This window comes from Schistocerca nitens, chromosome 10, assembly GCF_023898315.1.
Source record: "Schistocerca nitens isolate TAMUIC-IGC-003100 chromosome 10, iqSchNite1.1, whole genome shotgun sequence".
In the NCBI taxonomy this organism is placed as follows: domain Eukaryota; kingdom Metazoa; phylum Arthropoda; class Insecta; order Orthoptera; family Acrididae; genus Schistocerca; species Schistocerca nitens.
The window spans coordinates 54,086,331-54,374,688 of record NC_064623.1 but is presented as its reverse complement, the minus strand read 5'-3'; the positions used below and the strand labels follow the sequence as shown (position 1 = coordinate 54,374,688).

The 288,358-nt window shown below is 44.0% G+C and overlaps 2 protein-coding genes across 2 annotated transcripts; one reads left to right on the top strand and one right to left on the bottom strand.

Annotated features, from left to right (window-relative positions):
• Positions 1-13,863: 13,863 nt before the first annotated feature.
• On the bottom strand, positions 13,864-62,798 carry LOC126209856 (collagenase-like). Its single transcript, XM_049938983.1, has 4 exons — positions 62,462-62,798; positions 50,234-50,441; positions 39,791-39,938; positions 13,864-14,208 (listed from the first exon to the last, which is right to left on the bottom strand). Exons 1-4 carry the CDS (start codon positions 62,796-62,798, stop codon positions 13,864-13,866), a joined length of 1,038 nt encoding a protein of 345 aa, XP_049794940.1.
• A 100,652-nt stretch (positions 62,799-163,450) lies between these two features.
• On the top strand, positions 163,451-286,204 carry LOC126209855 (serine protease 44-like). Its single transcript, XM_049938982.1, has 3 exons — positions 163,451-163,755; positions 255,478-255,619; positions 285,869-286,204. Exons 1-3 carry the CDS (start codon positions 163,451-163,453, stop codon positions 286,202-286,204), a joined length of 783 nt encoding a protein of 260 aa, XP_049794939.1.
• The last annotated feature ends 2,154 nt before the right edge of the window (positions 286,205-288,358 follow it).

The following is a 288,358-nucleotide window of genomic DNA, read 5'->3' as shown; positions in this document are numbered from 1 at the left end:
TAAGGAAGCATTTTACACGTCGTGGTGGACGCGAATTGTTTCGCACCCCTGCATCTGCTTGATTCCAAACCTATTTTCTGTGTCCCCTCCCTAGTGGACCCATCGATTAGTACCAACTGTTATTCTTACCACGTTCACTACAGTTCATTAGGGCCCTATGTCACCAGTAGGGTGCTTCGCAAATAATTTCAAACTTGGTTACCATTTGCTTGTTTTATCACCATGGAACAAAAAATCATGCCTTTCAATAATGGGTCTGAAAAGCGGATGTTGTTTAGTAAGTAGTTATTATTATTATTATTATTATTATTATTATTATTATTATTATTTTATTACTTTTGTTATCAGCTGTGGAAATGTGAAAGCATATCGCCCATTACTATTAGGGACACTGTGTAATTCGAAAACGAATATTTCAGAATTGGCAGTGACGGGATGAATCATGCAGAACAAAAGCTGTAAGAGAGATGATGCGTGTTAGGTGCAACAGCCCGCTGCGACTACTGACGTGTTTACACTATATGCGCTCGCTTACCACCAGACGGGGACTGATTTCTAGTGGAGTAACGCGCCCATGACTGAATCCATATGCATTCGTAAACATATCATATTTTCTCCACGTGTTATTCTATAACAGCGTTGCAGACTTGCAGTGTACACAAACGATGATTATGAGGATATGCTTCTGGTCCTTGGTGCACCTGATGACTGGTATGGTGTTGCCATTCATGAACATGCTGCTGTATATCCTCCTCGTCAACATCACACAGATACAAATGTGTTTCGTCGTGTGGAGCTTCGCCGTCGGGAGACAGTTTCTCTCATTCCACCATCGCGTGAAAGAGGTCGTCCACGGACTTGCAGCCGGCCGCTATGGCCGAGCGGCTCTAGGCGCTTCAGTGTGGAACCGCGCTGCTGCTACGGTCGCAGGTTCGAATCCTGCCTCGGGCACGGATGTGTGTGATGTTCTTAGGTTAGTTAGGTTTAAGTAGTTCTAAGCTATAGGGGACTGATGACCTCAGATGTTAAGTCCCATAGTACTTAGAGCCATTTGAAGCATTTTGAACAATGGACTCGCCGTACTCCACCTGTTGAAGAAGCTGTTATGGATGTCATACACCAAGAACTAAAGCGCATTAAACGTAGCGTTGCAAGGCAGATGCGTATTTCTCAATGCAGGGCCACGTGCTGCACGAGCATCAGCTTATTCCTTTAACGCAACAACAGCATCCTGCGCACCGCTGTCTACGAATCCAATTCTGTGAATGATTTCAACAACAACGGGAAGCCAACAACGATTTCACTGGCAAATAGAAACATATCCGCTTCGACCCAGAATCGAACCCTTGACCTCCTGCATGGTAACCCGAAACGCTATCCGGTGCACCAACCGCACAGCACCGCTAGGACACTGAAGCGTCAAAGAAACTGACATCGGCATCCGCATTCAAATGCAGAGATATGAAAACAGGCAGAATACGGCACCGCGGGCGGCAACGCCTTTGTAGGACAGCAAGTCTCTGGTGCAGTCGTTAGATCGGTTACTGCACCGACAATGGCAGACTATCAAGATTTCAGTGTTTTAACGTCGTGTTATAGTCGGCTGAAGAGCGATGGGACACAGCATCTCCGAGGTAGTCATGAAGTGGGGATTTTTCTGTAGGACTATTTCACGAGTGTACCGTGAATATCAGGAAACTGGGAAAACATCAAATCTCCGACATCGCTGCGGCCGGAAAAAGATATTACAAGAATGGGACCAACGACGACTGAAGAGAATCGTTCAACGTGACACAAGTGCAACCCTTTCGCAAATTGCTGCAGATTTCAGTGCTGGACCATCAACGAGTGTCGGCGTCCGAATCATTCAACGGAACATCATCGATTGGGCTTTCGGAGCGGAAGGCCCACTCCTGTACCCTCGATGACTGCACGACACAAAGCTTTACGCCTCGTCTGGACACAACACCGATATCGGACTGGAAATACGTTGTCATCGCCTGAGTCTCGTTTCAAATTGTATCGAGCGGATGAACGTGTGTGGGTATGGAGACAACCTCATGAATCCATGGGCTCTGCATGTTCCAGAGGACTGTTCAGGCAGGTGGAGGCTCTGTAATGGCTTGGGGCTTATGCAGTTGGAGTGATGTGGGACGCCTGATACGTCTAGATACAACTCTGACAGGTGACACGCACATACCCGTAAGCATCCTGTCTGATCATCTGCATCTACTCATGTCCATTGTGAATTTCGACGGACTTGGGCAATTCTAGCAGGACAATGAGACACCCCTCAGGTCCTGAACTGGTACAGAATGGCTCCAGGAACACTCTTCTGAGTTTAAACACTTTTGATGCCCACCAAACTCCCCAGGTATGAACATTATTGAGCATATCTGGGATGCCTGCAACGTGCTGTTCAGAAGAGATCTCCACCCTCTCGTACTCTTACGGATTCATGGACAGCCCTGCAGGGTTCATGGTGTCAGTTCCCACCATCGCTACTTCAGACATTAGTCGAGTCTATGCCACGTCGTATTGCAGTACTTCTGGGTGCTCGTGGGGGCGCTACACGATATTAGGCAGGTGTACCAGTTTCTTTGGCTCTTTAGTGCAACAATACACTATTCACGTGTACCGTTGTTGTTGTTGTTGTTGTGGTCTTCAGTCCTGAGACTGGTTTGATGCAGCTCCCCATGCTACTCTATCCTGTGCAAGCCTCTTCATCTCCCAGTACCTACTGCAACCTACATCCTTCTGAATCTGCTTAGTGTATTCATCTCTTGGTCTCCCTCTACGATTTTTACCCTCCACGCTGCCCTCCAATGCTAAATTTGTGATGCCTTGATGCCCCAAAACATGTCCTACCAACCGATCCCTTCTTCTAGTCAAGTTGTGCCACAAACTTCTCTTCTCCCCAATCCTATTCAATACTTCCTCATTAGTTATGTGATCTACCCATCTAATCTTCAGCATTCTTCTGTAGCACCACATTTCGAAAGCTTCTATTCTCTTCTTGTCCAAACTAGTTATCGTCCATGTTTCACTTCCATACATGGCTAGACTCCATACAAATACTTTCAGAAACGACTTCCTGACACTTAAATCTATACTCGATGTTAACAAATTTCTCTTCTTCAGAAACGATTTCCTTGCCATTGCCAGTCTACATTTTATATCCTCTCTACTTCGACCATCATCAGTTATTTTGCTCCCCAAATAGCAAGACTCCTTTACTACTTTAAGTGTCTCATTTCCTAATCTAATCCCCTCAGCATCACCCGATTTAATTTGACTACATTCCATTATCCTCGTTTTGCTTTTGTTGATGTTCATCTTATATCCTCCTTTCAAGACACTGTCCATTCCGTTCAACTGCTCTTCCAAGTCCTTTGCTGTCTCTGACAGAATTACAATGTCATCGGCGAACCTCAAAATTTTTACTTCTTCTCCATGAATTTTAATACCTACTCCGAGCCGGCCGCGGTGGTCTCGCGGTTCTAGGCGCGCAGTCCGGAACCGTGGGACTGCTACGGTCGCAGGTTCGAATCCTGCCTCGGGCATGGATGTGTGTGATGTCCTTAGGTTAGTTAGGTTTAAGTAGTTCTAAGTTCTAGGGGACTGATAACCACAGCAGTTGAGTCCCATAGTGCTCAGAGCCATTTGAACCATTTGAACCTACTCCGAATTTTTCTTTTGTTTCCTTTACTGCTTGCTCAATATATAGATTGAATAACATCGGGGAGAGGCTACAACCCTGTCTCACTCCCTTCCCAACCACTGCTTCCTTTTCATGCCCCTCGACTCTTATAATTGCCATCTGGTTTCTGTACAAATTGTAAATAGCCTTTCGCTCCCTGTATTTTACCCCTGCCACCATCAGAATTTGAAAGAGAGTATTCCAGTTAACGTTGTCAAAAGCCATTATGAAGTGATACTCATTTTATGCTGTGCCAAACCAATAAGCACATGTGTGTAGGGTCAGTGCGGCGTGGAGTAAGGTCGGTTTGTTCCCTTATACCACACTTCTCTCTTCGGCTGACCATGTGCTAAGAGTCCCTAGGCGGAGCTCAACTCATCCGGTCTTTCCTTATGAGTCTTACGAGTATTCGCTCGGGACATTCTGAAAAATTCACGGACTGTTTACAAATGATTGGAGATTTCGAAATTTGTGGTAAGGTCTTATGGGATCAAACTGCTGAGGTCATCTGTCCCTAAGCCTACACACTACTTAATCTAACTTAAAGTGACTTACACTATGGACTTACAACTACTGATGGCCTTGGGAGAGCCAGTCCTCACAAAACTCTACCATCTGGTGAGCAAGATGTATGAAACAGGTGACATACCCTCAGACTTCAAGAAGTATATAATAATTCCAATCCCAAAGAAAACAGGTGCTGACAGATGTGAAAATTACCGAACTATCAGTTTAATAAGTCAAAGCTGCAAAATACTAACACGAATTCTTTACAGATTAGTGGAAAAACTGGTAGCAGCCGACCTCGCGGAAGATTAGTTTGGATTCCGTAGAAATACTGGAACACGTGAGGCAATATTGACCTTACGACTTATCTTAGAAGAAAGATTAAGGAAAGGCAAACCTACGTTTCTAGCATTTGTAGACTTAGAGAAAGCTTTTGACAATGTTGACTGGAATACTCTCTTTCAAATTCTGAAGGTGGCAGGGGTAAAATACAGGGAGCGAAAGGCTATTTACAATTTGTACAGAAACCAGATGGAAGTTATAAGAGTCGAGGGGCATGAAAGGGAAGCAGTGGTTGGGAAAGGAGTGAGACAGGGTTGTAGCCTCTCCCCGATGTTATTCAATCTGTATATTGGGCAAGCAGTAAAGGAAACAAAAGAAAAATTCGGAGTAGGTATTAAAATTCATGGAGAAGAAGTAAAAACTTTGAGGTTCGCCGATGACATTGTAATTCCGTCAGAGACAACAAAGGACTTGGAAGAGCAGTTGAACGGAATGGACAGTGTCTTGAAAGGAGGATATAAGATGAACACCAACAAAAGCAAAACGAGGATAATGGAATGTAGTCAAATTAAGTTGGGTGATGCTGAGGGAATTAGATTAGGAAATGAGACACTTAAAGTAGTAAAGGAGTTTTGCTATTTAGGGAGTAAAATTACTGATGATGGTTGAAGTAGAGAGGATATAAAATGTAGACTGGCAATGGCAAGGAAGTCGTTTCTGAAGAAGAGAAATTTGTTACCACCGAGTATAGATTTAAGTGTCAGGAAGTCGTTTCTGAAAGTATTTGTATGGAGTGTAACCATGTATGGAAGTGAAACATGGACGATAAATAGTTTGGACAAGAAGAGAATAGAAGCTTTCGAAATGTGATGCTACAGAAGAACGCTGAAGATTAGATAGGTAGCTCACATAACTAATGAGAAGGTATTGAATAGAATTGGGGAGAAAAGGCATTTGTAGCACAAGTTGACAAGAAGAAGGGACCAGTTGTTAGGATACGTTCTGAGGCATCAAGGGATCACCAATTTAGCATTAGAGGGCAGCGTGGAGGGTAAAAATCGTAGAGGGAGAGCAAGAGATGAATACACTAAGCAGATCAGCAGGATGTAGGTTCCAGTAAGTACTGGGAAATGAAGAAGCTTGCACAGGATAGGGTAGCATGGAGAGCTGCATCAAACCAGTCTCAGGACTGAAGACCACAACAACAACAACAACACTATGGACAACACATGATGTTTTGGCAGAAGAGCCAACACCGTGTTGCTAGAGGAGGCCGAAATGCACGAGTTTAAACTCACGCAGACTGGCGTGAGGTCTGGAACAGTTAAAGGAGTTATAGTAGCCAAAAATAGTACATAGCTTCTGGAATACTTAACTTTAATCCATAATTGGAGAACATCGCTCTTGATGATACATAATTACAATCTCAATATAAACTGGTAATGGCGCCTTGCTAGGTCGTAGCAAATGACGTAGCTGAAGGCTATGCTAACTATCGTCTCGGCAAATGAGAGCGTATTTGTCAGTGTAGCATCCCTAGCAAAGTCGTCTGTACAACTGGGGCGAGTGCTAGGACGTCTCTCTGGACCTGCCGTGTGGCGGCGCTCGGTCTGCAATCACTGACAGTGGCGACACGCGTGTCCGACGTATACTAACGGACCGCGGCCGATTTAAAGGCTACCACCTAGCAAGTGTGGTGTCTGGCGGTTACACCATAACACACACACCCATGTTCGAGGGAGGACTCGAATGTCCGACATGGGGAGCCGCACGGACCATGACAAGGTGCCTTCCGACCGCACACCTACCCCGCGCGGCTACAAATGAGTCATCAGTTTTGACGTCTTATTGCTTCAGGAGGAGTGAGCAGTATTGAAGGACATGGCAGGAATGCTTATTTGAAGCAAAGACCTTCATTGGACATATGCCCTATTCCGAGTAGTACCCTAGACAGAACACATTTAATGTGCATTTGTTTTTGGGGTAATGGTGCGCATGCATGTGTCTTACACACCGAACTTCTTTGATCTTTTATTCTAGCTGAACCTAACGCGTTACTTTCAACCTTGCACAAGCCCTTCGAATGCGCAGTTGTCCAAGCTGTGTTTTGAGCGAATTAGTTCGTCGGAGTGAGAGTATTTCGGAGCGAAGCATTTGTTAATTGTGATTGTACACTGTGCCGGTTAAAATGTCACACATCTAGACTAATGAAGAATATGGAGATACGGCTTCTGCTGCTGTTGAAGAAAACCATCGGTGCTTTTCGATATGTCGAATTCCTGGTCGTAAAGTAGCACCGCCAGAGTTTTCAGCACATCGTGTGACAGATGTATTTTTTTAAGTTCCCATTTTGCTTCTGAACGTGTAGTTCAACAACGCGTGCACGGACAGCGACACATTTAATGAAACGGACAACGTAGTGCTATTACTGGCACACAGAAATTTCCTGCACGAATCAGTGTCCAACGAGTATGTGATGGCGAGCACTCCATGCAGAAAACTTGTCTCCTATTCACGTATAGCGAATCCATAATCTTCGTATTGGGGACAGTACCACAAGACTAGAATTATGTCACTGGTTAAATGACAATCGTCGTTTCCTTCCATTAATACAATTCACTGATGAAGCCACGTTTACACGGAACTGAATCAACAACGCAAGTAATCGATGGTCGCAGGACAATCTTGACACTCCAGTGGAAATGAGCTACCAGTTTCGTTTGTCGATCAATGTTTGAAGCAGCATGATCGGTAGTATGTTGATAGGTCCAGTCATTTTAGGAGACCGAATGATGGGACAGAAGTACTTTAATTTTGCGGAAAATTCGTTCGTTGATCATCCTGACGATGTTGCAGTGCATTTCCAGCATGACGGAACCGCTTCATAGGTCACCAGCCCCACGTGCCCTAATCTCTGGATTGGTAGTCGTAGTCCAGTTAACTGGCCACCAAGGTCAGCAGACTTTACTCCATTTGATGTTTGTTTATGGGGGTGGTTGTAGTCTGAGATGTAGAAACGAAAGGTGAATACGCGAACGTGGAGAGTCACTCAGACAAGCAAGACAACGTGCTCTTCCAAAAGTGAGCAAATTCGCTGAAGCTGTCTATAGGATACCCTAACATATGTTGTGAATTGTACGATAGCTGCAATGTGACGTGTACCAGAATGCTTAGAGGTGAATGTTTTCAAAATATCATTTCCCAACTGATACTTTGTAAAACGCATACTGTAATGTTTACTAACTGCCGTACCGAGCGGGGTGGCGCAGTGGTTAGCACACTGGGCTCGCATTCGGGAGGACGACGGTTCAATCCCGCGTCCGGCCATCCTGATTTAGGTTTTCCGTGATTTCCCTAAATCGCTCCAGGCAAATGCTGGGATGGTTCCTCTGAAAGGGCACGGCCGTCTTCCTTCCCCGTCCTTCCCTAATACGATGAGACCGATGAACTCGCTGTTTGGTCTCCTCTCCCACAACAAACCAAACTAACTGCCGTACATGTGAACATGTGTAAATCTGACAATGTACTGGTAATACGGAAATCAATAATTATCCACATTAAATGTGTTCAGTCTCAGAAACCATTCGGAATAGGGTATATGTCCATATGAAGTGTTTTGCTTCAAATAGTCGTTCCTGCCATACCCCAAATCATGATGATGTGATGCATTTGGCCCTATCCCTGTACATAAGCAACTCAAAGTTCAAAGGTCAGTTTTCCTCAATACTGGCTCCAAAATTCGTTGTAACAATCTGCAAAAACAGCTTTCGGGCTCACAAGAGACATCTATAACAAAAAATTCATTATGTAGACACCGAACTGAGACACTTCAACACTGTCACCGAGCTATAGCATCTCTACGGAGCTAAAACACTCTAAATAAAAAGAGAGACATTGAAGAAATCTAAAACAGACAATATAAATTAATATGGAGAATTTTAGGTCGAAATTTTATTGAAGAAGGAACGTACAGACTAAGAGCAAGTAAAGAAATAGAAAAATACATTAACATGTTTTCGGGGATGAGAAACAATAGGTTAAAATTCTAAAAGAAGGAAACAAATCAGATTAACTAGATAGAGACGACCTGGAGGAAGTAGGAATAACACAACTCGATATACTAGACAGCAAAATTCTTAGGCAGAGAATTCATCAGCGGAAACATTCGAATACGTTCGTGTTTATTAAATAGAATCTTCCGACTGAAAAGTGGGGTACCAGCTTCCTAATTCCGCCTTCTTCAGCACCTTTATAAAACTTCCCAAAAGTTTGCCACGCAGAAACATATTTGCGATCCTTTTATCATGCAACCCACATCTTACTCTCACAAAACTGTTAAACCCACTAGTCCATCGCTGCAGGTCGCCCATACCCATCCACTAGCACTTGCCCATTTCCATTCACTCACTCAGCCCAGCTCACTGTCATTACCTCTTTGTGTCTCTCTGTCACTGTCCCCTGTCTCACAGCCTCAGTCTCCTCCCTTCTGTCCAAGTACTACTGTCTGCTCTCGGTGTAACCGTCTTCCTCGTACTGCTACTGTCTCATTCATTCCTACCCAGTGCTGCTGTCTCTTCGTATTGTTATCTCTCTCTTCCTCGTTTTCATTGTCGTATACTCTGTCTCTCGCTATCACTGTCTCTCACCCACTTCAGTTTCCACTTTCACTTTCTCTTTATTCCTGCCTCCCCTCTCCTGGCATTGCCTGCTTCACTGTTTTCCCAGCAGTGTCTTGTCACTGTCAAATATGTTCCACTGCCAATGTGTCCCTCTCTTTCTCTCATACTATCACTTCCTCTTTCGCTCGTTCTATACTATAACCACTTTCTACTATCTTCCAGTATTTATTACTTTTCCGCCTCTTTCTCACAGCCGGTCTCCCTCTCTCTCATCGTAGAAAGCTCCAATATGAACAAACGAGGTGCGACAATAAACTAATGAGACTGACGTGAAAAAATGTTGCTTACTGTTTTATTCAAGTGTAGTATTGTCTCCTTCAAAGTAGCTCCCTTCTGATTGCACACAGTTTTCCAGCGATTCTGCCATTGATGGTAACATTTCTGGAACTCATCTTCTGTAATATCCTCCAAGACCCTCGTCACAGCTTTTTGGACATTTTGCGTTGTTTGAAAATAGTGTCCCTTGACCGCCGTTTTGACTCTTGGAAACAGAAAAAAGTCGCATTGAGCGATATCTATTGAATAAGGTGGCGTAACAGATCGGCTGCCACATTTTTCCGTGTTTCTCGCTGTTGTGGTGTGAGATTTTGCCAAAATCTTTCTCATTCCAAGATCTTCAGTTATTATTAGACGAACCGTTTCTCAATTGATGTTCAGTTCTTCTGAAACCATTTTCACGGATAATCTTCGATCAGATCGTACGAGTTCACGCACCCTGGCCAAGTTGACATCCGTCCGTGAGGTTGATGGTCGTCCACTGCGGTCTTCATCCTCAACATTCGTTCTGCCTTCACTAAAACTTTTATGCCAACAAAAAACTTGAGCTTTTGACATAACCTCTCCAAAATCCTTCCGAAGCTTACCGTAAGTAGCCATCGCGTTTTCACCCAATATAACGTATAAAGAAATGGTATACCGTTGCGCAATATTATGCGGTTCAATTTCCGTGACGAGAGACACAAACACGTGTTAACTTATTACAGCACAACTCACAACTGAGCAGTTGCATCAATGTGACACTTGGACTAGAAGCAGCTTATAGACCAAGGTCAAAGATATTGTGCCTATGCAAGCCTGCAGGGGTGCCACATCTTACAAAGAAAATCAGTCTCATTACTTTATTGTCGCACCTCGTATGTCAAAAAGTTTGGGAAAATAGAAGACAGAATGAAGCGGCTCATAAGTAACTATTTGCTATTTTGTCAAAAACTGATATTTTGACCACATGGCTTTGTACAAAATATAGGTTGACTCTTACACAGAAGATTACAAAAACCAGCCACTTTTTACAGTGGTCACATGATCATTCTCACACCCGTAGATGAGGTTCTTGACATCTGCGCAGCACAGACGGCCGCCAGATCGTATTGTAAGGGCAGCAGTGGCAGATTGTACAGCTTTCATAGCACAGATAAGAGGGCTTGTGAGCCCAGACGAGTCATCACGAACTGCTGCGAACAGGTTATCAGCGATGGGACTATGGGCATGCACAACTCTAGCCCGTCTCTCATTCACGGCACAGCATCGACGGGCACGGCTTGACTGGTGCTGTCAGAGGATCATCAAGGAAGATGGAATGGCGCGCAGTGGTCTTCAGCGATGAAAGCAGATTTTCTTCGTGCATGCAGGTGATGGTTGTTTGCTCGTACGACGTAGACTTGGTGAGCGGTGTGTCACAGAGTGCATTCATCCAAGACACAATGGCGATGAGCTACAACATTGGTTCAGCTTCTGTGTGTCTGGCGTGGGGACATGTTGTGTACATAGTTCCGCGTACACAACTTTCCCACTAGGGCGCGCCCCGCAAAGCACAACAGCACAGGCGCAGCGCTCGTCCGTCTCCGCACTACAAGATGGCGCTGCCATAGAGACGGACGAAATTCTACTTCCGCCGATCCGCGTATTAATATGTAACGCAGCCAATGAGATTGCTGCTTATGTAGAACCTTTTCTCCTTTCAGATCACACTCTCGCAGTGATACCTGAACGCGTGAGGTAATATAACGAGTGTACAGACCTCCGATTAGTCAGTCTGCATTTGTCTGCACCAGTCTATAGTCAAGTTTCAGTCTGCGCCTAATAAGATTATCATATTCCTGTACATAGCCATGACGATAAATGAATAGATACTTTTGTCAAGTATCAGAGATATATGTGGGAATAAGATTAACGTATCAATACCAAAGGAATTTCAGATTGTCAATTGTAAATAGCACCCAGAACCAAGTTAAGTAATTTTTATGCTTGTTATTATTTTAATAAATGTGTGTGAAAATTAATCAAGTTCTGTTTAAGGTTGGTCACCGACAATCTGCTACTCTAAGCGTGCAGGTAGCATTTCTATCGTCTGACCTAACGGCAGAAGATAAACACGCCACGATAAGACCACAAGACATATTGCTGACACTCGCCTACTTCGTTAGAGCGACAAGTCAAATGATCTGATGGTGTGTGTACTGAAGGTCTTACAGTACACACATTACAGGACGCCAACCAGCCCTCGGCACATGCAGGAAGTTTTGCCGTACTTGCAACAGGAAGCTGATGTGTTGTTCCAAGAGGATAATGCTTGCCTATGCACTGCCCATGAAACTCAACGTGCTCCGCGAGTCATGCAGCAATTTCTCTGGCCACAACGATTTCTCAGTTTGTCTCCAGTAGTGCACGTATGGCATATGATGGGACGAGAAGCGATTTGTGTGACTCGTTAACCAACATCGCTCACAGAACTACATGAACAGGTCAAGCAGGCGTGGGATAACGTATGCCAGGCCTATATTTGCCGTCTGTACGATTGACTGGAAGCTATTGTCAGTACCTGGATTGCCAGTCGTGAAGGCTGCACCACGTACTAATGTGGATGTTCCAGCGTTGGTCGAAATCTGGACCGCTTGTGCTATTGATCTGTAAATGTAATCATTTCATGTAATCCATATGCGTTGTGGCAACAATAAATCTTGAGAGATTTTTGATTCTTCTATTTTCGATTGAAATACTTTCAAAGAATAGTACTTTTTCCGCATTTAGACAGACTTTGACACCAATCCTAAGATCTGTGACAACCAGTCCGGAGTCAGGATAGGATGACACAAAAATTACTCCGAAAAAACTTTTCATGAAACATGTTGCTACACATTCTAATTTTTGGGACGTTATTGTCAAGGATACATATTACGAGAAACGCTAATGATAGAAAGTGAAATTCTGGATGATGCCTCCTCAAAAACTAAAAAACATACACTACTGGCCATTAAAATTGCTACACCACGAAGAAATGCAGATGATAAACGGGTATTCATTGGACAAATATATTATACTAGAACTGACATGTCATTACATTTTCACGCAATTTGGGTGCATAGATCCTGAGAAATCAGTACCCAGAACAAACACCTCTGGCCGTAATAACGGCCTTGATACGCCTGGGCATTGAGTCAAACAGAGCTTGGATGGCGTGTACAGGTACAGCTGCCCATGCAGCTTCAACAAGATACCACAGTTGATCAAGAGCAGTGACTGGCGTATTGTGACGAGCCAGCTGCTCGGTCACCATTGACCAGACGTTTTCAATTTCTGTACCCAGAAAGGCCCGTACAGGACCTGCAACATGCGGTCGTGCATTATCCTGCTGAAATGTAGGGTTTCGCAAGGATCGAATGAAGGGTAGAGCCACGGGTCGTAACACATCTGAAATGTAACGTCCACTGCTCAAAGTGCCGTCAATGCGAACAGGAGGTGAGCGAGACGTGTAATCAATGGCACCCCATACCATCACGCCGGGTGATACGCCAGTATGGCGATGACGAATACATGCTTCTAATGTGCGTTCACCGCGATGTCGCCAAACACAGATGCGAGCAGCATGATGCTGTAAACAGAACCTGGATTCATGCGAAAAAATGACGTTTTGCCATTCGTGCACCCAGATTCGTTGTTGAATACACCATCGCAGGCGCTTCTCTCTGTGATGCAGTGTGAAGGGTAACCACAGCCATGGTCTCCGAGCTGATAGACCATGCTGCTGCAAATGTCGTCGAACTGTTCGTGCAGATGGTTGTTGTCTTACAAACGTCCCCATATGTTGACTCAGGGATCGAGACGTGGCTGCACGATCCGTTACAGCCATGCGGATAAGATGCCTGTCATCTCGACTGCTAGTGATACGAGGCCGTTGGGATCTAGCACGGCGTTCCGTATTACCCTCCTGAACCCACAGATTCCATATTCTGCAGTCATTGGATCTCGACCAACGCGAGCATCTTTGTCGCGATACGATAAACCGCAGTCGCGATAGGCTACAATCCGACCTTTATCAAAGTCGGAAACGTGATGGTACGCATTTCTCCTCCTTACACGAGGCATCACAACAACGTTTCACCAGGCAACGCCGGTCAACTTCTGTTTGTGTATGAGAAATCGGTTGGAAACTTTCCTGATATCAGCACGTTGTAGGTGCCGCCACCGGCGCCAACCTTGTGTGAATGCTCTGAAAAGCTAATTATTTGCATGTCACAGCAATTTCTTCCTGTCGTTTAAATTTCGCGTCTGTGGCACGTCATCTTCGTGGTGTAGCAATTATAATGGCCAGTAGTGTATAAACTGAGCACAAACGGTCCTGGGTCTTCTTCCCTCCCCCACAAAAGAAAAAGAACTGGAGAATCTTAGGGTGAGGTGGTGAAATATACAATGGCAGACTCATGTAGGCCAGTGAGAATTTAATGAGGAGCTCAGCAGGGAGAGCACGAATCCAGAAGACAGTGCGAGGATCAACATGGCCGCCGGCTGGGACGCGGCAGCCCGACGACCAGGCTCCGTCGCCACTGGGGGGTTGATGACCGCCGTGATCCAGTCGTGGTAGTAGCCCAGGAACAGGTGTATGTTGTACACCGCTGGGGCCCCGCAGTAGTCGATGGTGCAGTTCCTGTACTTGACAGCTACCACCAAGCCGACCTGGACTCTCACGTTGTTGCAGAAGATGGGGCCTCCAGAGTCGCCGAAACAAACCGACTTTTGTTTGACGTCAAATGTGCATAGACCGTTCTGTGGATGAGAAAGAAGACACGCTTGTAAGGTTCATACGTGCCACTGTCTGTTGCAGGTCACAGACTATTCACAGAAGTCACATGTACGAGGTGCATTCAAGTTCTAAGGCCTCCGATTTTTTTTCTAATTAACTACTCACCCGAAATCGATGAAACTGGCGTTACTTCTCGACGTAATCGCCCTGCAGACGTACACATTTTTCACAACGCTGACGCCATGATTCCATGGCAGGGGAGAAGGCTGTTTAGGAGACTGTTTTGACCACTGGAAAATCGCTGAGGCAATAGCAGCACGGCTGGTGAATGTGCGGCCACGGAGAGTGTCTTTCATTGTTGGAAAAAACCAAAAGTCACTAGGAGTCAGGTCAGGTGAGTAGGGAGCATGAGGAATCACTTAAAAGTTGTTATCACGAAGAAACTGTTGCGTAACGTTAGCTCGATGTGCGGGTGCGTTGTCTTGGTGAAACAGCACACGCGCAGCCCTTCCCGGACGTTTTTGTTGCAGTGCAGGAAGGAATTTGTTCTTCAAAACATTTTCGTAGGATGCACCTGTTACTGTAGTGCCCTTTGGAACGCAATGGGTAAGGATTACGCCCTTGCTGTCGCAGAACATGGACACCATCATTTTTTCAGCACTGGCGGTTAGCCGAAATTTTTTTGGTGGCGGTGAATCTGTGTGCTTCCATTGAGCTGACTGGCGCTTTGTTTTTGGATTGAAAAATGGCATCCACGTCTCATCCATTGTCACAACCGACAAAAAGAAAGTCCCATTCATGCTGTCGTTGCGTGTCAACATTGCTCGGCAACATGCCACACGGGCAGCCACGTGGTCGTCCGTCAGCATTCGTGGCACCCACCTGAATGACACTTTTCGCATTTTCAGGTCGTCATGCAGGATTGTGTGCACAGAACCCACAGAAATGACAACTCTGGAGACGATCTGTTCAACAGTCATTCGGCGATCCCCCAAAACAATTCTCTCCACTTTCTCGATCATGTCGTCAGGCCGGCTTGTGCGAGCCCTAGGTTGTTTTGGTTTGTTGTCACATGATGTTCTGCCTTCATTAAACTGTCGCACCCACGAACGCACTTTCGACACATCCATAACTCCATCACCACATGTCTCCTTCAGCTGTCGATGAATTTCAATTGGTTTCACACCACGCAAATTCAGAAAACAAATGATTGCACGCTGTTCAAGTAAGGAAAACGTCGCCATTTTAAGTATTTAAAACAGTTCTCATTCTCGCCGCTAGCGGTAAAATTCCATCTGCCGTACGGTGCTGCCATCTCTGGGACGTATTGAAAATGAACGCGGCCTCATTTTAAAACAATGCACATGTTTCTATCTGTTTCCAGTCCGGAGAAAAAAAATCGGAGGCCTTAGAACTTGAATGCACCTCGTACTCTGTCTGAAAAAAAAAAGAAACAACACTTTATTAACATGAGTTTGGCCTTAAGCCATTAACACGTACAACAATGTTGAGCACAACTAGATTTTGTTAAGTGAGGTCAACGTCAAAATCTATTGAACTTGGTGTCCCAGTGTACAGGTTAGTAGGAAACCACAGAAATGTGTGGTAGCAAACGTGTTTTCCAGCCATAAAACCATTGAGCCACAGAATGAACATCAATACATTAGCTACATGAACATGGTCTGAAAATAACATTGAGTATATACTCAACATGGTTGTATTTGATAATGGCTTAGGACCGAAATCATGGCAGTAATATACAATGAAGTGCCAGAAATATCATTCTAGTATTGTTGCATGACTGTGGCCTAAAAATATGAAAAGAAATGCTCGACTGAGAGTGTAACTTTGTACATACCGGGTGCTCGGTAATTCCCATTACAAACTTTTAACACTTGTAGAAGGGAGTGAGTGCATATTATGAATAGGAACTCATGTCTGGAAACATACTGTTTCTGAGGAACTGAATTAGGCTTGGCGCAGTACAGTTATTAGATAACAGTTCGAAAGGAAGTATAATGAACGTTACATGTTACATAACTGCAAAACAAAAGTGACACAGCATACTGTACGTACACGTCAGTACTGATGCATTACAACAGCAGCTCGATGGGTCACCACCAGCGTTATTACAGACATTGTACCCTCGAAGAATGTACTGGTACACACTCTCCATCCCACCTGGGGGTCTCTTCAGTTTGTACGGCAGCAGCTGGAACTGATGCCACCAACTGTTCCTCTGTCTCTACAGGAGTCTCTTAAATAAAATTTCACATATGACGTTCAGTGACATGAGGTGACCGTCTGATATAGTATACGTCATCCTGGCTGTCCTATTACATACTACGAGAAGCAACTCAGAGACCTTTGCCTTTCCATCAGCAGACGTAGATGAGTTGCACATATGATTTGAAACCATCACGGAACCGAAACTGTATATGGGTTCCTACTCAAAACGTTATGTAATCACTCCCACCTACAAGTTCTAGAAGGCTTGCAACGAGAAATTCTGAACGCCTTGTATACATACTGTAGTGGCAACTTCTGTGACCGAATGTAACAGCAGCACCAAATGTAGTGGGAAGAGGTAGGAGGCACCGTATTAAAACTCGACAAGGTTTCCAAGTGCTTTATTGTTTCCAGCTACAGTGCCACGTTCCCATCGGTCTGCGTCACCCTAGTCCCACTATGCTGAGGACGCCATTTTGCTTTCTGCGAAACGGCTTGGCGCGGAATGGCTGCCTCAGCAACCTGTGCGTGCACTGCTGTGTGTAGGCCGTTCGTTAGAATGCACTGATAGTCGACTCAGCAGTCTTTGCCACTGCTGCCTCGGGCGCTCGCTGGGAGCCGCAGGTGGCCCGCTGCATGCTTCTTCGCCGACACGGATCAGATCACGGGCGACAACAAGCGCCCGTGATCCGACGTCCGAATCTGCGGCCCTCGCCCTGGATGTCTCCGGCGTGTGTTGGGAGCCAACAAGTCTGCCCGTGGAGTGGCCTGTCGCTGGCTGGCTACGGACCCCGCTTAGGCCTCAGAGGGTCGAACCAGTGGCCCACCATGGACTGGAATGTGGAGCCCCATCTGCTGCTGCGTGTAGCCGGTGGTTTGACATGCCCCGCCATCCAGAAGAGCTGTCACACTTGAATGCCTCTCGTTAGAAAACCCGCACCTATTTATGCAGGGTGAGTCACCTAACATTACCGCTGGATATATTTCGTAAACCACATCAAATACTGACGAATCGATTCCACAGACCGAACGTGAGGAGAGGGGCTAGTGTAATTGGTTAATACAAACCATAAAAAAATGCACCGAAGTATGTTTTTCAACACAAACCTACGTTTTTTTTAAATGGAACCCCGTTAGCTTTGTTAGCACATCTGAACATATAAACAAATACGTAATCAGGGCCGTTGGTTGCATTGTAAAATGTTAATTACATACGGAGATATTGTAACCTAAAGTTGACGCTTGCGTACCACTCCTCCGCTGTTCGATCGTATGTATCGGAGAGCACCGAATTACGTAGGGATCCAAAGGGAACGGTGATGGACCTTAGGTACAGAAGAGACTGGAACAGCACATTACGTCCACATGCTAACACCTTTTATTGGTCTTTTTCTCCGACGCACATGTACATTACCATGAGTGGTGAGGTACACGTACACACGTGGTTTCTGTTTTCAATTACGGAGTGGAATAGAGTGTGTCCCGACATGCCGGGCCAATAGATGTTCAATGTGGTGGCCATCATTTGCTGCACACAATTGCAATCTCTGGCGTAATGAATGTCGTACACGCCGCAGTACATCTGGTGTAATGTCGCCGCAGGCTGCCACAATACGTTGTTTCATATCCTCTGGGGTTGTAGGCACATCACGGTACACATTCTCCTTTAACGTACCCCACAGAAAGAAGTCCAGAGGTGTAAGATCAGGAGAACGGCCTGGCCAATTTATGCGTCCTCCACGTCCTATGAAACGCCCGTCGAACATCCTGTCAAAGGTCAGCCTAGTGTTAATTGCGGAATGTGCAGGTGCACCATCATGCTGATACCACATACGTCGACGCATTTCCTGTGGGAGATTTTCGAGCAACGTTGGCAGATCATTCTGTAGAAACGCGATGTATGTTGCAGCTGTTTGGGCTCCTGCAAGTAGAATGGAGGCCACAAGGCAACTGAACGTCGGAGGTTTCAAGCGTCAACTTTAGGTTACAATATCTCCGGATGTAATTAACAGTTTACAATGCAACAAATGGCACTGATTACGTATTTGTTTATATGTTCAGATGTGCTAACAAAACTAACGTGGTTCCATTTAAAAAAACGTAGGTTTGTGTTAAAAAACATACTTCCGTGCATTTTTGTATGGTTTGTATTAAACAATTACACTAGCCCCTCCCCTCACGTTCGGTCTGTGGAATCGGTTCGTCAGTATTTGATGTGGTTTACGAAATATATCCAGCGGTAATGTTAGGTGACTCACCCTGTATACGGCTGTGCACCTCTGTTTTGCTAACGCACCGCTCCAAGTCGTGTACTCACAACACCTGGGTTGCGCCAGTGGGCCCCTTCTGCCTGTAACTTGCGACATGCAAACCGCTGCATTTACTCTTTTCAACAGTTCGACGGCCTTGTGGCCTCCATTCTACTTCACAACTCCTGGTCAGCGTAACTTACTGCCAACAGGCCTGCGCCTGGCTGTAACTTATGCGCTCAGAAATGTTGCACTGAACCTGACTTTCCTATCTTAAACTGTGGTGCCGCTACAATACCATCGGCGAGTATGTAAGCTGAAATTCTTGAGACAGGTAGGACAGCTACCAGAGTCCATTAGCGCTCTTCAGGTTCAGTTATGTTATGAGGCAGGCAGTGTATGCAAGGGGCGTGAAGAGTGTCAGATGTTGAGTGATCACTGTGGAAGACAGAGATGCCACGTGCTCTTGTGACACAGCATTATCAGCAGCTGACTGGGTTTGAAAGGGGCATCATTGAAGACCTCTAGCGTGGTAGCTGCCCGAATGGCGCAGTATCCAGGTGTGTGGGACATCCGTTGTTAGAGTGGACCGTGGGAATGTGAGGGCAGGCGCACCCATCGTCAGGTTTCCGGCTGACCGCATCTGACCACCACTCTATTGTCTGCCAGGCGCATCCGTACCTGCAATACCACAAGTCATGACTCACTGCAATCTTCTGTGTAATCCTACGCCACTGGTCAGAGGACAGTAGCAGCTGGACCAGGAAAGTACCGTCCCACCTGTAGGCTGCTTTTAACACTACAACACGGATGCTACATTTGGAGTGTTGCTTTCCCAGGAAGCCTGGACCACTGATGAATGGCGTCGCAATGTGTTGAGCAATGAACTGTTGTTCTGGGCTACCCCAGATGACAACTGTCTACTATTATGGCGGCGACCGCGGGAGGACCCATTTTCTTACTGTTTTGGAGAGTGAGAGGGGTGTTACTCATGTTGCCATGATGTGGCAAGCCTTTGGGTGTGATATCATGTTCAAATGTTTCAAATGGCTCTGAGCACTATAGGACTTAACATCTGAGGTCATCAGTCCCCTAGAACTTAGAACTACCTAAACCTGACTAACCCAAGGACATCTCACGCATCCGTGCCCGAGGCAGGATTCGAACCTGCGACCGTAGCGGTTACGTGACATCAGGACACAGCTGGTAAAGACTGACGTAACACTGGTGGCACAACGTTACATGACGATCAACTTCCATCCTCATTTGTTACATGTCATGTGACAGCATTGTCGCCGGCCGCGGTGACCGAGCGGTTCTAGGCGCTTCAGTCCGGAATCGCACGATTGCTACGGTCGCAGGTTCGAATCCTGCCTTGGGCATGGATGTGTGTGGTGTCCTTAGGTTAGTTAGGTTTAAGTAGTTCTAAGTCTAGGGGACTGATGACCTCCGATGTTAAGTCCCATAGTGCTCAGAGCCGAACCATTTTGAACACCATCATCAACAGAACAGTGCTCGTCCACATAGAGAACGTATATGTTTTGTGGTTTCATGGAAAATGCCCGCCTATTACAGTTCAGCGAAGTGTTTACAGTTGACAGACTGACAGAGTTGGTGGGTAAGAAGAAGCAGTAGATCTGGAGTGAGTGAGTACAGCATTTCAGTGCAGTCCAGGGAAAAGGACGCCTCGTGTTTGCATAGAAACAAGCGTACCTCAGAGCACTGTGATGAAAATCTTTAAACAAACGGCTGCATTTCCATGCATAAAAAGTTCACCTTCTGCAAGCTTTGCAGCCTGATGATGGCTCCAGATGTGCAGAGTTTGCTAGGAACACACAGGAACAAATCGATGCAGACTATGACTACCTGAGCAAAGTTCGTTTTCCGATGAAGCGACCTTTCATATCTCTGAGAGAGTAAACACAGTGAATGTCCGGATCTGTGGACCAGACAACCCACATATCATGCTGCACCAGATAAGGGGCACACCATAAGTAAATGTGTCTTGTGGCTTAATGCACAACGCAATTATTCAACTGCTCTATATCACTGAGCCTGAAACAGTTAACCTGGACATGTTGGAACTTTAAGTTGCATCTCAGTCATAGGAACGTCAACCTTGAGCAGTGTTTCAACAAGATGGTGCACCGGTATTTGGGTATTTGAGCCTGCTCTTGGATGAAACTTTTCTAGATAGATGGAACGGTAGCGACGTTCTAGCATCATCGCCACCCCTCTTGATTTTTTTGTGGCACTATCTACATCTACACACATACTCCGCAAGCCACCGTACGGTGCATGGCGGAGGGTACCCTGTACCACTACTAGCCACATCCCCTCTTGTTGCACTCGCAAATAGAGCGAGGGAAAAACGACTGTATGTACGCTTCCGTATGAGCCCTAATTTCTCGCATGTTATGTTCGTGGTCTTTACACGCAATGTATGGTGGCGACAGTTGAATCGTTCGGCAGTCAGCTTCAAACGCCGGATCTCTAAATTTTCTCAATAATGTTCCTGCAAAAGAATATTACCCCTCAAGGGATTCCCATTTGAGTTCCTGATCTCTGTAACACTTACGGGTTGTTCGAACCTACCAGTAACAAATATAGCAGCCCACCTCTGAATTGCTTCGATGTCATCCTTCAATCCAACCTGGTACGGGTCCCAAACACTTGATCAATACTCAAGAATAATTCGCACCAGCGTCCTACATACGATTTCCTTTACAGGTGAACCACTCTTTCCTAAAATTCTCCCAATAAACCGAAGTCGACCATTTGCCTTCCTTACCACAGTTTTCGCATGCTCGTTCCATCTCATACTGCTTTCCAATGTTACGCCCAGATATTTAAAACACATGACTGTGTCAAGCAGGATACTAATAATGTCGTATCCGAACATTACAGGTTTGTTCTTCCTTCTCATCCGCATTAACTTACATTTTTCCACATTTAGGACTAGCTGCCATTCATCACACCAGCTGTAAATTTTGTCCAAGTCGCCTTTTATCTTCCTACAATCACTCAACTTCGCCATATTACTGTAAACCACGGCACTATCAGCAAACAACAGCAGACTGCTGCCCACCTTGTCCGACAAATCACACATATATATACACACATCAAGAAAAGTTTTGCATCACCCCAGTTCCATGAACTCCTGAAGTGGATGTTGTATCACAGACACAGTCCCTTTGACTGTTCAGAGATGCCACTAAACCCACCCAAAGATGTAAATAACCATGCATGAGCAGCGACTATTAGACAGAGGGAGCCCGTCAACCGATCAGTTCCAGTCATTCCACAGGAGTTCAACCATGCCCGGATGGTCAACCCCGCGATTCCATCGCGTCCGCATTGTTACTTTGTGCCAGGAAGGGCTCTCAACAATGGGAGTGTCCAGGCGTCTCGGGATGAACAAAAGCGATGTTGTCTGGACATGGAGGAGATATAGAGAGACAGGATGCCATTATGTGGGGCCGACGTACGCCGCTGGTGGTCATGGAAGGCGCTGTGACGGTTGTACAATACGTGAATGCCATCCTCCGACCGATAGTGCAACCATATTGGCAGCTTATTGGCAAGGCATTCGTCTTCATGGACGACAATTCGAGCCCCCATCGTGCACATCTTGTGCATGACTTCGTTCAGGATAACGACATCGCTCGTCTAGAGTGGCCAGCATGTTGTCCAGACATGAACCCTATCGATCATGCCGGGGTAGATTGAAAAGGGCTGTTTATAGACGACGTGACCGACCCACCACTCTGAGGGCTCTACGCCGAATCGCCGTTGAGGAGTGGGACAATCTGGACCAACAGTGCCTTGATGAACTTGCGGATAGTATGCCACGACGAATACGGGCACGCATCAATGCAAGAGGACGTGCTAGTGGGTATTAGAGGTACCGGTGTGTACAGCAATCAGGACAACCAACTCTGAAGATCTCGCTATATGGTGGTACAACATGCCGTGTGTGGTTTTCATGAGCAATAAAAAGCGTGGAAATGATGTTTATGTTGATCTCTATTCCAATTTTCTGTACAGGTTCCAGAACTCTCGGAACCGAGGTGATGCAAAACCTTTTCTGATGTGTGTGCGTAGAGAACAACGGTGGTTCTGTCACACTTCCGTGGGGAACTCTTGACGATACCCCTGTCACTGATGAACACTCGCCGTCGAGGACAACATACTGGGTTCTATAATTTGAAAAGCCTTCGAGCCACTCACGTATCTGTGAACTTATTCCATATACTCAAGGTACCCTCCGCCACACACCGTCAGGTGGCTTGCGGAGTATGGATGTAGATGTAGATATGCTCGTACCTTCCTTAACAGAGTGCAATGGGGCACCATGTCAAATGCTTTCTGTAAATCTAGAAATATGGAATCTGCCTGTTCTCCATCATCCAGAGTTCTCAGTATATCATGTGAGAAAAGGGCAAGCTGGGTTTCGCCCGAGCGGTGCTTCCTACAACCATGCTAGTTCGTGGACATAAGCTTCTTAGCCTCAGGAAAGTTTATTGTGTACGAACTGAGAATATGTTCAAGGAATTTGCAGCAAAAAAATGTTCAAATGTGTGTGAAATCTTATAGGACTTAACTGCTAAGGTCATCAGTACCTAAGCTTACACACTACTTAACCTAAATTATCCTAAGGACAAAAACACACACCCATGCCCGAGGGAGGACTCGAACCTCCGCGGGGACCAGCCGCACAGTCCAGGACTGCAGTGCCCCTGACCGCTCGGCTAATCCCGCACGGAATTTGCAGCAAACAGAAGTTTGGGATATTGTTCTGTAATTTTGCAGGTCTGTTCTTTTACCTTTCTTATGTACTAGAGTCACCTGCGCTTTTTTCCAGTCGCTTGGCACTTTGTGCTGTATGTTAAATATATATTCAGTTGACCAGTTTCTGACGTGCAAACTCTTATGGCACGAATAACAGATGTTGTAAAGGCGATAAAGGGAGAGGTATTTGCAAAGACATTGAAAGAAACCAAGTTAAGTATTGAAGGGCGTGTGTTAGACACTGCCTTGACGATCAACAGCAGCATTAAATTAAGAACGAACTCGCAAATTGCGATTGTGATTCCGTGAGCACAAGGGAGAGCAGACACCAGGACTGATGAAGATTGTAGGCACTCTTGGAAGCATGCTCGGATAGCCGGAGTGGTTACCATGACCTCTCTCGCGACAAATGGGAAATCCTGGTTCAAGTCCCAGTCAAGCACAAATTGTCATTTGTTCTTAAATACAGGGTGATTCAAAAAGAATACCACAACTTTAAAAATGTGTATTTAATGAAAGAAACATAATATAACCTTCTGTTATACATCATTACAAAGAGTATTTAAAAAGGTTTTTTTTTCACTCAAAAACAAGTTCAGAGATGTTCAATAAGGCCCCCTCCAGACACTCGAGCAATATCAACCCGATACTCCAACTCGTTCCACACTCTCTGTAGCATATCAGGCGTAACAGTTTGGATAGCTGCTGTTATTTCTCGTTTCAAATCATCAATGGTGGCTGGGAGAGGTGGCCGAAACACCATATCCTTAACATACCCCCATAAGAAAAAATCGCAGGGGGTAAGATCAGGGCTTCTTGGAAGCCAGTGATGAAGTGCTCTGTCACGGGCTGCCTGGCGGCCGATCCATCGCCTCGGGTAGTTGACGTTCAGGTAGTTATGGACAGATAAGTGCCAATGTGGTGGCGCTCCATCCTGCTGAAATATGAATTGTTGTGCTTCTTGTTCGAGCTGAGGGAACAGCCAATTCTCTAACATCTCCAGATAGTGTAGTCCAGTTACAGTAGCACCTTCGAAGAAAAAGGGACCAAAAACTTTATTGGCTGAAATGGCACAGAAAACGTTCACCTTAGGCGAGTCACGTTCATACTGAGTTGTTTCCCACAGATTCTCAGTGCCCCATGTACAGACATCGTGACGGTTGACTTTCCCGTTAGTGTGGAAAGTTGCTTCATCACTAAACACAATCTTTGAAACGAAAGATTCATCTGTTTCCATTTGAGCAAGGATAAAATCACAGAAATCGATTCTTTTAATCTTATCAGCTGCAGACAGTGCTTGAACCAATTTCAGACGATAAGGTTTCATAACTAACCTTTTTCGTAGGACTCTCCATACAGTTGATTGTGGAATTTGCAGCTCTCTGCTAGCTCTGCGAGTCGATTTTCCTGGGCTGCGAACAAATGCTTGCTGGATGCGTGCTACATTTTCATCACTCGTTCTCGGCCGTCCAGAACTTTTCCCTTTGCACAAACACCCATCCTCTGTAAACTGTTTATACCAACGTTTAATACACCACCTATCAGGAGGTTTAACACCATACTTCGTTCGAAATGCACGCTGAACAACTGTCGTCGATTCACTTCTGCCGTACTCAATAACACAAAAAGCTTTCTGTTGAGCGGTCGCCATCTTAGCATCAACTGACGCTGAGGCCTAGTCAACAGCGCCTCAAGCGAACAAATGTACAACTAAATGAAACTTTATAGCTCCCTTAATTCGCCGACAGATAGTGCTTAGCTCTGCCTTTTGTCGTTGCAGAGTTTTAAATTCCTAAAGTTGTGGTATTCTTTTTGAATCACCCTGTATTCTACGGCTGACGAAGAAGCACAATCGCAGTTCGGGAGTTCATTCTTTGAGTACAGTATCATTCGCAAGGAATCACTGTAGTAAGAATGAGTTGATGTGGAGACCTAGCAGGGTAGCAGTAAGGAGCTATCGTGTTTGGCCGTGCCCAAAAGAACTATGCGAATGACTTGTTGGTGCATATTCACAGACCTACAATAACAGAGACGAAAGTTTCGCTATTTTGACCTAAGTAGTTTGTTACACTCCATACGTTTCAAGTACTAGCACCACATGGCAAATTATTTCGGTGTGTAAAAAAACAAATGTGCAGAGAGTAATAAATATTATACAGACCAAACTCGGCGAAACTATCACACGAACGTAGTGGGCTCAATAGTTGGCTGAAGTTCGTGGCACATATGCAAACCAGCAAACACAAACTTCGTGCAGAAGCAGAAGAGACGGAACTACTGCACAGAGTTTCAAAAGAGTTCTCCTCTAAACATGCTAGAAAAAATTGGAATTTACGCCTATCGGTAAAAAATTCCGGGAGAGCTGCTGCAAGAAGAAATTTATTTTGCTCACAGTAGTTATTATGAAATTTTCAAAGGCACGTTTTAGGCTGTACAATCGCACCGTGTTGGGATAGGATTGGTACTGTACAACGATTCTGCTGCGGCAGCGTCGAGTCTGACACAACAGAACAGAAGAAATCTCGGTTTGGAGCCCTCTACTATGATTTAATGGAAGACAAAAGAGGACACATTCTAAAAAGTTTTGTAACTGTTTTCTTTTAATGAGACGTTTTACTCCATCTAGTAAATCCTCTGCAATCTTTTATTTTTAATGCTCTGGAACATTTTGAGTGTAAATTGTTTCAAGGGTGCATTTTAAATCGTTTAGTACGTGTAGACGTCGGGCATTAAGGATACGTAGGATTCTTACACCAATCAAACTACTTTGAAATTTTAATATACGCGATATAACTAAATTCCCTTTAGAGGCGTTGAGGAGTTGTGGGGACAAAGACGGTTAAGTTCAGCATACGAACTCATGTCCGGAAACGTACCGTTTTGCAGCTACAGGCAAAATATGACAACACACGTTCAAATCTTCCGCATTTTCGGCGACACTGACCAGATTATTGCACACGTCATTCACCTATCACCTAATGTCCCACGCCCACTAAAGGTTGTTCTACATGCCTTTCAGTTGAGTTTGTGCTCTGGCCAGAGAGGTTTGTACCTGCTTTTATGCTTGTGGTCTCTTTTCACACTGTACTACTCTACCCACTTACAGAGCTTTGTACCTCCAGTTGTGTTTGTGGGCTTTATTCGTGGTAATCGTTCACTACAATACAGAATGCAAATGTCTTCCCGAACAGACCACGAAAGCCCAATGGTACCGACCGGCCGTCGTGTCATCCTCAGTCCACAGGCGTCACTTGATGCGGATATGGAAGGGCATGTGGTCAGCACACCGCTCTGCTGGCCGTATGTCAGTTTCCGAGACCGGAGACACTACTTCTCAGTCAAGCAGCTCCTCAGTTTGCCTCACAAGGGCTGAGTGCACCCCGCTTGCCAACAGCGTTCGGCAGACTGGGTGGTCACCCATCCAAGTCCTAGCCCAGCCCGACAGCACTTAACTTCGGTGATCTGAGGGGAAACGGCGTTACCACTGCGGAAAGGCCGTGGGCATACAGAAGGCAAGCTGTACGTAAATTTCATTTCTAGTATGATCCTGTTGACCATAGGGAACTACATGTTTGCGGAATACGCCGACAGGATGTTATTGTACGGCGAAGCTCGATGCAATGGGAGGGGTGCTCCGTCAGTTGAATACGGAGCGTTTTCCACTGCGCCAGAGACTTCCGCACTCCCTCTTCGTAGGGCAGCCCCAGCGGGCCTCCGATATGGGTACTTTCATCACCAGCAGGGCCGACTGTGCTGCCCCACGGCAGCGCCGCACATTCGAGTTTGAAGAGGCTGTACTCCACATAGTGAAGAGGACGCGATGACGTGTACCAGAAACACAGCAGCTATACTGTGTATCACCAGGTTCTCTGGCGTGTTCTGCATGAACAGGAGCTACATCAGTACTACCAAATGCAGCTACAGGATTGTGCGTCTGCAGTCTACTTCTACAGGTGGTTCTTGCACCACTGTGTGGACATCCTACGGCGGATCCCTTCCACGGATGAAGCCAAGTTCATCAGGCGAGGTGTTCTCAATTCCCACAACAATCATGTATCGGCTGATGAAAATCCGCAAGGTGTGTGGTCCCGAGGGTTTCAGGAACGATACGCTCTGACTACTTCGGAAGCGTTCCACAACATCTCATGCGTGCCACGTATTTTTGATTCACTGGCGGTCTACTGTATGGACTCTGGAAGATGTGCCATTGTATGTGTATCAAGACATGTGGTTATGGCACAATGACGCATCATCTCATTTTTCACATGAGGTCTGAGATCATCTGGGCCAACAATCTGGCCAACAGTGCATAGATTGTGGTCGCCTGATTGCTTGGCCTAGCAGATCTCCCAACTTGAACCTGCTAGGTCTGCTATCTGTTGGATCACATGAAATCCTTGACCAAGGAGACACGCCCCCCCCCCCCCTCCCCCTGGTATCCGAGAAAGACCTGCTGGCACGGGTTACGGCTGTGGTAGATGTTGGGGGGCCAGGGATTGGTGACTGTGAGAACCTGAACATGGTAGAGAGGTACCTTATCTGTGCTGACGTCGATGGTCGTCACATAGAGTCCTACCCGTAAGTGGACCCAAACGATAATCTGCAGAAGCCAAACAGCAACGTGCGTTATGGTTTTTGCATGTAGCAGTAAAACTCTACGTTTCTGGACATGAGTATCTATTCTAAGCTTAACATTTTGGTCCCATTACAAGTTCTTCAAAGTCTGTATAGGAAATTTAGTTCAAAAATTCAAATGGCTCTGAGCACTATGGGACTTAACATCTGTGGTCATCAGCCCCCTAGAACTTAGAACTACTTAAACCTAACTAACCTAAGGACATCACACACAGCCATGCCCGAGGCAGGATTCGAACCTGCGACCGCAGCAGTCACGCGGTTCCGGACTGAGCGCCTAGAACCGCACGGCCACCGCGGCCGGCTGGAAATTTAGTTACACCATGTATAGTGACATAATGCAAGTCTGGCTTTAGTATACAACAGTGCCACGCTCTGTTTCCATTAAGACTGGCTACTCTGTGATTACACGAATTGTTTATTATACAACGCTTGTATCTGAATATGGACGACAACACACGAAACTCGTAATTCTGATGTAACAAGACCGTGATCGACAGACTGAAACTAAGTGAATTCTCATGTATATTATGTTGTATATACTGGAGTATAAAAATAAATAAAAAAAATAAAAAAATATGTGTATAAATAGTACAAATAGAAACAGATCTTCATGCATGCCATCGCGCCTTAGACAATGAACTATGCATCTCCATGACGTCATTGACATCTTGTGGACATCACTGGAGATATACTTTGATTGGCTTCCTCAACTCCCAATTTTGTGCAATTCTTCATTAGCCTTGAGCCGACGTTGATCTGTGTGGAACTGTACGGTATTATTTCGCACAACGAGCAGTCTGATGTGATAAAGTCCAGGTTTGGTTGAGGCCACTTCACTGGAGCAGGAGGTGTTGCTGAACCACGCCTGAACCACGGCCTCGAAAATGAATCATCGAGAAACTGTCACACTTGAATAGCAAAGTTTGCTGGAGCTCCATCCAGCTGTGACCACACTTTGATCCACGATTCTCTAGCCATCTAGCTGAGGTATTCACCACAGTTTCTACATGTCCAAATAAGAATTTCCAGTCACATATATTTCAATAAAATATGGTGCGAACGGGTTTTGTGTTGAAATGCCTGCCCATATCATAACATCAGCAGGTTGCTTTCCAACTCATGCACATAATGGATATTTTTTTTAGACTAGGAAACCAAATTCCTTTCGCATGAATTGCAATACATCGCACTCTCATCAGAAAATAACCATCTTATGCGATATACGTTATTTGTGAAGTGTGGCAACAATCCATGCCACGTTACAACTCGCTGCTGTACATTGTTACCAGAGCACTCATTCAGAACGTTAGTCTGAATCACTTCATGCAATACTGACAACAATGCTTTTTGATAGCTACAAAGCAAGAGTAGCAATGAAACAACTGTTTATTTCGTCAATTGAACGAACTTAAGAGGGGCATGGGGTCTTTTCAGATACACTGTGTATGCACATTTTTCACGTAATATTTTGTGCCACTGTGATGATGTACATATGCCACGCTGATATTCTGAATAGCCTTCATGCTGTTAATATGTTTTGCACTGAAACGTAACTGGAGGTCGTCAGGTTATATGTGGTATTTACGGTGGGGCAGATTCAATGACACACTATGACTTGTGTCGAGAAGAGCCCGGTCTGTACATCTGTGTCTACATGTCTCCACATCTCGCCCTGGAAATGAATCATTGCTAGCGCGGCGTCGTGTATGCGTGAAACACTTGTACTGCTTGTAGAGACGCGATGGGGTGAGACTGGCCAATAAAATGAGATCAACACACGATAAACAATTTCATTATTTCGATCTTCCTTCCTACTCTACATGGACTACACCTTCCCGATATGGCCTCGTGGTGAAAATGCACTGCAGCAGTTCGTTAATCACATGGGAGTGTACAACATTAAATTCGATTTCGAGATGGACACAGATGGCGAGCTACCATTCTCGGATGTTTTAACTGAACAGGAAGCCAGCTCGGTCATTCGGTGTACAGGAAACTAACACACACTGATAGGTACTTGAACGCTAGTAATTTTCACCATTCTGTACACATGGAAGAGGTTCTGAACACTTCTGTACACAGGGTAAATGTTATTTCTGACGATGACAATTCATAGTCAGAATTGTAGAAATCCAGATGCGTGTTCAGTGAGAACGGTTACAGCAAGGGCGACATTGCAAACGCTTTCAGATGTTGCCGACGCAGGACATCTTTGAATCGGGGGAAGATTCATGATAGCTGCTTTCCTGCCACACTGTGAGGCGATGAGCAGCAAGATACCACGCTTGGTGCTCAGGCGTGGATTGAGGTCAGTGTTCTGGACTGAATCCTAGACATATAATACACTATGTGATCTAAAGTATTCGGACACCTGACTGAAAATGACTTACACGTTCGTGGCGCTCTCCATCGGTAATGCTAGAATTCAATATGGTGTTGGCACACCCAAAACCTCGATGACAGCTTCCACTCTCGCAGGCACACGTTCACTCAGGTGCTGGACGATTTCTTGGGGAATGACAGCCCATTCTTCACGGAGTGCTGCACTGAGGAGAGGTACCGATGTCGGTCGGTGAGGCCTGGCACGAAGTCGGCGCTCCAAAACAGTCCAAAGGTGTTCTATAGGATTCAGGTCAGGACTCTGTGCCAGCCAGTCCTTTACAGGATGTTATCGTCGTGTAACCACTGCGCCACAGGTCGTGCATTATGAACAGGTGCCCAATCGTGTTGAAGGATGCAATTGCCAACCCCGAATTGCTTTTCAACAGTGGGAAGCAAGAAGGTGCTTAAAACATTAATACAGGGTGCTACAAAAAGATACGGCCAATCTTTCAGGAAACATTCAAAAACGGCTCTGAGCACTGTGGGACTTAACATCTATGGTCATCAGTCCCCTAGAACTTAGAACTACTTAAACCTAACTAACCTAAGGACATCACACAACACCCAGTCATCACGAGGCAGACAAAATCCCTGACCCCGCCGGGAATCGAACCCGGGAATTTCAGGAAACATTCATCACACACAAATAAAGAAAAGATGTTATGTGGACATGTGTCCGGAAACGCTTAATTTCCATGTTAGAGCTCATTTTAGTTTCGTCAGTATGTACTGTACTTCCTCGATTCACCGCCAGTTGGCCCAATTGAAGGAAGGTAATGTTGACTTCGGTGCTTGTGTTGACATGCGACTCATTGCTCTACAGTACTAGTATAAAGCACATCAGTACGTAGCATCAACAGGTTAGTGTTCATCACGAACGTGGTTTTGCAGTCAGTGCAATGTTTACAAATGCGGAGTCGGCAGATGCCCATTTGATGTATGGATTAGCACGGGGCAATAGCCGTGGCGCGGTACGTTTGTATCGAGACAGATTTCCAGAACGAAGGTGTCCCGACAGGAAGACGTTCGAAGCAATTGATCGGCGTCTTAGGGAACACGGAACATTCCAGCCTATGACTCGCGACTGGGGAAGACCTAGAACGACGAGGACACCTGCAATGGACGAGGCAATTCTTCTTGCAGTTGACGATAACCCTAATGTCAGCGTCAGAGAAGTTGCTGCTGTACAAGGTAACGTTGACCACGTCAGTGTAGGGAGAGTGCTACGTACCAAGTACAGCGTGCGCAGGCACTATCAGCAGCTGATTGGCCTCCACGGGTACACTTCTGCGAATGGTTCATCCAACAATGTATCAATCCTCATTTCAGTGCAAACGTTCTCTTTACGGATGAGGCTTCATTCCAACGTGATCAAATTGTAAATTTTCACAATCAACATGTGTGGGCTGACGAGAATCCGCACGCAATTGTGCAATCACGTCATCAACACAGATTTTTTGTGAACGTTTCGGCAGGCATTGTTGGTGATGTCTTGATTGGGCCCCATGTTCTTCCACCTACGCTCAATGGAGCACGTTGTCATGATTTCATACAGGATACTCTACCTGTGCTGCTAGAACATGTGCCTTTACAAGTACGACACAACATGTGGTTCATGCACGATGGAGGTCCTGCACATTTCAGTCGAAGTGTTCGTACGCTTCTCAACAACAGATTCGGTGACCGATGAATTGGTAGAGGCGGACGAATTCCATGGCGTCCACGCTCTCCTGACCTCAACCCTCTTGACTTTCATTTATGGGGGCATTTGAAAGCTCTTGTCTACGCAACCCCGGTACCAAATGTATAGACTCTTAGTACTAGTATTGTGGACGGCTGTGATACAATACGCCATTCTCCAGGGCTGCATCAGCGCATCAGGGATTCCATGCGATGGAGGGTGGACGCATGTATCCTCGCTAACGGAGGACATTTTGAACATTTCCTGTAACAAAGTGTTTGAAGTCACGCTGGTACGTTCTGTTGCTGTGTGTTTCCATTCCATGATTAATGTGATTTGAAGAGAAGTAATAAAATGAGCTCTAACATGGAAAGTAAGCGTTTCCGGACACATGTCCACGTAACATATTTTCTTTCTTTGTGTGTGAGGAACGTTTCCTGAAAGTTTGGCCGTACCTTTTTGTAACACCCTGTATAGGTATGTGCTCTCATAGTGCCACGCAAAACAACAAGGGTACAATCGCTCTCCATGAAAAACACGACCACACCATAGCACCACCGCCTCCGAATTTCACTGTTGACACTACACACACTGGCAGATGACGTTCAACGGTCATTCGCCATACCCACACCCTGCCATCGGATCGCCACATGGTGTACCGTAATTCGTCACTCCACACAACGTTTTTCCACTGTTCAGCCGTCCAATGTTTACGCTCCTTACACCAAGCGAGGCGTCATTTGGCATTTACCGGCGTGATGTGTGGCTTATGAGCAGCCGCTCGACCATGAATTCAAGTTTTATCACCTCCTGCCTAATTGTCACAGTACTTGCAGTGGATTCTGATGCAGTTTGGAATTCCTGTGTGATAGCCTGGATAGATGTCTGCCTATTACACTTACGACACCCTTCAACTGTCGATGGTGTCTGTCAGTCAACAAACGAGGTCAGCCTATGCGCTTTTGTGCTGTGCGTATCCCTTCACGTTTCCACTTCACTATCACATCGGAAACAGTGAACCTATGGATGTTTAGGAGTGTGGAAATCTCGCACACAGACTTACGACGCAAGTGACACCCAATCACCTGACCACGTCGGTGAGTTCTGTGGAGTGCCCCGTTCTGTTCTCTGACGATGTCTAATGACTACTGAGGTCGCTGATATGGAGTACCTGGCAGTAGGTGACAGCACAAGGCGCCTAATATGAAAAACGTATTGATTTCGAGGTGTCCGGATACTTTTGATCACATAGCGTATGTTACGCCCAGTTAAAGTCGAGATGGCTCCTCAAGAGCTCTGTGCGTACGGCGTCCCCTGCGAATGCTGCTGCATCTACGTGGTCCAGTCGCACTAATACGACCAACACCTATTTTCGACGCCAGTGTGCAATAACCACTCACACAGGGTAGTTGGCGACACTAGCAGTGTTGACCATATAGGCGCGTCGGGAGAAGCGGAAAACAGAGCAGTCATTGTCGTAATGTGGAGATTAAGTGATAGTTGTTCACGTGCCACCGAGAAAATATACCGTGCATGGCAAAATAGTACTATCCAAAATCGTTGCCGAGGCGACTTGGTGTACCACAGGCCATAGATGACAAGGGTAAACGATGGCTATCTACGTGTGTACTGTCGAATAGACGTGTAACTTGTGAGCAACTTGTGGGGCGGCGGATTGGAAAATATGTTGTATAAAAGTTTGAATGTTGAAACACTTCATTCCCGGCCGATTAACCATATGTGCGGCGGCGGGTGGAATTATTGTTGTTAAATGTTCCTGTTATTTATGCTGTCTTTCGCCGTTCTCAACACTGGGTCCGCAGCTCGTGGTCTCGCGGTAGCGTTCTCGTTTCCCGAGCACGGGGTCCCGTGTTCGATTCCCGGCGGGGTCAGGGATTTTCTCTGCCTCGTGATGACTGGGTGTTGTGTGATGTCCTTAGGTTAGGTAGGTTTAAGTAGTTCTAAGTTCTAGGGGACTGATGACAATAGCTGTTAAGTCCCATAGTGCTCAGAGCCAGCCATTTCTCAACACTGGCTCTCTAACTACAATATTGGCAACCAGAAAGTGATTAGCAAAACGTGAAGCCTGTAATTAGAATTCCTAGTGCCCACTTCATCTGAGAATACACTTGTGGTTACAGCTTATAGCTCTGAGGAATTAGGAGATTGTCCGGGATTTATAATCAAAAACGGTCGTGAAAAAAAAAACGTTCTGTATTCTGAAAGTCACAGATGAAAACAAAAGTATCCACACAATCTAACTAACAGAGCAGTTCAGAGTCTAATGCGCTGATGCCACTATAACTGTCCAAGTTAAATATTTAAATGAATGCTCGCCATAATTTGATGATAAGGTTCATCAAACGCCACGCTAAATAATGGTAGAATGTTTGTCCCGCGGCGGCACGTGAAAATACGACAATACGCAAACTGAAGATCGATAATTAAAGTCATCCCAGAATTAACACTTCACTCGAAAATGATTTCATGGTTACGTGTATCACGAGTAACTTAATACGGCATCCGAGGCTGTTTGTAGCAATGATACCGACGCGACGCGATTCCCGACACAGATGGCGTGCTATTCATCGTCTGGAGAGAACTGGGGCCTTGCTTCCTCGCGCAGCGTTCTTATACATAAAGCCGCGGTGCGGACGGCTAAGGGAACCCCTGATAAAATCGGCTCTCCCGACTAGCCGCTGGGCTAGTAATGCACCACTTTAAGTTACCTAATAAATCATAGCTTCTCTTGCTGATGGCCGATGAAGCTCTTAATTTAAATGTGCATTCAACACACAGGTAAGTAATCATAATAAAAGTTTGACGTGGCTAAGTTAAATATTTTTGGCGAGAGAATTAATTTAATTACACTGCACGCAGTAGACGAGCTCTGAACTGGCCCTTTGGAGATACACTATCGCTATAGTTTTATAGGTATTCAAATGAAACTTCTCACATCCTTATGGTGATAGCGGATCTCCATTCTACTTAAATATAAACATCCTAGCCTTATTTATTAGTCTACTTAATCTATCTTGCTTCCTTAAGTTTTGAGACGAAAACCAGAAAATCATGAATTTCCACTAAAATCCTAATTTGTGAGATCCAGAAGACTGTTTTTATTAAATAATTATGAAAAATGAATCTAATTATCAATTTTTAATTCTCTAGCTCTTTTCTGTTGCGCCAATGATTTTTACAGAAAAACGTCCAAATTTCGAAAATGGCTAAAGTTATCGAACTGATATTCAACACATGTTGTTTTAGTATTACTCCTGACATGCTAGAACCGTCTTAGGTTATTTGCTTGATTTTTAAAGTATTGCACAATATTTATGACGTCAGAGCTAGTTACAGCGGACTGGCTGGCACACAATGGAAAGACTGATGTGAATTTACTACAGCGTGAGTAGGCTGCTTCCCTACAAACTGACCACACAGATGAACCAACGTGTACCAACATTGTCCCCTCAATGACTGTTCTGCGATTGTTGCTGTGTATTGGCCTCCGCTGCAGGCGCTTAGTTCACGGACCCATGCTGAATGCTGTTCATTGGCGAGGAAGGCTGGAATATTCACGCCACTAGCGCAACTAGACCTCCACTAAGTGGTTTTTTCGGATTAATTATTTTTTTGTGCTCCATCGGCAAGACATGATGGCGTATGCGGCGAGAGTCGTCTGAAAGCAAACACCCTGGAAGAGTCATTGGTCCAGGCGAGAGGAGGGAGCGTTATGGTCTGGGGAATGTTTCCGTGGCACTCGCTGGGTGATTTCGTCATTCTGGAAGGCACAATCATTCAACACAAATACGAGGTGCGACAATAAAGTAATGAGACTGGTGTGAAAAAAAAAAAAGTTGCTTACTGTTGTAGTCAAGTTTACTGTTGTCTCCTTCAAAGTAGTTCCCTTCTGATTGCACACACTTTTTCCAGCGCCTCAGCCATTGAAGGTAACATTTCTGGAACTCATCTTCCGTAATATCCTCCAAGACCCTCGTCATTACTTTTTGGACATCTTGTGTTGATTGCAAATGGTTTCAGCTGACCGCCGTTTTGACTCTTGGAAATAGAAAAAAGTCGCACAGAGCGATATCTGGTGAATAAGGTGGCTGTGGTAGTACTGAAATTTGTTTCGAAGTTAAAAATTTGTGTATAGGATGGAGCACTATCGTGATGCAGAATCCAATTATCAGCAATGTTGGCACGGACACGAAGAACTCTTTTACGAAGTCTTTCTAAAATTTCTTTGTAGTAATATTGGTCAACTGTTTGTCCAGGAGGCACCCACTCTTTATGAACAATTCCCTTGGAATCAAAGTAGCTCTCTAGCATGCATTTCACTTTTGACTCTGACACGCGAGCGTTTTTTGGTCAGGGTGATCCCTTTGAGCACCATTGCGAACATTGGCGTTTTGTCTCTGGATCCTACTGAAAAAACCAACTTTCATCACCATTGATAACATGGCTCATCAATTCTGTATTGATTTCCATTTGCTCTAACAGATCGGCCACCACATTTTTCCGTGTTTCTCGCTGTTGTGGTGTGAGATTTTTTGGGACCATTTTTGCACAAATTTTTCTCATACCAAAGTCTTCAGTTATTATTAGACGAACCGTTTCTCGACTGATGTTCAGTTCTTCTGCAATCATTTTCACGGATAATCTTCGATCAGATCGTACTAGTTCACGCACCCTGGCCAAGCTGACATCCGTCCGTGAGGTTGAAGGTCGTCCACTGCTGTCTTCATCTTCAACATTCGTTCCGCCTTCACTAAAAATTTTATGCCAATGGAAAATTTGAGCTCTTGACATAACCTCCTCTCCAAAAGTCTTCTGAAGCTTACCCTAAGTTGTCGCGTTTTCACCCAATTTAACGCCAAAAGAAATGGCATACCAATGTGCAACATTATGTGGTTCCATTTCCGTGACGAGAAACACAAACACGTGTTAACTTATTACAGAACAACAAACGCCTGAGCAGTTGCATCGATGTGCCGCTTGGACTAGAAGCAGCTTTGTAGAACAAGGTCAAAGATATTGTGCCTACGCAAGCCTGCAGGGTTGGCACATCTTGCAAAGAAAATCAGTCTCATTACTTTATTGTCACACCTCGTATGTATTTCTCCCAGGGGATCATGTACAGCCCTATATGGTGTTTGCTTTCCTCGGCACGATGGCGTCTCCCAACAAGGCAATGACTGCAACGTGCCACACAGATCGCAGTGTGTGTGTGTGTGTGTGTGATTCGAAGGACCCTGGCCCCAGACTCCGCGGATTTAAACTCGATCGAGAATCTGTATGACCACCTTGATCGAGCTCTTCGCGCCATGGATCCTCAACAGAGAAACCTAGTGCAGCTGACGACGAAGTCAGAGTCAACATTGTTCCACATCCCTGTCGGTGCCTTCCAGCATCCCACTGACTCTATTCCTGTACGTCCGCATTTCAGATGCATTTCATGCTTTTGACAGATGGTGGCAATAATATGACTGAAACGTGTATTAACGAAGGGAGCTTGAGGAGTCGGCCATAGCAGAACATTGCCTGGAAATCGGACGTAAAAGATAAGTAAATAATAATAAAAAAAAGAACAGGCTCTTGGCTCGTGCTTCATATTGGGATTCCAGCATAAAGGAAGCGACCTAGATTCGAGTAAACCAACAGAGACCAAGGGTACTGTTTCAGCAGGGCTGTTAGGAGTTTCTCAACGCGCCTTTCTGCGCATGCGTTACTTCGGCCCCCTCTGGAAGGTTGTAGACGTCGCAGACGCGCCTATATAAGCGGAACACTGTGCCAGCCCCGGAAGTGAGAGGTGTTTACTCGATGATGCTGATGATGACGACGATTGGTTTGTGGGGCGCTCAAGGGCGCGGTTGTCAGCGCCCGTACAAATTCCGAATCTTTACACAGTCCAGTCTCACCGCTTTCACGAATGATGATGAAATGATGAGGACAACACAAACACCCAGCCTCCGGGAGGAGAAAATCCGCCACCCGGCTGGGAATTGAACCCGGGATCCCGGGATCCAGAGGCACAATGCTAGCCAATAGACCACGAGCTGCAGACGTTTTTACTCGGGACAACAATGGCGGAAATAGCCGTCGGAAGTACGAGCGTTGTTCCTGAAGTAGCGCGGCTTGTAAACCGAGAGGATTTTATCAGGTATGTTACAGCGAAAGACTCCGAGGACTTAAACTCTGCCGGTCGCTGTGGCCGAGTGGTTCTGCGCGCTTCAGTCTGGAACCGCGCGACCGCTACAGTCGCAGGTTCGAATCCTGCCTCGGGCATGGATGTGTGTGATGTTCTTAGGTTAGTAAAGTAGTTCTAAGTTCTAGGGGACTGATGACCTCAGATGTTAAGTCCCATAGTTCTCAGAGCCATTTGAACCATTTTGAACATATAATCTTCTACTATGCGTAATTGATTCGCTCTATGTTTTTACATAACTTTTATTAATGAGACTGCTATTTTCTTTGTTTTTACGAAAGGCTGGTTGGTACTCGTCTTGTAACCTCTCCTTACCTTCCGGGTATTTTTTGAAACTAACGTTTCAAAGGAACCATGATGGTATTTGCCTGAAGCGATTTAGGGAAAGTATGGAAAACGTAAATCAGGATGACCGTACGCGGCTTTGAACCGTCGTCCTCCCGAAAGTGAGTCCAGTGTGCTAGTTATTGCGCCACCTCGCTCGGTTTTTGAAACTAAATTTTATACGAACTGGCCATGAACAATTCCCATACTTCATAAAATCACGAATTTTCGTTTTAAAGCAGAGGAATTACTTTAAAGAATAATAAGATCCTGTGGAACAGGGAATTATATGTAAAGCAGCAAGGGGCTTTATTCAAAGACTTTCTAACGAACGTTCCTTTTGCTTCACAACTATTACGTAAATCCAACGCATGTATTGTTAACGTTTTTCGCGTCTGTTAGTCTCTAGCGTCTGTGGGTCTTTAGCGTCTGGGAGTCTTCGTGTTCCGAGATTTTAGTGTCCGAGCTTTTAGCGTTGTAGTTCTGAATATTCGCGACGCTTAAGTTAGTGCGCCACTGCGTTAACCGCATTGGAAGCCGGGAGAATTAAAAGTAAATTTCTTTGACTTTCGATTATAGACCCTGTTTCGACATTTATTATCGGGCTCAAGTATGATTATCGATCGTAGTGAATCATATCAAATAAACTGTGTTAAATGAACCCTGTGACTCCTGAAGGAAATAATTCTGTGTACACGTACTACGCAAAATCAAAGATATCATTTCATTTCGAAACACAAATCGGCCGCCTAGTAACTGTTAATGAGCATCTTTGGCGGCAGCCACTATACAACACAGCTAGGTGATAGTAAAAATTTGAATTTAGACCTGTTGATCAACAAATATTGACGTACTTCGACGAGGTGAAGAATACTGGCTGGGCATAGAAAAAGGACATTAGATCTTGGTTGATCGTGGAAGTGTCAGTAGGCAGCAATAGGAGGCGTCACAGTCTCATGATGATTCATCGTTAATTTCGCGGAAAGCTAGCCGCGATTTGTGTACCCTACGGTGGCTACATCAACTTCATCAACCAGAGACTGGCATTTCTCCTGTCATCTGTAGGGTACCAAGTTGGATGTCAGGTATATCGACTTACTTACTTCGTCGGTAATGCCGCTGTAGCCACACTCGCCACCAGGCTCCATGACGAAGCTGGCTGCCCTCATGAGTCCTGTATCCGGTTTCAAATTCCGCCCACGTCGTCCAAAGCCAACCAAGGTGCAAGTCTCCTCGAACTCTGGATCCAACCTGCAATAAAGCGGATGTTCACTGCCACTAACTGTACTGTGTGACAAACCTACAGGTGTTGTTGTGGTCTCCACTCCGAAAACTTATTTGATGCACATTTTCATCTCAGCATAACTACTGCTACTTACATTCATTTGAACTAGTTTATTGTAGTCGACTCTCTGTCTCTCTCTCTCTCTCTCTCTCTCTCTCTCCCGCCTTTTTCTCTCTGTCTCTCTCTCTACAAATTCTCCCCACACTTCCGTCTAAAAAATGCTTCAAATGGCTCTGAGCACTATGGGAGTCAACTGCTGTGGTCATCAGTTCCCTAGAACTTAGAACTACTTAAACCTAACCTAAGGACATCACACACATCCATGCCCGAGGCAGGATTCGAACCTGCGACCGCAGCAGTCGCACGGTTACGGACTGCGCGCCTAGAACCGCGAGACCACCGCGGCCGGCACACTTCCGTCTATTGTCAAATTAGCTATACCTTGATTCTTCAGAATGTGACCTGTTAACCGATCCCTTCTTTTACACTACTGGCCATTAAAATTGCTACACCAAGGAGAAATGCAGATGATAAACGGGTATTCAGTGGACAAATATATTATACTAGAACTGACATGTGATTACATTTTCACGCAATTTGGGTGCATAGAAATCAGTACCCAGAACAACCACCTCTGGCCACAATAACGGCCTTGATACGCCTGGTCATTGAGTTAAACAGAGCTTGGATGGTGTGTACAGGTACAGCTGCCCATGCAGCTTCAACACGATACCACAGTTCATGAAGAGTAGTAACTGGAGTATTGTGACGAGCCAGTTGCTCGGCCACCATTGACCAGACGTTTCCAATTGGTGAGATATCTGGAGAATGTGCTGGCCAGGGCAGCAGTCGAACATTTTCTGTATCCAGAAAGGCCCGAACAGGACCTGCAACATGCGGTAGTGCATTATCCTGCTGAAATATAGGGTTTCGCAGGGATCGAATGGAGGGTAGAGCCACGGGTCGTAACACATCTGAAATGTAACGTCCACTGTTCAAAGTGCCGTCAATGCGAACAAGAGGTGACCAAGACGGGTAACCAATGGCAATCCAAATCATCACGCAGAGTGATGAACTCGCTTCCCATTTGCGTTCACCGCGATGTCGCCAAACACGGATCCGACCATCATGATGCTGTAAACAGAACCTGGATTCATCCGAAAAAATGACGTTTTGCCATTCGTGCACCCAGGTTCGTCGTTGAGTACACCATCGCCGGCGCTCCTGTCTGTGATGCAGCGTCAAGGCTAACCGCAGCCGTGGTCTCCGAGATGATAGTCCATGCTGTTGCAAACGTCTCCGCACTGTTCGTGCAGATGGTAGTTGTCTTGCAAACGTCCCCATCTGTTGACTCAGGGATCGAGACGTGGCTGCACAATCCGTTACAGCCATGCGGATAAGATGCCTGTCATCTCGACTGCTAGTTATACGAGGCCGTTGGGATCCAGCACGGCGTTCCGTATTACCCTTCTGAACCCACCGATTCCATATTCTGCTAACAGTCATTGGATCCTGACCAACGTGAGCAGCAATGTCGCGATACGATAAACAGCAATCGCGATACGCTACAATCCGACCTTTATCAAAGTCGAAAACGTGATGGTACGCATTTCTCCTACTTACACGAGGCATCACAACAACGTTTCACCAGGCAACGCCGGTCAACTGCTGTTTGTGTATGAGAAATCAGTTGGAAACTTTCCTCATGTCAGCACGTTGTAGGTGTCGCCACTGGCACCAACCTTGTGTGAATGCTCTGAAAAGCTAATCAATTGCATATCATAGCATCGTCTTCCTGTCGGTTCAATTTCGCGTCTGTAGCACGTCATCTTCGTGGTGTACCAATTTTAATGGCCAGTAGTGTAGTTAGGTTGCACCATAAATTTCTCTTTTCCCCAATTCAGTTCAGTATTTCCTCATGACTCACTTCATCTACCCATTTAATCTTCAGCAATATGTCATCTCTTCTGGTCTTTAAACATTTTTCGCCCGAGTTTCACATCCATATAAAGCTACACGGTAAAATCCTGATTTAGAAGTGACCTCATCACATTGAAATTTGTATTCATTATTAACAGATCTCTTTCTCTCTTTTAGAAACGCATTTCCTGCTATTGCCAACCTGCATTTTACAACTTTCCTGCTTCAGCCATTGTCAGTTATAGCAGATCTCGTCTACTGGTTTCAGTTTCTCATTTCCTAATCTCCCTCTACACTGCCTGACTCAATTCGACTATATTATTTTACTTTTGTTTAATGTTTATCTTATAACCTATTTTCATTACAGTATCCTCACTTTTCAACTGCTCTTCCAAACCCTTTGCCGTCTCTGACAGAAATACACTGCCATATACAAACTGTGAAGTTAAATTTCTGCTCCTGAAGTTTGATTACTATTCCAAATCCAAATATGCCCTTATTTTCCTTCACTGGTTGCTCGATGCACAGATTGAACGACATCGGGAGGGTAGGGGGTAGGGTGGGTGGAGAAGGAAGCTAGAACCCCGGCTTATTCCTTTCTCGAAGATATACTGAGCTTTTAAGAGCGTTGAGAGTGATAGTACACACTCCAAATTTGCGGACAAGCTCAGTGAAAAATAACACACCGTTGGAATGAAGAAACTGAACTTCAGATCCTGAAGCACAATAATCGTCTCCACCTTTATGAACAGTCGAAGAAAATTTCCTTATCCACAGTAGAATTGCACAGGTCAAAATAATCATCAGTGACCAAGCAGGATGCTGCAATAGAACATTTTCAGCATTCTAAACGAACTATCAAACACCACGCATTATGTAAACCATTACCACAAATAAATAAACTGAAAACATCACTGTTGAACAAGAATGAGATTTTCACTCTGCAGCGGAGTGTGCGCTGATATGAAACTTCCTGGCAGATTAAAACTGTGTGCCCGACCGAGACTCGAACACGGGACCTTTGCCTTTCGCGGGCAAGTGCTCTACAAACTGAGCTACCCAAGCACGACTCACGCCCCCTCCTCACAGCTTCACTTCTGCCAGTACCTCGTCTCCTACCTTCCAAACATTACAGAAGCTCTCCTGCGAACCTTGCAGAACTAGCACTCCTGAAAGTAAGGATACTGTGGAGACATGGCTTAGCCACAGCCTGGGGGATGTTTACAGAATGAGATTTTCACTCTGCAGCGGAGTGTGCGCTGATATGAAACTTCCTGGCAGATTAAAACTGTATGCCGGACCGAGACTCGAACTCGGGACCGAGTTCGAGTCTCGGTCCGGCACACAGTTTTAATCTGCCAGGAAGTTTCACTGTTGAACAAGTTCTAACTTCGCAGCTGACAGTCTTAAACAAGACGACTAAACAAGTGACTTTCAATAGCGAATCTGTAAGGATAATGTTCAGTGAAAAGTGCCTGTGTGTTACGGCAGCGAAAAATAACAACCAGAATTCGCCAATTAGTTTGAGGAAACGTAAGTAAACTCTGTGACAAAGACGCAATATAGACTATAAATAGCATATCATATCAAAAAGTGTTTGCAAACAAAAATTACGAAACTTTAGTCACGCCCTGTGGTCGCTTTAAAGATAAAAGGAACACAAAAACCCATTTGAAAGCCAAATAGTAATGAGCAACATTAAGCAGAGATGAACTGTAGCAATACTGAATGTCAAATGGGGCATACGCCACCTGTTTTAACTGATTATATAGCCTTACGGTTATGTTGTAGGCAAAAAGTTCAAAACATGGTACTGGTGGTTCTTTGATGTTTTGGTAATGGTTTTCGGACCAGTCATTCAGGTTAAAATGAACATTAACCAGGATGCTTGCTTTACATTCTCGGTGACCAAGTGATGCCTCTTTTCTATATCCTCATGTTCTGTGGGCCATATTCACAGGATGCCTTCTCCGCACGATAGCAATGGAGATACTATCGACGACAGTGCTGCAAAAGCAGAGTTACTAAACACTGCCTTCCGAAATGCCTTCACAAAAGAAGACGAAGTAAATATTCCAGAATTCAAATCGAGAACAACAGCCAACATGAGTAATGTAGAAGTAAATATCCTCGGAGTTGTGGAGCAAATTAAATCACTTAATAAAAGCAAGTCTTCTGGTCCAGACTGTATACCAATTAGGTTCCTTCCGGAATATGCTGATGCATTAGCTCCATACTTAACAATCATATACAACCGTTCGCTCGACGAAAGATCCGTACCCAAAGACTGGAAAGTTGCACAGGTCACACCAATATTCAAGAAAGGCAATAGGAGTAATCTACTAAATTACAGGCCCATATCGTTAACGTCGATATGCAGCAGGGTTTTAGAACATATATTGTATTCGAACATTATGAATTACCTCGAAGAAAACGGTCTATTGACACACAGTCAAAAAAATGGTTCAAATGGCTCTGAGCACTATGGGACTCAACTGCTGTGGTCATCAGTCCCCTAGAACTTAGAACTACTTAAACCTAACTAACCTAAGGACATCACACACATCCATGCCCGAGGCAGGATTCGAACCTGCGACCGTAGCAGTCGCACGGTCCCGGACTGCGCGCCAAGAACCGCGAGACCACCGCGGCCGGCGACACACAGTCAACATGGGTTTGGAAAACATCATTCCTGTGAAACATAAATATCTCTTTATTCACATGAAGTGTTGAGTGCTATTGACAAGGGATTTCAGATCGATTCCGTATTTCTGTATTTCCGGAAGGCTTTTGACACTGTACCACACAAGCGGCACGTAGTGAAATTGCGTGCTTGTGGAATATCGTCTCACTTATGTGACTGGATCTGTCATTTCCTGTCAGAGAGGTCACAGTTCGTAGTAATTGACGGAAAGTCATCGACTAAAACAGAAGTGATTTCTGGCGTTCCCCAAGGTAGTGTTATAGGCCCTTTACTGTTCCTTATGTATATAAACGATTCGGGAGACAATCTGACCAGCCGTCTTCGGTTGTTTGCAAATGACGCTGTCGTTTATCGACTAATGAAGTCATCAAAGGAGCAAAACAAACTGCAAAACGATTTAGAAAAGATATGTGAATGGTGCGAAAAGGGGCAGTTGACCCTAAATAACGAAAAGTGTGAGGTAATCCACATGAGTGCTAAAAGGAACTTCGGTTACACGATAAATCAGTCTAATCTAAAAGCCCTAAATTCAACTAAATACCTAGGTATTACAATTACGAACAACTAAAAATTGGAAGAAACACATAGAAAAGGTTGTGGGGAAGGGTAACCAGAGACTGCATTGGCGGGACACTAAGAAAATATAACAGACCTACTAAGGAGACTGCCTACACTACGCTTGTCCGTCCTCTTTTAGAATATTGCTGCGTGGTGTGAGATCCTTACCAGACAGGACTAACGGAGTATATCGAAAAAATTCAAAGAAAGGCAGCACGTTTTGTATTATCGCGAAATATGGGAGAGAGTGTCACAGAAATGATACAGGATTTGGGCTGAACATCGTCAAAAGAAAGGCGTTTTATGTTGCGACGGAATCTTCTAACGAAATTCCAATCATCAACTTTCTCCTCCGAATGCGAAAATATTTTGTTGACAGCGACCTACATAGGGAGGAACGATCACCTCGATAAAGTAAGGGAAATCAGAGCTCGTACGGAAAGATATAGGTGTTCATTCTTTCCGCGCGCTATACGAGATTGGAATAATAGAGAATTGGGAAGGTGGTTCGATGAACCCTCTGCCAGGAACTTAAATGTGATTTGCGGAGTATCCCTGTAGATGTAGATTGCGCTCATACTTTCTCGGTTAGACGGACACTCAGACACGTCGTCTGCTACACTAAATCACCCAGTCGTAATTGCAAAAAATACCGGAGCTGTATAACTCAGCGTATCAAATAGTGCAGTTAAGAGGGGGGGGGGGGGGGGGGGGGGTAGGACGCCAAACGGCCCGACTTGGAGCAGGAGAGTCACCACAGGACATTTTAATTTCTACTGTCTATACTTTTACAAATAAATTCATAAAACTTTGCCACCATGACCAGGAAGGATTGCGGACTAACACGCATCACAGTGGAAGTTCAAAAACGTAGCAAAATACCTTTTTTTGCATGTGAAATTTCATCATTTTTTTCACTTATTACTGGATGCATTTGTTGCTATAGGTACACTTTTCTTCCTAAGTAAGAGAGATTCTTCGATGAATTTTTCATAGCACACAAACAGTAGTTACAGATATATGAAACTCTAGTATTTTCCAATTCTATTAAAAAACTGTGGAAAAATTGAGATAATTAACTCTAAAACTTGAATTTTTTTCTAAACATGAAGTTTAAATTGTAACAGTTCATTCATTTTTTCATAAATTAAATAACTTCTAGAGTTTCATACACCTGTAACTATGGTTTGTACGCTGTGCAAAAGTCATCGAAGAATCTCCCTTACTGAGGAAGAAAAGTGTACCTATAGCAACAAATGCAGCCAGTAGTAAGTGTAAAAATGATGAAATTTCACACGTAAAAAAAATGTGTTTTGTTACGTTTTTGAGCTTCCACTGCTATGAGTATGTATCCTGAATCCTTCCTGGTCATGCTATTAAAGTTTTATGAATTTATTTGTACAAGTATAGACAGTGTAAATTAAAATGTCCTGTGGTGCCTCTCCTGCTCCAAGTCGGCCCGTATCACGTCCTACCCCCCTTAATATTCTCGCAGTCACACCTCTATGGCAGGGTCGACCACGGCGTGCCAAACTGTAGTCTAGGACCGTGCGCGGAGCCCGTGCTCGCCGAGGCTCGCACTGTCTTGCCTTTGCTCGGTACTTCTCAGAAGAACACAGTACAGTGCGACACTTCATTTATAATTGCCATTTGGTGTTTTTCGTTTCGCACAACTTTCTTCAGTTCGGTAGAATCGTGGTCTCAGCGCTGTATATCTGTCACTGTTCGCTCGTATATCTGCCTGCTTAGCTGAGTGGCAACGTGTTTGCGTACCATGCAGCGGGCTCATGCTCGATTTTCTGCCGGGTTGGGAATTTTCTCCGCTGTCGTCAATCGTTTCATCACCACCGACGCGCAAGTAGCCCAGTGTGGCGTCGAATTAAATAAGACTTGCATCTGACGTGCGAACTTCCCCGGGTGAGGCCTCCTGGACATCAGTACCAACGATCATTTCCTTTTTTTTTTTTGCTCATGGTATGAAGGATGTTCAAAGATCCAGTGGCTGTTTGCACCAAAAGAAACATTCTAGTCATCTGTCATCACAATCGTTTAAAAAGAATGGGAATGACAGGAGAGAAGGATAAAAACCCTGGATATGTATTATGTGATATACATCTGCAAATTTGCTGTGGAACAACGTTAGAGCACCATGCAGAAAGAATTTAAACATTTAGTTCACAATGATAGAGCAATGGACGATGAAAGAGCAAGAATGTGAATCCCCATAAATGATGCACCCAGCATCTCATTAATTCCCATCCACATTTCAGTGGTTGTCAGTTTGATAGCTGAATCAATCTCGGATCATTGAAGCTGCATTTTTGTGTGTCTGAAATTAGAGAGGAGAAGCCCAACAATGAATAATCACCCTACACGTCGGATTTATACTTTGTACAGTAAGTAACACTATCATACGCCAATTTTTGTAAACAAAGCATTATAGATTGTGTCAAATTTCGATAAACATTTTTGAAGCTACTTTCCTGCTTCTTCATTTCTGATAAGTATTAGTTACATTTTACATTTAAGACTAGTTATTTCGTTGATGAACAACTAGATTTTCACATTTCTTTCTGATTCCTTATGTTTTATTTAAAAAATTAAATTTACTGCGGTTAATAGTTTTTGTATATTAATAACATACGATGTGCAAATACTTCTTTGCTGTATTTCCTAGCTCTTTTATTATTGTATTGGAGATGTGATAGGTACAAGAATATGAAAAATAAGTCCTTAACATTAAGTTTGCAAGCATATTGTCCATAACCTTGTTAATACTGTAGAAATATGGACATAGTGTACAAGAATGAACTCGATCATTTGTTTGAGATATTAAAAGTAATATACCTGGAAAAATGTTGAATAATAATAACTATTAAACCTTTGGAGTGTAAAAGATTTGATCTGCCTCTCAGAATTTAATTTTTGGAATGTAGCACTTCTTCAAGCCCACTAATGGCAATTTTAGTATAGCAGCTCCCCCCTTGCAAAAATCTTTTACTTCTCTGGGGAAGATACACACTGACAAATCTGTGGCCTCTACCTACTCCATGTTTTAAAATCTGTCGTCTTGTAATAACATAAAATCTGGGAAGCACACTCTGCCGCCACTTTTGTTGGCACTCCCTCTCTACTGTTCTACCGGCTGTTAATCAAATCAATAATAATAAAAGCAAGCTGTTGTGCACATCTTTAAACGCATTTCTGTTGTCGATTGCTACCTTTACACCACGGTGCAAGTGGACCTGTCTCTTTGAACTTGAGTGCTGCGGTACATTATTATACTGTCAAGACTAGTTCATACTAGGGCTACAACTTGTCATGTCCTGACATTGGTAGGAGAGGGAAAAAGGGGTTATTGGTCAGTCTGCGCTCCCGAGCGGTACAGAGCAGAAGGCAGAAGGACAATTCACAGTGAAGGCAGTTGATTGTTTTCTTGTATCTGAGCCAACACTGGTATAGGCATTTACTAGAAATGTAGGTGGTGAGACTCGGTAGGGAACTCGTTGTGGAGACTCTCGGACAGACAGGGTTTTGAAATAGTTGTTTATTCCAGACGGGACTACCTAATACACTGGAGGCTAGTTCTAGGGTTAGAAAAAGCACGAATAACACTGTTACAAAAGAAACCAGTGCAGAAGTCCCAGGATTGGATGCTAACCACAGTAGCAAACACTAGCAGTGTGGTGTCACCGCCAGACACCACACTTCCTAGGTGGTAGCCTTTAAATCGGCCGCGGTCCGCTAGTATACGTCGGACCCGCGTGTCGCCACTGTCAGTGATGGCAGACCGAGCGCCGCCACACGGCAGGTCTAGAGAGACTTCCTAGCACTCGCCCCAGTCGTACAGCCGACTTTGCTAGCGATGCTACACTGATAAATACGCACTCATTTGCCGAGACGATAGTTAGCATAGCCTTCTGCTACGTCATTTGCTACGACCTAGCAAGGCGCCATTACCAGTTAATATTGAAATTATACTTTTGTATCGTCAAGAGCGATGTACACCGATTATGGATTAAAGTTAAGTATTCCAGCAACAGCGTACCTTATTGGCTATATTAATTACATTTAACTGTTCCAGACCTCACGCCAGTCTGCGTGTAATTAAACGCGTGCATTTCGGCCTCCTCTAGCAACACGGTGTTGGCTCTTCTGCCAACACAGCAAGCAGCGTATTAAGGCAACAACTTAGTTGCAAAACAAAACATACTGAATGTGACCGTGTTCACTGAGGCACTCCAAGTGAGAGAGCAGATTTACGTGGAGCTGGACCGAGGCTGGAGTCGACGGTCGCGGATTCGGCGCCCAGATCGTCTGACAGAACTCCGCCAAAATGCGGAATCTAGGTGTTTTAAAGAGTCGCGTGGGGGCACTGTTTTTCCCACTTAAAGTCACCCAACCAATCCCGCAGGTCTCTTGCAGGCGCCTGCCAATCACGGTTTAGTTAGGTCCCCTCTACTGCTCCTAAGGCGGGGATTTTAATGCAGTTGCACTAACCAAGTCCGTATTTGGTATCAACATTGTTCAGCTGAAAGCTAAACGTAACTGCTCTGCCAAATAAGGCTTGCAACATTATTGTTATACGTCATTTAGCCCCACCCCTCACACTCCCCGGAGTAGGGACTGCTAGGTCAACAGGTTTTTGGCGTTTTCGCTCTCTTTCTAACGCTTGTGAACCTACTGAAGTTGCTGTTCCCAGGGCTGGTCTCAAGCTGGCTTTATACGCTGGTACGTGCCTGTTGGTTACAAATTTCTACGGTGACAACCTCCTACAGCGTCTAGACGACATCTGAAGTTACATGTTAATTCCTTGAAGAGTAACTAGGGCCCTGGGCGTCTGGGGGCGTCTGCACATGCGCAAGGCTCTCCCCTTACGGTTTACTTCATGTAACAATATCTCTCCTAGTTTCGTCTGCCCTCAGCATCGTCTCTGCTTCCACGCCTTGGAGCGCCTGTCCTCCTTTCTCACAGCTTCAAGATAACACCACAGTAGCAGGGAATAATCAATATATTACAAACTGACGCTGTATCTGTCTAATAATACACAAATATTAGATATTTCCACTGGTTACTTACGTTTTGTCCTCTGTGATGGGAATAACTGAGACGTAACCCACGATTATAGTGAAACCCCTCCACACGCGCACCATCATGATGTCGTGGTCCTTTGTGTCAGGAGTGGGCGGCACGTAGCTTTTCGCCGCCCTGACGATCCGTATCTGGATGTTGTACTTTGTGAACAGCCTGTCCGTCGTGTAGTCCACGTCACCAGCGAATGTCACGCCTGTGGAGGCAGAGAGCGGCTGGTTGCTTCAAAAAATAAAATGTGAGGTCAAAGTGGATAGTTACTTGGCTCACAAGTAGTGTTAATCTGCATACTGGATGTTTTACTATTACAGGAATCGATGAAAAGGGGCTAGTAATGAACAATGAAACACCAAATAATCCTGATAAACGTAGGTTTGGAAAAAAATGCTTTCCCCGATATGACGTATTACGATTGAGTGGCCAGCCGCTGTGGCCGAGCGGTTCTAGGCGCTTCAGTCCGGAACCGCGCTGCTGCTACGATCGCAGGTTCGAATCCTGCCTCGGGCGTGGATGTGTGTGATGCCCTTAGGTTAGTTAGGTTTAAGTAGTTCTAAGTTCTAGGGGACTGATGACCTCAGATGTTAAGTTCCATAGTGCTTAGAGCCATTTGAACCATTTTATGACGGAGTACATGAACACATTATAACAGAATCCCCTAGAATCCAAGCTTCAAATATTCGCTCGAGGAAAAACATTACTGTAAGTGTCCGACATGTCCACCATAAATGTGAAGGCAGGCTTCAGCGTGTCCCCGCATCGATGCCCATAACACGTTCAAAAATACCATGCCTGTTCCAAACGCATTTACAACCATCCTCAGTGATTTCCCAGAGTTCGCCAGCACTAACAACAGGGCTGGAATACGTCAATGTTTTTAAATATCCCAGCAGAAAAAAAGTCAACGGTTTGAATTAGGAGGGACCTGGAAGACTATGGCATAGGCGAACCACGAACGATATACCGGGTGATCAAAAAAATGGTTCAAATGGTTCTGAGCACTATGGGACTTAACATCTATGGTCATCAGTCCCCTAGAACTTAGAACTACTTAAACCTAACTAACCTAAGGACATCACACAACACCCAGTCATTACGAGGCAGAGAAAATCCATGACCCCGCCGCGAATCGAACCCGGGAACCCGGGCGTGGGAAGCGAGAACGCTACCGCACGACCACGAGCTGCGGACACCAAGGGTGGGATTTGAACCTGGGTCACATGCAATACACGCAGGAAGCGATTACTAGGGTAGCGGTGTACGCATGGCAGGCAGGTGTGATTTTTCTAGGTCCGCTTGCCGGCCGCGGTGGCCGAGCGGTTCTAGGCGCTTCAGTATGGAACAACGCGGCTGCTACGGTCGCAGGTTCGAATCCTGCCTCGGGCGTGGATGTGTGTGATGTCCTTAAATTAGTTAGGTTTAAGTAATTCCAAGTCTAGGGGACTGATGACCTCAGGTGTTAAATCCCATAGTGCTTAGAGCCATTACTAGGTCCGCTTGTCTGCCAAAACAGAAGATACATCAACCACATTATTGTCAGAGAATGCTTACGCTCGCAGATCGGAAACTGAAAAGATCAGTGTGACACTAATAAACTGGAGGAGTATGAATTGTAAGGGTCCTTATTTAGTAGTGCTTATTAAAGGTAACATGGGTAAATAGTATTAGGGAGAGAAAGGTGGTTGAAACTGGATGTAAAGAGCAATGAAATCCTAATTTCTGACTAGAATATATGTCATAAGAATATATTACACAACTAAGCTGACAGTGTACTTATTGAATATGTTGTTGTTGTTGTTGTTGTTGTGGTCTTCAGTCCAGAGACTGGTTTGATACAGCTTTCCATGCTACTTTATCCTGTGCAAGCTTCTTCATCTCTCAGTACCTACTGCAACCTACATCCTTCTGAATCTGCTTAGTGTATTCATCTCTTGGTCTCCCTCTACGATTTTTACCCTCCACGCTCCCGTCCACTACTAAATTGGTGATCCTTGATGCCTCAGAACATGTCCTACCAACCAATCCCTTCTTCTAGTCTAGTTGTGCCACAAACTCCTCTTCTCCCCAATTCTATTCAATACCTCCTCATTAGTTGTGTGATCTACCCGTCTAATCTTCAACATTCTTCTGTAGGACCACATTTCGAAAGCTTCTATTAACTTCTTGTCCAAACGTATTGAGTAAAGCATTCAATAATATCTGGGCAGACTATCACTGGTTCCAAATGTGTATAAATATGGGTGAATCTAAGCATCATAGGTGGGAAAAATGGCAATCGGATGCTATTACACAACGCATGTGTCAGGAGCTGTAGTGGTAGAGGGCTTCAGAGAGAACTTGCAGATTTTCGTCAGTTAATTCCCTTACCATGGTTCTGTAATACAGGGTTGACTTGCCACGTATAGAATAGGAGAGTAATGAGATCAATAGTTAGAGAACTAGGTCGTGAAGGTAATGTTTTAGACACCCTAGCGACAAACAATTCTGAACTTTACGCATCATTTATGGTCGTGGAGCTTGTCAGTGGTCCAAAGGTGGTCATAACATCTATGAAAGAGATGTGTCGTTAGCTAACTAACGGGCGCAAGGGAACGGTTCACCAAGAAGAATGGAAGGCGCGAGGAACGAACTCTACGGGACGGCCTGTCATAGTTCACTTCGGTCGCGGCTTTCTCCTTATAGTTCCCGGGAACGGGAAACGGTCGGCCTCGTTTTCGCAACGGCGCGTCGGCCAGTCTCATTCCATCCTCGGTCCCGTACCCGTCTATCTCGGTCTCGGACTCGCTCGGCCAGATTCGTCCTTCTTCGCGTGGCCACTCGTCGCAGTTCCACTTTCTTTTGCTAACTATGCCTATCAGTAGTTAGTGCCTTCAGTAGTTAGAATCTTTTATGTAGCTGGCAGTATTGGCGCTTGCTGTATTGCAGTAGTTCGAGTAACGAAGATTTTTGTGGGGTAAGTGATACATGAAAGGTTTAGGTTATGGTTAGTCAGGGCCATTCTTTTTGTATGCATTATTGAAAGTCAGACTGCGTTGTGCTAAAAATATTGTGTGTCACTTAAGTGATAATCAGAATACGTAAAGAGAGAACTGTCTGAGTACGTTCAGTTTTGCTCAGCTGTTTGAAAATCAAATAATGTAAGAGTTTTTCCAGCACTGTCATTCTTTACATACAAAGGGGAAGTTCAAGCTTTCGTCACAGATTCGAGAAAAGCCAAAACCTAGCTGAGAAAAGCATTACATCGATCTAAATTATCTTTTCAGTCTCTCACGATCATACCGGCACCGAAACGAAAGATCGCAGAGAGAAGGTCGAAATACTGAATTCGGTCTTTCGAAATTGTTTCGCTGCGGAAGGTCGTAATAAGGTCATCCCTTCAATCATCTAAATGGCAATTGTTGAGGTAAGTGATTGCGGAATACAAAAGCAACTATAAGCGGTTAGTATTGGAAAGGTATCAGGACGAGATGAGATGCTTGAAAGATTCTACGAAGATTATGCGAAACAAATGTTTTATGCTCACGTATTGTGAGGCCTTTGGAGAATAAAAATGTGCTGTATAAATTTCGACAAGGATTCCGCAGAGACCTTACGAAACTCAACTCACATTGTTTCTCCATGAGATCCCTAGCGCTGTAAACGCCGCCGCCGCTTGCGTTGATGCCGCGTTCCTTGACTTCATTAAGGCACCTCACACCGGCTGCAATGCCGTTTAATTTAAAAAATACTAGTCTGCCGATTTGCGGCTGATTTTCGGCTTCCTTGAAGACAGAACTCAACACGTCGCTCTTAACGGAACAAAATCGACAGATGTAAACGTAATTTTCGGAGTATCCCAAAGAAGTGTGATAGGACCTTTACTGTTAACAACACAAATATACCTGAACGTAAATAAATGTGACATATTCGACATACATAGAAAGAGAAACCGGCTACTGTACAATCAAACTCTCTCTTTCCAAGCATTTATCCCGAATTGCGGGGTCTGCTGGTTAAGCGGATGTGGCTTGTTTATTTTAAGGGATGCCCGGATGCCATTGCTGTCACCACCCCATACCACCCTGGAAGGAATTAGTGTACCCCAACTGTCTGCGAAATCGATGGAATAGTGCGAATGTGTTCAGGTGTCTCAGAGCCGTGTAACTGAGGCTGAACGTAGGGACCGGTCCAATATTCACCTAGCTGCATGTGGAAAACCGCCTAAAACCACATCCAAGCTAGCTGGCACACCGGCCCTCGTCCCAGGCGGATTCGATCTGGGGCCGGCACGCCTACCCGAGTCCAGGAAGCAATGCGTTAGCGCTCTCGGCTACCCTGGCGGGTACTGCACAACTACACTATTGACAACAAATTGGTGGAAACAGTATCTACCGTAAAATATCTAGGTATAACTATCCAGAGCGATCTTAAGAGGGATGACCACATAAAACAAATGGTAGGAAAAGCAGATGCCATACAGAATGGTTCAAATGGATCTGAGTACTATGGGACTTAGCATCTGAGGTCATCAGTCCGCTAGAACTTAGAACTACACACCTGAACTACACACACATCCATGCCCGAGGCAGGATTCGAACCTGCGACCGTAACAATCACGCGGTTCCAGACTGTAGCGCCTAGAACCGCTCGGCCACACGGGCCGGCTAGATGCCAGACAGATTCATAGGAAGAATCTTAAGGAAACTTAACCCATTCACGGATGAAGTGGCTTACAAGGCGTTTGTTCGACCGATTCTTGGGTATTGTCCATAAATCTGGGATCCTTACGAGGTAGTGTGATAGAAGAGATAGAGAAGAGCCAAAGAAGAGCGGCGCGTTTCGTCACAGGATCGTTTAGCCGCTGCGAGGGCGTTGCAGAGATGCTCAACAATCTGCAGTGGCAGACGTTACAAGAGAGGTCTTCTGCATCACAAAGTGGTTTACTACTGAAATTTCTAGTGAACACTTTGCAGGAAGAGTCAGGCAACGTTTTACTGTACCCCACAAACAACTCGCGAAATGACGACTGCGAGAAATATAGAGAAATTAGAGTTCATACAGAGGCTGACCGACAGTAATTCTTCCCATTCGCGAGTGGAACAGGAAAGTGGGGGATCAGTTAGCGGTGCCAGAAGTACCCTCCGCCACAAACCATTAGGTTGTGGCGTATGATAGATACGCAGATTTGCTGTGGTTGTTTGGAAAAACCTCCAGCATCTCCTGTGTTCCAGGCTCTAATGGATTTATGGAACAAGTGACTAATAGTCTTGATTTCAAATGCTCAAACATTCTTTTTCTCACATTTATTCAGGTTCCACCAACAGATTATAATATCGCACTGGCGTCTCTTCTTGTCACCAGTGCAAAAGCGAAGCTGTCGGTAAAAATACGTGCTTTGTGCCGTGTTGTCAACCTCTTTACATGAAAACCGGAGACATTGTCGGGAATTGTCAACATTCTGATTTGAGTACCGTGGTGGTGAAGTTAGGTGATTTTCAATCTGCTTATTTCGTTTATGACTGGCGCCACGATGTCAGGAAGTGACCTTAAGGAATTGGTTGCTAGAATATAAGGCGAGAATTATGCCTACAAAGTTCTCCATTGGCATTCGTATTCGAGGCTTGTGAGAGTTCATATTTTGATTTTTTAACGAGGTTCAGCTAAATGAGATGAATGAACAAAAACTGAGAGCATGTTAAGTAAAAGTGAGAGGTCTTTATTCCTTTTTGCCAGAGAGAATGAAACTGTCCAGATTGTAATCATCAAATTCAAAACTTGGAAAGAGAAGGTGGTGGTGGTGGTTAGTGTTTAACGTCCCGTCGACAACGAGGTCATTAGAGACGGAGCGCAAGCTCTGGTTAGGGAAGGATTGGGAAGGAAATCGGCCGCGCCCTTTCAAAGGAACCATCCCGGCATTTGCCTGAAACGATTTAGGGAAATCACGGAAAACCTAAATCAGGATGGGCGGAGACGGGATTGAACCGTCGTCCTCCCGAATGCGAGTCCAGTGTGCTAACCACTGCGCCACCTCGCTCGGTGGAAAGAGAAGGCCTTACATCTGTAAGACGTGTATATTTATATTGTCTATTGTCAAACTACAATTTATGAAAGATGTTTATATTTTATTAATAGGACTAAATAGCAATAATTAATATTTGTAATTTTGGAAATAATTGTGGTAACAGAGAATGTCTGCACCAAAGTATTGTTGGCGGGAGAGACCACACAATGATATAATTTTAAAAAGGGCGGGAGAGACCACGTATGGATACATTTTAAGAAAAGAGCGGGATAGACCGCGCATTGATACATTTTGTAATGGTAACAGGGAATGTCTGCAGTAGAAAGCATTGTTGGCGGGAGAGACCGCACTTTTAGAGTTCGTAGGAAGTCAGTAGCAAGCGAGATGTGAAGTGAGTCGGTAGCAGGTCTGAAGCGAGAGGTTGAGAGGAGCGGTGTGCCTGCCAACCACCAGCTATGACTTACAAGAGATTATAAACGGATGTACAGAGACATCAACTAACTATTATCATAAGAGGAACTAATACTATCGCTTTTTTTATTTTTTTTTAGAAACTCAAGACTACTGAAGGTATGTTTGCGCAATGCTAGTTGTAAGATTATTGTAAAAAGTAAGTCCCATTTGAACGTTTGTAAAATCATTTCATTACCAACAGTAAATATCTGAAGAATCGTTTTCAGAATATAATTAATTTTTGCCAGCAATAATGCATTACTAATTATAATCCCTCCCAAAAACCATAAACGTAAAGCTTTGCAAAAATTTTATTGTTGTCAAGAAAATGTTTAACTATGAATTACGTAACTTCAGTCAAATTAATTAAAGAATAACGTCAGCTTTGCTATTAAAGAATAACGTCAGCTTTGGTAATAAATGCAACCACTTATTACGACAGTCCACCAGCAGCTAAAAGAGTACAGCAAAACAGAGTAAGTGCATTCATGTCGCAGTTCGATGTAGCAGTCAGATGGCGATCCAGTAACAGTAAAAAAGGTAAGGAACAGTTTTGGGTTATTGCAGGTAACGACTGAGGGCCACGACGACGACACATTCTATGTTTCGTCGAAATAATCAGCAAATCACTTTTAATAAACAGCATTTAAATTTGTATGCGAAGATTGCAGTTATTATTATTGAGAAAGAGAATTAATTTCAAAGGGAAGATTTCATTTGTTATTATTGAGCAAGAGATAGAAATCGTAAGGGAAGGTTTCATAGGTTATTGTAGAAGGGAAGGTTGCATAACAAAAGAGATATAGAGGAGACGGGAAGGTTTCACATCTAAGCCCTGAGTGCAGTATTATCGGATGACGGTACTTATTGAAGACGTTCACTCAAGCAGAGAGGATTGGGGATTGGAAGCTTCACCTGGACACAATAAGCGAAATGCTCTCCTCCTTTCACTCAGTGGACCATTTTTAAAAATTTTTTTACACTAAAAGTACTAATCAATATTTACAAGACATAAGTAACCTACAACTCCGCATGGTCCCAAAGGAATTTACTATTTTTACTAAAGGAAACTACGATTCACAGATATGATAAATTTTGATCAGGTGTGACGACAACATCTAACAGGTTCTAATGAGACGAATGAAGAGCCGGTGGGGGGGTGGGGGTGGGTAGTGGGGGGATTAATACATGGCCACGGTATATACAATGGCGTGCCTCCTCGGTTAACTGGAGGAATGATGTACATGCTAAACCTCTGCAAGGAGCTGGAACGATTTTCGGTTGTTTCTTCTACACCATCAGAATAACATGTCAATATGAAGCCAACACAGATCATACGAATCACTGTTGACAAGGAGATACTTAATGACGGGTTCGGTATCCATCCTCCATTTACAACTACTGATAAAAGTCTGTTCATCAGCAGTGGAATCGTGGGAGGTGCTGAAATAAACCGCGACCTAAAGCAAGAAAAACGTGTTGAAGGAATTACAAAAGTAACTCGTCTGGGACTATAACTTACAAAAGAAATGACAGGGTGCCAAATTTGGCGACAATCGCTAACTTGGTTAAAATGCATAACAATCGTGTTAATGTTGCAGTTGCATTTAAATTGTTTCATATTTTGTACAATTTATAAATGGAAAGAACTATTAATGTTCTGGCGTAACCACTAACGCCGAAACGAAGTGCGGAACGCAAGAGCAGAGATGGCGGTGAGCAAACGCTAGCCAATGGTGCGCGGAATCTTACCACGCCGCGCCAGGAGCGACATCTGGAAGAAGTAAATACAAACGGCGCTCCTGCTAGCCTAGGCCGTTCAGATCGACACAGGATCGCGGACGTTATTTATCAGTGACGTGTGTCATCTTGCCTGAACAGTTCACATATCAAGGACTCTATATTATATTGCTTGTCACCCCTCGTTTGCGACTACTATTTTGCGCAGGGTAGCCGCGCGGTCGCCTTGTCACGGTTCGCGCGGCTCTCTCCGACGTAGGTTCGAGTCCTCCCTCGGATATGGATGTATGTTGTACTTACAAGGGGAAGGCCTCAGACACGGCCAACCGATTCAGCTCAAATTTGGCAGGTCGCTTGTGCACAACCTAAAACGAAGGACTGCAAGATATTTTGGGTCAACACCCCCGCAATTTTGAGAAAATCACCCCTAAAGGTTATGACGAGCAATCGAATCAAAATTGGAGGGATCGATAGATAATTGTAAATAGAGCATTTTTCATCATCAGGTCTGCAAACGCAAAATTTTTGCAGAATTCGAGGAAAGAAACTTTTACAACTGCCGCTTCTGTACCCACACGGTAAACGCCTTTCGCCGATGGCGCAATGGTCAAGGTAATTGGCTGTGAATAGGAAAACCCGGGTTCGACTCTCGAAGAAAAGTAGCGGATGTTATTCTTTTCGTTTGTATTTTTCCATATCTCAATTGATAGGGATAGAAGGGTTAATAAGGTAAGTAAATCAATAAGGAATGGTAATAATACTCAGCTTATTAGCCCTCCTATCCCTATTAACTGAGATATGGAAAAGTACAAATGAAAAGAACAACATCCGCTAGGTTTCTTCGAAATTCGAACCCGGGTTCTCCAAGTCCCAACCAATTACCTTGGCCGTTGCGCTATCGGTGCTGTCGACGAAAAGCGTTTACCATGTGCGTACAGATGCGGCAGTTGTAAAAGTTTCTTCCCTCGTTTTCTGGAAAAGTATGCATTTTCGGACCCTATACCTGATGATGAAAAATGCTCTATTTACAAGTATCTATCGATCCCGCCAATTTTGAGTCGATTGCTCGTCATAAACTTTAGGGGCGATTTTTTCAAATTTGCGGGGGTGTTGACCCAAAATATCTTAGATTACCGTTTTAGGTTGTACTCAAGCGACCTGCCAAATTTGAGCTGAATCAGTTGGCCGTGTCTGAGGCCTTCCCCTTGTTAGTGCTAAGTTAGTTTAAGCTACATTAATTAGTGTAAGCCTAGGGACCGATGACCTCAGCAGTTTGGTCCCATAGGTGCTTACCACAAAATTCCAATTTTTCGACTACTACTTGTAAATCTCCAAAGTTGAGTATTGTCAATTTGCTTTCTAGAAATAAAACTACTAATGCTATTTGTTTGAATTGCTGTATAGCATTCCGAGAATGCTGCACTCGGTAGGCACCCTATTAGCGACGAGTGGGCAAGACCCCACAATTACCATCGGAAAGCGCACAGTTTACGCGTTATGAGAAACTAGCTAAAACAAGTCCAAAAATTCGCAGTTTTTTACATATTACTCAGGAAGCATAAGCTTTTCGAAGCTGCAAAGCTGGGTTCGCACTACCGTAACTGGTCCTAACAGCGCATCAGAAAATCATAACTACTCCACGTTTTGCGATTTTGCCATCTAATTTGGCCTGTTCAACAGTCAGATTGAAAAACAACTTTCAGAGCAGTGGCTGTCGTGAATATACATATCAGACCAGCGCTAATTACGGTGCACGTACAATGTCAGCGGTTCTTCTACTGACAAGTGCCGCTGTTGGCAATTCGTTACCGTTGGTCGTAACCAGTTAGGTTTTAGTAGAGGGTAGCCAGTGAGAATAGCTGAATCTAACGATTCTTGCGGCGGAAGATGCAAATTAATTATTTTTGTTTCCGAGATGGAGAGCGCGAAATTAATTAATATTGATTTGATTATTATTAATTTTAATGTTGATTATGCCAAATTTCAAAGAACGCAAAATCCCCAAGATTGGCAAAGTTTTATAGAAGTGCGAAATATGGGGCATACTTCAATGCGAGATGCTTTTAATAATTTTCACTGTCTCTACATAAATTCAAGTCGTTTTATTACTATTAGTAGCATTAAAACTGTTGTTTTTTCTAAAGGAGCTATGACCTAAAAAACACTGTACAAAAGAGAGGGCCTAAACACACTGTTCTGAGCTGGTTGAATAAATAAATAAATAAAACCAACAGCACAGCGTAAATCGTTGTGGGTGAAGCTGCCAGCAATCACATTTAACGTCTTGATTATCTGAAGCGTATACTAATGTCTAGATTAGGTTCGAATATGCTAAATTCGTTGCGATTTGGCAAATCCAACGAATTTGAACGCTAGAGTATAACTCTGGTACTCTGTTGATCTGTAGTTTAGTTCAAATGGCTCTGAGCACTGTGGGACTTAACATCTGAGGTCATCTGTCCCCTAGAACTTACAAGGGAACCTCCCCATCGCACCCCCCTCAGATTTAGTTGTAAGTTGGCTCAGTGGATAGGCCTTGATAAACTGAACACAGGTCAATTGAGAAAACAGGAAGAAGTTCTGTGGAACTGTAAAAAAATAAGCAAAATATACAAACTGGGTAGTCCATGGGCCACATACGCAACATCATGGACATAAAGCTCAGGAGCGCCGTGGTCCCGTGGTAGCGTGAGCAGCTGCAGAACGAGAGGTCCTTGGCTCAAAACTTCCCTGGAGTGAAAATTTTACTTTCTTTATTTTTGCATAGTTATTATCTGTCCGTTCGTTCATTGACGTCTCTGTTCACTGTAATCAGTTTAGTGTCTGTGTTTTGCGACAGCATCGCAAAACCATGCGATTAGTAGACGAAAGGACGTGCCTCTCCAATGGGAACCGAAAACATTTGATCGCAAGGTCATAGGTCAACCGATTCCTCCACAGGAAAACAGATCTATTCTATACGACACTGGTGACGGCATGTGCGTCACATGACAGGAATATGTTGTCGACCCACCTAACTTGTACACTTGGCGAATGGGTAAAAAGATTCTTCTACCTTGCCCGATTTAGGTTTTCTTGTGGATGTGATAATCACTCCCAAAAAAGTGATGAAAACATAAGAGTTTGTCACATAAACTAAAAATAAAAAATTAAACTTTTCACTTGATGGAAGATTTGAACCAAGGACCCTTCATTCCGCAGCTGCCTACGTTACCACGAGACCACAGCGGTCCCGCATTCCCAGTCTCCTTAATGTTGCATATCTTCCCATGAACTACTCAGTTTGTATATTTTGCTTATTTTGTCACAGTTCGATACAACTTCTTCCTTCAAATGGTTCAAATGGCTCTGAGCACTATGGGACTCAACTGCTGAGGTCAGTTGTCCCCTAGAACTTAGAACTAGTTAAACCTAACTAACCTAAGGACATCACAAACATCCATGCCCAAGGCAGGATTCGAACCTGCGACCGTAGCGGTCTTGCGGTTCCAGACTGCAGTGCCTTTAACCGCACGGCCACTTCGGCCGGCCAACTTCTTCCTGTTTTCTCAATTGATCTGTGTTCAGTTTTTCAAGGTCTATCCACTGTGCCAACTTATAACTAAATCTGAGGGGGGTGCGATGGGGAGGTTCCCTTGTTAGAACTACTTAAACCTAACTAACCTAAGGACATCACACACATCCATGCCCGAGGCAGGATTCGAACCTGCGGCCGTAGCGATCTGTAGTTTACCCTGAGATCTGCATTCACCATTGCAATCGTCTGCTCATGTATCTTACTTCCGAACTTGCCACAATTTTCGAGTCCTCGGGACCTAATAGCACTATATATCAGCTAACTTTATTTACGAAGCATAGGAAATAACGAACGAGAATTTGATTGACTATCAACCTACGAGTCACAATTTGCCGTATTCACGTCCCTTAATTCAGAGCGCGTCACGCGGACCATTGCCGACGCAAGAGCTGCGGCCAGCGTGAGTGTATTATCACCACAAAGCACTAAAGATGTCATGGCTGCTCACCTTCCCACACCGCATGTCCTGCACAGTGCCGTGCCGATAGAACCCATTCCGTAGCGACGATGCTGCCCGAACAATGCCAAAACTTGTCAAGTTCCCTGATCTGCATGTAAATGGCGAAGGGATAAACGCCGACGTGAGTCTCGAAGCCTCCAAATACTCTACCCTCCGGATGTCCTTCGCTGTTCGCCGTGCGTCGCCACCGCTCCCACGCCTCCATGCCCTTCCGTATTTCCTCCGGCGTGTTGAGACCGCAGTGAACCAAAGCGATGGCAGCGCCCCACGCGGCCAGCCAGCAAACTTGCACCGTGTTCCAGCGATGTGCCGCTCGATGCTTCATTGGGAATTTTGCGCTGATTCCTCTTGCGTAGAGGTACCATCAAATATTGTGCTAATACAAGGTCGTCACACAATACTCTAGAGCAGCATTTTAACTCGAGCTCCTTGTAGAAGCGGAGATGAAGTTAGAATCGAAACCTAACAGCATGTCATAGTGTTTCATGCATCGGTTAATCTTTTGAGGAGACGTGGGATTTTGTTTACCGTGGAAGACAAGACTGTCATCATATACCGTCATTTGTTAATCGAACGTCAGATGCTTCACTGCTGCCTACTGTGATGTCTAATCTTTGGCGTCTACACAAGGCAATATCTCTGCTGCGCACTGCGAGAATATCTTTGGTGCGAAAATGGAAATTAATTCTGTAACTATGATACATCTGCATCTACATACATACTCCGCAATCCACCATACGGTGCGTGGCGGAGGGTACCTCGTACCACAACTAGCATCTTCTGTCCCTGTTCCACTCCCAAACAACGAGGGAAAAATGACTGCTTATATGCCTCTGTACGAGCCCTAATCTCTCTTATCTTTGTGGTCTTTCCGCGAAATGTAAGTTGGTGGCAGGAAAATTGTACTGCAGTCAGCCTCAAATGCTGGTTCTCTAAATATCCTCAGTAGCGATTCACGAAAATAACGCCTCCTTTCCTCTAGAGACTCCCACCCGAGTTCCTGAAGCATTTCTGTAACACTCGCGTGATGATCAAACCTACCAGTAACAAATCTAGCAGCCCGCCTCTGAATTGCTTCTATGTCCTCCCTCAATCCGACATGATACGGATCCCAAACACTCGAGCAGTACTCAACAGTAGGTCGTATTAGTGTTTTATAAGCGGTCTCCTTTACAGATGAACCACATTTTCCCAAAATTCTACCAATGAATCCGAGACGACTATCCGCCTTCCCCACAACTGCCATTACATGCTTGTCCCACTTCGTATCGCTCTGCAATGTTACGTCGAAATATTTAATCGACGTGACTGTGTCAAGCACTACACTACTAATGGAGTATCCAAACATTACGGGATTCTTTTTCCTATTCATCTGCATTAATTTACATTTATCTATATTTAGAGTTAGCTGCTATTCTTTACACCAATCACAAATCCTGTCCAAGCCATCTTGTATCCTTCTACAGTCACTCAACAACGACTCCTTCCCGTACACTACAGCATCATCAGCGAACAGCCGCACATTGCTATCCACCCTATCCAAAAGATCATTTATGTAGATAGAAAACAACAGCGGACCTACCACACTTCCCTGGGGCACTCCAGATGTTACCCTCACCTCCGATGAACACTCACCATCTAGGACAACGTACTGGGTTCTATTACTTAAGAAGTCTTCGAGCGACTCAGGGAACCAATCCCATATGCTCGTACCTTAGTAGGAGTACTGGGTTCTATTACTTAAGAAGTCTTCGAGCGACTCACATACTTGGGAACCAATCCCATATGCTCGTACCTTAGTTAGGAGTCTGCAGTGGGGCACCGAGTCAAACGCTTTCCCGAAGTCAAGGAATACGGCACCCGTCAGATACCCTTCATCCATGGTTCACAAGATATCATGTGAAAAAAGGGCGAGTTGCGTTTCGCAGGAGCGATGCTTTCTAAAGCCGTGCTGATGCATGGGCAGCAACTTCTCTGTCTCAAGGAAATTCATTATATTCGAACAGAGAATATGTTCGAGAATCCTGCAACAAACCGATGTTAAGGATATTGGTCTGTAATTTTGAGGATCCGTCCTTCTACCCTTCTTATATACAGGCGTCACCTGCGCTTTTTTCCAGTCGCTCGGGATTTTACGTTGGGCAAGAGATTCGCGATAAATGCAAGCTAATGCCGTAGAGTACTCTCTGTAAAACCGAATTGGAATCCCATCAGGACCTGGCGATTTATTTATTTTCAACCCATTCAGCTGCTTCACAGCCCCAGGGATGTCTATCACTATGTCCTCCATACGGGAATCTGTACGAGATTCAAACGGCGGTATGTTTGTACGATCCTCCTGCGTGAAAGATTTCTCAAATGCTAAATTTAAAATTTCAGCTTTCGTTTTGCTGTCTTCTGTTGCCAGGCCAGACTGATCAGTGAGTGACTGGATGGAGGCCTTCGACCCGCTTACCGATTTTACGTAAGATCAGAATTTCCTTGGGTTTTCAGCAAGATCTTTTGCTAAGGTATGACTGTGGTAGTGGTTGAATGCTTCCTTCATCGCTCTTTTTATAGCAGCATGAATCTCTACTAACTTTTGCCTGTCCTCAATCTCCCGATATTTATTCTTTCAATAACGATCAATGTGGTCTATAAATCGTTAAACATGCAGTACTTGGCCAACATAAAATAATTAATATAACAGTCGAAGCAGTAGCTTTCTTCATAGCTACAACTTGAAACATCCCCTTTGAAAAATTATTGAATTACTGTGCTGATAAACCTCTACGTTATTTGATTTTCAAGCAGCTGAGCAAAACTGAACGTACTCAGACATTACTCTCTTTACTTATTCTGATCAACACTAAACTGACACACAGTATTTCTATTGCAACGCAATCTGACTTTCAAAAATCCCTACAAAAGAATGGCCCAGACTAACAATAACCTATACCTTTCATGAATCACTTACCTCACAAAAATCTTCGTTACTCAAACTACTGCAATACAGCGAGCGACAACAATTTCAACAACTGAAGGCACTAACTAGGCATAGTCAGCAAATGAAAGATTTTTATTGAGAACAAACAATGTATTTACCTTAATAATATATATATATATATATATATATATATATATATATATATATATATATATATATATATACAGGGTGTCCCAGCTATCTTGTCCACCCAAAATATCTCTGGAACAATAACAGCTATTGGAAAACGACTTTCACCGGTATCAATGTAGGGCTGGGGCCCATGAATGTACATATTTGGAAACATTCTAAAACGAAAGCATATGTGTTTTTTAACACAAACTTATGTTTTTTTAAATGGACCTCCTATATTTTTTCTTCAGCAATCCATAGCATGACAAAGCACATACACAATGGCGTTGATTGCATCGCAATATTCCCATTACATCCAGAGATATTGAGACGCGAAGTTGACGCTTGAAACACCCGACATGTGCTGCTAGCGCACGTCCTGAGGCTCAGGCGTGAACCCCAAGTAAGTGTCCCTCTTGACAAGTATGGAGGTGTGATTACACATGTCAATCACATCGCGATTACGGGCAGCATGGGGTTCACGCTCTTAAAAGTCTTCCATCTCTGTCCCCACATCCACTACTGCTGGCGGCTCACCTCCAACTGCTCAACGCTACGCGCTGTTCACATCAAACTGCCCAACACTACAATAGCGAATTTGCCAACAATGCTAACCAGCCAGACTGCACACTGCACAGTCAGTGATTTTCATACAGAGCGCTACGTGGCGTTACCAACATAAAACCCTAAACAGCCTACTTACAAACTTACTTGATTGTTTTATTACTTTCGTATACTGCAAGTCATAGCTGATACACAGTACAACAGTTGAGACTGATGTCAAATCTTACGACAGTGTACATAAACATTTCCTCATAGATTCCTTTGGTATTATAGATTCGTTCTGTATTTACGATTTCCTTTTAGACTGTAGAATACGATTAATAGCTAGATAGGTCTTTTCTTTTTCGCTTTGAATAGGAATTCAGGTATGGCGCTATGTGCTCGTAACATTCATATTAGTATTTCTCATTATGTGTATTGTACATTGCAACCAGACGCCTGTGCAAGCTGATTTGTAAAATCTATGACACTGTAGATATCCGACTTTCGGAAAAAAATGTCATTCACACAATCCCGAAGATAGCAAGGGCAGATAACTGCGAAAGATGTCGTACTATCAGCTTAGCGCTTCATACATCAAAGTTCCTGACAAGAATAGTACGCAGAAGAATGGAAAGGTGAATTGAGGGTGTGTTAGATGACGATCACTTTTGGTACCGTGCTTCATAATGGAAGCAAAACGGAAGAAAAATCAAGATACGTTCTTTGTCGATAGTGTAAAATGGTGCAAAATTATGAAGTTCTCAGACAATAGATGTAAGCTATACGGAAAGGTGAGTGTTGTGCAATAGGTACAAGAAACCAGGGTGAACATTAAAAATGCATGAGCTTAGAGGAAGTGCTCGATTTAAAAACGCTGGAAGACAGAGATGAAGTCTTTCGCCACTATTGCTTAATCGTACTTCGAAGAAGCAATGACGGGAACAAAACAAAGTTGTGGGAATGGGATTAAAATTAAAGAGTGAAAGGATGCGACTCATAACACTTACTGATGACATTGCTATCGTAGTCAGATTGAAGAAGAATTACAGGACCTGTTGAATGGAATGAACAGTGAAATGAGTTCTCAGCATGGACCGAGGGTAGACCGAAAAAAGAGGAAAGTAATGAGGAATAGCAGAATTATCGATAAACTTAAGATCAAATTTTGGTACCAATAAGCAAATGAAGTGAAGGAATCCTGAAACTTTGGAAGTAAAGTTACACACGTCAGACTAATCAAGGGGGACATAAGAAGCTGACTAGGAAAGCCAAAGAAGGCGTTCTTGGCTTAAAGCGGTCTGTTAGTATCAAACATCGACTGTACTTTCTGGAAGAAATTTCTGAAATTTGAATTACAGCAGTGTATGACAGTGAATCATGGATTGTGGGAAAGCCGGAACAGAGGAGAATCGAAGCGTTTGAAGTATGGTGCTGTAGAAGAAAGTTGAAAGTTATGTGGACTGATAAGGTAAGGAATGAGGAACGCCGGCAAGAAGAAGAGGCAGGACAATGGGACATGCATTAAGAGATCAGGGAATAATTTCCATGGTTCTAGAGGAACCCGTAGGGTGAATAACCATAGGAGACGACAAAGACTGCAATGTACCCAACTAATGATAGAAGTGCTTCTCTGAGATGAAGCGCCAGACACAGGATGGCGAGTTGTGGTGGGCCATGTCAGGCCAGTATAAAAGATACTACGTAAATAGGCGTGCATGGTGGCCCGAAAAAATATACCAAAAATTAATTCCTATTTGACTAGTCAAAATTATGTAATTGCAATCTTATCCCACACCAACATTTCTAGAGTAGCAAATCCATAAAAAATTTAATATAAAATAATTAGTGCCTCCATTTAAAAAAATATATTTCTCTTCTAAGTTTGGGGTGGAGCACACTTTTCCTCTACGCAGAGATGTTTCATTCTTTACTATTAAATCATTAGCAAAAAAGAAAAAGAAAAGAGAGAGAGAGAGAGAGAGAGAGAGAGAATGGCTCTGAGCACTATGGGACTTAAGTTCTGAGGTCATCAGTCCCCTAGAACTTAGAACTACTTAAACCTAACTAACCAAAGGACATCACACACATCCATGCTCGATGCAGGATTCGAACCTGCGACCGTAGCGGTCACGCGGTTCCAGACTGTAGCGCCTAGAACCGCTCGGCCCCCCGGCCGGCAATCATTAGCACAAAAATGCACCAAATAAAGGTATAACTGTGATTAATGAGGTAACAATGGCCAATAACAAAATTTAATATATCGAACAGCATTATCTGCAGTAATTTAAAAACTGACAACTCACATTTAAAATTTTCCAGTGTTGAATTGCTGGATAGGAATTTCAGTTCAAATAATGAGACTATAATTATGTCATCGACAGGACTAAAAATTGTGATTTTTCAGTTTCTCCCGGAGTATTTCTTGCTCGAACAGTCCACGGGTGTACTGCCGGTCCATAGTGTCCAATGGGCACAATATTCCGGCGATCAGATATGTCGCCATCGTCAGGTGCGCTGACGAACTGAGCTCCTGAGGGTGGGCAGTGGTATTAAATCCCCTCCCCTCGCTAGGCGTTCTCTCCGCGGTCCGCGCCAGCGCGTCAGCTGTCGGTGAGACGCTGGCGTCGGCGTCTGTGGTGGCGTCGGTTTAATTGTCTCGTAACCCTAGTCGCCCGTTCGTTTCCTTTGCTGAGCGTCTTTTTACACTACTGGCCATTAAAACTGCTACACCAGAAAGAAATACAGATGATAAACGGGTATTCATTGGACAAATACACTCCTGGAAATTGAAATAAGAACACCGTGAATTCATTGTCCCAGGAAGGGGAAACTTTATTGACACATTCCTGGGGTCAGATACATCACATGATCACACTGACAGAACCACAGGCACATCGACACAGGCAACAGAGCATGCACAATGTCGGCACTAGTACAGTGTATATCCACCTTTCGTAGCAATGCAGGCTGCTATTCTCCCATGGAGACGATCGTAGAGATGCTGGATGTAGTCCTGTGGAACGGCTTGCCATGCCATTTCCACCGGGCGCCTTAGTTGGACCAGCGTTCGTGCTGGACGTGCAGACCGCGTGAGACGACGCTTCATCCAGTCCCAAACATGCTCAATGGGGGACAGATCCGGAGACCTTGCTGGCCAGGGTAGTTGACTTACACCTTCTAGAGCACGTTGGGTGGCACGGGATACATGCGGACGTGCATTGTCCTGTTGGAGCAGCAAGTTCCCTTGCCGGTCTAGGAATGGTAGAACGATGGGTTCGATGACGGTTTGGATGTACCGTGCACTATTCAGTGTCCCCTCGACGATCACCAGTGTACGGCCAGTGTAGGAGATCGCTCCCCACACCATGATGCCGGGTGTTGGCCCTGTGTGCCTCGGTCGTATGCAGTCCTGATTGTGGCGCTCACCTGCACGGCGCCAAACACGCATACGACCATCATTGGCACCAAGGCAGAAGCGACTCTTATCGCTGAAGACGACACGTCTCCATTCGTCCCTCCATTCACGCCTGTCGCGACACCACTGGAGGCGGGCTGCACGATGTTGGGGCGTGAGCGGAAGACGGCCTAACGGTGTGCGGGACCGTAGCCCAGCTTCATGGAGACGGTTGCGAATGGTCCTCGCCGATACCCCAGGAGCAACAGTGTCCCTAATTTGCTGGGAAGTGGCGGTGCGGTCCCCTACGGCACTGCGTAGGATCCTACGGTCTTGGCGTGCATCCGTGCGTCGCTGCGGTCCGGTCCCAGGTCGACGGGCACGTGCACCTTCCGCCGACCACTGGCGACAACATCGATGTACTGTGGAGACCTCATGCCCCACGTGTTGAGCAATTCGGCGGTACGTCCACCCGGCCTCCCGCATGCCCACTATACGCCCTCGCTCAAAGTCCGTCAACTGCACATACGGTTCACGTCCACGCTGTCGCGGCATGCTACCAGTGTTAAAGACTGCGATGGAGCTCCGTATGCCACGGTAAACTGGCTCACACTGACGGCGGCGGTACACAAATGCTGCGCAGCTAGCGCCATTCGACGGCCATCACCGCGGGTCCTGGTGTGTCCGCTGTGCCGTGCGTGTGATCATTGCTTGTACAGCCCTCTCGCAGTGTCCGGAGCAAGTATGGTGGGTCTGACACACCGGTGTCAATGTGTTCTTTTTTCCATTTCCAGGAGTGTATATTATACTAGAACTGACATGTGATTACATTTTCACTCAATTTTGGTGCATCGATCCTGAGGAATCAGTACCCAGAACAACCACCTCTGGCCGTAATAACGGCCTTGATGCGCCTGGGCATCGAGTCAAACAGAGCTTGGATGGCGTGTACAGGTACAGCTGCCCATGCAGCTTCAACACGATACCACAGTTCATCAAGAGTCGTGACCGTCATATTGTGACAAGCCAGTTGCTCGATCACCATTGACCAGACGTTTTCAATTGGTGAGAGATGTGGGAAATGTGCTGGCCAGGGCAGCAGTCGAACATTTTCTGTATCCAGAAAGGCCCGTACAGGACCTGCAACATGCGGTCGTGCATTATACTGCTATAATGTAGGGTTTCGCAGGGATCGAATGAAGGGTAGAGCCACGGGTCGTAACACATCTGAAATGTAACGTCCACTGTTCAAAGTGCCGCCAATGCGAACAAGAGGTCCCCGAGACGTGTAACCAATGGCACCCCGTACTATCACGCCGGGTGATACGCCAGTATGGCGATGACGAATACACGCTTCCAATGTGCGTTCACCGCGATGTCGCCAAACACTGATGCGACCATCAAGATGCTGTAAACAGAACCTGGATTCATCCGAAAAATGACGTTTTGCCATTCGTGCACCCAGGTTCGTCGTTGAGTACACCATCGCAGGCGCTCCTGTGTGTGATGTAGCGTTAAGTGTAACCGCAGCCGTGGTCTCCGAGCTGATAGTCCATGCTGATGCAAACGTCTCCGCACTGTTCGTGCAGATGGTTGTTGTCTTGCAAACGTCCCCATCTGTTGACTCAGGGATCGAGACGTGGCTGCACGAACCGTTACAGACATGCTAATAAGATGCCTATCATCTCGACTGTTAGTGATACGAGGCCGTTGGGATCCAGCACGGCGTTCGCTATTACCCTCCTGAACCCACCGATTCCATATTCTGCTAACAGTCATTGGATCTCGATCAACGCGAGCAGCAATGTCGCGATACGATAAACCGCAATCGCGACAGGCTACAATCCGACCTTTATCAAAGTCGGAAACGTGATGGTACGCATTTCTCCTCCTTACACGAGGCATCACAACAACGTTTCACCAGGCAACTGCTGTTTGTGTATGAAAAATCGGTTGGAAACTTTCCTCATGTCAGCACGTTGTAGGTGTCGCCACCGGCGCCAACCTTGTGTGAATGCTCTGAAAAGCTAATCATTTGCATATCATAGCATCTTCTTTCTGTCGGTTAAATTTCGCGTCTGTAGCAGGTTATCTTCGTGGTGTAGTAATTTTAATGGCCAATAGTGTAATTAGCCGCAATTGCGGCCTCAACCTCAACAGGGCATGGGAACCAGCATTGAGTCTAATTAAAAAGACGCTCAGCAAAGGAAACGAACAGGCGACTAGGGCGGACGAGGCAATTCCACCGACGCCACCACAGACGCCGACGCCAGCGTCTCACCGACAGCTGACGCGCGGGCGCGGACCGCGGAGAGAACGCTTCGCAAGGGGAGGGGATTTAATACGACCGCCCACGCTCAGTAGCTCATTTCGTCAGCGCACCTGGCGATGGCGACATGTCTGATCGCCGAAATATTGTCCCCGTTGGACGCTATGGACAGTACACCTGTGGGCTGTTCGAACGACTAAAAATTATTTTTGTCTCCTTAGAAACTCCAGCAAAACATTCATAGCTTCAATTCGGAACACCTAGTGCATTTCAGCAACGCTTTTCTTCCTTTAAATCTGCTGAATGAATTACAGCAGTAAAAATTAACTGGATCTTCTACATCATCAGTAAAAATACTTAAGCCTCCTTCTTCTTTGCGGTTAAATCGTGTCGAAATATAACTTCACGGCTGTTCAGTTGGATTTTCTCAGCTCGTCCGTCTTCATTCTGGATTATTTTTCTTCATTGCTTGCTTATTTGGTGCTGAACTGAGCTCCTTGCTAAAAATACTTTAGAAAGACTCAAGCAGTGTATTACGAGGTGTAAGCGTATTGTCATGTCGCTGGCTTAGATGTGAAGTATGTCTGCGGGCAGCCGCGTCTGTAGTGAGTCGAGCATGGGGCATGGAACTGTTATGTTGTGTAGTGTGTAGCTGTGCATGTGAGAGGCATTGTTAGTATGGAAGTTGAAGTGTTGCTACAAGTGCTATTACAGTAAAGTGATAAAATAAGCAAATGATTCAGAGGAAAGTGCGTCAATAAGTAATTTAAAAATGAGCAGTGCTGCTGATAACATATTTGCTAATCCTCTCGTTGCGTGTCGTACCATACACTATGAATCAGCCGCGCCTTGTTCGTCTCCAAGAATGAATTAATGTGAATCGGTAATTCTATTTACCATAAAAGAGTGCAGTCAAGTGGCACTGCCTTGCAGCGAGCGTGACAACGTACGTTCGATCATCGCGTTTCCGCATTATCAACAATTAGCCGCGCCGCGACTGTTACGCGCACGCTCGTACAAGTGAGAACTGAGAACTGAAAAAATAACTTTACGAACACTGCTATATCAGTACTAATGTCAAGGAGGACTGGTACCAGATATCTGTATGTGTGACGAGCGTAAGAACTTTCGTTCGATCATTCGGCTTCCGCATCGTCAACAATCACCCGCGTCGTGTCGTTTACGCGTACGCTCGTCTGAGTGATCTTGTTTACAGATTGTGGTGTGCGTACTGTAAGACCTTCGGTACACACACCATCATATTATTTGACTTGTCGCTCTAACGAAGTAGGCGAGTGTCAGCAATATGTCTCGTGGTCTTATCGTGGCGTGTTTATCTTCTGCCATTAGGTCAGACGATAGAAATGCCACTTGCACGCTTAGAGTAGCAGATTGACGGTGACCAACATTAAACAGAACTTGATTAATTTTCACACACATTTATTAAAATAATAACAATCATAAACCTTACTTAACTTGATTCTGGATGCTATTTACAATTGACAATCTGAAGTTCCTTCGGTCTTGGTACGTTAATCTTATTCTTACATATCTCTGATACTTGACAAAGTGTCTGTACATTGCTCTTCATGGCTATGTACAGGAATATGATAATCTTATTAGGCGCAGACATAACTTGACTATAGACTGGTGCAGACAAATGCAGACTGACTAATCGGAGGTCTGTACACTCGTTATAATACCTCGCGCGTTCAGGTATCACTGCGCGAGTGTGATCCGCGAGGAGAAAAGGTTCTACGTTAGCAGCAATCTCATTGGCTGCGTTACATATTAATACGCGGATCGGCGGAAGCAGAATTTGGTCCGTCTCTAAGACAGCGCCATCTTGTAGTGTGGAGACGGACGAGCGCTGCGCCTGCACTGTTGTGCTTAGCGGGGCGCGCTCTAGTGGGAAAGTTGTGTACGCGCTGACTACGCGGAACTATGTGCACAACACAGATAATCATCAAGATTGTTAATTGGGATAAACACTTATGAATTAGAATGTAAACAGTGCAACCTGACCATCCTCCACACCTATAAATCCCTCATCCGACCTATCCTTTGTTACGCCCATCTGGCCTGGATCTCTGCTCCACCTACCTTTTATAAATCCCTATAAATCCTTGAACGCCATGCTCTCCGCCTCGCCTATCACATCCGTCTCCCCTCCCCCACGCGGATCCTGTATGATCTCATCCCCTTCCCCCACCTCCTCCTTTTCCTTGAAAGGATACAGATCCTGTACACCTCCCGGAAACTCGATCCTCCTCATCCGCTTGTCTCACCCATCCTCTCCCACCCCCGCCCACTGCCGCACCTGTATTCCCACGTCCCACCCGGTCTCCATCTCTCCACCCTCCTTACCCTCTCCCAAGGTGGCTTCCGCCAGCTGCCCCTCCCTGATGATGTACTCCTCCCCTCCATCTACCCCTCCTATCAACTTTGATTCTCCCCCCCCCACACTTCCTGTGTCCTTTCCTTCAGGCACCCTTCCTCCCTTCTCTCTCCTTTTCCCCCCATCCCCCTTCCTCCATCCCTCTTCCCCTCCCCCTTCCTCCCTTCCCCCTATCTCCTCTGCCCATGGCATCTCTGCTCTCTCCTCTCCCTCTTCCTCCACCCCTCCTCCTCTCTTGGTAGGTGTCCGGACTCGCACACGCTCCGTGGACTTTCGCGCACCGGAGATCATCGCCATCAGTGTCTTGTGTGTGTCGTCGTGTTTAGTGTTTAGTGTTCGCCGTCGCACTCCATCGTTCACCTGTGCCATCGCCATCTTCAGTGTTTGTGAGTCGTATCAACAGTTTGCAGTGTGGATTATCATCGAGTGTGAACGGCTCCGTGTTTGTCTTTATGTGTCTACTGTTTTATTGCCCACCGTTCTGTAACTTATGTGTCTTCTCACTGTTTTTTCTCATTGTGTATTCTATGGCTGAAGAGCAGCGTAGAGTGCTGCTGACAGCCTGCCTGTTGTACAGGTTTTTAAATAACAATAAAGAAAAAAAACAGTGCAACCTGCGACTTTTTTTATCGCCTCAGAATTATGTTGTTCATACCAGACGTAGAACAGTGTTGTGTTCTGACGTAGAGTGGATCCCCTGACTCGCCTGCATATTTCGATAGATAATTTCAGGCAAGCCAGCAGCAGTGTGGAGCAGAACAGTACGACCGCCGCGGGATCATCAAGTACGTGGTGTGGACATGACGCGCGGTCGAGGAACGACAAGCAGTTTAAGGGCCCCCCCCTCCCCCCCACTCATCTGTACACCCGGGCATGTTACAGAGGGGCATCCAAAAAGTAATGCAACACTGTATTTTCTTGGCCAGTTTAGGTTGAAAAATGCAGAATTTTTTGTGGGGCATGGTGGAATATGCCCGATTCAGTACCTGTAGTCCCATGAAATTCCGATAGGTGGCGGCGCCATACGTAGCCTTCAAGATGACATCTGTGACGGAGGTGAGCTCCAGGCAGATAGTTGTCGTTGAATGTCTTTTGGCGGAAAACCAGAGCGTCGCAGATATTCATAGGCGCCTTAATAATGTCTACAGATACCTGGCATTAAACAAAAGCACGGCGAGTCGTTGGGCGAGAAGTCTGTCATCATCGCAACAAGGTCGCGCAAATCTGTCCGATCTCACGCGTGTCGGCCGGCCGCACACAGCTATGACTCCTGCAATGTTCGAACGTGTCACAAACGAACATCTCCTGCTCCATGACAACGCAAGGCCTCACACAAGTCTGCGCACCTAAGATGAGCTCACTGAACTTCACTGGACTGTACTTCCTCGTCCACCCTACAGCCTGGATCTCGCACCTTCTGGCTTCCATATCTTTGGCCCAAGAAGGAAGCTGTGGGTAATGGGGAGGTTATTGATGCAGCAGGCAACGGCCTTGCCCCAGTGGATACACGGGTTACCGTGAGATCACCGAAGTTAAGCGCTGTCGGGCGTGGCCAGCACTTGGATGGGTGACCATCCCGGCCGCCATGCGCTTTGCCATTTTTCGGGGTGCACTCAGCCTCGTGATGCCAATTGAGGAGCTACTCGACCGAATAGTAGCGGCTCTGGCCACAGAAAACCACCATAACGACCGGGAGAGCGGTGTGCTGACCACACGCCTCTCCTATCCGCATCCTCAGCTGAGGATGACACGGCGGTCGGATGGTCCCGATGGGCCACTTGTGGCCTGAAGACGGAGTGATTTTATTGATGCAGCAAGACGTTGTTTCCGACGTCGACCAGTAGAGCGGTACCCACCCAGTAAGGAGGCGTAAGGCCGTCGCATTGAACAGAGATTATATTAAAAAATTGGATTTTGTAGCCAAAAGAGTGAGGAATAATATGGTTGCAGGAATCCTGAAATAAAACCAATCTGATTTCAAATGGTTCAAATGGCTCTAAGCACTATGGGACATCTGAGGTCATCTGTCCCGTAGACTTAGAACTACTTAAACCTAACTAACATAAGGACATCACACACATCCATGCCCGAGTCAGGATTCGAACCTGCGACCGTAGCGGTCACGCGGTTGCGGACTGAAGAGCCTACAACCGCTCGGCCACAGCTGCCGGCCAATCTGTTCTCAGTAAAAAATGTATTGCATTACTTATTGAACGACCCTCGTCGTTGCTTCTTACTGTTTTAATTTGTAAATGTCGTTTTATAAGCAAGACCCATGTGGCGTCTGATGGGGCAGGGCAAAACGACATATTCCAGGATCATTTTATCCTCTGTAAAACTAACTTAATCTTAGACCGAAACTTCGAAACCTAGCTGACCAACAATGGAAATACTTTCACAGATAGGAAGATTTAAATTTTTTAAGACGTCCATGTAATACTAACTCTTACTGAGAAATAATTAACACTGCACTTCTTCAAATGTTTCTGAACGGGGATACTGATTTAATTATCTTCGAAAAAGAGTTCATAGTTTCACAACTAACCATGCAGCAGCAGCAAAGTTATATGGGTGGTGGGCGAAGTGTAGCCGCCACAAACATTCAAGTAAATCAAAGACTACCATCCTCTCACCCGACACATTTAAGGAGGTAGTGTTATGATATGACGAAACTGTAGTCGTTGGTATTACTGTGGGATCTTTGACTGCTCTGGGAGTTAGTAGAACTACACACATCAAAAAAAGTTTTGCATCACCTCGGTTCCGAGAGTTCCGGAACCAGTTCAGAAAATGGGATCATCATAAACATCATTGCCGCCCTTTTTATTGCTCATGAAAGCCAGACATTGCATGTTGTACCACCGTACAGCCAGACCTTCAGAGGTGGTGGTCCAGATTGCTGTACACACTGGTACCTCTAATACCCAGTAGCACGTTCACTTGCATTGATGCATGCCTTTATTCGTCACGGAATACTGTCCGCAAGTTCATCAAGGCACTGTTGGTCCAGACTGTCCCACTCCTCAACGGCGATTAGGCATAGATCCCTCAGAGTGGTTGGTGGGCCACGTCGTCCATAAACAGCCCTTTTCAATCTATACCAGTCATGTGTCATTATCCTGAAGAAAGTCATTCACAAGATGTGCACAATGGGGACGCAAATTGTCGTCCATGAAGACGAATACCTCGTCAATGTGCTGCCAATATGGTTGCACTGTCGGTCGGAGGATGGCATTCACGTATCGTACAGCCGTTACGGCGCCTTCCATGACCACCAGCGGCGTACGTCGGCCGTCGGCCCCACATAATGCCACCCCAAAACATCAGGGAACCTCCACCTTGCTGCACTCGCTGGACAGTGTGTCTAAGGCGTTCAGCCTGACCGGGGTGCCTCCAAACACTTCTCAGACGATTGTCTGGTCGAAGGCATATGCGACACTCAGCGTTGAAGAGAACGTGATGCCGATCCTGAGCGATCCATTGGGCTTGTTGTTGGGCCCATCTGTACCGCGCTGCATGGTGTCGTGGTTGCAAACATGGACCTCGTCATGCACGTCGGGAGTGAAGTTGCGCATCATATAGCCTATTGCGCACAGTTTGAGTCGTAACACGGCGTCCTGTGGCTGCACGAAAAGAATTATTCAACATGGTGGCGTTGCTGTCTGGGTTCCTCCCAGCCATAATCCGTAGGTAGCGGTCAACCACTGCAGTAATAGCCCTGGGGGCCTGAGCGAGGCATGTCATCGACAGTTCCTGTCTTCCTGTATCTCCTCCATGTCCGAACAACATCGCTTTGGCTCACTCCGAGACGCCTGGACACTTCCCTTGTTGAGAGCCCTTCCTGGCACAAAGTAACAAAGCGGACGCGATCGAACCGCGGTATTGACTGTCTAGGCATGGTTGAACTACAGACAACACGAGCCGTGTACCTCCTTCCTAGTGCAAAGTCACAAGTGTTGTCTGAACATTCCTCCACTCATGACGATAACCGCTCCACCACCGTGTTCTGATGTGCCAGACTCTCTGCCACCTCCTCTAGTATCTCGCTTCATTGCTTCAAAACATCATGTTGCAGGAGTTGTTCAAAGACGTTCTGCAATACTTTTGTTTGCTCTTTCGAGATTTCTCTCATGGTCTCACCCAGCTGCACTGCATGGACTGGTAAAGTGCTGCTCCTCGTGCCTAACCCTCTTATAACACAGACCACAGATTTCCTACCCCCTGACTTGCGTTAGAGCTTTATTTTTAGAGACGACTTAACAATGGATTGAAGAGTGGAATAATAAAATAAGGTGGTGCTAAGCCACTTACTGTAATTTGTAGATCATCTCTTTATGCCATTGTTCCATCACCTATAAATCATATGTAAATAGAACATGGAGTGGGGAGAAAGGGAAGGAGAGAGAAGGGGCTATTGATGTCAGCTGCATCAGGAATGTATGCGGAATCAGCCGCGACGAACGACAATGTGTGCCGGACCGGGATTTGACCCCACGCTCTCCTGTACGCTAGGCAGTTGCGTTAATTACTGCACCCCATGGACAAAGTGTTGACCGCAACTGCGCGGCCCATTTTGGTACGCGTTTCGGCTGACCCACACTCCCACCCAGGCCCTGTTCCTGTCCTTCATTCTCGCTGCTGTGAGATGCCCACAGAAGGTCAGACGCATTTGTGCGTCTGTACTGAAGAAGATGGATTCGTTGCTCATCGAGGCAAATCAATTATACGAATGTGTGGTGTTTGTTCATGTCATATAACCTCTAAATTAGTTTGTACTTTGCCCATTCCTCGCTTACTTTCTTCAATACAGGCACAAATTTTGGTGTTTTGTACTTCGATCTTTTCACCCCAGCTTACAGGGATGGGTTCCCAACGGTGGGACTGACTTTTTGAAAACATCTTTACGGTGACGAAGAATAAGATACCATGTATCACACACTGCAACCATTAGCCGTGGAGGTTCCTCGTTTGTGCGTAATATATGAAAAAGAAATCAAAATTCTGCCTGACGCTCAATAGCGTAAAACAGTAAAGTTTTCACAAGCAGGAAGTAAGTGGTGGGTTCGAATCTTGTCAGGTGCATTAACTTTTTTCATTTGTAAATCTTTTTCGAAAAGATTTGGATTATTATTTTTATTCAGTTCATTAGTTCAAATGTAATTATTTATTTCTATTTCTTGGTCACATCCTCTTAATCACTAAATGAATTTTTTTCATTTTTTCTGTATAATATTTTTTCCATTTGAAATTTTTGTGAATGTGAATTTCATTGTATTTATGTATTATAATATTAAATTATTTGAAAATTTCGATCTATTGCTTAAAAAACAATATAATGTATTTATATTGATTGTCCAGTGGTGTGAAAACGTATTTTTCGTTCAAGGTCTGTATTTTTTTGCATGGTGATCGTGATACAAACATTTTAAAAATAGCCTAAATTCCTATTGCACTATGGACAACATAACACAAATGAAGATTTCAGCGGAGAAAGGTATATAAGTAAAACGAAATTCAAGGAAAATGAAGATTATAATGAATTCAATAACATGGACGAAAAAGCAGAACGATAATTCGAACGAAATTAAATCGGAATAAATACCTAAAATTAATTAAAATCACATTTACAAAGATTTAAAGCATAAAAATAATGATAGGAAGAAAAATGAGGGCAAATGAAGAAGTTGATTTGATTATTAAAATGAAGGCACAGAAATGAAAAATGACATTTAAACCAATAAATTGAATAAAAAGAACGATAAAAGACATTTAAATTAATATATAAACAAAATTTAAAGCATCTGTCAGTTTTCAAACCCTTGACCTTTTACATGCAAAGGCTTTACCCTGTCCATTACACCACACCACTCATGGACACTACTCTACTTTTTCAACGTTACTGAGCCTCACAGAAAATTCTAAAATTTTATTTTCGTCAATTACTAGCAAACGAGGGTTCACCAGGTTGAATGGGTGCAGTTTGCGGTACGCGGGATCTTAAAACTACATCACCATATAGATAGTTTCAAAAAGTTGATCCACAACTTGGGACCTCTCTTTATTTGTAGTCCGTGCCGGAATCACCTTTCATAACTCAAAGTTTTGCACATCAGATTGCTGATAGGTAAGATTTTGAAATGCAACAAAATCAAAACCTGACGCCGAATGTGAGTCTGCTGCTGGCAAAGTGTTCGTGCATGCGGGTAGAGTGTCCGCAGACGCTATCTGAGTAGCCGGCACGGGACTGTAGTGTAATGGACAGGGTCAAGCCTTTGCATGTAGAAGGCCAAGGGTTTCGTAACTGATAGATGCTTTAAATTTTGTTTATTTTTAAATATTAACAGAAATGTCTTTTATCGTTCTTTTTATTCAATTTACTGGTTTAAATGTAATTTTTTTATTTCTGTGCCTTCATTTTAACAACCATCTCAACTTCTTCATTTGTTCTCATTTTTCTTCCTATCATTATTTTTCTGCTTTGAATCTTTCTACATATGATTTTAATTAATTTTAGGTATTGATTCCGATTTAATTTCTTTCCAATTATCATTCTGCTTTTTCGTCCATGTTATTGAATTCATTATAATCCTCATTTCCCTTGAATTTCGTTTTACTTATATGCCTTCTTCCGTTTAAATCTTCATTTGTGTTATGTTGTCCATAGAGCAATAGAATTTAGGCAATGTTTTAAATGTTTGTATCACGATCACCATGCAAAAAAATAGACATCTTGAACGAAAAATACGTTTTCACACCACTGGACAATCAATATAAATACATTATATTGTTTTTTAAGCAATAGATCGAAATTTTCAAATAATTTAATATTATAATAGATCAATACAATGAAATTCACATCGTTACCCGCGTTAAAGCTGCCTCTTCCTGTGAGGTCCTGCGTGTACGGACTGGCCGCCGCCTCCTATAAGCTCAGGGAGAGCACTACTGCATCGCTCAGCTTTCATTAGGAAGACAGCTCTCCGAAACATTTCCTCCTTCGATTTTGTTCCCTTTATTTGGCGCACTAAACACGCCTTTTATGATCCATTTCAAATAGCTTTAGAGTGTGGGATCTCACACATCTACACGTATCAAACCGCCCAGAGAAGCAACCAACAAATCTAAGACTCAGTTTTAAAAGTAGCTTGTACCCCATGGTAACTGATCTTGACACCCGCTATTTCGCATACAGACACGTACTTTTGACAGCTAAAATTAGTAAAATTCCAAAAGCACATGAAAAATTACAAGAGATCGACGCTGTAATTCTCGACGCCAGAACTCCCAACGCTGTGATCTTATCCCACACAGAAACTGCATTATGTCTAGAGTTACACTGTACCAAAACTGCGGTTTGGTAGTTTTAGTACACTACATAAATGACGTAAAAATGGTAGGATAACTGGTATTATGGGTAGAACTGGTATGGAAAGAAACTTAATTTTTAAGACAGAAAATTGGGTGCTGACGGCTTCACTTTTTTTCTTGTTTGTTTATTTTGCACATAATCAGAACTGCACAACATTCAGTGTTAGTGCTTTCTGTAGTTTATATCCTTACCACCACTCCGTCGTCAGGCCACAAGCGGCCCATCGGGACCATCCGACCGTCGTGTCATCCTCTGAGTAGGATGCGGATAGGAAGGGCATGGAATCAGCACACCGCTCTCCCGGTCGTTATGATGGTATTCTTCACCGAAGCCGCTACTATTCGGTCGAGTAGCTCCCCAATTGGCATCACGAGGCTGAGTGCACCCCAAAACATGGCAACAGCGCATGGCGGCCTGGATGGTCACCCATCCAAGTGCTGACCACGCCCGACACCGCTTAACATCGGTGATCTGACAGCAACCGGTGTATCCACTGCGGCAAGGCCATTGCCTTATATCCTTACAGGATGTAAATAATATTTCACAAGTAACAAAAATTAGTTGATTTCATAACTTCTGCGTTTTTATGCAACCTAAGCAATTACGTTTGATGCAAGTACACAAGAAGCACACACACACACACACACACACACACACATATATATATATATATATATATATATATATATATATATATATATATATATATATATATATATATAATAACGATTGTTCCCATTTAGGAGAGCGATTGAACTTGAATTCATAATTTCATCTTCGGATGTTTTTCTTCTTTGCTTCCCAAAACCTCCTCATCCTCTCAGAATGCTGCTTCTTCCGTTCCTCTGTCCATTTTATACCAGGCTGACGCGATGTTCTTTACCCAAACTTCACACTTGTGATTTTATGCCGGCACTCGGTGCGATCTTCGAGATTTTTTATGTTGATCTGCTGTAGATCCCTCTAGACTTCTTTCAGCCATTCTGTGCCACATTTACTCCTTGTTATAATATTGAATAATTTCTTTGCTGTTCTGGAGCCTTCCATCCTGTAGATGTGTGTATAAAATTTGGCTCGGCGCTTTCTGATTTCATCTGTTACTATGTTGATCTTTCTATAGAGTTCGTTTTGTGGTCTCTTCATCAAAATGCCATTTTTGTTGATTGGACCGAAAATCTTCCTGAGAATTTTTCTTTCCTGCTTTTCTATTTCCTTAATTTTTGAATGACCATCAATCACCGTTGTTTCAGCTGCATAGATTGCTTCTGGAAGAATCACTGTTGTACAGTGCCTTAATTTTGCGTCTGTCGAACTGCACTTCTTCTTGTAATGCGTCCATGTTAGCTTGTAGGCCTTCTGGAGCTTGGTGATTCTTTGTTCACTGGCAATTCGGTTTAATCCTGAGGACTGTATAGTTTCACCGAGGTATTTAAAATGGCAGACTTGTGCAATTTTACCATATTTTGTTATTAAATGGGATTTATTTTCTGGCTGCCTTTCCATACATTGGGTTTTTTCATAAGATATCTGTAGTCCGTTTTTTTGTGAAATTTCATATAGTTTTTCCACTGCGTGAATCGCTTCTGTTCTGTTATTGGTGATAATTGCAATATCGTCAGCGAAAGGAAGGCACTTGACTTTAATTCGGTTCTCTTTCTTGATACCAATTTGGATACATAGATTTCCTACACAGTAATTTAGAGTATTATTCCAACAAACATAATGTGTCACGTTAAATGGACTCGTGTAAAGTGCAAGGCCGTTGCCACCATACACAGAGGCATACGTAACTTTGTACAGATGAGCACGCAGGTGCGAAGACTTAGACCCGTCGTAAGCAGAGCAAAGTCTCTGTATGAAGCGAAGTGTCCCGGCCGTCTGCTCTTGATCAAAATGGGCAGAATCTGCAGCAGCGCCAGCTAGGGGGCGCTGTCGTCGGTGTCGGTGTCGCAGTGCCAACCTACGAACTTGCACCTACGCCGTGGCATCGTAGCTGTCGATACCACAGAAACAGAGGGGTGTTGTTGCAATGAAACTAAAGAAAACAATACAGATTTATCATATAGCGCTAGAAAACGCAATTTCCTCAACAAAAAGTTAAAATAAAAGAGCAGCTAAACAAAAATAGAGCAGTACTTCATCGAACTTAAACCTGTTTATGTAATTCATAAACAACCATCGCATTTATCAAAAATAAGAGGAAAATCTTTCCTTTGATCATGATGAACCTTCTACTGAATATATATATATATATATATATATATATATATATATATATATATATATATATATATATACTCCTGGAAATGGAAAAAAGAACACATTGACACCGGTGTGTCAGACCCACCATACTTGCTCCGGACACTGCGAGAGGGCTGTACAAGCAATGATCACACACACGGCACAGCGGACACACCAGGAACCGCGGTGTTGGCCGTCGAATGGCGCTAGCTGCGCACCATTTGTGCACCGCCGCCGTCAGTGTCAGCCAGTTTGCCGTGGCATACGGAGCTCCATCGCAGTCTTTAACACTGGTAGCATGCCGCGACAGCGTGGACGTGAACCGTATGTGCAGTTGACGGACTTTGAGCGAGGGCGTATAGTGGGCATGCGGGAGGCCGGGTGGACGTACCGCCGAATTGCCCAACACGTGGGGCGTGAGGTCTCCACAGTACATCGATGTTGTCGCCAGTGGTCGGCGGAAGGTGCACGTGCCCGTCGACCTGGGACCGGACCGCAGCGACGCACGGATGCACGCCAAGACCGTAGGATCCTACGCAGTGCCGTAGGGGACCGCACCGCCACTTCCCAGCAAATTAGGGACACTGTTGCTCCTGGGGTATCGGCGAGGACCATTCGCAACCGTCTCCATGAAGCTGGGCTACGGTCCCGCACACCGTTAGGCCGTCTTCCGCTCACGCCCCAACATCGTGCAGCCCGCCTCCAGTGGTGTCGCGACAGGCGTGAATGGAGGGACGAATGGAGACGTGTCGTCTTCAGCGATGAGAGTCGCTTCTGCCTTGGTGCCAATGATGGTCGTATGCGTGTTTGGCGCCGTGCAGGTGGGCGCCACAATCAGGACTGCATACGACCGAGGCACACAGGGCCAACACCCGGCATCATGGTGTGGGGAGCCCTACACTGGCCGTACACCACTGGTGATCGTCGAGGGGACACTGAATAGTGCACGGTACATCCAAACCGTCATCGAACCCATCGTTCTACCATTCCTAGACCGGCAAGGGAACTTGCTGTTCCAACAGGACAATGCACGTCCGCATGTATCCCGTGCCACCCAACGTGCTCTAGAAGGTGTAAGTCAACTACCCTGGCCAGCAAGATCTCCGGATCTGTCCTCCATTGAGCATGTTTGGGACTGGATGAAGCGTCGTCTCACGCGGTCTGCACGTCCAGCACGAACGCTGGTCCAACTGAGGCGCCAGGTGGAAATGGCATGGCAAGCCGTTCCACAGGACTACATCCAGCATCTCTACGATCGTCTCCATGGGAGAATAGCAGCCTGCATTGCTGCGAAAGGTGGATATACACTGTACTAGTGCCGACATTGTGCATGCTCTGTTGCCTGTGTCTATGTGCCTGTGGTTCTGTCAGTGTGATCATGTGATGTATCTGACCCCAGGAATGTGTCAATAAAGTTTCCCCTTCCTGGGACAATGAATTCACGGTGTTCTTATTTCAATTTCCAGGAGTGTATATATAATTATTTTTGTTATTTTATATTCAGACGTACATCCTCAGAAATTTCTTCCTCAAATTAAGGCCGGTATTTGATATTAGTAGACTTCTCTTGGCCAGAAATGCCTTTTTTGCCATGGTGAGTCTGCCTTTGATGTCCTCTTTGCTCCGTCCGTCATTGGTTATTTTACTGCCTAGGTAGCAGAATTCCTTAACTTCATTGACTTCGTGCCCATCAACCCTGATGTTAAGATTCTCGCTGTTCTCATTTCTACTACTTCTCATTACCTTCGTCTTTCTCCGATTTACTCTCAGACCATACTGTGTACTCATTAGACTGTTCATTCCGTTTAGCAGATCATTTAATTCTTCTTCACTTTCACTCAGGATAGCAATGTCATCCGCGAATCGTATCATTGATATCCTTTCACCTTGTATTTTTATTCCACTCCTGATCCTTTCTTTTATTTCCATCATTGCTTCCCCGATGTACAGATTGAAGAGTAGGGGCGAAAGGCTCAGCCTTGTCTTACACCCTTCTTAATACGAGCACTTCGTTCTTGATCGTCCACTCTTATTATTCCTTCTTGGTTGTTGTACACATTGTATATGACCCGTCTCTCCCTATAGCTTACCCCTACTTTTTTCAGAATCTCGAACAGCTTGCACCATTTTATATTGTCGAACGCTTTTTCCAGGTCGACAAATCCTATGAAAGTGTCTTGATTTTTCTTTAGCCTTGCTTCCATTATTAGCCGTAACGTCAGAATTGCCTCTCTCGTCCCTTTACTTTTCCTAAAGCCAAACTGATCGTCACCTAGCGCATTCTCAATTTTCTTTTCCATTCTTCTGTATATTATTCTTGTAAGCAGCTTCGATGCATGAGCTGTTAAGCTGAGTGTGCGATAATTCTCGCACTTGTCAGCTCTTGCCGTCTTCGGAAATGTGTGGATGATGCTTTTCCGAAAGTCAGATGGTATATCGCCAGACTCATATATTCTTCACACCAACGTGAATAGTCGTTTTGTTGCCACTTCCCCCAATGATTTTAGAAATTCTGATGGAATGTTATCTATCCCTTCTGCCTTACTTGACCGTAAGTCCTCCAAAGCTCTTTTAAATTCCGATTCTAATACTGGATCCCATATCTCTTCTAAATCGACTCCTGTTTCTTCTTCTATCACATCAGACAAATCTTCACCCTCATAGAGACTTTCAATGTATTCTTTCCACCTATCTGCTCTCTCCTCTGCATTTAACAGTGGAATTCCCGTTGCACTCTTAATGTTACCACCGTTGCTTTTAATGTCACCAAAGGTTGTTTTGACTTTCCTGTATGCTGAGTCTGTCCTTCCGACAATCATATCTTTTTCGATGTCTTCACATTTTTCCTGCAGCAATTTCGTCTTAGCTTCCCTGCATTTCCTATTTATTTCATTCCTCAGCGACTTGTATTTCTGTATTCCTGATTTTCCCAGAACATGTTTGTACTTCCTCCTTTCATCAATCAACTGAAGTATTTCTTCTGTTACCCATGGTTTCTTCGCAGCTACCTTCTTTGTACCTATGTTTTCCTTCCCAACTTCTGTGATGGCCCTTTTTAGAGATGTCCATTCCTCTTCAACTGTACTGCCTACTGCGCTATTCATTATTGCTGTATCTATAGCGTTAGAGAACTTCAAACGTATCTCGTCATTCCCTAGTACTTCCGTATCCCACTTCTTTGCGTATTGATTCTTCCTGACTAACGTCTTGAACTTCAGCCTACTCTTCATCACTACTATATTGTGATCTGAGTCTATATCTGCTCCTGGGTACGCCTTACAACCCAGTATCTGATTTCGGAATCTCTGTCTGACCATGATGTAATATAATTGAAATCTTCCCGTATCTCCCGGCCTTTTCCAAGTATACCTCCTCCTCTTGTGATTCTTGAACAGGGTATTCGCTATTACTAGCTGAAACTTGTTACAGAACTCAAGTAGTCTTTCTCCTCTTTCATTCCTTGTCCCAAGCCCAGATTCTCCTGTAACCTTTTCTTCTACTCCTTCCCCTACAACTGCATTCCAGTCGCCCATGACTATTAGATTTTCGTCCCCCTTTACATACTGCATTACCCTTTCAATATCCTCATACACTTTCTCTATCCGTTCATCTTCAGCTTGCGACGTCGGCATGTATACCTGAACTATCGTTGTCGGTGTTGGTCTGCTGTCTATTCTGATTAGAACAACCCGGTCACTGAACTGTTCACAGTAATACACCCTCTGCCCTACCTTCCTATTCATAACGAATCCTACACCTGTTATACCATTTTATGCTGCTGTTGATATTACCCGATACTCATCTGACCAGAAATCCTTGTCTTCCTTCCACTTCACTTCACTGACCCCTACTATCTCTAGATTGAGCCTTTGCATTTCCCTTTTCAGATTTTCTAGTTTCCCTACCACGTTCAAGCTTCTGACATTCCACGCCCCGACTCGTAGAACGTTATCCTTTCGTTGATTATTCAATCTTTTTCTCATGGTAACCTCCCCCTTGGCAGTCCCCTCCCGGAGATCCGAATGGGGGACTATTCCGGAATCTTTTGCCAATGGAGAGATCATCATGACACTTCATCAAATACAGGCCACATGTCCTGTGGATACAAGCTACGTGTCTTTAATGCAGTGGTTTCCATCGCCTTCTGCATCCTCATGTCGTTTATCATTGCTGATTCTTCCGCCTTTAGGGGCAATTTCCCACCCCTAGGACAAGAGAGTGCCCTGAACCTCTATCCGCTTCTCCGCCCTCTTTGACAAGGCCGTTGGCTGAATGAGGCTGACTTCTTATGCCGGAAGTCTTCGGCCGCCAATGCTGATTATTTATCAAAATTTAGGCAGTGGCGGGGATCGAACCCGGGACCGAAGACGTTTTGAATCAAAGACGCTACTCCTAGAGCACGGGTAGGCGTATCAACTCATCACATATTACCTCAGCGACTCTTCCGCTACTGACTGACTCATGTATTGCGATCTTCAATAAGTGTGGAGTTTCTTTTCGCTCAGATTCACAAGCCAGCCTTGATGACTCGATCATTACTAGAAAATGGTGAATATTGCCTGCGGCTATTCTGTTCAGTCTTTGAATCTATGTGTTGGAGCAATTGAGCGTCCACGTTGCATTACTTAAACAATCAAACCCTCGCTGAATAATGATAATCACCAGCAGTTTCCCTTATGAAACATCCCCTTAGAAAATTTATAAATGACAGTGCTGGTAAACCTCTTACGTTATTTGATTTTTAAACAGCTGAGCGAAACTGAACGTACTCAGACATTTCTCTCTCTACTTATTCTGATCAACGGTAAACTGACACACATTACTTTTTTTTTTTAGTGCAACGCAATCTGACTTTGAATAATCCCTACAAAAGAATGGCCCTGACTAACAATAACCTATACCTTTCATGAATCGCTTACCTCACAAAAATCTTCGTTACTCGAACTACTGCAATACAGCGAGCGCCAGTATTGCCAGCTAAATAAAGGATTCAAACTACTGAAGGCACTAACTACTGAAAGGCATAGTTAGCAAATGAAAGATTTTGGTGGAGAACAAACAATGTATTTACCTTAATAGTGTTCAAAAGTCATAATATATATATCTGTTCATGACATCCAGTCTTACAAATTTCCTTTTTCTGACGGACGCACGTCCAGATCTCCGCTCTCAAAACTCTGCCATCTCTCTCCCCACATCCACCACTGCTGGCGGCTCACCTCCAACCGCGCAACGCTACGCACCGTTCACTTCCAACTGCCTAACACTACAATAGCGAATATTCCAACAATGCCAACCAGCCACAGACTGCACACAGCACCATTACGGAACCATAGCGGTAGGAATTCATACATGTGAATTGTTTTGGAATTTGTGGAGTGCTCTCCAGTTAGTGAACAGACCTCGATTTGGAACCAACTTAGTTCGTTTAGCTTTCCCCACATTTGCATACCAGCACACCATTCCCCCTCTGGAGGTCATTAACCTCTTATTTCCTACAAGAAAAAATACTAGGAAGCATTTAGTAAAGATCAGTCCTTGATCGGTCGTTTCTGAAGTCCGTTAGTTAAATTTCTGTCATGCATTTTCTTGTTGAGAGAATGCAGGGTTGAGTTCAACTACTCAACGAAATCCAGCATGCTCGCCTCCAAGTACACAGGCCGTAATAACTTCGAGGGGGCGAACTGACCTAATCGACAAGATGATTTTTTCAGTGGTACCAGGCATTTCCTCCAGTCAGAAGACAGGAGAGACGATGTCTGTTTCTCTCGCTCGAGATTTTCCATCTACTCAACGTCTAAAATCTGAACGAATGCGTGAGTTGCACGTGCGTCTGAAGGAGCCGATCGCAATGTCGCACGTTAAGAATGCCCATACAGATAAGGTCTCACCTGAGCAGCCTCTCAAGCCAGCTTCGAAAATTATACTAAGCTGCTGTTTGCAAGCTTCTGCCACAGAGCTGAACCAAAAATTCCACTTGAATTCACCCATACGCGTGCGTTTGCAGTTGCACTCACATTCATACAACCTAGAAACCATTCATGTTTCAGAAAGATGGTTAAATGTACATTGTGTGCTCAATATCAAACGTAATAAAAATTAAAATAAACCTCTTCCACAGTTCGGTTCCCAGATTGACCTTTATCCCTGGCATGGTAAAAATTATGAGGAAACATAGACAGTGGAAAGACACTATGCAGAACTTGACAAAACCACAAAAATTATGAAAGATGGATTGACTGCCCTCTTTCAGTGTTAACTTATTCATGATATTAATTCTCTTATTCACTTTCATTCTACAAAGTCCATGTCCTAATTATTTTCTATTATTTTACAACAGTTGCACAACATTATTCAGTATACACTGAGGTTAGGTTCAAAGTCCATTTTCTAGTTCTGATATTGTATGAACTGCCCGTTAAGGGGTGGTTATCACAAAAATTTCCGGGATAGTTTTCACATTTGACAACCTACTCAAATTGGTTTGTAGTTGGTTTTCACTTGTTTCCGGTACAGATCTTGAGAAATCATTAAAAAAGACAAACCGAGGAGAAGTAACTCCAGAAATCACGCTCGCACCAGTTAGGAAGGTAAAAAAAGGAGGCGTTATCTGTTCGCAATGCTGCATGTGATTATCAGACCAGTTATCGAAGATATTGCTCAGGCGAAATCGCACTTCTGCCTTCCACCACCGTTGGTCAGTTTTCTTGTTTTTTTTTTTTTTTTCGTTCCACATCGAGTGTACTAAAACTGTCTGTGTGTCGTATTATTCATGTGAAAGAGAGCGAAAATTTTTTAAATGTTTGCGAATCGTGTAACAGAGGTGGGAATTGGGGACGAGCCGAAAGCTCATCTAGTGAAATGTGGGAAACCGCCTAAAAACCACATCCAGGGTGACCGGCACACTGATCACTCGTCGTTAATCCAACGGGCAGACTCGCTGTGGCATTAACTGATAATGCTTTCTTTGCTGGAGCTCAAAGCAAGAAAATAACTGCTTAACCAGTAACAAATGCTCTCTCTGACGATGATGCACAGTTATTTAGGATAAATAACATAGTGCCTTACTGTATGGATACTCCTCAGTGGAACTCAGAATAATTAATGACTCTGGGATACTCTGGGATATTCCAAAATATTTGAGAAGATGATGCATTCTAGAATAGTATTTCCCCTGAGCAACAATAATACCCTTAGCTACCCATAGTTTGGATTTCAGAAGAGTTGCTCTATTGAGAATGCCACTTACATGTTCACTCACCGTACTATACAAATTCTAAATAATAAAATAGTGCAATTTGGCATTCTTTGTGGTCTGTCTAAGACATTTGACTGTGTAAATCACAATATTCTCCTAGAAAAATTTAAGTTCCATGGGATTGACAGTATAGCTGAACAATGGATAATATCATATCTAACCAGAAGAATGCATCAAGTTGTAATTAATAATTCAACCAAAGGGATGTAGTTGTGACTGAGGAGAGCACACATATGGGGTTCTGCAAGGGTCAATCTTAGGTCCACTATTGTTCCTCATATATGCAAACGTTCTTCCATCTAATATACAAAAGTGGAATTAATTCTTTTTGCAGATGGCACTAGTACTGTAATCTGTCCATGCAGACATATAGAAATAGAATAAATGGAAACACTGTTCTTAAAAGTATTGTAGACTGGTTTTCTACGAATGGTCTCGCCCTCAATTTTAAAAAGACACAACATATTCAGATCTTCACATCTAGGGATACTACGCCACTGATAAGTGTAACACATGGTGAGGAAATAGTAAATGGGGTGGAAACCTAAATATTATTTTTCCATATTGATGTGAATTTAAACAGTAAAAACCACATTTTCAAACTCCTTAAACACCCTAGTTCAGCCACATTAGCACTTAGAACCGTTGCCAACCTTGGGGAAAGACAAATCAGTAAACTGAGACAGTGTGCATATTTTCATTCAATAATGTTATATGGAATTATGTTCTAGGGTTACTTATATTTGAGAGAGAACGTCTTCATTGCTCAAAATCACGTTGTAAGAATAATATGTGGTGCTACTGACGATCATCTTGTAGACATCTGTTTAAGGAGTTGGGCATTCAGACTACTGCTTCATTGTATTTTTATTTTTTTGAGGAAATTTCTTATAACTACTGCCCTGCAGTTCAAAAGGAACAATGATGTTGAAAGGTGGCTACACTGAGCCACAGCGCCAGAGATCGCTAGAGAGCATTGTTCCGCCGCCTCCACTGGCAGTGATTATTGAGATGTCGTAGTGCGTGTGCTTGTCCAGGACTCGTAGTAGTCAGTTCGTGTTGAGATGTGCTAGTAGGGAGTGCTTGCTGAGATGTGATACTGAAAAGTTCTTGTTGAGATGTGGTAATAGCGAGTCGGTGTGGGGATATATTGTAATGATTAGAGTGATTTTGGTCAATATATGAAGGTAACGAAACTTGATTTATTTTTCATTATTTCCATGTTTTAAATAATGCGTCATTACAGGTTCAGTCAACAAAGCATCTGGCTTGTGTTCTTGTATTAGAGTGTAATTCTGGTTTCCTTGAGTAATTATGGTATTTTTATTTTCTTTAATTAATTCAGTATAAATGATATTTAAAATTCTTGTGTTATTGAAGAAGAACCGTGCCAGATGTGTACGTTGAGTCATACTTCCACACACAGAACAGTTACACTTTTGCTTTGGTTTCGTAGGTTTTTATAGTTGCTGGGGACTTAATTAATTAATTGTGTTAATGAAAATTTCCATTTCATTCTTTGTTGTTGTTCTATGCAGTCAGATAGCGTAATAATAATAGCCAGGGCCAACCGTTTACGAGACTACGTAATCGGACAGACAGCTACTAAAAATTAAAATTAAAATTATTTGCATTTCATTTTAATTAAGCCCCCATGCAATGTACACAATTACAATACCAGAAGGAAAAATTAAATTCATTACATTACGGTATCTTTAACCCAAAAAGGGGTGCACTATGCTACAAGTAAAATTTTTAGTAACTTACCTAGTGATATAAAACGTCTGAAAGACAGTTAAGCAAAATATGAAAATAAAATGAGGAAGTTTCTTCTTGACCGTTCATTCTATTCCATATAAAAATTTCTGCTATTGCAATGTATAAAAGATGGTAGCTTGGAGTTAGTAATTCATATATACATCCATCTATACATATTATAGAAATGATGTATGTACTGTGTATACGTGTGTGTACGTATGTTTCACATCTTCTCCTAGATCACTGGACCAATTTCAACCAAACTTGGTGCACATATACCGTACCACCAGGGTACAGTCGCTATCGGTACAAGAGCCACATACCTATCAAACGGATGGGGTGGGGGTGAAAAAGAAGCGTAGCTACGACGCATGAATTCCCAGACTTCATTCTTCGAATATTTGAGAATAGGAGCGCTTACCGACTTACAGCAGACTCACATACAATTTCAAATCTCATTGGTAACGCATACGTAGTGGTGAAAGGGACAATGTTCATCGATTACTACTTTTCCACCGTTCATGGAGTAAAAGTACTGAATGAGCCATGAATATAATTTATTTCTTCTTCATTATAACGTAGTGGTGAAAGGGACAATGTTCATCGATTACTACTTTTCCACCGTTCATGGAGTAAAAGTACTGAATGAGCCATGAATATAATTTATTTCTTCTTCATTATATATATATATATATATATATATATATATATATATATATATATATATATATATATATGTGTGTGTGTGTGTGTGTGTGTGTGTGTGTTTAAGATGTAGCTATATTTACAAATTAATTTGTGATGTGAATGTAAATTGATTCATTCCACATCATTCCTATTTATTGTGCAAAATGATCCACGGAACATGAAACTAACTGACTAACCAATGCCGACATGGCGTCCGATCGAGAAAAACGGCAACGTTACTGATCGAAAAAGTTGCCAAGTTGACCATTTTACCAGCAGGTCATTTTTAAACCGTTGAGAGTAAGATTTAATTACTTCCGTATATAACACGCAATGCTACAGATTTCCCTCTAAATATTTTTATACAAAGCTGTCATCTGTTGTTCTGTCCATTTGTGACGATTTTTAACTAATTAAAGAAGAGTGCTGCAAAACAGAAACTGTAGGTGGCAAAAAATTGTGGGAATCTTATGGAGTGTGATCACAAAAAACTAGTAACCATTGATTATGTTTCTGAATTGGAAAAGCGATTTTATGGAGTTTCAGTGAACGGTGTATGGAGATTAGCATTCCAGTAGGCAGAGGGGAGCAAAACACTGCATCGCTTTAACAAAGACTCAGAGGTGGCAGGTGAAGCCAGCGCTCTAATATTGCCCTTAGGAAGCCTACCTCAATGGCTGGAGGAGAAACTTTTAATACAATCAAGTTATTTGGTTTTCTTAAAATAGTACAAGAAAAAGAGTTTGAACCTGATCATCACATTTATATTGTGGATGGAACCAATGATAATTCAGTCAAAGAACAGCAAAATGTTTCCGCTTAAAGAAAGACGCAAAGCCAGTGGCGTTAGCCGGCCGGAGTGGCCGAGCGGCTCTAGGCGCTTCAGCCTGGAACCGCGCGACCGCTGCGGTCGCAGGTTCGAATCCTGCCTCGGGCATGGATGTGTGTGATGTCCTTAGGTTAGTTAGGTTTTTAAGTAGTTCTAAGTTCTAGGGGACTGATGACCTCAGATGTTAAGTCGTATAGTACTCAGAGCCAGTGGCGTTAGTTCAGCTGAATGAGGGCTGCCGTCTACTTACGGAGTATATGTCCTCGTTACCCCGTCAGGTTGGAAGAACTAGCCACCATTTAAGACTTCAGAAAAATGGTTATAGCTCCTATTTATTATATTTTTTTACTCATTAACATTTAGTGTGATACCTTATAATATGATGTGTCAAAATATGTGTCACGCTTGTGGCAGTAACAATGCTTAGGTGAACATTCCGTTTCCCTTAGAGAGGTCTCATTATCCGACATTCCCCCATTCAAGGCGAAATAACTTTTATATTTCCAGAATGAGAGTTTCACTCTGCAGCGGAGTGTGCGCTGATATGAAACTTCCTGGCAGATTAAAATTGTGTGCCGGACCGAGACTCGAAGGCAAAGGTCCCGAGTTCGAGTCTCGGTCCGGCACACAGTTTTAATCTGCCTGGAAGTTTCAACTTTTATATTTGTGTGAGAATTGTAAGGGTACACCTGCTAGAGATAAGTTCCTTCCAGCGCACTATCGTCTGTGTACACGGTGGCTCTCGGACAGAGCGTCTGCCATATAAGCAAGAGGTCCTGGTTCGAGTTCCGGTCGGGGCAGACGTTTTTCAACTGTCCCTGTTGATATTTATATCAACTCCTGTAAGCAGCCAAAGGTCTAGATTTCATCATAACTTCATTCATCGAGAGCTGCAAGATCACCTATGATATATGTACAGATACCAGCTTCATATGATAGTGAGTAGACTAGTACAGGACTTATTTTTTAAAATATTTGCTTAACTTATTTTAGTGTCTAAACCTCTACGTGTAAAAGGCGATGTCCCAACTGACTGACTCATTCACTCACCAGCTGACTCACCACAGTCTAACCCACTGTAGGAGATTTTTCGAAATTTCAGTCCTAAAGCGGTGAAATAGGGGATGAAAAGTTTTTTGAAAATCTGTTGCTATTATGGCAATTCTCAAGCCAGACGTACGAAAATTGATATTGGTGACATAGTGAGATAAAGTTTTTTTAAACGTATCATTATTAATAATTACTAAGTATTTTTAAATGTATGTCTACGAACATTGCATTTGACTTCTCAGTTACAAATAAAAAATACATGTTTCAATGTTTTGGTAATTCAACACCTAAAAGGTTAAATAAGGAATGAAATGTTTTATGAAACTTTTTTACTGTGAAAGCATTATTAAAAGTAAATATATAAAATTTTGACTTTGGCTTCTCAGCTAAAAATAAAAAAAGGTGTTTCACTGTTTTTAGAAATTCATTCCTGATGCGAGGGGAATAGGAAATCAAATTTATTATGGAAATATTTCATTATGTTTTTTTTTAGTTTAAATCTATGAATATTTATATTTGGCTCCCCCCTTGCAAATAAAAAATACACATTTCACGGTTTTAGAAAATTGACCCTTCGCTATGGTGAATTAGGGTGTGAAATATGGTCTGAAAATATTTCATACGGGAGCACTTGTAAAGCTAAATCCTTGAAATTCGGGATTTGGTTTCTTGGTTGCAAATACAAAAAATATGTGCTTCACTGTTTCTGAACATTCAACTCTAAGGGACTGAAAAAGTGCAAGTGTGAGCCATTGACACAGCATCACCCAGCCTAAACCGCTAAGGATACAAACTTGGTTCAAATGGTTCAAATGGCTCTGAGCACTATGGGACTCAACTGCTGTGGTCATCAGTCCCCTAGAACTTAGAACTACTTAAACCTAACTAACCTAAGGACATCACAAACATCCATGCCCGAGGCAGGATTCGAACCTGCGACCGTATCAGTCGCACGGTTCCGGACTGCGCGCCTAGAACCGCGAGACCACCGCGGCCGGCTACAAACTTGAAATTTAGCTACAGTGTTAATTTGTACTGCAGACGTTGAGTAAGAAGGAACTGTTCAAAATTGCATTCTTAAGTAGGCGAAACAGGAACTGAAAAACCCTTTGAAAAGCTGTTGTTATTAAGACAATTTTGAAGCTAGAACTACGATAACTGGTGTTTGGTTTCTCAGTCAGAAAAAAAATCATGTATCAGCTTTTTTGGAAATCGAACCACTGACGAAATAAAAATAGTTGGTGAAAACGTTTTGGGAATAAATCGTTGTTAGTCAACTGCTGAAGCATTTTTAAAGGTACATGTAAGACAACTCGTATTTGACTTCTCGATTGAAAATGAAAAAAAAGAAACACATGTTTCAGTGTTTTTGGAAATTCAACTTCTCAAGGGTGTGAAATAGGAGACGTAAAATTTTATGAAATTATTTCATAATGAAAGCATTTTAGAAGCTAAATCTATGAAAATTTGTATTTAGCTTCTCTGTTAGAAAAAAAACGTGTTACACTGTTTTTGGAAATTCAACCCCTAAGGGGGGTGAAATAGAGGATAACCATTTTTAAGAAAATATTTCATTATATTAAAAATATTTGAACCCCAGTCTATGAAGCTGGTATTTCTCTTTCAGTGCGGTTTGAGTTGCCTGAGATTGCAGTAGTGTGTGTGTGTGTGTGTGTGTGTGTGTGTGTGTGTGTGTGTGTGTGTGTGTATTGTTGACAAAGGCCTTTGGCCGAAAGCTTTAAGTGTGAAAGTCTTTTTGTTGTGCCTATCTGCGACTCAGCATCTCCGTTATATGGTGAGTAGCAACTTTCCTTCTCGTAATATTGTTACATTCCATCCTGGATTTTCCATTGTTTGATATTTCACTTCTCAGTTAAATATAAAGAAATATGTGTTAAGGTATGAAAGTTCTGTGGAAATATCACCAACAGAAGGCAAAAGGCACGATTAACAAAAACGTTGGACTCTAGTTACCAGAATCACTTTTTCACTAGAAGTACAGGGTGATTCAAAAAGAATACCACAACTTTAAAAATGTGTATTTAATGAAAGAAACATAATATAACCTTCTGTTATACATCATTACAAGGAGTATTTAAAAAGGTTTTTTTTTTCACTCAAAAACAAGTTCAGAGATGTTCAATATGGCCCCCTCCAGACACTCGAGCAATATGAACCCGATACTCCAACTCGTTCCACACTCTCTGTAGCATATCAGGCGTAACAGTTTGGATAGCTGCTGTTATTTGTCGTTTCAAATCATCAATGGTGGCTGGGAGAGGTGGCAGAAACACCATATCCTTAACATACCCCCATAAGAAAAAATCGCAGGGGGTAAGATCAGGGCTTCTTGGAGGCCAGTGATGAAGTGCTCTGTCACGGGCTGCCTGGCGGCCGATCCATCGCCTCGGGTAGTTGACGTTCAGGTAGTTACGGACAGATAAGTGCCAATGTGATGGCGCTCCATCCTGCTGAAATATGAATGGTTGTGCTTCTTGTTCGAACTGAGGGAACAGCCAATTCTCTAACATCTCCAGATACTGTAGTCCAGTTACAGTAGCACCTTCGAAGAAAAAGGGACCAAAAACTTTATTGGCTGAAATGGCACAGAAAACGTTCACCTTAGGCGAGTCACGTTCATACTGAGTTGTTTCCCGCGGATTCTCAGTGCCCCATATACAGACATTGTGACGGTTGACTCAATAACACAAAAAGCTTTCTGTTGAGCGGTCACCATCTTAGCATCAACTGACGCTGACGCCTAGTCAACAGCGCCTCAAGCGAACAAATGTACAAGTAAATGAGACTTTATAGCTCCCTTAATTCGCCGACAGATAGTGCTTAGCTCTGCCTTTTGTCGTTGCAGAGTTTTAAATTCCTAAAGTTGTGGTATTCTTTTTGAATCATCCTGTACATTCTGAAAAGACCATGCTTCTATGGCCTTGGCGTGAGAAGTTTAGCAGGTGTCGCAACCGAAAGATCTGTGCAGGCCATACAGCCTACACAAGCGAGGCAGTGGGTGCTAAGCTAGTTAGTCATGACTATACAGGATGTTTCCGTATAACAGGACATACAGGATACTCCACTGAGCAATTTGAGGTAGGGAACCTGGGGTCGCAGCAGCCAGTTTCAGGAGGTAATAGGAATAAAATTACATTACTGTGTACTTTTCTTATTTGCACTAGTTAACCGCAAATACCGTCATGGCACGATGAACGTACCATTTCTGCTGTATGTTACAAAAATGTGCTGAAACTGACGGCTGTCAACCTCAGTTCAAGCATGATATCGGCGAACACGATTCTGATATACCTTGACAAATATCCCTGGTATGTTTCGAATCACATCACAGGCAGCTACAGTTCCGGCAACTAATTCCATCTGCATGTTGTAATGCGACACCCTCCTCTAACATCATCTTTCTTTATAGGAATAGGCGATACCAAAAGGCATCCTTCTAAATCATGTATAGCTTAAAATTATCTCAGCTGTTTCACTAAAACAATCTCTTATGATTTTATGTACAATGTATTCTATTTCAGGCTAAAATGTACGAAAAGAAATTAATCTGTTACAATCGATATGCACTAATGGTTAAAATTACTCTTCTTTTAGAAATATCTGAAATTATGAAATTTCTGGCATATTTAAAATTCCTATTATTAATTTGCACAATCTGACGATATTTATTGAATTTATTTCTGGACCCATTTATAAAATAATGAAATAACTTAGTACAGATTCTTCTTTTGTCAAGAGATGGCTTGGTTCAAATGGCTCTGAGCACTATGGGACTCAACTGCTGTGGTCATTAGTCCCCTAGAACTTAGAACTACTTAAACCTAACTAACCTAAGGACATCACACACACCCATGCCCGAGGCAGGATTCGAACCTGCGACCGTAGCAGTCGCACGGTTCCGGACTGCGCGCCTAGAACCGCGAGACCACCGCGGCCGGCTTTTGTCAAGAGAGTTTGTAAACTCTTTTGCTTTGTAAGCTCTTAGGAATATTGTGAGTACCGCAGAATGTCGGTAGTACTGAGTATGCCTGTGATGGAAACGCACGTTTTTTTTAATTTTGTCTACAACAATGTAATTGATGACTGTATGCAAATGGAGACTGTGAAGTCAGTGTGATATAGAAGGGTGGGATGAAATAAAAGAAAATCATAGCAACAGATAGTATTTTATCAGTTATTTAGTCACCTGGAACACAGTGTCAAAATCTCAGCCGCAAGAATGTAACACAAGACGCGGTAAATGCAACCGAGAACAACAACAACAACAACAACAAGAGAAAATGAGGATAAGTAAAAAGTTTTTTTCTTTTGTATCTCTTACCCCTCTTTAAGTTTTTGGAACTAATGGTGACACTAAGGAAAATTTAATAGTGATGTGTGTGACGGCAAGAGTACATTATCTATTTGGGTCTCATACTCAAGTGACTCTAGATATCCCTATAGGAAATAACTAGGAGGATGTAAATACGACACAACAGCGCCGTCTTATGGACAAGTAAGGTAAACAAAACCTGCATCATGACATCCTGGTAACCAGGCTCGTCTTCCTTGTTTCCTTGCAGGAAATAAGGAATGTACATGTACATAAACAGCACAGTACGTGTGAACATGTACGCCTGTTAGTTGTAAATAAGCTGGAAAACAGTAATGCTAGACAAAGTGGTGGTCAAGTTTTGTTCCATATGTCCTTAGGCTGGCTTCTCCAACCCCAGGTTCCCTATCTGAAATTGTTCAGTGCAGCATTCTCTGTGTCCTGTTACATTTTTACACGCTCTTACGGAAACGTCCCGTTTAACAGGACGTTATCGGTATCATAGTTTGAGACCTGAGTTTCTCCTGGCGTATACAACTTTCAAATAACTTCCGGTAATTCAGCCAGGTAACACTTCCAGCGACCGCCGATATTTCGGCCGGAGAACACCCCGCCATTTTCAAGGCAAACTGCAACGGACAGGCGGCGTACATGCAAATTTAAAACCGCGGTTCTCGAACTGAAGCAGGAAAGATAACACACACACTGAACACTAGTGCCACCAAAGATGACCAAAGTCAGAGCTATCGATAGTGAGACTATGAATTCGCAGGTGAGGTAGCATTGACTCTGTCCCTCTGTTTATTAACAAGGGAGAGAGCCGGATTCCAAACAGAGTTTAAACAGAAACCTCCATCCCTGTTAACGAGGTTGCCCGGTAATTGAATCTCAACTGCCTCCCTAATAACACTGTCCCAATAGATGGACTTGCATGCCAATATCTTGGTGTTATTATATAACATGGGGTGACCAGTATCCAAGCAATGTTCGGCAATAGCAGATCTACTTGGCTGCTGTAGTCGTGTGTGCCGTTTATGCTCAGTACATCGGTCCTCCACTGTCTTGATAGTTTGACCAATATATGCCATGCCGCAGCTACAAGGAATGCGATATACACCCGCCTTACGCAGACCGAGATCATCCTTAACGGAACTCAAAAGTGCTCTAATTTTAGATGGAGGTCGGAAAACACATTTCACATCGTATTTCCGTAAAATACGACCGATCATGTGGGACGTGTTTCCTACGTAAGGCAAAAAGGCAGTAGACTTGAGTGTTGACTCAGAATTATCATTAATCACACGATGTACAGTTGGTCGATAGCGCAACGCACGTTCAATCTGTCTATCACTATAACCATTTTGACGAAATGTAACTTCAAGATGGGACAGCTCAGCTGGCAAAGTCTCAGCGTCAGAAACGATATGTGCCCTGTGTACCAAGGTACGAAGTACCCCTTCACGCTGGGCCGGATGGTGACAACTATGAGCCTGTAAGTACAAGTCGTTGTGAGTACGTTTCCTGTAGACTGCATGTCTCAATGATCCATCATCCTTCCTCCTAACCAACACGCCAAGAAAGGGGAGGCAACCATCCTCTTCCACCTCCATCGTAAAACGAATGTTCGGGTGGATCGAGTTCAGATGTTCTAGAAAGGCATTCAGATTCTCCCTACCATGTGTTATCTTTCCTGCTTCAGTCCGAGAACCGAGGTTTTAAATTTGCATGTACGCCACCTGTCCGTTGCAGTTTGCCTTGAAAATGGCGGGGTGTTCTCCAGCCGAAATATCGGCGGTCGCTGAAAGTGTTATCTGGCTGAATTCCCGGAAGTTATTTGAATATCATAGTTTGATTTTTCTTTTTTTAATACAACTTCTTTCTGAATAAATAATTTATTTTTTCGTATCCAAACAATCTGTGTGACACTGTCCCCCAATGTCCATGGTGAGCAATCCAGAGTCAGGGCAGGTTGTCACAAACATTTTTTCCGATATAACTTTGTTTTTTTCTGAAAATGCTGCTGTGCCCTCAAATTTTTGGGATACATGGCAAATATAGACAAGGGTACATATTACGAGGTCGCTAGTGATAGAAAGGGAAACTCTGAATACTGCCCCATACGCTGCCTGCCCTGGGTCTCTTGTACAGGAATATGGTCGGGGAATCTCAGAATGAGTCGGTCTGACACGCATCGGCAGGCTCATGCAGCCAGGAGAAAGTCTGGTAAGGATCTGAGCAGGGAGAGAGCGAGTCCGGAAGACAGCGCGAGGGTCGGTGCAGACGCTGTCTGGGAGGCGGCGTCACGGCGCGCCGGCGCCACAGGCGGGTTGACGAACCTCATGATCCACTCGCGGTAGAAGCCGAGGAACAGGTGTATGTTGAAAGTGACCGGGGCCCCGCAGTAGTCGATGGTGCAGTTTTCGTACAGGGCGGCCACCACCATGCCGAACTGGACCCGCACGTTGTTGCAGAAGATGGGCCCTCCAGAGTCGCCGAAACACGCAGACTTCTTCTTGACGTCGAAAGTGCACAAGCCGTTCTGTGGACGAGAAAGCAGGCACAGTTGCAAGGGCTGCATACGACACTCCCTGCTGCGGACCATCCTATGACACATCTCCCATGTATGTTACTAACAAGGGAACCTCCTCATCGCACCCCCCTCAGATTTAGTTATAAATTGACACAGGGGATAGGCCTTGAAAAATTGAACATAGATCAATCGAGAAAACAGGAAGAAGTTGTGTGGAACTATGAAAAAATAAGCAAAATATACAAACTGAGTAGTCCATGAGCAAGATAGGCAACATAAAGGACAACGATAGCCGATGAGCGCCGTGGTCTCGTGGTTAGAGTGAGCAACTGCTGAACGAAGGGTCCTTGGTTCGTGTCCTCCTTCGAGTGAAAATTTTACTTTCTTTATTTTCGCAAAGTTACGATCTGTCTGTTCATTCATTGACGTCTCTGTTCACTGTAATAAGTTTAATGTCTGTGTTTTGCGACCGCACCGCAAAACCGTGCGATTAGTAGACGAAAGGACGTGCCTCTCCAATAGGAACAGAAAACATTTGATCGCAAGGTCATAGGTCAACCGATTCCTCCACAGGAAAACACGTCTGATATATTCGTTACGACACTGGTGACGGCATGTGCGTCACATGACAGGAATATGTTGTCGACCCACCTAACTTGCACACTTGGCGAATGGGTAAAAAGTTTCTTCTACCTTGCCCGATTTAGGTTTTCTTGTGGATGTGATAATCACTCCAAAAAAAGTGATGAAAACATAAGAGTTTGTCACATAAACTGCATCAAATGAATGCAACAGTTTCAGAGTCGCACAGTTTTCCCTGTGCTCTGTCAAAACATATGTTCTTTACGTTTTCAAATGTTTCCGTGCGTAGACCGTCAAATTCTATATATGTCCAAGCAAATCTGAACATGTCCTGGAATTTTGGAGAGCGAAGTTGATTATGTGTGAGTGCCTGAACTTTGATAATTATCTGAAAATAAAAAATTAAAATTTTCATCCGAAAGAAGATTTGAACCAAGGACCTCTCGTTCTACAGCTGCTCACGCTAACCAGAGGACCACGGCGCTGGTAAGCTAACACTCTCCTCGATGTTGCCTACCTTGCGCATGGACTACTCAGTTTGTATATTTTGCTTATTTTTTTCATAGTTCCACACAACTTCTTCCTGTTTTCTCGATTGATCTGTGTTCAGTTTTTCAAGGCCTATCCCTGTGCCAACTTATAACTAAATCTGAGGGGGGTGCGATGGGGAGGTTCCCTTGTAAGTGCCTAAGCGGACTCCACATTTCAAATGCAGCTATAGTGTATGACATTTATGACGGCGGCCGAGTTTAGGTTCGTTCTGTGCAACTGACATCACAAAAAACAGTCAGCCAGTGAACAGAGAACGACGTTGCCAGAGCTCGACTGCAGTGCAGAGCACGGGCGAGTGTCTTCAGTTTTAGAAATGTTGAGTCATAAATAAAATAATTGAACAAAAGCAATTTCTTGATAGCAGACTTTATTTTATAGAAAATTTGGAAAAAGCGTTCTTTATACGAATTGCTTCATATTCTATTAATTAATTAAACCAAACAAGCAATAAGAATCCTAATTCAGGCACTAGCAAGGAAAGGTGCTTGTATCATTCTCACAAACTGCTTTTTCGCAATAACGAACAGCGGTAATTGTTTATTTCCTATTGTACTTCGACGAAAAGTGAATAATTCAAACTCATACCAACAGTGTTTGTCGGTAATTTGTGTGATGTCTTACAGTCCTCCGGCAAAACAATTGAATGATGAGCTGTGTTAGTGTAATGGTTAAGGTGATTTACTGCTAAGGGAGAGGTTCTGTGTTCAAACCTTGTTCGGTGCATAATATTTTCTTTATTTAAAAACAATATTGTAGTGTCTTACTTCATGAATTTTATTCGTTTGAATGTAATTTTTTGAAATTTCTAGTGCTTTGTCTCTTCATTACAATCATAATAAGTTTTAAGTTTTTCTAATTTTGTCCTCTAATGTTTGTTTTCACAGCAATTTAAAAAATGAAAAGGCACACATACAGTATTCATGTTATCTGTTTTGTTTGTATATCTTCTCTTCCGCAGTCGCTGTTTTACTATTCATATTGAGATATATTCTTTGCGACAGTATTAAAAGTATTATTTAGAGCAGAATTTCGGCTCGTACGTTTCCGAGCTACTTGATTGTCTGACGCAATTCTTTGCTTCGCTGCTTTGGCAACATCATCATATTCAATGTTTTCGTCAACTGATCTATGTTTTGGCAAGTACTTGCTGTCCGTTGTGACGAACACAAATTGTTTACGCACTGCGCCTCACTGACAATACATTTTAGTTTCTATGTTTTATTACGTCCACAATTCAGTTTTGTGTACTTTGCCAATTTTGTTTTAATCAGAACTTTTTAGAAAAAAGCGAAATGACTCTGGTATAAATAAAACTTTTATTACAATCGCGAAAGACAGAATATTTCTCAATATTACATACGATACCTATCTGGTGCTTAAATTAAATTAGGTATTGTTATACAGTAAATTTTATATGAAATTTAGGTATCTTGTCCACATTTCATTCTCAACATTGTGGCAACTAAAATCGACGATACAGAAAGTATACGCTATGGACTTTTACCTCTGCAAACTCTTCAAAATTTCGTGCAATTTAATGCTGCAGAATAACTGCGTTGAACATCGAAACAAAATTAAGTCATTTATGGGGAGAAGGTATCAGTCAAGAAGATGTGTAAAAATCAAATTTTTGGGCCAAATATTTTTTGTGTAATCGAATGATAAGTGTGTGAAAGCAGTCAGAACACCATGTGTCAGCAAAGGCGAGCAGTGCAGTGATGACAATCGCTCACAGCACGGAATGTGGGGAGCACGTCTCTGTAGCAGCGAAAGGGTTAATTCGGCCGTGGTGGCTTTACTTCATAAAAAGCGAGTTCCTCCCCCCCCCCCCCCCCCCCGCCCCACGAAACGTAAGTTTGCGAACTATACTATACTATGGCGCTGCTTCTCTTGGCGCGTGCAACTGGCAAAACAGGAGTCTCCCGCGTGTAGGCGGGCATGCGCGAGCCGCCAAGATAAAAGAATTGAACTATGAGTGCCTAAGCGGACACCTCATTTCTGATGCAGCTAGCCTATCCTACGGCTACCAGGGGCAGCAAAAACTTGACTTTCACTATTTTACATAGATATTGATTGAATTTAAGAATTTAATATTCTGTCATAATGCATTCATTATCAGATGTCTCTCTCTCTCTCTCTCTCTCTCTATTCGTTTAGTCGGTTCCGACTCTTCGTGACCCCATGAACCAAATCGCGCCACTTTTTCCTGTCTTGCACTTTCTCCCGTAGACCTTCCAGGTTGGAACACATTGCTTCTGTGATGCCATCGATCCATCTCATCCTCTGACGTCCTCTTCTTCTAGTTCCTTCAATCTTTCCCAGCATTAATGTTTTTTCCAGCGAGGCATGCCTTCGCATTGTGTGTCCAAAGTAGGTCAGCTTTTGTTTTAAGATTAGACCTTCCAGGGAGATATCTGGTTTAATTTGCTCCAATATTGATCTGTTGGTTCTCTTTGCAGTCTATGGAACTCTAAGAAGTTTCCTCCAACACCACAATTCGGAGGAGTCAATTCTTCGCCGTTCAGCCTTTCTAATGGTCCAGGTCTCACATCCATACATCACAACTGGAAAGACCATAGCCCTCACAATCCGGATCTTTGTTGCTAGCGTTATATCTCTGGACCTTATAACCTTGTCAAGGTTTGACATCGCCTGTCTACCGAGCAACAGGCGTCTCCGGATTTCGTGGCTGCAGTCACCGTCAGCAGAGATCTGGGAACCGAGATAACTGAATGTGGTCACTACCTCCATGGTTTCTCCTGCTATATCCCACAAATTTGTAGGTGTAGTTGCCATAATTTTCGTTTTCTTCACATTCAGCATAAGACCAGCCTTTTCACTTTCGTCTTTTACCTTCAGTAAGAGTGTTCTCAATTCTTCTTCACTTTCTGCCAACAGGATCGTATCATCTGCGTACCTGAGGTTGTTTACATTTATTCCAGCTATTTTAATTCCTGTTTCTCCTTCATCTAGCCTCGCATTCCTCATGACATGTTCTGCATACAGATTGAATAAGTACGGTGACAGTATGCAGCTTTGCAGGACCCCTTTCTGAATCTTTATCCATTTTGTTGTTCCATACGTAGTTCTCACCGTGGCTTCTTGGTCAAGGTATAAACTCCGTATCAGATGAATGAGGTGATCTGGTACACCCATGTTTTTCAGTACGTTCCATAATTTGTTGTGATCGACGCAGTCAAAGGCTTTGGCGTAGTCAATAAAGCAGAGGTACACATCTTTCTGGAATTCTCTCGCTTTTTCCATAATCCACCGAATGTTAGCAATTTGATCTCTAGTTCCTCTTCCTTTCCTAAATCCAGCTTGTTCTTCTGGCAGCTCTCGATCTAGATATTGGCGAAGTCTATTTTGTAAGATTTTCAACATAACTTTGCTAGCATGTAAAATAAGTGCGATTGTTCGGTAATCTGAGCATTCTTTTGAACTTTTCTTCTTTGGAATGGGGATGAATATTGATCTTTTCCAGTCTTCTGGCCACTGCTGCGTGATCCATATTTTTTGACATATTGAGTGCAGCACTTTCACTGCATGCATTCCAGTGACTAAACAATTCTGCTGGTATTTCATCATGTCCACTAGTTTTGTTATCAGCCATATTTTCAAGGGCCCACTGGATTTCGCTCTCCAAAATATCTGGCTCTAGTTCTAAATTAACATTAACATCAGCAGTAGGAGCCCTGTCATGATGCAGTTCTTTCTTGTATAGGTCTTCTACATATTCTGCCCATCTTTCCTTAACATCCTCTGCTTCACTCAGATCTTTCCCGTTTCTATCTTTTATCATTCCAATTTTTGCCTGGAATTTTCCTTTAATTTCTCTAATTTTCTTATAAAGATCTCTTGTCTTCCCCATTACGTTACTATCTTCAACTTCCTTGCACTGTTCATTAAAGAATATATTTTTATCTCTTCTAGCTAATTTCTGAAAATCTTTATTTAATTCAAACATAGCTGATCTATCTCCCTTGATTTTTGCTTTCCTTCGTTCTTCTGCAACTTGCAGTGCCTCAACTGATAGCCATCTAGCCTTCTTACTGTTCCTTTTCTTGGGAATGTGTTTCTCTGCGGCCTCCTTGACAATATTAGCTACTTCTGTCCACATCTCTTGCGAGCTTTTGTCCTCCAGCTGTAATACATTAAATCTGTTTTGTACCTCTGCAGCATAGTCGGAGGGTATAGAGTTAAGGTCGTATCTGCAAGTTGGGATACTTTTTGGTACATTCTGAAGTTTCAGCCGAAATTTTGCAATCAGGAGCTCATGATCTGATCCGCAGTCAGCCCCAGGTCTTGTTGTAGCTGACTGAACCGCGCTCTTCCACCTCTGATTACAAAGTATGTAATCAATTTGGTTCCGGTGTTGGCCATCTGGCGAAGTCCAGGTATATAGGCGTCGTTTTGGTAGTTGAAACAGTGTATTAGTAATTATCAATGAATTTTCTTGGCAGAATTCTAGGAGTCTCTGTCCAGCTTCATTTGTTGTACCAAGACCATATTTCCCTGTTATACCTTCTGCAGCTTCATTTCCCACTTTTGCATTCCAATCTCCAACTATGAAGGCGATTTCCTTTTTTGGTGTTGACAGTAGTAATTCTTGTAAATCTCCATAGAACTGGTCAATAATTTTCTTTTCAGCATCGGTTGTTGGTGCATAAACTTGAATTAATGTGATGTTGAGGGGCTGACCTTGAAGTCTGATGGACATCATTCTATCATTTTTATATTTGCATCCCATCACAGCTTTTCTCACTTTATCACTAACTATGAAGGCTACTCCATTACTTCTGTTGTTATCGTGCCCAGAATAATACACCATATGGCCATCCGAAGCAAATTCTCCCATGCCAGTCCACCTCATTTCACTTATTCCCAATATGTCGATGTTAATTTTCTCCATTTCTCTTTTCACTATGTCTAGTTTTCCTTGATACATGGATCTTACATTCCATGTTCCTATGCAGTGCTTCTCTTTGCACCATCTTACTCTTCGTGAAGCTCCTCTCAACCTGGTTCCCCCCGGAGATCCGATCGGGGAACTTGAAACTCCGGAACATTTTGAGCTGAGCGAAGCCATGGGGTTTTCTTGGGATAGTTCAGTGGTGGTTTCCCGTTGCCTTCCACTGTCCTCCAACTCCTGTCTGCTCACCGACTCAGTTTCCCGCTGGGGTTGGTTACCCAACCTTCCGCTGAGTTGCTCGGCTTAACAGGGGCACCACGTGTAGGTTGGAAGTTGGAGAATTGAATTATCAGATGTAATATTACGTTAAAAATGTAATACAATAAGTCAAGTACAAGAGTGCGTCAAATGAAAATCTTAAATTTGTAATAACAAATCGAAATTTCGCGACGTTATCCTGTAAGTTGGTAAGCATGTTACAAACAGCGTGCAGAATGGCCTGTAGGTGGCGGCATAGTGCAGATGCACACATACCATCGCAGTATCAGTATAAAAATGGCCGCCCCACTTGCGACTTGCACCAGGGAAGAACAGCGTTGTGTTATTCGGTTTTTGCGTAGTGAAGGTGTGAAACCTATTGAAATTCATTGACGAATTAAGATTCAGTTCGGTGAGGCATGTTTTTCACAGCAGCAAGTCTACGAATGGAGTAGGAATTTCGCAAATGGTGTGACTTCAGTGGAAGATGCTCCTCGTCCAGGTCAGGCACAACGAGTTATGACTCCATAGAACATTGCAGCAGTTGAAGCCATAGTGAAAGAAAACGGCCGAGTGACTCTGAATGACATTGCAGCATGTTTACAGATTAGTCATGGGTCAGCACACCACATTGTGCATGATGTGCTCCAGTTTCACAAAGTGTCTGCAAGATGGGTGCCACGGCAGTTGACTCCTGAAATGAGAGAACGACGTGTTGATGCTTGTGAAGAACTTCTTCGGCGCTTTTAACGAGAAGGTGATGGCTTCCTTGCAAGAATCGTTACAGGGAACGAAACCTAGGTTCACTTCCACCAACGGGAAACGAAGAGAGCAAGCAAGGAATGGCGCCATTCCTCATCACAAAAACCAAAGAAGTTTCGAACAGAACCATCAGCAGGGAAGGTAATGCTAACTCTCTTTTGGGACGAAAAAGGCGTCATTTTGGAGCATTACATGCCTAGAGGGATCACTGTCATCAGTGCATCATACATGGATCTGCTAAAAAAATCATCTGCGGCCTGCAGTCAAATGAAAGCGACGTGGATTGCTGTTGGCAGGTGTCCTTTTGCAACATGACAATGCAAGGCCCCACAGTGCCCGTACAACAGTTGCAACAATCACGGACCTGCATTTTGAGTGTCTTCCTCATCCAACATTCTCGCCAGACCTTGCCCCAAGTGATTTCCATATGTTTGGACCACTCAGAGACGCAATGGGAGGAAAGAAGTTCCGTTCTGATGAAGAGGTACGCCATGCGGTGCATGAGTGGTTGCGCTGACTACCAAAAGAATTTTTTTCTAAAGGAATTTATACACTTTGTAAGGGCTGGAGGACTTGCATTGAGTTTGGGGGAGATTATGTCGAAAAGTGATACAGGTTTGTACCACTTCTGCACAATAAATAATATTTAAAAAAATATTTGAGGTTTTCATTTGTCTCACCCTCATACGTTCATCGTACATCTAGCACTGATTTCTTCGGTTATTTCCCACGCTGTTGTCTGTTAGCACTGACAACTCTACGTATATGCCGCTGCTCTTGGTCGTTAAGTGAAGGCCGTTGCCCATTGCGTTATCCATGGCGAGAGGAACTGCTTGAAATTTGGCATTCTCTGCACACTCTTGATATTGTGGATCGCGGAATATTGAATTTTCTAACCATTTCCGAAATGGAATGCTCCATGCGTCTAGGTTCAAGTATCACTCCTAGCTCAAAGTCTGTCAGTTCCCGTCATGTGACCATAATCACATAGGCAACCTTTTCATATGTATCACCTAAGTGCAAATGACAGCTCCGCCAATGCACTCGTCTTTTATATCTTGTGTATGCGATACTGCCGCCATTTGTAGATGATGATTTTTGTTTAGTTTTTTAATTCTTTAAACACAATATTACAGCCCAGTTGTCGTTTACTTTTATTTTTTTTACCAGAGATCAAGACGGGTGATTCTACTCAAAACTGATAATTCTGCTGTAATAAAACCGCGATCGACAGACTGCAAAATGTGAGCTCTCATAAACTACGTTGTATATTGCAGTACTTACCCAGCCAGCATAAGAAAAACAGCTACTTCTGCTCCAAAACTTTGGTCATCCAGTCAGAATGAGTCGCACCACCACCATACTTTGCATGAAGACGTAGTTAACTGAGGACAAACTGCTCCCGTCCAGTACCACGCTTGTCTTTCTTAATGTCTGTTGTGTACATGAAGAGTGGAAAGCGTTGGTGCATTTCCTTGTTTTGCCGTGAAATAAGCGGTATTCTCGTGTGTCACGTTGGTACCAGCATTGAGCTGCCTCTTCCATACAGAGGATTTTTGGAATTAGAGACTTGTGAAGGAAGATCTAGTTTCACAGTCATTAATCGCTTCCCGCCATGAGGGCTATTCGTTCTTGGCAGTCATTTGGTGCTGATGGGCACACAGTTTGCTGATTTTGGGGAAATGTAAGTGTTGCAATGGTGGCAGCACGATCCATATTCTCAGAATCTTGTTGTTTCCTTACTTTACCACTCAACTTGGGTCGCTTAGTTTTTTTTTTTTTTTACAATTTGGGCTTCTTGTTACATACTTTTTGCGAGATGCCCAGATGAACAGACCATGTAGTGCTTTTTCCATACAGTCTTCCGTACTTTTTAGTACATCCCCAAAGTGTCAGGGATACAGTGTTTGATTTGATTTTTAGAGAACTTTGTTCTCTAGTAATATTATTATGATTTATGTCAGTCATTGTAGCAAGCAAATAGACATCTGGTAACTTCAACCTGACATAGATTTCAAGAGTATTTAAATCGCCCTACAATTTTTCCATGGTCAAGTGACCCACGAATGATAAATATAATCTGGTGCAGAACTAAGCTTGTTGCTTTCACTGTGCCAGCGTAGTCTTGTGGTCGGTGGTCAAACTCAGTCACGTCAGTCATCACCAGGCAGCCACTTTCAGTTAAACTGTCCTCCCTTGTTCGAGAATTACATAATGTGTGCACGAATACAGGTTGCAACGCCAGAACGTTGACATATGGAACTATGGGTCTGATTGTGGGTCGAGCAAGAATAGCAAAAATGGTTCAAATGGCTCTGAGCACTATGGGTCTCAACTGCTGAGGTCATTAGTCCCCTAGAACTTAGAACTAGTTAAACCTAACTAACCTAAGGACATCACCCACATCCATGCCCGAGGCAGGATTCGAACCTGCGACCGTAGCGGTCTCGCGGTTCCAGACTGCAGCGCCAGAACCGCGCGGCTCTTCGGCCGGCTGAGCAAGAATAGCCAAAGCGGTTGAGGTGACCCATTGTGTAAAGTGGTAAACGCAGGTTCGAATCCCAGACTCGCACAAATTTTCACTGTCGTCATTCGCTTATAAAACTGATGGTTGTTCATATTCACAGCTGCCAATACATTTCACGTATTTCATGACAGCTGCAGTAGCTGCAGCGCCTGTTCCATCGGACATGCATGCATGTCCGGAAAATGACATCAATCTTCTTGAGGAGGGTTGTTGTTGTTGTGGTCTTCAGTCTTGAGACTGGTTTGATGCAGCTCTCCATGCTACTCTCTCCTGTGCAAGCTTCTTCATCTCCCAGTACTTACTGCAAACCTACATCCTTCTGAATCTGCTTAGTATATTCATGTCTTGGTCTCCCTCTATGATTTTTACCCTCCACACTGCCCTCCAATGCTAAATTTGTGATCCCTTGATGCCTCAGAACATGTCCTACCAACCGATCCCTTCTTTTTGTCAAGTTGTGCCAAACTCCTCTTCTCACCAATTCTATTCAATACCTCCTCATTAGTTAAGTGATCTACCCATCTAATCTTCAGCATTCTTCTGTAGCACCACATTTCAAAAGCTTCTATTCTCTTCTTGTCCAAACTATTTATCGTCCATGTTTCACTTCCATACATGGCTATACTCCATACAAATACTTTCAGAGACGACTTCCTGACACTTAAATCTATACTCGATGTTAACAAATTTCTCTTCTTCAGAAAAGATTTCCTTGCCATTGCCAGTCTACATTTTATATCCTCTCTACTTCGACCATCATCAGTTATTTTACTCCCCAAATAGCAAAACTCCTTTACTACTTTAAGTGTCTCATTTCCTAATCTAATTCCCTCAGCATCACCTGACTTAATTCGACTACATTCCATTATCCTCGTTTTGCTTTTGTTGATGTTCATCTTATATCCTCCTTTCAAGACACGGTCCATTCCATTCAACTGCTCTTCCAAGTCACTTGCTGTCTCTGACAGAATAACAATCTCATCGGCGAACCTCAAAGTTTTTATTTCTTCTCAATGGATTTTAATATCTACTCCGAATTTTTCTTTTGTTTCCTTTACTGCTTGCTCAATATACAGATTGAATAACATCGGGGAGAGGCTACAACTCTGTCTCACTCCCTTCCCAACCACTGCTTCCCTTTCATGCCCCTCGACTCTTATAACTGCCATCTGGTTTCTGCACAAATTGTAAATAGCCTTTCGCTCCCTATATTTTACCCCTGCCACCTTCAGAATTTGAAAGAGAGTATTCCAGTTAACATTGTCAAAAGCTTTCTCTAAGTCCACAAATGCTAGAAACGTAGGTTTGCCTTTCCTTAATCTCTCTTCTAAGATAAGTCGTAAGGTCAGTATTGCCTCACGTGTTCCAACATTTCTAAGGAACCAAAACTGATCTTCCCCGAGGTCGGCTTCTTCCAGTTTTTCCATTCGTCTGTAAAGAATTCGCGTTAGTATTTTGCAGCTGCGACTTATAAAACTGATAGTTCGGTAATTTTCACATCTGTCAACACCTGCTTTCTTTGGGATTGGAATTACACTCCTGGAAATTGAAATAAGAACACCGTGAATTCAATGTCCCAGGAACGGGAAACTTTATTGACACATTCCTGGGGTCAGATACATCACATGATCACACTGACAGAACCACAGGCACATAGACACAGGCAACAGAGCATGCACAATGTCGGCACTAGTACAGTGTATATCCACCTTTCGCAGCAATGCAGGCTGCTATTCTCCCATGGAGACGATCGTAGAGATGCTGGATGTAGTCCTGTGGAACGGCTTGCCATGCCATTTCCACCTGGCGCCTCAGTTGGACCAGCGTTCGTGCTGGACGTGCAGACCGCGTGAGACGACGCTTCATCCAGTCCCAAACATGCTCAATGGGGGACAGATCCGGAGATCTTGCTGGCCAGGGTAGTTGACTTACACCTTCTAGAGCACGTTGGGTGGCACGGGATACATGCGGACGTGCATTGTCCTGTTGGAACAGCAAGTTCCCTTGCCGGTCTAGGAATGGTAGAACGATGGGTTCGATGACGGTTTGGATGTACCGTGCACTATTCAGTGTCCCCTCGACGATCACCAGTGGTGTACGGCCAGTGTAGGAGATCGCTCCCCACACCATGATGCCGGGTGTTGGCCCTGTGTGCCTCGGTCGTATGCAGTCCTGATTGTGGCGCTCACCTGCACGGCGCCAAACACGCATACGACCATCATTGGCACCAAGGCAGAAGCGACTCTCATCGCTGAAGACGACACGTCTCCATTCGTCCCTCCATTCACGCCTGTCGCGACACCACTGGAGGCGGGCTGCACGATGTTGGGGCGTGAGCGGAAGACGGCCTAACGGTGTGCGGGACCGTAGCCCAGCTTCATGGAGACGGTTGCGAATGGTCCTCGCCGATACCCCAGGAGCAACAGTGTCCCTAATTTGCTGGGAAGTGGCGGTGCGGTCCCCTACGGCACTGCGTAGGATCCTACGGTCTTGGCGTGCATCCGTGCGTCGCTGCGGTCCGGTCCCAGGTCGACGGGCACGTGCACCTTCCGCCGACCACTGGCGACAACATCGATGTACTGTGGAGACCTCACGCCCCACGTGTTGAGCAATTCGGCGGTACGTCCACCCGGCCTCCCGCATGCCCACTATACGCCCTCGCTCAAAGTCCGTCAACTGCACATACGGTTCACATCCACGCTGTCGCGGCATGCTACCAGTGTTAAAGACTGCGATGGAGCTCCGTATGCCACGGCAAACTGGCTGACACTGACGGCGGCAGTGCACAAATGCTGCGCAGCTAGCGCCATTCGACGGCCAACACCGCGGTTCCTGGTGTGTCCGCTGTGCCGTGCGTGTGATCATTGCTTGTACAGCCCTCTCGCAGTGTCCGGAGCAAGTATGGTGGGTCTGACACACCGGTGTCAATGTGGTGTCAATGTGTTCTTTTTTCCATTTCCAGGACTGTATTATATTCTTCTTGAAGCCTGAGGGTATTTCGCCTGTCTCGTACATCTTGCTCACCAGATGGTAGAGTTTTGTCAGGATTGGCTCTCCCAAGGCCGTTCTAATGGAATATTGTCTACTCCTGGGGCCTTGTTTCGACTCAGGTCTTTCAGTGCTCTGTCAAACTTCACGCAGTATCGTATCTCCCATTTCATCTTCATCTACATCCTCTTCCATTTCCATAATATTGTCCTCAAGTACATCGCCCTTGTATAGACTCTCTATATACTCCTTCCACCTTTCTGCCTTCCCTTCTTTGCTTAGAACTGGGTTTCCATCTGAGCTCTTGATATTCACACAAGTGGTTCTCTCTTCTCCAAAGGTCTCTTTAATTTTCCTTTAGGCAGTATCTATCTTACCCCTAGTGAGATAAGCGTCTACATCCTTACATTTGTCCTGTAGCCATCCCTGCTTAGCCATTTTACTCTTCCTGTCAATTTCATTTTTGAGACGTTTGTATTCCTTCCTGCCTGCTTCATTTACTGCATTTTTATATTTTCTCCTTTCATAAATTAAATTCAATTATTGCCCAGGGATTTCTACTAGCCCTAGTCTTTTTACCTACTTGATCGTCTGCTGCCTTCACTACTTCATCCCTCAGAGCTACCCATTCTTCTTCTACTTTATTTCTTTCCCCCACTTCTGTCAATTGTTCCATTATGCTCTCCCTGAAACATGAGGGAACAACTGACAGGAATGGGGGAAAGAGGGTAGGACGTCAAAAATTTAAAAATATTAGATTTTTCAGAAATATACCTATTTTGTAGCGCACATTTTCATGAATAGTTTGATGTATAAAACATATATATTTCAGAGATTATAAGGCACGTTATTTGGTCTTAAGTGTACCAAGATGCAGTGTCAAAAGGAAGTGAATCATGGTGTGGCTACCAAAGTTAAGTGCTGGTGGTGAAGAAGATTCTCACAGGAATTCCCTACCAGCTGCTGTAATGGAAGCCATCAAACTTCTATTCAGGGATCTTGCAAATGAAAACTTATTGAAGAAATCTCCTCATGGCGGTAACCAAAACCCAAAAGGAGGTTTTAACCAATGTGTATGGGAAAGATTGCCAAAAACCATTTTTGTGAGGATAAATGCGCTTTCTATTGGTGTTTATGATGCAGTTTCATGTTTTGATGCTGGTGTGAAAGCAGGAAATACGTTTTAGAGAAAATGGGAATTAAGCCCGTAGTGAACCGTATCAAAGCTTTGTTTGTGATAGACAGAGAGCATGTAGTGAAAGCAGGTAAACCATATTTGGAGGGGTCCGCAGCTCGTGGTCGTGCGGTAGCGTTCTCGCTTCCCACGCCCGGGTTCCCGGGTTCGATTCCCGGCGGGGTCAGGGATTTTCTCTGCCTCGTGATGACTGGGTGTTGTGTGCTGTCCTTAGGTTAGTTAGGTTTAAGTAGTTCTAAGTTCTAGGGGACTGATGACCATAAATGTTGAGTCCCATTGTGCTCAGAGCCATTTGAACCATATTTGGAGGTGATAAAATCAAGGAGAGTGCAACATAGGAATGTGAAAAGGAAGGAAACTGATTTAGAAAATGAAAAAGAATCTGCCTATGTTGCTCGACAGTTCTAAAAGAACACAAAATTCTGTAGTTAGGAACATGTAATACCCAAAATAAAGATCTTATTACTTTGAACTTGGCGTGCTTATTAAACACAAACTACTTAATGCAAAAATTTAAAGAGTTTCATGCACCTGAAAGTACGGTTTGTATGCTGTACAAAATTCATCGAAGAATCTTTCTTACTTATGAAGAAAAGTGTACCTATAGCAACAAATGCAGCCAATAGTAAGTGAAAAAATTATGAAATTTCACATGAAAAAAATTATTTTGTTATGTTTTTGAACTTCCACTGCTATGATTGTGAATCCTGAGTCCTTCCTGGTCATGCTGACAAAGTTTTATGAATTTATTTGTACAAGTATAGACAGTGGAAATTAAAATCTCCTGTGGTGCCTCTCCTACTCCAAGTCGGCCCATTTGACGTCCTACCCCCTTAACAACACAAGCAATATAGTTAATCATCAGTCTGCACTGTACTCGCCCACCTTGTTTGATTGTAAATCTGTTTATTAACAACGGAGAAGTTTGTCGATTTCCCCTAATATTAAAGTTTGTCGTGTGTTGTTTCGTGACTACTTGGCTAACGTCTTGCTGGACTCACATGTAATAAGCAGCAACTCTGCATACATTGCTATCATTAACAGACTTTTATCCATGTGTGCGAATTGCAACATATCTCACACTCATCAGAAAATAACATTCTTATGTGAGATGTGCCATTTGGAAATGTACCGACAAAGCACGGTGGCTTGCAACTAGCTGCTCTATGTCATTGACAATCAGAAACATTAATCTAAATCATTTCATATACTACTGGCAACAACGTTTTTTGCCAACTACAAAGCAGGGTTACGAAGAAAAAAAGTTATTTATTTCGTGTATTACATATAGTTAAAAGGGGTATGGGAACTTTTCGGATACGCTGTTTATAGACACCTTCCACCTAATATGTTGTGCCATTTCGGTAATGTACACAAGTCACCGCTGAGATTCTCAATAGTTTTAATGAAGTTAATTGCTTATGCAATAACCACAACTGGGGGACATGAGCATATAAGTAGTATTTACAGCAGGACAGAACTGATGTCACCCCACAACATACAATGAGAAGAGTATTGGTCTGAATTCTGTACAGCAGGATATGCCTGTGACTACATGTTTTCATTACGACTATGTCGGCCCAGACATAACCCATTGTTAGCAGTGTGTCAAGTATGAACGAAAACTTTTATGGCACATGGAGAGAGAGTCGGGATGCTGAATCTGATAAGTAAATGATAGTCAACTCTTACCTATAAATGGTTCACTTTACATTTTCAGAAACTGTTATCATCTTATTAAAACAAATGTGTTGCGATGTTTGCGAAAGCCTGACTGATCTTCGGCTACTATGTGATTAATCACTACTTTGACAGAAAGTTGGTCGTGGTCTCTATTATCTGACCTGGCTACACCAACCTCAGCAACTGTGTATTGGTATCTTCTTGCAAATCTTTAGGGTATCGAGCTGGACGTAAAGAACATCGACCAGAGAGTAGATGATACTCACGTCAGTGATCCCGCTGTAGCCACACCTGCTGCCATGCTCCATGAGGAAGCTGGCCCCCCTCAGGAGTCCTGTATCTGGTATCAGGTTCCTCCCACGTCGTCCGAAGCCCACTACGGTGCAAAGCTGCTTGAACCCTGGATCTAGCCTGCAATAAAGTGGACATTCACTGTGTGACAAATCTTCAGGTGGTGGTGTTCTGGTCTTCAGTCCAAAGACTGGTTTCATGCAAATCTTCACGATAGTCTGTGGACTATTTGAACCTGTTTATTGTAGTATAGACTTGTTGTCTCTCTCTCCCCCTCCCTTTAATTTTCCCCCAAGCCCCCGCACATCATTCGATCGCCAAATTAGCTATTCCTTGGAATCTCAGAATGTACCCTATCAACTGATCCCTCCTTTTAGTTAAGTTGCATTCTGAAGTTCTTTCTCCCCAATTCAGTTCTGTATCACTTCATTAGTCATTCGATCTCTTCATCTAACTATCTTCTGACCTCCCCTGTAGCACTATGATTCAAAAACTGTTGTTATTTTCTCATCTGAAATATTTTTCGTCCAAATTTTACGGTGTTAGGTTACACTCCAAACATTTGGAGATTGACAGTACATTCAGCTAGTGGATAATGTCACATCTAAGCAAAAGAATGCAGTAATTCAACTCATGTAGTCTACAGAGATAATTCTGACTGGGAGAGGGGTGGGGGATCACGAATGGGGTTCCCCAGGGCTCAATCTTAGGTCCACTATTGTCCTTCAAATATATGTAAACGATATTTTCTCTAATACACAGCAAGCAAAATTCTTTTTGCGGAGGACGCTAGTATTGTATTCAGTCCAAGCACACATACACCAAACAGAAAAACAGTAAACAAGGTTCTTAAAAGTACCCATTTCTGCGAATGGTTTTACCCTCAATTTTAAAAAGGCACAACCTATTCAGTGCTGCACAGTTAGGGGTACTTGACTTATCATAAGTGTAATACGTCGTGACGAAATAATAAATATGGTGGAAACTTCAAATTTCTTAGGTGTTCCTATTGATGAGAATATTAACTGGAAAAAACACCTTTTGGAACTCCTAAACAAATTAGTTCAGCGACATTTGCACTTAGAATCACACTCCTTGCAAATCTTTGGGAGAGACAAATCATTTAGCTGACATATTATGCGTATTTTCATTCATTAATGTCATATGGAATAATGCTCTGAGGTAACTGATCTTTAAGAAAGTTTTCATTGCACAGAAACCTGCTGTAAGAATAATATTTCATGCTCACCCACGATCATATTGTGGATACCTGTTTAAGGAGTTGGGCATTCTGACTGCTTCACTGTATTGTTATTCCCTCATGATGTTTGTCGTAAGCAGTCCTCTAAAGATCAAAAGAAGAATGATTTGTATAATTATATTACCAGAAGCAAAAATGACTTTCATTACTCCACATTAAGGTAGTCTTTAGCACAAAAACGGGTGTTCAATGCTGCAATAGAAAGTTTTTTTCACTTACCGAGTGATATGAAGCATCTGAAAGACAGAAAAGTAAAATTTGAAAACAAACTCAACAAGGTTTCTACTTGAAAACTTCTATTCTTTAGAAGAAGTTATATTGATGTAACGTGTAAGAAGTAGTGGATAGGAATTAGTGCCTCACATCTGTATATCTTTTTTTTTTGTATAAAAAAACTTTTAAATATTCAGAATGTAGCAATATGTACAAATTGATTTACGAAGTGAAGGGAAAATGACTATTTCCATATCATTACGATCCATCGTACAAAATGATCCATGGAACATGTAACTAATAACTAATTAACTGACTAACTGGCTTTGGTTCATAAGAGACCTCCCGACACTTAAGTTTGTATTCGACGCTAACAGATTCCTCTCCCTCTTTCAAAAATGTTTTTCTTCTTAGTACTTCGCCCATCGTCGTTATTTTGCTGCCTAAATAGCAAAATTCGTTTACCGCTTTTAGTGTCTGATTTCCTAAACTAATTTCTTCCACACTGCCTGCTTTAATTCGACTACATTTCATTACCCCTGTTTCACTTTTGTTGATGTTCATCGTATAATGTATTTTGTGCGTACTTCCCATTGCGCTAAAGTGCACTTCCAAGTCATTTTCCGTCTGACAGTATTACATGTGAACCGTTAAGTTTTCGTTGCACCTCCCTGAGCTTTGATTCCCTTTCCAAATTTCTTCTCCTTTTTCTTCACTGTTTGCATGATTTACAGACTGAAAAACATCGAGGAGTGGGTAAAACACAACCTTACACCTTCCTCGATGTGATTCTGAACATTTAAGCCCATTGAAAAGTGATACTACACATTCCACATTTGCAGAATACCTCACTGAAAACAAACAACACCACAGGAGGCACATAAACTGATCTTCCGATCCTGAAGCACACACACACAGTATGTACCATTTATTAAAAATAGAAGAAACTCTCCGCATTAAAAAAACTATTACACAGGTCAAAAAAATTCATCAATGGCCAAACAGGACTCTGCAAGGAAATATTTTCAGCACTGTAGGCGAATTATCAAATAACACTCAATAAACACACCACATACCCACAAATAAACTCTAACACACACACATACCCACAAATAAACAATACTCAATGGAATTCAAACTTCTCAGCTGACAATCGTCAACAAGACAGCGATGCAAATGATTGGCAATAGCTTATGCGTAACGCAAATGTACGGTAGAAAGTCTTCAGCTCATTCGATATATACTCTTGACCATTATCACAACGGAGATGACTTACTTTCAAATTGAAATGAGCTGTAAACATTGCTTCAAATTTTTGAAAAATTTTGGCACTTCTGGCTTTGCTTCTAGAAAATACACGCAAGTAAAATGAATAAAGTCATCAATAAATGTCTAAACATACCTTTTAATATCATATCAGTTCCGAATAATTGGTCCAACTACATAACCGAATAAATTGTAGTAGTTTGGTCTCTTTTACTCTTCATGTTTTATGTGTATGAGACGTCTGTTTCCCTTAAATACATGTATGACAAAAATTTCAATCTGACGTGTTAGATTTAAAGTTCATTCCGTCGGCTTGCTTCTGCGACTTACGAATATTATCGTAACTCAGATGAACCAACCATTCATCCCATAATTAAAAACGTCTGTGTTGGTGAAACTACATGACATTTAAGTCCCTTTGTATACAATTTAGTGTGTACAAGTTTGACTCACTCCTTTGTGCAGTGGCAAGAGCACATTGTTGTTCTGAAAAATACAAAAACTGCTAGCAAACCTTTTGATCCAAGTTTACGCACGGACAGCAGGTTTGCTGAGGTTTGGGACTGACAAAATATTTGTAATCGTACCATTTACAGAACTCATAACTTCAATTTCACCGACACACGTAACATATAGAAAGATTCCAGACTTAGTAACATTGATTTTAATTGAATACGGCAACGTTCTCATGTATTTCAATTGCATGTTGTTATTTTTAAATGTTCTGTGGCTCCGGAATCCAAATGCCATTTAATTTGAGCCAGTGTTGACGAATTTTCATAACTAGTTGCTGAGAAACAGTAATTATTCTCTTCTCCATCTTGATCATTAGAAGCTGCTCTTATAGGTTTTTTTCTGTGCTTTTTTTATTTTAGACATCTGACTTTTTATGTATATTCAATGCACAGTTATAGCATCGAAAAATAAAACGTTAGTAGCTTTGCTATCTGATTGAATTCTGTTACCAAACTTCGATTTCTGTCCTAAATGCGACAAAAAACGTCGATAAGTTAATATGACCTCCCTTGGGAACATCTTTCTTCTTCTTCTCTTATCCAAAAGTCTGTTCTTCACGAAATTTAGAGTTAACGCGTCTGGTGATAGTATTTTTATCATATCCGCCGGCAATGTCTACAACAGACGACAAACAACAACGGTTTCTTCTAGTCTTGCTCCAGATGATCGTAACTCTCTAATTAAATTGTCGAATTGATTAAAATGATCAGTAAGCAAGTCACTTGTTGAGTCAAATTTCATCAGTAGCGAAGTTTTCCAAATTAACAACTGACTTGCCGTTCCTCTTGCCTCGTAAACAATGTTCAGCGACAGCCATAGATCAAACGGAGTATCTTTGTCTTTGACATATTCCAGATAATTATCCGCAATTCTCTGTATGATTTGTAACATACATTTTTTTGTCACATTTCTTCAAAATTGCTGGAATAAGTTTATTTTACTTCACGTCTTTGGTCACAAAGTTGTAGGTCACCAGACTACCGGTTTCGGTCAGCAATGAGCATCTTCAGGTCTGCTTTATCAAAAAAAAAAAAAAAAAAAAAAAAAAAAAAGTGAATACATAGGACACCTTTTTATAAAACAGACCTGAATATGGTCATGTTGTTGTTGTTGTTGTGGTCTTCAGTCCTGAGACTGGTTTGATGCAGCTCTCCATGCTCCTCTATCCTGTGCAAGCTTCTTCATCTCCCAGTACTTATTGCAGCCTACATCCTTCTCAATCTGCTTAGTGTATTCATCTCTTGGTCTCCCTCTACGATATTTACCCTCCACGATGCCCTCCAATACTAAATTGGTGATCCCTTGATGCCTCAGAATATGCCCTACCAACTGACCCCTTCTTGTCAAGTTGTGCCACAAACTCCTCTTCTCCCCAATTCTATTCAGTACCTCCTCATTAGTTATGTGATCTACCCATCTAATCTTCACATTCTTCTGTAGCACCACATTTCGGAAGCTTCTATTCACTTCTTGTCCAAACTATTTATCGTCCATGTTTCACTTCCATACACGGCTACACTCCATACAAATACTTTCAGAAACGACTTCCTGGCACTTAAATCTATACTCAATGTTAACAAATTTCTCTTCTTCAGAAACACTTTCCTTGCCATTGCTAGTCTACATTTTCTATCCTCTCTACTTCGACCATCATCAGGTATTTTGCTCCCAAAATAGCAAAACTCCTTTACTACTTTAAGTGTCTCATTTCCTAATCAAATTCCTTCAGCATCACCTGAGTTAATTTGACTACATTCCATTATTCTTGTTTTGCTTTTGTTGATGGTCATTGCTGACCGAAACAGGTAGTCTAGGGACCTACAAGTTTTGACCATAGACGTGAAATAAAACAAATTTAGTCTACATTTTAGGGTCACTGTTCCATTCGTCACCATGTCGCAGGTTGTTCAAAATTGCCTACTGCGCGTTTTTCTTTGCGCGTACTTCTGCCTCATCATTCTCTTCAAATACGACCATTCCAGGATATTTTATTGTGATGAATTCCATCAGATCCATCTCATGCAAAGTACCTCAGTTCTAAATTCCCAGTTTCTAAAATTGGTTCCACAAAACAGCGGAATTGTATATTTCTCCACCTCATCAACCATGATCAACAGTGAAGTCGCATCTTTTATATTATACAAGTGAGTTATGTATCCTGTAAATCAGCACAGCCTTGGGCCCATAACGTTATAAATCTAGAGAGCTGTGGGCATTCCTCAGGCACACGAATTATCAGTTTACTGGCAATAATAACGATTTATCAGATTACCTTAAAAAAACTTCTATTTACTTCTCAATAATCCCAAGAAACTGTAACAAAACACATATCAACAACATAATAAAAAAGGAAAAAGGAAAATACTCCAATAAAATTAATAGTTGTGTAGAGACATCTGAATTGCAACTCTCAATATAAATGTACAGTGAAAAGTGCGTGTGACCCAGAGCAGTGAAACAACAACAGAATTCACCAATGAATTTGAGAAACCTTATGTAAACTCTGTTACAAGGGCACAACACAGTATATGAATAGCGTATCATACGAGACAATTTTTCAAAACTAAAACTAACGACGTTTTATTGGTGCCTTGTGATTGCTTTAAATGTAAAAGAAAGGACAAAGACACATTTAACAGCAAAATGCTAAGGAACAACAGCTGCTTTTTTTATTCGAATGCATAGTTTAGCAGTTATATTAGAGACAAAAAATTCAAAATACACATTGCCGCAACATCCCGTAGTTACTTATGATCTGCTCTATCAATATAAAGTTGAGGCTGATTTCGTTTTGACAGCCACAGGATATAAATAGCCTTATGGAATATCGAGAGCTTCAAGAGGTCGAAACATCTCTGACACCAGGGACAGGATCCTTTGGGGAGTAAAAGCGGAGATGATGATGATGTTGGTTTGTGGGGAGCTCAAGATCATGGTCATCAGCGCCCGTACGAGTTCCCAATCTTTCCATGTCCAGTCTCGCGACGTCTCGAATGATGATAAGATGATGATGAGATGATGGGACAACGCAAACACCCAGTCCTCGAGCGGAGATAAACTCCGACCCCGTCGGGAATCGAACCCGAAAACGCGGAGATGAACAGTGCGTTCTTGACGTTGTAACGGCGTGGCAGTTCTGTAAGCTCGCTCTATGCAATAAAAAAATTCATGTATAATTTCATCATACATCATTCACTAGTGGTTCTCGTACACCTTAGTACCCTATTTCCATAGCCTAATGTATGTTTTGCACATTATATATGAAGAGTCAAATAAACTGATACATCCGCCTAATATCGTGTAGGGTCCCCGCGAGCACGCATAAGTGCCGCAACACGACGTGGCATGGATTGGACTATTGTCTGAAATACTGGCAGAACGAATTGACACCATGAATCCTGCAAGGCTGTCCATAAATCCATAAGGGTACGAGGGGTTGGAAGCCTCTTCTGAACAGCACGTTCCAAGGCATCCCGGATATGCTCAATGTTCATGTCTGTAGAGTTTGGTGGGCAGCGGAAGTGTTTAAACTCGGAAAAGTGTTCCTGGAGCCACTATGTAGCAGTTCTGGACGCGTGGGGTGTAGCATTGTCCTGCTGGAATTGCCCAAGTCCGTCGGAATGCACAATGGACATGAATGGATGCAGGTGATCAGACAGGAAGCTTACGTACATGCCACCTGTCAGAGTCGTATATAGAAGTATCAGGGGTCCCATATCACTCCAGCTGCACACACCCCCACACCATTACAGAGGCTCCACAAGCTTGAACAGCCCCTGCTGAAATGCAGGATCCATGGATTCATGAGGTTGTCTTCATACCCGTATACGTCCGTCCACTCAATACAATACGAAACGAGATTCGTTCGACCAGGTAACATGTTTCCAGTCATTAGCAGTCCAATGTCCGTGTTGACGGGCCCAGGCGAGGCGTAAGGCTTTGTGTCGTGCAGTCATCAAGTGCACACGAGTGCACCTTCTGCTCCGAAAGCCCATATCGATAACGTTTCGTTGAATGGTTCGCACGCTGACACTTTTCGGTGGCCCAGCATTGAAGTCTGCAGCAATATGCGGAAAGGTTGCACTTCTGTCACATTGAACAATTCTCTTCAGTCGTCATTGGTCCCATTCTTCCAGGCCCTTTTTCCGGCCACAGCGATGTCGGAGGTTTGGTGTTTTACCGGATTCCTGATATTCACTGTGCACTCGTGAAATGGTAGTACGGGGGAATCCCCACTTCATCGCTACCTCAGAGATGCTGTGTCCCATCGCTTGCGGGCCGACTATAGTACCACGTTGAAACTCACTTAAATCTTGATAACGTGCCATTGCAGCAGCAGTAACCGATCTAACAACTGCGCCAGACACTTGTTGTCTTACACAGGTGTTGCCGACAGCAGCGCCGTGTTCTGCCCGTTCAAATGGCTCTGAGCACTATGGGACTTAACTTCTGAGGTCATTAGTCCCCTAGAACTTAGAACTAGTTAAACCTAACTAACCTAAGGGCATCACACACATCCATGACCGACGCAGGATTCGAACCTGCGACCGTAGCGGTCTCGCGGTTCCAGACTGCAGCGCCAGAACCGCACTGCCACTTTGGCCGGCCGTTCATATATCCCTGTATTTTAATACGCATGCCTTACCAGTTCCTTTGGCGATTAAGTGTGTAATGGCTTTATTTCTGTCACCTATATATCGATCGATGTCGAAAAGGCAATTTCGAGAAACGATATTATAAACCCGCAAAAAAATTCTTGTTCTCTGGAGAAGATGCACACGCGCAAATTTGTAGTCTCTGCCGATTCCGTATTTTAAAAAAATGGCTCTGAGCACTATGCGACTTAACTTCTGAGGTCATCAGTCGCCTAGAACTAACCTAAGGACATCACACACATCCATGCCCGAGGCAGGATTCGAACCTACGACCGTAGCGATCGCTCGGTTCCAGACTGTAGCGCCTAGAACCGCACGGCCACTCCGGCCGGCTCCGTATTTTAAAACCAATTTTCTTGCAATAACGTAATATCTTGGAAGCACATTAGGCCGCCATTTTCTTAGGCACTGGCTACTGTGAGCATCTTTGAACGCATTTTTTGTTACCGCTTGCCATAGTTACACCACGGAACAACATAATTTGCCATCCTTGTAATTGAATGCTAAAGTACATTATGGTTTGGGCAAGCTAAGCTCACACCAGGACTAGAACTAAAGCTGGATTTGTCCAATAAAACACAAGTATAGGGTGAACATTAATGAAACAGACAAAGTACAGGGAAACCGACAAACTGCAGGGACGGGTCCTGATGCATCGTTGCCACAATAGGTGGCACTGACGAAAGAACTTTCCTCTGACCACGTGCTGTGTGTTCCTTGTGTGCTGCAGGCTGTGTGATTGACGCAGGGTTCTGTAAAGAGGAGTGAGGACAGAATTCCTATCATTGTGATTGTCTGGTGCAAAAACCATCAACACTATCCTTCCTGTAGAGACAAATCCAACGCTAATAATCCTTGCACTCATTGGAGGTGATAGGGATAGTTGAATAAATATCATCGTACTTTACGTTACACCGCTATGGCCGTCCTATCGCCCTCACCCCCACCCTTAAGTACCTTGGCGTCACCCTTGACCGTCGCCTCTCCTGGACCCCCCATCTCCGGACAATCCAAGCCAAGGTACACTCCCGACTCCGTCTCCTCGAGCTCCTTTCTGGCCGTACATGGGGTCTGGACCCCTCCACCATCCTCGACACCTACAAATCCGCCCTATCCTCTACTACGCCCACCCTGCCTGGATCTCCGCTCCCCCTACCTTTTACAAATCCCTTCAGATCCTAGAACGCCATGCTCTCCGCCTCACCTATCGTATCTGTCTCCCCTCCCCCACGCGGATCCTGTATGGCCTTATCCCATTACTCCACCTCCTCCTTTTCCACAAACGTATACGAATTCTCTACACCTCCCTTAATCTAGATCCCCCTCACCCGCTTGTCTCTCCCATCCTCTCCCACCCCCGTCCGCTGCTGCGCCTGTATCTCCATGTCCCACCTGCTCTCCATCTCTCCACTCTCCTTACCCTCCCCCAAGGAGGCTTCCACCAGCTCCCCCTCCCTGATGATGCCCTCATCCCCACCATCTACCCCTCCTATCAACTTTGATCCTCCTCTTCCACTTCCTGTGGTTTTTCTCCCTCAGGGCACCCTCTCTCCCTCCTCCCTTCCTCCCCTGGGTTCCCCTACCCCACATACCTTCTTTACTCCCCCCATCTCCTCTGCCCCTGGCATCTCCACTCTCCCCTCTCCCTCCTCCCACACGTTTCTCCCCTTATGGCAGGTCCCCAGACTCGCACACGTTAAGTGGACATTACTGCGCCAGAGATCATCGCCATCGGTGTGTGTGCCGTTGTGTTTGTGCTTCAGTGTTTTCGCCGCCCACGCTCCTTCGTTCACGTGTGTCATCTAAATCATCAGCGTTTGTGTACAGTGCTGACAGTTTTCTTGTTTTTTTTGCATGTGAACAGCTTCATGTTTTTTAATTAGTGTGTCTACTGTTTTTTAAACACCGTTATGTTACTTTTGTGTCTTCATTATATTTTTTTTGTCTTATTGTACTGCTTGTGGCTGAAGAGCGGAGTAAAGTTGCCACTGCCAGCCCACCTTGTATGAGGTGTAAAATGACAATAAAGAAAAGCCGGCCGCGGTGGTCTAGCGGTTCTAGGCGCTCAGTCCGGAGCCACGCGACTGCTATGGTCGCAGGTTGGAATCCTGCCTCGGGCATGGATGTGTGTGATGGCCTTAGGTTAGTTAGGTTTAAGTAGTTCTAAGTTCTAGGGGACTCATGACCACAGATGTTGAGTCCCATAGTGCTCAGAGCCAATAAAGAAAAAAAAGCGTTACACCGCCCCTCCCCGACCCCCCGCACGTTGCTGTGCCTCTATTGTTGCATCCCTCCCTCTCTCCACCTCCACACCCTCCATCTCCTTCATCAGGGCAATTTCCAGCGCCTCCCCCTACCGGTTGATGAACTTCGCCATGACATCTACCATTCCTTCCAACTATAACCTGGCCTTGTTCCCCTCCCTCCCCAGGGCTCCCCTTTTCCTCTCCCCTCCTTCTCCCAGAACGGATTTTCCTCCTTCCCCCCCTCCCCCTGGGCCCTTGCACCCCATCCTTGCCTCTTTCCTTCCCACGTACCTCCCTACCTGGCCCTCTTCAGCGCGCCCCCCACCCATCTCCCCCTCTCTCCCCCTCCCTCCCTTCTTCCCTTCTCCCTCATCTCCTTGCGCCTGGCAGATCCTCCGCTTTGCTCATCGTCAGTGTGCCACGTCAGTGTTGTGTTTAGTGCTGTTTTTCCTGTGCATCGAGAGGTGTGATTTTAATTGTGTGCTGCCCTTGTACTTAGTGATACTTTCAGTGTTTGTTATGTGCTACACCATCCATCGAGACTTTTATGCTCTGGTCATACTGCGCCTTGTGTTCTTTTAATTGTCCCAGTGTGTAGTTTTTGTGTGTGCTACTTTTTTACGATTTTTATAGCCATTTTACAGTCGCCCCTTTTTTGTCTATTGTCTTCCACGACGTCCCCCCTTTTTTATATCTATGTTCACCATGTTTTCTCCTTTGATATTTTTAAATGTCTTCTATTGTTTGTTCTATGTCTTTCAATTGAAGAGCAGTACATATGCTGCTGCCAGTCCTCCCCAATGTGGAACTGAAATACAATAAAGGGAAAAAAAGCGTTACACCATGTAGGTGGGTCAATTTCCCAGAGCTTGTACTAGGTTTCTTCTCAGTATCCTGTAGAACCCAGTCTTCCAAATGTGGTGTATTCACAGTCCGCAGCATTAATGTGCGTTCGTCTTTCTGAAAGGACCCATGATCACACAAATGCTCAAAAAGGGCTTGAAATGTTGTGTCATGTGGTTGGTGTCTGTGAGAGTACTTGTTTCGGTATAGCCGTGCTGCTTCAAGACCATTTCCATCTGCCTGACCGTGCACAAACACCGTCTCAGATTGTTCCCGATATGAACACTGGACCATTCTGCTGCTTACAGCACTCTGCGTCAATCACACAGCTTGCAAACACAAGGAACACACGGCACATGGTCAGAGGAAATGCTATTGCCCGCACCATCTACTGTGGCAGTGATGCACTTCCGGACACATGTTTGTAGGACCATTTTTTCCTCCGTTTACAGTCGAGAATCCGTCCCTGCAGTCTGTTTTCTTAATCTCCATCTCGTATAAATATTTCCAGTCATTACTTACGTCCTCTCCTCAGTGATGGGAATAACTGTGACGTAACCAACGACGGAAGTGAAGCCCCTCCACACACGCACCATCATGATGTCGTGGTCCTTGTGGTCAGGAGTCGGAGGTATGTAACTCTTCGCATCCCTGACAATGCGTATCTGGACGTAGTACTTTGTGAACACCTTGTCTGTCGTGAAGTCCACGTCACCAGCGAATATCACGCCTGTGAAAGAAGAGACCGGCTGGCTGCTTCAAAAAGAAACATGCAGGGGCAAAGCACAGAGTTGCTTGGCGCAGAGACAGCGTCAAGCTCTATATTGGCTGTCTACTAATGTGCGAAAAAAGGCAAGCGGAGACCAATGAAACACACAGATAATCATAATGTAAATATGTGAACTTGACTGGAATATTCTCTTTCAAATTCTGAAGGTGACAGGGGTTAAATACAGGGAGCGAAAGGCTATTTACAATTTGTACAGAAACCAGATGGTAGTTATAAGAATCGAGGGGCACGAAAGGGAAGCAGTGGTTGGGCAGGGAGTGAGACAGGGTTGTAGCCTATCCCTGATGTTGTTCAATCTGCATATAGAACAAGCAGTAAAGCAAACAAAAGAAAAATTTTTGTGTAGTAATTAAAATCCATGGACAAGAAGTAAGAACATTGAGGTTTGCCGATGACATTGTAATTCTGTCAGAGACAGTAAAGGACATGGAAGACAAGTTCAACGGAATGGACAATGTCTTGAAAGAGGGATATAACATGAACGTCAACGAAAACAAAATGAGGACAATGGAATGTAGTCGAATTAAGTTAGGTGATTCCGAGGGAATTAGATAAGGAAATGAGTAACTTAAAGTAGTATATGAGATTTGCTATTTCAGAAGCAAAATAACTGATGATGGTCGAAGTAGAGAGGACATAAAATGTAGACTAGCAAAGGCAAGGAAAGCGTTTCTGAAGAACAGAAATTTGTTAACATCGAGTATAGATTTAAGTGTCAGGAAGTTTTTTCTGGAAATATTTGTACCGAGTGTAGGCATGTATGGAAGTGAAACATGGACGATAAATAGTTTAGACAAGAAGAGTATACAAGCTTTCGAAATGTGGTGTTACAGGAGAATGCTGAAGATTAGATGGGTAGACCACGCAACTAATGAGGAGGTACTCAGTAGAAGCTGGAATAACAGAAAATTGTGGCACAACTTGACTAGAAGAAAGGATCGGTTGGTAGGATGCATTCTGAGGCATCAAGGAATAAGCAATTTAGTACTGGAGGGAACTGTGTGGGGTAAAATTCATAGAGGGAGACCAAGAGATAAATACACTAAGCGGATTCAGAAGGATGTAGGTTGCAGTAGTTACTCGGAGATGGTGAGGTGGTCGTAAGGTCTTACGGGACCAAACTGCTGAGGTCATCGGTCCCTAAGCCTACACACTACTTAATCTAATTTAAACTAACGTATGTTATGGACAACACACACACCCATGCCCGAAGGAGGACTAGAACCTCCGATGTGGGGAGCCGCATGGACAGTGACAATGCATCTGAGACCACGCGGCTACCCGCATGGCGATGATGACGCTTGCAGGGGTTAGAGTAGCATGGAGGGCTGCATCAAACCAGTCCCTGGACTTAAGACCACAACAACAGCAAAATTGTGAACATTGAAAATTGTAGTACCTAGTTTATAATATTAATTATACAAGGAGGCCAATGAAATTTACACATTTCTAAACGTACACACCAAAGTGTGTACCTTTCGATTGTGTCATAGATGTGTACAAAAAAATCATTATTACGTTACATCTATAGCCGCTCAAAGAGTAAGTGCAAGCAGATACGCACACATGAGAAACGTTTTCCTGTCTCTCACACTTTTATCAGCTTTCAGCGTGCATATGGATTAGGGGCTCTATGTAGTAGAAATTACGCGCTAAAGTAAAATCGCGTGAAATCGCATTCTAGGGATATTCGTGTTTAAATGCTGCAGATCGATCATTTGCCATAACACACGCATACTGGACAGTTACAATGCCACAACTGCTAGGTTGTTGATGTTGCCAGCAGTAGAAAACAAAACATCGTAGTAACGTATCCTGGAGGCCAATACATACTATGTTTACATGAGGGACATCTTCCGAAAGGGGGAAACAGAACTTCGGAAACTGTCTTGCACTGTCATTTTTATATGTTAAGGTCTGAAAGGGATTCGCTAGCTTAGTTAAATATGGTGTCTGTAAAAATGCTGAGTGTTAGGACAATGTGTGTTCTGGACCACTCTCCATTGTTGCCAGATGTATCCAAGATGACGCCGATGATGTCATCCAAGATGGCTGAGTGTAGACTTGGCAACAGTGGATGACGTCATCCAAGATGGAGGCTGTGACGTCATTCAAGATGACAGAGTTTGACGGGAAGTTTGAATTTTGGTGGGAAAGTGCCACACCCCCCTCCGCTCCTCTCCTCTCAGAAAAATGAAGCGAAGTTCAAATTCCAACAGGATAATGCATCACACCCTGGATATCTCTACTAAGCAAAGAAAATCGCAGGAAAATAGCTCCCTTGGCCTACCTCCAGTAACCTAACTCACCCAATCGCCACTTCTTCCTATGAACTGGCGCCAAGTTTGAATTTTGGCCATAAACAAAAGTCAGTTCGCATATATCTACTAAGCTAAGAAAATAGCGCGAAAGAAAAGACATTTGGAGTAACCTCAGTCACCCGAATGCCACCTCCTCCTAAGGATTTGTCAGAAAAGGACTTGGACATAAGTCTTTATTTAAACAATTCCATACAGTGTGGCCATCCAGGTCCGCACATCGCCACCACCAGAGGGCACTCTCATCTGTGATGTAATCCAAGATGGCGATACCCTGTGTGTTCACCACACGGTCCACAGCCCAACTGACTTAGTACACATTGTCACTGTCAGAGGGCGCTACTGTGACATCAGATGATGACGCAAGTACCGCTATCCAAGATGGCGACAAACAGTGTGTTCACAAAGAGCTCCAGACTCCAACTGACTTAGTACACAGGAACAGCACCAGAGCGTGCTGTCGTCTGTAATGTCATCTGATGACATGACTACCATTATTCAAGATGGCGGCATACAATGTGTTCAACACGAAGCCTAGTACATATTGACACCACCAGAGAGTGCTACTGTGGACTTGGAATGAATTTTCGCGAATGCCATGCCCACGTGTACTTGGAAGGAAATAGTTAAAGTCCCCATCACGTTCCTCAACCGACCGCCACACCCCTTTGCCGACCAATGTTGTCTGGCTACCATACACTAAAGTGCACTAACTTGAACTAAAGTATACTAATGTGCACAGTGCATGACGTCATCCAAGATGGTGGGAAAACAACTCTCTCTCTGATGGACACCTTTATTATTTTTCAAGCAATGTCTCCACCACGAGATCTAGGCTCCAACTGTCCTAGTACACATTACTACCACCAGAGGGTACCATCATCCCTCCTGTGACCAAATCCCAGATGGTGGCCTGTAGGGCGAAAATGGCGCGAAAAGGACTCAGCCAGTGCTGGGCTGCTGTATAGAGTAAGGAAGGAGAGCACTCTATTTTGAAACAATTTATTTAGGGAATGAGTATATTTATCACAATCATTCAAAACACTAGCCCTGATGTGCTTGGGGACACAATACATATCCTGGAGACTCGCAAACAACTCCTAGTTTTCTGGAATAATTTCAGTACAGATCAGCAAATTGTTCCTAAATAATCCAGTACACAGATGTGCAGACACGAACTCAACTCGTAACCTGTACAAATAGCACGTAGCACAGGCTGCAGGCCCGCTCGCAAAATAATGCGACAGACAGGCATTCAACACGTGCCACAGCCCCCGCAAAGTGATGCGGCCATCAGCTGTCACAGCACACACAGACGTCCGTTCAGGACTGCATGCGCTGTCACAGCTGCGACCCGCCACTGGACACAGGGGAAATTTGTCTCTATTTCCGAGTATACAGTCATGGTTATAATGACGTCACAGAACTTCAAGGCACGTTCACGTCTGTCCCATACTCGAGACACCTCAAGGCATCACTTGTCTTTACCACTGATGACAGAATAGCACAGGCTGCTTTCCCCTTAGCGTTTGTAATGGACCATGCGTGACGTGTTCAGCCATGCATGCCTGCCCCAGAATGTCTCACACCTCACCTCGCCACGAAACGTCCACGTGGCGACTCACCATCTAAAATGTTCTCAATGTTATTCTTACGTCACGTGGCTTTGTAAAAAATAACAGCCAAGTCGACCTCTCGGGAATTGTATAGTGTCCCAGAAATAGATAACGCTCGCTTTCTTGATGTCTCAGCTAGTATGCACGAAAATTATTACCCTAACAGAACCTGTTTTCGAAAATAACGCCGAATGCAGACTTCCTCATGGACCTAACGTGCTACCCATCCTGCTCTCAACATACGCAAATGATCGCACTGCTATGTAGAGGCTCCTATATCCCAGCATAAAGGACGTGAATGAATCGACCATTATGATTGGCTCCTATCGAATTTACCCATCGAATTACTGATGCCGGCGGCATCGAAGCACTGTTGATCTCTTCTTTCTCTGACTTTCAGTGCTAAAATTATTTTGCACAGATCGTTAAAATGCATTGACAGTCAAACGCATAAACTTTTCTATAGATCATCAAATACATACGAGACTCACAAGGATATTGGAAGCCAGGAACATATCTACCAGTGTAACTACAATTAAATATAACGATTGCTGCTACAGTCTGACACCGATCGTTGTACAGTTAATGTCTCCTCTTGACAGCGGTGCTTCTGGGACCAATTTCATTATCTATAGCACACGTAATTTCCCAGATGAAAAATCTCTCGTGGCTATCGATGTGCTGAATCTATACGAGGTGCATTCAAGTTCTAAGGCCTCCGATTTTTTTTTTCTGATTAACTACTCACCCGAAATCGATGACACTGGCGTTACTTCTCGACGTAATCGCCCTGCAGACGTACACATTTTTCACAACGCTGACGCCATGATTCCATGGCAGCGGCGAAGGCTTCTTTAGGAGTCTGTTTTGACCACTGGAAAATCGCTGAGGCAATAGCAGCACGGCTGGTGAATGTGCTGCCACGGAGAGTGTCTTTCATTGTTGGAAAAATCCGAAAGTCACTCTGAGCCAGGTCAGGTGAGTAGGGAGCATGAGGAATCACTTCAAAGTTGTTGCGTAACGTTAGCTCGATGTGCGGGTGCGTTGTCTTGGTGAAACAGCACACGCGCAGCCCTTCCCGGACGTTTTTGTTGCAGTGCAGGAAGGAATTTGTTCTTCAAAACATTTTCGTAGGATCCACCTGTTACTGTAGTGCCCTTTGGAACGCAATGGGTAAGGATTACGCCCTCGCTGTCCCAGAACATGGACACCATCATTTTTTCAGCACTGGCGGTTACCCGAAATTTTTTTGGTGGCGGTGAATCTGTGTGCTTCCATTGAGCTGACTGGCGCTTTGTTTCTCGATTGAAAAATGTCATCCACGTCTCATCCATTGTCACAACCGACGAAATGAAAGTCCCATTCATGCTGTCATTGCACGTCAACATTGTTTGGGAATATGCCACACGGGCAGCCATGTGGTCGTCCATCAGCATTCGTGGCACCCAACTGGATGACAGTTTTCGCATTTTCAGGTCGTCATGCAGGATTGTGTGTACAGAACCCACAGAAATGCCAACTCTGGAGGCGATCTGTTCAACAGTCATTCGGCGATCCCCCAAAACAATTCTCTCCACTTTCTCGATCATGTCGTCAGACCGGCTTGTGCGAGCCCGAGGTTGTTTCAGTTTGTTGTCACACGATGTTCTGCCTTCATTAAACTGTCGCACCGAAGAACGCACTTTCGACACATCCATAACTCCGTCACCACATGTCTCCTTCAGCTGTCGATGAATTTCAATTGGTTTCACACCACGCAAATTCAGAAAACGAATGACTGCACGCTGTTCAAGTAAGGAAAACGTCGCCATTTTAAGTATTTAAAACAGTTCTCATTCTCGCCGCTGGCGGTAAAATTCCATCTGCCGTACGGTGCTGCCATCTCTGGGACGTATTGACAATGAACGCGGCCTCATTTTAAAACAATGCACATGTTTCTATCTCTTTCCAGTCCGGAGAAAAAAAATCGGAGGCCTTAGAACTTGAATGCACCTCGTACATCCCTCACGATAGGACACACAGTCATCCTCTCTAGTCATGCCACAGCATAAACCATACTAAATTTACAATGCAATATATACACATTTACGACAAGATAAGCCACAGTAACTTTACAATGCAATATACACACATTTTACACAAACAGTGCAGTTATCTTTTATATCTGTACAGCACCCGAAAAAATTATGGTATACGTGCACTCACACAGGCTATATGTCACGATGCTCCCCAGTCCTAGGAAAGCACCGTCAGCATGTTCTTTCTTTCTACAGACGTGACATTCAGCGGCATACAGAATCATCCCTTTTACATCAGAGTACCCTCAGCGGGCTGAAGTCATTCTCAGAACTCTTCTACAAATTCGAGATCGTTTCCTCTCGGCGCAAACGCGTTACTGTTTCTGCTCCTTGCTTGCTAGCTTTTCTACAGACATCTCCAGACTCGGGGATTACAAGAACACAGGTATTTTCGCCATAGTATTATACCATTTTCGCGGCACTATGGATACCGCAACTTAATTCCCAAGATATAGCCTGGAAATTATTTATCTACAAACTCCAAACTTTAGCGAGGTGCAGCATGCTGTAAACCACTGAGTAGCTTGAAACAAATAGAGGAAACTGATATTTCCACTCTCGAATACCGAAGTAGGTGATGTAACATATTCCAAATCACCCATACAATTTACAAGTCAACTAAGCTCTTTTTGATGTCTAGAGAACAAGCAAATGTGTCTTCCACAAACCACAATCGATCTTCTCTCAACTAAATAAAAGCGCGAAATGTGCACAAGCAGTCAATTGAAGAATTTATGTGGGAGGGAATAGGCGCAAATGCACAATCTTCTCAAATTTCCACATGATCACGAAAGCCACCCAACACATAGTAAGTATTAGTTCACTATTTGGTCGTCTAGACGAGGGGAAAGTTAACTCAGTTACATTCCCACACTCCAACAGGCCTCTGCATTCGGACAGCTGCTGCCGTTAATGGGAAAGGTGAATCATTCCCACCACAGGCCATACATACACGGAATTATGCCAGAAAACCGATCACATTTTATCATTATACTTAAAATTAAATTTTACGATCGCGGTCTCATTGAACGACATTCGACAATGAGCGAAGTATCGGAAATACACCTTGCTGACGGCTGTGGCTCTGGAAATAGAAATGTCTGCACCATTCTTATGACGACATACTTCTCCCTTTGCTATCGCACTATTCCACGTCAAATCCATACCTTCCTTATGACTGGACGTAGTCATTTCCTTTGCACATGTCGGAACACAAACACTTACCTTATAAGCGTGATGCTCAAGGCGAACCTATCACACATCCCCTACTACTAAGTATACCACTTCGTCAGTAACTGATTGCCAGCGATGTGAAATAATACTGACCGAAAATCGACGATGCGTGGACATTCCTCATACGTTTTCTTGCGAGTGGTACCACTGTGTCCTAGAAAGAGAGGCGTAATAATATTACAGACAGCGAGATGTTAAAAAAAACAACCATATTACCATCACAAGCGGTCTTTGTTCTACAGGTACATACAAGTATCCATGTTAAAAGCTATACCCGCTTCATAAATCGAGGTATGGCATTACCTGTGAATGAAGTGTTTTCTTTTTTTTTTTTTTCGTCAGACAAATACCGTGACACTGAATATAGGCACTGATTGCCGGAGTGTATAGTATCAGACCGACATTGCACTTACACATCGCCAATAGTGCAACCTCGTAATAAAATTACCGAATTTTGAGAGTGATTCGACTAAAGAGCGTGGTATGAAACTGGTATTTGACGATTTTCAGGGAGACAGAGAACCACCCACCTATAAACTTACATACATCTGCATTAAAGGATAACAGAGAGTGGACTCGGTGGTCGATTGAGATGGAGCTGTAACGAGGTACGATTTAGTGGTAGACTGATGATGCATTCTAGAGAGGGAGAAGCCGCTGCAGGATGCATCAGTCGCATGACATAGCCAGCGTTCGACTTGTATACAACCACGTGTTCTGTATGTGATTTAGAGCACTGTCTACTCGCGATCGTTAACGGCAAAACTGTCGGTCATCAGAGGACTTCCATCTCATGTGTGATGAAACGTGACACATCCCTCTAAACGAACTATGATTTATGCGATGTACTCCATCCCCCTGTCGAATCTTGGGTGTAAAATGGAGACTTCAGCTTAATAACTGAGATGATTCTAACAAGGGAACCTCCACATCGCAGCCCCCTCAGATTTAGTTATAGGTTGGCACAGTGGATAGGCCTTGAAAAACTGAACACAGATCAATCGAGAAAACAGGAAGAAGTTGTGTGGAACTATGAAAAAATAAGCAAAATATACAAACTGAGTAGTCCATGCGAAGATAGGCAACATCAAGGATGATCCGAACTCAGGAGCTCCGTGGTCCCGTGGTTTGCGTAAGCAGCTGCGGAACGAGAGGTCCTTGGTTCAAGTCTTGCTTCGAGCGTAAAATTTTATTTTTTATTTTCAGACAATTATCAAAGTTCAGGTACTCACACATAATCAAATTCGCTCTCCAAAATTCCAGGACATGTTCAGATTTGCTTGGACATATGTAGAATTTGACGGTCTACACACGGAAAAATTTGAAAACGTTAAAAACATGTTTTGATAGAGCGCAGGGAAAATTGTGCGACTGTGAAACTGTTGCATTCATTTGTTGCAGTTTATGTGACAAACTCTTATGTTTTCATCACTTTTTTGGGAGTAATTCTCACATCCACAAGAAACCCTAAATCGGGCAAGGTAGAAGAATCTTTTTACCCATTCGCCAAGTGTACAAGTTAGGTGGGTCGACAACATATTCCTGTCATGTGACGCACATGCCGTCACCAGTGTCGTATAGAATATATCAGACGTGTTTTCCTGTGGAGGAATCGGTTGACCTATGACCTTGCGATCAAATGTTTTCGGTTCCCATTGGAGAGGCACGTCCTTTCGTCTACTAATCGCACGGTTTTGCGGTGCGGTCGCAAAACACAGACACTAAACTTATTACAGTGAACAGAGACGTCAATGAACGAATGGACAGATCATAACTTTGCGAAAATAAAGAAAAATTTTTCACTTGAGGGGAGACTTGAACGAAGGACCTCTCGTTTCGCAGCTGCACACGCTAACCACGGGACCACGGCGCTCCTGACTTCAGATCATCCTTGATGTTGCCACCTATCTTCGCATGGACTACTCATTTTGTATATTTTGCTTATTTTTTCATAGTTCCACACAACTTCTTCCTGTTTTCTCGATTGATCTGTGTTCAGTTTTTCAAGGCCTATCAACTGTGCCAACTTATAACTAAATCTGAGGGGGGTGCGATGGGGAGGTTCCCTTGTAAGTTAGCGTTAGGTGTTTGTGAGGCACTGCGATCCCTGTGTATATATTTGCCTGACAGATGTGCTGTTTACAGAGTTAGTGGTGGAATGACTTGTAATTTCACATGTCGGACGCTGCTGCTATGCGTAGTTAAAAATATAAAAGTTTGCTTCGGTGGTTAAGTAAAAAATAGACTCAGATGAGTGGGAAATAGAGTGTCGCACATGAAGATATAAAAACAGATAGACAGTGCATAGAGTAAAAGGGAAAGACCAATGCGTGACTGTAAAAGAGATAAGTAGATGAATGAACACGTGAGTGGAAATAGGCTAGGCAGTAGTGCGAGGTGTCTTCATGAACACTCACCAGTCGACGTGCAGGCATGGAAATCAGGACGCGCTCAGCTATCAAGATATTAGCAGTAAATTTTCAGAGTGTCCGGAATAAAGTTCCTGAATTTACTGCCCTCCAGGAAGCATGTGGCGCGCAAATTATTCTCGGGAATAGAACGTTCTGAAATATTTAGTGAGGGTTGGAACGTGTATCGGAAAGACAGATTAGACACCGTAGGAGGTGGTGTCTTTTATGCAGTTGACAAAAGTATTGTGTCTACTGAGGTGGAAGTAGAGTGTGATTGTGAAGTTATCTGGACACGTTTAACAGGGCTAGGGGAAATAAAGTTAATTGTGGGGTGTTATTACCGGCCACCAGGTTCCACCGTGACAGTTCTAGAATCATTCAAAGGAAGTCTACATTCTGTATCGCAGAAGTTCCCGGATCATGCTATATTAGTCGGAGGCGACTTCAACCAACCTAGTATAGACTGGGATGTCTATGGATTCATTACAGGTGGTACAGACAAGCCGTTGTGTGAATTACTTTTGAACACATTATCCGAAAACTGTCTTGAGCAGCTAAATCGACAGCCAACGCGTAATGGAAATATTTTAGATCTGGTAGCCACGACCAGACCTCATCGAAGGTGTCAGTGTTGAGACAGGGATTAGTGATCATGATGATGTCATTACGACTATGGTTACGAAAGTTAAAAAGTCGGTCAAGAAGGCTAGGAGAGTATTCTTACTAGGAAGAGCAGATAAGCAGTTGTTAGCATCCCACTTAGTAAATGAATCGACTTCATATACTTCCGGTACGATGGACGTGGAAGAATTTTGGGCAAATTTTAAACACATTGTAAATCACGCATTGGACAAGTATGTGCCGAAAAAGTGGGTTACGGACGGAAAAGACCCACCGTGGATTAACAGAGCAATTCGGAGAATGCTCAGGAAGCAGAGGCAGTTGCACTCGCGGTACAAGAAAGATCGGGAGAATGAGGACAGGCAAAAGTTAGTAGAGATCCGTGCTGCTGTAAAAACAGCCATGCGCGAAGCATTCAACCACTACCACCGTCATACCTTAGCAAAAGATCTTGCTGAAAACCCAAGGAAATTCTAGTCTTACGTAAAACTGGTAAGCGGGTCGGAGGCTTCCATCCAGTCACTCACTGATCAGTCTGGCCTGGTAACAGAAATTTTAGATTTAGCTTTTGAGAAATCTTTCACGTAGGAGGATCGTACAAACATACCGCCGTTTGAGTCTCGTACAGATTCCCGTATGGAAGACATAGTGATAGACATCCCTGGGGTTGTGAAGCAGCTGAATGGGTTGAAAATAAATAAATCGCCAGGTCCTGATGGGATGCCCATTCGGTTTTACAGAGAGTACTCTACTGCATTGGCTCCTTACTTAGCTTGCATTTATCGCGAATCTCTTGCCCAACGTAAAGTCCCGAGCGACTGGAAAAAAGCGCAGGTGACGCCTGTATATAAGAAGGGTAGAAGGACGGATCCTCAAAATTACAGACCAATATCCTTAACATCAGTTTGTAGCAGGATTCTCGAACATATTCTCAGTTCGAATATAATGAATTTCCTTGAGACAGAGAAGTTGCTGTCCCTGCACAACACGGCTTCAGAAAGCATCGCTCCTGCGAAACGCAACTCGCCCTTTTTTCACATGATATTTTGCGAACCATGGATGAAGTGTATCAGGCGGATGCCATATTCCTTGACTTCCGGAAAGCGTTTGACTCGGTGCCCCACTGCAGACTCCTAACTAAGGTACGAGCATATGGGATTGGTTCCCAAGTATGTGAGTGGCTCGAAGACTTCTTAAGTAATAGAACCCAGTACGTTGTCCTCGATGGTGAGTGTTCATCGGAGGTGAGGGTATCATCTGGAGTGCCCCAGGGAAGTGTGATAGGTCCGCTGTTGTTTTCTATCTACATAAATGATCTTTTGGATAGGGTGGATAGCAATGTGCGGCTGTTTGCTGATGATGCTGTGGTGTACGAGAAGGTGTCGTCGTTGAGTGACTATAGGAGGATACAAGATGACTTGGACAGGATTTGTGATTGGTGTAAAGAATGGCAGCTAACTCTAAATATAGATAAATGTAAATTAATGCAGATGAATAGGAAAAAGAATCATGTAATATTTGAATACTCCATTAGTAGTGTAGCGCTTTACACAGTCACGCCGATTAAATATTTGGGCGTTACATTGCAGAGCGATATGAAGTGGGACAAGCATGTAATGGCAGTTGTGGGGAAGGAGGATAGTCGTCTTCGGTTCATTGGTAGAATTTTGGGAAGATGTGGTTCATCTGTAAAGGAGACCGCTTATAAAACACTAATACGACCTATTCTTGAGTACTGCTCGAGCGTTTGGGATCCCTATCAGGTCGGATTGAGGGAGGGCATAGAAGCAATTCAGAGGCGGGCTGCTAGATTTGTTACTGGTAGGTTTGATCGTCACGCGAGTGTTACGGAAATGCTTCAGGAACTCCGGTGGGAGTCTCTAGAGGAAAGGAGGCGTGCTTTTCGTGAATCGCTATTGATGAAATTTAGAGAACCACCATTTGAGACTGACTGCAGTACAATTTTACTGCTGCCAACTTACAATTCGCGGAAAGACCACAAAGATAAGATAAGAGAGATTAGGGCTCATACAGAGGCATATAGGCAGTCATTTTTCCCCTTTCTGTTTGGGAGTGGAACAGGGAGAGAAGATGCTAGTTGTGGTACAAGGTACCCTCCGCCACGCACCGTATGGTGGATTGCGGAGTATGGTTGTAGATGTAGACTGCCAGGGAGAATGGTACTGGGGAGAATAGTATTTAAAAGTAGTGCATAGATGAGGGGTTGTAGGTGGACGTTTGGAGGAGGACTGGATGAAGAGTGGAAAAGGATGAAGTTCTGAACCAAGACTTAGGAAGTGAGTGGAGAGGATTTGAGGGGAAGGGAGCCCTGACGAGGGTTGGGTGGTAGGCATCTCTTGGGTCTGGTAGTATCTGCCCTTTCATACCTTGTCTACAACACACTCCTGCCATTTGTGGATCTGCATATCGCTGTACAATGACTTTTGTCAGTTCAGTGTACATGCTGAATAGAGACACAGGATACTATCTTCACATACAAGTAACAACATACAAGGGATGACGCCTGTGCGGCGACACAGATTTTCAGATGACAACGACGAGGATGGTCACACGCCAGTGGTGACGGGTATATCGATTTGAGGCTCCCGAAAGAGAGCACTGGGGTGTGGCCGATGGCAACACACAGTATGACTGACAGCCCCTGCCCATGCATCAAAGCTGTTGAGTCACCATTCGACATGTGGCGTAGCTCTCTCTCCCACTATCTATCAGCATATGTGTGCTGTTGGTCACTGAATCTGGCGCGTTGACGCCTTCGCAGTTCCTTCTAACATACTCACGTAATAGAACTCTTCGGTCACAGCCTCAGCAGTATGTTAGCCACAATTGAAGACGTCAGTCAGTTGCGCAATGAAATGTTTAAGGGATTTCACGACATCCGAGGTCTCACCAAAGATTCTCTTCTACACCTCAATAGTGACATTGTTGAAAGCCATGATAAATAACAATTTTGTTGGTATAGCCATTCCTTCAACCATCCTTCATACCTACAAATCATTGATCTGTCCCTCGCATTCGGGAGGACGACGGTTCAATCCCGTCTCCAGTCATCCTGATTTAGGTTTTCAGTGATTTCCCTAAAATCGTTTCAGGCAAATGCCGGGATGGTTCCTTTGAAAGGGCACGGGCGATTTCCTTCCCCATCCTTCCCTAACCCGAGCTTGCGCTCCGTCTCTAATGACCTCGTTGTCGACGGGACGTTAAACAACACTAACCTAATCTAACCTAACCGATCTGTCCCATACTTTGTTTCTCCAATTTTGCCTAGATCCCTGCCCCTCCTAAATTCTATAAAGCCCTCTGAATCCTTGAACGACATGCACTCGCACTCCACCTCACTCTCCTTATCTGTCTCTCATCCCCCATGCGGATACTCTATGACCTCATCCAGTTCCCACATTTCCTCCTTTTCCTTGAACACATCTGTATCCTCTACATCAACCGCCACCTCGATTCCCCTCAGACCTTGGTGTCTCCTTTCCTCTCCACTCCCCACTTGCTGCTGCACCTTTACCACTCTCTCTCCATCTCCACACCCTCCATCTCTTCTCTCAAAGGAACTTCCAATGTCTCCCCATCCCGGATTACGTACTTCGCCCCAATATTCATCCTTCCTTCAACCTCTGATCCTCCTCTTCCCCTTCTCCCTTCCCTTGGGCTTTCTCTCCTTCCCCTCTACGCCTCTGCCGTTTCCTCCCTCCTCCCCACTGTTCTTCCCACTTCTCCTTTCCCATTCCTTGCCCTCCCTCCCCATCTTCTGCTGACTCCACCCCTTCCCCCCTTCCTGCCCCCTCCTCCGTCAACCGCCCCCTCCCCATCTCTCATTCCTCTCTCCCTCCTCTCTGATCTCACCTCCTTTGGCATGATCTTCAAATTTTAATGCAGTTACTTTATCACGTTTTGGTGCTCGCCATGTATGTAAGTGCAGTGTGTGTTCAGTGTCGTAGTCCCATATTGTGAATTCTGTTTTTAATTGTTGTGCTCTTCATGCTGCCGATGTTTATGTGCTACACCTTCATCGAGTGCCATTTTTACTATATGTGGATTTTGTGTAAATGTGCCTCATCAAACTATCCCTTTTTTGTATATTTTAATTCTGTTTCTCCTTCTCATGTGTAATTTTCATATTTTATCCGCGTATTTTATATATGTACTGTTCTCCTGTGATATTTTATGTAATCTCCTGGCTGAAGAGCGGCGAATTGTGCCAGTGCCCCCAAGGAGGAAATAAAAGTGTACCTATTTACTGCATCAACTACATAATTACTTGTTTAGTGATTGAATGTTTACTAATTGCTGCAATATCAGCAAGTGATTTCTCTCTCTCTCTCTCTCTCTCTCTCTCTCACACACACACACACACACACAAACACACACACACACACACACACACACACACACACATATATATATATATATATATATATATATATATATATACAGTTAGCCTTTTTATAGTGGTCTATTGGTATCATCTTCGGCTGGTGATGATGACCATATGGCACTGATGACCAAGACCCCGCACCTGGGGACGTTCAACCGCCCAGCTGCAAGTCTTTTCATTTGACGTCACATTGAGCGACTTGGTGTTGATGATCATGAAACAATGGGGAGCACAACACAATGCCCAAACGCCCAGTCCCCGAATGGAGAAATTCGCCGACCTGACCAGGGATGGAACCCAAGCCTGCTGCATGCATTCAGCCGCACTGACCGCTGAGCTAAGTAGTTGGCCAAAATGAACTGGACCCGAATTCGAACCCAGCCAGTAGTTCAGTTCTAAATAAATATCATCAGCAATACGGCGAGCAAAGACTTCCGGTATAAGCACACACCTTTGTTCTTCCAACGATGCTATGAAAGAGGATGGAAGAGCGGACAGAGGTTCAGAGCACTCTCTTGCGCTTGAGAAGGGAAACTGCTCCTATAAGGTGGAAATATCAGCAATGATAAACGGCATGAAGACACAGAACGATGGAAACGACTGCAATAATGAGACATAATTTGTTTCCCCGGGACAAGTGAGGAGTAAATGAAAAAATGTATCACAATGACCTCTCCATTGGCAAAAGATACCGGATTATTCCCCCAAACGGACCTCAGAGAGAGTGAGGACTTTCACGGAGTAAGTGACCACGAGAATAAGGCTGATTAACCAGCGAAAGGGTAAGCTCCACGACTCGCGGCGTTGAATGTTAGAAGTCTGAACGTGGTACAGAAGCTTGAAAACTTGAAACTGGAAATGCAAGGATTCAGTATAGATATAGTGAGTGACATTGAAGTAGAAGGAGGATGAGAATCTGTGGACTGTCGAGTGTACGGTTACATTAACAACACCAGAAAATGTTGTAACGACAGTCGGATTAGAATTGAATCGGAAGGAAGGGTAGAGAGCGATTTACTGTGATCAGTGGAAGCAGACAGAAGACAGAGAACTGGAGAATATGAGCTCAGTAGTAGCAATGAAAGAGGAGAAAGATTCTTTCAGTACTGCGAAAATTTCGAATGCAATGTTCAAAAATCAGGGGAGAAACAGGTATATTGGAGAAACGGCCTGGACTCCGGGAAGACTACAGTTGGATTACATTACAGCCATGAAGAGATTCCGAAATCAGATACTAGTTTCGAAGGCGTACCCAGGAGCAGATGTAGATTCAGATCACAATTTAGTTATGGTAAAGAGCAGACTGAAGTTTAAAAGAAACTTTTGGAGGAACAAAAGAGGAAAGAAGTGGGATACGGAAGTACTGAAGAATTATGAGGTGCGTTTGCAAATAAGGAGCAAATTAATGAGGGAAGTGGCAGTCAAGTAAATATTCAGGATGTTTAGTAGAATCTATGAGACTGGCAACATATCATCGGACTTGCGCAAAAATTACGAGTACATCCGCATAGTCCCTAACTGTCGCACAATCATCTTATCAGTTCATGCATCAAAGTTGCCAACAAGAAGGGTGTACAGAAGAATGAAAAAGAAAACTGGGGATCTGTTACATGACGGTCAGTTTGGCGTTAAGGAATGCACCAAGATGCATTTCTGACGTCACGCTTGATAATGGAATTGAGGCTTAAGACTAATGTTCAAGCTATACATCGAAGAAGCAATGACGGGAATAAAAGAAAAGTTCAGGCATTAGATTAAAATGCAAGGGTATGAATGATAAAACTCTGCGATATCTAATGAAGAAGACTTACAAGACCTGTTGAATAGAATGAACAGTCTAGTGCCCAGGCAATATGAACTGAAGGTAATGACCACTAGCAGAAACGAAATTGGTGCTCAAGAAGTGGCCAAAGTCAAAGAATTCTGCAAACTTGGAAGTAACTCGTGATGGACGAAGCAAGGAGACCATAAAAAGCAGTGTAGTACAGACAACGAGGGCATTCATGGCCAAAAGAAGTCTACAAGTATCAACCATTGGCCTCATTTTGAGGAAGAAATTACTGAGAAAGTACATTGGTTGATTTGGGGTATAAAGGGTCCAAACTACAGGGTCATCAGTCCCTTTTTGCTGACGCAAGCAAGGCTCAAGGTACAAAAACACCCAAAGTACGTTTGAGAAAGTAAAAGGGGTGAAAGGAATGGGAAACAACACCTAAAAAGAAAACGAATGGAACGAACAAAGAACGGGGAAAACATACACCACAAAGAAAAGTAGAAGAAAGTATTAAAACCATAGAGCAGATTGTCTGGACTGGTTGATCACAATAATAAAAGAGGATGAGCCAGCCACTCTGCAACACATTAAAATGTCCACCTCAAAAAGACAAGGCGAAATGAACACATCTAGGGAAAAGACGGCCACCAAGACAAACAAATGCAAAGAAAGTGCAACAGAGTTAATGAAATGATCGCATGGCACTGTTGGTCGGGAGGCCCCATGAGGGGCAGTTCGGCCGCCGTGTCGCAAGTTCTTTTTAGTTGACGCCACTTCGGCGACTTGCTTTCGTCAATGATGATGAAATGATGATGGACACACAACACCCAGTCATCTAGAGGCAGAGAAAATCCCTGACACCGCCGGGAATCGAACCCGGGACCCCGTGCGCGGGAAGAGAGAACGTTACCGCAAGAGCACGAGCGGCGGACAACAGAGTTCAAATGGAGGGAAAGTGGCGGCCTCGAAGAGAAGGCTAAATGCCCACCCTTATACGATACAATAAAAAAAAACCCTCACGAATAAAACGCGAAACTAAATCTGCTATTGAGACATTGTCGTGCAACACCGAAGGTAGGGTGCTGGGAAGGTTAAAAGTCCGCCGCAGAGGGGCTAATAGTGGACGGCAGTCATATGTGAGCCAGAGTGACACCGAGGTGGGTCCTCGTGATGGAGGAGGTAGCCATGTGTTAGCCACGTATGGCCAATGCAGAGCTGGCAGAGAACCACAGAGTCCCTGCGAGAGGCCCGCATGGAAGACTTCCACACATTCGTAGTCTCCTTAATGGCTGGTAATTTGTTGTGTGTACTGAGATTACACCATTCCGTCTCCCAAACCTGAAACACCTTGCGGCGTAATAATGATCGCAGATCAGATACGGGGATAATGATCTCCAGAAGCGGTTTCCGTGTAGCCTATTTGGCCAGCCTGTCGACAAGTTCATTTCCTGGGATTCCGACGTGGCGTGGGGTCCACACAAACACGACGGAACGACTGGACCGTTCCAGGTCATAGGTTGACTCCTGGATGGTCGCTATCAAAGGATGACGGAGATAGTACTGGTCGATGGCTTGTAGACTGCTCAAACAGTCAGTACAGAGAAAAAACGACTCTCAGGGCATGAGCGGATGTGCTCAAGAGCACGAGAAATAGCCGCCAGCTGTGCAGTGAAAACACTGCAGCCATCTGGCAAGAGTGCTGTTCAGTATGTCCCCCATGAACATACTAAAAGCCAACGCGAGCATCAGCCATCGAGCCGTCGGTGTAAATCACTTCATAGTCCTGGTACATGTCAAGAATCGAGAGGAAGTGACAGCAGAGAGCTGTGATGTTAACTGAGTCCTTAGGACCATGTGGAAGGTCCAGGCGAAGCTTCAGCCTAGGTGTACACCATGGAGGTGTACGTATATGGACCTTGAGTGTGATAAAGGCAATGACCCCACTTCAGACAGAAGTGAGCCGTCTGGGGTGGCTGAGTGGTTCTAGGCACTACAGTCTGCAACTACGCGACCGCTATGGTCGCAGGTTCGAATCCTGCCTCAGGCATGGGTGTGTGTGATGTCCTTAGGTTAGTTAGGTTTAAGTGGTTCTAAGTTCTAGGGGACTGATGACCTCAGAAGTTAAATCCCATAGTTCTCAGAGCACTTTGAACCACTTGAACAGAAGAGACCGGACACGAACCCCAATCATAAGCCCTGACCTTGGCCTCCGATGTGGGAGATGAACCGCCGTGGATAAGAAAAGGAGACAATAATTCGGTTGTTCAGGAGAACTACCAATGTGTGCAACGTAACTGCTGAGCAGTTGTGCATGCCTAACCTTCAATGGAGGGACTCCAGCCTCCACCAGGACGCTGGTCATCGGACTCGTCCTAAAAGCTCCCGTTGCCAGTATGACGCCACAGTGGTGCACTGAGTTGAGTAAAAGCAATGCTGAGGGCGCCGACGAACCATAAACCAGACTCCCACAGTCAAGGCAGGATTGAACAACGGCTCTGTAGATCTGCAGCGGCGTAGAGAAATCTGCACCCTAGTAAGGTGCTGCCAGCACTTCCGCTTCAGCTGACGCAAATGAGGAAGCCATGTCAATTGGGCGTCGAAAACCAGTCCCTAAGAATCGATAAGTCTCCACTACAGTGAGTGGATCGTCATTAAGGTAAAGTTCTGATTCCGGATGAATGGCCAGCCAGTGTGGCCGTGTGGTTCTAGGCGCTTCAGTCTGGAACCGCATGACCGCTACAGTCACAGGTTCGAATCCTGCCTTGGGCATGGATGTGTGTGCTGTCCTTAGGTTAGTTAAGTTTAAGTAGTTCTAAGTTCTAGGGGAGTGATGACCACAAATATTAAGTCCCATAGTGCTCAGAGCCATTTGAACCATTTTGAACCGGATGAACAGTACGACGCCGACAGAAGTGCATGATACTCGACTTCGCAGCTGAAAACTGGAAGCCATGAACTACAGCCCATGACTGCACCTTGTGGATGGCTCTTTGTAGGCGCCACTCAGCAACACCAACACTGGAGGAGAAGTACGAAATGCAGAAGTCGTCTCGATACAGAGAAGGTGAGATGGACAGCCCAACAGCTGCTGCTAGACCATTAATGGCCACTAAAAATAGAGATGCACTCAATACAGAGCCCTAATGGACCTCATTCTCCTGGATAAAGGGAGAACTATGGGAGGCACCAACTTGGAAAGTACAGAGCGACAGAAAATTTTGGATAAAAATCGGGAGCAGGCCCAGAGACACCAGTCACATAATGTGGCAAGCATATGATGTCACCAGGTCGTGTCGTAAGCTTTTCGTGAATCAAAAAAGACGGCAACCAGGTGTTGGCGTCTGGAAAAGGCTGTTCGGATGGCACACTTGAGGGAAACCAGATTATCAGTGGTAGAGCGACCCTGGCGGAGACCGTCCTGGCATGGAGCCAGTAGGCCATGTGACTCCAGGACCATAAAAGCTTACGAAGAACGCTGGTGAGACTGATGGGCCGATAGCTATCCACATCAAGCAGATATTTGCCTGGTTCGAGTAATGGAATGATGGTGCTCTCTCGTCACTGCGATGGAAAGACGCCATCGCGCCAGATCCGGTTGAAGATGACGAGGAGATGTCACTTGTAGTCGGACAAGAGATGTTTGATCATTTGACTGTGGATCCGATCTGACCCAGGAGCGGTGTCAGGCCAATGTGCAAGGACGCTGAGGAGCTCCCACTTTGTAAATGGAGCATTATAGGGTTCACTGTGACGTTCAGTGAACTAGAGGGCTTTCCTTTCCATCCGCCATTTGAGCGTGTGAGATGCTGGGGGATAATTCTCCGATGCAGAGGCTCGAGCATAGTGCTCAGCAATTGTGTTTGCGTTGGTAGATAACACACTATTAATGTTAATGCCAGTGACACCTGTCGGGGTCTGGTACCCACAAACACGTCTGATCTTCGTCCAGACTTGGGAAGGTGACGTATGCCACCCAGTGGTCCAGGCGTACCTCTCCCAACATTCATGTTTCCGTCTTTTTATAAGCTGGCGAACGCGGGCACGGAGTCGTTCAAAAGCTATTAGGTGCTCTAGGGAAGGGTGCTCCTTATGTCGCTGTAGAACTCGCCGACGCTCTCTAAAGGCCTCAGCGATTTTCGGCAACCACCAAGATAATCACTTTTGCCGGGTTACACTGAAGAACAGGGATCGTGTTTTCCGACGCAAAAACAATCGTTCTAGTGACCCACTCAACTACCACATCGATGGTACCATGTGCGGCAGATTCAACGGTGACAGATGAAAGCTACCCAGTCTGCATTGTTTAAAGCCCAGCTTGGTAGACGTCCAGGGGAATGGTGCTGGGGGAGTGTCAGGAAGATGGGACAGTGGTCACTACCACACAACTGATTGTGGGCTCTCCAATGACAGATGGGAGAAGTCCTGGGCTGCAAAGGGATAAATCAATGGCCAAGTAAGTGCCATGAGCCACACTGAAATGTGTGGGGGCCCGAGTATTTAAGAGGCAGAGGTCGAGTTGAGACAGGAAAATTTCGACATCTCTACCTCGACAGTGGGATCCATGTGTTGTCAGGAGACAACCACCAAATGGGTACATGACGGCCCCACCACAATGGACTGGCTACCATGCTGGATATTGGGTGCACAGAAATCCAGTAGTGTCATGGGTGCGAAAGAGGACAGGAGACAACGGAAGAAGATGACATACCCCGGAAAGTGTCCTCACCCAAATAGTTGAATTGCAAGTGGAGATGCAAAGCCATGACAAGAGGTTGAGGAGATCGAATCTAAGGGCACTATGGACAACTCATGCACCACATAAGGCGTCCTTCCCCATATGGCCCACACTTCTGTAGAAGTTGAAAAGTGGCAGGTCAAACCATAAAATGGGACCTAAACTTATGGGGCCGAAAAGTGTGAGACTCCTTTTACTCGTCTCTTATGACAGGGAGGCATATGGGCCTATTCTAACCCCCAGACCCACAGGGGTGAGAATTTACATATGGAGCACAGTATTGTATTGTGGTGAATCACCAGCTGTTGGAAAGCCAGAAAAGAAGAGAATCGAAGCATTTGAATGTTGCATTATAGACGGGTGTTGACAGTTGGACTGATAAGTTGGACTCATAAGATAATGAATGATGAGGTGCTCCGCAGAATCGCGAAGAAAGGAACATATGGAGAACACTGACAAGCAGAAGGGACAGGATGATAGCACGTACGTTGAGACATCTGGAAATAACTTCCGTGGTTCTAAAGAGGGCTATAGAGAGTAAAAAATACATACAACTAATAATGGAGAACGTAGGTAACAAGCGCTACTCTGAAACGAAAATGCTAGCACAGTAGGGGAATTCGTGGTGGCCCGCATCGAACCAATCAGAAAACTGACAGCTGCAAAAAATGAAAAGGGTCTTCAATGGATTTTTAGTAATTTTTAGCTTTTCCAGTTGTCTTGAGGTCAAGTAAACAGTCAGTTCTTCCAGTAAAAATCATTATAGTTCTAATGTCATTTATCGTTAAGATGTTGCTACATCGCTAATGAAGTGTTTCATATCATGTAGTATACGAACAAAAAAGTTTAGAGAAAAAGAAAACTCGAATTTTCGACGTGAATGCGAGTCAAATTTTTATGACAGAAATGAAAGGGAGTCCTTCAACCAATGTCATTTAATAAGATACAGGGATATTCTCACCCCAGGCCAAAATTAACCAAAAATCCTCCCTTAATAATTATGGCAAGAAAATTTAATAATAATATTGCAGTACCAAAAAGCAGTTTAATTCACACTACAAGAAAAACGCATAAAATAAAAAACATGTTGGCAACAATCGATTACTTACGAAATTAAAGGCGGCAGAATGTGTTACAAAGCAAAGCAGAAATTTTCACTCTGCAGCAGAGTGTGCGATGTAATGAAACTTCCTGGCAGATTAAAACTATGTGCCAGACCGAGACTCGAACTCGGGACCTTTACCTTTCATTTTATTCGATATTGTTCATTGCATTTGTTCGGAGGTGACGTCTCAGGACACCCGTTCAAGTTCCAATGATCCATTCACTCAGTTTTTATTGCAGGGGGCAGCTGAGCTACCGTGCTGGCAACCATCTGAGCTACCTAAGCACGACTCACGAGCCGGCTTCACAGCTTTAACTCCTCCAGTAACTCGTCTCCTACCTTTCAAACTTCACAGAAGCTCTCCTGCAGACCCCGCAGAACTAGCACTCCTGGAAGAAGGGATATTCTTTCTTCCAGGAGTGCTAGTTCTGCAAGGTCTGCAGGAGAGCTTCTGTGAAGTTTGGATGGTAGGAGACGAGGTACTGGCGGAATTTAAGCTGTGATAACAAGTTATGAATTGTGTTTGGGTAGCTCAGTTAGTAGAGGCATACGAAAGGGAAAGGTCCCGACTTCGAGTCTCGGTCCCGCACACAGTTTTAATCTGCCAGCAAGTTTCAAAGCTGATATATCATCTTAGTGTCATACATTGAAAATTAAGAAAATGTTGCCAACAATGAAATCAGCTATACGTGATATCAGAATCATGCACCTCAGTTGAACTACGAAGATAGTATCCTGTTCTTCAGTTGACTTATATAGGTTGACTGAAGCACGGGATACAAATACGTGTCGCTGTTTTTAGTCTTCGCTAGCACTAGTAGCAGTCGACCTATATAGGTCAGCTGAGGAATAGGATACAAATTTTTAGTATGTCACTTTTTTCACTTCGCTAACACCAGTACCCATTTCTTCAGTTGACTTCTAGAGGTCAACTGAAGAACAGGATACTACCTTCGTAGTTCAATTCAAGTACAGGATGCCAATGTTATGTATATTGGTAGTAGTAGTATCCTATTCTTCAGTTGACCCATATAGCTCAACTAAACTATGAGATATAAATTTTACACATGTCGAGTTTTTCGCCTTTGTTAACACTAATATCCTATTCTTCAGCTGACCTGCATAGTCAACTGAAGTACAGGATACAAAATTTACTGTTGTATTCGGAAAAAAAACAAAAAATCGTAACCAACCATAAAATTCATTATAACTAAATTATTAATACACTACTGGCCATTAAAATTGCTACACCAAGAAGAGATGCAGATGATAAACGGGTATTCATTTGACTAATATATTATACTAGAACTGACATGTGATCACATTTTCACGCAATTTGGGTGCATACATCCTGAGAAATCAGTACCCAGAACAACCACCTCTGGCCGTAATAACGGCCTTGATATGCCTGGGCATTGAGTCAAACAGAACTAGGATGGCGTGTGCAGGTATAGCTGATCATGCAGCTTCAACACGATACCACAGTTCATCAAGAGTAGTGACTGGCGTATTGTGACGAGCCAGTTGCTCGGCCACCACTGACCAGACGTTTCCAGTTGGTGAGAGATCTGGACAATGTGCACGCCAGGGCAGCAGTCGAACATTTTCTGTATCCAGAAAGGCCTGTACAGGACGTGCAACATGCGGTCGTGCATTATCCTGCTGAAATGTAGGGTTTCGCAGGGATCGAATGAAGGGTAAAGCCACGGGTCGTAACACATCTGAAATGTAACGTCCACTGTTCGAAGGGCCGTCAATGCGAACATCACTCCGGGTGATACGCCAGTATGGCGATGACGGATACACGCTTCCAATGTGCGTTCACCGCGATGTTGCCAAACACTGATGCGACCGTCATGATGCTGTAAACAGAATCTGGATTCATCCGAATAAATGACGTTTTGCCATTCGTGCACCCAGGTTTGTCGTTGAGTACACCATCGCAGGCGCTCCTGTCTGTGATGCAGCGTCAAGGGTAACCGCAGCCATGGTCTCCGAGCTGGTAGTCCATGCTGCTGCAAACGTCGTCCAACTGTTCGTGCAGATGGTTGTGGTCTTGCAAACGTCCCCCTCTGTTGACTCAGGGATCGAGACGTGGCTGCACGATCCGTGACAGCCATGTGGATAAGATACCATCTCGACTGCTAGTGATACGAGGCCATTAGGATCCAGCGCGGAGTTCCGTATTACCCTCTTGAACTCAGCGATTCCATATTCTGCTAACAGTCATTGTATCCTGACCAACGCGAGCAGCAATGTCGAGATACGATAAACCGCAATCGCGATAGGCTACAATTCGACCTTTATCAAAGCCAGAAACGTGATGGTACGCATTTCTTCTCCTTACACGAGGCATCACAACAACGTTTCACCAGGCAACGCCGGTCAACTGCTGTTTGTGTATGAGAAATCGGGTGGAAACTTACCTCATGTCAGCACGTTGTAGGTGTCGCCACCGGCGCCAACCTTGTGTGAATGCCCTGAAAAGCTAATCATTTGCATATCACAGCATCTTCTTCCTGTCGGTTAAATTTCGCGTCTGTAGCACGTCATCTTCCTGGTGTAGCAATTTTAATGGCCAGTAGTGTAGTTAATCTAGTGTTCTCTATATTGAAAACAAAAGTAACCATTTCGTATCTTCCGCTGAAAGAATCGTTTGATTCAGCGATTCCCAGTGGCTACCGTATACTATCACCCGATTGGCTATGACCAACGGAAACGAATTGCCAGTACCGCTGACACTGTAATTTCATCTTAATTAAACTTACAATATGACGTGTATAGTCGCGACATTCCCAGGTATGAAAATTATTTCTAACGGTTGTAGCGGCAAAAAAGCGCGCCATCCGCTAAATCGTACTTTCGGTGACCGTAGTATTATCCCGCTTCCTTTTTTTTTTTTCATTTGGCGTGTTAGATACTGACGAAAATATAATCTGGAATTCTGCGTCGTCATAAAAGTCTTCGTGTTCGGACGTTTATCGCTAATGGAAGTTCATGTAAAGTGGATAATGATCTTACTTTGTCTTCGTCTTCATTTTCAACTCACAGTATCTGAAGACCTTAGTTGTGGTTATGGGCTGAGCTGTAGTGGAGTTTGTCGCTTAGGTAAGTTTGGAAGGTACAGTTCGGTTGCGAGACATTTTTTTTTTTACGGGTGGTCGCAGGACGTTATATACAATTCTGGGAAAACTTCAAAGCCGATTTGTCCATAAATCTATGAAAAACATTAAGAACAGCCTATTTCTCGACACATTTAATCATGTTCCACGCACGTGTTTCATTACAGAACAAAAAACAGCCTCAGCCATTTTCATACTGCGCATTAACAGCGCGACAATGAGAGCACAAGGCTGCAAAAGCAGTGACCGTACATGATTTTTGAAATAAAATCTAGCCTACGTAGCTAAAGCGAGATTAAGAAAAAGGTAATTACCAAGAACGATTGCCTGTCGATGTAATTTCCAAGAATGATTGCCTATCGAAGATGGAGGGCTCCAAACGATACATATCGATCGTGCGGTAATAAATCGATTATGGTAGTCTCGTGGCGCGCGTTACGAGTATGTTTCAAGTTGTCACTACAGCAACGACAAAAGAGAAGCTTTAGAGAAGCGCTTGTAAATTGAAAGGAGACGACTTAGTCGCCGTCGGTGTTATCGTCTTTTGACAGTCTGCGTGGTGTATAAGCTGCAGGGGCAATTCCTTTTTTCCCGTACCCTGGGTAAACTCTGCCTATATCGCGCGGGAATATTGGCAGAGCGTCGCATGCGTCGAGTTTCCCCTGCAAACGCAAGTTGTGAAAGAATAGGTACTGGAAAAAATACAGTTAGTCTCTTTGTCCTGGACGCCCTTCTCTTTTTCTGGTAGACTCAACAGACTTCCACAGCCGTTCTATATTCTGGGTATGTGCACTGGCGTCATTTGAAGAGACGAACTCCACAGAGTGGTTGACGAATTCGTGTCGAACGCTTCAGCTTTCAGAGTCTAGTACGACTGAAACCCGTCTGTGATGACTTTTGTTCCAGGCAGTATGAAATGTTTTATGAGACCCACCAAAGTCACGTCGTCTCGGGACAATACCCTCACAACGAAACACTTGCGGGACTCTTTCTCTATCCCACCAAATACCCAAATATGATCTACTTCACTTTTAGAAGGTGGTCCTCCCTGATTCTTTCGTCTAGCAATATAAGATTCGTCTACTTCTACTATTTTATTCGGTCCACCAATTGGCACACAGTCATTTGTCACTATCACGTAGCACATTTCTCAGCAAAACTCGAAGTAGTCACACACGGTATTTGCCGGTAACTCAGTTTCTGATGCTGTGGTATGCAACGTGTAATCCCGAATCAAGCACGACACAAGAATTTCGCTTGTCTGAATCGATAATTTGGAGGACACGAACCACGTACTTCCCCTGATCCTGGCTCGCTTTCCGCAAAGTCCGCTACGACATTGCAACGGTATCTCAGTGTCGACACTCCTCTTACGAAGTTTTACGGACTTTGCAGCAGCACAGTCCATATTTGTGGCAAAAAGTCAAACATTTCTCTATGCTGGATATGCATGAAATTAGAGTTTTCCATGTCAGACAATCCGCAGAAGAAACGTGAGAAGCAGCAGACATTACACTCGCTATCAACAGAAACCGTGTCGATTTCCCAATGGAATCACAAATAATTAAGGCGGGAATGTAATGTACACGAACTGAAGAAACAACTGATAAAAATGACGATCACAAGTAATTCATCATAATGCGCGTCACGAGACCCATAATCGATTTACCATAGCACGATCGATATGTATCGTTTGGAGGCATCCAATTTCGATAGGCAATCATTTTAGGAAATTACACGGAGTCCAAACGATACATATCGAACGTGCGATCGTAAATCGATCATGCGCTCTGGTGGCAGGCGTTATGAGTTAGTTTAGGGTGGTCCCTACAGCAACGACAAAAGAAGAGCGTTACAAAAATACTTGTAATTGAAAAGGAGACGACTTACCTTACTCGTCGTTGGTGTTGTCATCATGTGAAAGTCCATTACAGTGGTCTGGATGGATAGTCTGGAAGAACCATGTATTCTTCCTGATACTCGTTCGTTTCCCACACTGTCCGCAATGAAACTGTAACCGGTATTTCAGCATCGAAACTGTTCTTACGGAGTTTTACACACTTCGCACCACCACACAGTCCCTTCTTTCCTCATCCGGTAGTAATCCATATTTGCGACAAAAAGCCGAACGATTTTCTACGCTGGATAAACATGGAATTAGATTTTTCCATCTGAGAGAATCCGTCGAAGAATCCTCAAGAACAGCAGACATCCCACTCACTAACGACATAAATTGTCTGGGATTCCCTAACAACTCACAATTAATTCACGGAGGTATGTAATTTAGAGTAAGTAAGGGAACGACGGAAAACAGATAAAAATGACAATCACAAATAATTGATCACAACACCCGCCACCAGAGTCGTATGATCGATTTACGATCTCACGTTCGATATGTATCGTTTGGACACCGCAACTTCGTTAGGCAATCATTCTTTGAAATTACCGAACCATGTATTCTTCCTGATACTCGTTCATTTCCCACACTGTCCGCAATGAAATTGTAAACGGTATTTCAGCATCGGAACTGTTCTTAAGGAGTTTTACACACTTTGCACCACCACAGTCTACAGAAAAACGTTGATGGCTGATTATACATTTGAATATCTTAACGTTTCATTTAACGTAAGTCAGTAACAAGGTATCTAATAGATAAGTAGGACCTACTTCCAAGAGCGTAACAACATTATTGTACGTGTGATATGGTTTCTGGCCAATCATCGCGTTTGTTTGATTACATCATGTTTATTCTTATGATGAACGGATTATAGTATCTTACTTCCGAATTCGACAAAATTTCCGAGAATGTGGTTAACTAGGGGCCTGACAGCACAAAATATCACCTAAGTTTATAGAATGAAATTTTCACTCTACAGCAGAGTGTGCGCTGATATGAATCTTCCTGGCAGATTAAAACTGTGTTCCGGACAGAGACTCGAACTCGGGACCTTTGCCTTTCGTGGGCAAGTGCTCTACCAACTGAGCTACCCAAGCACGACTCACGCCCCGTCCTTATAGCTTTACTCCTGCCAGTACCTCGTCTCCTACCTTCCAAAATGTACAGAAGCTCTCGTGCCAACCTTGCAGAACTAGCACTCCTGAAAGAAAGGGTATTGCGGAGACATGGCTTAGCCACAGCCTGGGGGATGTTTCTAGAATGAAATTTTCACTCTACAGCGGAGTGTGCGCTGATATGAAACTTCCTGGCACATTAAAACCGTGTGCCGGACCGAGACTCGAACTCGGGACCTTTGCCTTTCGCGGGCAAGTGCTCTACCAACTGAGCAGACGAGGTACTGGCAGAAGTAAAGCTGTGAGGACGGGGCGTGAGCCGTGCTTGGGTAGCTCAGTGGAGCCGGCACGGTAGCTCAGCGTGTTCGGTCAGAGGGTTAGCTGCCCTCTGTAATAAAAAAACTGAGTGATTGACTCGATAAAGAACTTCAACAGGCGTCATGGGACGTCCGCCACGAACAACTGCAACGAACTATAACGAACAAAATGAGATTACAAAAAAAAAAAAGAAAAAAAAGTGGTAGAGCACTTGCCCGCGAAAGCAAAGGTCCCGAGTTCGAGTCTTGGTCTGGCACACATTCTTAATCTGCCAGGAAGTGCCACCTATGTGTATTTGCGAAGCATCGGAGATAACGAACGAATAGTGTAATGGGCTATCCACATACGACTAACGATTTGTGGAGATCACTTTTCGTAATTTATGACGCGAATCATTACCGTCAGCGGCACACAATGGAAGATCTGTGGACAGGATAAGTACACTTTTACCACATTGTGATATATACATCATGGCTCCTCACCTTCCCATATTTCATATCCCCCACAGTGGCGCGCCGATAGAACCCACTCCTTGGCCACGATGCTGCCGGAACAGTGCCAGACATCGGTATGTTCCCTGACCTGCATGTAAATGGCGAAGGGGTACACGCCGATGTGCGTCTGGAAGCCTCCAAATATTCTGCACTCCGGATGTCTGTCGCTCTTCCTCGCGCGACGCCACCGCTCCCATGCTTCCTCGCCCTTCCGTATTTCCTCCGGCGTGTTGAGACCGCAGTGAACCAACGCGACGATAGCGCACCACGCGGCCAACCAGCACACTTGCACCGTGTTCCAGTGGTGTGCTGCTCGAAGCTTCATTGGGAAATTTCCGGTGGTACCTCCCGCGCAGAGGAACCATCAAATATTGTCGAAATATAATTTCGTCTCACATGAGTCTAAAGTAGCATTTTAACTCGAACTGCTTTTATATGTGAAGCTGAATTTAGAATGAAAACCTGACAGCATGTCGTACTGTTTAATGTAACAGTTAATCTTTTGAAGAGACGTGGGATTTTGTTTACGGTGCAGACAACACTGCCATCGTAGTTGTTAATCGATCGTCAGATGCGTCACTGCTGCTTACTGCGAAGTTTAATCTTTGGCGATCATACAAAGCAATATCTGCGCTAAGCGATGAGAGAGTATCTTTGGTGTGAAAACTGAAATTCATTCTCTAACTGTAATTTTTTTAAAATCATGATCAGAGGAGTCTTGAAATTATTAAATATGGAGTACTTGACCGTCATAAAATAATTAACGTAACAGTGGAGGGAGTAACATCTTCATAGTTGTAGCTTGCATGATTATTTCGTTTATGTCCGGTCAAAGCCGATATATAGGGTGTCTATAATTGAAGTTCTTGTTTTAAAACTCTGTATAAAGAGAACCACTGCTCGGAATCTACATCTACATCGATACTCTGCAAATCACATTTAAGTGCCTGGTAGAGGGTTCATCAAACCACCTTCACAATAATTCACTATTATTCCAAACTCGCACAGCGCGGGGAAAAAACGAACACCTATATCTTTCAGTGTGAGCTCTGATTTCCCTTATTTTATTTTGATGATCGTTTCTCCCTATGTAGGTCGCATCAACAAAATATTTTCGCATTCGTAGGAGAAACCGGTGACTGAAATTTCGTGAGAAGATTCGGTCGCAACGTCCGTAGCTCGTGGTCTTGCGGTAGCGTTCTCGCTTCCCGCGCAGGTGGTCCCGGGTTCGATTACCGGCGGGGTCAGCCTCGTGATGACTGGGTGTTGTGTATTCTTCATCATCATTGACTCGCAAGTCGCCGAAGTGGCGTCAACTAAAAAGGACTTGCAATACGGCGGCCGAACTTCCCCCCATGGGGCCTCCCGGCCGACAATGCCATATGATCATTTCATTTTTTTCCGCCGCAACGAAAAACGCCTTCGTTTTAACAATGCCACTCCAATCCTGAATCATTTCAGTGACACTCTCTCCCCTATTTTGCGACAGTACAGAACGTGCTGCCCTTCCTTGAACTTTCTCGATGTACTCCACAATCCCGTCTGGTAAGGATCCCACACCGCTCAGCAGTAATCCAAAAGAGGACGGACAAGTATAGTGTAGGCGGCCACTGTAGTAGATCTGTTACATTTTCTAAGTGTTCTGCCAATAAAACGCAGTGTTTGGTTTGCCTTCCCCACAACATTTTCTGTGGGTTCCTTCATAAATGTGAAGGAATGTAATTGTAATTCCTAGGTATTTAGTTGAATTTACGGTCTTTAGATTTGACTGATTTATCATGTAACCGAAGTTTACCGGATTCCTTTTAGCATTCACGTGGATGACCTCACACATTTCATTACATAGGGTCAAGTGCCTATTTCTGCACCACACAGATGTCTTTTCTAAATTGTTTTGCAATTTGTTTTGATTTTATGATGACGTGACTTGACGATAAACGACGGCATCATCCGTCAACAACCTAAGACGGCCTCTCAGATTATCGTTTTTATAGATAAGGAACAGCAAAGAGTCTATAACACTTATTTTGGGAAAAGCCAGAAATCACTTCTGTTTTACTCGCTTTCCGTCAATTACTATGAACTGTGACCTCTCTGATAGGAAATCAGGAATCCAGTCAGATAATTGAAACGTTCCATAAGCACTTAATTTCTCTACAAACCGCTTGTGTGGTATAGTGTCAAAAGCGTTCCAGAAATCTAGAAATGGCCGAACGAAGTGGCCGAGCGGTTCTAGGCGCTTCAGCCTGGTACCGAGTGACCGCTACGGTCGCAGGTTCGAATCCTGCCTCGGGCATGGATGTGTGTGATGTCCTTAGGTTAGTTAGGTTTAAGTAGTTCTCAGTTCTAGGGGACTGATGACCTCAGATGTTAAGTCCCATAACGCTCAGAGCCATTTGAACCATTTTTGAAATCTAGAAATACGGAATCAATTTGAAATATCTTGTCAATAGCACGGAACACTTCCTGTGAGAAAAGAGCAAGTTGTGTTTCACGAGAGCGATATTTTCTAAATTAATGTTGACTGTGTGTCAATAGACCGTTCTCTTGGAGGTAATTCATAATGTTCGAACACAATATATGTTCCAAAATCCCGCTGCATATCGACGTTAATGAAATGAGCCTGTAATTTACTGGAGTACGTCTACTACCTGTCTTGAATACTGGTGTGACCTGTGCAACTTTCCAATCTTAGGGTACGGATGTTTCGTCGAGTGAATTGTTGTGCATGATTGTTAAGTATAGAGTTATTGTTTTAGCATATTCTGAAAGGTACCTGACTGGTATTCAGTCTGGAACGGGAGACTTGCTTTTGTTAAGTGATCTAAGTTGATTTACTACTGCAAGGATATCTCCTTCTTTGTTACTCATGTTGGCAGCTGTTCTTGATTCGGATTTTGGGTCATTTACTTCGTATTCTTTGGTGAAGGAATTTCGGAAGGCTGTATTTATTAACTCTGCTTTGGCAGCACTGTCATCGATAGAACTTCCGTTGCTATCTCGGAGAAAGGGCATTGATTGTGTCTTGTCGCTAGCGTACACTATTGGCCATTAAAATTGCTACACCACGAAGATGACGTACTACAGACGCGAAATTTAACAGACAGGAAGAAGATGCTGTGATATGAAAATTATTAGCTTTTCGGAGTATTCACACAAGGTTGGCGCCGGTGGCGACACTTACAACGTGCTGACATGAGGAAAGTTTCCAACCGATTTCTCGTACACAAACAACAGTTGACCGGCGTTGCCTGGTGAAACGTTGTTGTGATGCCTCGTGTAAGGAGGAGAAATGCGTACCATCACGTTGATTGTAGCCTATCGCGATTGCGGTTTATCGTATCGCGACATTGCTGCTCGCGTTGGTCGACATCCAATGACTGTTAGCAGAATATGGAATCGGTGGGTTCAGGAGGGTAATACGGAACGCCGTGCTGGATCCCAACGGCCTCGTATCACTAGCAGTCGAGATGACAGGCATCATTTCCGCATGGCTGTAACGGATCGAGCAGCCGCGTCTCGATCCCTGAGTCAACACATGGGGACGTTTGCAAGACAAGAACAGTCTGCACGAACAGTTCGACGACGTTTGCAGCAGCACGGACTATCAGCTCGGAGACCATGGCTGCGATTACCCTTGACGCTGCATCACAGACTACGATGGTGTACTCAACGACGAACCTGGGTGCACGAATGGCAAAACGTCATTTTTTCGGATGAATGCAGGTTCTGTTTACAGGATCATGATGGTCGCACCTAAGACTGATGACCTCAGAAATTAAGTCCCATAGTGCTCAGAGCCATTTGATCCATTTTGAACTAACTCCTATACCAACTCCCCTTCATCAAAATAATATCGCAGTTTTAAAACTAATTATTAAATTCATTGATAAATGCAATCTTAATCTGTAAATCGCCAAAATATTGAGAAATGGCTATATATGATCTTAAGGCCAAAAGCGAAAATTGGTAAATAATAAATAAAAACTATGCTCACTCCATAGCAATTCCTACCCATGAATGGGACCAGGACCAAAGATGTTCCATGCTGCCATGCCAGAGATGATACTCTGTAGAATGCAGTGCTGGCATCAGTCGACGATATACAGAGAGTAAACAATAAATAACGTCTTGTTGCCTCCGATATTTACAAAATTCTGTGTAGCGCTTATGCCGGCAATAAGTTTGTGGTATTGTGGAGAAGAGTGAGATAAATCGTATCGGCGAGTCTGCTCATATATTCAATTTGGAAAGCGCATCGATCATAAAATTTTAGAGTGACGTCGAATGCAGTTTATACGTGGCAGTCTCTATAAAAATAGCATCGGTTGAAGCCAATGGTGGCAAAACTCTTTTAATGTTTTTGTCGGTCGTCCGAGAACGAAAGTTGCCGTAATATCCGGACAAAAGGTATCGTGCGTCATACATGTGGCGGCATGGAGCTAGTGCATCGAGTCGTCGTGTGGAGCTCTGTCGTCGTGTTGATCCGGTGCGGCCTTAACACGCCGGAGGAACTGCGGGTGGGGAGGCAAGCCATCGAAAACTGGCGCTCCACGAAGAAAGACGCCGCGTGGCCTGGTGACAGGCTGTTCGGCGGATTCGCGCCCCACATCGGCACCTACCCATTTGCCGTCTTCATCATAGGCATGGAGCCTGGCAGGACCTGGGAATGCTCGGGCAGTGTATTGGCGCCCCAGTGGATCCTAACCGCGGCGCACTGCATGGGCCTCACGCAATATTGGTATGGTGAGTACTCCTCTAGACGCACCTTTATACCCAGAAAGAATATTTGGGTCTAGTGAAGCAGGGGATACAACCCGCCGGTTTGACCGATGACGTCATACATTAGTCATAGATAGTAATGTCTTCACTTCGAGGCATAGATAATAAAACAGTTGTGTGTTCCGGATAAGCGCTATCATTGTACATTAAAATTATTTGCAATGAGATTGAGGTAATTTGGAGTATTAGTTTGTTATTGTAGCATAATTTATACTGTCTTATTTTCGTTTATAGGAATGGATTTGTCTGTTTGTGGGTATGTAATTTTAGTTACTGTCTGTCTAGGCCAGCTTCGGTTATTCCCCGATATTTCCGTGTGGTAAGTTCAGTTTTCCATTTGCTTCTTTCACTGTATTTCACTATTTTGACACATTTCACTTTCTTAGTCCACCAATATGTATATTTTCGTGTTGTGAAGTATGTAATAGAAATTTCTCAGCTGTCGATCTTCTTCCGTTTCCCAGCACTAGTATCAGTACGACATTTTCGAATGCCAAATAAAATTTGTATCACGCCCTTCACTTCGCCTTTACACTGACACTATATATGTAATTGGCGAGCAAGATACAAATGTTGCGTATGGCTATATAGCTCAAGTAACGAATGGGATACTATTAGCGTCCGAGCAACAAGAAAACTGTACCCCATAGTGAAGTACGGGATACAAATTCTACATGTGTCGTCTTCTTGTCTCCGTGTAGACTCAGTTGTGGTACAGGTCGCAAATGTAACTTAGAGCCTATTTCCACCTTTTCGTTACCAGTGTACATATATAGAGGTCAACGGAAGTCTGGTATACATATATTACATACGTAGGTCCTTCTGTCATCAGTAGTACTGATATGTACGTAAGAAAGGACTGTTAGCAATAGCGGAGACGAAATAAACAACAAATCTACAATTTGTATCCCGTGTTCCACTTACGGTTTACTGAAACGGATGATACATCGTCCAAGTGAAGAACAGGACAGTAATGCTAGTGAAAACGAAGAAATCGACTTACGACAAACTCGTATTCCGTACTGTACTTAAGCAACACACTTCAAGTGAGCTTTTAATTTGTATCCGGTGTTTCATTTACGGTTTAGTGAAGCAGGGGATACATAGTTCAGGTGAACAACAGGACAGCAATGCTAGTTGAAACTAAGAAATCGGCGTACGCTGAACTTGTATCCCGTACTGCACTTGTGCAATACAGTTCTAAAGAGTTTCGAGATACAACTGACATACATGTAGCGTGATGCATTCTTTGCTAGTAATATATTTCATTCATTTCTTTCCATTGTATTTTGCGGAGAAATACTAAGATGTAAACACGCGATATCGTTAACGTGAAAATACTACTGGCCCTTATATATGTGAAGTACAGTTTTTCTCTCTTGCATTCCTTTGTTTCTGAACATTCTTCTCAGCTCTTTCATCTTTGTAATCCATGGTCTCTGTCCAATTCTGACATCATTGGTCAAAGCTGACGGGTTGTATCCCCTGCTAAAATAGACCCGAATATTTGCCTAAATTCGGTAATTTCCAAGAATGATGGCCTATCGAAGCTGGAACGCTCCAAACGATACATATCGAAGTTGCGATAGTAAATCGATTATGGAGGTCTCGTGGCGCGCGTTACGAGTATGTTTCAAGTTGTCGCTAGAGAACGACAAAAGAAAAGCGTTAGAGAAACACTGGTAAATTGAAAGGAGCCGACTTAGTCGCCGTCGGTGTTATCGTCTTGTGAGAGTCCGCTCGATGTATAAGCTGCAGGGACAACTACTTTTTTGCCATACCCGGGGTATACTCTGCCAATAGTGCGTAGGAATATCGGCAGAGTGTCGCATGCGTCGACTTTCCCCTGGAGACGTAAGTTGTGAAAGTATAGGTACTGGACGGCCTTCTCTTTTTATGGTTGACTTGAAAGACTTCCACAGGCGTTCTGGGTATGGACACTGGCGTCATCTGAAGAGACAAACTCGACAGAGTGGTTCACAAATTCGTGCTCGCACCCTTCAGCTTTGAGACTCTGGTATGACTGAAACCCGTCGGTGATGACTTCTGTTCCTGGCAGTTCGAAATGCTTTATAAGACCCACTAGAGTCCCCTTATCTCGCGACAATACCCTGACAACGAAACATTTGCATGACTCCCTTTCTATGCCACCAAAAACCCAAATATGGTCTACTTCAGTTTTAGTAGGCCGCCCTCTCTGATTCTTTCGCCTAGCAATGTGAGACTCGCCTACTTCCACTATTTTATGCAGTCCACCAATTGGCACACTGTTGTTTCTCACTACGAGGTGCATTTAAGTTCTAAGGCCTCCGATTTTTTTTCTAATTAACTACTCACCCGAAATCGATGAAACTGGCGTTACTTCTCGACGTAATCGCCCTGCAGACGTACACATTTTTCACAACTCTGACGCCACGATTCCATGGCAGCAGCGAAGGCTTCTTTAGGAGTCTGTTTTGACCACTGGAAAATCGCTGAGGCAATAGCAGCACGGCTGGTGAATGTGCGGCCACGGAGAGTGTCTTTCAAAAGTCACTAGGAGCCAGGTCAGGTGAGTAGGGAGCATGAGGAATCACTTCAAAGTTGTTATCACGAAGAAACTGTTGTGTAACGTTAGCTCGATGTGCAGGTGCGTTATCTTGGTGAAGCAGCACACACGCAGCCCTTCCTGGACGTTTTTGTAGCAGTGCAGGAAGAAATTTGTTCTTCAAAACATTTTCATAGGATGCATCTGTTACCGTAGTGCCCTTTGGAACGCAATGGGTAAGGATTACGCCCTCGCTGTGCCTGAACATGGACACCATCATTTTTTCAACACTGGCAGTTACCCGAAATTGTTTTGGTGGCGGTGAATCTGTGTGCTTCCATTGAGCTGACTGGCGCTTTGTTTCTGGATTGAAAAATGGCATCCACGTCTCATCCATTGTCACAACCGACGAAAAGAAAGTCCCATTCGTGCTGTCGTTGCGCGTCAACATTGCTTGGCAACATGCCACACGGGCAGCCATGTGGTCGTCCGTCAGCATTCGTGGCACCCACCTGGATGACACTTTTCGCATTTTCAGGTCGTCGTGCAGGATTGTGTGCACAGAACCCACAGAAATGCCAACTCTGGAGGCGATCTGTTCAACAGTCATTCGGCGATCCCCCAAAACAATTCTCTCCACTTTCTCGATCGTGTCGTCAGACCGGCTTGTGCGAGCCCGAGGTTCTTTCGGTTTGTTGTCACACGTTGTTCTGCCTTCTTTAAACTGTCACACCCACGAACGCACTTTCGACACATCCATAACTCCATCACCACATGTCTCCTTCAACTGTCGATGAATTTCAATTGGTTTCACACCACGCAAATTCAGAAAACGAATGATTGCACGCTGTTCAAGTAAGGAAAACGTCGCCATTTTAAGTATTTAAAACAGTTCTCATTCTCGCCGCTGGCGGTAAAATTCCATCTGCCGTACGGTGCTGCCATCTCTGGGACGTATTGACAATGAACGCAGCCTCATTTTAAAACAATGCGCATGTTTCTATCTCTTTCCAGTCTGGAGAAAAAAAATCGGACGTCTTAGAACTTGAATGCACCTCGTATGACGTAGCACACTTCTCGGCAAAATCAGAAGTAATCACAGACGGTATTCGCCGATAGCCCAGTTTCTGATGCTGTGGCTTGCGGAGTGTAATAACGCATCCAGCACGACACGAGAATTATGCTCGTCTCAATCGATAATTTAGAGGACTCGAACCACGTATTTTTCCTGGTGCTGGTTCGCTTTCCACAAAGCCTGCAATGAAATTGCAATGGAATCTCTGTGTCCGCACTCCTCTTACGCAGTTTCACAGACTGGGCAGCACCACAGTCAATACAGTCTCTCGTGACTTCGTCGGGCAGAAATCCATTTTTCCGGGAAAAAGTCAAACATTTGTCTACACTGCTTATGCATGGGATGAGAGTTCTCGCCGGCCGCGGTGGTCTAGCGGTTCTGGCGCTGCAGTCCGGAACCGCGGGACTGCTACGGTCGCAGGTTCGAATCCTGCCTCGGGCATGGGTGTGTGTGATGTCCTTAGGTTAGTTAGGTTTAAGTAGGTCTAAGTTCTAGGGGACTTATGACCTAAGATGTTGAGTCCCATAGTGCTCAGAGCCATTTTTTTGAGAGTTCTCCATGTGAGGCAATCCGCAGACGAAACTTGAGAAGCAGCACTCATTACACTCGCTGTGAAGGGAAAATGTCACAAACAATTATGGCCGGAACGTAATTTACTGAAACTGAAGAAACAACGAAAAACTGATACAAGTTCAAAAATGGTTCAAGTGGCTCTGAGCACTATGGGACTTAACATCTATGGTCATCAGTCCCCTAGAACTTAGAACTATTTAAACCTAACTGACCTAAGGACATCACACAACACCCAGTCATCACGAGGCAGAGAAAATCCCTGACCCCGCCGGTAATCGAACCCGGGAACCTGGGCGCGGGAAGCGAGAACGCTACCGCACGAGCACGAGCTGCGGACCGATCACAAGTAATTTATCATAACGCGCGCCACGGTACGTTCATAATCGATTTACTATCGCAACTTCGATATGTATCGCTTGGTGCGCTCCAACTTCGATAGGCAATCGTTCTTGGAAATTACCCTAAATTCTCCGAAGTGTACTGACCGCGGCACACAGCAGATCTTTCCAATATCAAGTTGGCTAACAAATTCTAATGCCAGATTCCACTCGTCGGCTTTGACCAATGACGTCATACCTCAGCCCAAGACGCGAGATAGAGGTTCTATTTTAGCGCGGAGCTAAGAAAACGAGGGAATTGTCATTACGTCTCAAACTTGAAGCCAACGTCCGCCATCTTATACAGCTCAAAACATTGATTGATCGATTAATTGATTGGTAATTTCCAAGAATGATTGCCTATCGAAGTCGCAGGGTGCAAACGATACATATCCAACGTGCGATCGTAAATCGATCACGCGACTCCGGTGGCGGGTGTTGTGATCAGTTATATGTGAGTGTCATTTTTATCTGTTTCCCGTTGTTCTCGTAGTTGCTCTAAATTACATACCTCAGCGAATTATTTGTGAGTTGCTAGGGAAAGCCAGTCGATTTATGTCGTTAGTGAATGGGATGTCTGGTGTTCTTGATATTTCTTCTGCGGATTCTCTCACATGGAAAAATCTAGTTACATGTTTATCCAGAGTAGAAAATTGTTTGACTTTTTGTCTCAAATATGGAGTACTACCAGACGAGGGAAGAGGGGACTGTGTAGACTGTGGTGGTGCAAAGTGTAAAACTTCGTAAGAACTGTTTCGATGCTGAAATACCGTTACAATTCCATTGCGGACAGCACGGAAAACGAACGAGTACCAGGACGAATACATAGTTCGACTCTTCCAAATTATCCATCCACACCACTGTCATGGACTTTCACGTGACGACAACAGCGATGACGAGTAAGGTAAGTCGTCTCCTTTGCAATTACAAATATTTTCGTAACGCTCTTCTTTTGTCGTTGCTGCACTGACAACTGTAAACATATCACAGCCGCCACCGGAGTCGCATAATCGATTTACGATCGCACGTTCGATATGTATCGTTTGCACCCCGTGACTTCGATAGGCAATCATACTTGGAAGTTACCAATTGATTTTAACAGGGGAGCTAAAACAGCTTATGTCTGACCCGCCACTGCCCGCACCGAAACTAGGTTTATTGTGCGGTATCGCTGCCTGCATATCTAGTAAAGCCAACCAGTGCCCTTAAATAGTGCAAGGAGTCCCTCTACCAGTTTTTTGTTGGACACAATTTTTTCAGGTCTAGTTCTCCCGAAGATTCTGTATATTTTATCTTTTACTCTCCAATGCCATGCATTCGAAGATTAGGTGTGATGCAGTTTCTTCACCCTCATCACAGATCCTACATTTAAGGTCCTCTTCCGTTATGCCAATTGTGTGTAGGTGTTTTTGGAAATTCCCATGGCCAGTCATCAGTCCAGTCATGAGTTTGATCTCTTTCCTCATCAATCCCAGGGTTACAGAACTTCTTTTAAAACATGGCTTGGGCATCACTACCTTCCCATGTTTTTGTTTATGGACCTTGGTCCAATATCCTACTTGCTGCTTCCTAAGCCAGTTCCGTAGTTATAATTTGATCATAAACTTGGTGATTGTCAGGACAGGTTCCGGTCCAATAGATAGAGTTGTTGCCCCCATCCTAGCCAATCTATCGGCTTGTTGATTGCCACAGATCCCTGAGTGGCCAGGGACCCACACTAGGTTCACCCTATTGCTTCCCCCTAGCTCCACCAGAGCCCTGTGGCAATCTGCAGCAATCTTAGATCTTGTTGCAGGAGCTGCCAATGATTTCAGGGCTGTCTGAATAGGTCAAAACATTAGATTCAACGCATTTATTACCTCCATGGTTCACAGCAGTGATACTTGTCCGTGATGTCACTCTGACGTGCCGTGACAAGTTGGCGATATCTGTTGACATTTTTGGTCGTATCCCAAACAGCATCTGGTGCTTTATGTGGAGACGTAGTTGTTTCACCAAAAAATTCTGGTTGCTTCGTTCACAGGTGTGCTAACCAATCCAGTCGTAATCTAATGTTTAAAGATACCACATTTCATTCGTAAGTGGAACTGTTGAAGCAATATTTTCTTTAATATACAGGGGACAGGGAAAACAATGTGAATACCTGTACTTACTTGGGAATGGTTTATTAATAATGGGCTGGACCCCCGTTTGCCCATAATACAGCTATGATTCTTCTTGGAATACTGACATACTATGATTGTATAGTCCCCAATGGAATGTTATGCCATTATTCGATCACAGCCTCTTCTGCCTCCTTTAGTGACGGTAATTTCCAAGAATGATTGCCTATCGAAGTCGCGGGGTCCAAACGATAGATATAGAACGTGCGATCGTAAGTCGATCATGCAACTATGGTGGCGGGCGTTATGAGTATGTTTACCGTGGTCAGTACAGCAGTGACAAAAGACGTGCGTTACAAAAATACTTGCAATTGCAAAGGAGACGACTTACCTTACTCGTCGTCAGTGTTGTCTTCATGTGAAAGTCCATTACGGTGGTCTGGATGGATATTTTGGGGGAGTCGAACCCTGTATTCTTCCTGATACTCGTTCGTTTTCCGCATTGTCCGCACTGAAACTGTAACAGTGTTTCAGCATCGAAACTGTTCTTACGAAGTTTTACACACTTCGCACCACCACAGTCTACACAGACCCTTCTTCCCTCATCTGGTAGTACTCCGTATTTGCGACAAAAAGTCAAAAATTTTCTACGCTGGATAAACACAGAATTAGATTTTCCCATGTGACAGAATCCACCGCAGAAACATCAAGAACACCAGACATCCCAATCACTAACAATATAAATCGTCTGGGCTTCCCTAGCAACTCACAAATACACTACTGGCCATTAAAATTGCTACACCATGAAGATGAGGTGCTACAGACGCGAAATTTAACCGACAGGAAGAAGATGCTGTGATATGTAAGTGATTAGCTTTGCAGAGCATTCACACAAGGTTGGCGCCGGTGGCGACACCTACAACGTGCTGACATGAGGAAAGTTTCCAACCGATTTCTCATACACAAACAGCAATTGACCGTCGTTGCCTGGTGAAACGTTGTTGTGATGCCTCGTGTAAGGGGAAAAAATGCGTACCATCACGTTTCCGACTCTGATAAAGGTCGGATTGTAACCTATCGCGATTGCGGTTTATCGTATCGCGACATTGCTGCTCGCGTTCGTCGAGATCCAATGACTGTTAGCAGAATATGGAATCGGTGGGTTCAGGTAGGTAATATGGAATGCCGTGCTGCATGCCAACGGCCTCGTATCACTAGCAGCAGAGATGATAGGCATCTTAACCGCATGGCTGTAACGGATTGTGCAGCCACATCTCGATCCCTGAGTCAACAGATGGGGTCGTTTGCAAGACAACAACAGTCTGCACGAACAGTTCGACGACGTTTGCAGCAGCATGGACTACCAGCTCGGAGACCATGGCTGCGGTTACCATTGACGTTGCATCACAGACAGGAGCGCCTGCGATGGTGTACTTCAACGACGAACGTGGCTGCATGAATGACAAAACGTCATTTTTTCGGATGAATTCAGGTTCTCTTTACAGCATCATGATAGTCGCATGCGTGTTTCGCAACATCGCGGCTAACGCACGTTGGAAGCATGTGTTCGTCATCGCCATACTGGCGTATCACCGGGCGTGATGATTTGGATTGCCATTGGTTACCCATCTCGGTCACCTCTTGTTCGCATTGACGGCACTTTGAACAGTGGACGTTATACTTCAGATGTGTTACGACCCGTGGCTCTACCCTTTATTCAATCCCTGCGAAACCCTACATTTCAGCAGGATAATGCACTACCGCATGTTTCAGGTCCTGTACAGGCCTTTCTGGATACAGAAAATGTTCCACTGCTGCCCTGGCCAGCACATTCTCCAGATCTCTCACCAATTGAAAAGGTCTGGTCAATGGTAGCCGTGCAACTGGCTCGTCACAATATGCCAGTCACTACTCTTGATGAACTGTGGTATCGTGTTGAAGCTGCATGGGAAGCTGTACCTGTACACGCCATCCAAGCTGTTTGACTCAGTGCCCCGGCGTATCAAGGCCGTTATTACGGCCAGAGGTGGTTGTTCGGGGTACTGATTTCTCAGGATGTATGCACCCGAATGGCGTGAAAATGTAATCACATGTGAGTTGTAGTATAATATATTTGTCCTATGAATACCCGTTTATCATCTGCATTTCTTCTTGGTGCAACAATTTTAATGGCCAGTAGTGTAATTCGCGGAGGTATGTAATTTAGAGCAACTACGGGAATAACGGGAAGCAGCTAAAAATGATCACAAATAACTGATCACAACGCCCGCCACCAGAGTTGCACGATCGATTTACGATCGCACGTTCGAGATGTATCGTTTGGACCCCGCGCCTTGACAGGCAATTATTCTTGAAAATTACCCCGCCCACAACGGTTCGATAATGTTCATGTCCGAAGACTGTGCCGGCCAGAGAAGACGCTGCAATTCAGTTGCATGCTCCTCATACCACGATTGCACTGTCCTGACTGTGTGAATGGGTGCATTATTCTCATGAATTAGGGCATCATTGTCGGGAATCAACATTTGAATCATGGGGAGCACCTGATCACTTAAAATGTTCACATAATCGTTGGCTATAACACGGCCTTTGAGAGTAGTGATGGGACCAGCGGAATACCATGATATGTGCGATTTCAGTCTTTCTCGACGTATTTCACTGTTGAATTCTTCGCTGGTTATCAGCCGAGTCGTGGCGTCGTCTTGTCGCAACGTTCCAATGGGTTTCGTACGCATCATCTGAAACGTCCCCTTTTTGAACAATTATGCACGAGACTGTGCTTAAACTGACACACAATATTTTTTTTAGCGCAACGCAATCTTTCAGAATTCCCTACAAAAGCATGGGCCCTGACTAACATTAACCTATACGTTTCACAAATCACTTACCTCACGAAAATCTTGGTTACTCGAACTACTGCAATACAGCGAGCACCACTACTGCCAGCTAAATAAAAGATTCAAACTACGGAAGGTACTAACTACTGATAGGAATAGTTAGCAAATGAAAGATATTAATAGAGAACAAACAATGTATTTACCTTAATAGTCATAATATATATAGCAGTTCATGACAAATTACAAAACTCCGCCATCTCTCTCCCCACATCCACCACTGCTGGCGGCTCACCTCCAACTGCGCAACACTACGCGCTGTTCACAGCCAGCTGCCTAACACTACAATGGCGAGTATTACAACAATGAAAAGCAGCCACAGACTGCACACAGCACAGCCAGTGATTTTCATACAGAGGTGGAGTTACCAATAAAAAAACCTAAACAGCCTACTTAAATAGCCCCCATGCTCCCCACAAAAAATTTTACAAATTGTTTTGGGCACTGGGCAATACATATTTGATAAAATTTTTCATAATTACAATAACAAGGAAATCAAATGCACACACTTATTGATACAATGTTGGTCAAAAGCTAAAATTTTCTCACAGTCCATAAAGATAGTCCTGATCATTCATCATAATAGTAATTACAGTTTTTTTTTCTTTTTACAAAGTCTCATTAGTAAAAGAAATTGCACACAGAAGTAGTGGATTTCCATGCACTCTTGAAGAAGTAGTGTTGTCCTTCCAACGGAAAGACAGTGCTGACTCTTGACATGCTGACAGGTAATGGGCCACAACAGAGCAAACCCACAGCGGAGTCAATCGAAGTTTTGAAGAATATCGTTTGGTAGGTCATCACAGAGCAGACCCACTGCAGTCCTGGTAGAGATTATGGTATTGGTGGACCACCAGAGGCGCAGACCCACTGCAGTCCTTGCATAAATAATGGTATTGATGGATCATCAAAGATGTAGACCCACTGTAGTCCTTGTAGAAATAATGGTACTGGTGGGTCATCAAAGATGCAGACCCACTGTAGTCCTTGTAGAGATAATGGTACTGGTGGGTCATCAAAGATGCAGACCCACTGTAGTCCTTGTAGAGATGGCCAGCAGCCATCTGTTGGGACTGTGTAGGTGCACAATCACAATTGAAGAGTCTTGAGGATAATATAGCAAGTCCATAACCACCACTTGTGCACTCACAAAGTTTTTGGAATTGTCCTTAGAACCAGCAATGCTGTTATCCAGTCCCTTGCTGAATTATTAACACACGTGCAAACACTAACAGTCTCTACTTCTCACAAATTGTCCATATACTATGACCAACAGAAACGTGTGCAGTGAAATGTAACTTACAAGTTAATAATATGATGAACTAGTGTCAATTACAATTTTATAACATAAGAATACAATAACAAAGGTACAAAATATATCATTAAAGAACATAACAATACAGATAACATTTGTAGTACAGGCTTTACAAAAGAATCGAAATAATATGTACATCAGTGTTACAGGAATTATGACATAAATAAATATATAAAAGATCAGAATAACTTTTGAAACATCAACTTCACACATGAGCATTAAAACAAAACAGAATAAATAATGTCTAAGCATATTTACAAGGTAAATAACATATTATTAATGCCAATTATATTTGAGGACAACAAAATTCCTCATCATAGTGAATTTAACTTAGTATTAGAAGAGAAAAAAGTTCTATGAAACAGTACACAGAGACAGGAAGAAAACAAATACACAAGGGTACACAAACACATAGGGGGATAACACAATGGAAAGGACAGGGTTCGTTTTCAGTGTAACTTTTGGTACTGCAGTATTTTGCGAACAAAACCTTTTTTGTTCTTGGAGATCTCCCTTCATTCATCATTATTCCCCAAAAGTCCTATCTGTACCTCTTTTCTGTATTCTAACCATATTTCTTTCAAAATAAATATGGCTCATTGTACAATACTCATTTATGCCCAAATCGTTTTCATATAACTTTCAAAGCATTCTTTCTCTATTCTCCATAGTTAGGTTCTTATATAGTCTACCCCCTCTTAAGCTAACTTAAATCTACTGAGCTCAGATATTAAACTAAGGGACGAGGCAATGCAGCAGCGCAAAACAATTAACACAAACAGCAATGACAAAAAAATGGAAATTTGCAAAGCAAGCTACAGTAAATCTAAATTACCAAGCAATTCACATTACAACTAATATGAGGCAATGCGCAGCAAACAAGAAAAATAAATCTGGCTTAGCAGAGTAACACAAATTCAAATTCAGCAACACTATGCCTGGCAAACAGCAGCAGAAAATGAAATACCTAAACATGACATAGCTCAAGCAGAAAAAATAGCACACTAAAGACAACAATGCAGATAAGGGAAATGTCTGTTCACATCTTAATGTCTATGTAATTAAAGTGGTGCACCACAAAAACTTATTCTATGAAATAAATTACCAAATACTTTAAAAGAAAATTATGTATGCAGTTCCTGTGAAGGGAAATGTCTTTTTGTGCTCCCTCATTTTTTTTGGAAATATATCACAAAACTATTATTTACTGGATCTGTAGACAGAAAATATTTATATTAGTACATCTATAAAATTTTATTTTAACCAATGCTGCAGTGCAGCTAGAAACTAGATATTAAACAAAATGAGTAAATAAATACATAAAGCAAGCCATATGGCACTTCTCTCAATTAGCAAGACAATAGCCGTGAAATGTTTCTCATCATTTCATTAGGCATTTTAGTAAACATCATAAATTACGAGCTCCACAATGTAATCATATGTTTTCAAGTTCGACCGTGTCGTTTTTGCGATGCTTTCTACAAAGGAACGTCAATAGCGAGGATAATGGCCTCCCTTTTTTTTTTGTTTCTACCTGTGCCTCTGAAATGGGCGGCGGCTGTCGCCCAACTGGGTGCCCACGACCCATTACGTGCAGGTGGTCACTTAACTTTCTTACCGAAATATTTACGACACCAGTTTCCGTTACAGTGACAGTCTCATATAAAAATATTTCACTGGTCAAGAATTTGGGTTACAAATCTGTAGAAACAAAATCTTGTAAATATAACAGTGTCCAAAAAATGTTCGCCGGCATTGTGATACTTTCACGCATTTACACACATTTCATAACTCTTAAAGTACGATTCTTGGTTTCCAACATCCTTTTTCACAAGTCAAGAGTCCCTAACCACTATTCATTACTCCTTACCTTATTACACATATATATATTCGTCGACACGTCAATCTTGCGACGACACTTCAATATTTCATCATAATTAATACACAGCATAATCAAATTCCTCATATAGCATCAGCTTATTGATCATAAACATACCTCAACAGCATAATACACATCGTCGTCGTAAAAATAACATCATAACACTTCAGTCAAATCTCAAAATCGTCGTAGCTTCCTCCAATAATTTCAAAACCAAAAACAATTCTCTGCTCATTTCAATAGTGTCATCTACCTCAAACGTACTTTAAAAATCATGATCCCATACCAAATACATCATTCAAAGCTCTCATAATATCACAATGGGTCCGAAAAAATATGAACAGTTCACAAAGTACAGACAAAATACAATTTCGTAAGTGTGAAGTTATCCAACGGTGTAATTGCGTAAATATGTGTCACTGATGTAGTAAAAAAAATGTTTGTTTCTCTGTTAAATAATCAGATAGCTGTGTAACTCAGTGTTAGAGAAATATGGTACCAATGTGTAAAGTTGTATAAGCAAATACCATATTAGCTAGGGCTCCTTGTGCTTGCCAAACACATGGTACACAAAGTAGGCGTGTACCCCCCTGAGGATTAATGTAATTATACCCTCAGGTGTTACAGATTACAGCAATGGAATGAAATGTATCACGGAAAACCTTCTTTGCAATTCAAAAATCTTGAAAAATAAATGGCTTAAGTACAAAATTAATCTCTCAAATGCGTGTCCTGTAGCGCTAAATGTGCGTCTTGCTGTAAGATAATTCTGTGGAAGTGTCGTAGTTATCGTCCTCCGAAAGCTAAGTTCTGCAGAAGTCAATTTACTTACCTCATGATACACAAAAGTGAAATGCTTTGCGTATAGATATCTTAGTTATTACGCTTATTGTTGTGATGAAGAAATTACTGTGCTGTAACATATTGTTGTGCTACGGAAAAGGCTGTTTCATTGTAGCTTACTACTAAAACATGTTTTACTTTCCAGAAGAATTCAGAAAAACTGTGCAGATATAAAACAGATACACCGCAAAAGCAACATTGTAAATTGTCACTCATTAGTAGCGTCGTGATAAAATCGTGTAGCTGTCACATAAACTAACCACTATGTCATCTGGTATCTCACTGAAAGTACTTTAAATCCAGAATGTATTTTCAAGTAAACCAAAATGTTGCATTAAAATCTCATTAGCAGTACCAGTATATGTCCTAAGTATGTAAGCCTGATAGTCGTTACGTAATCGTGCAGCTAACAAGCAAGAATGTACAAATACAACACTGTGTCGTCTGTTCACTATAACAATACATTCGTAATTTCTGTTTAAAAATGTTCCCTAGGTTCTAGACTGGATGTTTAACTTCAAACATTGTTGCATGTTAACAGTTTCTTAAGTCTGACAAAGCATACTAGAAATGTGAAGTGAAAAATTTTATGGCAAAGACTAAGTTAAAAAGCAGATCATCTCTCAATAAACGGTTTTACATGTGAAATGTGGTGTAAACCTTTACTCTTCCTAGTACGCAGAGTTTCAACTCCAACGCAATTATCATGTGGTATACATCAGTAAAGAATACTGGAGTTTTTCTCAAGGTTAGCGCCTATGTTATTTTTCTCTGTGCCAGCCGGCGCAAGCGGCTGCCGGCGTTGCGAGTCATTGTCTGTCTCTTTGTTGGCGCGCGTCGTTATTGGGATTAGGAGACCTAACTTCTACAAACTCGCCTTGCCGAGAGGCCCCTGCCCTGTTTGAAGCTCGCCAGCTCTGATGGAATTGAGGTCTGTCGTTTTGTCGGTAGTTTACGTAGTTTCTTGTTTGTCGGTCATGTGGTGGAGAATTTCTCCCTGAATCGTAACTGCGCGCTGAACTGTTGTGTCTGAAAGTATTCTGTCTCCCCTGATAATAATAGTTCTGGTTACCATATTGTCTGTTTCTATGATTGTTTCTGTCACATTCATTACTTCGGAAATGCGATCTTTCTCTGTAACTATTACTACTCTGCCAACGGTTGTCATACGGGTGGTGTCTGTTTTGGTCACGATTTGTGTTGTGAGAATAGCCTTGTCGCGTCCAGTTATTATCGCGGAATTGTGACGGATGTGACCTGTAATTGTTGTGTTCCTGTTTCCGCATTCCGCGATTGTCAGTGTCAATTTACAATTCTTGTAACAGTCCCTGAAAAGCTTCAATGTCGTCTTTGCAACGTCCTGCCAAAATAATATTTCTTAAATGTTCAGGCAATTTCATTAAGCAAATGCGGATGAGTTCTGAAGGGCTGTATGGGTTTGACAGGTACTGATTCTTGTGCAACATGTCTTCAAAATATTTCACAAGACTGGAGAATTCAGATTGTTCGAAATGTTTCATCATTATGATGCTATGTTTTACTCGGTCTTGTGTGGCTTGAGACCAATATGCTGAGAGGAAGGCATGGTAAAACTCTCTTTCACTGTGGCAATCGTGAATGACCGACCGCATTCTTACAGCTGGTTCATTCTCTAAGTAGCCACACATAAATTCTAATCTGTGCTCTAATGACCAGTTGGGAGGAAAACAATGAGAGAATTGATGAAGCCACGCTTGTGGATGAATGTCGTTGCCGGAATTCTTAAACGTTTTGAATTTACGTGTAGTAATGAACAGCTTACAGTCAAAATCATCATGTCGGCGAGTCGCATATCGGTCATTGTTACGTCGTTTCGGCGGTTCCATTTCAAAATTCGGTGCACCTTGCCAATTTCTTTCATAATTTCCGAAATGCGCTGTGTTATTATTTTGTGGCTGTTCCGTATTTCTATGTCCCTCTTCCCGTATTGGGGCGCGAGTGTCCTCTGAAATACGTAATTCTTGTATTACCTGTGTCAGCTGATCTTGTACTTCGCGGATTTCTCTTTGGTGTTGCGTATTAATTTGATTCTGATTTTGTTTGAATTTCCTAATTTGTTCGCACTCTTCTGTGTCATTAAAGACTACCGGTTTTGTGTCATTCAGATTATCATCTACCTTCGTAGATAAATTATTTAGCTGATCCGAAAGTTCAACTACTCTCTCTGATAATGTACTAATTTCCTCCATGTGTCTTTCTACTGTGTCCTTTAAGTTTTCCTGAGTTTTTGCAAGTTGCGTAACCGAATCGGTAGACGCAACTGAGTCAATTTTAGCTTGCAAGGTCTCATGATTTTCATGCACAATAGTTTGCAGTTCTTTTATGGCTGCTTCGTGATTCTGTAATGCATTTTCATGCCGCGAAAAAATAGGTTGAAAATGTTCACAAATTTGAGTTTTTACGTCATTACAGACTTTTTGACATTTCGATTCAATGTCATGTAACTCAGTAGTTAAATCTTCACGTGTTTGTTCAAGCTTGGTGTGAAGATTTTGTTCCATTGCGTCTAACTGTTGCTGTGTTTGTCTCTGGTGTTGTTCCATTGTGTCTAACTTTTGAAGATTTTGTTCCATTGTGTCTAACTTTTGTAGCTTTTGCTGTGTTTGTCTCTGATTTTGTTCCATTGTGTCTAACTTTTCAAGCTTTTGTCCCATTTGTTGTATTAATTGTAATAACAATGCACTGGTGTCTGAAACATGTTCCTCAGTGCTTTTCGGCAGTGAATTTGCACCGGCAACATTCACATTTTGACAAGCGGAAAATGTGTCTTGACTCATTTGAGAAAACGGTGAGGACGCAAAACCTGAATCTACAGTATTTGCAAAATTTTGTCCTGTCATTTCGGATTCCTGAGGCGAGCTGTTGCCGACCGATCGATCGATAATGCTTCCCTCTTCACTAATTGTTTCACTGTCCACGCCATTGTTTGCCGCCCGCTCCATTTCCCTATGCACAATTACCAAATTACTACTTTGAACATCAGTTAGTTCATTACTCGGTGGCGCTAACACACTGCTTTCATTTTCACTGTCATTTCTCAGTTTACTTTGGAGCCTAGTATTACGTTTTTCACACGCCATTATTGTCACAGTATTTCACATGACAACACAGAAAAGCACAATTTAAAGAGCAAAATAAGATAACACATTAACATAACACTGAAAATAATATCTAGTTAATTGCAGCTGCGAAATACTTGGTACAAATCTACATGTGTGCCACACCTGTTTTACTGTACAACAATGAAAGACTGCAACTACAAAGGAGATTCTCTCTACAATTACGCGCTAGCAATAAACAAAATCTACACTAATTACACAAACTACAAGAAAAAATCAAAAGATTCCAGTGAGGTATCCTGGCAGGGTCGCCATATGAAACGTCCCCTTTTTGAACAATTATGCACGAGACTGTGCTTAAACTGACACACAATATTTTTTTAGCGCAACGCAATCTGACTTTCAGAATTCCCTACAAAAGAATGGGCCCTGACTAACATTAACCTATACGTTTCACAAATCACTTACCTCACGAAAATCTTGGTTACTCGAACTACTGCAATACAGCGAGCACCACTACTGCCAGCTAAATAAAAGATTCAAACTACGGAAGGTACTAACTACTGATAGGAATAGTTAGCAAATGAAAGATTTTAATAGAGAACAAACAATGTATTTACCTTAATAGTCATAATATATATAGCAGTTCATGACAAATTACAAAACTCCGCCATCTCTCTCCCCACATCCACCACTGCTGGCGGCTCACCTCCAACTGCGCAACACTACGCGCTGTTCACAGCCAGCTGCCTAACACTACAATGGCGAGTATTACAACAATGAAAAGCAGCCACAGACTGCACACAGCACAGCCAGTGATTTTCATACAGAGATGGAGTTACCAATAAAAAAACCTAAACAGCCTACTTACACATCTTCTGGCGAAGTGATGGGTACGAAACTCATTGAAACGTTGCAATATGACGACGCCCCCTCTCGGCTGATAACTCGAGAAGAATTCATCAGTGCCATGATATGGTTACCCACACCATCACACTTCCATCTCCATGCTTAATCGTTGGAATCTAGCGATCAGGAGTGTTGGCTTCTTTAAGCGTTCTCCAGACGTATACCCGGCCTGGTGTCGCAAATAACGAAAACGTTGATTCGTCGGATCATATGACGTGTTTCCACCGATCAGCCGTCCAGGATTTATGCCCCCCACGCCATGTTTTACGCATCTACATCTACATCTACATACATACTTCAAAATCCACCACACGGTGCGTGGTGGAGGGTACCTCGTACCACAACTAACTGTTCCACTCCCAAACAGAACGAGAGAAAAATGACTGCCTATATGCCTCTGTACGAGCCGTAATCTCTCTTATCTTATCTTTGTGGTGTTTCCGCGAAATGTAAGTTGGCGGCAGTAAAATTGTACTGCAGTCAGTCTCAAATGCTGGTTCTCTAAATTTCCTCAGTAGCGATTCACGAAAAGAACGCCTCCTTTCCTCTAGAGACTCCCACCCGAGTTCCTGAAGCATTTCCGTAACACTCGCGCGATGATCAAACCTACCAGTAACAAATCTAGCAGCCCGCCTCTGAATTGCTTCTACGTCCTCCCTCAATCCGACCTGATAGGGAATCCAAACGCTCGAGCAGTACTCAAGAATAGGTTGTATTAGTGTTTTATAAGCGGTCTCCTTTACAGATGAACCACATCTTCCCAAAATTCTACCAATGAACCGAAGACGACTATCCGCCTTCCCCACAACTGCCATTACATGCTTGTCTCACTTCATAATGCTCTGCAATGTTACGCCCAAATATTTAATCGACGTGACTGTGTCAAACGCTACACTACTAATGGAGTATTCAAACATTACAGGATTCTTTTTCCTATTCATCTGCATTAATTTACATTTATCTATGTTTATAGTTAGCTGCCATTCTTTACACAAATCCTGTCCAAGTCATGTTGTATCCTCCTACAGTCACTCAACGACGACACCTTCCCGTACACCACAGCATCATCAGCAAACAGCCGCACATTGCTATCCACCCTATCCAAAAGATCATTTATGTAGATAGAAAATAACAGCGGACCTACCACACTTCCCTGGGGCACTCCAGATGATACCCTCACCTCCGATGAACACTCACCATCGATGACAACGTACTGGGTTCTGTTACTTAAAAAGTCTTCGAGCCACTAACATACTTGAGAAACAATCCCATACGCTCGTACCTTAGTTAGGAGTCTACAGTGGGGGCACCGAGTCAATCTCTTTCCGGAAGTCAAGGAACATGGCATCCATCTGATACCCTACATCCATGGTTAGCAACATATGCGTTGGTTGCCATCACTAATGGTTTCGGTATAGCAGTTCGTACATGAATATTCGCTTTATGGAGCTCTCGGCGGACTGTGTCGATAGATACGGCGTCTCGAAGGTGGCTGCAGTCACTTTGCCGCCGTAGTTCTGTGTTGTTTTGACACAATTCGTGTTAGAGTACGACGATCTCTGTCATTTAGTCTTAATTTGCGCTCATTATTATGTTCACACGATGACGTCTTTCAGTGTTGTGTGTAGGCCGTCATTACTGTTGAAACAGTTGCTCTTGAAACATTCAATAAGTTGGCTGTCTTGGTTACTGACGCTCCAACTAATCGGGCCTCCACAATCTGCCCTCTTTGGAACTCTGTTAGGCTTTCATTGCACGTCGATCTCGGCCTCTTAATGCAAATACGAAGTGTGTGCACTACTCGTACAAAACCTGCACTGATGCCTAGTCCGTACTGAACACGCACAGTCTAACGTGACACGTGCCTTACCTTCGTTGTTGATCGTCAGATACAACCATCCCATTACTACCACTGTCCACATTATTTTGCTAATCCCTTCTACGTGAATTATGGTTGCGTTATTTACTTTTTTTTTTTTATCCACACCGCAAACGCTCGGATATCCGAGCCACACTGTATCAATAATCTCGTCCCCACACAACACACGGATTCGTGACCGCGCTGACTGTTGGTGCACCATCTCATGCCCTAAATACCTCCCGCCGATAATTATTCATTGTTCACATTCATCGTTCTTTAAAAAAAATTCTGCGTAATGTGTGTGTGGAGAGTTTTGTGTATGGTTACATGAATTTGTGTGTGTGTGTGTGTGTGTGTGTGTGTGTGTGTGTGTGTGTGTGTGCGTGTGTGTGTGTGCTTCGCTTCCTCTCTGAAGAAGACTTTAGACGAAAACTTAATGAACACTCTTTTCGTCGTGCCTGCTTTCTGCTCGGCGTGTGACTGGCATGCCGGCCGTTGTGGCCGTGCGGTTAAAGGCGCTTCAGTCTGGAACCGCGTGACCGCTACGGTCGCAGGTTCGAATCCTGCCTCGGGCATGGATGTGTGTGATGTCCTTAGGTTAGTTAGGTTTAATTAGTTCTAAGTTCTAGGCGACTGATGACCTCAGTAGTTAAGTCGCATAGTGCTCAGAGCCAGTTGAACCATTTGTGACTGGCATATATCCGTTTCACAGTACAGTTATTTCCTCATGAAGTTTGTTGCAAACAATTCACTGCACTTCAAGAAGAACAGTGAAGCATATAATTACAATACCAGCAGAAAAAAAATGACATTCATTAAGCCACGTTAAGGTTGACTGTAGCACAAACAGGGTATTATAATGCTGCAACCAAAAGTTTTAATCACTTTCCCAGTGACATAAAATGCCTGAAAGGTCTAAAACGTAAAATTTGAAACTAAAGTGAAAACATTTCTTTTTGACAACTCCTATTTTGCAGAAGTCTGCCCATTATAATAACGTGTAAACGTCGATGGATAGGAATTATTGACTAACATCTGTGTTTAATTAAAAAACAAATGATCAGCACGGTCTATTTATTAAAAAAAATATGTTAATATAAAATGACTTGTTCCACATCATTATGATTTGTGGTGGAAATGATATATCGAACTATGAAACGAACTTTTAGTATATCATAAAGCATGGTATAGGCACTTAGGTGCCGATACGTCCTCATGTCGAAAACATAAGAATTCGTTACCTTTATATATATCACATGAATGACGTGATGAGCAATATATATATATATATATATATATATATATATATATATATATATATATATATGTGTGTGTGTGTGTGTGTGTGTGTGTGTGTGTGTGTGTGTGTGTAAATGTATATATAACACACTCGGACTTCGCAGCCCGATTACTCACATAGTAGCAACACAAAAGTCTCCCACAAAATTTCGTCCCCGGCAGTAAATAGACGGTAAGGCTGGCAATCTGGCAACACTATTATCAGATGTACTGTGACTACCTCTGTTAACAATTAGTGGTACTGCTGTGTAGTTGGTGCAATGGATAGTGTTTTGGGTTAGCATCCACAAGGTTAAGGGTTCGCTCCTAGGTCGAGATGGATTTGTTTTTTATTTGCTAAATGTCGTCAGCGTGGTACATTATCTACTGTCTTAATCGTTATACAGCGATTACAGTGGGTCTCCTATAAAACATGTGCACTTACACACTATGAACACAGAAATGGCATACAATCGTTTTCACTGGTCACCTTTTAAAGAAGCATTGTTCCATTACAGCACTCGTGGCTGCCGCATCGCAATCGCGTAGTGGGGCCGAGACAGTTTCAGATAAGTTTTTACAGTCTGACGATAATTTATGGATTTGTAGTTTTAGCTTGACGATGTTCACCATGGGTCGTGCGGTAGCGTTCTCGCTTCCCACGCCCGGGTTCCCGAGTTCGATTCCCGGCGGGGTCAGGGATTTTCTCTGCCTCGTGATGGCTGGGTGTTGTGTGCTGTCCTTAGCGTAGTTAGGTTTAAGTAGTTCTAAGTTCTAGGGGACTGATGACCATAGATGTTAAGTCCCATAGTGCTCAGAGGCATTTTTTTTGTCCACTATGAACAAACGGTACTTACTTTTATTCTGAAGAAGGTTGGGTTATCCAGACTGAAACCTAGATAAACGGTGCAACTGAGTCTGTTGGTTATTAAAATTAATATTTATACAGTTGCTGACAGGGCCGCGAAATGCTGAAAATTTTTCAAGAAGCCTTTTGCATGTCGTAAACGCGAATTGTTTCATGCCACTGCACCTGTGGTTGTTTTTGCTGTTGTTGTTGTTGTGGTCTTCAATCCTGAGACTGGTTTGATGCAGCTCTCCATGCTACTCTGTCCTGTGCAAGGTTCTTCATCTCCCAGTACTTACTGCAACCTACATCCTTCTGAATCTACTTAGTGTATTCATCTCTTGGTCTCCCTCTACGATTTTTACCCTCCACGCTGCACTCCAATACTAAATTTGCCTCAGAACATGTCTTGCCAACCGGTCCCTTCTTCTTGTCAAGTTGTGCCACAAACTCCTCTTCTCCCCAATTCTATTCAATACCTCCTCTTTAGTTATGTGATCTACCCATCTAATCTTCAGCATTCTTCTGTGGCACCACATTTCGAAAGCTTCTATTCACTTCTTGTCCAAACTAGTTATCGTCCATGTTTCACTTCCATACATTGCTACACTCCATACAAATACTTTCAGAAACGACTTCCTGACACTTAAATCTATACACGATGTTAACAAATTTCTCTTCTTCAGAAACGCTTTCCTTCCTATTGCCAGTCTACATTTTATATCCTCCCTACTTCGACCATCATCAGTTATTTTGCTCCCCAAATAGCAAAACTCCTTTACTACTTTAAGTGTCTCATTTCCTAGTCTAATTCCCTCAGCATCACCCGACTTAATTCGACTACATTCCATTATCCTCGTTTTGCTTTTGTTGATGTTCATCTTATATCCTCCTTTCAAGACACTGTCCATTCCGTTCAACTGCTCTTCCAAGTCCTTTGCTGTCTCTGACAGAACTACAATGTCATCAGCGAACCTCAAAGTTTTTATTTCTTCTCCATGGATTTTAATACCTACTCCGAACTTTTCTTTTGTTTCCTTTACTGCTTGTTCAATATACAGACTGAATAACATCGGGGAGAGGCTACAACCTGTCTCACTCCCTTCCCAACCACTGCTTCCCTTTCGTGCCCCTCGACTCTTATAACTGCCATCTGGTTTCTGTACACTGCACCTACTAGATTCCAAACCTGATTTCTGTATACCCTTCCCCAACGGCCCCATCGATTAGTACCAACCGTAATTCTTGCCACGTTCAGGTGCATTACGTTTCGTTGTGGTTGGCGTCGGGCTTTGCAAATAATTTCCAAGCATGTACTATGTAAATGTCAGAAACATGTGGCTAAAGAAACTGTGTATACTACAGTATAATACGCCTGGACGCAGAATCGGAACATCGACCTCCTGTATGCAAACCCAAAACACTATCTACAAACAGATATGCACTCTGGTGCTTCTACCTGCTGACAATTAGTTCCCGTACATGCGATTAAAGTGTTGCCAGATTGCCAGTGTTGTAACTGCGACCAGGACGGTCGCGGGGTAGCAATGGCGGAAAGCGCGGCGGGACCCGCGGAGAGGCCCGCGAACAGCAACACAACGGAAGAGGACGGACACGACCAACGAAGGACAGAACGAATACAACAAGACCGGACAACAGAGTCAAAAGGAAACAAACACGTCCACTCGTACACGAACCAGGAAGTAAGCAGTCTAGCGCAAAGCGAGGTGTAAGCCGACGTAAGCCAGATTAGACTGACTGGCTGAGTTCTTTTTCTTTTTTTTTCCTTTATTGTATTTCGATTCCCCTCGAAGGGTGGCGGGCGGGGGGGGGGGGGTTGGCAGCAGCTTATTACGCTGCTCTGCAGCCTACAGACTTTTTAAAATGTAAGGAGAAGTTAAGAAACAGTAAAAGCAGGCGATAAAACGAGGACGTAAATTGTAAAACGGCGGAAAATTGGGGAAAGTTAAAACATAAAGCAAAGGGTTGGCAAAGCGAATAAGAATAAACAGTATGCAGACAGGTAACATAGTAGAGAAACAATTAAAAAACATGGCGACAGTTTGGTTTCTGTTCACAAGAGATATAAAATCACACCCAGCGACAGTATGATGGCCGTTCGCAACACTTCGGAAAAGACACACATCACTGAACACTCATTGTAAACACAGCACTAAAATGTCGACACGAAGAGGACACACCTTAACCTAGGGCAGATGGGGGGGGGGGGGCTGGACAGATGAGAGGGAAAACAAGGAGGGAGGAGAGGAAAAACGGAAGGGGGGGGGAACCAATGGAGGGAGAGGACTCATAAGGGTGGGAGGGGCAGGGCAGACGCTAGAGGGAATGGGAAAAGGCAGAGGAGGGAAATGCAAAAGGACTCGGGGGAGAGAAGGGGGGCAGAGAGAGGGTAGGTGGGGAAAAAAGAAGGTGGAAGTGGGGTAGAGGGAGCCCAAGAAAAGGACGAAGGAAAGGAGGGGGGGTGAGGATCAGGGTTGACAGGAGGGATAAATGGAGGGAGAGAGGGCATCATCTGGGAGGGGAAGTTGATGGAAGCCACCTTGGGAAAGGAGATGGTGTAGAGATGGAGGGTTGGGGGAACACAACAGTAAAGACGTGGCAGGTGGCGGGGAAGGGAGAGGAGAGGAGCAACCAGGGGGTGAGGGGGATCAAGGCGGCAGGAGGTGTAGAGTATGGGATATGTTCGAGGAATAGGAGCAGATGGGGATAAGGAATGAGGTAATAGATGAGCCGCGTGGGGGACGGGAGGTGAATACGGAAGACGAGGCAGAGTGCATGACGCTCTAGGATCTGGAGGGACTTTACCGAATTTGTGGGTGGGGGGCAGATATCCAGGCGGGACTGGCATAACAGAGGATGGGACGGATTAAGGATTTGTAGGTGTGGAGGATGGTAGAGGGGTGCAACCCCCATGTCCGGCCAGAGAGGAGTTTGAGGAGTTGGAGGCGGTTGTGGGCTTTGGATTGGATGGAGCGGAGATGAGGGATCCAGGTGAGGTGACGGTCAATGGTTAGGCCAAGGTAGGTGAGGGTGGGGGTGAGGCGGACGGGACGGGCACAGACGGTAATGGAGAAATCCAGGAGCCGGAAGGAGCGAGTGGTACGACCTACGATGATGGCCTGGGTCTTGGAAGGGTTGAGTTTCAGGAGCCACTGGTTACACCATGTAGCAAAAAGGTCAAGGTGATTCTGGAGAAGGCGTTGGGACCGGTGGAGGGTAGTAGCGAGGGCGAGGAATGCGGTGTCATCAGCATATTTCAAGAGGTGTACTGGAGGGGGGGGGGGGTTGGGGCATATCTGCCGTGTACAGAAGGTAGAGGAGAGGGGAGAGGACAGAGCCCTGGGGCACACCTGCAGAGGGGTGGAAGGTGTGGGAATTGGCATTATGGATGGTAACATAGGAGGGGCGGTGGGAGAGGAAGGAGGCCACCAGACGGATGTAGTTGATAGGAAGGGCGTAGGTTTGGAATTTAAACAGGAGACCGGGATGCCAGACACCTTCGTAGGCCTTTTCGAGGTCGAGGGAGACAAAAATGGCGGAGCGACGGGAGTTAAGCTGGAGGGAGAGGAGATGAGTGAGGCGGAGGAGTTGGTCATCGGCAGAGAAGGAAGGTCGAAAGCCACATTGGGCGTCGGGGAGGAGGTGGTTTTGGTGGAGGTGGTGATGGATGCGCCGGGAAACTGGCTGAGCGAGAGGCCGGTGCTTAAGTACTCTATCGGGGGCGCCGCTATAGGCCGCTGGGACCACGTGTTCCACTGTGGCGCCCCCACACTACATGCGGGCCAGGACGCGCGCGCCGCCACAGCTTACGGCGCGATGGTGCAGAGACCTCTAGGGGTCTTCGACATCCATGACGTCTGGCGTAGATTCAAATTCCACGGCGCGCGGTACCAGATCCAGTCCTTAATGTTCATTTGCTGCCGGAAACGTGCATAGGACGAAATTTTGTAAGACATATTTTTGTATTGCTACTGTGTGAGGAATCGCACTGAGAGAAGTCGGAGTGCGCGAGTTTTTCTTCATCCTGTATATACAGAAATGGTTAGGCGCAATTTCCTTTGAGTTTTGGCAGACTGGGAAGAGAGTTAGCAGTTGTCACGCTATGCAGGGGCAGACATTTACTGCTGTGAGAGAGAACAGAGCGAGACGGCAGTGGTTCGCAACACTACAGGCCGCAGGAACCCCACAGTGCAGACAGTGTGGGTGGGAGGTTGTACTCTGGTGGGACAGAAAAAAAATTTCAAAATAGCGTTCCTGACTGAAGAACATCAGGTGCAGGGCAAGGTGAAAAGACATACCTTTTAGACCGAAGGAATGCGCGGTATCACAGACGGTGGTCACGAGCTGACCTCCGGAGAATCTTCTCACAGAAATCGCCTAGGCATGCTTCCCACTGAAAAGCAGAGACTCATATTTGCTTGGATGTAGGAGGTGTAAGGTGTCAGGCAAATCCAACACCTTCCATGAAAACCCCGACATGATAAGCAAATCCGGCAGTATGTCACATAGCTCCGAATAAATCCTGAAATTAAATTAACCAAAGTACGAGTAATTCGATCAACGAGTGAGCAAATGGAATACCACAAACTAACACAAGAACGTCTAAATGCATGTCATACTTTCCCACCGTGAAAGAGACGCAGTTCAGAGGGGAGAAACGAGAACGGAAGCCGAGAGCAGAGCTGTGTAGGCTAGAAGGCCCTACGATAAGAGTGGGACAATGAGACACACGCATCGCCGGCCGACCGCCAAGAGGTCCATCCCTCAACCCATGTTAAAAGATAGAGCCCTCCAGAAGAACAGAATAGATCTTACGATAACACTAAAAGTGCCACACCAGCTGCAAGTTTTAGCGTGAGACTATACGCGTCTCTGTTAAGTAGCAAACATTAAAAACATTGCCCCACCACGAAAAGTATAATGTTTCTCATTGGATAGACAGAATTTTTGTAGGCGGAGCTTAAGGTTAACATTGAGACGCTGATTGGTCAGTTGTAAACACAGCCAGATACCTGTTTCTTAAACCAACTTCGGTAAACAGTATTAAGGATAAGTTCAAGAGAGTTGCTACTGAGACAGCTAGGTGTGTGGAGCTGAGCCGCCAGCCACCCGTGACGCTGCCTAACTACCGACAAGGTAATGAACGCATGTGATGCCACATAAGAGCGCATAAGGCTTCACTCAGAACTGCAGAAGTCTCATTTGTTACATCCCCTTTACGTAATACTAGTGTCGATCGTCAATTAAACTTCGTGGTATTCACATTTGCTACTTGAAGTTAAAATCTGAAACGCGATGATTTTTCTGTTATATAATAATTGAGAAGCCATATCAGCCACTGTAATTTATGACAATTAAATAAGTAATTAAAGATAATTGAGGGTCACTGTAGACCATTTTTGATAGTTTTATCTTTTATGAAACTTAATTTAAACCTAGATTATAGATGTGATATGGCATAGGTCAACCTTCGATTCATTGTAGAACTTGGAAACCCATTCAGGGAATATTCGTTCACATTTTTGTTGAACGTAGTTGGTTTTTATCATTCTGTATTAAAATATTTCCTTTCATCAATAGCGCAGTTTAATAGCGCAATTTATAAACAATGTTTTGTGAGTAGAATAAAAATTCCAATGGTAAACTTAACTGCTTTTTCGACGTTATTTTACCAGCTAACTAAAAATAGGAAAGCCTTGAACCCCTTCCACTAAATTTAGTTAGTATTAAGATTCTTTTACAGGGAGTGCAGTGGAGCTGACGCTGAAATCATTAAGTATTTGATTATATCATCGCTAGTCTCACTGAACTCTTCTGAACTCTACATGTCATGTGTGGTCTGGCGTCTCCTTACCAGCAACAGGTCCTAGGTTCAAACTAGTCAATTCCCTAAAAAACACGCTCAGAGCGTCGTTGCGCGGAAGTGGTAGGGAGACACGACTTAGAACAACAGACACCATGCAGAATGTTAGAGAGGGCAAAAGGAAATTTCCAGAAAACCTTCTGAAACAAGTGTGAGCTTCAGGCTATTGGCTGGCAGACTCATGACCCATGTAGTGGGAGGCAACAGTTTTGTAACAGGCACTGGGATTCGTCGCCTGAGCACAAACGTAGACAAAAAGGGATTACGGACATTGGCTTCGGATGGGCGTTCATTTAAATCAAAGGGGAAAGTTGTAAATTTGTGCCAGACAGGGATACGAACCCAGGCCTCGTGCTCACTAGGCAATGTTCTGACCGCTAACAAGGGGAGGTCACAATGTTGGAATACCAGTTTCTTTGGAGCTACAGTGTATGTGTAGGTACTTGGTAACTCGCTATTACTGTCATCTAAGAAAAAAAAAAACTTCATCGGACTTTTTTTTAGACTCCCCCACATTATATATCTATAATTTTGCGGTCTTGCCCTCCCATGTTGTGAATAATGGTGAGGTGGCTCCAGCAGAATGCTTCCCATACCGATATGTCACGCGCAAAACTAGAGCTGGAACGGTACCTCTCCAGGAGAAGTCCCATTTCTGTGGGCCAGGGATATATCGTAGAGGGTTCTTTCTACATAAAACTGTAGGTATTGCCTTCATAATCACGAAAATATGAAACATCCATATAGTGTCAAAAAGTGGAAAAGTGCTGCTTTTGCAACATACGATTCACACCTTTTGCACGTAGGCGCTAACTTTTTTACCCCAAAACCTCTAACTAAAGACCAGAAAAAGCTAATCTGTAAGCTATGACTTACGACTTTTTACTGATAGTGAGTGAAAACCTAGAATAAGCTTTATGATCATTCCATGGTTAAGTATGAAACATTTGTGTAATTTACACTGCAGTATTAACACTAAGATAATGAAACCGATAGACCTGAATATGGCACTATACAGGATGTCCCAGAAATCTTTCGACGAACTTCCAGTGGTGGAAGAGAGGCTCTTGAGGAACAAACTGGAAATAGGAATCCATGTCTGCAAACGTCTAATGACATTACTGAGACCCGAAGTCATGGGCGCCAGCGTTTGTCCCTAATACAGAAACCTTTAGATGGCAGATACTCAAAAATGATTGGTTCAAATGGCTCTGAGCACTATGGGACTTAACATCTGTGGTCATCAGTCCACTAGAACTTAGAACTACTTAAACCTACCTAACCTAGGGAGATCACACACATCCATGCCCGAGGCAGGATTCGAACCTGTGACCGTAGCGGTCATCAGACGCATCTGTACCAAACATTACACACTACTGGCCATTAAAATTGCTACACCAAGAAGAAATGCAGATGATAAACGGGTATTCATTGGACAAATATATTATACTATAACTGACATGTGATTACATTTTCACGCAATTTTGGCGCACAGATCCTGAGAAATAAGTACCCAGAACAGCCACCTCTGGCCGTAATAACGGCCTTGATACGCCTGGGCATTGAGTCAAACAGAGCTTGGATGAACTGTACAGGTACAGCTGCCCATGCAGCTTCAACATGATACCACAGTTCATCAAGAGTAGTGACTGGCGTATTGTGACGAGCCAATTGCTCGGCCACCATTGACCAGACGTTTTCCATTGGTGAGAGATCTGGAGAATGTGCTGGCCAGGGCAGCAGTCGAACGTTTTCTGTATCCAGAAAGGCCTGTGCAGGACATGCAACATGTGGTCGTGCATTATCCTGCCGAAATGTAGGGTTTCGCAGGTATCGAATGAAGGGTGGAGCCACGGGTCGTAACACATCTGAAGTATAACGTCCACTGTTCAAAGTGCCGTCAATGCGAACAAGAGGTGACCGAGACGTGTAACCAATGGCACCCCATACCATCAAGCCAGGTGATACGCCAGTATGGCGATGACGAATACACGCTTCCAATGTGCGTTCACCACGATGTCGCCAAACACGGATACGACCATCATGATGCTGTAAACAGAACTTGGATTCATCCGAAAAAATGACGTTTTTCCATTCCTGCACCCAGGTTCGTCGTTGAGTATACCATCGTAGGCCCTCCTGTCTGTGATGCAGCGTCAAGGGTAACCGCAGCTGTGGTCTCCGAGCTGATAGTCCATGCTGCTGCAAACGTCGTCGAACTGTTCGTGTAGACTGTTGTTGTCTTGAAAACGTCTCCATCTGTTGACTCAGGGATCGAGTCATGGCTGCACGATCCGTTACAGCCATGCGGATAAGATGCCTGTCATCTCGACTACTAGTGATACGAGGCCGTTGGGATCCAGCACGGCGTTCCGTATTACCCTCCTGAACCCACCGATTCCATATTGTGCTAACAGTCATTGGAACTCGACCAACGCGAGCAGCAATGTCGCGATACGATAAACCGCTATCGCGATAGGCTACAATCCGACCTTTATCAATGTCGGAAACGTGATGGTACGCGTTTATTCTCCTCACACGAGGCATTACAACAACGTTTCACCAGGCAACGACGGTCAACAGCTGTTTGTGTATGAGAAATCGGTTGGAAACTTTCCTCATGTCAGCAAGTTGCACGTTGTAGGTGTCGCCACCGGCGCCAACCTTGTGTGAATGCTCTGAAAAGCTAATCATTTGCATATCACAGCATCTTCTTCCTGTCGGTTAAATTTCGCGTCTGTAGCACGTCATCTTCGTGGTGTAGCAATTTTAATGGCCAGTAGTGTATAGAGTACATTTGTGTAGATAGGTGTGGTGCTCTGTCGGACATGTGCGACAGAACAGACACCGCTCGTGAAGAAGCAGCTAGTGCATTTGAGTCTGACAGAATAATCATAAGCAGTGGAGCAGTAGAATAAAGAAACAACTGCATCACACATCCACATAATAGTTTGACGCGTAATACAGTAAAAAAAAAAATCATAATTGGGATTTGAATCCAGGTCTCTTGGTACGACGATTAAACGCTCTACAAACTTCGCCACGGAAGCTATACGTATTAGCTCCTCATAGTTTTGCTTTTCCTGTGGTCCGTATTTCTGGAATTACGAGGGTCATTCAATAATGAAACAGAGAAATTGGTCTAGAGAAAAGAGCGTTTATTTTTACAAAAAAATACTTTTTCTACTTTTCAGCATAAACCCCTTAAACATTTACACACTTGTTCCAACGGACTACGAGCTTTGTTATTCCGGCTCCAAAGATCTCTCTATCTTGATGTTTGAACCAATTTCCCATAAATTTTTTCACGTCCGCAGGCCTCATGCCACATAATGCCTGCTTCTGTGCGCGAAACAAATGTAAATCACTAGATGCTAAATCAGGACTGTAAGGGGGATGGGGCAGTACTTGCCAGCCCATCTTGTCGATGGTTCCATGGGTTAGTTGAGCAATATGAGGATATGCGTTGTCTTGCTGGAGATCACACCTCTCCTCTGAGATCCACGACGTCTCTCTCTCATGGCTGGTTTCACCTTGTTTAATAGCAAATCCGAGTAGTACTGGCTGTTCATTGTACGCTGCTCTTCCAGATAATCTCAAAAAACTGGACCTTCAGTATCCCAAAACACCGTCAACATGACTTTTCTTGCTGATGCTTGGGTTTTGAATTTTTTCTTGGCAGGTGAGTTGCTGTGCTTCCACTCCATGCTTTGTGTTTTTGATTCTGGCTCATAATAGTGAACCCAAGTTTCATCACAAGTTAAAATTTTGTTGAGAAAGTGCTCAACTTCTCTTTCATAACGTTCCTTTAGCTCTGTGCACACTCTCAGCCTTTTTTCCTTGTGTAGCCGTGTCAACTCCATTGGGACCCATCTTGCTCAAGTTTTGCGGCACTTCAGATTGTTACAGATAATTTTATGAACTGTACCAGTACTAACTTGAAGCTTATCAAATAACATTTCCACAGACGCACGGCGGTCAGCACGGATAATGTCATCAATTTGAGTTTTAAGTGAGGGAGTTGAAACTGCAGCTGGTGGGCCGGAACGATGTTCGTCGGTCACAGAGTCGCGGCCGTTTTTGAACTTCTCTACCCACTTGTAAAAGTTTACACGATTCATACAACCTTCACCATAGACTTTACACATTCTACAGTATATATTCACTGGTTTCTCGCCTTCAGCAAGGAAAAAAAACGAATAACAGAACGTTGTTCAACTAACGTGGACGTTTCAAGCGGACTCGCCATCTTGAAATGTATTTTTGAGGTTATAAACAAAACAATGTTGCTACATCAGCTAATCAGGGCTCATCCCAATGATGCCAACTTAAAGCCATAAAAGTACCAAACTTGACCTACCAACAGTTTTTTCTCCAGACCAATTTGTCTCTTTAATTATTGAATGACCCCCGTACTTTTAATTAACGTTTGCGCCCGTTATGCAGAACGACAGCACACAGTACGAACTAAATCGGAGTTTTGGTTGATTCTCTATCGACATACAACGTTCGGTACCGACCTGAGTTTTTGACATCTGGAGGTTTGGGTGTTAAGCCACCCCTTTGGCAGCAAACGTGACTTTGTGCGCTGCTGGACCATAGGCGTAACGTCTCGCAGATGTTTGTTATGGAGTGATTACCCCTGATTGCCGCAAACGCTAGTGTGTGGAAAGGCCTTGCCTCCTATGAATTTGATGCTCTGTTGCCTCGGAGGACGAAGGTATCGGACAAGAGGTTCCTTCTACAGTTTGGTTTTCTCCTTGAACTCTCTAAAGCAGGGATTCACAACATACGTGCTCGCGGGGCAAGCTGTGAGCAGCAAGGCGCGAGCACGGAGCAGCGCGAGCACGCTACCCCCACTACCGAACCAGAGCGGAGAGTGGGGAGAGTCACGTGGGGCACACAACAGCTGCCGCCAGTCGATGTAAATCCGCGGGCACCTGCAGAGATATCACTCACGAATTATTACTGTGACAAATGAAACAAATAAAGGAGAATGTACACATGCCACATAATTTTACTAGCTTAGTGTATGCCTCTACATTCGCATTAATTTGTGAACTGTTACACAATAAAAGGTGTCACTGAAGTGTGGGATTCTCGGTTATCTTGTACTTTTTGCCCTTTACAATTGCGTCTATGTTCGGAGTAATTGTTCTGGTGCATTTTAGGCGCAGCGTGCAGTTTAAATTTCGATCAGACAATGCGTTTCTCAGGCGCATCTTGTTACATTTCATTGCAGAGAACAGTTGTTCACAAACATACGTGGAACCGAACATTGATATTATTGTAGCCACCAGTTTGTGCAAACGAGGAAATCTATCCTGAGGGAAGTGTCTGTAGAATTCCAAAATGTTTTTCTTGTTCTGAAATTTGTCTCTGTATTCTCTGTCACACTGCAGGTCAATAATTTCTTGCTGCAGCTCAGGACGAATCTCTTAAATATTCGCTGAATATGGTGAGAACAGATCAAAATCACTGTCTAGTGCTGTCAGATCTTGAAAGCGCTGATCAACTAAACTATGTGAATAACGTTCACAGTCTTTGTGAACATCTTGCATGGATGATAATTTAGGAAAATGAGCTAGGTTTCCTGTTTCCAGCTGACTCACCCAAAGTGTCAATTTCATTTTAAAAGCTCGTATTCGATCTATGAAATGAGTAATTAGCAGATCTTTACCTTGTAGTAAAATGTTCAAAGCATTCAGATGGCTAGTTAAATCTGCTAAGAACGTGAGATCACATTTAAACGTGCGCGCGCATTTCCCCTCCCTCCCTACTCCACGACCTTGCACCTGCTCGCGAGCACGTGCCTGAGCAGACGCGAGTACTCGCGCTCAAAACCGGCCAGTTGTTAAGCCCTGCTCTAAAGTCTACGATGTTTCTCGACATACAGGAGAAAAATAAACTGCAGGTAGAAGCCAGTGTCAGAAATCATCATCCACCGATGAAACAGAGCACCACATTACAGAGGACAATGCCTGTCTAAGCTAGCTCCATCTTCTCCAGTGGCGATCGTGGCAATCAGACGCGATCACAAACAACATTGCAAGACGCTCCGCCTACGGTGCGTCAGCGTATGTAGGTGGTTGGAAAAGTTCACGGAATCACCACGAGAGGTCGGTGCTAGCGCAACGAGTTGTTCACGTGATATTCATTGGACTGTTGCCTGTAAAGACGTGCCACGTCGGTGCCCTTGGAAGAGAGCTGTGGCGGCGATGTGGCTCTGTTGTTCCCGCGTAGTGACTTGCGAAGAAGGAAAAAAAAAAAATCGAGATCCGAGCAGTGATTAAGTACTTCGTCAAGAAAGGTGTGAAATCAAAGGACATTCACGCCGATTTCCAGAATACACTGGGGGACTCAGCTCCTTCACATTCAGCTGTTGCCAAGTGCACAAATGAATTTAAATTTGGTCAGGAGAGCTTAGATGATGATCCGCGCAGTGGTCGGCCGAGAAGTGTCACTACTCCAGAAATCACTGCAAAAGAACACAAAATGGTCATAGAGGATCACGAATTGAAAGTGGGTGAAACTGCTCACGCTTGCCAGATGTCATCTGAAAGGGTATATCACATTTTACCTGAAGAATTAGAAATGAAAAAAATTATGTGGAAGATGGGTGCCGCGAGTCTTGACACTGGATCAAAAACGCACGAGAATGGGCATATCGGGACAATGTCTGGCCTGTTTTAGGAGAAACGAAATGGATTTTTTTGCGCCGGTTTCTTATCATAGATGAAACTTGGATGCACTACTATACCCCAGAGACAAAACAACAGTCAAAGCAGTGGAAACATGCTGAGTCTCCGCCAGCAAAGAAAGCAAAGACAAGTCCTTCAGGGGGAAAGGTCACGGCATCAGTATTCTGGCATGCGAAGGGGATCCTGTTTGTTGACTGTCTCCCCACTGGGCACACAATTATTGGAGAATACTATGCTAACCTCCTTGACAAATTGCAACAAAAGATACGCGAAAAAAGGCCAGGTTTGGCAAGGAGGAAAGTCATCTTTCATCAAGACAATGCGCTTCCGCATACAAGTGCCGTCGCCAAGGCAAAATTACACGAACTAAGGTATTAACTGTTGCCACACCCGCCTTATTCACATGATATGGCTCCGTCAGACTTCCATCTCTTCCCAAAACTGAAAATTTTCCTTGGTGGACGAAGATTCACTTCAACTATTTTGCAGGCCTGGAGGAAACTCATTTTCGAGATGGGATCAAGGCACTGGAACATAGTTGGACCAAGTGCATTAATCTACAAGGAGACTATATTAAAAAATTAAAAAAGCTTCAGTGATGTAAGTACTTTTTTCTATTCCGTTCAGAGAACTTTTCAAACCAACCTTGTACAAAGACATGTTTGTTTCCAAAGTGATGACCTAGTGGAATTCGCCGGTTTTTATAACTTCGAAGCTCTGTTGCGTCGTTGGATGACGTTTCTGGACAGGAGTTCCTATTTTCGTATTGTTCCTCAAGACGCCCTCTACAGCCGGCCGCGGTGGTCTCGCGGTTCTAGGCGCGCAGTCCGGAACCGCGCGCCTGCTAAGGTCGCAGGTTCGAATCCTGCCTCGGGCATGGATGTTTGTGATGTCCTTAGGTTAGTTAGGTTTAAGTAGTTCTCAGTTCTAGGGGACTAATTACCACAGCAGTTGAGTCCCATAGTGCTCAGAGCCATTTGAACCACGCCCTCTACAACCTCTCGTAGTTTGTCGCAACGTTTCTGAGACACCCTGCCTACAGTGGAGGTTTGATGACGTGAGATGTGTTGATTTGCCACTAAAGAAAGGAACATCAAGTGTTACAGGCGCAACAAAACCTTCCATTTTCATGGAATGACTCTTTACCACCGTAACGTTGCTTTCTCATAATCCTTTTTCCTTTTCCACAGCGGTTATTTTCGGCGGCGACATAGACTTTTCAACCGACAGAGTCTTCACAAAGTACAACATCCAGATCCGACTTCTCCAGCAAGCCTATCAGTACGTTGAGAACGACACCTACACTAATGACATCGTGTTGTTTAAACCTTTCAGAGGTTTCACCTTAGAAAGGGGATTCGTCGAAACCATTCCTTTGACGGATCAGAGAACGTGAGTAATGACGACATTTGTTTTCACAGTAGATAGATTGTGGCTAAACTGAAGAATACGATACTGCTATCGGTTCCTGACTTTGCAGACAACATTAACAGTAGTCCATTAAATTTCGGGCATGTAGCCGCGCAAATAAAATTTAGTCCACTGATATTTCAGCCGTGTATCGTCCGGCCATCCTCAGAGTGAGTCACAAGACACGACAAGATGCCAACTGCGGCTTTACATGCTCCACCGCGGCGGACATGCCGTATGTTGGAAGCCAACACACACAAATCTATACCTACATGCCAATACCTGCCATCACCCTTCACTGATCACAGGTGTCCTTAATACCTTAGTGCACAGGGCGCACTGCATACCGATAAAGATAATTTGCCAGAAGAGCTCACATACCTCAAGAGCGAATGGATTTTCTCCGCAACAGATTCGTAGAGCATTCAATGCAAAACCTAGAATGCAGATATGTGATGGGGCAGAAGACAATAATTGCTTCAGATCAAGTGGGTTTTTGCCCTGTGTGGGCACTCTTCCCTCGAAGATAGGCCGTATTCTCGTGGAGCACGATTTTAAGGTGATCTTCTGGCCTTCCACGAAGATTGCAACTTTACTCGTCGGCTCTGTAAAGGAGATTTATTGCTCCGAAAGGCGATTCCTTGCGGAAATTGTGAGAAATCGTGCATAGGTCTGTAAGAGGTCCATGACTAAGGAATCTGTTGCTAGCGCACTCGAGCAGATGTAATTTCGATGGATTGCTCACGCGCTGCCTGCGATATGTAAGCTATAAGAGAATCTCAGACCAGAGAGCAGTGTTGTCAGCAGCGGGAACTGTGTAGCAGTAGGAGTAAGTAGTAGCTAGCAGTCGTGTGTATGAAGTTGGCTGGGCCGGTCGTGTGGAGCGATGGCGGTGCCTGAGCGATGTAGTATAAGGTAAAAGCAGCCTCGCGCATATGTACAATTGTTGTATCAAGTCCCATGTAAAAGTTTTTAAAAAATATCTTAATAATAATCTTTCTTATAAAAAAAATTACTTTTGACAATCATTCATCTCAGTTTAAAGATTTTATTAATTTCTCCAATGCATGGTCATCACGATTATTGTAAAGAAAAATCACTTGTTTCTTTTTATACAGGGTTATTACAAATGATTGAAGCGATTTCACAGCTCTACAATAACTTTATTATTTGAGATATTTCCACAATGCTTTGCACACACATACAAAAACTCAAAAAGTTTTTTTAGGGATTCACAAATGTTCGATATGTGCCCCTTTAGTGATTCAACAGACATCAAGCCGATAATCAAGTTCCTCCCACACTCGGCGCAGCATGTCCCCATCAATGAGTTCGAAAGCATCGTTGATGCGAGCTCGCAGTTCTGGCACGTTTCTTGGGAGAGGAGGTTTAAACACTGAATCTTTCACATAACCCCACAGAAAGAAATCGCATGGGGTTAAGTCGGGAGAACGTGGAGGCCATGACATGAATTGCTGATCATCATCTCCACCACGACCGATCCATCGGTTTTCCAATCTCCTGTTTAAGAAATGCCGAACATCGTGATGGAAGTGCGGTGGAGCACCATCCTGTTGAAAGATGAAGTCGGCACTGTCGGTCTCCAGTTGTGGCATGAGCCAATTTTCCAGCATGTCCAGATACACGTGTCCTTTAACGTTTTTTTCGCAGAAGAAAAAGGGGCCGTAGACTTTAAATCGTGAGATTGCACAAAACACGTTAACTTTTGGTGAATTGCGAATTTGCTGCACGAATGCGTGAGGATTCTCTACCGCCCAGATTCGCACATTGTGTCTGTTCACTTCACCATTAAGAAAAAATGTTGCTTCATCACTGAAAACAAGATTCGCAATGAACGCATCCTCTTCCATGAGCTGTTGCAACCGCGCCGAAAATTCAAAGCGTTTGACTTTGTCATCGGGTGTCAGGGCTTGTAGCAATTGTAAATGGTAAGGCTTCTGCTTCAGCCTTTTCCGTAAGAGTTAGCAGTTGGTGGATCTTTGTTGAACTTCGTCCTGAAGTGTCGTTGCACTGTTATGACTGACTGATGTGAGTGCATTTCAAGCACGACATACGCTTTCTCGGCTCCTGTCGCCATTTTGTCTCACTGCACTCTCGAGCACTCTGGCGGCAGAAACCTGAAGTGCGGCTTCAGCCGGACAAAACTTTCTGAATTTTTCTACGTATCTGTAGTGTGTCGTGACCATATGTCAATGAATGGAGCTACAGTGAATTTATGAAATCGCTTCAATCATTTGTAATAGCCCTGTACATGACAAATCCATCTGGTAGCATTGCACTGAGCTGTGCCAGAAAAATTTCTTATAGGAGCAGATATGTACGCGGTATCCGGCGACCTTATTGAGGTAAGAATTTTAATTTATTCAGTAGGATCTTTCAGGGCCATGACTCAGCACTACTGACGTCCAAATTTACCAGTTTAGATTCACAGTCAGTTAATTATTGAAAGGTTATAAGTAAGCCACAATTTTATTGAGAGATTAGTCACATTGTATTATCGGTAGGTTACGGAAATTTTTCTGTTGGGAGGCCAAGTGTATTTTTTTTATAAGAAAGATTATTATTAAGATATTTTTTAAAAACATTTACATGGGACTTGATATAACAATTTTACATATGCGCGAGGCTGCTCTTACCTTATACTACAACGCTCAGGCACCGCCATCGCTCCACACGACCGGCCCAGCCGACTTCGTACACACGACTGCTAGCTACAACTTACTCCTACTGCCACACAGTTCCTACTGCATACAACACTGCTCTCTGGTCTGAGATTCTCTTATAGCTTACATATCGCAGGCAGCGCGTGAGCAATCCATCGAAATTACATCTGCTCGAGTGCGCTAGCAACAGATTCCTTAGTCATGGACCTCTTACAGGTCAAACAACACGCACCGTTCATGAGAGATATGGGGGGCAACGAAGATACACACGCTTATCACAGCCAGACAAGTCAGCTGTGGCCGAACATTGTATTGAATTACAGTGATATAAAGATTTTAACATCCACCTCTTCCTTTTGGGAATCTGTCTACAAGGAAGCTATAGAGATTATATTAGCTACTAATTTAATAAATAGAGATAATTAATATGGACAAAGAATGGACAAAGAATGGAGTCCGGCTCTTGGGGTAATTAAAGTGGTGAGAAGTCGTCATGGTGTCACCGCCGACGATCATACATCGATAAGCGAATCGAATGTCTGTACGCCTTCGCCACAGGCGGCGCATGTGTGAGCGTATTTCTCTAGCGCCGACCAGCATCTGTGGCCCGCACACGCAGTACCGCTGCGGTGGAGCACATATGGCCGCGCTTGGCATCTTGTCGTCAGTCTTGTGACTCACTCTGAGGATGGCCGGACTATACACGGACGAAATATCAGTGGAGGAAATTCTATTTGCGCGGCTGCATGGCCGAAATTTAATGGACTATTCATTACGCCGTGAGAAGTTGAAAATACACAACAGTAACTTCACACTTTTCGCATGCGATGCAATTAAGGTACCTTTAACGTAGTGCTTTCTAAAAAATTATACTCAAATATTCAGTGAGATAGTGATTAGGATTCGAATTGGGACACTGCTTTAGCTGTTCAGAAAGGTAAAATTATGCACAAAAAGAACAAAAACGTAGCACGTTATGACTCCGGTATCAACGAGTCACAACAGAATCCTGTCAACTCTTACAGAGAGCGGCGGTTGGGCAAAAATATGGAGAAACAGCGAAAAATGCCTGTTTGAACATACACTAGTGGCCGTTAAAATTGCTACACCAAGAAGAAATGCAGATGATAAACGGGTATTCACTGCACAAATATATTATACTAGAACTGACATGTGATTACATTTTCACGCAATTTGGGTGCATAGATCCTGAGAAATCAGTACCCAGAACAACAACCTCTGGCCATAATAACGGCCTTGATACGCCTGGACATTGAGTCAAACAGAGCTTGGATGGCGTGTACAGATACAGCTGCCCAAGCAGCTTCAACACGATACCACAGTTCATCAAGAGTAGTGACTGGCGTATTGTGACAAGCCAGTTGCTCGGCCACCATTGACCAGACGTTTTCATTTGGTGAGAGAGCTGGAGAATGTGCTGGCCAGGGCAGCAGTCGAACGTTTTCTGTATCCAGAAAGGCCTGTACAGGACATGCAACATGCGGTCGTGCATTATCCTGCTGAAATGTAGGGTTTCGCAGGGATCGAATGAAGGGTAGAGCCAGGGGTCTTAACAAATCTGAAATGTAACGTCCACTGTTCAAAGTGCCGTCAACGCGAACAAGAGGTGATCGAGACATATAACCAATGGCACCCCATACCATCACGCCAGTATGGCGATGACGAGTACACGCTTCCAATGTGCGTTCACCGCGATGTCGCCAAACACGGATGCGACCATCATGCTGCTGTAAACAAAACCTGGATTAATCCGAGAAAATGACGTTTTGCCATTCCTGCACCCAGGTTCGTCGTTGAGTACACCATCGCAGGCGCTCCTGTCTGTGATGCAGCGTCAAGGGTAACCGCAGCCCTGGTCTCCGAGCTGATAGTCCATGCTGCTGCAAACGTCGTCAAACTGTTCGTGCAGATGGTTGTTGTCTTGCAAACGTACCCATCTGTTGACTCAGGAATCGAGACGTGACTGCAGGATCCGTTACAGCCATGCGGATAAGATGCCTGTCATCTCGACTGCTGGTGATACGAGGCCGTTGGGATCCAGCACGGCGTTCCGTATTACCCTCCTGAACCCACCGATTCCATATTGTGCAAACAGTCATTGGAACTCGACCAACGCGAGCAGCAATGTCGCGATACGATAAACCGCAATCGCGATAGGCTGCAATCCGACCTTTATTAAAGTCGGAAACGTGATGGTACGCATTTCTCTTCCTTACACTAGGCATCACAACAACGTTTCACCAGGCAACGCCGGTCAACTACTGTTCGTGTATGAGAATTCGGTTGGAAACTTTCCTCATGTCAGCACGTTGTAGGTGTCGCCACCGGCGCCAACCTTGTGTGAATGCTGTGAAAAGCGTATCATTTGCATATCACAAGATCTTCTTCCTGTCGGTTATATTTCGCGTCTGTACCACGTCATCTTCGTGGTGTACCAATTTTAAAAAATGCTTCAAATGGCTCTGAGCACTATGCGACTCAACTTCTGAGGTCATCAGCCGCCTAGAACTCAGAGCTACTTAAACCTAACTAACCTAAGAACATCACACACGTCCATGCCCGAGGCAGGATTCGAACCTGCGACCGTAGCGGTCGCTCGGCTCCAGACTGTAGCGCCTAGAACCGCACGGCCACTCCTGCGGCCTAGCAATTTTAATGGGCAGTAGTTTAAAAGCAGATGACAGCCAAGCCTAGAGGCGACGCTATTGTACTTTACCACCAAGGACATCTGTGCAATGCTCTTACTATGTTGCAAGCGTCAGTCGTGGTTATAGCAGTGTTCTGTGTACACGTCGCAACTAAGTGCATTCGACCGTGCGCAAATTGTTGGTGGTCGGACGTTGGGTGCCTCAGTAACCAAGATAGTAGAAGTGTATGGTGTTTCAAGAGGCACCGCATCGAAGGGTTGTACCGCATACAGGGAAAGCGGAAAAACATCCTGTAACAACGCGGACGAAAGTCTGTTTTTGGGTGATCTTGACGAATGGTCATTGAACAGGATTGCGACGAAAACTAAGAGGACGACAACCGCTAAAGTCACTGCAGAACTGAATGTCGCACTCGCGAAACTTGTCAGCATCAAAGCGAACAAAGCTTCATAAACAGCGAATTGCAGGGCGATTTGGAATTCCAGAACCACTCATCAGGGATACAACTGACCGTAACAGGGAAACGCGGTGCCGAAGTCTAGTATTGTTTCACGCTGTTTCCAACTTTTGGCCCAGTTTACGTCCAAAGACGACTTGGAAAGCCATATCGTGGTATTCTGTGGGCCCCATAGTTACTATGCAAGGTCGCATTACTGCCACAGTTTGTGAGACCATTTTGGCTGATCAGGCCTATCCCATGATACAGTGTTTGTTCCCCAGTTGTGGTGCTAAGTGACATGTCTGCGTAGCAGAAGAAACTAACGATCAAAATCCAAAACAATTTATTGGACTGTTCAATTAACCAAAACAAATTCTCCAAGTATAAAACCAACACAAAACAGTAATCCATCATCGAATTAAAACTACATACAAGAATAAGGTAGAAAACAACTGAAATAATTTCCTTCTAGTCTCCGTCAGAGACTTCTCCGATATACCAAGCCTAATCCAGAGATCAGCGAGAAGATCCGAGCCGGGCTGCCAGGGCGGCAGCTATCCAAGTCTGCTGGCGGTCGTTGAACTGCCGATGTGCGGCCGAACGCCGGCCTTTATAGCGCTTCGGCGGATGAGTACCTCGGAACCATTTTCCATCACGTGGTTTGACGTGTGAAAATAGTTCCGGGATCTGCAGCGACCTCTTCCTTATGTTTATGTGGGCCGGTAGTGTGAGAAGGGCTATGCGAGAGGCGTTCAATGAATTCGAAAGTAAAGTTCTATGTACTGACTTGGCAGAAAATCCTAAGAAATTCTGGTCTTATGTCAAAGCGGTAGGTGGATCAAAACAAAATGTCCAGACACTCTGTGACCAAAATGGTACTCAAACAGAGGATGACAGACTAAAGGCCGAAATACTAAATGTCTTCTTCCAAAGCTGTTTCACAGAGTAAGACTGCACTGTAGTTCCTTCTCTAGATTGTCGCACAGATGACAAAATGGTAGATATCGAAACAGACGACAGAGGAATAGACAAACAATTAAAATCGCTCAAAAGAGGAAAGGCCGCTGGACCTGATGGGATACCAGTTCTATTTTACACAGAGTACGCGAAAGAACTTGCCCCCCTTCTTGCAGCGGTGTACCGTAGGTCTCTAGAAGAGCGTAACGCTCCAAAGGATTGGAAAAGGGCACAGGTCGACCCCGTTTTCAAGAAGGGACGTCGAACAGATGTGCAGAACTATAGACATATATCTCTAACGTCGATCAGTTGTAGAATTTTGGAACACGTATTATGTTCGAGTATAATGACTTTCCTGGAGACTAGATTCAAAAATGGTTCAAATGGCTCTGAGCACTATGGGACTCAACTGCTGTGGTTATCAGTCCCCTAGAACTTAGAACTACTTAAACGTAACTAACCTAAGGACATCACACACATCCAAGCCCGAGGCAGGATTCGAACCTGCGACCGTAGCAGTCCCACGGTTCCGGACTGCGCGCCTAGAACCGCGAGACCACCGCGGCCGGCCCTGGAGACTAGAAATCTACTCTGTAGGAATCAGCATGGGTTTCGAAAAAGACGGTCATGTGAAACCCAGCTCGCGCTATTCGTCCACGAGGCTCAGAGGGCCATAGACATGGGTTCAAAGGTAGATCCCGTGTTTCTTGACTTACGCAAGGCGTTCGATACGGTTCCCCACAGTGGTTTAATGAACAAAGTAAGAGCATATGGACTATCAGACCAATTGTGTGATTGGATTGTGGAGTTCCTAGATAACAGAACGCAGCATGTCATTCTCAATGGAGAGAAGTCTTCCGAAGTAAGAGTGATTTCAGGTGTGCCACTGGGGAGTGTCATGGGACCGTTGTTGTTCACAATATACACAAATGACCTGGTGGATGACATCAGAAGTTCACTGAGGCTTTTGCAGATGATGCTGTGGTATATCGAGAGGTTGTAACAATGGAAAATTGTACTGAAATGCAGGAGGATCTGCAGCGAATTGACGCATGGTGCAGGGAATGGCAATTGAATCTCAATGTAGACAAGTGTAATGTGCTGCAAACATAGAAAGATAGATCCCTTATCATTTAGCTACAATATAGGAGCTCAGCAACTGGAAGCAGTTAATTCCATAAATTATCTGTGAGTAGGCATTAGGAGTGATTTAAAATGGAATGACCATATAAAATTAATCGTCGGTAAAGCAGCTGCCAGACTGAGATTCATTGGAAGAATCCTAAGGAAATGCAATCCGAAAACAAAGGAAGTAGGTTACAGTATACTTGTTCGCCCACTGCTTGAATACTGCTCAGCGGTGTGGGATCCGTACCAGATAGGGTTGATAGAAGAGATAGAGAAGATCCAATGGAGAGCAGCGCGCTTCGTTACAGGATCATTTAGTAATCGTGAAAGCGTTACGGAGATGATGGATAAACTCCAGTGGAAGACTCTGCAGGAGAGACGCTCAGAAGCTCGGTACGGGCTTTTGTTAAAGTTTCGAGAACATACCTTCATCGAAGAGTTCAGCAGTATATTGCTCCCTACTACGTATATCTCACGAAGAGACCATGAGGATAAAATCAGAGAGATTAGAGCCCACACAGAAGCATACAGACAATCCTTCTTTCCACGAACAATACAAGACTGGAATAGAAGGGAGAACCGATAGCGGTACTCAGGGTACCCCCCGCCACACACCGCCAGGTGGCTTGCGGAATATGGATGTAGATGTAGATGTAGATGTAGTGGCCTCTGGTGGCCGCTGGTGTCTTTGCTGTGGTGTTGTTGTTGTGGTTGTTGTTGTGGCCGTTCATCAATATTGCCTGTCGGTTGTGTAGTGCTTCGGTGCGCCTGCGAGGCGGGCAACCCGCGGCCGCAGGCTGTCAGTTTGGTTGCTGATACTCAAGGCGCAGTGATGTCTGGTGGAGAAAGCCACAGCACTAAGTTTCTAAGACAAGATGGCCCTGTTCACACACCTTGCATCACGCTGGACTAGTTTTGCGAGTACGAGGATGAACTGTCGCACCTGCCTTAACAACTACAGTCACCAGATCTCATTATTGTTGAGCTTTTGTGGCCTGCTTTGGAGACAATTGTGCACAGTCACTGCCTATTGCCATCGTAGCTACCTAAGTCACCAGTACATTGCAGGAAGAATCGTATGAATCCCTGGAAAACCCAGGCAGGGCCAGTATTTACCCAGTTCGAGAGCACCGAGAATTATTTTTAATGCCAACGCTTTTCCTACACCGTATTAGGCACGGCGACGTGTAGCGTTTTCGGTGTTCCTGTATTTTTGTCTACCCACTGTACCTAAGTGTATAACACTATACCCCAACAGAACAAATAGTCCTGTTACGGGAACAACCACGTAAAACACTATTATAATGGGAATTGTGCGTCTAGTACATACTTCATAAACGTTCCTACTTTCCACAACTGTCGCGTAATGTGACCCCTTTTTAAAGGACTTGAACTAATGTATGACTAATGGATGTGGAAATCAAGCTAGCAGTTCTTTTCGTAAGAGTTTTCTAGCTGTTAGAAAGAAACGCAGTAAAAACTGAATAATACTGAATATAGCACCAAGTTCATAAAATGGTTTGTCCAATGGATTTACGGTCGCTAGCCTATCTAGACAAAGAAATGCTTAAGTTTCAGAAAAACAGAACAAGTAAATTTGGCCTACTTTCCTGCTGTTCCCTAACATAACGTCACGAATAAAAATAACTTTTCAGAATGTGGTTCTGAGAAAGACACAGGAATCTTTTAGGTACTACATCTACATACAGATATAGTTTTGATCTAGAAAGGCTGCGAATCTTTAATCATCACTATGTGATAAAAAAATTGGCCATGGCGGACTTCTACGAGTATGCTTGCATTTTATATGACCAACAAGTTAAATACTTAAATATTCTAATACCATAATACAAACATTTAAATTTATTAACGCCGACCGGAGTGGCCGTGCGGTTCTAGGCGCTACAGTCTGGAACCGAGCGACCGCTACGGTCGCAGGTTCGAATCCTGCCTCGGGCATGGATGTGTGTGATGTCCTTAGGTTAGTTAGGTTTAATTAGTTCTAAGATCTAGACGACTGATGATCTCAGAAGTTAAGTCGCACAGTGCTCAGAGCCATTTGGACCAAATTTATTAAAAAACTTTTTTATACCTTTCTCTTCTACATCTACATCTACGAGATTTCTCTGCTATTCACAATAAAGTGCCTGGCAGAGTGTTCAATGAACCACCTTCAAGCTGTCTCTCTACTGCTCCACTCTCGAACGGCACGCGGGAAAAATGAGCCCTTACATTTTTCTGTGCGAGCACTGATTTCTCTTATTTTATAGTGATAATCATATCTCCCTACGTAGGTGGGTGCCAACAGAATGTTTTCGCAATCGTAGGAAGAAACTGATGATTGAAATTTTATGAGAAGATCCCGTCGCAACGAAAAACGCCTTTGTTTTAATGATTGCCACTCCAATTCACGTATCATGTCTGTGACACTATCTCCCCTATATCGTGATAATACAAAACGAGCTGCCCTTCTTTGTAACTTTCAGTGTCATCCGTCAGTCCGACCTGATGCGGATCCCACACCGCACAGCAATGCTCCAGAATATGGCGGACAAGCGTGGTGTAAGCAGTCTCTTTAGTAGACCTGTTGCACCTTCTAAATGTTTTGCCATTGAATCGCAGTCTTTGGTTTGCTCTACCCACGATATTATATATGTGATCGTTCCAATTTAGGTTATTTGTAATTGTAATCCCTAAGTATTTTGCTTCAGATTTGTGTGACTTATCGCGTAATAGAAATTTAGCTGATTTCTTTTAGTATTCATGTAAATAACTTCACACTTTTCTTTATTCAGGGTGAACTGCCACTTTTTGCACCATACAGATATCTTTTCTAAATCATTCTGCAAGGCGTTTTGATCATCTGATGACTTTACAACACGGTAAACGACAGCATCAGCTGCAAACAATCTAAGACGGCTAATCAGACTGTATCCTATTTTGTTAAGATAGATCAGGAACAATAGAGGGCCTATAACACTTCCTTGGGGAACGCCGGATATTACTGCTGTTTTACTCGATGACTTTCCGTCTATTACTACGAAGTGTGACCTTTCTGACAGGGAATCACGAATCCAGTCGCACAACTGAGGCGATACTCTGTAGGCACGCAGTTTGGTTAGAAGACGCTTGTGAGGAACGGTGTCGAAAGCCTTCTGGAAATCTAAAAATACGGAATCAATTAGACATCCCCTGTCGATAGCACTTATTACTTCATGAGTATACAGAGCTAGTTGTGTTTCACAAGAACGATATTTTCTGAAACGGTGCTGACTATATGTCAATAAATCGTTTTCTTCATAATGTTCTAATACAGTATATGTTCGAAAACCCTATTGCAAATCGACGTTGGTGATAAAGGCCTGTCATTCACCGGATTACTCCTATTTCTCTTTTTGGGTATTGGTGTGACTTGAGCAATTTTTCAGTCTTCGGCCACGGGTCTTTCTGTGAGTGAGTGGTTGTATATAATTCCTAAATATGGAGCTATTTTATCAGCATACTCTAAGAGGAACCTGACTGGTATACAATCTGGACCGGAGGCCTTGCTTTTATTAAGTGATTTAAGCTGCTTCGTTACTCCGAGGATATCTACTTCTATGTTTCTCATCTTAGCAGTTGTTCTTGATTGGAATTCAGGGATATTTACTTCGTCTTCTTTTGAAGGAGTTTCGGAAAACCGTGTTTAATAAATCTGATTTAGTGGCACTGTCATCAGTGACTTCACCGTTGTTATCAGTCAGTGAAGGTACTGATTCGTCTTGCCACTTGTGTGCTTTATGCATGACCAGAATCTCTTTGGGTTTTCTGCCAGATTTCGAGACAGAATTTCGTTGTGGAAATTATTAAAAGCATCTCGCATCGAAGTACGCGCCAAATTTCGAACTTCTGTAAAACTTTGCCAATCATGGGGATTTTGCGTTCTTTTGAATTTGGCATGCTTTTTCCGTTGCTTCTGCAACTACGATCTGACCCGTTTTGTGAACCATGGGGAATCAATACCATCACTTATTAATTAACAAACGATCTGTCAAAAGCCAATGGTAGGATGAGGTCACTTAATTTCTCATTCAGTATTTTTATGCAACCCTATTTCAGTGTTACTGAGGCACATGGAAATGGAAACGAGGTCGCATGCTTCTTGACAGAGCGTAGGGCAACAATGCGGGAAACCCGCTCCGCCGTACTAGGCAAGGTCCTAATGGAGGTGGTTAGCCATTGCCTTCCTCCGACCGTAATGAGGAAGAATGATGATGATGAAGACGACACAACAACATCCCGAACCTGCCGGGAATCGAACCCGTGACCCCGTGCTGGGTAAGCGATAATGCTACCACGAGCGGCGAACGCGAAGAGGGTAAAATAATCAAAATCGTTAAATTTGTCTGAAAAAATCTACTTCAGTATCCAAGCAAAATTTCACTTCAGCATTTCTATTACGTAAATCATACAGTACTTTTATTTGCACTTTAAATTATAGTCTGCAACAATTATTTTCAGACATTTATTCACAGAGGAAAATTAGTGCTTATAGATAGTGAATACAGCACTTCAAATGCTTTATAATACACTACTGGCCATTAAAATTGCTACACCAAGAAGAAATGCAGATGATCAACGGGTATTCATTGGACAACTATATTATACTACAACTGGCATGTGATTACATTTTCACGCAATTTGGGTGCATAGATCCTGAGAAATCAGTACCCAGAACAACCACATCTGGCCGTAATAACGGTCTTCATATGCCTGGGCATTGAGTCAAACAGAGCTTGGATGGCGTGTACAGGTACAGCTGCCCATGCAGCTTCAACACGATACCACAGATCATCAAGAGTAGTGACTGGCGTATTGTGATGAGCCAGTTGCACACCCACCATTGACCAGACGTTTTCAATTGGTGAGAGATCTGGAGAATGTGATGGCCAGGGCAGCAGTCGAACATTTTCTGTATCCAGAAAGGCCCGTACAGGACCTGCAACTTGCGGTCATGCATTATCCTGCTGAAATGTAGGGTTTAGCAGGGATCGAATGAAGGGTAGAGCCACGGGTCGTAACACATCTGAAATGTAATGTCCACTGCTCAAAGTACCGTCAATGCGAACAAGAGGTGACCGAGACGTGTAACCAATGGCACCCCATACCATCACGCCGGGTGATATGCCAGTATGGCGACGACGAATACACGCTTCCAATGTACGTTCACCGCGATGTTGCCAAACACGGATGCGACCATCATGATGCTGTAAACAGAACCCGGATTCATCCGAAAAAGTGACGTTTTTCCATTCGTGCACCCAGGTTCGTCGTTGAGTACACCATCGCAGGCGCTCCTGTCTGTGATGCAGCGTCAAGGGTAACCGCAGCCATGGTCTCCGAGCTGATAGTCCATGCTGCTGCAAACGTCGTCGACCTGTTCGTGCAGATGGTTATTGTCTTGCAAAAGTCCCCACCTGTTGACTCAGGGTTCGAGACGTGGCTGCACGATCCGTTACAGCCATCCGAATAAGATGCCTGTCATCTCGACTGCTAGTGATACGAGGCCGTTGGCATCCAGCACGGCGTTCCATATTACCCTTCTGAACCCACCGATTCCATATTCTGCTAACAGTCATTGGATCTCGACCAACGCGAGCAGCAATGTCGCGATACGATAAACCGCAATCACGATAGGCTACAATCCGACCTTTATCAAAGTCGGAAACGTGATGGTACGCATTTCTCCTCCTTACACGAGGCATCACAACAACGTTTCACCAGGCAACGCCGGTCAACTGCTGTTTGTGTATGAGAAATCGGTTGGAAACTTTCCTCATGTCAGCACGTTGTAGGTGTCGCCACCGGCGCCAACCTTGTGTGAATGTTCTGAAAAGCTAATCATTTGCATATGACAGCATCTTATTCCTGGAAGTTAAATTTCGCGTCTGTAGCACGTCAACTTCGTGGTGTAGCAATTTTAATGGCCAGTAGTGTATTATAGGCGAAAGATTAGGAATAAATTAGCAGGGTGAACCAAATTTTATGTTTAATACAATAATTATTCAAAAAAGTTAATTCTGTATTAATGATTCACGCTTTTGCAATTCTAATTGTACCGTCCGTAACCTGTTGGCTGTAGGCATTGGGTGTGTCCGATAGTAATGGCAGCTTCACTAGCCATGATACGGCATACAAGTTCCTTGAGGTATGGCCTAATTAATTCTTCTTGGTGTCATTTTAACGTCCGTAACATAGCCTACCAATCTGTATCAAACACGTAATAATTCAGTAGTGGCCATCCGAGGCCCTTGTGCGACAACATCTAGGTAAGGCATCGCCTGCTCCGTACAACTGTTGCCCCTTTCCACTGCTGCCTACAGACTGTGTCCTCTCGGTTCCGTGCGCTCTGCAAGTAGCGCGCCAAAAAACCCAGGCCACTTTTATAATTCCCACAGTCACTTCTGCACAGTTCAGAAGCACTCCATCTTTTACATAACACACATCCTACACATTCTTCCTAAGCGTGTACCGTTTTACACAAATGGCACTGTGCACAAATACACTCAGTCGCAAACCTATTCGGACAGTGGGAACTTTCACAATGAGTACTCGAGAAACACTGACTATGAAACCCAAACATATTTATTAGCAATATATATGCGTAATAACATTAATTACAAAAGAATTATTGTATTATTTCGTTTCCAAAACATAAATAACAGAAAAATTGCCGGACGTTGTGGACGAGCGGTTCTAGGCACTTTAGTCCGGAACCGCGCTGCTGCTACGGTCGCAGGTTCGAATCCTGCCTCGGGCATGGATGTGTGTGATGTCCTTAGGTTAGTTAGGTTTAAGTAGTTTCTAAGTCTATGGGACTGATGACTTCAGAAGTCAAGTCCCATAGTGCTTAGAGCCATTTGAACCATTTTCTGAACAGAAAAATTAACAACAAAAATGAAACAACCTGCAAACCCTGCTGCTACAAAAGTATTCGGACACTGTCCAATAAATGTTCATAAGTTGAACGACGAAAATGTCAATACCCTGTGGGTCCACCTTTCATTTTCAATACCTCCTCCAATCTACTAGGCATACTTTCGACGAGTTTTTTCGTGAAATCTGGGCCTATATTTGCCCATTCTTGGCGCAGTTTCTCTTTCAAGGTCTCCTTCGTATAGATGTTGTCCGCGCGAGGCGTCCGTTCCAATTTATTCCACAAATGTTCGATTGGGTTAAGGTCTGGTGATTGGGGAGGGGGTGCAATACTTTCGGGCAATCGAAGAGCAACCACAATTGTACAATATGCGCGGTAAGCTTGGGATCATTATCCTGATAAAAATGAAAGTTGTTCGCAATACCTAGATGTCGTGCACTCTGCTTCAAATGTCCTCGCAGTATATTCAAATACGCTTCCTTGTTCATCGTATCATCAATGAACACTAAATCACCCACACCACTGCCGGACATGCATCCCCATACCTTGATGCTCCCACCTCCAAACTTTACTGTTGGTTTGAGGTTCCTGGGATTCAGCTCTTCATTGGTCTTTCGCCACACGTTTGCCTTTCCGTCGCTTTGCCATAGTGTAAATTTACATTCGTCGCAAAATATCACCCGATTCCACCAAGCCTGATCGTATTCGGTGTATTCCCTCGCAAACTGCATACGTTTCTTCTGGTTCAGTGCATTTGTGAATGGCTTTCGCCGGGCCACTCGACCACGGTACTGCGATCGTCGTAGTACTCTCCGCACGGTTTCGGGATGAACTTTTATACCAAGGTCTCCCTCCACCTCACTTGCAATTCGTATGGCAGATATTTTCGGATTCTGTTGTACCTTTCGCACAATCACACGTTCATCTCTGTGAAAATGTCTGTGGCCGTCCTGTACTGCAATGGAATTCCAATCGGTCTTCTTTCTCGAACCGTTTAATAATGTTGTGAACTGTACTTTTTTTGATGTTCACTATTGCGGCAATTTCCCTGCAGGTTTTCCCCTTCGCGTGATGATGAACGACAAGTTGCCTTTGCTCGAACGTCCCATCGTCGACCTGCACAGGCTCGCGATACGTGTCTGCTAATCATCGCTGTCGTCTCGCGGAAATGTCGGACACACTGCAGTCGCTTCACCCTCTGTACGTCTCGGATTGAACTATTCTTTCACGTTGTCCGCCTTTGTCCGAATACTTTTGTTGCACCTTCCCATGCCGTTTTCAGGAAATATTACGTAACAGACACATGTCCAACAACAATTCTTCGTATTTGACGCGTGTTTCACGTTGCGACATCGTACCCAGAGTCCCAAATACATTACAAAGTGCAATTTCTGCATTTGTTCATGCGGCAAACTGCAAAATTATGCGCCGTTACGTGTTGTGTGAATACTTTTGCGACTGAGTGTATATAAATTTACAAACACGAACATTTTCATTTCATTAGTTCATGGCAAAATATTATTTAGTAAACTATACGTTTCAAACATATCTGTATTTAAGTTACAAACATCTATTAGCAAAGCACTCTAACGTCACATACACTGAAGAGCCAAAAACAACTGGTAGACCTGCCTAATATCATGTAGTGCCCCCACGAGCTCGCAGAAGTGCCGCAACACGAAGTAGCAAGGACTCCACTAATGTCTGAAGTACTGGTGCAGGCAATTGACAGCATGAATCCTGCTCGACAGTCCATAAACCCGTAAGAGTACGAGGGGAAGAAGATCTCTTCTGAATTGCTCGCTGCAAGGCATCCCAGATATGCTCAATAATATTCATGTCTGATAGGTTCAGCGGCCAGCGAAGCTTTTAAACTCAGAAGAATGTTCCTGGACGCACTCTGTAACAATTATGGATGCGTGGGGTGTCGCATTGTCCTGCTGGAATTGCCCAAGTCCATTGTTTTTACCTGTCTTCTGGAGGGAGGCTGTACCGTACACGAAACGATGCACAAATGGTATGGGAGTGCTTTCCAAATTCGCATTTGGTAGTTTAAGCTTCCTGGCGCAAATTCCACTAGGAGCTTTCTGTGGACTTGCGTACAGTGTGAGGAGCAGAGGATTGGATCGTTTAGGGGAAAGAGACCAAACAGCGAGGTCATCGGTCTCATCGGATTAGGGAAGGAAAGAGAAGGAAGTCGGCCGTGCCCTTTCAAAGGAACCATCCCGTCATTTGCCTGGAGCGATTTAGGGAAATGACGGAAAACCTAAATCAGGATGGCCGGACGCGGAGGAGCAGAGGTTCAGAACGTGAACTGCAGAGGTGTGAGGTTGAATTTTAGCCGTGAACTGAGGAGGTGATTTGGTTTTGGATTTGGAGTGTGAAAGCGAAGATGGATCTAGACAAGAGGAAGAGAGTGCCACCTGACCCGACGCCGAAGCAAACTGGCTGCTACATTTCTAGTTTTCTACATGTGTATGCTGATTTGCAACACCAGCACTAGAAATCTTTAGAGTGAATTTCTCCTACTTTAATGTATGCCCACCGTAGCAGCTGTTGTTGTCCGATTTAAATGCATTATGGTACTTTGTTTCAGGGTTCAGTTTGTGACACCATTATCGATTGTAAGTAATTTATACAGTCTTATTATTTATTTGTAACTATGGAGTGAATTCTCTGTACTAGTTAAGATCTTTGAGTTGTCAGAGGAAAAGTGGAAGCTTGTGATGTATATATTGTAAAGATTTACTAACGTTTAAAAGTAATGAAACTTTGTAAAATATGTATGCTCGTAAAAGAGAAATTGTACTTTACTGGTTAATACTTAGGGAAGTTGTATTATATAAGGAAAAAGTGTAGGGAACCCCCTCCACTGCCGAAGGGGCATGGCGCGCGTGAAAAGGTGGATTTGGCGGTCAGTCTGGGTGGCAAGAGAGAGAGAGAGCACATTACGCAGTCAGTGGCCAGCGATTGTACAGTCAACACTGTAGGTGCCAAGTGAGGCATTCGGAAGCTGATCTATGTTGAAATTGCCTGAGATGTGGTTTCGGCTGTAATACGGTGCTCTCGTGTTATGGAATGGTTCTGAAATGGTTAATACGTCGCCAAGAAGAAATTTGAAAAGAGACTTAAACTGCAGGAGGTGAGGCCGGATAGCCGCCGCGTACTTGCCGCCGGTATTGCCCACTGATCGCCAACTTCACCAAATCAGATATGTATCTTAGTATGGACCAGTAAGTTGGTGTGTGTGCTTTTTCAATAATAATTCAAGTGATAGAAACACGTGTGTGAACTTTGAAATTGTCCTGATCATAAAACCGTTTTAGGGTCCTATGCTAAACGTGCAAAAGACCGAGTATCCTGTTTCTGAATAACCATTGAATTGCTTGTAATATGAATGTGCCAAAGTTTCAGTGTTAAAGTGTATAAACGTGGCTAGTTAAACCACCTGCTTCACAGCTAATGAAAAAGGCACATAATTTGATTTACAGGACATTTGATTTTGTCTTGACTATTACCATAAACTAATTTGTGAAGTTTTATTTGGGAATAACATTTGAGCAAATTGCTATATACTGCTGAAAATATAAATAAATTCAAGTGGGGTTAGAAATCCACATTAGTGTAGTGCAATTTGTCTCTGGAATAGTTACAGAATTTGCCTGTAGAGTAAATGACAGTTTATAGGCCCCACTATATTCTTCTCTACAATGAGAAAGTTAAACTAAATATTGCTTTTGCTAAAGGAATCTGAAGTATTTCCATAAAAGAGAGAGTATGAAAAAGTGCTTGTACAGCGTTATTTTATTGCATTTGTGATGTTTATGGGTTAGTTAAACCAGGACTCTTGTCATGCTTCACTTAGTCTCGTGAAACCTTTGATAATATTTTGGTGTTGAATTAATTAGTGATTGAGAAGGTAATTATCAATAGAGGTAAAATGCTATTTACCTTACTTTGATTGCCAATTTATGCAAATGTTAACTACTGCTGTACACTGTTCGGTTCGTCTGGTAATCATGTGTGTTTATTACACTTTACAAAGAGAAAAAGAATGAAAATCCCTTTTGCAAAATTATATTTAAAATCATTGAACTTTGTTGTTGTTGTTGTGGTCTTCAGTCCTGAGACTGGTTTGATGCAGCTCTCCATGCTACTCTATCCTGTGCAAGCTTCTTCATCTCCCAGTACCTACTGCAACCTACATCCTTCTGAATCTGCTTAGTGTATTCATCTCTTGGTCTCCCTCTACGATTTTTACCCTCCACGCTGCCCTCCAATGCTAAATTTGTGATCCCTTGATGCCTCAAAACATGTCCTACCAACCAATCCCTTCTTCTAGTCAAGTTGTGCCACAAACTTCTCTTCTCCCCAATCCTATTCAATACCTCCTCATTAGTTACGTGATCTACCCACCTTATCTTCAGCATTCTTCTGTAGCACCACATTTCGAAAGCTTCTATTCTCTTCTGGTCCAAACTGGTTATCGTCCATGTTTCACTTCCATACATGGCTACACTCCATACAAATACTTTCAGAAACGACTTCCTGACACTTAAATCTATACTCGATGTTAACAAATTTCTCTTCTTCAGAAACGATTTCCTTGCCATTGCCAGTCTACATTTTATATCCTCTCTACTTCGACCATCATCAGTTATTTTACTCCCTAAATAGCAAAACTCTTTTACTACTTTAAGTGTCTCATTTCCTAATCTAATCCCTCAGCATCACCCGATTTAATTTGACTACATTCCATTATCCTCGTTTTGCTTTTGTTGATGTTCATCTTATATCCTCCTTTCAAGACACTGTCCATTCCGTTCAACTGCTCTTCCAAGTCATTTGCTGTCTCTGACAAAATTACAATGTCATCGGCGAACCTTAAAGTTTTTATTTCTTCTCCATGGATTTTAATACCTACTCCGAACTTTTCTTTTGTTTCCTTTACTGCTTGCTCAATATACAGATTGAATAACATCGGGGAGAGGCTACAACCCTGTCTCACTCCTTTCCCAACCACTGCTTCCCTTTCATGCCCCTCGACTCTTATAACTGCCATCTGGTTTCTGTACAAATTGCAAATAGCCTTTCGCTCCCTATATTTTACCCCTGCCACCTTTAGAATGTGAAAGAGAGTATTCCAGTCAACATTGTCAAAAGCTTTCTCTAAGTCTACAAATGCTAGAAACGTAGGTTTGCCTTTTCTTAATCTTTCTTCTAAGATAAGTCGTAAGGTTAGTATTGCCTCACGTGTTCCAACATTTCTACGGAATCCAAACTGATCTTCCCCGAGGTCCGCTTCTACCAGTTTTTCCATTCGTCTGTAAAGAATTCGCGTTAGTATTTTGCAGCTGTGACTTATTAAACTGATAGTTCGGTAGTTTTCACATCTGTCAACACCTGCTTTCTTTGGGATTGGAATAATTATATTCTTCTTGAAGTCTGAGGGTATTTCACTTGTCTCATACATCTTGCTCACCAGATGGTAGAGTTTTGTCAGGACTGGCTCTCCCAAGGCCATCAGTAGTTCTAATGGAATGTTGTCTGCTCCCGGGGCCTTGTTTCGACTCAGGTCTTTCAGTGCTCTGTCAAACTCTTCACGCAGTATCGTATCTCCCATTTCATCTTCATCTACATCCTCTTCCATTTCCATAATATTGTCCTCAAGTACATCGCCCTTGTATAGACCCTCTATATACTCCTTCCACCTTTCTGCCTTCCTTTCTTTGCTTAGAACTGGGTTTCCATCTGAGCCCTTGATATTCATACAAGTGGTTCTCTTCTCTCCAAAGGTCTCTTTAGTTTTTCTGTAGGCAGTATCTATCTTACCCCTAGTGAGACAAGCCTCTACATCCTTACATTTGTCCTCTAGCCATCCGTGCTTAGCCACTTTGCACTTCCTGTCGATCTCATTTTTGAGACGTTTGTATTCCTTTTTGCCTGCTTCATTTACTGCATTTTTGTATTTTCTCCTTTCATCAGTTAAATTCAATATTTATTCTGTTACCCAAAGATTTCAATTAGCACTCGTCTTTTTACCTACTTGATCCTCTGCTGCCTTCACTACTTCATCCCTCAGAGCTACCCATTCTCCTTCTACTGTATTTCTTTCCCCCATTCCTGTCAATTGTTCCCTTATGCTCTCCCTGAAACTCTCTACAACCTCTGGTTCTTTCAGTTTATCCAGGTCCCATCTCCTTAAATTCCCACCTTTTTGCAGTTTCTTCAGTTTCAATCTGCAGTTCATAACCAATAGATTGTGGTCAGAATCCACATCTGCCCCTGGAAATGTCTTACAATTTAAAACCTGGTCCCTAAATCTCTGTCTTACCATTATATAATCTATCTGATACCTTTTAGTATCTCCAGGATTCTTCCAGGTATACAACCTTCTTTTATGATTCTTGAACCAAGTGTTAGCTATGATTAAGTTATGCTCTGTGCAAAATTCTACAAGGCGGCTTCCTCTTTCATTTCTTCTCCCCAGTCCATATTCACCTACTATGTTTCATTCTCTCCCTTTTGCTACTGACGAATTCCAGTCACCCATGACTATTAAATTTTCGTCTCCCTTCACTACCTGAATAATTTCTTTTATCTCGTCATACATTTCATCTATTTCTTCATCATCTGCAGAGCTAGTTGGCATATAAACTTGTACTACTGTAGTAGGCATGGGCTTTGTGTCTATCTTGGCCACAATAATGCGTTCACTATGCTGTTTGTAGTAGCTAACCCGCACTCCTATTTTTTTATTCATTATTAAACCTAATCCTGCATTACCCCTATTTGATTTTGTATTTATAACCCTGTAATCACCTGACCAAAAGTCTTGTTCCTCCTGCCACCGAACTTCACTAATTCCCACTATATCTAACTTTAACCTATCCATTTCCCTTTTTAAATTTTCTAACCTACCTGCCCGATTAAGGGATCTGACATTCCACGCTCCGATCCGTAGAATGCCACTTTTCTTTCTCCTGATAACGACGTCCTCTTGAGTAGTCCCCGCCCGGAGATCCGAATGGGGGACTATTTTACCTCCGGAATATTTTACCCAAGAGGACGCCATCATCATTTAATCATACAGTAAAGCTGCATGTCCTCGGGAAAAATTACGGCTGTAGTTTCCCCTTGCTTTCAGCCGTTCGCAGTACCAGCACAGCAAGGCCGTTTTGGTTAATGTTACAAGGCCAGATCAGTCAATCATCCAGACTGTTGCCCCTGCAACTACTGAAAAGGCTGCTGCCCCTCTTCAGGAACCACATGTTTGTCTGGCCTCTCAACAGATAACCCTCCGTTGTGGTTGCACCTACGGTACGTCTATCTGTATCACTGAGGCACGCAAGCCTCCCCACCAACGGCAAGGTCCATGGTTCATGGGGGAAGCATTGAACTTTAAGTTTCAAAATTATTGTGCCTAACTAGGCTGGCGACCGTTTACTATTTCATTCACGAAAACTGTCACTACTTTCATTGTTTCCAAAATTAAAGTCTTTCTATTAATTGCCATTTATACGAAATTCATGTTCGATACCCTCTGTCCATTAGGTAAACACACGGTCAAACCTCAAAATTCCTCACAGAGGGTAACGCTTATTGTATGTTAAGGTCATATTTGGCACAAAGTGCATATATGTGTTATGAGTTCACAACTAATGTCATTTGTATTAATCACAGTTGGATCAGATTATCCATTTTTTTAAAAGGCAAAACTAAAACCAAGTCACCACCCTTGGTTCAACATTGTTAACTGTCTATCAAAACACCTTACTTCACTAACACGAGGTAGAATATGATCAATGTGTTATGTTGACCTACGTTCCATTTAACTCGTATTTTTTGAATAAGTCTCACAATAATAAAAGTGACAAAGAAGTCTTTCGCGACGACCCTGATATGAAAAACATTCTCGCTTTCCTTGCCTCGTCGATTTGGGATAATACATCAAGCTTACGACGATAGCCTCTATCGTCATCATCAGGAGCAAATGACTGTCTGCAATGCTGCTGTGGTGGTCTTTTATAGCCCGTGGACGGCTTCTGATTGGTCGGCTTTTGATTGGTCGGCGATTACGTACTGCTGTCGCAGACGGTGTCAATGTCTGCGCTGGTGGCGCCACCGCATCCGTGGGACCGTAAACCCGCCTACGATTGTCTCTGCTGCTTCTCTACATACAGCGCTCGTTTCCATGCACCACTCAGATAAATTCCAGGGACCCTGAGGCCGAGACTGTCCTTAACAGGGCGAATCATCTACACTACTGGCCATTAAAATTGCTACACCACGAAGATGACGTGCTACAGACGCAAAATTTAACCGACAGGAAGAAGATGCTGTGATATGCAAATGATTCGCTTTTCAGAGCATTCCAACAAGGTTGGCGCCGGTGGCGACACCTACAACGTGCGGACATGAGGAAAGTTTCCAACCGATTTCTCATACTCAAACAGCAGTTGACCGGCGTTGCCCGGTGAAACGTTGTTGTGATGCCTCGTGTAAGGAGGAGAAATGCTTTGATAAAGGTCGGATTGTAGCCTATCGCGATTGCGGTTTATAGCATCGCGACATTGCTGCTCGCGTTGGTCGAGATCAGATGACGGTTAGCAGAATATGGAATCGGTGGGTTCAGGAGAGTAATACGGAACGCCGTGCTGGATCCCAACGGCCTCGTATCACTAGCAGTCAAAATGACATATCCGCATGGATGTAACGGATCGTGCAGCCACGTCTCGATCCCTGGGTCAACAGATGGGGACGTTTGCAAGACAACAACCATCTGCACGAACAGTTCGACTACGTTTGCAGCAGCATGGACTACCAGCTCGGAGACCACGGCTGCGGTTACCCTTGACGCTGCATCACAGACAGGAGCGCCTGCGATGGTGTACTCAGCGACGAACCTGGGTGCACGAATGGCAAACGTCATTTTTTCTGATGAATCCAGGTTCTGTTTACAGCATCATGATGGTCGCATCCGTGTTTAGTGACTTCACGGTGAACGCACATTAGAACCGTGTATTCGTCATCGCCATACTGGCGTATCACCTGGCGTGATGGTATGGGGTGCCATTGGTTACACGTCTCGGTCACCTCTTGTTCGCAATGACGGCACTTTGAACAGTGGACGTTTCATTTCAGATGTGTTACGACCCGTGGCTCTACCCTTCATTCGATCCCTGCGAAACCCTACATTTCAGCAGGATAATGCACGGACGTTTGTGGATACAGAAAATGTTCGAATGCTGTCGTAGCCAGCACATTTTCCAGATCTCTCACCAATTGAAAACGTCTGGTCAATGGTGACCGAGCAACTGGCTCGTCACAATACGCCAGTCACTGCTCGTGATGAACTGTGGTATCGTGTTGAAGCTGCATGGGCAGCTGTACCTGTACACACCATCCAAGCTCTGTTTGACTCAATGCCCAGGCATATCAAGGCCGTTATTACGGCCAGAGGTTTTCTTGGTGTAGCATTTTTTCTTGGTGTAGCAATTTTAATGGCCAGTAGTGTACTTCATTTTCTTAGGAGGACGAAAAATCGGTCTTATACCTCGTGTACTCTGGACTCTTCTTATTTTTCTGGATATAGCACCACAAAAAGGAAGAACCGCAATCCGTGTTTCACCCTGTGAGTGTGCAGCATTTTCACGTTTCCTTTTCTTGGAGAACGCTGCCTTTATATCTCGTGCACCATAGCCACTCTTTCGGAACACGTACTTCAGATGATTAATTTCAGATTTCAAGTGGTCCTCGTCAGCAACAGTTTTTGCTCCATATACCAACGTGTTCAAAACGGCTGTCTTCTGAACAGGATGATGGAAACTCTGTGCAAAGAGGTATAAATCTGTATGCGTCGGCTTGTGGCACACAGAGTAGCCGAGGCGCCCGTCCACTGTCGTTGTACTAAAACGTCTAAGAAAAGCAACCATCCTTCCTTCTCCATCTCGACAGTGAACCGGACGTTCGGATGTATGCTGTTCATGTGTTCCATGATTTGCTCGAGTGCTTCTGTCAGTCAGTTCCTCCTGACGATGACGATGGGCGCTATCGCCGAAAGCTTGAGATTTTTATCCCGAACTGACGCGCCAAGAAAACCGAGAATGTTTTAAATAACAAAAACCCCTGACTATTATGCTGTGGTCGAATGTATTTCACCTTAAAACCCAAATTTCATCCTGATCTGCGGAGGACATTTTCAAGGGGATCGTAGCTTCGTTGAATGTCCAATTCACTCCCTGGCTTGCGACGTAATACAGCAAAATTCCGCTTGCGCGTTCCTCCGCACAGGGGCGTGACGTCACATTCTTTGAATACGAGGTGTGACAATAAAGTAATGAGACTGATGTGAAAAAAAATGTTGCTTACCGTTTTAGTCAAGTTTAGTGTTGTCTCCTTCACAGTAGTTCCCTTCTGATTGCACACACTTTTTCCAGCGGTTCTGTCATTGATGGTAACATTTCTGGAATTCATCTTCTGTAATACCCTCCAAGACCCTCGTCATAGCTTTTTGGACATCTTGTGTTGTTTGAAAATGGTGTCCTTTGACCGCCGTTTTGACTCTTGGAAATAGAAAAAAGTCGTACAAAGAGAGATCTGGTGAATAAGGTGGCTGTGGTAGTACTGAAATTTGTTTTCAGGTTAAAAATCGCTGTACTGACAGAGCAGTACGGGATGGCGCATTATCGTGCTGCAGAATCCAGTTATCAGCAATGTTGGCACAGACATGAAGAACTCTTTTACGAAGTCTTTCTAAAATTTCTTTGTAGTAGTATTGGTTACCTGTTTGTCCAGGAGGCACCCACTCTTTATGAACAATTCCCTTGGAATCAAAGAGGTTGATGGTCGTGCACTGCGGTCTTCATCTTCAACATTCGTTCTGTCTTCAGTAAACATTTTATGCCAACGAAAAACTTGAGCTCTTGACATAACCTCCTCTCCAAAAGCCTTCTGAACCTTACCGTAAGTTTTCTTCGCGTTTTCACCCAATTTAACGCAAAAAGAAATGGCATACCGTTGCGCAATGTTATGCAGTTCCATTTCCGTGACGAGAGACACAAACACGTGTTAACTTATTACAGCACAACTCACGACTGAGCAGTTGCATCGATGTGCTGCTTGGACTAGAAGCAGCTTATAGACCGAGGTCAAAGATATTGTGACTTCGCAAGCCTGCATGGTTGTCACATCTTGCAAAGAAAATCAGTCTCATTACTTTATTGTTGCACCTCGTACGCAAGCGCAACTGACCGTTGTCGATTGCTGTCATCCGCTGTTGCTATCACCTTATAGTGCAAGACTGGTACACATCTTCTTCAGCACCGGAATCCAGATATCATTCAGTTTCGTGCCCTCCTCCTTCCTACTGAAATTCCTGGAGTGTTCTACTATCTATATGGCTTGACCGTATAGCCTTTCATGGTGTCTGCTAGTACTCGAGTCCTATTAAAATGAATATGGTGGTCTCCTGGCTGCAAAGAGTGTTCTGCAACAGGAGATGCATCGATCTCCCAGCTTCAGCAACTGCCTTTATGCTCTTCTAGTCATTTTCTGACCGTTGATTTTGTAGTACCCACGTACATCTCTCCAGTACTAAACTACTAGCCATTAAAATTGCTACACCACGAAAATGACGTGCTACAGACGCGAAATTTAACCGACAGGAAGAAGATGCTGTGATATGCAAATGATTAGCTTTTCAGAGCGTTCACACAAGGTTGGTGCTGGCGGCGACACCTACAACGTGCTGACATGAGGAAAGTTTCCAACCGATTTCTCATACACAAACAGTAGTTGACCGTCGTTGCCTGGTGAAACGTTGTTGTGATGCCTCGTGTAAGGAGGAGAAATGCGTACCATCACGTTTCCCATTTTGCTAAAGGTCGGATTGTAGCCTATCGTGATTGCGGTTTATCGTATCGCGACATTGCTGCTCGCGTTGGTCGATATCCAATGACTATTAGCAGAATTTGGAATCGGTGGGTTCAGGAGGGTAATATGGAACGCCGTGCTGGATCCCAACGGCCTCGTATCACTAGCAGCCGAGATGACAGGCATCTTGTCCGCATGGCTGTAACGGATCGTGCAGCCACGTTCGACCCCTGAGTCAACATATGCGAACGTTTGCAAGACAATAACCATCTACACGAACAGTTCGACGACGTTTGCAGCAGCATGGACTATCAGCTCAGAGACCGTGGCTGCGGTTATCCTTGACGCTGCATCACAGACAGGAGCGCATTCGATGGTGTACTCAACGATGAACCTGGGTGCACGAATGGCAAAACGTCATTTTTTCTGATGAATACAGGTTCTGTTTACAGCATCATGATGATCGCATCCATGTTTCTCGACATCGCCGTGAACGCACATTGGAAACGTGTATTCGTCATCTCGGGCGCTAATGACCACTGTAGTTGTGCGCCCTAAAAGCACAAAAAAAAAATCTGCATATTGTCTTATCACCCGGCGTGATGGTATGTGGTGCCATTGGTTACACGTCTCGGTCACCTCTTGTTCGCATTGACGGCAGTTTGAACAATGGACGTTACATTTCAGATGTGTTATGACCCGTGGCTCTGCCCTTCATTCGATCCCTGCGAAACCCTACATTTCAGCAGGATAATCCACGACCGCATGTTGCAGGTCCTGTACGGACCTTTCTGGATACAGAAAATGTTCGACTGCTGCCCTGGCCAGCACATTCTCCAAATCTCTCACCAATTGAAAACGTCTGATCAATGGTGCCCGAGCAACTCGCTCATCACAATACGCCAGTCACTACTCTTGATGAACTGTGGTATCGTGTTGAAGCTGCATGGGCGGCTCTACCTATACACGCCATCCAAGCTTTGTTTGACTTAATGCCCAGGCGTATCAAGGCCGTTATTACGGCCAGAGGTGGTTGTTCTAGGTACTGATGTCTCAGGATCTATGCACCCAAATTGCGTGAAAATGAATACACGTTTATCATCTGCATTTCTTCTTGGTGTAGCAATTTTAATGGCCAGTAGTGTAGATCGAGTAGTATAAGTTGCTACTTTTTCCAGCGGTTGGCGAGCGTCCTTAGCAAATTTTAGGTGTTCTTGTATCTTCCAGGTCGGTTTGTAGATTACTGTGATGTTCTGCTTTTTCAAGGTTTTCCCTAAGTGGTCAGTAACGTCCTTAATGAAAGGCAAGAAAAGTTTCACTTTCACTAGCGCTTGAGCATCGCTATGATTTCTCCACGGTGGTCTTAACACTGTTTTCACCACAGCAGACGAATAACCATTCCTGAGCAGTACATTGGGGAGATGTTTTAATTCCGTGTCAAGCAGCTCTGGTTCGTAGATTTTCTTTGCTCTATCCGCCAACGTTTTAATGATGCCTCGCTTTTGTTGTTGCTGGTGGTTCGTCTGCCGGTGTAGGTAACGGTAACCAGAAAAGATTATACAGATAGGCCATAGAGAGCGTAAAACACCCCAGGAATTTCAATAGGAAGGAGGAGGGTGTGGAATTGAATGACATCTGGATTCCAGTGCTGAAGAATATGTGTACCAGTCTTCGACCATGGGGTGATAGCAACAGCAGACAATGGCAGTCGACAACGGACAATTACACTAATATATTCAAAACATGTGACGTCACACCATCGCGCGGAAGCAGAAATTTGCTGTAGTGACTAGCGTGCCAGGGTGTGAATCGGACATTCAAAGAAGCTACGATAATCCTTGAAAATGTCCTCCGCAGACGGGGACTAAACGTTCGATTTTAAGGTGAAATCTGTTCGGTCATAGCACAATAGCCCGGAACATTTTATTAACTGTGACATTTTGGCCGTAAAAGTTTACATTTTACATGAATAAGTGACGTTGAATTCTATCTATTATTCAAGCAACCTGATGAAAACCTGGTGTTATGAGAGGAAAAATATCCGCCTTGAGTCATAGATCGTGGTGGCTTATTGAAAAGAATAATAAGACGCTAACCCTGATGCTTACTACGAGGGTGAGTCAAATGAAAACCTTAAATATTTTTTAAAATATTATTTATTGTGCAGAAGTGGTACAAAGCTGTATCACTTTTCAACAGAATCTCAAAAAATGGTTCAAATGGCTCTGAGCACTATGGGACTTAACTTCGGTGGTCATCAGTCCCCTAAAACTTAGAACTACTTAAACCTAACTAACCTAAGAACATCACACACATCCATGCCCGAGGGAGGATTCGAACCTGCGACTGTAGCGGTTCCAGACTGTAGCGCCTAGAACATAATCTGCCCCACGCTCAATGCAAGTCCTCCAGCGCTTACAAAGAGCATAAATTCCTTTAGAAAAAAATTCTTTTGGTAGTCAGCGCAACCACTCATGCACCGCATGGCGTACCTCTTCATCAGAACGGAACTTCTTTCCTCCCATTGCGTCTCTGAGTGGTCCAAACATATGGAAATCACTTGGGGCAAGGTCTGGCGAGAATGTTGGATGAGGAAGACACTCAAAATGCAGGTCCGTGATTGTTGCAACTGTTGTACGGGCACTGTGGGGCCTTGCATTGTCATGTTGCAAAAGGACACCTGCCAACAGCAATCCACGTCGCTTTGATTTGACTGCAGGCCGCAGATGATTTTTTTAGCAGATCCATGTATGATGCACTGATGACAGTGATCCCTCTAGGCATGTAATGCTCCAAAATGACGCCTTTTTCGTCCCAAAAGAGAGTTAGCATTACCTTCCCTGCTGATGGTTCTGTTCGAAACTTCTTTGGTTTTTGTGATGAGGAATGGCGCCATTCCTTGCTTGCTCTCTTCTTTTCCCATTGGTGGAAGTGAACCTAGGTTTCGTTCCCTGTAACGATTCTTGCAAGGAAGCCATCACCTTCTCGTTAAAAGCGCCGAAGAAGTTCTTCACAAGCATCAACACGTCGTTCTCCAATTTCAGGAGTCAGCTGCCGTGGCACCCATTTTGCAGACACTTCGTGAAACTGGAGCACATCATGCACAATGTGGTGTGTTGACCAATGACTAATCTGTAAACATGCTGCAATGTCATTCAGTGTCACTCAGCGGTTTTCCTTCACTATGGTTTCAACTGCTGCAATGTTCTGTGGAGTCACAACTCGTTGTGCCTGACCTGGACGAGGAGCATCTTCCTTTGAAGTCACACAATTTGCGATCTTCCTACTCCATTTGTAGACTTGCTGCTATGACAAACATGCATCACCGTACTGAACCTTCATTCGTCGATGAATTTTAATAGGTTTCACACCTTCACTACGCAAAAACCGAATAACAGAACGCTGTTCTTCCCTGGTGCAAGTCGCAAGTGGAGCGGCCATCTTTATACCGATACTGCGACGGTATGTGTGCATCTGCACCATGCTGCCACCTACAGGCCATTCTGCACACTGTTTGTAGCACGCTTACCAACTTACGGGATAACGGCGCGAAATTTCTATTTGATATTACAAATTTAAGGTTTTCATTTGACTCACCCTCGTATCATTATGTTGTCGTAGCACAACTTGATTTTTCCCCAGCATATAAAATGTGCAGACGGTTTATGGGAAGATCCCTTGATCATCTTTAATAATTTCGTCAGTTATGTGGGACAATAATGGCAGAAGTCTTAGAGTAAATAAAAAAAAAAACAATGCAATGTGTCGTCTTCAGTTTCACTACACTGCGCCACATTTTATAGCCATTAGTATTTAAGCAGTGTCACTGAAGCAGTGGTTCTGTTTTCTTAAGGATATTGAGGTCCAGTAGTTAATTAGAGGTTCCCACATGCTGCCCACCAGAGAGACATGATGTAAACTTTTTGAAAGGACAGTGAATGCTCAATGCACGGGCCCTAGAAGGTGTTGCAGAGTCCGAGGTTTTGAATTTCGTTGCACAACGCTCTCTCATTGCATTTGTGCCTGGAAAATGACAGGTGTTCACCCACCAAAATATCGGTGGTTGTCGAAGACGCCATCCGGTTTCGTTCCCATATGCTGCCTGCACATTTTGCACTACTGGCCATTAAAATTGCTACACCACGAAGATGGCATGCTAAAGAGGCGAAATTTAACCGACAAGAAGAAGATGCTGTGATATGCAAATGATTACCTTTTCAGAGCATTCACACAAAGTTGGCGCCGGTGACGACACCTCCAACGTGCGGACATGAGGAAAGTTTCCAACCGATTTCTCATACACAAATAGCAGTTGACCGGCGTTGCCTAGTCAAACGTTGTGAGGAGGAGAAATGTGTACCATCACGTTTCCGACTTTGATAAAGGTCGGATTGTAGCCTATCGCGATTGCGGTTTATCGTATCGCGACAATGCTGCTCGCGTTGGTTGATATCCAATGACTGTTAGCGGAATATGGATTCGGTGCATTCAGGAGGGTAATACGGAACGACGTGCTGGATGCCATCGGCCTCGTATCACTAGGTCGAGATGACAGGCATCTTATCCGCATGGCTGTAACGGATCGTGGAGCCACGTCTCGATCCCTGAGTCAACAGATGGGGACGTGGCAAGACAACAACCATCTGCACGAACAGTTCGACGACGTTTGCAGCAGCATGGACTATCAGCTCGGAGACCATGGCTGCGGCTACCCTTGACGCTGCATCACAGACAGGAGCGCCTGCGATGGCGTACTCAACGACGAAACCTGGGTGCACGACTGGCAAAACGTCATTATTTCGGATGAATCCAGGTTCTGTTTACAGCATCATGATGGTCGCATCCGTGTTTGGCGACATCGCGGTGAACGCACATTGGAAGCGTGTATTCGTCATCGCTATACTGGCGTATCACCTGGCGTGATGGTATGGGGTGCCATTGGTTACACGTCCCAGTCACCGCTTTGAGGGCACTTTGAACACTGGACGTTGCATTTTAACTGTGTTACGACCCGTGGCTCTACACTTCATTCGATCCCTGCGCAACCCTACATTTCAGCAGGATAATGCACGACCGGGCCTTTCTGGATACAGAAAACGTTCGACTGCTGCCCTGGCCAGCACATTCTCCAGATCTCTCACCAATTGCAAACGTCTGGTCAATGGTGGCCGAGCAACTGGCATGTCACACTACGCCAGCCACTACTCTTCATGAACTGTGGTATCGTGTCGAAGCTGCATGGGCGGCTGTACCTGTACACGCCATCCAAGCTTTGTTTGACTTAATGCCGAGCCGTATCAAGGCCTTTATTACGGCCAGGGGTGGTTGTTCTAGGTAATGATGTCTCAGGATCTATGCCCCCAAATCGCGTGAAAATGTAATCACATGTCAGTTCTAGTATAATATATTTGTCCAATGAATACACGTTTATCATCTGCATTTCTTCTTGGTGTAGCAATTTTAATTGCCAGTAGTGTAGATCGAGTACTATAAGTTGCTACTTTTTCCAGCGGTTGGCGAGCAAATTTTAGATGTTCTTGTATCTTCCAGGTCGGTTTGTAGATTACTTTCAATTTCACTAGAGCTTGAGCATCGCTATGATTTCTCCACGGTGGTCTTAACACTCTTTTCACCACAGCAGACGAATAACCATGCCTGAGCAGTACATTGGGGAGATGTTTTAATTCTGTGTCAAGCAGCTCTGGTTGGTAGATTTTCTTTGCTCTATCCGCCAACGTTTTCATGATGCCTCGCTTTTGTTGTTGCTGGTGGTTCGTCTGCCGGTGTAGGTAACGGTAACCAGAAAAGATTATACATATAGGCCATAGAGAGTGTAAAACACCCCAGGAATTTCAATAGGAAGGAGGAGGGTGTGGAATTGAATGACATCTAGATTCCAGTGCTGAAGAATATGTGTACCAGTCTTCCACCATGGGATGATAGCAACAGCAGACAATGGCAGTCGACAACGGACAATTACACTAATATATTCAAAACATGTGACGTCACACCATCGCGCGGAAGCAGAAATTTGCTGTAGTGACTAGCGTGCCAGGGTGTGAATCGGACATTCAAAGAAGCTACGATAATCCTTGAAAATGTCCTCCGCAGACGGGGACTAAACGTTCGATTTTAAGGTGAAATCTGTTCGGTCATAGCACAATAGCCCGGAACATTTTATTAACTGTGACATTTTGGCCGTAAAAGTTTACATTTTACATGAATAAGTCTGTTGTGACGTTGAATTCTATCTATTATTCAAGCAACCTGATGAAAACCTGGTGTTATGAGAGGAAAAATATCCGCCTTGAGTCATAGATCGTGGTGGCTTATTGAAAAGAATAATAAGACGCTAACCCTGATGCTTTTTACGAGGGTGAGTCAAATGAAAACCTTAAATATTTTTTAAAATATTATTTATTGTGCAGAAGTGGTACAAAGCTGTATCACTTTTCAACAGAATCTCAAAAAATGGTTCAAATGGCTCTGAGCACTATGGGACTTAACTTCGGTGGTCATCAGTCCCCTAAAACTTAGAACTACTTAAACCTAACTAATCTAAGAACATCACACACATCCATGCCCGAGGGAGGATTCGAACCTGCGACTGTAGCGGTTCCAGACTGTAGCGCCTAGAACGTAATCTGCCCCACGCTCAATGCAAGTCCTCCAGCGCTTACAAAGAGCATAAATTCCTTTAGAAAAAAATTCTTTTGGTAGTCAGCGCAACCACTCATGCACCGCATGGCGTACCTCTTCATCAGAACGGAACTTCTTTCCTCCCATTGCGTCTCTGAGTGGTCCAAACATATGGAAATCACTTGGGGCAAGGTCTGGCGAGAATGTTGGATGAGGAAGACACTCAAAATGCAGGTCCGTGATTGTTGCAACTGTTGTACGGGCACTGTGGGGCCTTGCATTGTCATGTTGCAAAAGGACACCTGCCAACAGCAATCCACGTCGCTTTGATTTGACTGCAGGCCGCAGATGATTTTTTTAGCAGATCCATGTATGATGCACTGATGACAGTGATCCCTCTAGGCATGTAATGCTCCAAAATGACGCCTTTTTCGTCCCAAAAGAGAGTTAGCATTACCTTCCCTGCTGATGGTTCTGTTCGAAACTTCTTTGGTTTTTGTGATGAGGAATGGCGCCATTCCTTGCTTGCTCTTTTCGTTTCCCGTTGGTGGAAGTGAACCTAGGTTTCGTTCCCTGTAACGATTCTTGCAAGGAAGCCATCACCTTCTCGTTAAAAGCGCCGAAGAAGTTCTTCACAAGCATCAACACGTCGTTCTCCAATTTCAGGAGTCAGCTGCCGTGGCACCCATTTTGCAGACACTTCGTGAAACTGGAGCACATCATGCACAATGTGGTGTGTTGACCAATGACTAATCTGTAAACATGCTGCAATGTCATTCAGTGTCACTCAGCGGTTTTCCTTCACTATGGTTTCAACTGCTGCAATGTTCTGTGGAGTCACAACTCGTTGTGCCTGACCTGGACGAGGAGCATCTTCCTTTGAAGTCACACAATTTGCGATCTTCCTACTCCATTTGTAGACTTGCTGCTATGACAAACATGCATCACCGTACTGAACCTTCATTCGTCGATGAATTTTAATAGGTTTCACACCTTCACTACGCAAAAACCGAATAACAGAACGCTGTTCTTCCCTGGTGCAAGTCGCAAGTGGAGCGGCCATCTTTATACCGATACTGCGACGGTATGTGTGCATCTGCACCATGCTGCCACCTACAGGCCATTCTGCACACTGTTTGTAGCACGCTTACCAACTTACGGGATAACGGCGCGAAATTTCTATTTGATATTACAAATTTAAGGTTTTCATTTGACTCACCCTCGTATCATTATGTTGTCGTAGCACAACTTGATTTTTCCCCAGCATATAAAATGTGCAGACGGCTTATGGGAAGATCCCTTGATCATCTTTAATAATTTCGTCAGTTATGTGGGACAATAATGGCAGAAGTCTTAGAGTAAATAAAAAAAAACAATGCAATGTGTCGTCTTCAGTTTCACTACACTGCGCCACATTTTATAGTCATTAGTATTTAAGCAGTGTCACTGAAGCAGTGGTTCTGTTTTCTTAAGGATATTGAGGTCCAGTAGTTAATTAGAGGTTCCCACATGCTGCCCACCAGAGAGACATGATGTAAACTTTTTGAAAGGACAGTGAATGCTCAATGCACGGGCCCTAGAAGGTGTTGCAGAGTCCGAGGTTTTGAATTTCGTTGCACAACGCTCTCTCATTGCATTTGTGCCTGGAAAATGACAGGTGTTCACCCACCGAAATATCGGTGGTTGTCGAAGACGCCATCCGGTTTCGTTCCCATATGCTGCCTGCACATTTTGCACTACTGGCCATTAAAATTGCTACACCACGAAGATGGCATGCTAAAGAGGCGAAATTTAACCGACAAGAAGAAGATGCTGTGATATGCAAATGATTACCTTTTCAGAGCATTCACACAAAGTTGGCGCCGGTGACGACACCTCCAACGTGCGGACATGAGGAAAGTTTCCAACCGATTTCTCATACACAAATAGCAGTTGACCGGCGTTGCCTAGTCAAACGTTGTGAGGAGGAGAAATGTGTACCATCACGTTTCCGACTTTGATAAAGGTCGGATTGTAGCCTATCGCGATTGCGGTTTATCGTATCGCGACAATGCTGCTCGCGTTGGTTGATATCCAATGACTGTTAGCAGAATATGGATTCGGTGCGTTCAGGAGGGTAATACGGAACGACGTGCTGGATGCCATCGGCCTCGTATCACTAGGTCGAGATGACAGGCATCTTATCCGCATGGCTGTAACGGATCGTGGAGCCACGTCTCGATCCCTGAGTCAACAGATGGGGACGTGGCAAGACAACAACCATCTGCACGAACAGTTCGACGACGTTTGCAGCAGCATGGACTATCAGCTCGGAGACCATGGCTGCGGCTACCCTTGACGCTGCATCACAGACAGGAGCGCCTGCGATGGCGTACTCAACGACGAAACCTAGGTGCACGACTGGCAAAACGTCATTATTTCGGATGAATCCAGGTTCTGTTTACAGCATCATGATGGTCGCATCCGTGTTTGGCGACATCGCGGTGAACGCACATTGGAAGCGTGTATTCGTCATCGCTATACTGGCGTATCACCTGGCGTGATGGTATGGGGTGCCATTGGTTACACGTCCCAGTCACCGCTTTGAGGGCACTTTGAACACTGGACGTTGCATTTTAACTGTGTTACGACCCGTGGCTCTACACTTCATTCGATCCCTGCGCAACCCTACATTTCTGCAGGATAATGCACGACCGGGCCTTTCTGGATACAGAAAACGTTCGACTGCTGCCCTGGCCAGCACATTCTCCAGATCTCTCACCAATTGCAAACGTCTGGTCAATGGTGGCCGAGCAACTGGCTTGTCACACTACGCCAGCCACTACTCTTCATGAACTGTGGTATCGTGTTGAAGCTGCATGGGCAGCTGTACCTGTACACGCCATCCAAGCTCTGTTTGACTTAATGCCCAGGCGTATCAAGGCCGTTATTGCGGCCAGAGGTGGTTATTCTGGGTACTGATTTCTCAGGATCTATGCACCCAAATTGCGTGAAAATTTGATCACATGTCAGTTCTAGTATAATACATTTGTCCAATTAATACCCATTTATCATCTGCATTTCTTCTTGGTGCAGCAATTTTAATTGTCAGTAGTGTAGTAACGTTTGTTCTATTTAAGGAGCTTTAAGAGATTTCACATAATAATTTGGAGTCACTACTTTTCAGCTCAACCTCGTATCTTCTACATCTACATCTAAATTCATATTCAGCACACCAATGTGAAGAGCGTGGCTGGGGGTCCATTCCATTGTACCACTTGTTAGGGTTTCTTCCAGTTACATTATGTATGGAGCGCAGGAGGAATGATTGTTTGAATGCTGCTGTGTGTGCTGTAATTATTCTGATCTTGACTTCACGAGATCTATATGAGCGATACGTAGGTGGTTGTAGTATATTCATAGAATCATCATTTGAAACCGGTTCTTGAAACTTCGTTAGTAGACTTCCTCGGGATAGTTTATTTTTAAGAGTGTGCCAGTTAGGTTTCTTCAGCATGTCAGATAAACCTGTGACCGTTCGTGCTGCCCTTCTCTGTATACATGCAATATCCCCTCTTAGTCCTATTTGGTGCGGGTCCCATACACTTGAGCAATGTTCTAGAATCCGTCGCACAAATGATTTGTAAACAATCTCCTTTGTAGACTGACTGCACTTCATCAGTATTCTACCAATAAACCGAAGTCTATCGTCTGCTTTACGCACCACTGAGCCTATTGATCATTCCATTTCATATTCTTACAAAGTGTGACATCCAGGTATTTGTATGAGTTGTCCGATTGCGCCTGTGACTCATTGATAGCATAGTCATAAGACACTACGTTCCTTCTTTTTGTGAAGTGCACAATTTTACATTTCTGAACATTTAGAGCAAGTTTCCAGTCTCTGCACCACTTTGAAATCTTAGCAAAATCTGAATATTTATGCAGCTTCTTTCTGACAGTACTTCACTATAGAAAACTGCATCATCTGCAAACAGTCTGAGGTTACTATGAATATTGTCTCCAAGATCATTAATATACAACAGGAACAGCAAACGCCCCTACACATTTCCCTGGGGTATACCCAAAGTTGACACACTTCTAGATTACATTAGATTAGATTACTACTTCTTCCATAGATCATGAATATGACACTTCGTAATGATGTGGAACGTGTCAGGTTAATAAAAGTTGTTTATACAAGTTATTACATTACACAAAATATTACATGACACTTAATTTTTTTTGGGTGGTTGGTGGGGAAATTACCCACTTACTATGTCCAAAAATTCATCTAATGTATAAGAGGTGTTGCCATTCAGAAATTCTTTTAATTTCCTTTTAAATGCTATACGGCTATCTGTCAGACTTTTGATGCTATTAGGTAAGTGACCAAATACTTTTGTGGCAGCATAATTTACCCCCTTCTGAGCCAAAGTTAGACTTAACCTTGAGTAGTGAAGATCATCCTTTCTCCTAGTATTGTAGCCATGTATACTGTTATTACTTTTGAATTCGTTCAGATTGTTAATAACAAATTTCATAAGTGAATATATATATATATTGTGAGGCTACAGTGGAGATCCCTAGCTCTTTAAATAAGTGTCTGCAGGATGATGTTGGATGAGCTCCAGCAATTACTCTGATTACACGCTTTTGTGCACTGAACACTATTTTTCTCAATGATGAATTACCCCAGAATATGATGTCATACAGAAGCAGAGAATGAAAATAGGCGTGGTAAGCTAATTTACTCAGATGTATATCGCTAAAATTTGTAATGACCCCAATAGCATAAGTCGGTGAACTCAAACGTTTCATCAGATCTTCAGTGTATTTTTTCCAGTTCAACCCCTCATCAATGCATACACCTATAAATTTTGAATATTCTACCCTAGCTACCGATTTATGATCGAGGTCTATATTTATTAATGGTGTCATTCCATTTACTGTGTGGAACTGTATGTACTGTGTTTTGTCAAAGTTTAATGAGAGCCCATTTGCAGAGAACCACTTAATGATTTTCTGAAAAACATCGTTTACAATTTCATCAGTTAATTCTTGTCTGTTGGGTGTGATAGCTATACTTGTATCATCTGCAAAATGTACCAGCTTTGCAGCTTCGTGAATATACACTCCTGGAAATTGAAATAAGAACACCGTGAATTCATTGTCCCAGGAAGGGGAAACTTTATTGACACATTCCTGGGGTCAGATACATCACATGATCACACTGACAGAACCACAGGCACATAGACACAGGCAACAGAGCATGCACAATGTCGGCACTAGTACAGTGAATATCCACCTTTCGCAGCAATGCATGCTGCTATTCTCCCATGGAGACGATCGTAGAGATGCTGGATGTAGTCCTGTGGAACGGCTTGCCATGCCATTTCCATCTGGCGCCTCAGTTGGACCAGCGTTCGTGCTGGACGTGCAGACCGCGTGAGACGACGCTTCATCCAGTCCCAAACATGCTCAATGGGGGACAGATCCGGAGATCTTGCTGGCCAGGGTAGTTGACTTACACCTTCTAGAGCACGTTGGGTGGCACGGGATACATGCGGACGTGCATTGTCCTGTTGGAACAGCAAGTTCCCTTGCCGGTCTAGGAATGGTAGAACGATGGGTTCGATGACGGTTTGGCTGTACCGTGCACTATTCAGTGTCCCCTCGACGATCACCAGTGGTGTACGGCCAGTGTAGGAGATCGCTCCCCACACCATGATGCCGGGTGTTGGCCCTGTGTGCCTCGGTCGTATGCAGTCCTGATTGTGGCGCTCACCTGCACGGCGCCAAACACGCATACGACCATCATTGGCACCAAGGCAGAAGCGACTCTCATCGCTGAAGACGACACGTCTCCATTCGTCCCTCCATTCACGCCTGTCGCGACACCACTGGAGGCGGGCTGCACGATGTTGGGGCGTGAGCGGAAGACGGCCTAACGGTGTGCGGGACCGTAGCCCAGCTTCATGGAGACGGTTGCGAATGGTCCTCGCCGATACCCCAGGAGCAACAGTGTCCCTAATTTGCTGGGAAGTGGCGGTGCGGTCCCCTACGGCACTGCGTAGGATCCTACGGTCTTGGCGTGCATCCGTGCGTCGCTGCGGTCCGGTCCCAGGTCGACGGGCACGTGCACCTTCCGCCGACCACTGGCGACAACATCGATGTACTGTGGAGACCTCACGCCCCACGTGTTGAGCAATTCGGCGGTACGTCCACCCGGCCTCCCGCATGCCCACTATACGCCCTCGCTCAAAGTCCGTCAACTGCACATGCGGTTCACGTCCACGCTGTCGCGGCATGCTACCAGTGTTAAAGACTGCGATGGAGCTCCGTATGCCACGGCAAACTGGCTGACACTGACGGCGGCGGTGCACAAATGCTGCGCAGCTAGCGCCATTCGACGGCCAACACCGCGGTTGCTGGTGTGTCCGCTGTGCCGTGCATGTGATCATTGCTTGTACAGCCCTCTCGCAGTGTCCGGAGCAAGTATGGTGGGTCTGACACACCGGTGTCAATGTGTTCTTTTTTCCATTTCCAGGAGTGTAGAATGGCAAGTCATTAAGAACAGCAGAGGACCCAAGACCGAACGTTGCGGCACCCCATTCTTCATTGTTCCCCAGTTTGAGAAATCACCAGTTTTTTGTATATTATGTGAACTGCTTATTTCAATTTTCTGCACTCTTCCAGTTAGGTAGTGTCGGAAGTTCCATGCGGCTTTTCGCGGATGATGCTGTAGTATACAGAGAAGTTGCAGCATTAGAAAATTGTAGCGAAATGCAGGAAGATCTGCAGCGGATAGGCACTTGGTGCAGGGAGTGGCAACTGACCGTTAACATAGACAAATGTAATGTATTGCGAATACATAGAAAGAAGGATCTTTTATTGTATGATTATATGATAGCGGAACAAACACTGGTAGCAGTTACTTCTGTAAAATATCTGGGATTATGCGTGCCGAACGATTTGAAGTGGAATGATCATATAAAATTAATTGTTGGTAAGGCGGGTACCAGGTTGAGATTCATTGGGAGAGTGCTTAGGAAATGTAGTCCATCAACAAAGGAGGTGGGTTACAAAACACTCGTTCGACCTATACTTGAGTATTGCTCATCAGTGTGGGATCCGTACCAGATCGGGTTGACGGAGGAGATAGAGAAGATCCAAAGAAGAGCGGCGCGTTTCGTCACAGGGTTATTTGGTAACCGTGATAGCGTTACGGAGATGTTTAACAAACTCAAGTGGCAGACTCTGCAAGAGAGGCGCTCTGAATCGCGGTGTAGCTTGCTCGCCAGGTTTCGAGAGGGTGCGTTTCTGGATGAGGTATCGAATATATTGCTCCCCCTACTTATACCTCCCGAGGAGATCACGAATGTAAAATTAGAGAGATTCGAGCGCGCACGGAGGCTTTCAGACAGTCGTTCTTCCCGCGAACCATACGCGACTGGAACAGGAAAGGGAGGTAATGACAGTGGCACGTAAAGTGCCCTCCGGCACACACCGTTGGGTGGCTTGCGGAGTATGAATGTAGATGTAGATGTAGGTATGATTTAAACCATTTGAGCGCTGTCCCATTCATACCACAGTACTTGAGCTTATCTAGAAGTATTCCATGATTTACACAATCAAAAGCCTTTGAAAGATCACAAAAAACCCCAACGGATGACTTCAGGTTACTCAGAGCATTTAATATTTCATTAGTGAAAGTATATATAGCATTTTCCGTTGAAAAACCTTTCTGTAAACCAAACTGACATTTTGTTAAAGCTTTATTTTTACAAAAGTGTGAAGCTACTGTACAATACATTACTTTTTCAGGAATTCTGGATAAGGCAGTCAGAAAAGAGATTGGGCGGTAGTTGTTGACATCAGACGTATCCCCTTTTTTATGCAGCGGTTTAACAATGGCATACTTCAGTCTGTCTGGGAAAATACCCTACTTCAGAGAGCTATTACATATGTGGCTAAGAATCCCATCTACATCTGATGATGGCTCTCCATCCAAGATAACGTGCTGTGTCCTCCCTACCAGAAAGTCCTCAATCCAGCTACAAATTTCGCTTGATACAACAGATGATTGAACTGTCAACGATAAGTGTAGGTGCAGCACTGGGTCAAATGCTTTTCGGAAATGAAGAAACGCCGCATGTACCTGGCTGCCTTGATCCAAAGCTTTCGGTATGTCATGTGAGAAAAGTGTGAGTAGAGTATCACATGATCGATATTTTTCAGATTCCATGCTGGCTGGCATGGAGGAAGTCATTCTGCTGAAGATATCTCATTATGTTTGAGCTCAGAATATGTTCTAAGATTCCAAAACAGATCGATTTCAAGGAATTTGGACAGTAGTTTTATGGATCATTTCTACTACGCTTCTTGTACACAGGTGTGACCTGTGCCTTTTTTCAAGTACTGGGCACGGTTTCTTGTTCGAGGATTGTACGATAGATTATGTTAGAGGAAGCGCTAACTCAACCACAAATTCAGTATAGAATCTGATAGGGATTCTATCGGACCCAGTAGCTTTGTACAGTTTTAACGATTTCAGTTGTTTCTCAACTGCAGTGACACTAACACTGACTTCACTCATCTTTTCAGTGGGACGACGATTAAATTGAGACAATTATCCAGAGTTTTCCTTTGCAAAGGAACATTTGAAAACAGTGTTGCTACTTTCAATTTCAGTTTCTGTCTCATTCGCTAGGGACTGGACACTAACTTTGGTGCCACTAACAGCCTTTACATGCTGTTGTTGTGGTGGTCTTCAGTCCTGAGACTGGTTTGATGCAGCTCTCCATGCTACACTATCCTGTGCAAGCTTCTTCATCTCCCAGTACCTACTGCAACCTACATCCTTCTGTATCTGCTTAATGTATTCATCTCCTGGTCTCCCCCTACGATTTTTACCCTCCACGCTGCCCTCAAATACTAAATTGGTGATCCCTTGATGCCTCAGAACATGTCCTACCAACCGATCCCTTCTTCTGGTCAAGTTGTGCCACAAACTTCTCTTCTCCCCAATCCTATTCAATACTTCCTCATTAGTTATGTGATCTACCCATCTAATCTTCAGCATTCTTCTGTAGCACCACATTTCGAAAGCTTCTATTCTCTTCTTGTCCAAACTATTTACCGTCCATGTTTCACTTCCATACATGGCTACACTCCATACAAATACTTTCAGAAACGACTTCCTGACACTTAAATCTATACTCGATGTTAACAAATTTCTCTTCTTCAGACACGCTTTCCTTGCCATTGCCAGTCTACATTTTATGTCCTCTCTACTTCGACCATCATCAGTTATTTTGCTCCCCAAATAGCAAAACTCCTTTACTACTTTATGTGTCTCATTTCCTAATCTAATACCCTCAACATCACCCGACTTAATTCGACTACATTCCATTACCCTCGTTTCGCTTTTGTAGATGTTCATCCATTCCGTTCAACTGCTCTTCCAACTCCTTTGCTGTCTCTGACAGAATTACAATGTCATCGGCGAATCTCAAAGTTTTTATTTCTTCTCCATGGATTTTAATACCTACTCCGAACTTTTCTTTTGTTTCCTTTACTGCTTGTTCAATATACAGATTGAATAACATCGGGGAGAGGCTACAACCCTGTCTTACTCCCTTCCCAACCACTGCTTCCCTTTCATGTTCCTCGACTCTTATAACTGCCATCTGGTTTCTGTACAAATTGTAAATAGCCTTTCGCTCCCTGTATTTTACCCCTGCCACCTTTAGAATTTGAAAGAGAGTATTCCAGTCATCATTGTCAAAAGCTTTCTCTAAGTCTACAAATGCTAGAAACGTAGGTTTGCCTTTCCTTAATCTTTCTTCTAAGATAAGTCGTAAGGTCAGTATTGCCTCACGTGTTCCAACATTTCTACGGAATCCAAACTGATCTTCCCCGAGGTCGGCTTCTTCTAGTTTTTCCATTCGTCTGTAAAGAATTCGTGCTAGTATTTTGCAACTGTGGCTTATTAAACTGATTGTTCGGTAATTTTCACATCTGTCAACACCTGCTTTCTTTGGGATTGGAATTATTATATTCTTCTTGTAGTCTGAGGGTATTTCGCCTGTTTCATACATCTTGCTCACCAGATGGTAGAGTTTTGTCAGGACTGGATCTCCCAAGGCCGTCAGTAGTTCCAATGGAATGTAGTCTACTCCGGGGGCCTTGTTTCGACTCAGGTCTTTCAGTGCTCTGTCAAACTCTTCACGCAGTATCGTATCTCCCATTTCATCTTCATCTACATCCTCTTCCATTTCCATAATATTATCCTCAAGTACATCGCCCTTGTATGGACCCTCTATATACTCCTTCCACCTTTCTGCTTTCCCTTCTTTGCTTAGAACTGGGTTTCCATCTGAGCTCTTGATGTTCATACAAGTGGTTCTCTTATCTCCAAAGGTTTCTTTAATTTTCGTGTAGGCAGTATCTATCTTACCCCTAGTGAGATAAGCCTTTACATACGACAAGAATTTATTTGGGTTTTGTGAAAGATTACTTGACAATATTCTGCTATGGTAATCATTGAAGGCTTCACTTCCCAGAAACTTAGAGAGCTGAAAGTTTAAACACAGCTCAGAACTGGAGTACAGTGCATCACTAACTCGTTTTCTTATCTGGTGTTTCAGAGGGAACTTCATTTACCTTTACGAATTCCGCTTTTCTTGTTCAATTCAGGAATGGTTCACTGGAAGAACGATTGCTGATAAGCCTCCTTGTGTAGTCGAATCTCTCTAATTTTTACCTTCATGGGCTTTTTGGGAGACATACATAGGAGGGAGCAATATATTGGCTGAGTCAGTTGGAGAGAAACTGAAACAAATCTGAAATTTACCACATTTCTTTAACCTCATCAAAATGTGTAACACCGTTTGAAAAATTTGAGATAATCAAGACTAAAAACAGAAATTAATAATTAAAATAAAAATCATTTGATAATGTACCAGGTTTTAACATTGGACTAAAAAGTATGAAATAATTTCTCCTCGCCCCATACAGATTCGTAGCCCCACACAGACATTCCTGAATATTTGTGATTGTGATATTCTAATAGCAATGAAAACATCTGTAAGCTTTAAAACGAAAAATGTGTGCTCTGTGTAATACATAGTTGATGCATGAGAAGTTCACATCATTAATATTGCACTGTTTACTAAATGACGCAAGAATAGCTCACCTCTTACTTTTAGATTTTGCATGCTTCCTGCATTTTACGTTTTAAGTCTTAGAAGTATTATCATAACTGTTAAGGTCCGCCCCTGGTAGCTGAGTAGTCCCGCGACGGAATGTCGTACCTAACGGCCCGGGCTCGATTCAAAGCCGGGTCGGAGATTTTCTCCACTCAGGGATTGGGTGTTGTGTTGTCTATATCATCATCATTTCATCCCTATCGACACGCAAGTCGCCGAAGTAGCGTCAACTCGAAATACTTGCATCAGGCGAACGGTCTACCCGACGGGAGGCCCTAGCCACGCGGCATTTCCATTTCCATAACTGTTAAAAATTCACAACCACAGATTATGGAATTAGGAGATAACATTCTGGATTTTTTAGTCCTGTTTCACAACGTGGTGAATTCACCTTTATTGAAATATTTCCCTTTCATCTTTCGCTACGACTTTATTTGAAACAAGCTGTTCTCGGTCACGTGTTTGGGTGGCTGTCTGCATTAATCGTAAATGAAGAAAAGAGAAGGCAGACGTCTTTAATATACGGAGAATTGGATATAACTTCCAATCTGCTTCTCCCCCCTCCAATTTTTCTGTCCATCTTCACTTTCTCCCTCTCCTTGTCCTCCTCCTCGTCCTCCCCCCTCTCTCCCTCTCCTATTCCACCCTTTCTTTTCATAATCTCCTTCCCAATCTCTCTGTATCTAGTCCTCCCACTCTCACACCCATCTCTCTATCCATCACATCCTCCCCCCTCTCTCTGTCCATATTCTCCTCCACCTTCTCTCTATCTGCTACTGCCTCCTCTCACACCCATCTCTCTATCACCTCCTCCCCCCTCTCTCTGTCCATATTCTCCTCCACCTCTTTCTATCTCCTCCTGCCCCCCCCCCTCACACCCACCTCTCTTTCCAGCACCTACTCCCCTTCTCTCTGCCCATATTCTCCTTCACCTTCTCTCTATCTCCTCCTGCCCCCTCTCACACCCATCTCTCTGTCCATCACCTCCTCGCCCTCTCTCTGTCCATACTCTCCTCCACTTTCTATCTGCTCCTGCCCACTCTCAGACCCATCTCTCTGTCTATCACCTCCTCCCCCCTCTCTCTGTCCATATTCTCCTCCACCTTCTCTCCATCTGCTACTGCCTCCTCTCACACCGATCTCTCTATCACCTCCTCCCCCCTCTGTCTGTTCATATTCTCCTCCACCTTCTCTCTATCTCCTACTGCCTCCTCTCTCTGTCCATCTGCTGCTTTCCGCTTTGTATGTTCATTTTCTCTCACCCTTCTGCCCATTTCCTCTTCCCTTTTCTCTCTGAGTTTGAGCCATGTTACTGCAAAGTCAGTTTCTGTATAGCTTCTAATCATAAACTGATAAGCGATCAATACAAGTTACCAGTTTGCTAACAACATTGCACATATACTACGTGTACAAAAGTATCCGACCCCGCCCAAAAGCATACGTTTTTCATATTAGGTGCATTGTGTTGCCCCCTACTGCCGGGTACTCCATATCAGCGACCTCAGTAGTCATTAGTCATCGTGAGTCAGCTGAATGGGGCGCTGCGCGGAACTCATGGACTTCCAAAGTGGTCTAGTGATTGGGTGTCACTTGTGTCATACGTCTGTACGCGAGATTTCCACACTCGTAAACATCCCTAGGTACACTGTTTCCGATGTGATAGTGAAGTGGAAACGTGAAGGGACACGTACAGCACAAAAGCGTACAGGCCGACCTCGTCTGTTGACTGACAGAGACCGCCGACAGTTGAAGGGGGATGTAAAGTGTAATAGGCAGACATCTATCCAGGCCATCACACAGGAATTCCAAACTGCATCAGGATCCACTGCGAGTACTGTGACAGTTAGGCAGGAGGTGAGAAAACTTGGAATTCATGGTCGAGCGGCTGCTCATAAGCCACACATCACGCCGGTAAATGCCAAACGACGCCTCGCTTGGTGTAAAGAGCGTAAACATTGGACGATTGATCAGTGAAAAAACGTTGTGTGGAGTGACGAATCACGGTACGCAGTGTGGCGATCCGATGGCAGGGCGTGGGTGTGGCGAATGCCCGGTGAACGTCATCTGCCAGCGTGTGTACTGCCAACAATAAAATTCGATGGCGGTGGTGTTATGGTGTGGTTGTGTTTTTCATGGAGGGGACTTGCACCCCTCGTTGTTTTGCGTGGCGCAATCACAGCACAGGCATATATTGATGTTTTAAGCACCTTCTTGCTTCCCACTGTTGAAGAGCAATTCGGTGATGGAGACTGCATCTTTCAACACGATCGAGCTCCTGTTAATAAGGCACGGCCTGTGGCGGAGTGGTTACACGACAATAACATCCCTATAATGGAGTGGCCTGAATCCTATAGAACACCTCTGGGATGTTTTGTAACGCCGAATTCGTGCCAGACCTCACCGACTGACATCGACACCTCTCCTCGGTGCAGCACTCCGTGAAGAATAGGCTGCCATTCCCCAAGAAACCTTCTAGCACCTGATTGAACGTATGCCTGCGAGAGTGGAAGTTGTTGGGCCAACACCATACTGAATACCAGCATTAACGATGGAGGGCTCCACGAACTTGTAAGTCAGTTTGGGCCAGGTGTCCGGATACTTTTGATCACATAGTGTATATATACGTATGTGTGTGTGTGTGTGTGTGTGTGTGTGCGTGTGTGTGTGTGTGTGTGTGTGCGTGTCAAAATACACTCCTGGAAATGGAAAAAAGAACACATTGACACCGGTGTGTCAGACCCACCATACTTGCTCCGGACACTGCGAGAGGGCTGTACAAGCAATGATCACACGCACGGCACAGCGGACACACCAGGAACCGCGGTGTTGGCCGTCGAATGGCAGCATTTGTGCACCGCCGCCGTCAGTGTCAGCCAGTTTGCCGTGGCATACGGAGCTCCATCGCAGTCTTTAACACTGGTAGCATGCCGCGACAGCGTGGACGTGAACCGTATGTGCAGTTGACGGACTTTGAGCGAGGGCGTATAGTGGGCATGCGGGAGGCCGGGTGGACGTACCGCCGAATTGCTCAACACGTGGGGCGTGAGGTCTCCACAGTACATCGATGTTGTCGCCAGTGGTCGGCGGAAGGTGCACGTGCCCGTCGACCTGGGACCGGACCGCAGCGACGCACGGATGCACGCCAAGACCGTAGGATCCTACGCAGTGCCGTAGGGGACCGCACCGCCACTTCCCAGCAAATTAGGGGCACTGTTGCTCCTGGGGTATCGGCGAGGACCATTCGCAACCGTCTCCATGAAGCTGGGCTACGGTCCCGCACACCGTTAGGCCGTCTTCCGCTTACGCCCCAACATCGTGCAGCCCGCCTCCAGTGGTGTCGCGACAGGCGTGAATGGAGGGACGAATGGAGACGTGTCGTCTTCAGCGATGAGAGTCGCTTCTGCCTTGGTGCCAATGATGGTCGTATGCGTGTTTGGCGCCGTGCAGGTGAGCGCCACAATCAGGACTGCATACGACCGAGGCACACAGGGCCAACACCCGGCATCATGGTGTGGGGAGCGATCTCCTACACTGGCCGTACACCACTGGTGATCGTCGAGGGGACACTGAATAGTGCACGGTACATCCAAACCGTCATCGAACCCATCGTTCTACCATTCCTAGACCGGCAAGGGAACTTGCTGTTCCAACAGGACAATGCACGTCCGCATGTATCCCGTGCCACCCAACGTGCTCTAGAAGGTGTAAGTCAACTACCCTGGCCAGCAAGATCTCCGGATCTGTCCCCCATTGAGCATGTTTGGGACTGGATGAAGCGTCGTCTCACGCGGTCTGCACGTCCAGCACGAACGCTGGTCCAACTGAGGCGCCAGGTGGAAATGGCATGGCAAGCCGTTCCACAGGACTACATCCAGCATCTCTACGATCGTCTGCATGGGAGAATAGCAGCCTGCATTGCTGCGAAAGGTGGATATACACTGTACTAGTGCCTACATTGTGCATGCTCTGTTGCCTGTGTCTATGTGCCTGTGGTTCTGTCAGTGTGATCATGTGATGTATCTGACCCCAGTAATGTGTCAATAAAGTTTCCCCTTCCTGGGACAATGAATTCACGGTGTTCTTATTTCAATTTCCAGGAGTGTATATATCCTGTCCCTTTCCAACCGTTTATAACAGTTGCAAGTAAAGATTTAAAATACATCACTGGAGCACTTTTTTGAGATTTTTGGTTAGAATGTTTCCGCTTTACATATTACATATACATACTTCTGTATTAAAAGTATATCGCTTATGACCGTCAATATATTCACTAGAGTATTGTGTAAAAATTTTAATTAAATTGGTCAAGAATTTATCGAAATTTTTGTTATTAGTGTTTCCCCTTTACATATTACATATTTAATTACAAATAATAAGCACGTATTAGAATGCAACGTTGTGTCGTAATTTAGAAAGCATTCAGCGAAGAGCTTTCGGAGATTTATGATTTTAAGTGAACGATGATGTAGATTTTCATACATATTTCCCCTATGATTATTTTATATACGTTTACCTAACACACAGCCGGAAAAAAAAATTAGTACACTATTGTAGAGGTTTCCAATTCACTGGGCCGGCCGCGGTGGTCTCGCGGTTCTAGGCGCGCAGTCCGGAACCGCGCGACTGCTAGGGTCGCAGGTTCGAGTCCTGCCTCGGGCATGGATGTGTGTGATGTCCTTAGGTTAGTTAGGTTTAAGTAGTTCTAAGTTATAGGGGACTGATGACCACACCTGTTGAGTCCCATAGTGCTCAGAGCCATTAGAACCATTTGAACCAATTCACTGAAGATTTATTGTTGCAACGATGTTGTTGGAATAAGTGAAATGAGCACTTATACACCTCAATAGCATAAACGGTTCTGAGGTACCAGGTATCGACCCCAGCTGGATCACGCACAGCCGGCAATCCTGTCACTGACTGCGGCATCCAATCGATCGCACAGATGCCGGCCGGAGTGGCCGTGCGGTTCTAGGCGCTTCAGTTTGGAACCGCGTGACCCCTACGGTCGCAGGTTCGAATCCTGCCTCGGGCATGGATGTGTGTGATGTCCTTAGGTTAGTTAGGTTTAAGTAGTTCTAAGTTATAGGGGACTGATGACCACCGATGTTAAGTCCCATAGTGCTCAGAGCCATTTCAACCATTTGATCGTACAGACGGCGAATACAGTCGTGTGATACGTTATTCCACGCCTGCTCGACTTGGTCGCGTACTTCTGTAAGTGTTGTTGGTTGACGAGCCACACGTGTCATTTCTCATCCCATCATATCCCACAAGTGCTCAGTTGGAAACAAGCCCGGAGATCGTGCTGCGTAGGGAAGTTGGTGCACGTCTTGCATAGCTCATTAAATTTCACAGGCACTGTCCGGGCGAGCGTTATCCTGTTGGAAAGACACATCCCCTTCCTGTTGCAAGAGCGGCAAAAGAATGGCTCTAACAACATTTTGTATCTACCGAGCGCTGGTTAGCGTCTCCTCCAGAAACACCAAAGATGAACGAGAGTTGTCGCTTATCGCACTCCAGAACATAACCTTGGGTGGGACCAGTGTGTCTTGGACAACTACACTCTGCGAGACGATGCTCACCAGGCCTACAATGTAGAGGCAAACGATCATCACTTTTGCGCAGTGTAGCAGCCCTTTTTCTGTTTTCGCTTTTTCGTCTAATAGGTGAAAGTTTGATTTTATTTTTTACACATTGACTGTCATTGAAAGGTTTTACTTTTATTTAATATTGTCCCGGCTAAGTATCAGTTTGATTACTTTTAAAACCCAATGTTAAACGTGTGTCACTACACGTATAATCTTCCCAACTCTGAGAGAAAAAATCTTTAGCAGCTTTACTACCAAAGTTTACAGACGACGATACTTTAACCTTACGTTCAATTGTTTTAGTTACGAATCGCTAGTTTGTTCTTGGCATACATCACGTAACCTTAACGTTTATTAATCTAAGTTAAATTAATGTTCAAGACTTGTATTACGTTTCAAATTAACAACGTCAGTTTATTGACAAGAATTATTAATAAATACGTTCACCCATACTTTCTCATTCAAAGAAGTTCTTTAATTAGATGTCTAAGTAGGATTCCCGCTAGTATCAGAGATGTTAGATAATATCCTGTCACTTTCGGTAAATAAGTTATTTCTATTTAATATCCGCCAACTGTCATTAACTATGATCACTAGTCGCGTGAAGTTAAAGTTTCCCACTATCACAATTCAAAGTCCGAATCCGGTTTAAATTCTCAATTCAGTAAGGCTGTTAAATATTCACACGAATTGACATTAAAGCCAAAAATTCACCTTCCCGTTTATCTAATCTGATAAATGTCCAAATTAAAGTCTTGAATTGACAATCCTCAAAAACAATCTCGTCACGATCTAGTCTTGATCCCCGTTTAATAAAGTCCCAATTGTTGTTCTCTAAACCTGTACATCCTAAATAACTTCCGAACTAGAACAGACTAGAGATTGGAGTATCGTAATTACAACGTATGGCTATTTATACTTCAATAAACACTATCTTTGGTGTCCCAGACCTACGTTCTATGACTATAATATTGATTTTCTTACGCATTGGAATAACTACTATTTTAATATTTTCTACTGTTTTCCCCCCTTCCAATGTTTCTAAAATTTATAATTAAATTTTCCTTTCCTTTTCTTTTGCTTTCTATACTAGATATTTCCCTCTGTTTGTATTTTATTTATTTTTCGTAATTACTACTTGTGGAGAGACGGGTCATTTTGTGAATTGATACTTTAAGGACATGGGAGCCAATTTGGGAGCTATTTTTGTTTCTTCAAAACCGAGAGGCGCTGTAGGTGTTGCAGGAGGCAGACTCTGCTTTCATCGCTGGTGACCACAGCGCGCCATTCCATCTTCCACGTGATCCTCTGGTGACACCAGTTGAGCCATGCACGTCGATGCCGTGGTGTGTGTGGAATCCGGGCTAGAGGCGTGCATATTCATAGTCCCACTGCTACAATAACTGGTTCACAACACTTTGTGTTGACACACCTGGACTCACAAGACCCCTCACCGGTGCTGTGGTAGCTGTACGATCTGACACTGCTACCTTTAAAATATGACGATCCTGGTGGATCTGTGCTGAATGGATGTCCAGAACCTCGTTTACGAGTGTGAGAATGTGCACGTGATCGCTGATACCAGCATTGTTGCACAACTGATGAAGCACGTCCATCTAGTGTGGCAGTCCTCTGATAGGAGCATACCACCAATCGGTCACAGTTTGATTCTTTCAAACTCTCTCAGCTGGCTATAGCAAGCACGAATGCGTCTCTGTGGCGTGGTTGACTGCATGTTTCGCAGGCTTGTCGTAACGGCCCCTTAATAGTTAGAGGGCCCGCACAACCGACACGCAAGATGGGCTGCCAACCTGCTTTCAGGAGCACAGAGAGAAACATCGCTAGCGGATACAAACAATAACAGCCTTTCCAAATAAAAACGGAACTACTTCGCCAGACAACACGTGACAGTGTTCCACCAATTGGAACTCATATGACTCATGTAGCACTCCATTGACCCGGCTTTGTAAGCACGCCCGGACAGTCAGACCGGCAGTGTTTACGTACTGCTAGGAACAGCTTCGGCCAGTAATTTCGCCGGCCCTAGCATTGTATACACTCGCCGTAGCATTGTAGTAGCACGTTGTATTTTGTAATTTGTAGAGTAGATTTTGGTCAATGTTTTCTCCTATTGTCTTGTTTCGTTATCTGGTTTGCCACCACAAGAGTTGTGGTTTTTTTTTTTTTTTTTGTTATTGTGTTTAAAACTTATGTCGTGTCCTGACATAAGTGGGAGAGGGAAAAAAGGGGTTACTGATCAGTCTGCGCTACCGAGCGGTACAGAGCAGAAGGCAGAAGGACACTTCACAGTGAAGGCATTTGATTGTTTTCTTCTATCCGAGCCAACACTGGTACAGGCATTTACTAGAAATGCAGGTGGTGAGACTTGGTAGGGAATTCGTTGTGGAGACTCTTGGACAGACAGGGTTTTGAAATAGTTGTCTATTCCAGACAGGACTAACTAATACACTGGAGGCTAGTTCTAGGGTTAGAAAAAGCATGAATAACACTGTTACAACAGAAGCCAGTGCAGAAGTCCCAGGAGTGGATGCTAATCACAGCAGCAAACACTAGCAGCATCTTAGGGCAACGAGTTAGTTGCAAAACAAAACATACTGAATGTGACCGTGTTCACTGAGGCACCCCAAGTGAGAGAGCAGATTTACGTGGAGCTGGACCGAGGCTGGAGTCGACGGACGCGGATTCAGCGCCCAGATTGTCTGACTGAGAACTCCACCAAAATGCGGAATCTGGCGTTTTTAAAGAGTCGTGTGGGGGCACTGTTTTTCCCACTTAAAGCCACCCAGCCAATCCCGCAGGTCTGTTGCAGACGCCTGCCAATCACAGTTTGGTTAGGTCCCCTCTACTGCTCCTGAGGCGGGGATGTTAATGCAGTTGCACTAAGTACGTATTTGGTATCAACATTGTTCAGCTGAAAGCTAAACGTTACTGCTCTGCCAAATAAGGCTTGCAAAATTATTGTTATACGTCATTTAGCCCCCCCCCCCCTCGGGCTCCCAGGAGTAGGGACTGCTAGGTCAACAATTTTTTGGCGTCTTCGCTCTCTTTCTAACCCTTGTGAGCCTACTGACATTGCCGTTCTCAGGGCTGGTATCAAGCTGGCTTTATACGCTAGTACGTGCCACTTGGTTACAAATTTCTACGGTGGCAACCTACGACAGCGTCTAGATGACATATGAAGTAATATGTTAATTCCTTGAAGAGTAACTAGAGCCCAGGGACCACATCTGGGGGGCGTCTGCATTTTCGCAAGGCTCTCCCCTTACGGCTTACTTCATGTACGAATATCTCTCATACTTTTGTCTGCCCTCAGCAACGTCTCTGCTTCCGCGCCTTGCAGCACCTGTCCTCCTTTCTCACAGCTTCAAGATAACACTACAGTAGCAAGGAATAATCAATATGTTACACTTAGTATGTTCCAAGAAGCCGTTTTTTCTTTAATTATAATAAAGTGTGTTCAAATTGAGTGTTAGTTCTTTCCTGCCAACACCAGGAAACTCCTGTCGTTAGGACACAGGTACCATAAGCCTTGTTTGGTATTACACCAACAGAGAATGTACGAAATGCTATTATATCTGTCTCGTCATAACTCTCCAGTCCAAGCGGTGTCTCTCCTCCTCGTAGTATGGCAATAGTCATCCACGAATTACCACTCACAACCTCTCTAGTTGTACAAGAAAAATTAATCTTGCATCCTACAAAGGTAATTGGACCTCCTAGTAGCTGCTGTTGTGCTGTTGGTTTTGGTTTAAAGTCGAAAGTATCAACATTCTTGTAGACAGGCATCTGTCTCTTTCTGATGTATCTTCTCCTTCTGTACGGCATGGTTGTGTGTACTGTGTGGCTGCCTTGAGTCGAATGAGCATGCTGTTGCCTCACGAGCACTGCTGGGCGGATGTGGCTACTGATATGAGCTTCCGGGCGCCCCAACAGCCAATCAGCGCACGCCAGAAGGGCGTTGCCGCAACGGAAGTTAGTCTTTTGCAGCGGATCGCGCTCTGTTAAAACTAGAGCGCGGTCCTGCCAGGCGTCTCGTGCAGCGGCTAAGTCCCATTCAAGGTCAACTGCCTTGCGCAGCAAGATGGCGGCCAACACAGCCATGCTGTGTCCTCCAAGCGGTGTCTCCTCGTAGTATGGCAATAGTCATCCACGAATTACCACTCACAACCTCTCTAGTTGTAGAAAAAAAATTAATCTTGCATCCTACAAAGGTAATTGGACCTCCTAGTAGCTGCTGTTGTGCTGTTGGTTTTGGTTTAAAGTCGAAAGTATCAACATATTTGTAGACAGGCATCTGTCTCTTTCTGATGTATCTTCTCCTTCTGTACGGCATGGCTGTGTGTACTGTGCGGCTGCCTCGAGTCGAATGAGCATGCTGTTGCCTCACGAGCACTGCTGGGCGGATGTGGCTACTGATAAGAGCTTCCGGGCGCCCCAACAGCCAATCAGCGCACGCCGGAAGGGCCACACTGAGCCTTCTGGCTGTGAGCATTCCATGTTATAAGGTAGGCACAGATGACCCTCTAGAAGCTGTGCCAATAAGCTATCTGTGGGCGGACGACCTTGTAACCATTATCAGTATATCTACTCTCCCGCAGGTGCCGTACACCGTCATCGGATCAAAATCGGCGTCGTCTTTCCAGGCGTACTTATTTTTTACCTGCAAGGTGCATGTGGTGCTCCACTAGACTCTTGACAAAAACAACAACAACAAAAAAAAAAACACTCCCCTATTCGAATGCAACGTGGTGTCATAATTTCAAAGTAATTGGTGAAGAAGTTTCGAAGATACAGGATTTTGAACAAATGAACACTTAAATTTCTATTAACACTACAGGCCATTAAAATTGCTACACCACGAAGATGACGTGCTACAGACGCGAAATTTAACCGACAGGAAGAAGGTGCTGTGATACGCAAATGATTAGCTTTGCAGAGCACTCACACAGGGTTGGCCACACCTACAAGGTGCTGATATGAGGAAAGTTTCCAACCGATTTCTCATACACAAACAGCAGTTGACCGGCATTGCCTGGCGAAACGTTGTTGTGATGCCTCGTGTAAGGAGGGGAAATGGGTACCATCACGTTTCCGAATTTGATAAAGGTCGGATTGTAGCCTATCGCGATTCCAGTTTCTCGTATCGCGACATTGTTGCTCGCGTTGGTCGCGATCGAATGACTGCTAGCAGAATATGGAATCGGGGGTTTAGGAGGGTAATACGGAACGCCGTGCTGGATCCCAACGGCCTCGTGTCACTAGCAGTCGAGATGACAGGCATCTTATCCGCTAGGCTGTAACGGATCGTGCAGCCCCGTCTCGATCTCTGAGTCAACAGATGGGGACGTTTGCAAGACAACAACCATGGGGTGCCACTCGTTACACGTCTCCGTCACCTCTTTTTAACACTGACGGAACCTTGAACAGTGGACGTTAAATTTCAGATGTGTTACGACCCGTGGCTCTACCCTCCATTCGATCCCTGTGAAACCCTACATTTCAGTAGGATAATGCACGACCGAATGTTGCAGGTCCTGTACGGATCTCTCCGGATACAGAAAATGTTCGACTGCTGCCGTGGCCAGCACATTCTCCAGATCTCTCAGCAATTGAAAACGTCTGGTCAATGGTGCCCGAGCAACTGGCTCGTCACAATACGCCAGTCACTGCTCGTGATGAACTGTGGTATCGTGTTGAAGCTGCATGGGCAGCTGTACCTGTACACACCATCCAAGCTCTGTTTGACTCAGTGACCAGGCGTATCAAGGCCGTTACTACGGCCAGAGGTGGTTGTTCTGGGTACTGATTTCTCAGGATCTATGCACCAAAAATTGAGTGAATATGTTATCACATGTCAATTCTAGTACAATATGTTTGTCCAATGAATACCCTTTTATCATCTACATTTCTTCTTGGTGTAGCAATTTTAATGGCCAGTAGTGTATGTAGATTGTTGAGTAGCTGCACGTCCCAGTGTCTGGTTTTGATTGTTGCCTTGTAGGTACCCATCGAACTGGAAGAAAACCTGCACAGTGGTGGGATTCGGCTTGCGTGGCAGGAACCTCCATCCACCAGTAGGCATCCAGAGAGCAGCCAGCTTCCTGATGGAGCCTGGGTGGAAGTGTGGCGCCCGCGGCATCAGGGTGAGTAAAGTAATGTAGGCCAGCCCTACCACCTACCAGCGTCCTCTCAACACGTTTGCACACGGCACACACTCTTACCAGAAACTAATCAAAGCTGCGTCGTCACAGGAAAGTTTAGACTATTTTCTTTTCTTGCGTGTTCCGCAGATCACACTCAAAACAACCCACCATGATGTTTGTAAGGTGGCAGAATAAATGGTCAGATTCGCACCTTGCATGAGACCTCTACAAATCGCAATGAGAAGGTGAACATGACGCCTAACGTTAATCGACAGTTATGAGAACATATGCCTATCAATATGTAATGCAAAAAGGGATGACAGTCAATCGATGGTAATTAACACACCATTCCTATACAATGCCTGTCCTTGAGCTGAAGGTGGAACAGGTAACGCGAGTCGAGTCACTTTTAGTTTTGAAAAGCCAACTCTACAACGGCATAGCGAAGCCACACTGTGGGAGTTACGCCAGCAACCACTTAAAGGGGTGGCAGGAAGGAGGACAGCGACCCCGGGCCAGATGATTCGAGCTGGAGACCCACCTGTAGCGAGGCATCTGCTCAAGGGCAAACAAGATGCTTTAGAAAACTGCGTTTCGAAATTCCAACGGGATACGAACAAAAGAGTGATGCAATTTCGTCCAGCGAGTGCAACACATGGAAAGGTCAATCTACTTTAGGCATCTAGAATGGGTACAAAACGTCCGATTGGTGGAAACGCACTAGGAAGGAGAAAACTACTGAAGTTTCGACGCAGTTTGATAGGAGGGACGTTGCAATTGGTAGAGGGTGTTTCTACAAAATAAGAGGAACGCTCCTATTCGTCGATAAAAGCCATGACGTGAAAAAGGAACCCAAGTGGAGGAAGGCAGTTCTGCCATGAGTAGGACAAGAGAGAAATTTTGTGGGGGACTCTCCTTTGAACTGGCCTCAAGTGCAGAATGGAGCGCTTAACGCTCTGTACCAAGCAGAGAGGAAATTGGTGTGGACACTGCCTTCACAGCAGCTGCACTCCAGCTAAAATTAGCTGTAGCAACGTTTAGCTTCAACTGTGGAGAAACGAACCAGCCAAATTAGTTTATTGTTCTTGCGAGAGCTGAGAGGGCACTATAATATGCACACTGCTCCAACCATACGGGTGTATATCGCCAGATAATAAGACCAGGGCTGAGTACAGGTTTTCTCGTATAACAAGAAACATAGGGAAAGTTTCTGCTGGAAAGTTCAGCAAAGGCCAGATTAGTTTTGTAGGAATTCCAGTGGGAGAGAGTGGCCTTGCAGTCAGCAGCACGTCACAGCTTAAGGTAAATACTGCGTGCAGAAGCATAACCTTTGTTGGTTCACCAGCTTGCATCCACTGTAAACTCTAGCGGCCTTGGGTAATCTTGCGCTCAAATTCGTCACTTGACTAACCATCCACCGTAGACTTGATTGTCATCATAAATAGTACCGAACTTTGAACCGGAATCGGACAATTGCCGGCCGGTGTGGCCGAGCGGTTCTAGGCGCTTCAGTTTGGAACCGCGTAACCGCTACGGTTGCAGGTTCGAATCCTGCCTCGGGCATGGATGTGTGAGATATCCTTAGGTTAGTTAGGTTTAAGTAGTTCTATGTTCTAGGGGACTGATGACCACAGATGTTGAGTCCCATAGTGCTCAGAGCCATTTGAACCATTTGAACCATTCGGACGATTTTCGTAGTACTGACCAACAGCATAACGTATGTGTAGGAGCAATTTTGTAAAGAAACGTTCAATTAATCTTTCATATTATTGTGCTTAGGATTAATGTAAAGAAACTTCCAATTAAACTTTCATAATATTGTGCTTAAGATTAATGTTCTTTCAGAGAGTTAATATTTAACATTGTTGTGTATACACTTATTTCACTTTTTGATGTTGGCAAGATGCGTTATCCATTGCGCTGTTTTTATGTTGGCGAGTTGAAAAATGTGTGAAAAGCTGTAATTAGGTGAGAAATATTGCGACATTAAACTTGTCATTTCACTTCACACAGTTGTTCTCAATTCAAGAATAAGCAAAAAACGAACCTCACCCTTACATGTTTAATATCGGTAATTTTTCGTGAATTCAAATAGAAATCCTTGGAAAAAAGATGACGTTCTTTTCGCGAAACACTAGTGGACAACTGGCATGAAGTTGACTGCAGAACGATCGTATTTTCACCAACGTACATTTCATGTAAAAACCAGGAAGACAAGACAAGAGAAATTTGGGCTGGAACGGGAGGGGTATTGGCAGTCTTTCCTGCCTTGCATCATATGCGAGAGGAACAGGGAAGAAAATGGCAGGTAGTGATATAAGTTACCCACTGCCATACACCACAGGTGGCTTGCGGAATATGTATGTAGACGTAGATGTAGAAATTCTAGTAGTAGCCGTGCTTACACGTTAAATTATAAGAATCCTGGTCCCCCTGCTATGCAAACAAATGAACAATGAAATGCACACTACACCCTTGCGTTGCTGGCGTGTGGATAAAGATTTTTATGTATAGGTTTAGGAGGCGAGTAGCTGCCATCAACCTTCAATGATCATAGATGCCCTGAAGACCTAAGTACATAGGGCGCACTGTATAAACGGTAAAGATAATTTGCAAGAAGAGCTCACCTACCTCAAGAGCATTTTTACAGCGAATGAATTTTCGCCGCAACGAATTCGTAGAGCATTCGATGTAAAACCTAGAATGCAGGTATGTGATGGGGAAGAAGATAACAATTCCTTCAGATCAAGTGCGTTTTTTCCCTGTGTGAGTGCTGTTTCCTCGAAAATAGGCCGTATTCTCGAGGAACACTCTGTTAAGGTGCTCTTCCGGTCTCCCAGTAAGATTGCAACTTTACTCGGCACTGTAATGGACGATTTACTGCTTCCTAAGGCGATTCCTTGCGGAAATTGTGAGAAGTCATCCATAGGTCAATCAACACGCACCGTTCGTGAGAGATGTGGGGAACATCGAAGATACACACGCTTATCACAGCCAGACAAGTCAGCTGTGGCCGAACATTATACTGATACTACAATGATGTAAAGATTGTAATCTCCACCTCTTCGTCTTGGAATTCTATGTTCAACGAAGCTATAGAGATTAGATTAGCTAATAATTTAATAAATAGAGATAATGGTTTTAATTGGGACAAAGCATGGAATCCGGCTCTTGGAATAATTAAACTGCAGAGAAGTCGTCATGGTGTCATCGCCACCGAACATACATCGTTGTTTTTGTTGTGGTCTTCAGCCCTGAGACTGGTTTGATGCATCTCCCCATGCTACTCTATCCTGTGCAAGCTGCTTCATCTCCCAGTACGTACTGGAACCTACATCCTTCTGAATATGCTTAGTGTATTCATCTCTTGGTCTCCCTCTACGATTTTACCCTCCACGCTGCACTCCAATACTAAATTCGTGATCCCTTGATGCCTCAGAATATTTCCTACCAACCGATCCCTTCTTCTAGTCAAGTTGTGCCACAAACTCCCCTTCTCCCCAATTCTATTCAACACCTCCTCAATAGTTATGTACCCACCTTATCTTCAGCATTCTTCTGTAGCACCACATTTCGAAAGCTTCTATTCTCTTCTTGTCCAAACTAGTTATCGTCCATGTTTCACTTCCATACATGGCTACACTCCATACAAATACTTTCAGAAACGACTTCCTGACACTTAAATCTACACTCGATGTTAACAAATTTCTCTTCTTCAGAAACGCTTTCCTTGCCAATGCCAGTCTACATTTTATGTCCTCTCTACTTCGACCATCATCAGTTATTTTGCTCCCCAAATAGCAAAACTCCTTTACTACTTTACGTGTCTCATTTCCTAATCTAATTCCCTCAGCATCACCCGACTTAATTCGACTACATTCCATTATCCTCGTTTTGCTTTTGTTGATGTTCATCTTATATCCTCCTTTCAAGACACTGTCCATTCCGTTCAACTGCTCTTCCAAGTCCATATCTGTCTCTGACAGAATTACAATGTCATCGGCGAACCTTAAAGCTTTTATTTCTTCTCTATGGATTTTAATACCTTCTCCGAATTTTTCGTTTGTTTCCTTTATTGCTTGCTCAATATACAGGTTGAATAACATCAGGCCAGCCGAGATGGCCGAGCGGTCCTGGTCACTATAGTCTGGAACCGCATGACCGCTACGGTCGCAGGTTCGAATCCTGCCTTGGGCATGGATGTGTGTGATTTCCTTAGGTTAAAGTAGTTCTAAGTTCTAGGGGACTGATGACCTCAGACGTTAAGTCCCATAGTGCTCAGAGCCATTTGAGCCATTTTTGAATAACATCAGGGAGAGGCTACAACCCTGCCTCACTCCCTTCCCAACCACTGCTTCTCTTTTGTTGTGTACATAGTTCCGCGTAGTCAGTGCGTACACATCTTTCCTACTAGAGCGCGCCTCGCTAAGCACAACAGTGCAGGCGCAGCGCTCGTCCGTCTCTGCACTACGAGATGGCGCTGCCTTAGAGACGGACCAAATTCTGCTTCCGCCGATCCGCGTATTAATATGTAACACAGTCAATGAGGTTGCTGCTAACATAGAACCTTTTCTCCTCGCGGATCACACTCGCGCAGTGATACCTGAACGCTCGAGGTATTATAACGAGTGTACAGACCTCCGATTAGTCAGTCTGCATTAGTCTGTAGTCAAGTTTCAGTCTGCGCCTAATAAGATTACCATATTCCTGTACATAGCCATGAAGATAAATGTATAGACACTTTGTCAAGTATCAGAGACATGTGAGGATAAGATTAACGTACCAAGACCAAAGGAACTTCAGATTGTCAATTGTAAACAGCATCCAGAATCAAGTTACGTAATGTCTATGATTTTTATTATTTTAATAAATCAAGTTCTGTTTAAAGGCGGTCACTGTCAATCTGCTACTCTAAGCGTGCAAGTGGCATTTCTATCGTCTGACCTAATGGCAGAAGATAAACACGCCACGATAAGACCACGAGACATATTGCTGACACTCGCCTACTTCGTTAGAGCGACAAGTCAAATAATCTGATAATGTGTGTACCGAAGGTCTTACAGTACGCACACCGCACCTTTCATGTCCCTCGACTCTGATAACTGCCATCTGGTTTCTGTACAAATTGTAAATAGCCTTTCGCTCCCAGTATTTTACCCCTGTCACCTTCAGAATTTGAAAGAGAGTATTCCAGTCAACATTGTCAAAAGCTTTCTCTAAGACTACAAATGCTAGAAACGTAGGTTTGCCTTTTCTTAACCTAGCTTTTAAGATAAGTCGTAAGGTCAGTATTGCCTCACGTGTTCCAACATTTCTACGGAACCCAAACTGATCTTCCCCGAGGTCGGCTTCTGCCAGTTTTTCCATTCGTCTGTAAAGAATTTGCGTTAGTATTTGGCAGCCGTGACTTATTAACACTTTCAACACTGCCCCCTTTACATCCGGCACTTGGCTGTGAACTGGCATATTTAATGAATGTTTGAAATTAGATTGCAAAGAACAGGAAAACGATAGGTTCAAAATGGTTCAAATGGCTCTGAGCACTATGGGACTCAACTGCTGAGGTCATTAGTCCCCTAGAACTTAGAACTAGTTAAACCTAACTAACCTAAGGACATCACAAACATCCATGCCCGAGGCAGGATTCGAACCTGCGACCGTAGCGGTCTTGCGGTTCCAGACTGCAGCGCCTTTAACAGCACGGCCACTTCGGCCGGCGGAAAACGATAGGAATATGGTTCTTGCATCATTTAAAAGGAAAAAGTAAGAGCTTTACATGATAGTGAGTTTATTTTACAATATAATATACAAATTGGTGTTTTAATTAAAAAAGAAAACACAAAAATATCGTGGATAAAAAAGTTTTACATGATCTCTCTCTTGAGTAATGCCATTATTACTGTATCTAAATTAAAAAAAAATATCACTTGACTGTCTAACTGCCGGTACCTGTAAACTAGAGTATTTTAATAGTTCAGATGTAGTTAGCTTTCGTGTGAAAATCCTGGAAACACTGTGGGACGCAAAGGCCAACGCCACAGTCCTTGCACCACCATCTACTTCCTTCCTGATGCGCTTACCCATCTCTTTCTTCCCCCTGTCTGAACATACTTTGCAATACCTAGTAGTATTCACCTTGTTTGCAGTGGGTGGGACCTTCTCTGGAAAGTGCCTTGCAAATGTCCTCTCACTTGTGAGGATGAAGCGGCTTGTTGCTGAAAAATATTTCCGCCCTTCTCAGCCAATTTCTTCTCCAATTTGTGAATAAAGTCTACTGGGAATACATTCTACCTAGTGTTCTCTTTATATAAAATAAAACTGTTGACAGTTGACACTATAAACAAGTGGAAAAACAGCTTTTACCACCACTCAAAGTTTTTCGGGCAAACGGGCTCTTCACTTTATGAACAATTGAGACATATACATACCTGAATCGTCACTTGTACTTTCGTCTGGAGAGTACGAATCCTCTTTGTCAGAATCATCAACTTCAGATCCTTCATCTCCATAAAGAATATCTAAGATCCCTGCCTCCGTCAACTAGCTGCGCGATATTTTCACGATCGTAAACACCTGTGAATGAACTGCAGGTAACTTCGACTTTGCAGTGCTCACAGCCGCTCCGAGGATGAGACAGCCGATAAGTGCTTGCCTCTTGCGGAAGAAGAACGAAATACGTCCACATTAGTTGGCGAAACTGCTTCGGAGACGCGCTAAACGCGCTTACGGAGCCAAATAAAGGCTCGCCCGTACGGTATACATCGCCAACGTCAGGGCGGCCGCGGCCGTATGGCGTACGGGCACCGTGCTGTAAGTGTTAAACTGATAGTTCGGTAATTTTCACATCTGTCAACACCGGCTTTCTTTGGGATTGGAAATGGAAGGGAATCGAATGTCTGTATGCGTATGTAAGCGTATGTCTTAGCTGCCTACCAGCGTCTGTCTGTGATTCGCAGGCACGCACGGCCGCGGTGGAGCATGCAAGACCGCACTTGGCACCTTGTCGCCAATCTTGCGACTTACTCTGTCGATGGCCGGACGATACGCGGCCGAAATATCAGTGGAAAAAATTTTATTTGCGCGGTTGGATACCCGAAATTTAGTGGACTATTCATTACGCAGCGAGAAGCTGAAAACGTACAAAATACAGAAAAATCAGTCGTTATTATAAGAACAGAATACAGAGTAATAAATTATTGTTACAACAACTGAACATTCATTAGGTCAATAGTTCACAGGAGGTGCTGGAAATGTTCGCCATAAACCTCGATACACAAGTCAGCACGTTTCAGCATGTTTCTGAAAACTATTGCCAATTCAATTGCTTTGACTTCCACATTCGCAATGCAAATGCTTGTTTTCAACTCTTCAGTTGTATGGCTGTTTCTGTAGACTTTGCACTTTAAATTATTCGACGAATAAAAATCACAGTTAGGCGGATCTTGTGATCTGGGAGGCCATAAATCTGCGGAAACGGGGAAACGGTATGTTCTTCTCCGAAAGCTTCATGGACGTGTGACTCAAAACTGTGAAGTGTGCGCAGTAGCTCCATCTTGCTGTACTGTTGTTCTTTCTCCGTTAGCTGCGCTATAAATGGTTGCCACAATTCCGTTACATACATACACACACACACATACATTAATCCTTGTTCCATAGATCATAAATATTACATTTCGAATGATGTGGAACGTGTCAGTTTAACAAGTTTTCTTTAATTAATTAATTAATTAATTTTTTACAGTTACTACTTCGTATCTAAGAATTCATCTATTGAGTAGAGGGCGTTGTCATTCAGAAATTCTTTTAATTTGCTTTTAAATGTTGGTTGGCTACCTGTCAGGCTTTTAATACTATTTGGTAAACTACCAAAGATTTTTGTGGCAGAATAATTCACCTCTTTCTGTGCCAAAGTGAGATTTAATCCACAATAGTGAATATCATCCTTTCTTCTAGTGTTGTAGCTATGCAACACGCTGTTATTTTTGAATTGGGATGGGTTATTAATGGAAAATTTCATAAGTGAATATATGTATTGCGAAGGTACTGTGAATATCCCGAGTTCCTTAAATAAATTTCTATAAGGCGATCTTGGGTAGACTCCAGCTATTATTCTGATTACAAACTTTTGTGCAATGAATACTTTCTCTCTTAATGACGAATTGCCCCAAAATATGATCCAATATGAAAGCTGTGAATGAAAATAGGCATAGTAGGTTAATTTACTGATATGTTTATCATCAAAATTTGCAATAGCCCTAATAGCATAATTAGCTGAACCTAACCATTTCAGCAGATGATGGATGTGTTTCTTCCAATTCAATTTCTCATCAGTGCACACACCCAGAAGTTTTGAGTATTCTCCCTTAGCAACACACTTCCGTTCATAGTCTATATTTATCAATGGTGTTATGCCATTTACTGTACAGAATTGTATAAACTGTGTTTTCACAAAATTTAGTGACAGACGATTTGCAGAGAACAACTTAACAATTTTCTGAAAGACATTATTTGCATTTTCCTCAGCTGATTCTTGCTTCTTGGGTGTGATTACTATACTTGTGTCATCAGCAAAAAGAACTAACTTTGTGTCTTCATGAATACAGAGTGGCAAGTCGTTAATATATATTAAGAACAATAAGGGACCCAAGACTGAACCCTGTGGGACACCATTCTTGATACCTCCCCAGTTTTGAGGACTCTGCTGTTTTTTGCAGAGTATCTGTATTGTTAATTTCAACCTTCTGCCTTCTTCCAGTTAAATATGAATTAAACAATTTGTGCACTGCCCCATTCATACTGCAATACTTAAGCTTATCTAGACAAATTTCCTGATTCACACAATCAAAAGCCTTTGAGATATCACAAAATATTACAATGGGTTATGTTCGGTTTTTCAGTGCATTTAACATTTGATCAGTGGAAGCATTATAGCGTTTTCTGTTGAAAAGACTTTCTGAAAAAAAATTTGACATGTTGTTAGTACTTCATTTTTATATGCACTTAAGAGTGTTGTTAGGCCAGTATTACACTATCATATTTCTGTGTCAAAGTTGATATGTCAAATATTTGTCAAAGAAATTTGATAGTGTAATAGCGCACTTTGTCAAATCACGCCTGTCGTCAAATAAATATGATCAAATCTAGGGCCTTGCCGCAGACTTGATCATAAAAGTCGTTCGTCTTCTGTTCAGTGCAATATGAAGAATAACCGCTTGGAGCGCTGGCGTCGCAGCTGTTTGTCGTCTCTGTAGTGTGTTTGTAAACATGGCTTCAAAATTTGTGTGTTCCTTCAACTTCTTTTTTTCTTTTTCTTTTTCTTTTTTTATAAATTGCTTTGACTAAGGTGAGGGGTGAGCAAGGGATATTATTAATTGTGTGTTATTAGGCAAGTGGAATATGCTGCAGGTGACTTCGTGTCCAAAATCACTGCTGCAGCCATCCACCGCTACATTGCGAAACATCTAAGGCAGAGGATGAAATCACAGACTAAAATAAAAAATTCTTTCTTAGCTTTCCTTTCTAATTTATTTTTGAACTCTTGGTGCCACAAGTTAAAAAGCGCCTCATCTGTTTCGTACCTTTTATTAATTCCGTAGTTGTTGGAACACTAATTCCATTAAGTAAATTATTCAGAAATAAAAATTGTTCTTATTTCCCATATAGTGTACTAAACATTTATTTACCTATACATACTCCCCCCTTCAGTGCTTTATAAATCGCTTCACACGTTTCTGGAATTATTTTGGTCTATGTGAAACGTGATATGCCAGTGTTGTGTTGTAAATTAGAGTAGCTCTCTCCCATACCAGAAATCAGCGTGTCACAGTTTACCAGTCATCTGCACATATAGCATTTTTCAAGAGAGTTTTCTGTTTTATAATATGAGAAACCACTTTACTCAGCAAATACTGACATATACTCTCATTTATTCGTAATTAATTTATATATAAGATTTGATGTCTTTCACTAGCAGCTTTCGTAACAAATTTTGCTGAATGCTTTCACTATCTCGACGTAATACCTATGGCTTCATCCAAGTAGACTATGTTTCCTTTTTTAACGCCACTTTTCTTCCAAATATACACACACAGTGCAACTGTGGTACTAACAACTGCAGCGCATAATTACAAGTTGTTGTCCACCGTCTTGAAATTTGATGAAAAATATGACGAATGTGTAATACCGCTTTTTGCCCCGAGTTTTTTGTCAAAAACATTTGACAAATATTTTATATTTCCTTGTCAAAGAAATATGATACTGTAATACCGGCCTACAGAAAAAGGAGCTTACAATCCGTTGGCCTGAACTGTTCACCAAACACCTACTTTCAAATCATGCGAAGGCAACTCAGAACGTTCCCTGGGATTGTCTGTTGACCAATAGCGTGTGTTTTTAGAGTTCACGTACTTGCTATCTACATCTACATGACTACTCTGCAATCCACATTTAAGTGCTTGGCAGAGGGTTCATCGAACCACAATCATACTATCTCTCTACCATTCCACTCCCGAACAGCGCGCGGGAAAAACGAACATCTAAACCTTTCTGTTCGAGCTCTGATTTCTCTTATTTTATTTTGATGGTCATTCCTACCTATGTAGGTTGGGCTCAACAAAATATTTTCGCATTCGGAAGAGAAAGTTGGTGACTGAAATTTCGTAAATAGACCTCGCCGCGACGAAAAACGTCTTTGCTTTAATGACTTCCATCCCAACTCGCGTATCATATCTGCCACACTCTCTCCCCTATTACGTGATAATACAAAACGAGCTACCCTTTTTTGCACCCTTTCGATGTCCTCCATCAATCCCACCTGGTAAGGATCTCACACCGCGCAGCAATATTCTAACAGAGGACGAACGAGTGTAGTGTAAGCTGTCTCTTTAGTGGACTTGTTGCATCTTCTAAGTGTCCTGCCAATCAAACGCAACCTTTGGCTCGCCTTCCCCACAATATTATCTATGTGGTCTTTCCAACTGAAGTTGTTCGCAATTTTAAAACCCAGGTACTTAGTTGAGTTGACAGCCTTGAGAATTTTACTATTTATCGAGTAATCGAATTCCAACGGATTTGTTTTGGAACTCATGTGGATCACCTCACACTTTTCGTTATTTAGCGTCAACTGCCACCTGCCACACCATACAGCAATCTTTTCTAAATCGCTTTGTAACTGATACTGGTCTTCGGACGACCTTACTAGACGGTAAATTACAGCATCATCTGCGAACAACCTAAGAGAACTGCTCAGATTGTCACCCAGGTCATTTATATAGATCAGGAACAGCAGAGGTCCCAGGACGCTTCCCTGGGGAACACCTGATATCACTTCAGTTTTACTCGATGGTTTGCCGTCTATTACTGCGAACTGCGACCTTCCTGACAGGAAATCACAAATCCAGTCGCACAACTGAGGCGACGATACCCCATAGGCCCGCAGCTTGATTAGAAGTCGCTTGTGAGGAACGGTGTCAAAAGCCTTCCGGAAATCCAGAAATACGGAATCAGCCTGAGATCCCCTGTCGATAGCGGCCATTACTTCGTGTGAATAAAGAGCTAGCTGCGTTGCACAAGAACGATGTTTTCTGAAACCATGCTGATTACGTATCATTAGCAGCTGCTATGGTGAAACTATTCTTCGTCTGATTCGAAGCATAGATTTGGTTCCAGATAACCATCGGCGGCTTGCGGGAGCAACCATTGAAAAAAATGGTTCAAATGGCTCTGAGCACTATGGGACTTAACATCTATGGTCATCAGTCCCCTAGAACTTAGAACTACTTAAACCTAACTAACCTAAGGACAGCACACAACACCCAGTCATCACGAGGCAGAGAAAATCCCTGACCCCGTCGGGAATCGAAACCGAGAACCCGGGCGTGGGAAGCGAGAACGCTACCGCACGACCACGACCTGCGGACGGAGTAACCATTCGCAACAGTGTTGTCGCAGTTCGTAATCCGTAGGTTTTAATGCTTGCATCGCTCTTACTGTTTATGGTCGCATGTGTAACAGTTTCAACACGTTCTGGCATGATAATCGTTTGACGGTTATTTGGAAAGATAGACATCTAGCTGATTTCCGTTTACTTCTTACCATAGGCTCGTGAACACGTTCAATATTTTTCGGCAAATAAACTTCCATTACGCTGTTAGTTTGGCGTTAGCGACTGAACCTGCTGCTCTAAATTTAGTGATCAATTTCCGCACAGCAAATTTGACAGGAGTAGCTTTCTCTGGACACTTTATCGTGAACCTTTCATGCAAGAAAAGTCTCAATAATAAACATTCTTTGTTCGACTGAAAAAGGCATTCTGCAGAACTACATTCACAGCAAGCTTCAAACTGACTACTGAAGACGCATCACTGATCGCTAAAACATCGCTCGACGTCACGTGACCCAGCGTTAAGAAATAACGACACCCTTAGCATCGAATATGACTTTCAGCATGACACACGGCCTCTTTTATCCTGGTCACCCCGTACAATAACAGCTCCCAATAACGAAAAAAATCAGATAATAGCCACAAGAGACATAAAATGTTTCTAATCATAAATCTCGTTAAAGTAATTACTACTTATAACATATCTGCATTGTCCGCCCCCGGTAGCTGAGTCGTAGACGGCACTGTAGCTCAGCGTGTTCGGTCAGAGAGTTTACCTATCCTCTGTAATAAAAAACTGAGTGAACGGATCAATGAACAACCAGAACAAGTGTCATAGGGCGTCCGCCACGAACGAAGTCAACGAACAATATAGAACAAAATGAGATTAAAAAAAAAAAAAAAGGTAGTCACGCGATAGAATGTCAATTCTGAGGCCCCGGGTGACGTGCACCCGGCGAACGGTCTACCCGACGGGAGGCCCTAGTCACACGACATTTTATTTTTTTTTTTATCTGCATTTTACAAAACTGCATAGAAGTACTCACTGATGACGCCACAAAGGCGCTGAAACAGGTATGCACACTTATAAACAACAGTTGTTTGTTTAATACGCGAACCTGCATTCACATGAGACACATTTTCTCTATGAAAATGTGGCTGCTCACTGGCCATTTACATAACTGGATTTTTTTGCTGTCGTCTTAACTAGCGACTTGTACTGGCTTCGCAGGGGTAGCATTATGTACCAACGGCTGGAAGAATTCTGTGGCTTAACGGTAAAAAATTATATACACAACCCTTCAAAAATGGTTCAAATGGCTCTGAGCAGTATGGGACTCAACTGCTGAGGTCATAAGTCCCCTAGAAATTGGAACTACTTAAACCTAACTAACCTAAGGACATCACACACATCCATGCCCGAGGCAGGATTCGAACCTGCGACCGTAGCGTAGCGGTCACGCGGTTCCGCTCTGAAGCGCCTAGAACCGCACGGCCACTCCGGCCGGCTACACAACCCTTCTCTGGGAATCATCTACATTACAGAAAATCGTATCAAAATCCCTACAGTAATTCCTGAGACTGTCGTTCATGTATACACAGAAGAAAGCAGTGGTAGACTTTAATTTATAATACGTATACCTTCCAGTGAAGTTCTGCTGGTCTCTGGAGTTGCAGCAGCCGTTAGTTTACTACTTCCCCGCCAGATACCGCCACCTCTACAGCTGACCAGCCCGTAGCTTCAACAACTGCCACGTTACTTCGTTCCAAATGCCTATTAAATACGGAACAGACAAGATGACATATGTTATACACCCATCATTACTATGATTATAAATTATACAAACAAACCTTTGCTGTAAAACAATCTGTTAGTTAATGAAGACCACATCAAAATCTCTATGGTTCTTCCTGAGTTTAGCGTACACATTCAGAGAGTAAAACGAGGTCTGGGATTTCGGTTCATCATAGTCCAGCCATAGTCCAGTAAATAACTAGCTATACCGAGTCACACTTGGCCGTAGCTCAGTTTGCTCAAATGGAAAAGAAAAAGCAAGAAAGCACACGTTTCTGATGTGTATGGGAACTGGATACACATCATAACCTCGTTCACTCCCCTGTCTCGGTCCATCTCCCTCACCCTCTCCTTGTCCATCTCTTCCTCCTCCCCCCTCTCTCCATCTTCTCCTCCTCCATCCCTCTCTCTCTCTCTCTCTCTCTCTCTCTCTCTCTCTCTCTCTCTCTCTCTCTCTCCATCTCCTCCTGCCTCCTCTCTCTGCCACTCTCCCAGTTCATCTCTTCCTCTCCATTTCTGTGTCCATCTTCTCCTCCTTCCTCTCTCTCACTCCATCCCCTCCTGCCTCCTCTCTGTGTCCATCACCTCCTTCCCATTTTCTTTGTCCATTTTCTCTCACCCCTCTGTCCATCTCCTCTTCCCCCCCCCCTTCCCACTGAGCTCAAGCCTTGTTAATTGTCATTCAGAAGTCAATTTCTGTAGTAGTTTCTAATCATAAACCAGTAAGCCATAAATAGAACTTTTCCAGTTGCTAACAACATTTCACTATTACATGTATGTATGTGTGTTACAAATATAGGCGCTGTATGTGTCCACACATTAATTACAGTCATAATGTCATACTGTAATATATGTATATTTTAATACATGTAATACATAAATATGTACATGTAATATACAGGACGAGTCACTAACTATTGCCATCTAACTCTGAAAGTATGATAGTAGCTGAAAGGTTTGTGGGACAAATGTTGCATGGGACAACAGGGGCCACAATATGACGTTGGTTTTTTGTTGCTAGGTGGAGTCGCATCAGAGATACGAAGGGCAACTTTGTTTTTTTAAGTGGGATGCTATAGTTTGGTACTTATTTTATGATAGCGGCTATCAAGACGAATCCAATGATGTGCAACAGTAAGGTCTTTGAAGGTCACCAAAGGTCAAAAGGTGGCTAAAGACAACACACATACCCATGCCCGAGCAAGGACTCACACCTCCAACAGTGGGAGCCACACTAACCATGGCAAGGCGCCCCAGACCGTGCAACTACCCCATGTGGCCTGTTGTTGGGTGGACTGTGAGAGGGTTTCCTCGAGTCATAGTTATTACTATTAGTAATAGTGTCGAAATAAAACAGTATCTCTGTCTCGAAAAAAAAAGTTTTACAAGAAAGTTCCAGACTGCATCAGTGTTGTGAAAAAGAACCTATAGTATCTGAAGAGTCGAATTCTATCAGTATTGTGAAAAAGAACCAAATTGTATTTCAAGAACCAAACTATCTATACATCTGTGAGAACTGAATAAATGAATTTCGTTACCATGTATCTTTGTGTTATTTACTGGAAACCTATCCCCACTGCACTGTATATATAAAAAAGTGTGCAAGACACCTATAAGATGGAGAATAACAAAATATATGTAAGGGGTAAGACTGGAAAATTAAAGAGACCTTTGGAGAAAAGAGAACCACATGTATGAATATCAAGAGCTCAGATGGAAAACCAATTATAAGCAAAGAAGGGAAAGCAGAGTGGTGGAAGGAGTATATAGAAGGCTATATCAGGGCGATGCGCTTGAGGGTAATATTATGGAAATGGAAGAGGATGTAGAGGAAGATGAAATTGTAGCTATGAAACTGCGTGAAGAGTTTGACAGAGTATTGAAAGATGTAAGTCAAAACAAGGTCCCGGGAGTAGACATCATTTCATTAGAAATACTTATAGCCTTGGGAGAGCCAGCCATGACATGACAAAACTCTTCCATCTGATGAGGCAGGTGAAATACCTTCAGACTTCAAGAACAATATAATTATTCCAATTCCAAAAAAACTATCAGTTTAATAAGCCATGGTAGCAAAATACTAACACGAATTCTTTGCGAACGAATAGAAAAACTGGTAGAAGCCAACCTCAGGGAAGATCAGTTTAGGTTCTGTAGAAATTTTGGAACACATAGGGCAGTACTGACTACACGACTAATCTTAGATGATAGGTTAAGGAAAGGCATTTGTAGACTTAGAGAAAGATTGTGACAATGTTGACTGGAATATGCCCTTTCAAATTTTGAAGGTGGCACGTGAAACATACAGAGAGCAAAAGGCTACTTTCAATTTGTACGGAAACCAGATGGCAGATATAAGAGTCGAGGGGGATGAAAGGGAAGTAGTGGCTGAGAAAGGAGTGAGACAGGATTGTAGCCTATCCCCGATGTTATTCAATTTCTATATTGAGCAAGCAGTAAAGGAAATAAAAGGAAAATTTTAAGTAGGAATTAAAGTCCATGAAGAAGAAATAAAAACTTTGAGGTTTGCTGATGACATTGTAATTCTGTCAGAGACAGCAAAGGAGCTGGAAGAGCAGTTGAATGGAATGGACAACGTCTTGAAAGGAGAATATAAGATGAACATCAACAAAAGCAAAACGAGGATAATGAAATGTAATCGACTTAACCAGGTGATGCCAAGGGAATTAGATTAGGAAATGAGACACTCAATGTAGTAAATGAGTTTTACTATTTGGGGAGCAAAATAACTGATGATAATCGAAGTAGAGAGGATATGAAGTGTAGACTGGCTATGGCATGGAAAGCGTTTCTGAAGAAGAGAAATTTGTTAACATTGAGTTTAGATTTAAGTGTTAGGAAGTCTTTTCTGAAAGTATTTGTACGAAGTGTAGCCATGTATGGAAGTGAAACATGGGCGATCAACAGTGTAGACAAGAACACAATAGAAGCTTTTGAAATGTGATGCTACAGAAGAATGCTGAAGATTAGAAGGGTAGATCATGTAACTAATGAGGAGGTACTGAATAGAATTGGGGAGAAGAGGAATTTCTGTCACAACTTGACTAGAAGAAGGGATCGGTTGGTAGGACACATTCTGAGGCATCAAGGGATCACTGGTTTAGTATTGGAGGAAAGCGTGGAGAGTAAAAATCGTAGAGGGAGACCAAGAGATTAATACACTAAGCAGATTCAGAAGGATATAATTTGCAGCACTGCACAGGATAGAGTAGCGCGAAGAGCTGCATCAAACCAATCTTTGGACTGAATACCACAATAACAATAACAAAATGTACTGGCTGTATGAGATTTCGCTTATCATGCAGCACACATTAGGTTGTGGGATCAGACAGCATGTGACTGTGTCCACTTCCAGAGACATTAGCACATATGTCTAAAATTATACCACATGTGCTTCAGAAGGATTTGAGGCACAGTATCTGGACAGAGGTGCATAATACACTCCTGGAAATTGAAATAAGAACACCGTGAATTCATTGTCCCAGGAAGGGGAAACTTTATTGACACATTCCTGGGGTCAGATACATCACATGATCACACTGACAGAACCACAGGCACATAGACACAGGCAACAGAGCATGCACAATGTCGGCACTAGTACAGTGTATATCCACCTTTCGCAGCAATGCAGGCTGCTATTCTCCCATGGAGACGATCGTAGAGATGCTGGATGTAGTCCTGTGGAACGGCTTGCCATGCCATTTCCACCTGGCGCCTCACTTGGACCAGCGTTCGTGCTGGACGTGCAGACCGCGTGAGACGACGCTTCATCCAGTCCCAAACATGCTCAATGGGGGACAGATCCGGAGATCTTGCTGGCCAGGGTAGTTGACTTACACCTTCTAGAGCACGTTGGGTGGCACGGGATACATGCGGACGTGCATTGTCCTGTTGGAACAGCAAGTTCCCTTGCCGGTCTAGGAATGGTAGAACGATGGGTTCGATGACGGTTTGGATGTACCGTGCACTATTCAGTGTCCCCTCGACGATCACCAGTGGTGTACGGCCAGTGTAGGAGATCGCTCCCCACACCATGATGCCGGGTGTTGGCCCTGTGTGCCTCGGTCGTATGCAGTCCTGATTGTGGCGCTCACCTGCACGGCGGCAAACACACATACGACCATCATTGGCACCAAGGCAGAAGCAACTCTCATCGCTGAAGACGACACGTCTCCATTCGTCCCTCCATTCACGCCTGTCGCGACACCACTGGAGGCGGGCTGCACGATGTTGGGGCGTGAGCGGAAGACGGCCTAACGGTGTGCGGGACCGTAGCCCAGCTTCATGGAGACGGTTGCGAATGGTCCTCGCCGATACCCCAGGAGCAACAGTGTCCCTAATTTGCTGGGAAGTGGCGGTGCGGTCCCCTACGGCACTGCGTAGGATCCTACGGTCTTGGCGTACATCCGTGCGTCGCTGCGGTCCGGTCCCAGGTCGACGGGCACGTGCACCTTCCGCCGACCACTGGCGACAACATCGATGTACTGTGGAGACCTCACGCCCCACGTGTTGAGCAATTCGGCGGTACGTCCACCCGGCCTCCCGCATGCCCACTATACGCCCTCGCTCAAAGTCCGTCAACTGCACATACGGTTCACGTCCACGCTGTCGCGGCATGCTACCAGTGTTAAAGACTGCGATGGAGCTCCGTATGCCACGGCAAACTGGCTGACACTGACGGCGGCGGTGCACAAATGCTGCGCAGCTAGCGCCATTCGACGGCCAACACCGCGGTTCCTGGTGTGTCCGCTGTGCCGTGCGTGTGATCATTGCTTGTACAGCCCTCTCGCAGTGTCCGGAGCAAATATGGTGGGTCTGACACACCGGTGTCAATGTGTTCTTTTTTCCATTTCCAGGAGTGTATATAGCTATCAAAGTGTGAGTAGGGTGAAACCAGTAAAAAAAAGGTACACAGAATGTAAGGTAACAGTCCATTTATTCCTCGTCCAATTTTAAAGTAATTTTACATTTTGGTAAATAGACAGAACACTATGTTGCCATTTCTTCTTCTTCTTGAAATATGGAGAGCAGGGCACTCGTAGAATTCCAGGTCTTGCATAGCTGCATACTTGTGGATTCCACACATCCTTTGATGTAGATGATGGTATCTGTGTAGTTAAGTAATTGAAACGATGTCACCATATCTTTATAGGGTGTACCAGCATTGTCCTAGGGAATTCCATGGGAGGCACGTGTTAACCATTTTGCATTCCTCCATGTTTTAGCACACTTCACATCCATGAAAGGCTTCGGTGATGCTATGCTTGCTGAGAACATCTCTTTTACGTCAGCATCTTCTGTGAATGTTGTGAATGCAATATCTTTAAATACAAACCATCTGTTTTCATTATCATAGAAACCTTGAACATCCGCAATAATGAAAACAGTCTGAGAAGCCATTCTGCAATGCTCTGAGTATGGCATAATACAACACCTGTTCATTTATATGGCTCGCTGCACAACACTTTTGAGTAGACAACAGTTAAACACATGGTCAAGTAGAACTAGAGCATATTCTGCAGTGTAGTCTGGGAACTTCTCTGAAGATTCAAATTCAATTTGTATATCTATCAGTCTTGATTGAACTACTTCATTCTGTTTTATGCTATCTGTTACAATGATTGGCATATAATTCGCTCATCATATTCTACAGGGACTATATACTGAGAGACGTCATTGCAGGGTTTCAGGACCAATGATTCCAGAAACTCACAGTTCGCATGTGTTGTCACCTTATGGTCCTACTATGAACTGCAATGCCGTAGTTTGTGTGCGGTAGTTTTGTACCTTATGCCCATTCGCTCTTAGATGTAGTCGCACAATGATATCTTCACCACCAAAGTTAAGAAGTTGATTACTCAAGTCCACAATACGCAGCTCCAGAAAATCCAATGTCAGAACTGTGGCTGGGAGGTATACAGCATTGGTGAGAGTCTCGAAAATCTTATGCTCCGATCCAGCTGACGGGAAGAATCCATAAACTGACGACTAAATCAATCGTTGAGATAGGAGTTCATTGCAATGTTACACTGACGGGGAGTTTATGCTAGTCATCCAGTTGTGTCTTTCTCGTTAAAGTCAATCATTGCATTCAGAGTCCTTATGTCGGATTTAAGTGTATTGGTGTTTGAATGTAGCTCAATCGCTTTTCCAGATTGTTCCAGAAAATCGTTTAAATCTTCAGTATCATATGCACTGGGTTCTATGCCCACAATTTCTTTTTTATTATTAATTTCCAGACGCAGTTTGTTAGTTTCTGTGCTATTGGGGATGCTGTTGTATGTCTCCAGCACAATCAGCGCAATACTCCATTCTCCAATATTTAAATCAATCGATGGAAAGTAATTCGCACGTAATACTGACGATAGTTCTTTTAAAGTCAAAGTATACGGGACTGCATCCGAATGTCAACTGCTGAATGGATCCTTTTTTCGTAAACTAGTAGATGACCTCACAGGTGAGTATTACAATCTCGGTAGCGTTGAAATTTGTAGGATACTTGTCTTCTGCTGTTTAATATTCTGGCGGAGGGATATCACTGCTTTCAGTGAACGTCACGTATATCACACCATCGACACCTTGTAATATCTGCTGCAATAGTTGGTATTTGGGATGAAACAGCGTTTTCGAGAGCACACATACGTGTTCAAAGTGGACGCCTTCTGGATGTGTTAGCAATGACATGAGAACATTTGTCTTTTTGCAATTGAATGGGCCCACAGTCACCGCTCACATATTATCAGGAAGGAGCATCCCATTCTTCTTCTTCTTCTGGTCTTCCACACAATCACTGGACCCATCGCATACAACAAAGTCCCTGTGACAAGGATGCTTCCCCCGTCCTGCCATGATACTGACTACATCAGGTATTGCAGTGCATTGTGCTTCTATAGAAGGAAAACACTTGCAATAATAATGAAACATGTACCCATTATTATATATATATATATATATATATATATATATATATATATATATATATATATATATATAGAGAGAGAGAGAGAGAGAGAGAGAGAGAGAGAGACAGACACGGAAAAGCCAAAGAAACTGGTACACTTGCCTAATATCGTGTAAGGCCTAAGCGAGCATGCAGAAGTGCCACAACATGACGTGGTATGGACTTGACTAATGTCTGAAGTAGTGCTAGAGGGAACTGTTACTGTGAATGCTGCAGGGCTGTCCATAAATTCGTAAGAGTATGTGGGGATGCAGATCCCTTCTGAACAGCACGCTGCAAGGCATCCCAGATATGCTCAATAATGTTTATGTCTGGGAAGTTTGGTGCCCAGTGAAAGCGTTTAAACTCAGAAGAGTGTTCCTGGAGCTACTCTGTAGCAATTCTGGACGTGTGGGGTGTCGCATTGTCCTGCTGGAATTGCCCAAGTTTGTCGGAATGCACAATGGACATGAGTGGATGCTGGTGATCAGAGAGGATGCTTACAATACGTGTCACCTGTGGGAGTCGCATCTAGACGTATCAGGGGACCCATATCACTCCAAGTGCACACGCCCCACATCATTACAGAGCCTCCACTAGCTTGAACAGCCCCCTGCTGACATGCAGGGTCCGTGTATTCATGAGGTTGTCTCCATACCCATACACATCCATCCGCTCGATACATTTTGAAACGAGACCCGTCCGACCAGGCAACACCTTTCCTGTCATCAACAGTCCAATGGCAGTGTTGACGGGCCTTGGCGAGGTGTAAAGCTTTGTGTCGTGCAGTCATCAAGGGTATACAAGTGGGCTTTTGGCTCCGAAAGCCAATATCGATGGTGTTTCGTTGAATGGTTCCCACACTGATACTTGTTGGTGGCCCAGCACTGAAAGTTGAGGCAATTTGCAAAAGAATTGTACTTCTGTGACGTTGAACGATTGTTTTCAGTCGTCATTGGTCCAGTATTTGCAGGATCTATTTCTAGCCATAGCGATGTCGGACATTTGATATTTTACCGTATTGCTGATGTTCACGGTACAGTCGTGAAATGGCAGTACAGGAAAACCCCTACCTCATCACTACCTCGGAGATGCTGTGTCCCATTGCTTGTACGCCGACTATAACACCACGTTCAAACTCACTTAAATCTTGATGACCTTCCATTGTAGCAGCGGTAACCGATCTAACAACTGCCAGACGCTTGTTGTCACATATAGGCGATCCCGACCGTGTTCTGCCCGTTTACATACCTCTGTATTTGAATACCCCTGCCTATACCAGTTTCTTTGGCGCTGTAGGATGGACGACATTAACAAAAACATCCACTGATTCTTTTTTCAGAGCATTCCACGAATAATTCTTTTTTGCAATGCACTAAATTCTGCATGGATTTATTTCAAACTGATTGGAGCGTCTGAAAACTCGGGTATTCTATCTGCAGCTTTATCGTGAATGGACTCCGTAGCTATTGGAGTTCACTTTGGCACTGCCTTGATACAAGAACTAAAGCACAGTTGCAGATCATCTACACATACACTACACATGTGGAGATGGTTCACAACGTCACTGTACACAGCGTGAATACATAGTAGACATCGCTCCATTCTTTCTAACGCATAAAATTTCACCATCCTTAATCCAAATAGGTTCGCTGCAATGGTTTGCTGTAAATAAGTGGATCGGTCTCCAGATTTCACTCTGAGCGCTGCATCATCACACACATTAGTGAGACAGATAGTGAAGAACACTCAGTATTGTAGAACACTTAGTATAATGTCGTTTACTGAAACTGAACTACACTTCTCGAACAATCACTATATACAAACAAAGAAAACAAATTTGCCGGTAGTTGATTTTATTAGTTCAATTGAACAGGCAGTTTGCAAACTACCTCCTGACGCTGCAGAGGAAGTTAGGAGGGAGGCATGCCGTGTTTTGACTAGGGCTCGTCCACCCAAGAGTAATGTAACAGCAGCAGAGAGGGCTGCTTTACGCTCTCTCAAAGTTGATCCCAGTATTGTTATTTTACCTGCTGACAAGGGCAATGCCACCGTTGTTTTAAATAAACATGATTATGTACAAAAGATGCAACGTTTACTATCTGACTCAGCGTATCACAGAATCGATGCTGACCGCACGAAAAGTGTTGAGAGAAAGACCAACAGCCTCCTGAAGAAAAGTGGTTTGTCGCAGGATACAATCAAGAGGCTTAACACCTATAGTGCCGTTCCCCCTAGGTTATATGGCCTTCCAAAGGTTCATAAGGAAGGGGTTCCTTTCCGTCCTATAGTGAGTAACATCGGCGCTCCGACATATCGTGTATCCAAGCATCTTGCTTCTCTGTTGAGTCCACAAGTAGGACTGTGTGATCAGGAACTCAGCTGATTTTTTACGTCGTTTGGAGGGACTGAGGCTGAATGACTCTGATATTTTAGTGAGTTTCGATGTGGTCTCTCTCTTCACTCGTGTTCCTCTGTCTGATTCGTTGCGGTTAATTGAAGCCAGGTTTGCTGCTGATTTAACTAATCTCTTTAGGCATGTGTTGACATCCACTTACTTTTTATTTAATGACCAGTATTACGAGCAGACAGATGGAGTTGCGATGGGTAGTCCGTTGTCTCCTGTGATCGCAAATTTATTTATGGAAGACTTCGAGGAACGTGCATTGGAGTCGGCGCCTTTAAAACCCGCCTGTTTCTTTAGATACGTTGACGATACCTTCGTTTTTGGCCTCACGGTAGGGAGGATTTGAATGTCTTTCTAGAACATCTGAACTCGATCCACCCGAACATTCGTTTTACGATGGAGGTGGAAGAGGATGGTTGCCTTCCCTTTCTCGACGTGTTGGTTAGGAGGAAGGATGATGGATCATTGGGACATGCAGTCTACAGGAAACGTACTCACACCGACTTGTACTTACAAGGTAATAGTTGTCACCATTCGGCTCAGCGTGAAGGGGTACTTCGTACCTTGGTACACAGGGCACATGTCGTTTCTGACGCTGAGACTTTGTCAGCTGAGCTGTCCCATCTTGAAGTTACATTTCGTCAAAACGGTTATAGTGATAGACAGATTGAACGTGCGTTGCGCTATCGACCAACTGTACATCGGGTGATTGATGATAATTCTGAGTCAACACCTAAGTCTACTGCCTTTTTGCCTTACGTAGGAAACACGTCCAATAAGATCGGTCGTATTTTACGGAAATACGATGTGAAATGTGTTTTCCAACCTCCATCTAAAATTAGAGCACTTTTGAGTTCCGTTAAGGATGATCTTGGACTGCGTAAGGCGGGTGTATATCGTATTCCTTGTAGCTGCGGCATGGCATATATTGGTCAAACTATCAGGACCGTGGAGGACAGATGTACTGAGCATAAACGGCACACACGATTACAGCAGCCAAATAGATCTGCAATTGCCGAACACTGCTTGGATACTGGTCACCCCATGTTATATAATAACACCGAGATATTGGCATGCACGTCCAGCTATTGGGACAGTGTCATTAGTGAGGCAGTTGAGATTAAATTAGCGAGCAACCTCGTTAACAGGGATGGAGGTTTCTGTTTAAACTCTGTTTGGAATCCGGCTCTCTCCCTTGTCAAAAAACAGAGGAACAGAGTCAATGCTGCCTCACCTGCGAATTCATAGTCTCACTATCGATAGCTCTGACTTTGGTCATCTTTGGTGGCACTAGTGTTCAGTGTGTGTGTGTGTGTGTGTGTTATCTTTCCTGCTTCTGTCGGAGAACCGAGGAATTAAATTTGTATGTACGCCGCCTGTCCGTTGCAGTTTGCCTTGAAAATGGCGGGGTGTTCTCCCGCCGAAATATCGGCGGTCGCTGAAAGTGTTACCTGTCTGAATTCCCGGAAGTTATTTGAAAGTTGTATACGCCAGGAGAAACTCAGGTCTCACATTGTTTTCCTCTTGGTTGCGCCTGCAAGTGCTTGTGTATGTTCTATGGTACACAGGGGTGCCTTGAGTGTAGTCTGCCTGGCAGGGGCCGTCTGTGGCAGACGTAACAGTAGCATCAGGCCAGCACTGTAAATGTCGAGGGCAAACAGAGGTTCGTTATACTCCATAGTCTTCTGAGTATTGATGTAGGGTATTGCATGATTCAAAGGGTGGTGCGCATTTGGAGCCCATACTGACTTGCACCGTGCTGTCTGAAATAGCCAGTGGACTTCTGCAAGTCAGAGACATGCTGTCTTCATCGATGAGTGATATGGAGAATAGCAGCTCCTTGTCCTGCCCCCAACATGCTGAGCAGATTCATTACAGTGTCCCAAATGCTCAAGGTCACCACCCCTGCTGCAAGTCCCAAGACTTTGGGGGATGATGTTGCTGGTTTGGGTCCTGACAAGCTGAAGGCTGATGCAGGTCCCAATGAGCTGGATGCCATTGGTGCTGCCGCAGGTCTAGATATGCTGGAGGTCACTTTAGCTGTTGAACAAGAAAGAGGAGGAACCATTACATGTTGGACAAAGAAATGGAGCTGGACAAAGAAAAATCAGTAGCAATAGAAAGACATGTAAGGAGTTCTTACTCTTTTGATTCTTCCTATTCTGCTGGGAGGCGCTGGACAAACCTGGCTGTTGCTGTTGATGCTTCATGCTCCTTCCGCTGACTGAGACAGGCAGGCTACCGTGATCGCTTTATATCCCTCACTCCACAATCACATGACTGGATACAGTGCTTCCATTGGTTCCCATCAAAAATTTAAGCACTCTCTGGTGGCAGTATTGTGAACGTGGTCAGTAAGGCTGGGGTTGTTGAAGACCACACTTTAGTCTCTTAGGTATATTGACTGGCCATTTCAAAAAAGTTAGACAATTCTTGCACAAGCAACTATCTGCGTGAGTTGTGAAAAGCATCTTCAGCCCATCGCACTACTACATCACCATTATTTGCTGAAAGTATTCTTTTCCTTACGCTCCTCGATTATCTTCCTTTTACAATGCTCACATAGGGCGCTATGGACACAATCCTCAGTTGAATGTTTACAGGTAATACAGTTATTAAAGTCCTCTCTGTTCAACGTCAGCATCTCGTCCATTGAACATATTGCAAGCATTTCCCACCCAATTTCCTGTAGGATATCAGCCAAAATAAAGAAAATTAACTACCATAAGTGCTTCCACACCAATAGTTCAGGACAGGCTGAATGATTTTTACTGCCAATGTTTTTCCTGTATTGGCGGAAGAAGGGGAAGGAAGGAGTGGCGTAGGAATGGGGGGAGGGGAAATGGTGAATGGGTGGGGGAGGGGGATGTGGGGAGATGGAAACTCATGGTAAATGTTAATGAAAATGTCTTGTGACTAGGGGCTCCCATTGGGTAGACTGTTTGTCAGGTGCAAGTCTTTCGATTTGACGCCACTTCGGCGACTTGCGCGTCGATGGGGATGAAATGATGGTGATTAAGATAACACAACACCCAGTCCCTGAGCGGAGAAAATCTCCGACCCAGCCGGGAATCAAACCCGGGCCCTTAGGATTTACATTTTGTCGCGCTGACCACTCAGCTACCAGGGACGGACGGAAACCCACAGGGGTGGGAGGAGGGTCCGCCATCTTGAATAAATTACAACTGTCGTAGGATCCCCCTTATCTCACTATTCCTGATGACACAGCAGGTGCAGCACGTGCTCAGATTTCATCCCTGGGAGATGTTCGGTGCTACTTGCACAATGCATCAATCTTACAGACGTCCAGAGCATGACCTGTAGGTGTGAGAATTTTCCACAGACCACTGCCGAAAGTAGTGACACACTAGTTGTGCCCAGCATCTGTAGGAATCCTTCTATACGTCCATCCGGCTTCCCACAGAGCCATATAGTGAGCCCATACAAACGGACGAAGCTGTTCAACACGAGTATGTGCTCATTGGTGGCGCACAGTTGCACCTTAACGTGAATACTGCAAATCTGGCAACCTTTTTACAACCACATTTTGGCAGAACTGATTCTTATGTAAAAGACTCATGTCATTTCATTGAGGAACTGGAGGGAATAGCTTTGGCTCCTGAGGATATTCTTGTCAGTTTTGGCATAGTGTCTTTATTTACTATGATTCCGCTTAACGAAGTTATGGTTTACATAGCGGATGTTTTCCCAGCAGATTTGCTGCTCTTTTCAGACACTGTCTTACCTCTAGTCATTTCCAGTGGGAAGACGTGTTTTATGAGCAGTTTGATGGTGTGGCCATGGGTAACCCACTGAGTCGTACGATCGCCAGTTTTTACATGGAAAAATTCGAACAATTAGCTCTGCAAAAAGCGAATAAGACACCATGTCGATGGTATCGACACGTGCATGATACATTTGTGGTTTGGTCACATGGTAAAAAAGCCTTGAGGAATTCTTTTGTTATTTAAATAGTATAAATCCTAAAATCCATTTTACGATGGAAATGGAGAAAGACAATGCAATATCCTTCCGTTATGAGACAGACTGATGACAGCTTGAAACATAATGTCTTTCAGAAGGGTACAGATACCGACAGATACTTGCATAAGGATTCCAATCATCATCCACAACATAGAAGAGGTGTAATTAAAAGTCTAGTGAACAGAGCTAAAAGGATTTGTGTGCCGGAATACCTGGACGCCGAGTTAAAACATCTAAAGCAGGCTTTTGAGAAGAATGGGTACTCTAGTAAGGAAATAAATAGAGTTTTGCGGCCGAATAACAGGAGGCCTAAGGATAACGAAAGGACGCAGCGATGGAAGAACACGGTTTCTATACCCTTCATCAAAAAAGTAACGGATCAAATCGGCAAGATTTTCAGGAAACATAACGTTCGACCGATTTTCAGACCAACTAAGAAAATAGGCCAAGCACTTCGTTCCGTTAAGGATAAACGTCCCCCTCTGTCTGCAAGTGGTGTGTACAAGATTCCGTGTGCATGTGGCAGGGTCTACGTTGGAACTACAAAGAGAAGTGCGAATACACGGTTGAAGAAACATAAAAGTCTTTGCCGACTAGGGAAAACAGACAAGTCAGCCGTGGCGGAACATGCTCTTCAGTTGGGTGATCACGTAGTGAAATTTTCGGAAACTGAAGTTTTATGTGCTATGTCGAACTATTATCGCTGCTATATAGAGTAGCCATCGAAATATATAAACATGGGGTGATTTTAACAGAAAAGAAGAAGCTATGAAACTCAGCGATATATGGACAGTGTCGCTACAGAGTCGATTAGAAGTTTTTATCTTTGACGTACTATGATCGACGGATATATTTTATCTTTAAAAAGGTCTATCTCTGATATCACGTGAAATCCAGACCACGCCTACTTTCCACGGTATTTAGGCTTTTCTTCGACGTCCGACTCGTCAATCGGCAAGACTGAGAACAACCAGGAGCACCTCCGAAGATGTCCAACGTAGCTTTGAATGAAACTTCAGGGATAGAAGAGATTCATGGACCGCGCCATACAACCGAGAATAATTCTCGGTAGCTAAAACATTTGGTCGTGAAAGCCTTCATTGTATTATGTCCACCTCTATACTCAGCACAGTAACTGACTACAACGTCAAAATTGTGAGGATACACTGAGGCTCCCGAGCGCCGATTACTGTGACAAATGAACCACTAACACTACAACCCCTCAACATATCCATGTTACACCCTGGTTCCTTGGCACAGTCCTTGATGGTGTTGCATTTTTTTTCTAGCAGTGTGTTTCATTTAGTAACATTTTTCATCAGTACTTTATTTTGATAAGCCTACTGAAAAAATTATAAAATTTCAGACAGTATGAGAGACAGCAAAGGACTTGCAAGAGCAGTTGAATGGAATGCACAGTGTCTTGAAAGGAGGATATAAGATGAGCATCAACAAAAGCAAAACGAGGATAATGGAATGTAGTCTAATTAAATCGGGTGATGCTGAGGGAATTAGATTAGGAAATGAGACACATAAAGTAGTAAAGGAGTTTTGCTGTTTGCGCAGCAAAATAACTGATGATGGTCGAAGTAGAGAGGATATAAAATGTAGACGCAATGGCAAGGAAAGCGTTTCTGAAGAAGAGAAATTTGTCAACATCGAGTATAGATTTAAGTGTCAGGAAGTCGTTTCTGAAAGTATTTGTATGGAGTGTAGCCATGTATGGAAGTGAAACATGGACGATAAATAGTTTGGACAAGAAGAGAATAGAAGCTTTTGAAATGTGGTGCTACAGAAGAATGCTGAAGATTAGATGGGTAGATCACTTAACTAATGAGGAGGTATTGAATAGAATTGGTGAGAAGAGGAGTTTGGCACAACTTAGTGTATTCATCTCTTGGTCTCCCTCTACGACTTTTACCCTCCACGCTGCCCTCCAATACTAAATTGGTGATCCCTTGATGCCTCAGAACATGTCCTACCAACCGATCCCTTCTTCTCGTCAAGTTGTGCCACAAACTTCTCTTCTCCCCAATCCTATTCAATACCTCCTCATTAGTTATGTGGTCTACCCATCTAATCTTCAGCATTCTTCTGTAGCATCACATTTCGAAAGCTTCTATTCTCTTCTTCTCCAAACTATTTATCGTCCATGTTTCACCTCCATACATTGCTACACTCCATACAAATACGTTCAGAAACAACTTCTTGACACTTAAATCTATACTCGTAGTTAACAAATTTCTCTTCTTCAGAAACGCTTTCCTTGCCATTGCCAGTCTACATTTTATATCCTCTCTACTTCGACCATCATCAGTTATTTTGCTCCCCAAATAGCAAAACTCCTTTACTACTTTAAGTGTCTCATTTCCTAATCTAATTCCCTCAGCATCACCCGACTTAATTCGACTACAGTCCGCAGCTCGTGGTCGTGCGGTAGCGTTCTCGCTTCCCACGCCCGGGTTCCCGGGTTCGATTCCCCGCGGGGTCAGGGATTTACTCTGCCTAGTGATGACTGGGTGTTGTGTTTAGGTTTAAGTAGTTCTGAGTTCTAGGGGACTGATGACCATAGATGTTAAGTCCCATAGTGCTCAGAGCCATTTGAACCATTTTTTTTGAATTCGACTACATTTGATTATCCTCGTTTTGCTTTTGTTGATGTTCTTGTTATATCCTCCCTGCAAGACACTATCCATTCCGTTCAAGTGCTCTTCCAAGTCCTTTGCTGTCTCTGACAGAATTATAATGTCATCGGCGAAACTCAAAGATTTTATTTCTTCTCCATGGATTTTAATACCTACTCCGAATTTTTCTTTAGTTTCCTTTGCTGCTTGCTCAACATACAGATTGAATAACATCGGGGAGAGGCTACAACCCTGTCTCACTCCCTTGCCAACCACTGCTTCCCTTTCACGTCCCTCGACTCTTATAACTGCCATCTGGTTTCTGTACAAATTGTAAATAGCCTTTCGCTCCCTGTATTTTACCCCTGCCACCTTCAGAATTTGAAAGAGAGTATTCCAGTCAACATTGTCAAAAGCTTTCTCTAAGTCTACAATTGCTAGAAACGTTTTTTTTATAAACCTACTCAAAAAAGTTACATAAATCTGCTTAGGAAGAACTGCAGGTAACTTTGGCAGTCTTTCAGGGTCGCAGGGTCACCCTGATACGGTTGACCCTTTTGTCTGCTGGTAAATGAATCGGACCGTCCGTGCCCACAGGATAATGGCCTCTGCACCCACGACGTGAAGACCAAGTCCGCCTGTACTGGCGACTCCGGCGGCCCGGTCTTCTGCGAAGGACAGTTCATCCAGTTCGGACTAGTCGTGGGCGCCCTCTACGAGAACTGCACGCATTGGTACTGCGGCGCGCCGGCTGTATGGAACATCCACATGTTCGTCGGCTTCTACCGCGACTGGATCGACTATACGATGCACAGGTACTCCGAGCCTCGGTCGGCCAGCCACCGGCGAAGAGCCAGCTCGCTGGCAACTCTGCTGGCCGGCTTCCTGCTGGCGCAGCTCAGCCCTCCAATAAACACTCACACGCCTCTCTGATCTGTCGCTTATTTATTTCTACATCTACATCTACAAACATACTCCGCAATCCATCATACGGTGCGTGGCGGAGGGTACCTCGTACCACAACTAGCATCTTCTCTCCCCGTTCCACTCCCAAACAGAACGAGGGAAAAATGACTGCCTGTATGCCTCTGTACGAGCCCTAATCCCTCTTATCTTTGTGGTCTTTCCGCGAAATGTAAGTTGGCGGCAGTAAAATTGTACTGCAGTCAGCCTCAAATGCTGGTTCTCTAAATTTCCTCAGTAGCGATTCACGAAAATAACGCCTCCTTTCCTCTAGAGACTCCCACCCGAGTTCCTGAAGCATTTCCGTAACACTCGCGTGATGATCAAACCTACCAGTAACAAATCTAGCAACCCGCCTCTGAATTGCTTCTATGTCCTCCCTCAATCCGACCTGATAGGGATCCCAGACGCTAGAGCAGTACTCAAGAATAGGTCGTATTAGTGTTTTATAAGCGGTCTCCTTTACAGATGAACCACATCTTCCCCAAATTCTACCAATGAACCGAAGACGACTATCCGCCTTCCCCACAACTGCCATTACATGCTTGTCCCACTTCATATCGCTCTGCAATGTTACGCCCAAATATTTAATCGACGTGACTGTGTCAAGCGCTATACTACTAATGGAGTATTCAAACATTACAGGATTCTTTTTCCTATTCATCTGCATTAATTTACATTTATCTATATTTAGAGTTAGCTGCCATTCTTTACACCAATCACAAATCCTGTCCAAGTCATCTTGTATCCTCCTACAGTCACTCAACGACGACACCTTCCCGTACACCACAGCATTATCAGCAAACATCATTTATGTAGACAGAAAACAACAGCGGACCTACCACAAAAAAAAAAAAATGGTTCAAATGGCTCTGAGCACTATGGGACTTAACAGCTGAGGTCTTCAGTCCCCTAGAACTTAGAACTACTTAAACGTAACTAACCTAAGGAGATCACACACATCCATGCCCGAGGCAGGATTCGAACCTGCGGTACCGGACTGAAGCGCCTAGAACCGCTCGGCCACCGCGGCCGGCGGACCTACCACACTTTCCTGGGGCACTCCAGATGATACCCTCACCTCCGATGAACACTCACCATCGAAGACAACGTACGGATTCTATTACTTAAGAAGTCTTCGAGCCACTCACATACTTGGGAACCAATCCCATATGCTCGTACCTTAGTTAGGAGTCTGCAGTGGGGCACCGAGTCAAACGCTTTCCGAAAGTCAAGGAATATGGCATCCGTCTGATACCCTTCATCCATGGTTCGCAAAATATCATGTGAAAAAAGGGCGAGTTATGTTTCGCAGGAGCGATGCTTTCTAAAGCCATGCTGATGCATAGACAGCAACTTCTCTGTGTCAAGCAAATTCATTATATTCGAACAGAGAATATGTTCGAGAATCCTGCAACAAACCGATGTTAAGGATATTGGTCTGTAATTTTGAGGATCCGTCCTTCTACCCTTCTTATATACAGGCGCCACTTTTCCAGTCGCTCGGGACTTTACGTTGGGCAAGAGATTCGCGATAAATGCTAGCTAAGTAAGGAGCCAATGCAGTAGAGTACTCTCTGTAAAACCGAATGGGAATCCCATCAGGACCTGGCGATTTATTTATTTTTTACCCATTGAGGTGCTTCAAAACCCCAGGGATGTCTATCACTATGTCCTCCATACGGGAATCTGTACGAGACTCAAACGGCGGTGTGTTTGCACGACCCTCCTGCGTGAAAGATTTCTCAAATGCTAAATTTAAAATTTCAGCTTTCGTTTTGCTGTCTTCCGTTTCTAGGCCAGACTGATCAGTGAGTGACTGGATGGAAGCCTTCGACTCGCTTACCGATTTTACGTAAGACCAGATATTCCTTGGGTTTTCAGCAAGATATTTTGCTAAGGTATGACGGTGGTAGTGGTTGAATGCTTCGCGCATCGCTCTTTTTACAGCAGCACGAATCTCTAATAACTTTTGCCTGTCCTCATTCTCCCGATCTTTCTTGTACCGCGAGTGTAACTGCCTTTGCTTCCTGAGCATTTTCCTAATTGCGTTGTTAAACCACGGTGGGTCTTTTCCGTCCGTAACCCACTTTTTCGGCACATACTTGTCCAATGCGTGATTTA

Bases quoted from the DNA above. Each gene is read 5' to 3' on its own strand.
- LOC126209856 (XM_049938983.1), bottom strand. From the start codon at position 62,798: ATGAAGCATCGAGCGGCACATCGCTGGAACACGGTGCAAGTTTGCTGG. The intron at 50,442-62,461 runs GTGAGCAGCCAT...CTGCCTCCACAG, and splicing joins AGGACATGCGGTGTGGGAAG to GCGTGACATTCGCTGGTGAC. The intron at 39,939-50,233 runs GTAAGTAACCAG...GCTTTATTGCAG, and splicing joins CCCATCACAGAGGACAAAAC to GTTGGATCCAGAGTTCGAGG.
- LOC126209855 (XM_049938982.1), top strand. From the start codon at position 163,451: ATGGAGCTAGTGCATCGAGTCGTCGTGTGGAGCTCTGTCGTCGTGTTG. The intron at 163,756-255,477 runs GTATGGTGAGTA...GTTGCCTTGTAG, and splicing joins ATGGGCCTCACGCAATATTG to GTACCCATCGAACTGGAAGA. The intron at 255,620-285,868 runs GTGAGTAAAGTA...CCGTGCCCACAG, and splicing joins GTGGCGCCCGCGGCATCAGG to GATAATGGCCTCTGCACCCA.